This window comes from Dromiciops gliroides, chromosome 5 (assembly GCF_019393635.1).
Source record: "Dromiciops gliroides isolate mDroGli1 chromosome 5, mDroGli1.pri, whole genome shotgun sequence".
Classification (NCBI taxonomy): domain Eukaryota; kingdom Metazoa; phylum Chordata; class Mammalia; order Microbiotheria; family Microbiotheriidae; genus Dromiciops; species Dromiciops gliroides.
The window spans coordinates 85,644,370-85,932,727 of NC_057865.1; the positions used below are offsets into that span (position 1 = coordinate 85,644,370).

A 288,358-nucleotide genomic window follows, 5' to 3' on the forward strand; every position below is an offset into this window, starting at 1 on the left:
ATCCATTGAAATCATCAAAGTATTTCATTAGCTACACTTTCCTGGTAACTGTGTGAAGGACAACAGGGCTCTGTCAGTACTTCAGTTGTTTTCTTTTTTGGCTATATAATTTATTTGGGGCAGAACTGTAATTCTTTTGTAACTTAGACAGTTGCGTCAGGCACAGTATATTTCAGAGGCCGAACTTGAATTGTCTTTCTGACTTCAGTGCCAGTTCCTCTCTCTGCTGTGCTTTGCTCCCACTCAGTGTATACTTAAGGAGACAGTTTATCCTTTCTTAAGCTTTGTTGAGTAGGTGAACGGTCTGTCTTCATCCACACTGACTAAGCCCCTGCAGGGGTATAAATACTCTACAGGATGCTAGGGATAGAAAGGGCTCCCTCAAGAAGCCAGACATCTAATCAATGAGAAGAGATTTATCTATCAAAAAATTTAAAAACTTTAAAAATGTTTTTTTTTCCTGGATGCTGGGAACGAAAAAAGGGACTCTTCTTAGTAAGCAAAAATGAAGGACAGTTGGAAACTCCCTGTAAGTTGAGATTCCTATTAGTATCACTGATTACTTCGAAATCCCCAAACACCACCAAGTTCTCAGGGATAGGTCTAGGCAGGAGAACCCTCCCAAGAAGATAAGCTCTTTTCAGGCTATATGACATGTATTGTGTGTCTGCCTCCTGGTGGAAAGCAAGCTCCCTAGGGAGAAGGGATTTTTTTTTTTGTCTTTTTATTTCCTGTGCCAAACACAGTGCCTGGCACATCGCAGCTGCTTAATGAATACTTATTGATTGATTGGTTTGGTTGCTTAATAGGCCAGTGAGCCCTTCATGAACTGAAGCCTTCGCTCTCCAGGATCCCATGTAACTGATGGTAAAACATCCCAAAGAGGAGCTCCAGCTGTCACGGTTAAGCACCTTTCCTTCAGGTGCTCCATCCCAACTTGAACACCCTCGTGATCTCTCCAACTTTTCAATTGAGTACAAAGTAAAAAAAGACTTGGGATATGCCCACATCTCTTTGAATCTCTTTTTTTTTAAGCTCTATGTCATAGGCTTACTGCGTCTCTGACTTTCCGTATCTGATTTTATGAAACTCACTTGAAAATTGGCTTTACGATGCTGTAAAAGAAGAGAATTAGCAGCAGGATATTTGGGAATACAACAATCCAAGGTCAGGTAAAGGTGCCCGTATAATGGTTTTTATTAGTTACCCAAGTGAGCCTTTCCAATTTCCTCAGCAGTACTTGGCAGTGGGATTTGGTTCATGCCTGTTAGGTTTACAGGCAACAGATGGGAACAGCTTCTGCTGCTGAGGCTTACTGATGTCATAGTAAACCTGCTTGCTATAAATATACAAGGCTGCATCAAATTAAAAGGTGCTAGGGTAACCTGAGTCTGCCCTCTGTCCAAGGGAATAGAGACTCAATCCAATTCGATTCGACAAACATTTATCAGGATTGTGCTCTGGCACTATGTTAAGTGTGGGGGATTCGAAGGCAAAAATGGAAGAGTCTCTATCCTCAAGGGAGTGGGGAGAAAGACAGCACACAAGTAAGTACATACAAAGTAATTTTAGGAGAGAGAGGATGCTAAGGACTAGAGAAGATCAAGAAAGCATTCAGGGGGCAGCTAGGTGGTGCAGTGGATAGAGCACCGGCCCTGGAGTCAGGAGTACCTGAGTTCAAATCCAGCCTCAGACACTTAACACTTACAAGCTGTGTGACCCTGGGCAAGTCACCTAACCCCAATTGCCTCACTAAAAAAGAAAAAAAGAAAGCATTCGGGTGGGAGGTGAAGCAGGGGTTTTAGAAGGCAGAGGGGAGGAAGAAGGGTTCATTCTAGCCATGGGGATCAGTGTGCAAAGGTGCAGAGAAAGGAGGCACGTCAAAGTTGGGGACCATTATGAGTCATTCTACCTCAAAGAAGCTCATGGAGGATTTCGGCCTTGAACTATGTATGAGCTTGGCCTCTAACTTCGGGTTAGAAAACTAGACTGAATAAAGCTAATAACCAGAGAGAGAAACTGGCTACATCTCCTCTTACCATTCTAAGGAGTACTCCTGAGGGGTTGGGATGTCTTTCTCTAATGTTATCTGTATGAATTCCCATCCGAGTGGTTTTTCCTGTAGACATATAGCTTATGAGATGTAAATGAGCATTTTTTTTTTTTTAGGGAGGCAATTGGGGTTAAGTGACTTGCCCAGGGTCACATAGCTGGTAAGTGTTAAGTGTCTGAGGCCAGATTTGAACTCAGGTCCTCCTGAATCCAGGGCTGGTGCTCTATCCACTGCGTCACCTAGGTGCCCTTATTTTTTTTAATAAAGTATTTTATTTTTTTCCTATTACATGTAAAGATAGTTCTCAACTTTTGTTTATACAAGCTTTCCAATTTCAGATTTTTCTCCCTCCCTCCCCTCCCTCCCCTCCCTCCCCCCTCCCCTAGAGAGCAGGTAATCTGATACAGGTTTTATATATATATATATATATATATATATATATATATATATATAATAACATTAAACATATTTCTGCATTAGTCACGTTATAAGAGAAAAATCAGAGCAATGACGAAAAACCACAACATAGAAAAACCACAGCACCAAAAACAAAAGAAATAGTATGGTTCATTCAACATCTATACTCCACAGTTTTTTTTTCCCCTGGATTTGGAGATCCTCTTCTATCATTAGTTGCCTGAAACTCTTCTGTATTGTTGCACTGGTGAGAAGAATATAGTCCATCACAGTAGATCAACACACAATGTTGATGATACTGCATACAATGTTCTTCTGGTTCTGCTCATCTCACTCATCATCAGCCCATGCAAGACCCTCCAGGTTTCTCTGAACTCCTCCTGCAATGAGCATCTTATTGTTGGTCAGTCAGAAAACATCAATTAAGCACTTATTATGTGTCAAGCACTGTGTTAAGTGCTAGGGATACAAAAAGAGGCAAAAAACAGTTCTCAATTTCAAGGAACTCATAATCTGATGGGGGAGACAATAAGTAAACAGATATGTTCAAATAGGCAATACACCAGATAAATAGGAAATAATTAAGAGATGGAAGGTGCTAGAATTTTGAGGATTTGGGTAAGTCTTGTGGTAGAAGATGGGATTTTAGTTGGGTCATAAAGGAAGCTAGGGAAGGCAGTAGATGGAGATGAAGAGGAAGATCATTCTAGGCATTGGGGATAGCCAGAGAAAATGCCTGGGGCTGAGAGATGAAGACGTTATATTTCTCTTTTATAGAGGTTTGTGGCAGGCCACATGAGCATGGGAAAAGCCAGAATTTAAAACAAGGATGTGGAGGTTGTAGAATAGCCAATAGACTCACAGTGGCTTTGCCAATCTTTCTGTTCTGGCTTTCTCCCAACCACTTATTTGCATGGCAGACCCAGAAAATCTTAGAGGCTAAAGGAATTGTTGGTGCTCAGACCTACACAGTGTGGTTCAGTTTGTTGCAACACAGCCCCCTGAAAAGGGCTGAGGGGATGCTGCAGGTTGATAGTCAATAATTTATTGGAGTTGCAGGAAACTTTCTAATCCTAAATTAGAGGTTTAGGAAAGGTACCAAAAGGAAGTAATTTTTAGAAAGCAGACGAAATGCCTGTTGTTTCCAACTATCTGGCAGCTCAGACTTACTCAAAGGCATAATCGTGTCTACAAGCAGACAAATTCTGTCTTAATACTTAGGTGCTTTATTTATGGCATTGGGTTTGGCCTTGGTGATACATCTATAAACAAGAAATGCTGATAAATTGATAGCAGCTCAGCATTCATTTAAAAAATCTTTTGTTGGTTGTGTATAACTATAATGTCCTCTACTAGGAGGATCCTGAAAGACCAGGGTTTAATTCTCAACATTTTCTTAATTTGTACAACTGTACAAGCACTAAAAACTAAAAAAAAACTTTAGCTGAAGAAAAATTGTTCCCATCCAAATATGTTTCAAAGACCTAGATCAGTCTTGTCTTAGGAAGAGGTTTATAAAATCTTCCCTTCCTTAGGATTTAAGTAGTTTGGTTTTCCAGAAGCTATGATTTGTTATATAACAAAAAAGTTATAGGAACCTATACTTGTCAAATGTAAAGTTGCTATCTGTACGGGGCTAAAATTTTAGCTAGACTGTCTAAAAATCTAATGAGTGGTCGCCATAAATTATAATCTTTTGTAAGAGTCTAGACTTTTAAACATTTATTAAGAGTACTAGGATCTAATGATCAGAGAGAAAGGTAAAAATCTAACTATTTCTAAGAGACCCTAGCATCTAACCTGCCGCAGTGAGGTCAGGAACCAAAAAGGACCCAATGCTTCCTTCCTCCTCCCAGAAGCCCCCTCTCCAACAGGAAAGAGGGCCATCCACACACACACACACACACACACACACACACACACACACACACACACACACACAGCCCCAAGCTAATTGGCCGGCAACTTTGATTGACAAGTTCCACAGGTGGTTTCTCTAGAGGTTAGTTCCAGATGTCAGGCTGACCTTTGAAAACTCCAGAAAAGGTCACTTCCCAACACTCAAGCCACATGGCCTTTTCTCAGGCCACATCCCCCGGTAGGGGGGCACCATTTCAACTCTCACACAAAGTAACCCAAAAGCACTCCAAAGAAATTCAAATCATGATTAAAAGGGACAGACTGATTGTCCTTGATCCTCTTTGTTTTCTTCTCTTTGAATCAAACTTTTGGTGACCTGATTCTTTGAATCTTCACTAGAGTGTGGTGTTCAGGAACAGAAGGTAAAACTACATTTTTTTTCATCATTAATACTTTGGTTAAATGTTTTCTCTAACTGGTGGCTTTCTTAGCTATCACTTACCACAGTGCCTGGCATATAGTAGGCATTTAATAAATGTTTATTGCTTGATTATTTTTTAAAATTATGTTTTTATTCTATACTTACACAAAACAGAGAACATTTCTACATACACAGTAGAACACTAAAAGCAGATTTTATGTGAAAATATGAATATCTATATCATACCAATTCCTTTTTAAAATACATAATTAATTCCACATATTATTTTCAAACTCTTTTCTTTGCTCCCTTGTGAATTTCTGACGCCAAAGAAAAGACGCATGTTCTTGCCCTCAAAGACCTTCCTTTCATGGCGGAACTTTTCTACAGTAAGTCTCCAGCAGGTGGCGTCATTTCAATCTTTACAATGTGGGGCAGCTAGATGGCATAGTGGATAAAGCACCAGCCCTGGATTCAGAAGGACATGAGTTCAAATCTGGTCTCAGACACTTGATAATTACTAGTTGTGTGACCTTGAACAAGTCACTTAACCCTCTTTGCCCGGAAAAAAAAATGTTTCCATGACTCACTTTTTGGACAAGACTACAGTTAACTTGCTCTTGCCTCTGTAAGCCCTCTAATTAAAAGACCTTCAGAAAGGGGGAAAACAAAACCAAAAGAATTCTTTTAACAAATAATCATAATTAAGCAAAATGAATCCACCCAATCATCATGTCCAAAACACACACACACACACCACACACTCATCTCTCTCTCTCTCATCTACATCTACACCTACATCTACATCTACATCTATCTTTTTGCACTTTGAGCCCATCACCCTGCTGTCAGGAGATAGATAACATAGTTATTCTGGAAACAGAGTTAGTTCATCATTTGATCTGAGTTCTTTCACAAGTTGGTTTTCTTTGCGGTGTTGTTGTCCTGGTATAAATCATTCTAACTCTGCTTACTTCACTCTGCATTGGTTGATATTATTTGGGATTTTCTGTTATTATCTCCTTTGTCATTCTTGAGGTAAAAATATGCATTCCAGTCATTATCACAATTTGCTAAGCTATTACCTAAATGATTTTCATACCCTTGGCTTAAAATTCTTTCCCTCTCCTCCCTTCCCCCCCCCATCCCCCTCATCCTTTTAATCTTCTCTTCAGGATCAAGAAGTTTATTTTTCTTAGGATTATTTCCTCTTTTGTATTGTTCCCTCTCAACCTCCTTCTACCCATTCTGCTTGTTTCCCTTTTGAATTTGTCATATTTTTATCCCAAACTTTTTGTGTGTGTATGTGTGTATGTATGTGTGTATGTATGCAACTATCCTTTGTTCAATTCAGATAAGAGAGGATCATTTGATACCTATTAATCTGACCCCTTTGACCTTGTTCGTTACATTTCTTCTCATATACTTCAATTATGGCAAATTGGAGGCTCTACTGCCTTCTTCCTCCTTTCTCTAAGTATATTCTTTTTACTCACACTTATTCTTTCCTCTCTTGCTTCTTTTTGTAACCCCAGTGCCTGACACATAGTAGATGCTTGATAAATATTGATTAATTGATTTTAAATCCCTTAGAACAGAATCATCCAATCCCTAGGATATGTTTTTCTTATTTAACTCCCTTTGAAGGGAGAGACAGCTAGGTAAGGTACTGGATAGAATACTGGGTGTGGAGTCAAGGATAGTTATAATTGTCAGATGGGACTGTGGGAAAACAGGCACACACCTCAAAGAATCAGGTTTGGAGTACTTAGTCTCCATCCATCATCAGTCTCTTGGAATTGTGATTGGTCATTATGTTGCTGCCAGATCTTAAGTCTTTCAAAAGTGTTTGCTTTGCAGTGTTGTAATTCTATAAAAGTTTCAGGTTCTGTTTATAAAAGCCTTTCCAGTTTCTCAATAAAGCTCTTTTGTTATTTCTTATGAAGCAGTAATATTTCATTATATCCATAAACCATAGTTTATTTATTCATGCCCTAATTTATAGACATCTTTTCCAGATTTATTTGATTAATTCACTTCGGTACTAATAGTGCTTTAGTGTGCCTGTTTTCCCACAGTCCCACCTGACAATTGTAACTATCCTTTAAAAAAATTTTTTTTTAACAATATAATGGGTGTGGAGTAGAATCTCAGAGTTGTTTTAACTTGCATTTTTCTATTAGTGATTTGGAGAATTTTTTCATACGGCTGTTGATAGCTAGTATTCTTCCCTTTGAGAATGCTGGTTCCTTTTCCTTTGTTCTTCAATCTATTGGGGAATGGCTCTTGTTATTATATACTTAAATCAGTTCCTTAGATATTGTACCTTTGGATATCATACCTTTATCAGAGATACTAGTTTGTTTTTGAAGGATGCATAGGATATGGATAGGTAGAGAAAAGCTGAGTGGCTATTGTTGTTGGATAAATAATATTAAAAGTAATAAAGAATCTGGAAAAATTATTTTTAAAATTTAATTCAATTTTTTCTTCCTTCCTCCTAAAATAATTGTTTCTTGTTGTTGTTGCTCAAAACACGTGAATGCCTTCCTATTACATATTGAACAAAGTCTTAACTTTTTAGCTTTGTACTTAAAACCTTTCACATCTGGTTGCCTCCATCCCACATCACTTACCTTTTTACCCTTAACTCACTTCACCATATTTTCTAAGGACCAGCCAAATTGAATTATTCATCATCTACTATACACATCCACATTTCCACTTTAGGTTATATCATTCCCTATACCCAACATATCTTCTTGGGGAGGCAGCATGGTTCGTTGGAATTTGGAGTAAGAGGACCTGTTTTCAAATCCTGGTTTTGCCACTTCCTACCTGGGTGACCTCAGGCATGTTATTTGACTTTTTTGGGCTTTGGTGCCCTCAACTATGAAATGAAGAGGTTGAACTAGATGGATTCTAAGGTCCCTTCCATCTCCAAACCTCTCGTCCTCTGGTCCTTCATTTTTGTTTATTAAAATCCTATCTATAGACACTTGGCACTTACTAGCTGTGTGACCCTGGGCAAGTCACTTAACCCTCATTGCCCTGCCCCCACCCCAAATCCTATCTATCCCTTCCGACTGTCTGAGTCTGTAGGCATCTTTGGCTCCTGACTCAGCTCTGGTTCTGGTTTCTTTCTGACTTGGATTGTCATTTGGGCCCAATCTTCCTGTTCTCCCTGTCCCCCTACCAACCCCCATTTCCTCAGGAGGGATCTTCCCTCAGACTGTGACTAGCCTAATTTGATCACTAGCAGAATGAAGACTGAAACCAAATTGCAAGAATTTGAGGAGTAAGTGATCACTAAGGAAATGGAAGCAGCAGGATTGCTCAATATGAATCCAGTATGATATGGCAACCAAAAAAGCTAACGTTATCTTTTTTATTTTTTTTTTATTTATTTTTTTGTTTTTTGGTTTTTTTGCGGGGCAATGGGGGTTAAGTGACTTGCCCAGGGTCACACAGCTAGTAAGTGTCTGAGGTCAGATTTGAACTCAGGTACTCCTGAATCCAGGGCCGGTGCTTTATCCATTGCGCCACCTAGCCGCCCCCAAAAGCTAACGTTATCTTAACCTACATTAATGAAAGTATATTGTCCAGGAAAAGGCATGTGATTCTTAAATTGTTTTCTACCATTGTCAGACAACATCTAGAATACCTTGTTCAGCTCTCTGGAACTCACTTTAAGAAAGCAGATATTATACTCTCAACCTCCTATCTCTTCTTCCTATGCTACATAGCCCCGGTTCCTTCTACTAATTTCTGTATGCCAAGGTTTTTGATATTCTCATTAGCCTCATTAGCCTTGACAAGCACACTTTCTTGTCAATGTTCCTAATCTAATTATAACTAGGCAAATCCACACTACCAAGAGAAGGAGAGTTCTTCAAGAGGGGCAGTGTGTTAGAACAAAAAGAGCACTGCCCTGAGAGACAGGCAATTTGGCTTTTACTCCCAGTTCTGCTACTGCTGAGTTGTGTGGGCTCAGACAAGTCATTCAGTCTCTTTGGGCCTCAGTTTCATAAACTGGAAAAGGAGAGATGTGGGCAGGATCTCTAAGGCTATTTCTGGCTCTAAAGTTCTATGATCACTCTAGCCGCATGATATGTTTCCTCCCTCCCTCCCTTCCTTCTGTCTATCTATCTTTCTGCCATCTCTTCCTCTTCTTTCCTTTGTCCCCTCTGAGAGACTGGAATAGGTGAATCAGAATGATTATTCCTTTTTATGCTTTTATTCCCTCCATGCCCCAATTTATGTTGTGATTAGAGGGAACATATAAAGTGGACAGTTATAACCTAGAATTTGATGTATGACTGAATCACTACTAGAAAATAAAAAAACTGACAGAGATCAACCTGCAGTAAATTTAATGTCTACTTACGATATTGCTTCCAGAAATAGTGCTTAATTATCTCTTAGTTCACTTAAGACCAAACAGTACCTTGTTTAATTGCATAGAAAGCAAAATAAAATGTAGTAAGTGATGCAGAGCAGGTATTAGATATCCAAATGGTTGTTAAGGTAAAAATACTAGATACTCAATTTTCCATAAGCCTGAAGAGGAGTGGGATGTGTTTAGATTATTAAGTCTTTAATCACTCATAAAGAAAGAGAAAAGAGACAGGGAATGACATAGTTGTTATAGGATAGCACACTTTGCTTTGCTATGTGTATCAGAGACTAAAAGTCTCCCTAGAGCTGGTGGGATCCTCCATTTCTTCTAGACGTTTTAGGAAGCAGCTCTGTCCTATGGGAAGATGGGTGTTAGAAGAACAATTAGGAAGTGAGTGGGAGTGCTCCTCTAAACTCCAAGACTCACTGGAAGGTATAGATGTGAGCAGGGGGAGAAAGGGGACAGGTAGCAGATTTATCACAAGCCTATATGTGATTGGGGACAGAGACTACCTTGACTGGTGCAAGGTGGGGTTCCCACATACTCTTTTCCCCTCCTGCCAAAATCTGGGGTTATGGCCAATAGTATGAATGAAGGCTTAAGTATAATAGAAATATTGTGGGGGTTTTCTTTTTGTTTTAAGCTGAAAAAATATTATGGAAGACTTGTCCCTATGTGGGCCAGTTTAGAAGGCTGATCTCCTGGGAAAAGGGATGGTTATTATTTGCTGGAGCAGTGGTTCCAAAGTGGGAGCTATTGATTAACCCCAAAGGGATAAGCGATCAATCAGAGAGTAGGAAGATGGGTTGTACCTCATCTTCCCCCATCCCCAACTAAGAGCTTACCTCCAAAACAACTATACCCTCCCTTTTAATAGCCTCTCCCTTCATCTTGCCCCTCCATTCCCCACAGTTGGTCTTCAGTGGCTATAGCAGGGCACTGGTCCCCCAGGGAGGGAATGGAATAGCTTAATCTGGTATCCTTTCCCAGTATCTTGCTTTCCCTAACATTTTCCTCCATAACCGCAGTGGTGAGCTCTGTGCTCTGAAGCTGGAGCTGGTGAATAAGCCCCACCTCTTTTTAATGTTTCAATGAGAGCGAGTTGCACAGGATAAGCAGGTATAATAGGGTACAATTACATTACACCCCCCCAGACCCACTCTTCTTTTGAATATTCCTATTTCTTTGGAGGGGTCTCAATCTCCTTCATCCTTGACTCCTCACCCAATTGAAACTCCTGTCTTCAGAGTAACCATTGATCTCTTAATTGGCAATTCTGATTGTCTTTTTTTGTCCCCCCAAAATTGTTATTTTAAACTTAACAAACACAGAATAAAATGAACATTTCCATTCACAATATAGTACAGATAATGAGGATTGCACATGAATCCATGACTCTCTATTATGTATAACTTGCTTTTGCTTTTAAGTATATAACACATTCAGTGTTACTTTAAAAGTCCTCCTCTATGTTTCTTTCTGAACTTCTGCTTGCTCTTGTGCATCAAAAAAATACTTACGTGATCTTTCTATCTTTTTTCTTTGCAATATTATTGCTAGGCCTTTTGCCCCCAATTCTTCCACCAAAAAAAAAAAAAAGATAAAACATTTGTAACAGATATACATAGTTAAGCAAAACAAATCTACACATTAGCCATATCTGAAAATGTATGCCCCATTCTGTACCTTAAGACCCTCACCTATCTTACTTAACTATATAGAATGCTTCATTATTGGTCCTTAGGAGTTTTTGCTGGTTATTTCGTTGATAAAGTTTTAGTCTTTCAAAGTTCTTTTTCTTTACACTTGTTATTGTATAAATAGTCCTGATTCTTCTGACTTCACTCTGTATCAGTTCATAGAAGTTTTCCTAGGTTTCTCTAAAGTTGTCTCCTTTGTAATTTCTTACAGTGTAATCATAGCCTATTTACATACTGTGGCATTTAAAATTATACATGGTCACTTTATTTCTGTCCCAAGTTTAGGGAAAATTAGCTGGGGTTTCTAATATATTTGTTACTTATAAATTAGAAGCATTAGCACCAGTTTTGGACATTAAGCATTTATTAAAACATACCAAATATTAGTAAAGAGAAAACATTTGTCTCAGAAAGTTAAGAAAAGGCCTATCTAGCCTAGAGCTCAGCCTGGCTTGCTTCTTCTTCTAAGTCCTCCTCTATGAGCCTGTCTGAGAGCCTGAGAGTGGAAGCTTCCTCTGGGTCCCGAGGAGAGGAGGCCCTTCCACACTTCTCAAAGCTAATTGGCTAGCATCATTCAAGTCTATTGGTTTATTGGATTTGAGGGTGGTCCATGAGCAGAATGTGCTGAGGTCAGAGTTCAGAGAACGCACGCCCAGAGGGCCAGGCCTTCAGATAATATGGTTCCAATCAAGTTAATTCCAAGTGAGTCAATCAGCAAAGTCAATCCAATCAATCTTTTTTTTTTTTTTTAGTGAGACAACTAGGGTCAAGTGACTTGCCCAGTGTCAGACAGCCAGCAAGTGTTAAGTATCTGAGGCCGGACCTGAACCCAGGTACTCCTGAATCCAGGGCCGCGCTCCATCCACTGCGCCACCTAGCTGCCCCCAATCAATCTTAATATAATCCTCTTGAGTAGGGGCCTCTGGGTGTCCCAAAACCCATTATTTTCTCATGATAATGTTTACCTATTTTCCAGCTGCTAGATATACTCTTAGTTTGCAGTTCTTGCTACAACAAGTGTTATTATGAATATTTTTGCATATATGAGTCTTTTTCTCTTCCTTTGTATTGCTGGGTCAAAAGGAATGCACAGTTTAGTGACTTTTGGGACATAGTTCCAAATTATTTTCTAGAAAGGCTGGACCAATTCACAGCTCCACTGACAGTGCATGAGTGTGCCTGTTTTCCCAAAGGCCTTTCAACAATTGTCATTTTCCTTTTTTGTCAACTTTGTCAATTGACAGGTATGCCAATTTGACAGGTAGATCTTTAAAGTTGTATATGTATATAACCCTACTCTTTCTTCCGAACTTGTTTCATCATGGATCCTCTGGAATTGTGGCTGGTCATTGTATTGATCAGAGTTCCTCAGTCTTTCAAATTTGTTTGTCTTTACAATATTGTTGTTATTGTATAAGTATTTCTCCTGGTTCTGCTCACTTTACTTTTTATCAGACAGCTACCACTCTGGTTCAGAGCCTCATCCCTCTTGCTTAGACTATTGCTATAGCTTGCTCTTTGGTCTCCCTACCTCTAGCCTATCTCCAGGTAAATTCATCCTCCACACAGTTCCTGAATTTTTTTTTTTAAGCACAAATCTTACCATGTCACTTTCCTTCTTAATAGAATCTAGTGACTCTTTGATTCTAGGTTCAAATGTTATTTCATCTTTATCTTACCTTTTAAAATATCTTTTTTTGATATAAGTATAGTAGTATATAACTATACTATATAAGTATAGTAGTATATAACTTTACTATATAAGTATAGTAGCATATAACTTTACTATATAAGTATAGTAGCATATAACTATAATTATGAATAAGTATTTATACATATATTAGAGGTGAGTATGCAAAGTTATTTTATTGGCAGTGGCGCCTGATAAAATTTGGAGACTACTGTGTTGGAGGACAATTGAACTGCAGACTAAGTAGTTCAGTGGAGAGAAAGCAAAGAGTGACAATCACTATCTGCAGGAGTAGGGCTAAACTGCAGAGAGCATTTAGCATAGAGCTAAGCAATAGAAAAGCAAAAGCAGAACCCTCAAACCATGCAAGGTAGCCTTTAGAACAATAATTGTCTCCAGACTTTTTTGATCATTCACCCTTTTCAATAAATTATTTTTTTCTCCTTAGTCAGTATGCTGGCAAACCTGTGAGGAGCTTAAGGGAGACTAAGCGGAATGTTGGCTTTTAAAGGGTGAAGGATAGATGAGGTTGTGTTGGAACCAAACCCCATGATTGGCTGTCTTGGTGAATGGGAATGTGGACCCATCCTCTCACTCTTTAGTTGATCACGTACCCCTGGGGTCATGTTCTACTTCCCATTTTGGAATTTTGTTATGTGTCTTAAAATCCCCAGCTTCTAGCCCCAGTTGCAGTTTGCTGCCTGCCCTTTCAGGTTTTGGGTCAGGAAGGCCAAAATGGAAGCTCTATTATCTTTTTCTTTCCTTCCTTCCTTCCTTTTCTTTGCTGGGCAGTGAGGGTTAAGTGACTTGCCCAGGGTCACACAGCTAGTAAGTGTCAAATGTTTGAGGCCGCATTTGAATTCAGGTCCTCCTGAATCCAGGGCTGGTGCTTTATCTACTGCATCACCTAGCTGTCCCCTATTATATTCTTCTGATTACAAATGATTGTATATGGATGGTTAAGGGGGAGTAAAAAATTGAGATTGTGAATCTGGGTGATTGGAACTATGGCAGTGCCTTTCAAAGAAATGGTAAAATTAAGAAGAGGGGTGGGTTTTAGGAGGAGAGAAAAATGAAGTTTGTTTGGGATATCTGAAGTTTGAGATATCATTCAGCAGTATGGAACTGGAGTTCAGGAATGAGATGTTATCTTAATATGTATATTTGAGAATCATCTGCATAGAAATGATAGTTGAATGGGAAACTGATGATCTTACCAGGAGAGAAACTAGGTAGAAGAGAGAAATAAACAGAAGAGAGGGCCCAGGGCCAAGCCCTGGGTTTTACCCATGCACAGGGGATGACATGAATGATGATCTGTAAAGGAGACTAAGAAGGATTGGTCATACAGGATATTCAGGTCATACAGGTAGGAAGAGAACCATGACTGAGCAGTGTCTTGAAATTCAGGGAGGAGACAGTAACAAGGACAGGGTTGTCAAGTGTCAAATGCTGCAGAAAAGGCATGAAGGATGAGCACTGAAAAAAAGGCCACTGGATTTAGCAGAAAAAGAGATTATTGATGATCATGGGGACAGCAGTTTCAGTTCAGTGTTCAGGACTGAATCCAGATTGCAAGAGGTTGAGTAGGAGGTGAGAAAGTGGAGGAAGTTATATAACTTTTTCCATGTACATTATTGTAGTCATTGTGCATATCATTCTCCTAATTCTGCTTTTTACTTGGCATCCATTCATACAAATCTTCCCATGTTTTTCTGAATTTCTCATTCATTTCTTACTGCACAAAAATATTCCAGTGCATCCACATTTGTTGATTCATTCACCAGTTTTATTTCTAGTTCTCTGTTACCACATAAAATGGGGCTATGACTATTTTGGTATATGCAATGCATAATTTTACAAAAGCAAGAAAGAGGGGGGCAGTCCATGGTTTCAAATGCTGCAGAGAGGGCAAAGAGAATGACAGCTGAGACAGGGCCATTAGATTTATTGAAAGGAGAACATAGGTGACATTGGAGAAAATAGTTACAGTAGATTACTGGCTCCTGTGTCTCTCTCCTTCCCCCCCCCCCCAGGTCTAACCCGTTTCATCTCTCTCCTATAATAACATTATTTCGTTTTGGACATATTTGGTTATAATTTTCACACCTTAAATGTATCAGTTAAAAATGATGAAACACTGCCTGGAAGAGAAGTAACCTCTTGACAGCTGGTGAGGTCACCCAGTGACTCTAGGGATGGTGTATATAAGGTTATCTTTATTTAACAGATGAGGTGACTGATGACCTCCGTTTCATTGCTTCTAGTCGGTTTATCAGCTCTGCCCGAGCCCAGGTTTCCTGATTCATAAATTAAAGCTTACTCTCCTGGATGTAGTTCTTGACCTTTCACCTACTTTGTCCCAGGGACCCACCCACTAGGCCCCACTGCCAAAAACAAAACAAAAAAACCAAACGGGTCTGCAGAGGACGTGGAAACAAAGGCGTAGCAGGGGATGATGAGCCAGCAAAGCGGGGTGCTGGAAGCGGACAATTCACCGGACACAAAAGCGCCGGCCATTGGAACATAATGAACACTATGGACACCCCCACTCTCTTTTCCAGGAAATGGGAGGGGGTCCACCCTACAGCACTCAGCTCCTTTAACCGTTCATGAGCCAAACCTGGGGCGCATACGCAGGAGCCAAGGTACCCCCTCCCTAATCTACCCCGCGCTGTTCCCAAGAGCTTGGCACCGCCCCTCTCCGGAGACTTCACCCCGTCCAACTCAGACTCCGCCCACCAGAGAGGGCGTTCCTCCTTTGGACATACCACGGACCCGCCCATTTTCATTTTCTCCTCCTCCTTTTCCCTGGACTCCACCCCCGTCTCTTTCATTTCGCTCTCGGTTCTCCTCTTTCCCTGCTTGGGGGCGGTGCATTTCTGTGACGCGCACGCGCGCGCTTCCCCTCCGTCGTCTCCCCCTCCACTGGAGGGGAGGAGCCAAACAGTTCCCCCCACCCTTCCTCTCATCTCCCTCCTCCCTCTCTCCTCCTCCCTTCTCGCGCTCAGTCCTCCCCCGAACGCGAGTGGTTTCCGCGGCGGTGGCGGCAGCGGCGGTTGTTGTGGTTGTCGTCGTGCCCGCGCCCGTTCTCGCTCTCGCTCCCGCTCCGGTCGCAGCACTCCCTCCCCAGCCCCCAGCCTCCGGCCCCCGGGCGGGCGATGGTGCCGCGGTGCTGGCGGATCTGTGCGGCGGAGCGGAGGGCATGAAGGAGGATGGAAGCAGAGGACGAGGTGTCCCTCCGGGAGCAGCATTTCCACAGCCAAGTGCGGGAGTCCACGGTGAGTGAGGGAGGAGTGAGGAGGGAGGAGGGAACGGGGAGGAGGGAGCAGGAAGGGGGCGCTGCCCGCCGCTGCCGCCGCCTCCACCTGCTCCGGCTCGGCCTTCCTCTGCCAAGTGCGGGGAGCCCAACTGCGACCCCGCGGGGCGGCCCCTCCCCTGCTTCCCTGCCTCGCCCCACCCCCGCCTCCTGACGCTCCGCGGCGCTCCGGGGGCCCCCACCTGCATCCCCGTCCTCGGCGTCGCCAGCACCGCGGCCAGGGCTCGGGCGCCAACGTGCCCGCTGGCGAGCTGCCCACCCCGACCTGCCCCGGTGCCCGCCAGCCCCCGCTCCGTGGCCCCGTCACTCGTGGGCTGCTCCGCTGGGTGGCCGGGCTCTCGTCTCGCCTTCTTGTTGTCGGCGGTCGGCTTGTCACTGCCCCTCTCCTCCTTCCATGTTTGCTTCATCGCTTCCCCGTCTTCTTCCTTTCCCTCTCCCCCCGATCGAGGTCGAAACCTTTCCGTCATGGTGGGAAGATGTCTGGGCTTCTCTAAGAGCCGGGGCTTGAATGAGGGGCCATGGAGGGGACAGCTCTTTAATGCAGTCTTTAGTCTCTGACACCAGCGGCGTTCAGGGAGGAGGCACTGGAAGCTCAAGTTTGAGATTTCCACCTGGACCTCTTTGTTCCCCTCCTAAAAGGAGGGGGGGGGCGCGGGGGGAGAGACAGAGAGAGACAGAGACAGAGAGAGTGTAAGCGATGACAACATAGCATCCATGTGTTTTTCTTGAGCCCTGTTAGTAGAAGAAAGAGGTGGGCTCAAGATGGGGAGAGTGTTTCTATCCAAAGGGACAAGTGGTCAGGATCTTGCTAATAATTTTTCTTTGGAACTGAAAGCTCTCTTCTCCTCTCTTGTTTTTCTCCTCCTCCTCCCTCCACTCTGTTATATTTTACTTTTCTGTTATTTAGTCTCCCTTCAACATTAACATAAGTCCTGCCTCTGACATGTACTGTCAGTGGAACCTTGGGCAACTTACTTAGCCCTTCAGGGCTTTGCACAACCTTCCAGAACTACAGAATTTTAACTGTTTTTGGACTCCCATCACAGTCTGGGGTAGCCTATGTATCCCTTCTCAGAATAAAGTTTTTTAAATGCACAAAACACAAAAGAAACCAATTATATTGAATGACAGTTATCAAAATATTTTTCTAAAAAGAAGGTTACAGACCCCAGGTTAAGAACCTTTGCGTTAAGACTATAAACTGTAGAGAAGATGCAGACCTGCATTGGTAGCCTTATTTGTGTGAATTAATGGGTCTAATTCTTGTCTCTATCCAAATAAGCAAAGTATTCTAAAGATGAATTACATTCTGTAAATTGTAGAGTGAAACATCTCATTTTGCCTTACTTCATCACACAAAGCTTTAGATAATTTGTATGAATTTTCTACAGTTCTTTGGTAAACATGGATTCTTATGTTTTTGAGTTTGAAAATAATACGCCACATTTCTGTTAGTTACAGTTTTCTGCAATTTTAAAGGGTCATTATGTTTTCTGGTTTTCATAGTGGTAATTTTTATAACAATTTACAATTTTTGTTTGGCTTTCACGTTCTTTAGTTTTTTTGAGCCTCACAACTCTGTGAGATGGAAACTTTATATAGCTAATAAAGCTGAGGCCTGGAGAAATTAATTGATTCTAGCAGAGAGTCTTGCAGAAGTGGAATGGGCAGCTTTAGGGGACAGTGAGCTTTCTTCACTGGAGGTCTTCAAGGAAAGATTGGATAACCATTATAGAGGTGATTACTGTTCAGTTATAGTTGAATTGGATAGGTTCTCTGGCCCGCCCCAGGTCACAAACCTCCTAAGTGACTGGTCTGAGTCTAGACCAATTCTTTTTTTTTTTTCTAATAAATACTTTTTTAAATTTAAAGTTTTGAATTCCAAATTCTATCCCTCCTTCCTTCCCTTTCCTCCCTCCTTCCTGAGGCAGTAAGCAATCAGATATAGATTATGCATGTGCAATTATGTAAAACACCGTATTAGTCGTTTTGTATAAGAAGACTCAAATAAAAGAAAAAAATGAAAGAAAGTGAAAAATAGTATGTTTCAGTCCGTGTTCAATCAATATTAGTTCTTTCTTTGGAGGTGGATAGTATGCTACATCATTAACCCTTTGGCGTTGTCTTGAATCATTGTCTTGCTGAAAATAGTTGTCATTCATAGTTCTTCATCCTGTGTACAACATTCTCCTGGTTCTGCTCACTTCACTATCATTACTTCATATAAGTGTTTCCAGGCCTTTCTGAAAATCATCCTGTTTGTCTAGATTGTTTCTGAGTCTAGTGTTCTTTCCACTCTAGTGGAAGACCCATCCTGATAAATTATATTTGAATTTGTTCATTAGATTTTTCAAGTTTAAAAAAAATATATATCTCCTATTTAGTGTAGTGTCTTGTGGTTTGGAGGTAACTCTGGGTAGGTTATGCCAGGGAATCAGCAACTTGGGCAGGTTCTGCTTAGCTGTAAAGATTTGGAAATCATAGTGTTGTGGGATGGAATTTAGGGTCAAATGGATCATGAGTTGTCCCAAAAGAATTACAAGACTCAGTGACTCAGTTTCCCAAGTTTTATTGCAATACTGTGAGTGATCACAGGGAGAGAACCAGAATAGTGGAAAGGTATCTCTCAAATAGTGAAAGAAAAAAACAGTTATATTTATAGTATGGATAAATTGATTATCAGTCTCATTATAATAATCTCCACCTTGGGGAGGTACAAGGGAGGGCTTATCCTAATTTGGAGTTCCTGGGGTCCTAAACCAACCCCCGAGGTGGGTACCTTTTTCAGTGGAGGTGTGTTTTGGGGGTTTACATGTCATAAGGTGAATTTGGGGACAAATTTGGCCTTTTCTGTGCATGTTTCTTTCTGATTCCCATGGCTAGTTTCAAAACACCTTCATTTTTCATTTATTTCTGGTCTGAATTTCTATAGGCTGTCATTTTATTTAAGGTCATCATGGCCTCTCTCCCTCTGTTCTTGTTAGGGGTACTGATTACTGTGGGTAAGAGAACCTAGCATCCTGACTTGTAAGTTATCCATTAACTGGGGTCTGAATCCCTTCTAGAGCTCATATCTGAATTAGAGCTTGGGTCTTAAGTTTTTCTGTTAACCCTTTTTTCACCTCCTACATCAATAGGATTTGAACCAGACCTCAGAAATTATGTAGTACAACACCTTGATTTTATTAATGAGGGTCACTCAGCTGGGAAGTGGCAGAGCTGAGACTTCATCTTGGTCACTATGAATCCAAATCTGGGCCTCTTCACACTGTACCATCCTGCCTGTCTGTATCAGGTTGTGGAGTTTGGCTTTTTTCAATAAACAGTGGGAGTCCTTTTGTAGTGCAGCAATAACTTTTTTTTTCTTGGAGGCAGTTGGGGTTAAGTGACTTTCCCAGGACCACACAACTAGCCTCTGAGGCCAGGTTTGAATTCAGATTTTCCTGACTTCAGGGTTGTTGCTCTATCTACGGCATCACCTGGCAGTAACTTCTATAATTTCTATTCCCCTGAAATTGTCTATGAAGGCTCTGTGTATGTGTGTGCGCACGTGTGTGTGTGTGTGTGTGTGTGTGTGTGTGTATGTATGTGTGTGTAAAAGGAGGGGAAAAAGAAAATAGTTAAAAGAACAGGGGTATAGAGGAAAAAAAAGAGAAGTATTTGGTAAGGCTGATGAGTGCTGGTATATGTTGTCCCTGGAGAGATTAAGTTTCTTAAGGTAAAGCTCTAGTTCAATAGGGAAGCTAATTGGTCTTAGGGGAGAGCACTTTGGTTGATGCAACTTATGGTTCCTTCTTGGCAAGGAGCATGTAAACAGTGTATCCCTGCTTTTAAATAAATACTTCAGAGAAGGAATCTGGGAGTATTATCATTTGGCTTATAGTTCATGCCTAGTAGTCACTGGAAATATGTGTTACTCATCCTGAAACAACATTTTCTTCTCCTCTTTAGGCCTGTTGTTACTTAGAGGATCAAGTTCAAACCCCTTAGTTTGGTTTTGATAGTCCTTCACAGTTTGGCGTCTATCTTCCTTGCTAGCCCTATATCTCTCTTTTTCCTTAATCATCCTTTAAGATTTAGCTTAAATAAAATCTGTGCAGTGTTCTGTATATAGCTTAAAGTGATCTGTCCTTTCTTTCAATTCCTTTAGTATTTATTGACTGGCATTTAATTATGCTGTCTTGTCATAACGCTTGTATTTGTTTTTTTTTCCCCCCAACCTATGGTTTTAGTGGAATTAAGAACTCTAGGTTCCCTTGTAGAAACTCCCTTCACTGATGCAGGCCTGCAACTATTACTTAGAGAATTACTTCAGGCATGGGGAGGTTAGAATGACTAGTCTTGAAGCTGTATCACCTGGAGCAGTGATGTCAGACTCTTGGCCTACTGGCTGCAAGTAGCTTCCCTCAAAACTTCCAAGTATAGCAAGAACCAGATCAAAACATAATTGGGAAATGTTAAAGAAAAATAAAATTATAGTACAGCATAGATAATGTTAATTTGTGGTTTTCTGAGTCATTGTACATTATAAATACAGAAATCTCACATCAATCCTAGGCTTTACACAATGTTCATTTATTTGTTTACTGTGGGCATGGCTATCACTTAATTTCTTCCTTTTTGATCCTGTTATGTAGGCCTCATAGGTGTGTGCACCAATACTTCTTCTCTGTGTGTACTTTCTTTGTATTTTAATGAGAAAGGTTTGTTTTGTTCTTTGTATTTTAAATATTTTACTTTTTTCCAGTTACATGTAAAAACAATTTTTAACATTCATTTAAAAAATTTTTGAATTCCAAATGCTCCTCCTTCTTCCTTCTTGAGAAGGCAAGTAATTTGATATGTTATATATGTACAGTCATGTAAAACATATTTCCATATTAGTAATGTTGTGAAAGAAAACAGACTAACCCCCCCCCCCCAAAAAAAAAACAAACTTAAAAAAAAAAAGTATGGGACAAGTAGGTGGCACAGTGGATAAAGCACCAGCTCTGGATTCAGGAGTACCTGAGTTCAAATCCAGCCTCAGACACTTATTAGCTGTGAGACCCTGGGCAAGTCACTTAACCCTCATTGCCCCACCAAAAAAAAAAAAAAAACCACAACAAAAAACCTCCTAAGCCTCAGTTTGCATTTAGACTTCATCAGTTCTTTCTTTGAAGAGGGACAGCATTAAAAAAAATTATTTTTATTTTAATTTTTTTATCAAAAGTCCTTTGGAATTGTCTTGCATCATTTTATTACTGAGAATAGCCAAGTCATTCAGTTGATCATGGAATAGTATTGCTGTTACTGTGTATTCTTTTCTCCTGTTTCTGCTCACATCATTTTGCATCAGTTCATGTAAATCTTTCCAGGTTTTTCTGAAAGCATCCTGCTTGTCATTTCTTATATATAGCACAGTAGTATTCTATCACAGTCATATACTACAACTTGTTCAGCCATTTCCCAATTGATGGGCATCCCCTCAATTTCTAGTTCTTTGCCATCACAATAAAAAAACCCACAACAAACCCTGCTATAAATATTTTTGTACATATAGGTCCTTTTCCTTTCTCTTGTGTCTCTTTGGGATATAGACCTATTGGTGGTATATGCCAGTTCAAAGGGTATACTTCCAGATTGTTCTCCAGAATGCTTGGACCAGTTCACTGCTCCACCAACAGTTCATTAATGAACTTATTTTCCCTCATCCCCTCCAGCATTTGTCATTTCCTTTTGTTCAGAATGGCAAATTCAAGAGATTTCCATATTTCATGTATCATGTATAGGAATTTGCAATATACTGAGCATTAATCTTTCTTTGATGATTCTGATGTCACTTCAGGAAATAAGCATTTATATGGCATCAGACACCATGTTATGTGCTTTACAAATTTTATGTCATTTAATCCTTACAACAACCCTGTGAGGTAGGTGCTGTTATTATTCTCATCTACAGAAAATGGAGGCAAATAGAGATGAATTGACTTGCCCAGGGTCTCACAGCTAGTAAGTGTCTGAGGCTGGATTTGAACTCAGGTCTTCCTAACTGAAGGCCCAATGTGCCACCTAGCTGCCTAGGGGGAATGGGGTGTGTGTGTGTGTGTGTGTGTGTGTATAAAATATATATAATAAATATGTGTGTATATAAAATATATATATACACACAATCATATATATCAACCACATAAGTATGTTTATAATGTATAAATAGACATATACACACATAAATGTATATTCATATACTTTGTGTATACGGTGAACACATATATTTATAGTTGCTGCCATAGACATATCTTTGTTGTCTTTTCTCTTCTCAGTGGGGCTGGCTCAGAGGTTGAACGAGGAGACATTTAGCTTCAGTGGACTAACTTGAACGTGGTAGGCTAAATTGGTAGAAATTAAGTTTGCAGGCTTCAGAGAGTTCTAGTTTCTTTTTTCAAATATCTTGATGTAAAAGGCCAAAGCTCTTTGTTTTTATCACTCTACTTCCTGCTTCTTTCTCTTCTCCCCAAACCCCAACTTCCCGAATCTTACTGCTTTCTTGATGTTCAACTTATTCAACTAGGGGCTGTCTTCCCACCCTCTGTGTAGTTACTCCTTTAACCAATGCATTCTCTGCAGTTCATCACTGTATTTTCGTTTTCTGTGATTATTGTTCACATCCTTCCATAAGCCTACATTAAAGTATCTAACCCTGTGAGCTAAGCTTTGAAGCTAAACTTGGTCATTATAATTTTGAAGGTGATAATTACAAATTTACTGAGAACTGACTGATCCCCACCCACTCCCCCTTCCCAGGCCAATGAATTGCCTGGAGCTAGCCAATCTTTGTCAATTCCAGAAGATCTTATTTTCTCCTATATTGATTGTTTCCTTAATTTACAGGTTAACAAAGGATATATAGTTTTGATCGTTGTCCTTTCCATTTATATTGTTGTAGCGGTCATGGTTGTCGCCATCATCCTCATCATCATCATAGCTAGCCTTTAGATAATGCTTTGAGGTTTTCAAAATGTTTTACATATATATATATATGTAAATATATATATATATGTATATATATATATAATTTGTTCCTTACAACAACCCTGTGAGGTCCCTATTTTACAGGTGACGATACTGAGGCACCGAGAGATTAAGGGCCTTGCACGGACAGGGTTATAGTTAGTGTCTGAACCTGCATTTGAACTCTGGTCTTTCTGACTACAGTTCCTGACCACCTAGTCCATATACTTTACTGGTGTTGCTGGGGAGAGTAGAGTTTGACTGAGAACTTTCTGGTTTCCTTTCTGAAAAGGAGAGTGGTTGATTCTTTTTTGATCTCTCTTATTTCCTGCCTTGAGGCTTTCTTCCCCCTAGTCACTTCTCTGCTCTGTTCCATCCCAAGAGAGCCTGGTGTCTTGCTGGTGGTTCTAGAGCAGCCCCACCTTTTTACAACAATTAATTGGCTTTTAGCTCAGAGGAAAAGGAAAACCCTATTCAGTTTTAAATTCAGGCTTTTTGAGAATTTTAGAAAGAAATTGTTTATTAAAAATCATCATAACTTGTCAAATTTCCAAACTTGAGATCTTTGGTCATCAGGACATGATTTTAATTTCCCTCCTCTCTCCTTCTATTTTCATTCTGTTTGCATCAAATAAAGATAAAAACAATTACGGATTTTATCTGTCTAGGAATAGATTTTAAAGTATTATTGAAATAGTAAGGAACAGATTAAAAAGGAAACAGATTTGGATTTAAGTTTCAACCCTTTTGGATAGAAAAGGGAGGAGTGAGAGAAAATGGTAAGATGGAGACTATTCCATTAGCCTTGGGAAAATTCTTCTGAGATTAAGTTTATCTCACTCAATTCAGTTCAATTCACCTGGCATTTATTAAGCACCTGCTAGGCACTGTGCTAAGTGCTGGGGTTGCAAAAAAAGTCAAAAGGCAGTCCCTGCCCACATGAAACTTTTAATATAATGTAAAAAAACCAACATGCAAACAAGTATAAACCAAGTGAGCTACATACAGGATAAATTAACAAAAAGGAGCACTGGAAGTTAAGAGGGGTTGGGGAAGGCTTCCTGTGGAAGGTGGGATTTTAGTTGGGACTTAAAAGAAGCCATGGGGGTCAGTAGTTGGGTGCAGAGGAGGGAAAGGATTCCAGGCAGGGGTGACAGCTAGAGAAAATATCCAGAGCCAAGATGGAGTGTCTTGTTCTGGAATAACCAGGAGGCCATGCCATTGGATTGAAGCATAAGTGTTTTGGAGTTAGGTGTAAAAAGTCTGGAAAGGTAGGAGGGACCCATGTATGAAAGATTTTGAATGCTAAACAGAGCACTTTGTATTTGCTCCTGGAGGCAATATGAAGCCTCTGTAGTTGATTAAGAGAGAGAGAGAGAGAGAGTGTGTGTGTGTGTGTGTGTGTGTGTGTGTGTGTGTGTGTGTGTGTGTGTGTGTGTGTGGTGACATGATCAGACCTCCGTTTTAGGAAAATCACTTTAGTAGCTGGAGTGTGGATTAGAGTAGAGAGAGACTTGGGTCAGACAGACCCCACCAGCAGCCATCTGCTGTAATCTAGGCCTGAGATGATGAGGGCCTGTGCCAAATGGTGGAGATAGGTGGTGTATTTGAGAGATGTTGCAAATAAAAAATGGATATGTCTTGGCAGCAGCATGGATATGGGGGTGGTGAGAGATATTGAGGAATCCAGAGGATTCCCAGGTTGCAAGCCTGAGGGACTGGGAGGATGATGGTATTGGCTTTTAAAGTAATAGGGAAGGTTTAGGAGGAAAGATAATTAATTCTGTTTTGGACATTTTGAATTTAAGGTCTCTACAGGATATCCAAATCGACATGTCCAAAAGGCAACTAGAAATGTGAGATTGAAGGTCAGCAGAGAAATTGGGGCAGGAAAGGTAGATTTGAGAATCAGCAGCATGAAGATGGGAATTAAATCCATGGGAGCTGATGAGCTCACCAAATGAAGTAATATGGAGGGAGAAGAGAATGTCCCAAGGCAGAATCCTGAGGGACACTTGCAGTTTGAGGGTGTGATCTGGAGGAGTATCCAGCCAAGGAGACAGAGAAGGAGTGGTCAGATAAGTAGGAGGAGAATAAGGAGAGAGTAGTGTCTCAAAAACCTAGAGAGGAAAGAGTATCAAGAAGGAGAGAGTGATCAAAGGCTCTCAAGAGTGTCAAAGGCTGCAGAGAAGTTAAGGAGAATGAAGATTGAGAAAAAGTCATTGGATTCTGTGACTAAGAGATCATGAGTAACTTTGGAGAGAGCAGTTTGAGTGGAACAATAAAGTTGTAAACCAGATTGTAAGGGCTTAATTAAAGAGTGAGAGGAGAGAGTGGAGGCACAGATTGTAGACCACCTTTTCAGGGATTTTAGCTATGAGGAACAGAAGAGATACAGGATGTTAGTTAGCAGAGATGGAAGGATCAAACGAGGTTTTGTTTGTTTGTTTTGGTTAGGGGAAACATGGGCATGTTTGTAGGCAGTAGGAAAGGAGCCACTAGAGAGGGAGAGATTGAAAATAAGTGAAAGAAGTAATTTATTAGAGGAGACAGGGTGGAATGGGATTGTTGGAAGAAGTAGAGGGTAAAGAGGCTTGGTAACAAGTAGGTCACTTCATCACGTGACACCAGGTGAAAAAGGAGATGGTGGCAGAAGACATCTGAGTGATAGCAAATGAGGAAGAGGGAACTCATAGTGATTGGCCTCAATTTTTTTTTTTTCTGTAAAATATGAAGCAGGGTTTTCAGCTGAGAGAGTGGGTGGAGGGACATCCATGGGATCTTTGAGGAAGATGAAAAGGTTTGGAAGAGCCTTTTTGGAGAGTAGGATAGTGAGTTGATAAGGGAGTTATAGTAGAATTGTGAAGCAACAGGGAGAGCCCAGTAGAGATCATATAATATAAATTTGTAGTGGACCCAGTCAGAACAGCTGTGTGATTTTCTCCACCTTTATTCAGTAGCAAATGTGCAGGTGCAAATAGGACAAATGATAGGAGTGATCCAAGGCTGAGGCTTGATTGGGCGTAATCATCAATGTAATAAAGGAATTAGAGATTTAGGAGAGGACAGCATAGATTTGATTTATTTCAGCAAGGAGTCAAGATGGGGAAAAGAGGAGAGGGTAACTGGTGCAAAGGAAGATGGCCTGGAGGAGAATCCAGGGGTCAAGGGATTAGAAGTCATACATGAATGAAGAGTAGGATTATGTAAGGGAAGGCAGAGGAAGAGGTGAAAAGCCAATTCGTTATGTTTATTTAAGTGGATTTCAGAATTCTTGAACATAAAAGAGGATGGTGAGATGAAGGGTATGACCACCTTTGTGTGTGGCTGAAGTGGAATGGAGGAGTAGCTCAATGGGGGAAAGTAGGTTGAGGAAACTGAGTGGTTAGGGTATTTAAGGGAGGGTCAGTATGTATGTTGAAGTCCCCTAGTTTGAGAGCAGGAGTTGGAGGGGAGAGAAAAATTGTAAGCCAAGTATCAAGCTCATTGAGGAAGGAAGGGGACTGACCTGGGCATCTGTAGACAGTGGCTATCAGGATTTTGATTGGGTGGTAGATATGAATAGTATGAACCTCAAAGGAAGAGAGTTTACTGATTGATGGAGGAAGGGGGAGAACCTGGAAGTGTCCATAGGGAGTAAGGAGTATTCTAACTCAATGGTTGGGGAGTAGCCAGGGAGGCTTTGTCATCAAGGGAACTCCAGGTTTCAGTAAGAGCTAGTGGATAGGAGTGGAAAGGAACATACTTTAAATAAAGGGAAGTTTGTTGCCTATGGAACAGGCATTCCAGAGGGCACAGTGGAAGGACCAGGTGGATTTAGGATGAAATTGGGAAGGGGTGGGACAAGTAAGGTGATGGCAATGAGGAATCAGGTGGGGTGTTGAGGGGCGTTTGATGATGATCTACACGATTTCAGAGTCCCTGGGATGTGAAGAGTATGAGCAGGTGTGAGAATGTTTATCACTGAATGGAGGGTGCCACTCCTACCCTCAAACCAAAGGCACAGCAGCAGATGGGAGGCTTGAAGTCTAAGGGAGGGTTGTTCTTTTCACCAGAGGCTCTTCACATCACAGCTGGGAGACTGGGCTGGCAGCAGGAGGTAGAAGATGCCTTGGGCTGGTACAGATGCAGGGGGTTTCTTGGGGCCCTTGTGGCCTTTCCTCAGGGGATATGCTTCACCCGGCAGGAGATGGAGGGCTCAGAGCACTAGCGCACCCTCAGTTTGAGGTCTTCTCACATGAGGAGGCTGGCTAGGAGGAGGCAGCAGGAAGTGGTAGATTCTGCACAAGGGAAAGGCCTCCAGCTTGTCATCCAGCAGGGGACCAGGAGCCATGCTGTGCCTTAACACATCCACTGTGGTTATTGTTGCCTTGTATGTATTCAGTGGTTGAAGAGGCATTTTCACATGTCCTGGGTATACTTGACACCATTCTTCTTTACCATTTCTCTCCACCTGTCCATACATCTTCCAACTCCAGTTTGTCACATTGTGATCCAAAAGCCTACTTTATTGGAAAAGCTCCACTTTTCCAATAGTAGCTCAGTCTTTTCCTGGGCTGGGAAAGCTACAAATCCCAGGATCCCTCAGTGACTTAACCCTGCCCATGAAGCAACTATTCTGAGGTCTGTCTGAATGAAAAGAAGTAAGGAAATAAGCATTTATTAAGTGCCTATTATGTGCCAGGCACTGTGTTAAGGACTTTACAAACATTATTATGATTTTATCCTCACAATAGGTGTAAAATATCCATTTTACAGTTGAGGAAATTGAGGCAGAGGGTGGTTGACTTGCCCAGGGTCACACAGCCAATATCTGAGGCCATATTGGAACTCAGGTCTTCATGATTCCAAGACCCAGTGCTCTGTCCACTCTACCCCTTAGCTGCCTCTGGTATGAAAAGTGTGAATGGACTGTTACATATGGATTGTTTTCCTTATTTTATTTTGCATCAATTCTTATGTCTTTCTCATTCTTTTTTATATTGGCCACATTGTTTGTTACAAGGCAATAATTTTCTATTACATTTATGTACCACAACATGTTTAGCCATTTTTTGTTGCTACAAAAAGTGCTACTAAAAATATAGGAATGTAAGTACTACTGGGCTTCTGAGGACCCTTCCAGTTCTACTCCTGTGATCTTATGATCTTAAGAGCCATTGCTATTTCCTTACATTGCAGAGCCAAAATATGTTAGAATCGATATCGCTGCTGATGAGACTAGTTCTAAGTAGAAATATGGTGGCTCTGTTTCATTTTCCACCTATTTGTTACTTCTGTTTAACATCTAAAAAGTTCTATTGATGCCTTCTGTTTTTATGCTAGTCAATTCTGGTATGTATTCCCTCCCGCTCTTGAGTTTTCTCTTACTCTTAAATAATTAAGCCTTAAATTTTGTGTTGATGTTCAGTTGTTTCAGTTGTATCTAACTCTTCATGATCCTGTTTGGGGTTTTCTTGGTAGACTGTAGTGGTTTTCCATTTCCATCTCCAACTCATTCTCCAGATGAAGAAACAGGGTTAAATGACTTGCCCAGTGTTTGAGACTGGATTTGAACTCGAGATGATGAGTCTTCCTGATTCCAGGCCTGATACACTATCCATTGCACCACCTAACTTGCCCAGTCTTATATGAGAAAAACTAAAATTAAAATATTGAAAAATCATCCTCAGGTACCAACAGCAACTGAAGCAGCCTTTATATAAATTGAAAAGAGATTCATATTGAAATCATAAGATACTGATCTATAACACTATACTTGTTTTGTTTTGGGTGAACTGGGAGAACAAACAGCCCACTTACTCAAGGATTTTCTTGCCAGAGATGGGATTTGGGCACTTCTATTTTTTATTTTAATTTAATTTAATTCATTTTTTTTTTTACAAGGCAATGAGGGTTAAGTGACTTGCCCAAGGTCACACAGCTAGTAAATGTTATGTGTCTGAGGCTGTCCTTCCTGTTTGACCCTCTGATAGGCAATGCAAAGTAAGGGAGATGGGTGCTTCCATCAACACTTTGAATCAAATGTGGTTTTCATTTCTGCAAGTTTCATCATGCATCAACTCACCAGGATTATTTTTCCTCCCAAATTTTAACAGCAACCTGGTATGCCCAAACTGTTAAGTTTCCATTCCTCTGACCATCATGCACTAAAGAGTAAAATAGCCTCTGTAAAATATATTTATATAATGTATATGTATATACACATACATTTGTATGAAAACTCTTATGTACAATCGTATCGGATACTTTGTCATCCTTTTATAGGTAAGTCGTTTTGCATGTGTGTGCTTCAGACACAAGTCTACTTTCAAATTCCTGACACTCCCCATGGAAGTTTTCAGCTCTGTACAATTTCAGGGATGCATGTCTCGGACCTCTCTTTCCTGTGCAAGCCTGATGAGGGTTCACAAGTTGAGGTAGCCATGACCTAGATATTGTGTTTTTAAAAATGATGCCATAGATAAAAAACATGTGGAACTGTTCACTTACCAGAGACTGAACAGCTGGAAAATTCAAACTGGTTCCAGAATGGTTAGGAAAGTACTAATAGCTAAAGAATGCTTCCTTTGATTGATCCCATCCACTCCTACTGCAGTCACTGAATTTGAAGTCCCCATTTCTTCCAGTCTAGATAGTGATAATAACTTCCTAATTGGTGTGTCTCTAATCTCTCCCTTCTCAAATTCATCATCCCTCCACATTATTGCCTACGTAATCTTCATAATATATTTCCATGACCATATTACTTCTCTATTAAGAAAACTTTGGTGATTCTCTCATTGATTACTAAATGTTGCTGGCATTCAAGGCCTTTCAGTCTGACCTGAACCTTCTTGTCCAGCCTTATGTCTCTTTGTTTTTTCTTCCAGTGAATTGGATTTTTATCTGCTCCATCTCCACCCCATTTTCATCCTGTTCTCTCTTGCCATTTTGCCTTTGCTTATGCCTGCCTTATGTGTAGAACTGACTCACACCCCTGCCCCCATAATCTCCTGTCAATGTTCCTTGAAATGTCTTCTTTCAGTGCCTAATTCATCTTTCCCTCCTTTATTTTTTTGTATAATTTTGCTTGGCTTTTCTTGCTGCTATCATATTAGACTGCATCATACTTATTGATAACTGTTAAAACTACCCCCATCTTTCCTCTGCCATACTCCAATCTACTATTAGATGATAAACTTTGAGGGTGCCAAGCATAGCATTCTGAATGTAGTGGGTGCTGTAATAGAGGTTTGGTTGACTTGAATTATGGACTCTTAAGTAAGAATTAGGAGTATTTTGAATACAGCGTCATCCTCTCCTATACAGATCCTTACAAAACATTTGTGAGGAAAACAGGAGGCATGGGTATCCTCATTATACCAAAATGTATATTGAGGCTCTAAAAGATGAAGTGATTGCCCAAGCTTACACAAAATCAATGGCAGAACAAAACCCCATCTTCTGACTATTAAGTTCAGTGCCCTCGCCTCTACACCAGGGCTTTGCAAACTACATACTTCCTACCAACCTCTGTTTTACACTTACTTCCTTTTTAGTATAGTTTTAGTTGAATATTTTAGACTTAGTCAGTATGATGTGGGATGGCATTTCAAATTGATCGTGGATCGTCCCAAAAGAATTACAAGACTCAGTGACTCAGTTTCTCAAGTTTTATTGTAATACTGTGAGTGACCACAGGGAGAGAACCAGAATAGTGGAAAGGTATCTCTCAAATAGTGAAAGAAAAGACAGTTATATTTATAGTATGGATTAATTGATTTATCAATCTCATTATAATAATCTCCACCTTGGGGAGGTATAAGGGAGGGCCTGTCCTACTCATTATAATAATCTCTACTTTTGGAGGTATAGGGGAGGGTTTATCCTAATTTGCAGTTCCTGGGGTCCTAAGACAACCCCCAAGGCTGGGTACCTTTTTCAGTGGAGATGTGTTTTGGGGGTTTACACGTCATAAGGTGAATCTGGGGACAAATTTGGCCTTTTCTGTGCATGTTTCTTTCTGGTTCCCATGGCTAGTTTCAAAACACCTTCATTTTTTCTTTTATTTCTAGTCTGAATTTCTATAGGCTGTCATTTAGTCTGAGGACATCATGGCCTCTCTCCCTCTGTTCCCGTTATGGGCACTGATTTCTGTGGGTAAGAGAACTTAGCATCCTGACTTTTAGAGCTAATATCTGAATTAAAGCTTGGGTCTTAGGTTTTTCTATTAACTGTTTTTTCACCTCCTACATCAAATATGGTAATTAAAAATTTTCCAAGTTAACTTAGGTTTGTTTGGATTTGTTGAATATTCTGATATTGGAAATAATGAGTAGACTTTTATTTATATCCCCAGTGCTTTTATTAAGGATTTAAAAAGTATATGTAAAATTTACTATGTGGTTTGTTTATATTGCTTGTGTGGTGTTGAAAAGCTATCAGTAAAATAAATCACTCCAGACACATTAAGTATGTATTCCACTCCCCCCCCTTTTTTTTTTTTTACAAGTTTTGTTTAATAAGAAATGAGCAAAGCTAGCTTCCTTTTCAGAATCAAAATGTAGAATGGAAAAAAAAATTATGGTGTTGTACCTTCGCAAGTTTGAGCCTCCATAGATAATGCAACTGAATTTTACATTTTAAAGAGCCCTTCTACATATGTTCCATCTTCCCTGTTTGGCTCCAAGTTTTTAAGTATGTACTCTTTGCCAGGCAATGTGCTATATCCTGGGACACAAATTAAAAATTGAACAACCCCAGGAACTGAAATTTTTTTAAGGGAGACAAAATGTATAGATGTGTATATATGTATATTGAGAATAAATATAGAACAGATACAAGATAGTTTAGGGAGGGAGGCTACCACCAGGATGGGGCGGGATATCAGGAAAAGCTTTTTGTAGAAGGTAGTACTTGAGCTGAGAAAGAGAAGGATTTTATGATGTAGAGTTTTAAGAGGTAGTGTGGTCCAGATATGGGGAATAGCCTTTAGAAAGGCACAAAGATGAGAGAGCACACTATATTTGAGGAAAAGCAAGAAGGCCATTTTGGTTGGATTATAACATATGGAAAAGGGAGTAAAGTATTTTTATTTTTTATTATGATGATAGTTATTCTAAACATTTAAATTTGTTATTTATTTGAAACATTCTTTTCTTTTTAAATTTTGAATTCTAAATTCTCTCCCTCCCATCCCTTCACCACCCACTGAGAAGGCAAATAATATGGTGTCAATTATACATGTGAAATCATGTGAAACATTTCCATATTAGCTGTATTTTTTAAAAAAGCAAGAAAAATAAAGTAAGAAAATTATACTTCACTTTTCATAAAGAGTGTATCAGTTTGGGGGCAGCTAGGTGACATGGTAGATAAAGCACTGGCCCTGGATTCAGGAGGACCTGAGTTCAAATCTGGCCTCAGGCACTTGACACTTACTAGCTGTGTGACCCTGGGCAAGTCACTTAATCCTCCTTGCCCTGCAAAAAACCAAAAACAAACAAGAGTTTATCAGGAGGTGTATATTACAAATAGTGTATGCAATGGGAAAATGTCCATTTAAGTCTTTGGAAGTCTTTTCTCAGATAATTTTTGTGATGTCATCTGAGTGTAGCTCTGGATTCTGGGCATGGTCTCAGGTGTTTCAGATGCTGATGATCAGCTAGAAAGTTTCAGCTGGGAAGTTTCCTACAAAATTGATCTTAACACAACTTTAAATAGCTTTGCCAATAACCAAATCAAACAGTGAGAATTCTTGAAAACATATGTCTAAGGAGATTCAGACTCTTTTAAAGATTTTACAATTATGTATTGTCCAGTTGTTACATATGAAACCAATATAATAAAAACAGAAATAGAAATATTTTTTAAACTTAATATTACTGTAACCCCCCCTGTGGAAAAGATGTAATATAAAAGTTGTCAGATTAATTTTAATTCTAGTAACTTCTAACAAAAGTGGATGTCTTACTTGTAAGAGAATCCATAAATTATACTGGTATACCCTTCTTTAATACAGGGCTAAGACAATTGTGGTATTAATTAAGAAAATAATTTTTATCTTTGTTTCATCACTTTTTGCCATCCTGTGCCTAATTATCCTCATGCCATTATGAGAAATTAAAGAATCTAATATAACTGGTAACAGATGTCAAGGCCAAATCCAACATTATATCTATCATGACATCTGAGGTAATTATGGGGTTACCATAAAAGAACAGAGAAGTAAGAGAAATGAGCATTGCCAAACTTCGTGGCTCTGCAGACAGCCAGTATAATATGTGGAGGGGAAACTGGGTCAGGCTTAATCAGATGCATGGGATTGAGACATCCATGGCATCAGGTATAAAGGAGGGAATTGAAGCCAGGCGTAGAATGAGATGGCATAGCTCAGCCGTCTGGTGCTGTGTGTGTGTGTGTGTGTGTGTGTGTGTGTGTATGGGGTGGTGCAGGGAAGTAAACCAAGAGAATCCAACCTCAGCTCTTGCCAGTGGCCATTCTCTCAGCCTTTCCCAAGGCAGTGTAGTACCCGGACTTTGTGCATGTCACCCATCCTGTTACAGTTCAGTGCCTGCTCTTGTATATATTTCTCTCATGGCTAGCTGGCATCTTGGCTGCTCAGGATCTGATAACTCAGAATAAAGGCAATTAATGTCTCAAATGGTAAGTTCCCATATTTCAAGGCTCATATGGATTTAACTACTGAGGATAATGATGACAGCAAAAAATGTGAATTAGCTTTTATGACTCGGGATATAATATGCAATATACAATAATTCCAAATAATAACAAAAACTATATAATCACAATCATATATACTAGATGATAAATATAAATGACTGACATTATTATTCATTATTACATAATTTCCATGAATGCATTACTTGTCAAGTGTTGGTACTGGTTTTATGTGGGAGCAATGGATCCAAGAGTTCTTCTCTCCAATTTTGATGGCAGTTGGAGTTGTCAGCAATATCTGGAAAGGACCTTCCCAAGCTAGCTGGGTCCCACTAGTCCACTGAAAATTTTTGATATATACACTGTCTCCTGGGTTCAAATCATGTAAGGAGAAGTCCAAGGGGCCAGCCTGTACTGCTGCTCCTGCCTTGTGGAGTTCACGTAGCCTGGCTTGTAACTCCTGTATATAGGAAGCAACAGAGGTATCCCCCACTACTAATGATGTATATACTGGGGAAAAAGGTTTTGCTTGGATAGGGGGGTGACCAAAAAGCATCTTAAAAGGCGATATATGTAGTTCTCCTCCTGGCCTGCTGTGCAGATAGAACAGTGCCAAGGGTAGAACATCAGGCCACTTCAAATGAGTTTCAGTGCACAATTTGCCAATCATGCTCTTAAGCTTTTTTATTCATACGTTCCACCTGGCCTGAGCTTTGTGGGTGGTAAGGAGTATGGAACTGTACAGTTACTCCCAGGAAAGAGTAGATTTGGGATAGAACAGAATTAGTGAAATGTGTGCCTTTGTCAGAATCAATGCAGGCTGGTGGACCAAAGCGAGGGACAATCTCTTTAAGGAGAATTTTGGCAACAAATGCAGTGGTGGCCTTGGGGCTTGGGAAAGCCTCCATCTACCAAATAAGTTGATCAACAATAACAAGACAAAACTTATAATATCCTGCTTTAGGCACTGTAATATAATCAATTTGTAGATGTTCAAAGTGTGTATATGCTAAAGGACACCCTCTATAAGCACAGAAGGCATGTTGACAGGCGGAGCAAGAGGCACACACGAGAGTGGCTACATTGGTAACCCCAGGGGCAATCCATGCCCTTTTCACTGAGTCCACAATTCTTTGTGTGCCAAAGTGGCTATTCCTGTGAATAGATAGGCATACTTGATGGTAGAAACTCTAGGGGAGAAGTGGCTTTCCCTTCACAGTCACCCAGACCCCATTGATCTGTTTAGCCTTGAATTTCTTTTTCCACTTCTCTACTTCAGACTTATCATAAGTAAGAGAAATGGAAACATCATCAGAAGATGAGAGGTTAAATGCATGTTCAGGGGCTTCCAAGGCAGCAAGCTTAGCAGCAGCGTCAGCCCATGCATTCCCCTTTGAGGCAGGGTCATTCTTCCCTGTGTGGTCAGGGCAGTGAACAACAGCTAGAGCAGAGGGAAGCTTCAAGGCAGATAGAAGATCCTTAATAAATTCTCCATTAACAATGACTTTGCCAGCAGAGGTTAAAAATCCTCTCTGCAGCCATAACATTTCTACAGCATGGCAGACACCAAATGCATATGTAGAATCAGTGTAAACAGTAGCACTTTTTCCTCTGGTTAGGTTACAGGCTTGTGTGAGAGCCACACGTTCAGCAGCCTGTGCACTAAGATGAGAGGACAGAGAAGCTGCCTAGACAATATCACAATCAGAAACTACAGCAGCACCTGTACAGTAGATTCCATCACATATAAAGAGGATCTGTCAGTATAGAAAATAAAATCAGGGTTCTCTAAAGGTGTGTCAAAAAAATCATCACGAGGTTTCTGAGCTATGTCAACTAGGGAGGTGCAGTCACGCAAAGGCTCTCCCGAGAATGGCAGGTCAGGGAGCGGTGTTGCTGGGTTAAGGACTGTACAACACTTTAAAGTGATTCTCTCGTTTCCCAGCAGGGTTACGTCATACCTAGTGAGCTTTTGATCTGAAAAAGCCCATGTCCTGTGAGGCAGAAAGAGAGCCTCAACTTCACGAGGGCATTGTATGATTAGAGGGTTACCTAAGACCAGAGCAGAGGCTTTTTCTACCAGGAGAGCAGTGGCAGCCACAGCCTGCAGGCAGGGTGGTGCTCCAGCAGCTACAGAGTCAAGTTGGGCAGAATTATAGGCTATTGCGTGCTGGGCAGGTTCTAATTTTTGAGTCAGGACCCCAGAAGCCACTCCTCTCTGTTCATGTACAAAAAGAATAAAAGATTTACTGTAGTCTGGGAGTCCTAGTTAAGGTGCTGCTAACAAGGCCCGTTTTAATTCTGATATGCTCAGATATTGGGGTCCCAATTAGGGTCTTCTAAAGGTCATCAAATAGCAGCTTTTCTTGATGTTTCTTTTTTGTAATTAAAAAAATTTGGGCAGGTCAATGAGGGTTAAGTGACTTGCCCAGCTGGGGTCACACATCTAGTAAGTGTCAAGTGTCTGAGACTAGATTTGAACTCAGGTCCTCCTGAATCTAGGGCCAGTTCTTTATCCACTGAACCACCTAGCTGACCCCTTTTCCTGATGTTTCTAAGGAGATCGATCACTGCAGCTATTATATCAGCTCTTTTGCCTGGGGGTAATATCGTTTCCATGAGATCAGTAACATCACCCCAAGTGGACTGATATCCTCTAAAACTGCCCCAAACTGGCTGATAACTGTTGTGGGATCTTCATCAAATTTAGGAATATCTCATTTCCATGAACTCAAATCTTTGGGCCCAAAGGGTGTGTATTGTCTGACCCTCCCTACAGCACCCTTTCGATCATGAGTGACGATCTCTTGAAGGGGAAGAATTTTGGGCTTTTCTGTCTCCTCTAAAAGTGAATTTTCTTCTGAGGTTGGCATAGAGGGAGAAGGGATAGAAGTTGGTGTATCCTCTTGTATGAGCTCCTGACTCACCCTACTCCAGAGTTTCCAATAAGGTAAATATTTGGGGGGTGCGTGGCACAGGATTGTTTGCAAATTCTTCAATGTTTGGGGATCAAATGACCCATATTGTGGCTATTGTTCCTCTAATAAGCTATGCCACATAAAAAACAATCTGATAAGTCATGTCTGATTTCACTGTAAATCTTTTCTCGTCCCAATATGCTATTTCTAACCCCCTTCCTGTAATTCAAAAATTTCCTTACTTTAACACAAAGAAAAGTAAAAATAAAAGTAGGAATAGAAAATTCACAAAACAAATTGTTAACATGATCTTATGCCCCTTTTGTCTCATTAACCAGACTAAAGTTAGAGAGAAGCAGGTACTTCGGAGGTACTTAGGTACTTTGAAAATTTAAAGGGGACAGGCACATAAAATCAGTGAGAATAGGTGAGACATAGAGAGAAGAAAAAAAAAAGCACGAACATGGAATTTCTTACCCAGCTTCCTTGTAGAGAAGATCAAAAGATTGAGGGATTCAGCACTCTCTTTTGTGGTTGCCAAAACTGTTGTGTTTAAAAGGGGGACTGCCCCCTTTAGTTTTTTTTTGTCAATGTATTGTTCAAATTCTTTTCTTTCTTTTCATTCCCCTTTACTTTGTTAGTCATCATAGAACCCTTTATAAGTATCTGTAATGTTATTGCTTCATTTAAGGAAACTTTCTTAATGAAGCACAGGAGGGTTTGTGAGAAAATAATGGGTTTTGGAACACCCAAAGGTCCCCCCCTGTTCAAGGGGATTATATTAAGATTGATTGGATTGACTTTGCTGATTGACTCACTTGGAGTTAACTTGATTGAAATCACACCTAGCTGAAGGCCTGACCCTCAGGGTCAGGGGGTATGTTCTCTGAACTATGCCTTCAGCACGTTCTGCTCATAAACTGCCCTCAAGCCCAGTGAACCAATGGATTTGGGTGATGCTAGCCAATTAGCTTGAAGCTGTGTGTAAGGACTGTCTCTTCTCGGGGCCTAGGGGGAGCTTCCACTCTCAGTTTGACTCTCGGACATGGTTGTGGAGGAGGACTTTGAGGAAGAAGCAGGCCAGGCTGAGCTCTAGGCTATATAGGCTTCTTAACTTTCTTTACTAATATTTGGTATGCTTTAATAAATGCTTAATGCCCAAAACTGGTGCTAAAGCTTCTAATTTATAAGTAACAAATATATTAGAAACCCTAGCTAATTTTCCCTAAACTTGGGACAAAAATAAGGTGACCCCATATAGTTTTATTCATAACACCTGCAAAAACCCCCAAACAAATGAAGAAACAAACAAGAGTTTATCAGTTCTCTCTCTGGACGTGGAAAGCATTTTTCATCATGAGTCCTTTGGAATTATCTTGGATCATTGTATTGATCAGAGTATCCAAGTCTTTCACAGTTGATTATAATTACAGCATTACTGTTTTTATGCACAATGATTTCCCTGTTCTTCTCACTTTACTCTGCATCATTTCTTATAGGTCTTGCTGTATTTTTCCAAAACCACTCCCCTTGTCATATCTTTTATAGTACAGTCATACTCTATTGCAATCATATGCCACAACTTATTCAGCTATTTCCCAATTGATGAGCATACCCTTGATTTCCAATTCTTTGCCACCTCAAAAAGAGCTGCTAGAAACATTTTTGCACATAAATGTCCTTTTCCTTTTTCTTTGATCCTTTTGGGATACAGACCTAGTAGTGGTAATGCTGCATCAAAAGGTATCATAGCTTTATAGCCCTTTGGGAATAGTTCCAAATTGTTCTTCAGAATGGTTAGGTCAGTTTACCATTCCAACAGCAGTTCATTAGTTTACCTATTTTCCCCTCATCCCCTCCAGTATTTGTTATTTGTGATAGGTATGAGGTATGAGTTGTTTTAATTTGCCTTTCTCTGATTAGTAGTCATGTAGAGCCTTTTTTCATATGAGTATAAATAGCTTTGATTTCTTCTTCTGAAAACTGCCTGTTTATATCCTTTGACCATTTATCAATTTGGGAATGGCTCATATTTTTATAAATTTGACTTAGTTCTATAGTCAGTATATATTTGAGAAATGGGGTCTTTATCAGAGAAGCTTGCTGTAAAATTTTTCATATTGCTTCATTGTCTTATGGTATCGTTTAGCATAATGTAATTTCTTTATCTCTTTTAATTTAATCTATATTTGCTTTTGATCATGATTGCTATTCCTGCCATTTAAAAAAAAATTCACCTGAAGCATATTAGATTCTGCTCTATTTTAACTTTGTGTGTGTTTCTGTTTCAAGTGTGTCTCTTGTAAATAACATATTGTTGGATTCTGGTTTCTAATCCATTCTGCTCTCTGCCTTTGTTTAATGGGTGAGCTCATCCCATTCACAATCACATTTATGATTACTGTGTTTTTCCTTCCATCCCATTTTCTTGTTTCTTCCTTTTCTCCTGTCCCTCTTAAAAAACCTATTTTGGTCCAACAACTGCCTCCCTTAATCTGCCTTCTCTTTTATCATCTTCCTCTTTCTCTTATTCCCTTGCCTCTTATTTCCCTATTGGGTAAGTTATATTTCTATACCCAACTGAGTATGTATATATATATTTTTCCCTTTTTGAACCAATTCCAATGAGAGTGAGACTCAAGTATTGCCTGCTACCCCACCCCCATTTTCCCTTCTACTATAAAAGCTCTTCCTTGCACACCTCTTTTACATGAGAAACATTTTCCCATTCTGCTTCCCCCTTCCCCTTTCTTCCAGGGCATCCCTGTTTCTTGCTCCTACATTTTTTTCCAAGATAATAACAACCTAATTGACACACCTGTGCCCTCTTTGTAGCATCCTTCTAACTGTTTCAATAATGATGAAGGTTTTTAAGGAGTTACATGTATTATTTTCCCACATAGGAAGGTAAACAAACTTTGAGTCCTTTATGATTACTCTTTCATGTTTACCATTTTGTGACTCTTGAATCTTGTGTTTGAATGTCAAGTTTTCAATTTGGTTCCAGTCTTTTTATCAGAAATTCTTGAAAGTCCTCTATTTCATTAAATGTCCATCTTCTGTAGGATGTGAGCTAGAGAATCATGGAGTATTAAAAGGATTGACTTGCTTCTGTGAGGGCCCACTTCATATAGATAGCATAAACTTCTAATAGACTTAGCACAAATGTATGACTTCTATATCCATCAGGAGCCTACAACTAAGAATGGGGGAGATGGATCGTTGGAAGTAATCCTAGTTTCAAGTTTGGCAAAAGATAAATGGTGATAGGACAGCTAGGTGAGGAGTTTGAGAGTAGAGGACAGTGTAATGTTTAAATAGCTAACTTCAGGTAGAATTTGGAAAGGAAAGAAAGTAAAAATCAAAGTGGTGCAGTGCCAGAGAAAATATGGAACAGAGGGACTGGAGATGGAGATGAAGGCAATGAATAGATTTTAGGAGGAATGAGGTATAAAGAAATGCAATAAAAAGCAATATAATAATATAACAATAAAATATGATAGATGATAAACATATAATAACATAATATAACATAACATATAATACAAAAATAGCATAGTGTTGGGGGCAGCTAGGTGGCACAGTGGATAAAGCACTAGCCTTGGATTCAGGAGGACCTGAGTTCAAATCCGGCCTCAGACACTTGACACTTACTAGCTGTGTGACCCTGGGCAAGTCACTTAACCCCAATTGCCTCGCAAAAAAATAAAAAAATAGCATAGTGTTTAATAAACCCAAGGATTTGAACTATATAAGTAAGGACTCACTCTTTGACAAAATTTTTGGACATCTACTAAAGGTATGACATTTTCTCCCTCAACATTTCATTCTGTATGTACGGTAATAAATTGCAAGTAGATTCATGAACTAGATATAAAAGGTCATATCATAAATTAGAGCTGGTGTAGTGGGAGAATATGCCTTTCACAGCACTGGAAAGGGGAAAATTCTTGATCAAACAAGGGATTGAGATGATTAGAGAAGACAATTGACAAATTTGATTATTTAAATTGAAAAGTTTTTCGACAGTATCAGTGGAATCAGAATTAGAAGGGAAACAGTTAACTAGGAAAGAAAAAAATTCACATAAAATTTTTTTGATGTCTGATATACAAGATATATGGGAAGCTGATGGAAATGTCAGAACAAGAGCCATTCCCCAGTAGATAAATGGTCAAAGGATAGAAGCAGGCACATTTCCAAGATTTGGAGAAGGGCAAGCTACTAACAAGTATATGAAAAAATGTTCCAAATTACTAATAATAAGAGAAATGGAAATGAAAACTACTTTTAGCTTCCACATCACAGATATCAGATTGGCAAAGATGATAAAAAAGGAAAATGACAGTTGTTGGCTGTAGGAGGACAGGCACAGTAATGGTAGAGTTGTGAATTGACCTGTGTTCTAAATAGCAATTTGGAAGTGTATTTAAAAAGTCACTAAACTATGTATAGTCCTTGATTTAGCAGTACCATACTTATCTACCTCTATGACATTAAAGCACAGATTCTTAACCTGGGATCCCTATATGGGTTCATGGATTTCAAGGGTAACAGGAATTTGGATGGGAAAAAAGTATACCTTTGTTTTCACTAAGTTTTGGTTATCTTTATAATAATGTGTTTTATGCATTAAAAACATTTTTCCCCCTGAGGATTCCATAAGCTTCACCAAATTGCTAAAGAAATCTGTGGCGACAAGTAGGTTAAGAACCCCTGCTTTAAAGAGAGAGAGAAAAAGGACCTGGGTACACAAAGAGGCTTAATAGCACTAATCTTCTCTAATGATCGGTTAGTCTATTTTTAACAAGAATCTGGTAGTTTTGATGACTACTGCTTTGTAAGACAGTTTGATATCTGCTTCTTTACCCCATTCTTTCTCACATATATATTTTTTATCATTTCCCTTGAGATTTTTGAATTTTTGCTGTTCCAGATAATTTTTTTAGCTCTTCTTAGTAATTCTTTGATATTATGATGGTCTAATAATGAATAAGTAAATTAATTTAGATAGTATTGCCATGTTTATTATATTGGTATAGCCCAACCATGAGCAATTACTTTCTCTCTAATTGAACACTAATACATTGGGGAATTGTTGAACAAATTATGACTTATTGATATAATGCAGTATTATTGTGATGTATAACATGATGTGACCCTTCTTCTTCTTCTTCTTCTTCTTCTTCTTCTTCTTCTTCTTCTTCTTCTTCTTCTTCTTCTTCTTCTTCTTCTTCTTCTTCTTCTTCTTCGGCAATTTGGGTTAAGTGACTTGCCAGGGTCACACAGCTAGTAAGTGTGTGTTAAGTGTCTGAGGCCAGATTTGAACTCAGGTACTCCCGACTCCAGGGCCGGTGCTCTATCCACTGTGCCACCTAGCTGCCCCTATATTTTCATTCTTGATCAGCATGTACATTTGCTTGCTTGACTATTATTTTTTGTTATAAGGGAGGACTTTTGTGGGGTGTGGGAAAAAAGCAGGAGAGTAGAGGTGTGCAGTGTTAGTGATACAAAAAAACCCCTCAAAATAAAAGAACATCCGTAAAATAATAAATACATAGGGAAAAGTAGAAAGAAGTTCAGAACAGGATACAGAGAAGTAGGACACCCTTGGTGCTACCATATTAAATTTAATAGGGATTTGTAGTGTTGGCAGAGACCTGTAACCCATCTGCAGTCAATAATATCCTCATATTTTTACACAGCAGGGCAACTATGCATGAGTATATCTGTATCCATGTTGGCCAGGCCAGAGTGTAAGCTGAGCAGTGCCTCCGTTGCTTAGAACATGGTATCCGTCCCAGTGGTACCATGATTACTGACAGGACGTTGGGTGGTGGTGATGACAACTTAAATACCTTCTTTTGTGAGACGGGGGCTGGGAAGCATATACACAGAGCAAACTTTGTGGACTTGGAGTCTGCTATAGTAGATGAAGTTACTAGTAGCATCTATAAACAGCAGTTCTATCCTGAGTATCTTTTGCAAGGAGGATACTGCCAGTAATTATACCTGGGGTCATTATATTGTTGGGAGGAATGGCACTGCTTTTGTGGGAGCACATCCCAAAACTATTGGTTGAGGGCAAAGGACTTTGTATTTTCATAGCCTTTGCAGCAGGATAGGTTCAGGCTTCACCCTCCCTGCTGATGCTCTGTAACGAGCCCAGTTAAAGTTGGTCTAAGTGGGTCTCTTTCATGTCCTGGTTCAGGGGGTAGATGTCATCGGTTACTTTAAAGAGTTCTAAACCAATCTGGTGCTTTATGCTCAAGTCTACCACCTACTTGATTATTGTCTGTTTCTGCTGAGAATGGCAATTATGAATAGCTCTTCGTAGCTGGGATTTCTAATGCCTGGTCTAACTGGATGGTGAAGTTTGACCCACATCATGGCAAATATACCACCTGCTGCCTACTATACTGATGGGTTATCAGTGCTGTCATTCCCATCGTCAACATCAAGCCAACCATTCACTTTGTAGACTAGTGTCCCTCAGGTTTCAAGGTTGGCATCAACTACCACTCTCCAATTGTGGTGCCTACTGAGGAATGCCTAAAGTACAGTGAGCAGTGGGTATTAACACAACAGCCATTGCTGAAACCTGGGTCTTCCTAGGTCACAAGTTTGGTCTAGTGAATACCAGATTTGTCTATTTGACATATGAGCAAAGACAGAGGAAAGATAATTAGCTGAGGCTTGGGAGAATTTGGCTTGGCTGCCCTAGAGAAAGTTTTTGAGAAGTAGGTATAGACTTTGTTGAGGGCTAAGATGAAAGTGAGGGATTCTAGAAGGGATCCAGCAACCACTTCATTTGGTCTATCCAGTTGTATCATTCCTTTCCAACCATTCCAAATAAACTCTTTCCTTACCTATAATAAATAAATGCATATGGTGCTATATTTACATGGCAAATTATGGATAGAAAATTCCCCAGATATATAATAGAGATTGTATCACATACAGCTCTCTTTTTTTTCTTCTTTGTATATGGAAATGTTTGCCATTTGTCAAGTTCATGTTAAAAATGATATGAGGGGCAGCTAGGTGGCACAGTGGATTAGAGCACTGGCCTTAGATTCAGGAGGACCTGAATTTGAATCTGGCCTCAGACACTTGATACTTACTAGCTGTGTGACCCTGGGCAAGTCACTTAACTCCAATTGCCTCACACACAAACACAAATGAAATAAGAACAAGTGAAAACATCTGGCAGTAACCTCATATGATCTTTTTTGATTCATTCTAAGATAATTTGGAAACCATTTTGTTTTTATTGGGGATTATTTTGGTCTGCTTGATAGTGTTAATAGTCTCATTGAAAACATGAATATTAGGCATTATTAAGTTAGAAATAGCTTAATCTAAGAATGCTTTTTTACATTATATGGTATGATGCAGTGTGTGGAGGTACAGGAAAAGATGTACTTGGCTAGATATGTTATTTTAACTCAGAATTTTGAAGTGAAGCATTCTACAGATTTTGAGCATTAAATATAAGTCTAGGACAATGTGCTTCAGTTTCATTTCATTTTTATTGGAATATTTTTTAATATTATATTTACATTTAATTAAATATTTATATTTATTTTAACTGGCTTAGGAGAAATTCTTATCTCTCCTAAAGATTTTCTTTACAAAAGTACTTACATAGAATTTGTTTTATTCTGTTAGTATAAGTCAAAGGTTTTTATGAAGAACCATTAACATTTACATACATGTGATCAATTTTACAAAGTACTGTATTTACCCCGTAATGATCTTGCGAGAACTTTTATGGCCTATGTAGTAGAAACATGATAGGCAAAGAATGGAATAATTTAGAAAATCGTTTAAATTAGACTTAGATCCATTTTCACTCAGTGCAATGAGTAGATCTATCCATTTAATCTCAGAACTCACTATTTTGTGATTATCTTGTCAAGTTTGGGGCCTTTTGGTTGCGTCCTAGTCTTCTTTCTTATTTTTTTTTGTGGGCAATGAGGGTTAAGTGACTTGCCCAGGGTCACACAGCTAGTGTCAAGTGTCTGAGACTGGATTTGAACTCGGGTCCTCCTGAATTCAGGGCCAATGCTTTATCCACTGCGCCACCTAGCTGCCCCCTTGTGTCCTAGAGTTTAAATTAGTTGATGCTTCTGTTGTTCAGCATCTCTTTGGGGATAAACTGTTTCTACTCTTTCTGCTATTCTTTTATTGGAAATCTTCATTTGTCAGATGATAATAGAGGAAGAAAAACATTTTTTTAATTGTGCTCAGTTGATGACAAGCTGCTGCTTTTGGCTTTTCAGTGTGGGCCACATTTCAGCTTTTAGATTCTTGTAGGCAATAATCGCATATTCCTTCCCTGGACCTCATTGCCCTTCAGATGCTAGGTAGGTTTATAACTTCTGGCTCCTTCTTCATTCCTGTGATTATGGTTGGTAAATGAAGAATGTGTACTTTAATAATACTTTTGTCTCTAAGCTATTTAGGCTCTTTGTGTTTTTTGTGAAACCACCTTGTCTTCTCCAAATTAATTTTTAAGCCTGTCAGTAGGGGATTCCCCAGCAGTAGGCATAACTTTTCTCGGATCTTTCAGCTTACACTGGCAAATGAAATGGGACCAATGTAAAACATTCTAACTTACTTTGACTTAGTGGTTGAGCAGTGACTCCTTAATTATGGAATAGAAAAAGGGTTTTGGCATTTGATAAGAAAAGCGTACATAAATCACTCTAATTTCACTTTTCATGTATTATTAAAAATGTACTGACAACTGTGTATTCTAAGTAGCTTAAAGTATTACCTTGTTAATTTTTACTAATGCAAAGCCCTGTGAAATTGGCAAGAAGCAAATACCTCTATACTCATCTTCAAGGGAGGGAAATTTATATAATTTAAGATATGTTGAAAATCACAGTATGGGGCAGCTAGGTGGCACAGTGGATAAAGCACAAGCCCTGGATTCAGGAGGACCTGAGTTCAAATCCTGCCTCAGACACTTGACACTAGCTGTGTGACCCTGTACAAGTCACTTAACCCTCATTGTCCTGAAAAAAAATCATAGTCCAGCTATGATGTTGGCTTTTAATCTTCAACTCATATATACTATATCACATCATGTAAATTGTTGAAATGAAACTCAAACCCTTTTATTTAGATTATGGAAAAATTGGATGAAGACATCCCATTTGACATGAAGTAGAAATCTACATATTTGTCATGCCGTTACTTATCTTCCATTATCTTTAGCCAACCATATTCTTTATTTGGCCTTTTGGTTCTGTCTTTTCCCTGTATATAACTGGATAGCACCCAGATTTCCTTCTAAATAGTTTTACCCTCCCTCTGTCTGATAAATTTTTCTAACATGCAGCTTATCTTACTAAAAATATTGTAGTATTTTTCAGATATATCTATTTTCTAAATGAATGGGTTGTTGTTTATTTGTTAAGTATATGGCTGCTGTGCCCTTTTTGTAATTCTTGTTTTTATATTTAGATACAGGAGAGAAGAGATGATATATTTACACTGCAAAGTATGGGTAGAAAATTTATATCTCTGTATTAGTATCCAGTAATTAGAAAGGAAACAATTTTCTTTCTATTTTTTTTTGGCAGGGCAATGGGGGTTAAGTGACTTGCCCAGGGTCACACAGCTAGTAAGTGTCAAGTGTCTGTGGTGAGATTTGAACTCAGGTCCTCCTGAATCTAGGGCCAGTGCTTTATCCACTGTGCCACCTAGCTGCCTCTTTCAATTTTTTAATGAAAATTTGTTTATTTTTACAGAGGAACATACTGATCTGTCACATTCTGACAGGTTTCTTCCTCATCGAGTTTATAATACCCATTCCTAAATTAGCACGTTGTTCATTTGTCAACCTCTTAAATAGTAATTATAACCAAATTTGATAGGGAAGTGGAAGAGAATGTAAGAGACTGGAAAGTTAGGAAGGGGCAGGTTAAGAAGAGTTTTGAATCCCACACAAAAGATGGCCTCTGAGGTTTCTTCCAGCTCTAAATGAGTCTGTGACTTTTTGACTTTATGTATTTGATCCTGGAAGTAAGAGGGAGCCATAGGAGTTCACTGAGGAAGGGAGAGGATTGATATGATTAGACTTAAGCTTTAGGAAGACCACTTTGGCAGCTGTGGGGGGGAGAGACTTGAGTCCAGTTAACAAGTATTTATTAAATGCTGATCATGTGCCAAGCACCATGCTAAGTGTTGGACTTGAGGCAGGAAAACCAGTGAGAAGTCTATTGTAATACTCCAAGCAAGAGGTGATAAGAGCCTCAATTAGTGAGTGAGAGAAGGGGACTTATGTGAGCAATGATGGGGAGGGAAGCAAGAAAAAAGGTGAGGATGACATTGAGGTTATAAACCTGCATGACTGGAAGGATGGTAGTACACTTGATAGTAGTAGGAAAGTGCAGGAGAGGGGGAAGGTTTTATGGGAAAGAACAAATTCTATTTTGGTCATGTTGAATTTGAGATGCCTATGAGATATTCAGTTTGAAATGCCCACAGGCAGTTAGTGACTATCTCAGAAGAGAGACTTAGAGATAGAGTATAATAATTAATAATTTGTAGATTATTTGCATAGAGATGATAATTGAACTCATAGAAACTAAAGAAATGACCAAGTGAGAGATTTAGAGCAAAAAGTAGAAAATGGACCAGGACAAAGTTTTGGGGGACACCTACACTTAGTGGATGTAACATGATTGTTGATCCGGCAAAAGAAGCTGACATTCATACAGGTAGAAGGAGAATCAAGAGAGAGTAGAATTATTAAAATACTTAGAGAATAGAGCATCCAGGAAAAGAAGTGATTAACCATGTCTGAGGGTTTTTTAATAGTGAGACTTAGGTGTTTTTTTAGTTAGTAGTAAAGGAACCAGTAGATAAGATTAGAAGGAAGAAGAGGGTGGGGATGATTGTGGAGACAATGTTTTGGGGGAGATGGGAGGGGATGAGATCAAGGGTACATATAGAGGGGTTAGCCTTGGCAAGCAGAAGGGCCCCCTATTAATTAGAGACTAGAGTGGAGGAGGAGATAGTGGGGCATGTTGTCAGAGTGATGTGAGAGAAGGAAAAAAGTGGGGAGTTTGGGTTAAATTATACTAATTTTTACTGAGAGGTATGAGGTAAAGACCCTAGTGCAGAGGGCAGGGGATAGAGGATGGCAAAGGAGTAGAAGAGGAGACAAGGTTTGGAATGCCGCTATGGTGAGTGGGATAGAGAATTTATTAGGAATGAATAAAGAGATTGTCTTTCCTTCCTTCCTTTCTTTTTAGTAATAAACATTTTTATTTATAGTTTTGCATTCCATTTTTTTTATCCCTCCTTCCCTTCCTCCTTCCCCCCCTCCCTGAGGGGCTAAGCAATCAGATTTGGGTTATACATGTATTATGTAAATCATTACCATATTTGTCATTTTTTATAAGAAAACCTGAATAAAAGAAAAAAAGAAAGAAAGTTAAATCAATATCAGTTCTCTCTTGGAGGTGGATAGTATATTTCATCAATAGTCTTTTGGGATTGTCTTGGATCATTGTATTGATGAGAATAGTTAAGTCATTCACAGTTCTTCATTAAACAATATTGCTGTCTGTGTGCACAGTGTTCTCTTGGTTCTGTTCACTTCACTATGCATCAGTTCATACAAGTCTTTCCAGGCCTTTTTGAAATCATTCTGCTTGTCATTTCTTATAGCACAATAATATTCCATCACCATTATATACCACAGCTTGTTTAGCGATTCCCCAATTGATGGGCATTGTTTTGATTTCCAATTCTTTTTTTTTTTTTGGTGGGACAGTGAGGGTTAAAAGTGACTTGCCCAGGGTCACACAGCTAGTAAGTGTCAAGTGTCTGAGTCCATATTTGAACTCAGGTCCTCCTGTATCCAGGGCTGGTGCTTTATCCACTGTGCCACCTAGCTGTCCCCTGATTTCCAATTCTTAGCCAGCACAAAAAGAGCTGCTATAAATATTTTTGCACAAATAGGTCTTTTTCTCTTTTGGGGATGTCTTTGGGATATGAACCTAGCAGTGGAGTTGCTGGATCAAAGGGTATGCACAGTTCTATAGCCCTTTGAGCATAGTTCCAAATTGCTCTCCAGAATGGTTTGATCTTTTCACAGCTCCACCAACAGTGGATTTGCATCCTAGCTTTCCCACATCCCCTCCAACATCCAATATTTTCCATTTTTCTTATATTTGCCACTCTGACAGATGTGAGGTGATACCTCAGAGTTGTTTTAATTTACATTTCTCTGATCAATAGTGATCTAGAGCATTTTTTCATAACAATAGATAGCTTTGTTGCTTTTTTTTTGTCTGTTCATAAAAAGATTGTCTTTCTTCAGTGAGAGCACAGTGATATTCAACAAGAAATAGGGAACTTTGGGGCTTTCCATGAAGGACAGGGCCACTTTATAGTTGGCTTTGATTTTCCAGATTCAGAATATCTGAAATTTAAAAAATTAAAAGTGTTCTCTGTAAGCCTGTGTTAGAGTGAATGTGGAGCTCTGTGAGGCCATCTCCACATGGTACTGTGAGTAGAGGACTTGAGTTCAAATTCTCTCTCTGATGTTGCTATACTTTTGTGACTCCAGGACAGTCATCTACCCTTCTTGAGCATCAGTTCATTATGTATACTAACGTTAGGGTTAATAATCCCTCACAGGGTAGATATGGAAGATATGTTTTAAAACCCAGAAAGCTCTATTTAAATGAATTATTTTAATTATAAAATTAGTTGCTTAAGCTTACCTCTCTAAGAAATTGAAACTAAGAACAGATCAACGGTCTTCCCAGAAGATTTTTACTAACTTTCCAGAAAGCTCAATGGAATTAAAAAAACACCCCAAAAATGAAAATAAAAGAAGTGGCAAATTATCCTGGTTACCAGTCTAGTTGAAGAGATGAAATAGGAAATAGCAAGTATAGTTTGCTTTCTGCCAAAGGCCTCTAAGTCTTTGGAGACTATTTTTAGCTCCCTATCTCTCTTAACACTATATACCTGTCTCTTTATTATTACCTTTTCCCTCTTAACCTTAACTGAGGTGGCATGTTGTCAGTCAGCTACCATTATTAAGTGCCTACTATGTGGCAGGAACTGTGATGATCTCTTGGGATACAAAGAAAGGCAAAAAACATATTGGGTAAACCCTGACCTAGAGTCAGGAGGACCTGAGTTTGAATCCAGTTTCAGATATGTATTAGCTATGTGACCCTGGGCAAATCCTTTAACATCTCTTGGCCTCAGTTTCCTTATCTGTAAAATGAGGATAGACTTGATGGCCTCTAAGGTACCCTCCATTTGTAAATCTATGTTCCTATGAAGTTATATGCAACTGAAAGTTTTTTAGTTTGTGGTAGGTATTAACACCTCATTTATTGACTATTATTATAGTGACCTATCTTCCCTATCAAAGATCCTTCTGAGAATCTAGTCCTATACAGTCTTTCTAATCTCTCTAATCAAACATGTCTATCTTTTCAGACTCAGTTTGAGTTTCATTTCCATGAAGCCTCATGTGATCGCTCTAGCCTACCAAGATTTGTGTTTTTAAAAATTCATTTTTTTTTTCAGTGAACTAAATCTCTCTCTCTCCCCCTTCATTAAAAACAAAGTCCTCTAATTTGTTTATGATGTCACCTTTTATGTCAAATTCAGGTATCTGTTTGGAATTTATCCTGGTATAAAGTCTGAAATATACCTGTACCTAATTTCTTCCAGACTGTTTTCCATTTTCCCCACCAGTTTTTGTTAAATAATGAGTCCTTACACTGGTAGTTGGAGTCTTTGGGTTTATTGAATATTAGGCTACTGTATTTATTTACTTCTGTATATTGTGTACATAATCTGTTCAACTGATAGACTTATTTTAACTAGTATCAAATTGTTTGATGATTACTCCATCGTAATATAATTTGGCATCTGGTCTATATTATCTTGGATCCCTTGAAGCGTAGACTGTGTCTTTAGACAATGAGTACTTTGACATGATATGATCCTAGAGATGATGAGTTTCAATTATTTCTTGAAGTTATAGGCCAAATTAATTCTTAAGCTGGGTTTTAGGGGAGAAAGTATTTTTTTTGTTTACTGTAGAATATTAATTAATTTAGTATTAACTTTCTTCTCTTATATTTCATATTTAACTAAAAATCTGAATCTATGCTAGGTTTTAAGGATCAGAGGCAATCCATAAGTGATTCCTTGCTTCCCTGGTAATTTCTGAGAAATATGTTTCATTGTTTATCTCAAATTCTTCTTGCATGGAAAAGGTTACTAGTTTTCTTTTATGATGCTCTGATATGTCAGTATTTTAAAAGTCAAGGAATTTAAGATTACTTTGAGTTCTTAAACTTATAGTCACTAGTTTAACAAATCTCTAAAGAATTTCTTTTGGCAGAAATAATACCGTCTTTAATTGTTTCCTGCGATTGAGACCAAAGGTAATTAAAAAAAATGAAATGAATTATATTCCCTTCATTAAGATTTTTCACAGCAATTTTTCTGTGATGAAGCAGACTCTTTAAGCTTGATTACTGACAACTGTATATGAGCTGGAGCAGTGACTGATTTCTGTTGCTATTAGTATTGTGCCTAGTAGTTATAGAATATCTGGTGATGTTTACTGCCTCAGAGTAAATTACAGAATCTTTCTACATATGGGGAAGTGCATATGGACTTTTCTCATCAAGCTCTATATCAGATTGTTTCAAATGTTTTGTTAATGTATTTGGAACTCCCATTTTAGGGTTGGATTTTTTGGGGGGGTATAGACTTTGTAGCTATATAGATTCTATGAAATGTCAGCGGAACCATTGAAGTTTATCCATTTTATGCATTTCTTCTCTGTATGACCTTGGGCAGATCCCCTGACTAACTGTGAACTTGTTTCCTCCTCTCCACAATGGGGAGAGAAGTTTTAAACATATCTACTACATCTATCTCCCTGAGTTGTGAGGACCGGGCTTCGTAAACATGAAAGTGTCATAGAAACATGAGCTGCTACTATTATTGTTAATCAATGTAGTTCTGCAGAGAGCATGAATAAACTAGATGGGATTTGCTGTGGATAAGTCTGAAAATCACCTGCTTATGTTCCCTCTCAGAATAAACAAAAAACAGAAACAAAACTTGCTTTGATTTGCATTTCCAGAAACTTTGAGATCATTTTGGGAGCAATCTCTTAAATCAATGTATACTAAATACAGTTCCATTAGAAAAAAATTCATAGGTATGGTGGAGTATGTGTAAGGGAGACTTGGCACCTTGGCAGAGATAAGAGCACCGATCTTGGAGTCAGGACCTGGGCTTGAATCTCGGTTCTTCCATTTACTAGCTGAGTGACTTTGGGCAAGCCTTCTTCCCTTTCTGGTCCTCAGGTTGTTTGTCTGCAAAATGAGGTGTTAAGCTAAGTGATCTCTAAGGTCTTTTCCAGTTCAACATACTTCAGAGAAATTTATCCTCTACAGTATATTTAAGTGTGAATTGAAGAGAAAAAAAGGGTTTTATATTGGTAGACCCCTCTTTTCACTGGACTTTTATCTATTCCCCTAAACAGATGGGCTTCACAAAGGCCCATATTTTGTTTTTCATGGGCAATAGCTCCTTTATTCTTAAATTTCTGATGGGTCTGAGAAAATAGAACTGATATCACCTAGTTGCCAACTCAGAATTGCCACCTTGTGGCAAATAGGTTAACTGCTGGTTTCCCACTTCTATAACAAGCCTTTCTATCTATAAAGCCCAACAAGATTTAAAAGGCTCCTTAAAAAGCCAAAACCAAAACCATCCAGGATATATGTGTCACACACAGAAACCCCAAACTAGGAATTATCTGCATATCAAATTTTTCTTTACTGCCAATTTTGAAAAAATGAATTAATTTTGTTGATGAGATATGTGGCTTAGAATTTCTTTTTGGATTATTGGTTTGGGTAATACAGTTCATTTGGCCTGAGAATCTGATTGACTCTTCCTGAGATTAACTAGTCAAAGTAGAAATCTTGTAAAAAAAAAAACCCCACAATATAAATTGGTAACTCAGAAGTCACATATTGATGTGACACACTTTTGATGATGAAGACACTACAAATGCAGTGTGTTTTCTCTAAGGATAGTCAATATTCCAAATTATTGTTCACTTGGTCAACAGTTCTTGGTTATTACCAGGTACATTGCATGAGTTCTTTTTTTTAAAGAAAAGGACATTTTGGTTACATCTTTATTAATTGACTACCATTTGTAAACATTGCATTACTTATCATCATTTTAGAAAATATGCATATCCTATCATATACCAAAGAGGCTTTGGAAGGTATGATTTGTTGAATCAATTTAGTGGCCCACTCCCCCTTTTCTGGGCATTGAATGACTGGCACTTCTCTAGTTTCTATGCAGAAGTCCTGATGGCTGATTTTTGGTCTTGATAGGGTTCTAGGTGGAGGGTGACTTATTTAAATTAAATAGTAGGAATTCTTCATAATTTTGTAATCTCAAGTTAGAATTAAATGATAAGATATTCTAGACAGACAAATGGAGGACATCCCTCACTGAAACAGAAGTTAATATAAACCTTTCACTTTACCTTAATGATACGTTGAAACCTATTGAATGATTGGCACAACCAGTAGAAAGGAGCTACTCTACTCTATTTTACTTTCCTCCCATTTTGGTAGTTTGTATCAAATTAAAAGAGAAGCTGGTTACAATTAGAAATAATTAAGGCCAGTGTAAGCATCTTGTAGAAGATGGCATGAGCAGTTATCAAATTCTTATAAGTATTTGGTCCTCATTTTGACTTAATTGAATGTTCTAATTATATGTTCGGATAGAAAGTCTGGTCAAAACATGTTGAAGAAAATAATCACTTTAAAAATTAAAAAAAATATTCATCTTTTGTTTTTATGTCACCTTCATTTTCATGTATACCCCCTCCCCCGACCCTGCCATGTTAGAGAGCCATCCTTTCTAACAAAAAATGTTTAAAAGTAGGGGAAAAACCCCAATTCATCAAAACACATCAACTGAGTCTGACAGTATATGTAGCGTCCTACTCTCATAATTCCCTACCTCTGCAAATATGAGAAGCATATTTATTTTCTCTTCTCCTTTTCAGGGCTAAATATGTTTATTATAGTAAAACAGCATTCAGAGTTTTTTTTCAAATTTCCATTTTTGTTGTTGTGTATATTGTTTTCCTGCTTACTATTTATATATGTCTTCCATGCTTCTTATTCTTTATATCCATAAGTTCTTACACTACAATTTGTTTAGCAAATTCCCTGTTCAATGGGCATCTTTCTTAAACTTATTTTTTACATTTAATTTTTATTTTATTTTTCAATTACATGTAAACAATTTTTTAACATACTTTAAAAAAAATGTTGAGTTCTAAATCATCTACATCCTTCCTTTCCCTCCCCTTTCCTTGAGAAGTCAAGCAACTTGATACAGGTTATACATATGCAGTGATGTAAAACATTTCCAATGGGCATCTTCTTGTTTCTAGTTCTGTTACTTCAAAAAGTGCTGCTGTGAATATTTTGATGCATATGAGAACTTTCCCTTTCATCTTCCTGAAGAATAGCTAGCACTAGGATTTGTCAAAGGGTATGACACTTTAGACACTTTAATTCCATATTGCTTTCTGGAATGATTGGACTAATTCACAGCTCAGCTGATAGTGTATTATTCACCAACCATTCCCTTGTTTTATTATCTTTGTCAATTTTCTGGATGTAAGATAAAGAAAACCTTTGAGTCATGAAAATGATTACTTTTAATAGCGTGTAAGATCTATTTCTAGGGTGAAGATAAGTAAAATGGTGATTATTAAATGGGTCTTTGGTGGATGAGATATTGATTAGACTTATAGCAGGGACCACCATTTAACGTTATGGAGTTGTGACTGAGCTTAGAGATATTGTCTTCCTTTTGGTTTTAAGAAATTTAGAGATTTTGATAGACAGAGACAGAGAGAAAGAGGGGACATAGACAGAGGGGAGAGAGGAAAGACAGATCGAGTGGGGATGGGGGTGATGTGGCGGGGGAGGGAGGGAGATATGGATGCACCAAAGGGAAAATTATTGTCATTCCTGATGTTCAGTCATTTCAGAATTATTATGCCCTTTGATAGATAGTTTAAGAATACAATAATCAAAAGACTAAAATGCACTTAATCCTCATTGCCCCACAAAAACAAAACAAAAATAATCCACTAGCCCACCTACTTTTCAGGTAAGTTAGAAAAGTACTGTAGAAACAGAGGTTCTTATTATTTTATGTTTAGAATTTCAATGAGAAATTTTAAAGAATAGCAAATTGTCATATGAATGAAACCAGGATAGCAATAGTTCACATAAGCACACCATCTAAAGGTAATACTTAGAAAACCATTTTAAACAAGTTTTTGAGATAATTTTTGTTTTTCTATCACAGTCATCTTGCAGTTTTTCTTCTTGTTATAAAGAAAAAGCAAAATTACTAGACAATAGGTTTGATAGTATAGCCAAAATTCTATACTCATAATCCACTACTTTCTTAAAATGTCCTCTGGGACATTGATCATTACAATCATTCAGTTTGGTTTCTTTTTAGTGTTCTTGTTTACATTATTGTTGTTACGTATATTGCTCTGTTTCAGCTTACTTTATATCCGTTCATATGTTTTCTCACGAATTTCTCAGTTCCTCAGATTCATCATTTTAATGATATTCCTTTCCATTCACATTCCATAGTTTGTTCAAACACTTGATTTTTCAAGCAATTAATTCCTCACTTTGCTTCTAATTTTTTGTTACTACAAAACCTGTTGCTTTGTTTCAAAAATGACAATTTCCAATAATTTACCTTATCTTCTACTTAAATACCTGTAATCATTTGAAGTTGTTTTAAATAAAACTCTTATTGTAGGGATTATTTTGGAGATTTATGTACCGAGATAGTGATCTGCTAAATTTTTTTTTTCAGATATGCTTTCTTCTGTTTGCTGTTCTCTACATTGTTTCATACTTCATCATCACAAGATACAAGAGGAAATCAGGCAAGTGAAAATGCTTTAACTAAAATTTTTCATTCTGGTGCCTAATGATTATGAGTATGACATACTTCATATATTGTTATACTTAAGTGTTCTGGTATATTAAGCAGATTTACAATTGGAATCCATTACCCATTTTTAATAGTTAAATATAGCACCAGTCAGTTGTTATTTAGGAAAGGAGCTAATAGTCCTGTGAAATTAGATGGTTTCATCTCTGCATATTTCTACTGTACCTATGGTATATTGAGTATCCAGTAGCTACCTACAATCTACAGTTTAATTGGAAATGGGCCGTCTCTGGCTAGCTGTGGCCTAGGTTCAACTATTCTTCTCTTCTCATGTCCAAATTCCAAGTATACTTTAAGGCTTAGGTGATATTCTCCTTCTTTTGTGAAGTATCTTTTCTGACTACTACTACTTATAGTAATATTGTTTCTTTCTCTGAAGCACCAAAGCACTTACAGTCAGTGGTTCCCAAACTTTTTAAATATGAGGACCTCAGTTTAATGTAGAGCATTTTGTGGAACCTACCTGATAGTAGTTGTACTAATAATGGATGCTGATTGAGAAAGTAAATAATGAAAAGACACTACTATGAATCCAGTAATAGTTTTAAATGAATTTGTAATTTATTAGTTGTAATAGCATCTATATACATTTGAAAAATAGTAATTGATATACATGTTGAAATATTCAGTCTATAGAAGTTATTTTATGCTTGTTTATGAATTTACCAATGAATTCTCAGGGCCTTTGTTATAATTCTGCTGTCCAAAAGATGGGAACGTGTTGTATATCACAAAATGTAGTGCTTGATTATATACTTTATTACAGTTATGGATATTTCTCCTTTTTCCTACATATGTATCATCATCACAACAGGCTTATAAGGCCTTTGAAGTTGGGGACTATGTTTTAAAAATTTTTTTAATGTAACAATATACTGATAATAATATAATTAAATGTTATAAGTTTAAAGTATACAAAGCAGCTTACCTATAGTATCTCATTTGAGTATCACAAGAACATTTACAGGTAGATGATTAGGAAAGGAGCTGGGCCTGTGATTTCACTTGTACAGGGAGTTCCTAGATGAGGAAGCTCCATCTACTAAAGCAGATCCCTATCTTCTCTATAACTTATGGTCCTAGAGAGTTGCCTGGGACCTTGAGAGGTTAAGGGACTTGCCTAGGGTCACAAAGCAAGGATGTGTCTTATTTATTTGAATCTCTACAGTGCCATGCTGCATAGGTACAATCAGTAACATCCCCATTTTATAGCTTAAGAAACTGACATTCAGCAAAATTAAGTCATTTGCACTTGGTCACCTGCCTAGTAAGCGTCACAGCTAAGGTTTGAACCCAGGTCTTCCTGACTTTATTTTAAGCATTCCTTCCACTATAGATATATCATATCTTCTACAATCTTGGGCTTGTGAGTGCCCTATAAATATTTATTAATGGAATGTGGCGTCTTGAGTTATGTTGCTTTGGAATTGGGAAAACCAGGAAAATAGTATGTGGATGATTTCTTTCCTTTGAAATTTCCATTGTCTCTCCACTGAGAGAGCCTTAATGGAGTCAGGAAGCCTGGATTCAAATCTCGGCTCTGACATTTACTTGTATATAACCTTAGGTTCCTCACACAACATCTCTGAGCCTCATTTTCCTCATTCGTAAAATGTGGACAATGACATAATCCCTTTCTACCTAAGATGGTGGTTGTGAGGAAGGTGTCTTGTAGACCTTAAATCTCTTTGTTACTTTTCCAGTGTAGGCACTGTTGTTATTCTGTGAATGCTTCTGTACTGAACTGGGTGGAAAGCTCTGTGGACCTTTTCAGTTTAAATAAAACTTTGTAGACCTGAAGATCAAAGTTGGTTAGCTGGCCATAGATTTAAGATGCCGCAGCTTGGCTGGTTTGTTTTTTTGGCAGGGCAATGAGGGTTAAGTGACTTGCCCAGGGTCACACAGCTAGTAAGTGTCAAGTGTCTGAGGCCAGATTTGAACTCAGGTCCTCCTGAATCCAGGGACAGTGTTTTATCCACTGTGCCACCTAGCTGCCCCCATTTAAAAAAAATAACAAAACTTTTTTTTCCCTTTAAACTTGACTGTTTGAGGCACAAATTGACTTGTGAAGAGGTTCCTTTTGATGACCCTAGTTTCCATTTCATCACAGGAGTATCAAAACACCGAAGAACTACTATGCACAATAATAACAATTTTCATTTCTCTTGTGCTTAAAGCTTTCACAAAAGGCTCTCCCAATAATTGTCCTTTGTGATTGGTAGTAGAAGTATGTTATTTTTTTCTCATTATATCCTGCTTTTCCTCAAATAAGCTCTCCATCCCTGGCCTTGCTTTTCAGTCTTGTCTGTCCCTTTACTCAAGCCCCTGCAATACATTGGAGGGGGAGTGATGGTAGTCCTTCCTCCACACTGCTGCTCTCTCCTTACCACCATCATTCGATAAACACTCCGTTTTTGAAGCCTCCAGCCTCCAATCATGGCGACAGTGGAATCTGCTCCCAGGTTTTCCTTTTACTCAGCTAGCTGATTGCCTCTCCTCCCAAACTCCCCCTGTCCTTGTAACTAGTGGACTTCAACATCCAGTGTGATGTTCCTACAAGCTCTTTTATCTTCCAGTTCCCCACTCTTTTGAAATTCCATGACCTACTGCTTTCCATCTACCTTAGCTACAACCAGGGAGGCTCCCATCCTGAATTTCAGCATTAACTGTGTTTCCTTTTCTTAAAAAACCTCTTATATTCCTTTTTCTGAACACCAACCTTTTATCACTGAATCTCTCCCTATGCCTCACCTCTTCTAAAGCTATGTGCATTTATCTTGTCTACCAGTTCCTCTATCCATTAGTACTTTGTCAGGCCATTCATCCTTGTTTAACTTCATTTTCTTCCTTTCCCTATCTTGACTCTATAGTTAACCAATTTAACATTGCTAATCCCTTGTCACTTTTTAGCCTAACATTACTCACACCATTCTCCTACTCACAGACTTATGAATGGAGCTGGAGAATCCTGCTGACAGAGAATACTATCAATTCATGTTATCTGACTTAGGCTGGGCCCTAAATGCAACAAGGCAATCTTTTCACTTCTCCCTAATTGATTAACTGTAACACTCCCTGCAAAATCGATTCCAAACCTGCTCTTTTCTCCAGAGTTTCCCCATATCACTCCTCCCCTTCCTTAGCCGAGGACCTCACCTTTTACTTTTATGAAAAAATTGAAATTGTTTGTCATGAGCACCCTCTTTTCTCTTCTTCATTTCAAAACCCCTTGATGTTATCCCTCCTTTCCCTCAGTCTCTGATAATGAGGTGACTCTTGCCTTTATCAAAGCTATTTCCTTTACATGTGCCCTTGATCCCATCCCTTTCCATCTTCTCCAATAATTTGTCATCTCTTGCTCTAATTATTAACCTCCCCTATTGCCTTTCAGACAATGTCTTTCTACAGTGGATAGAGCCCTGGACCTGGAGGCAGAAGGACCTGAATTCAAATCCAGCCTTAGATACCTACAAGCTGTATTACCCTGGGCAAATCACTTTAGCTCTGTTTTCCTCAGTTTCCTCAACTGTAAATTGGAGATGATCACAGTATCTACCTTCTAGAATTGTTGTGAGAATCAAATGAGATAATATTTGTAAAATGCTTAGCCAAATGTCTGACACACAGTAGCTGCTCAATAAATGCTTGTTCCTTCCCCTTCCCCTTATGTGCCCTCTACCTCTGCTTCTGTCCTGTTGCTCCCAGTCGAGATCATTCTTCAGTTGTGCTGGGTAGCGGCTGTTCTGTCTGATGCAAACATACTGTACTCAAGTGAAAGCAGTGCTTACTTGAAAATGAACTTTTGTTAATGATTCTTTGTGTTCACATGTTCTTTTAAAAATTATTATTTTCCAGTTACATATTACATATAAGGATAGTTTTCAACATTTGTTTTCACTGGATTTTTAGTTCCAAATTTTTTTTCTCTCCCCCCCCTTTCTCCTCCCCAAGACAGAAAGCAGTCTGATATAGGTTGTACATGTACAATCACATTAAACATATTTCTGCATTAGTCACCTTGTCATGCATTCTTAATATGTTGTATACAAATGCAACTTTTTATTATGGGAAATAAAAGGAAGCTAAACATTTTTAAAAAATATTTTTGCAGATGAACAGGAAGATGAAGATGCCATTGTCAACAGAATTTCGTAAGTGTTTTCAAATTTCTTGATTTTGTTGACTCTTACAAAATGAGAAAAAGAAGCCAAACTTAGAATTATACTTTGTAATACAGATTTTACAGAAAAACAAGTCTCAGGTGTAGAATGTCCTTAACAGTTTTCATTACAGCTCACAAAGTTTATAAAAAACAAACGTAAATGTACATGTATTATTGAGAGTTGATTGCATGGTGTCCAAAGCTTTTGACATGTGGAATGGAAACCTCTTATCTATATAGGATCAAACAAAGAAGTGGTCTGAAGTTAAACAAAGATTTGGTTGAATCTAAGGAAAGATTTCTTGATTATAAGAATGACAATACATTTAAATAAGCTAAGAGAGATTGTGGTAAGCTCAAAGAAGAGTTTATTCTGGGTAATTTTTGTTACTTTATTGAAGGTGACTGGATCAGATAGATCCCCATGTGTTGGTATAAAACATCAATGTATTATAAAATATCCTTTATTATTTCTGAGACATCAGATTGTAGTTATAAGTCTTTGAAGTACCTTCGGTAAGATTTTGTTTAATTAGAATCATTAAATTTCATAATATAAGATTATATAGGAGGTCCTGTGCTTTTCAGATACTTGATTTTGGCTTTGCATATTTGGTTTTGCTTTTTTGCTGCTCACTGTACCAGTGAATAAATACTTCTTTAGAGCTGACTCTTGTTACTGGGGAGAAGGTGCAAGGAAAACTGTATGAAAGAAGGTGGTAATATGTGGCTACATGATATTTAACATTGCTGATTACCTAGGAATAGGTACTGAAAAAGAGGTGGCTTTCTCTACTCTGCTCTTCCCCAAATGAAAAAAAAAAAAGAAAGAAGAGTATGCCTCTTCCAAGAGATTCTTTTGGGTTAAGAAAGTCCTCAGTAAAATACAAATTCCTTAACAAATTTGTTAAACCCACTCACTGGTCAGTTACCCCTTAGTATTATTACTTCAATCAGATATTAGATTGTACTCTCTGTGACATCACCCAGCAGAAGGAGTTAGTCAGATTAATAATTGTAGAATTAATGAATGAGAGAGTTGCTGAGAAGAGGAGGGGATTAATTCTGGGGTCTGGAACTATTTAGAGAAACAGCAGGGCCTGGGTGAGATAGTCATAGGATAGCATTAGAAAGGGCAGAAGGACCATAGAGAAGAGGAAAGAGTTGTAATAAGGAAGAAGGAATTGGAATAAGGTTCAGCTGGAAAGGTAGAAAGGGCCAGGGAGCAATTACAATTTTGGCTAGGGCCCTGTTTCCAAAAAGTCTAATTTTGTAGATTTCAGCACTGAAAGGACCTTAGAAATCACACAATGTTCTTAATAGATCAGACTTCCAGGATATTCTATGTGATTGTATACTTTTAACCTTTCTATCCTTATTATAGTTACCTTCAGATTTCTTCACTGAAAAAGGACCTTTAGAAGGCTGATACTGAGGTTTTCTTTTATTTAGAGAACATAAAAACATTATTTACTCTTTTATATTGATGTAGTATAACTGCTCTGATATAAATGTTAACTTAAATATCAAGTTAAGTAAACAAGCCCAGGTAATATGCAGGAATTCAATATTCAACAAATATTTAAGTTCAGTGCACAGAGGAATATGCAGAAATTGTAATTAAGTAAGGAAGACTAGCATTGAATAATAGGTCAAGTTCATTAATGGATGAGTTAAAGAAATTTAACTCAAATATAAGATGTTTGCCTGAACAAGTTACTAGATTAAAATAATGCATTGTTATGTACATAGAAGTATCTCTTTCTCTTTCTTATGCGAGAGTCATTTTCCCTTCTTGTTTGGAAGATGGAAAGTAACTACATCTGGGCCATAGACAAAATGGGAACACACTTTAAATAATAGATATGAGAGATACCTGGCTGTGACTATAGCAAATATAACAAGAACTGGTAAGAAAGTTGCCTGGAGTCTTGAAAATTTAATCAGAATGGGTTTAAAATATAAAAAAAGGAGGAGGAAGAAACTTGACTATGTATTTCCACTATGCAAGATAACATAGGGAGTAACTACGATGTAAGGAAGAATAGCAGCTGAGAAACTGGAAGTTGAGAGGGACAGAATTCAAGAAAGGAGATAATAATAAGATAGGTTAACTCAGATGTCAACTCAGAGCGTTCAAACTATGGGTAACAAGGAAGATGAGCTAGAACTCCTAATGTACTGGGGCAAATTTGACCTCATGTTATTAGAGAGACTCGCGGTGGGAGATTCATACATAAAATATGACTCTGGAAAGGCATACCTTATTCAAAAAGAAAATAGGTAAAAAGCCCGGAGAGTTGTGTGTTCATATGAGGAAATCCAGGGTGAAAGCATGGTGGAGAGCAGTTGGATAAAGTCAAGTGCAGTGGAGAGCAAAAGTGATAGTAGTAGTGTATATGAAAGCCATCAAAAGCCTGACCCACGGGCATGAGATAGCAGTAATGTGGAGTTTTAGTTGACTTGACATCTGTTGTAGCCCTCTCTCTGCCAAAAGCAGACTAGCTAATAATTTATTTAACCTTTCTGGTCATTTACTACTTCAAAGGTGGAGCAACCAACAAAGGAAAATTCTTTTCTGGATATAATTCTCACCAACAAGGAAGAAATGATTGCTGGGATAGAGTTGATGGGATAGATCTCTCTCTTAGAAGTTGAGAGTCACTCAGTCAGTAAGCATTTATTAAGCACCTACTATGTGCTAGGTACTGTGTTTAGCACTGAGGATACAAAGAAAGTAAAAAGACAAGACCCTCCCCTGGAGGAGTCTATAGTCCAATGGAGGGATATATAACAAACAGATATATACCGAGAATATGTAAATAAATGCACATAGATAGAGTAAATAGGAAATAACAGAGAAAGCACTAGAATTAGAAGGATTGGGAAAGGCTTCCTGTAGAAAGTAGAATTTTAGCTGGGACTTGAAGGAAGCCAGGAGCCAGAGATTAGGAGAGAGAGGCCTATAGGACAGCCGGAGAAAATGCCTGGAGCCCAGAGATGGAGTGTCTTGTTCATGGAATAGCAAAGAGGCCAATGTCATTCTATGGAGAGTATGTGGAAGGGTATGGGGGTTAAGGTATAAGAAGATTGGAAGAGGAGAAGGGGGCTAGGTCTTTGAATACCAAGTAGAGGGCTTTGTATTTGATCCTGGAGGTAATAAGGGGCATCAGTACAGTCTCATATGTATAATGGTCTTCAAAGGGTATGGAGAGAAGATGGTTAGGATCCCATGGCCTCCAGTTCTACAGGGAAAGTTGGCCCCGGAAAGATGGAGGGTTTTCAAGAATGAAATTATGAAGATAAAAATACACAAGTGTATTGGAGAAGAAAAAGAGAGTTATCTAAAGAGGCCAAAGTGGATACATAAAGTACCCACTAACTTAGATTTTGAGAGGACACTGTCCAGAAGATTAAGCGAGAGCAAATGACAGGTAGTAAACTAGCATTTATTAAGTGCTTACCACGTGCCAGGCACTGTGCCAGGCATTGGAGATACAAACAAACTGAAACAATTTCTACTCCTGGGGAACTTCACATTTTAATGCAGTCTTGTAAGAATTGTGTTATTAGTGCTAAAACAAGGAATGAGCTGAGGCTACAAGGGAAGCTAAGAAAAAGGGGGTTTTAAGTTCCTTTGGGCAAAAGAGCAGTACCTAAGAAGGGGAAAAGAACCACTGTTTGGGGTGTATAGGACAATCCCAGTGGCCACTGGGGAGGAGGAAATGCTTAACTCTTAATTTGCTCCCTCTTCTCCAAGGAGAAGGATTTTTGGATTGGAAAGGAGAGAACCAAAATGGAAGATAGGCAGTTTATATTCAAGAACAGTAAATATGTAATAAGAGAGTAGTACCTTGCTGGCTCACTGTGAATTAACTTACCTCACCTAACTCATCTATATACTTGGATCCTGAAAGAATTAGTCATTGCAGACACATGGAAAATGGGAAAGATACCATAGGACTGGAGAGCAGCCACTGTTTGACTTTGATTCCTAGCAAAATTAGAAAATATATTCCCACATATTTATATATATTTAACCTGATGCAAATGCAGAGGACTTGCTAAAGAACCCATAAATAATCAAGACATTTCTCTTTCCCTCTCTGGTTAGCCTCATCTTCCCAGGGACATTCCTCTAGACTTATATCACTGCCCTGGGTAGGACTCCTCAGCAAGGGAAGAGGACTCAGGGTTTCTAGCAAGTCAAGTACCTTACCCCTCTAGAAAACTCGACCTCCCAGGGATCTGTAGAATCCTCTAGACTTAAAGTACTTCCTTAGGTTCTGCACTTCACTCTCCTCCCACCCCATGAAAAGGGGAAGAGACTTATGGTTATAGAAGAAATCCAGACACTGTACAGAGTACAATCACATACTCTCTTACCCCAAACTTAAACATTTGTCAGTTACTTGTTATGTGTAATCCTGGTTTTTCTTGTTGTCTTTCTGGGGGTTTTGTTGTGATATCTCATTTAGAATAGATTATTAAGAGAGATATTTAGTGAAGCATCTAGAAGAGGAAATAGTGGGGCAGCTAGGTGGTGCAGTGGAAAGAGCACCGGCCCTGGAATCAGGAGTACCTGAGTTCAAATCCGGCCTCAGACACTTATACTTACTAGCTGTGTGACCCTGGGCAAGTCACTTAACCCCAATTGCCTCACTAAAAAAAAAAAAAAAAGAAGAAGAGGAAATAGTGATAATAAAGGACCAATGTGGTTTCATCAAGAATGGTTCCTGCTGGGGGCAGCTAGGTGGCACAGTGGATAGAGCACCAGCCCTGGATTCAGGAGGACCTGAGTTCAAATTCAACCTCAGACACTTGACACTTACTAGCTGTGTGACCCTGGCCAAGTCACTTAACCCCAATTACCTCACCAAAAAAAAAAAAGAAGAAGAATGGTTCCTGCCTGCCATTTGTAGGGATAAAATGGAGAGACATGAGCTCAGTTGGGTAGGTTCAGAACTAGTAGCACAGCCAGCCCGAGAATGGTCATTAAGATTAGACATTAGCTTGGAAAGAGGTCTTCAAAGGAGTGCCACTGGAGGCATTTCATATTTGGCTATTTGCTGTGTAGTCATTTTTTCAGCGATTTGGAAGAAGGCATAGATTATATGGTTATCAAATTTTTAGGTGACACAATGCTGGAAAGATTGTTAATAGAAGGAAAAAGGCAGTGTTTGACAAGTCAGAAAATTGGGACAAATATAACGAAATGAAATTTAAAAGGGGTAAAGTCTTGTACTTGAGGTCTAACAGTAAATTTCACAAGAGAAAGATATGTAGGATTGGTGGGATAGAAGTTCACCTGAAAAACACCTAGGAACTTTAGTGGACTGCAGGCTTAGAATTTGGTACCATTGTGATGTGACAGCAAAGAAAACTAATGTACATATAGAATGGGACTATGGAGGTGATAATCTTCTTATAATCTTCATGGTGACCCAATATTTGGAGTATTGTATTAAATACTAGGTGCCAGTTTGATTGATTAGATATTGATGAACCAGAAAATGTTTAGAGGCAGGCAGCCAGCTAGTATGCGGAAGCACCTTGAGTCCATTTCACTTGAGTATGAGTTGTAGGAATTGGATTTAACTTACAGAAGAAAAGACTTGAGGGTGACATGATAGTTATCTTTAATTATTTGAAAGGCTAACATGTGGAATATGGATTATACTTGGTCTCTTTAGCCTCAGAGGACAGAACTGGGCCTATTGTGTAGAAAGGTAGGATTTATAGAAAGAAAAATTTCCTTAGAATTAGAGTTGACCTTTCAAAGTGGATATAGAAGGTTTCCCCCTCACTGAAGGCCCTTTAAGAGAAGGTTGGATAGCCACTTGCCACATTTTTATAGTGGACATTATTATGCCGGTTGATAAGTTGTGGATTCAGAAACACCTGAGTTCAAGTCCTCCTTCTGACACATACTAATTTTTTTTTTTTTTTGCGGGGCCATGGGGGTTAAGTGACTTGCCCAGGGTCACACAGCTAGTAAGTGTCAAGTGTCTGAGGCCGGATTTGAACCCAGGTACTCCTGAATCCAGGGCCAGTGCTTTATCCACTGCTCCACCTAGCTGCCCCAGACACATACTAATTTAACTGTGGGCAGGTCACATAACCTCTCATTGCCTCGGGTAACTCTCAAGACTTTTTCAGAGAGGTTGCTAGCCTGCATTGGTGGAAGTATTTTCCAAACTCAGATCTCCCTACTCTGATGAAATTACACATCTTTACTTCCCCTTTATCCTCCTCCTTGATATGTATGTGATAATTATAGTTGGAGAACATTATAAATACTCTAGAAATAGGGATAGAAAGTTGTAGTTCTAGTAATAGAAAGTTCATGGTAGCTTGTTGAGGTAAATATAAATTATGCCTTTATTATAAGGGGAAAAATAGTAGCTAGAAGAGTCATTATTCACTTAAGATTTCTCACAAATGTCATTGATCGAACTAGTACTATAACTTGAAACCCCTGATTGTCTAAACTGAAGCTGTATTTTTGCTATCTGTGCTGAAGCTCTTTCAGCAATCTTTTCAGCAATTAATGATTGTACAGTTGAGTTTCCAGGAGGTGGCGCCAACCATGTGTCTTAAATTCTCTGGTTTCTTGGTGCATTTAAATGTAATTTAACTTAAAAAATTTTGAGGAACATATTTTATAAAGCCCTTTATTCTTTTTTATTTATGAGTGTGACAGACATTTTAGTCATTAGTTAACAAGTATTTGAGGGGTTTATAAGGGAATAAACTATGCTTGAATACTTTTTCTTTTTTTTTAGTGAGGTACTTTTTCTAAATAATGAGCATTTCATAATTTAGTACTTCATAATTCATAAAAAAATTCTTTTGTAATTGTGTTGGCATATTCTGGTTTCCTTTATCTGGCTGTGTTTTTTTTTTTGAACAATTCATTCAGCCTTTCAGGTTTTATTTCACTATCTGGAAGATGAGGATAATATTTCTACTCCCTACCTCAACAGGGTTGTGAGGAAAGGACATTGTAAATCAAGTACTCTATAATAGAGGGATGTTATCATCTGAAAAGTGAGTGGGTTGGACTCTATGATCTCCATGGACCCTTCTAACCTTATGATTTCATGACTCTCTTCTTCTGCTTCTGAAGTATATAGACTATTTTGTTTTAAAAATTAAGATTGATTATGATTTAATTTTTTTAAAGAATTTTGAATTTTTTAGATATCTAGAAGATATTGTTGGATACGAAAAAACCAAGATGGGAAATGAGAGTTTTGAAAAACTGTTTAATCATTATTTCACTGAGAGGCTTTCTACAACAATATTATTCTCTTGAATACTGAGTGCTATTTCATTTAGTAATCTTGAAGGCAAAAGTAGCAACATGTTCTGAAATATCAAGCTTAGAAAAATGTACAATAATTGTTAATTTTTTACTTTCAGGTTTACAAAAGTATTTTCCTCACAACTCTGTGACATAGTTTGTATAATGATTATTTCCCTTATTTTGTAAATGAGAGAGCTGAGGTTCAAAGGAGTGAAGGAATCCAACTAGTAAATATTAAGGCGAGGGTGTGAGACCACAACTTGACTCAAAGTCTAGCTATGTTTCCACAACACTCTTCTACTTCCACTAATCTTAAGAGCTTTGGACGACACTGTTGCCCAAAGGTGGTGGGTTTTGGGGGCCATATTTATATATTTTTAATGTGTAGAAGATCTTGTCAAAATATATTTTTTTCTTTGTGTACCCAAATTGATCTGCCTAGAAATAATAATAACCAATGATTTCTTTCTTTTGGAGAACCACTAAACTCTAGTTACCCCCATATACCTTCTGTGCGTGTGTTTTGTTTAGTTTCTAGGGTACAAGTGTATTTCAGTTTTGCAAATGTCCATCAGGACTGCTGATTTATATATTCTTTTTTGTTACTGATTTGTTGATTTGAACAGATTTTATTTTTATACCAGCAGGGAGGGATGCTATTGTAATTGCATTATAGAGAAAATTGTTATTAGGATAGCACTTAGCCAGTCACTGACTAAAAATGATGTTTTAAATTTACTGTGTGAACCAAACAGGTGTGATAAGTCCTGGCATGCTTACTAGAGGGTGGCACATGAAGCCTTTCTCTGTGGTGTACTGAGACTGCCTTTGGTGCTGGGAATAAAGTTGAGATTTATTACTTACAACCACAGGAAATTAGAACAGATGACCTAGTCTAGCTGTGTTGATAGGCAATAATTGCTTTGAAAACTGAGGGGCATGGGTTCACCTTCAATGATGAATTAGTGGCTTGACTGGCCACCTTTTTGTCCCTTTGTCCCAATCTATTTTGCTTCTACTTAGAATCTCCAGCCCCTTCTTCAGTGTACCCCTGTGGACTTTGCTTCCTTTTCTTAGCAGATCGGTGTGTTAAAGTTGTGAATATAACCCCAATTGACTGTTGCCAATACATGTGGTCCTCAAATCACAGTGAAGGCTGGAACCCTTAGGGGACTTTTGGTTAGTCCTGGTTCAGCCATTTACTTGCTCTGTGAACTTAAGCCATCTGTAAAATGAGGGAGCTAGATTAGGTGATCTGTAAGGATATGTGGCATAATAATATTTTAAATTTTGCCATGTTATTATGTTAATGATATGTTAACAGGATTATGTTAAAATTGATCAATGAAAACTAAAAAAACATTTAAAAAGGTTTATACTTCCTATTAGCTCTGTTTTTATGGTGATATTCCATTTCATAAGAGTCACAGCATGCATGAATTGGGAGAAGTCTTGTAGATCATCTATCTAGTCCAGAGGCATCATACTCAGGACCAGTGAGTGGAAGCAGTCAGGAGTGCATCGAGAGTCAGATAAAAATGTAGTGAGTAAATATTTACCCAAATGAAAATACAGCAGAACATGTTGTTTGTTGTGGTTCAGTCCTGTTCCACTCATCATGACTCCATTTGGGGTTTTCTTGACAAAGATACTGGAGTGGTTTGCCATTTTCTTCCCCAGTTTATTTTACAGATTAGAGAACTGAGGAAAACAGGGCAAACTTGAGGCAAAAAGTCACTTAAAAGATGTGCACAGGGTTACACAGCTAGTAAGTGTCTGAGGCCAAATTTGAACCACCTAGCTGCTCCACAATAGAACATAGGTAATATAAATTGGTGGTTTTCTGAGTCAGTATGGGTCCACAGGGATCTATTTCTGTTTGAATTTGACACCATTGAATTCTAGTCCATATGCTTGACTTTACTGAGGAATAAAAGGTTGTAAATTGCCTTCAGTTTTGTGGTAGGTCAGAGCTAGTGCTAGAACTTGAATTACTGAGTGTACTACACTTTTTTTTTGTTATGCCACATGCCTTTTCAGTAAAGATGATCAATAATATTTTTCCTATATTTACAATTTTAATTTTCATAAAATATGGAAGATTCTTCTCCCTTCCATTTTGCCACCCTGCTTTTTAGAACAGAGGACCATTTCTCATCACTTGTTGCTTATGAAAAGATAGTTCTGTTATTTGCCACAAGGTGGCATAGACTTCAAAGTCACATTTTAAAGTGTGTTTTTAGGAGCTTGGCATGGATTTTTCACTTTTAATATGTTGTATTTGTTTTTAGGTTCCTCTTTTGGAAGACTTTAATGGAAGATAAATTTTATTTAAGAAAAAGGTTTTCACTCCCCTGATATTGCCATATTTTCTAGTCTTCCTTTCATCTGTCCATTTTACACCTGTGGTCGTGTAAGACTTTGCCTGAATTGATCTTTCCCTTTATTAATACCTTTTGTAGACATGCATTTGAACCATTGGAAACAATTGTCACACTGTTGTGTGAGTGTTGCCAGACAGTCAAACAGATACAATCATGAAATAAGTATTTATACTTACTTTAAGATCAGATTTCATCTTTGCAAAGCCACGTTTGCTTTGTTTTTAGTGGCCAAATGATAATTTATTTCAGTATATATATGCCTGTGTTATTTTGACCTCCATTTTTACATTCCACAATATTTTTGCAGAGACATGGAATGCTAGTGCTAAAAAGAATGTTGAGATAATCTATTCCCTGTCTCTTTCTGCCCCAGATTTCAATTCTACATGAGGTGTTTCTTGGACACTACCCTTTCCGCATAAATGAATTTAGTGAAGATTGTTAAGATTGGAAAGGCAGTGTGGTGTCATCAGTAGAGCTGGCCTCAAGGGCCAAGAAGATCTGGGTTCAAGTTCTGTTTCTGACGCATGTTAGCTGTGTAACTCTGGGCAAGTCCATTAAGCTTTCAGTGGTCTCCATAATGCGCCAAGGCTGTGAGGTGTGTTAGGAGAGAGAGAGTTTTCTCATCCCTATATCAATGAAATCACAAGTCTAACCCGTCTTCCTATCCCTTAAAGGACATTTTCAACTTTAACAGTTTTTAAAGTTCTAGAAATCCATATTTGAAAAGCATTTGCATTAAAGATCCTTTGCTTCTTTCAATCTTTGTGGTGACTAACTTTTTTTTTTCCCTTTCAGGCTGTTTTTGAGCACCTTCACGTTAGCAGTTTCAGCTGGTGCTGTTTTGCTTCTTCCTTTCTCAATAATCAGCAATGAAATCCTCCTTTCTTTTCCACAAAACTACTATATTCAGTGGTTAAATGGCTCCTTGATTCATGGTTAGTATATATTGACAAATATAATTTAAAGTGGATATTTTTGTAAGTTTTTTCCCTCCTTTGTATCTCTATTTCTTTTAAAAATTGTTTTTGAATCCTTAGTAGGAATTGAGGAAGTACATTTATTTTAGCTTTCTATTTCATTTTCAAGATTTAAAAAAAGTTTGCCAAAAATCTTTGATGAGGCTTTAATAGAATCAGAAAATCTGATTTTACATTTCAGTATTGTTGTTCCATCATTGGTCTAAATGGTATTTGTGAAAACCGTTTTTATTTTAGTCAATAATCAAGTATTTATAGTCAATATACTTAAAAAAAATCCTGAGTTCCTCAAATGAACAGGTAGATTGATTTGTTTAGAACCTACCATGTACAAGAAACCATGCCATGTACTAAATAGAGATAAAGATGAATACACATCACAGCTACTCTTAAAAGGGGCATGTACCAGCTGCCAGCCAACTACAGCCCATAAGACAAGCAAGCCAGCCTAGTTGAAGAAGCAAGGTGCACCAGAAGAGAGACAGGAGGCAGCATATGACAGGCAAGTCATACCACCACCAGAAACACAACCTTGACCGTCATCTCCCCTCAGACCTCGGTGGAGAAGCTGAGGATCCTGGGTCCAAGAGCCATATCATCCTGGGAGGCAGCCCCTGTGGAGATGCAGCCTGGAGGCTGGTCTTTCAGATGCTGCAGCCATGATTATTGAAGACCCAGAGAAAGAAGTTCTTGTCACCATAGTCCTTGGAGATGGCTCAGCCTAGAAACTGACATTAGAGGAAACATGAAAGAAGAGACACGACCTGTTTGCTGCTACACCCTGAGGACCATAGGACGTTTGCATCTGACTCTCACCTGAAGCTTCCCAATTGTGCTGTCTCTCCCATTGGACTGTGAGCTCCTGGAGAGCATTTTATCCGTAGAAAGTTCTTCATAAATCTTCCCTCCCTCTTTATTTCTTTCCTTACTCTCCTCCTAGAGATAGTAGATAGATGGTACAGAGTAGAGCACTGGACCTGGAGTCAGGAAGACCCGAGTTCAAATCCTGTCCCAGACACTTAACTGTGTGACTCTGGGCAAGTCATTTAACCTCTGTTTGCCTCAGTGTCCTCATGGGGATAATTATAGCACCTACCTTTCAGGGTTATTTTGGGAATCAAATGAGTAATATTTGTAAGCTTGGTACATAATAGATGCTTAATAAATGCTTTTCCCCTCCCCTCCTCTCTTTTCCCATTCTCCTTTGCCTTCCCCTCTTGTCCCCTCTTTTCTCTCTTACCTTCCTGCTCTCTTCCCTTTTGGACATTTCAAACTCTAGGTGTATAAAACAGAGCTTCTTTATTTTCCGAAACCCAGCCTTCTTCCAAAATTCCTTGTTTCTGACATGGATACCACCACATCTTCTTATCAATCCAGGTTCACAACCTTGTTTTTGTACTTGACTACACTTTCTTTCTCATCCCTCATAACCAATCAGTTGTCAGATCTTGTTGTTTTTAAGTCTACCACATCTCTCTCAGATTTTTTCTTTTTCTTTTTTGTCACTTTCAGTTTTATTGATATATTTTGCTTTTACATTATATATATTTACATATTGCTTTCCATTTCAGCACATCAGAGGTCTATTGTAATAAGATAAAAACAGTTAATTAAAAATAATGATACAGTAACATCATCTGAAAGTGCATGCATCATTTCGCATCTGTATCACTCCTCCCCACTTCTGTTTTTTGTTTTTAATGAACAGAAATCTGTTTTCTTTCCCTCCTATATCTTCCGTTCCTTGGAAAAAGAAAAGAAAAGAAAAGAAAATTCTTGGAACAAGTGCATAGTTATTATTATTATTTTTTTTGTGGGGCAATAAGGCTTAAGTGACTTGCCCAGGGTCACACAGCTAGACATAGCTAATCTAATCATGCTATCACATCACTGCTGATAAAAACCCTTCTATAACTCATTAGGTATAAGAGTTTCTGAATAAAACATTTTTTACCTTATGGCCTGCTTAGGGATGAACCTATCTGAATTTAGATACTCTGGCCTTTGGACAATAGACCAAGAACCCATATTCTATTTAATTCAGCAAACACCAAATGCCTGCTTTGTGTAAAGTACTGTATTCAAAGTCTTTCCATATTTGAGATCCTTAAGAGCTTGTGTCTTATTGGCATAGGCTTTGAGAACCTAGGGGAACTTCCACACTACAGTGTGGAATCAGAGTAGAATTTTAATTGAAGAGCTATGTGGGGCAACCTGTTTTTGTAAGGAATGTGTTCTTGTTCTGAGAACAGAAGGGCAAGGTAGAAACCAAGATTACTTTCTCTTCTGTGCTATACCTGAAGAAAAGTGGTTGAGGAAAGGGAAGCAAGCTGGCCAATGTCTGAGACACATAAAGAAAAAAGGAATAGGTTATACAGAACACTCCTTGTAACTTATATGTCCTTGGGCATCCATACTGGAAGGAAATCCTGGCTTCTTCATCATCCTATTAGCTCCTTACTCTGCTGTAGTTCTTGCAAGAGCTACCAGTAGTGACTTAGAGTTGGAGATATTTCTGAGCCCATTACAGTAGGAGAGAGATGTTTCTGGCCTTTCAGTTCGGAATGTTTCCTAAATGAAGAATGGATGAATCTTTGCAGAAGACTTTATCAATGTTGATGACATTCTTTAGTGCAGTTAAGTTTCATACTATGGTTTAGCTATGGTATGGTTAAATGGGCTTATATGGATTGGCCTCTGTTGGAAAAATGTATTTTGTGCTAAGAAACAATGGGAAGAATATAATAATAATACCTAATATTTATATAGCACTTTGTATGTGCTAGATACTATGCTAAGCACTTTACAAGCATTATCTCATTTCGTCCTCACAACAACCCTGGGAGGTAGGTGCTCTTATTATTCCTGTTTTACAGGTGAGGAAATTGAGGCAGTTTTCTATCCATTGAGCTATCTAGGTGCCCATAAATAAGAAATTATATGAGAATACTTATAGGACATCATGGACAGAGAATAAAACAGAACCATATCCCAGTAAAGACAGCAATAGTAGCAACAAATTCATATTATACATATGTAGGTACAAGGTGGGCCAAAAGTCACGAAGGGGTTTCAATATTTAATAACTCTTTTATTTTTTGTTTTTTAATTTTCATTACCATAGCATCATATAAAGTATATATAGGAAATGAATTAATGTTACATGTGAAAAAACAAATCTTGTAAATGGTGAAAATGGAAAATAAAAAACAATTTTCAAAAAGTTATTAAAACATCATGACTTTTGGCCCACCCTGTACTACTACATTAAAATCAATATTCACATATTTAGGAATGGCATTATTGTTATGGAAATAATAAAAGTTACAGGCACATATGTACAATTACAATCTCAGGATTTTTGATTTCGTTTACATGTTCTCTGTGCCTTAGTTTCCATACCTGCAAAATAATAGGATTAGATTCAATGACCTCTAATGTTCCTTCTAGCTCTAAACCTTATGTTTGTTGGTCACAATTTCTTTGCTTATGCTCTTAATATATTTGAGTGCCTGTACTTGTTAATAAAAGTTAAAGTAAAATTTATATTAAAGATATTCAGAATTCAAGGAATCTGACTTAAAAATAGAATTTTGTAAGATTCCATTTAAAAATTGGAAATTGCTTGTTACTTATAGCTTTTCTTTTATAGAACATGCTCATAGTGTTTTTGTAGACTTAGAAAGCTATCGAACCATATCACGGTTAGTTGGGTGGGATTTGGTACAAATTAGAGAGTTTGGATACTTTTACTCAAAGAAAGTATTATCAGGGAAAAATTATGTGACATAAATTTGAACTTTTAAAGATCTGTGCAGTTAGGTGGTATGGTAGATAGAGTGCTAGGCCTAGAATCAGGAAGACCTGAGTTCAAATTTAGCTTTAGATACTTAACAGCAAGACCGGCCATTTAACCTTTGTCAGCCTCAATTTCCTCATCTGTAAAATGAGGATAATAATAATAGCAACTGCCTTACAGGGTTGTTGTGAGGATTAGATTGGATAATATTTGTAAAGCACTTTTCAGAATGCTTGGCATGTAGTAGGTACTTAATAAATGTTTGTTCCCTTCCCTTCTTTTTCATTGGTGTCACTGTTCCTTCTCCTGGAACAGATTATACTCTTGTGTTTCATTTCCATGGTTTTCTATAAATCTTCTGCCTCCCTAGAAGATAAAAATTTCTGTGTGTAGTGCACGTCCACATGTATGTGTGCACACAGACTATGTGCCTTGTCCACACCAGTTAACAAACAGAACCTTTTAAAATTGTAATTTATTTTTTCTAGTTGCACGTAAATACAATTGTTAACATTCATTTAAAATTTTTTTGAGTTCTAAATTTTATTCCTCTTTCCCTTACATCTCGCCCCCATAAGTGGTAAGCAATTTGATATAGATTATATATATGCAGTCATGTAAAACATATTTCCATAGTAGTAATGTTTTAAAAGAAAAGACAAATCCAAAGAAAAAAACCACACACACACACACACACACACACAAGTGAAAATAGTATGCTTTGATCTTCATTCAGCTTCCATCACTTCTTTCTCTTGGATCATTGTATTGCTGAGAATAGCTGTCATTCACAGTTGATCATCCTACGATATTACTGTTACTATGTCCATTGTTCTCCTGGTTCTGATCACTTTGCATCTGTTCATGTAAGTCTTTATAGGTTTTTTTATAGATTTTTCACACTCATATCATAATATTCTATTACATTCATATACCACAACTTCTTCAGCCATTCCCCAATTTATAGGTATCCTATTTCCAATTCTTTGCCATCACAAAAAAAAAGTTGCTATAAATATTTTTGTGCATGTAGGTTCTTTTCCCTTTTTCATGTTCTCTTTGGGATACAGACCTATTAGTATTGCTGGATTGCCCTTTGGGCATAGCAGAACTTTTTTTTTTTAAAGCAAATATTCAGAGACCAAGCAAAATATTTCCATAATAGCCATGTCCAGAAATATATGTCTCATTCTGCATATTGAGTCCATTGCTTTTCTCTCAGGTAGTGACATGACATAGTCATGTATGGCATTCTTCATCACCAGTACCCTGCAATTATGATTAGCCAAAGCATTGATCAAGATTCTCAAGACTTTCAAAATAGTCCATTTCTAGTGTTCTTCTGGTTCTACTTGCTTTCTGCTTCATTTTATTCAAGTTTCCCTAGTTTTCTGAAATTGTCCCTTTTGCAATTTGTCAACCTCTTGAGTTGCTTTAACTTGTATTTCCCTAATTAGTAGTGATTTGCATCACTTTTACATATGTCTATTGAAGCTTGGTTTCTTAACTGTAAAAACTACTTTGACCATTTATCTATTGAGGAATGACTCTTAGTCTTAAAATTTGAATTAATTCCTTGTATTTCTTGGAAAAAAACTTTATCAGAGAAGCTTCCTGCAAATTTTTCCTCTAATTATTTCCTTTCTAATCTTAGCTATATTGGTTTTGTTTGTTTAAAAAAAGCTTTTTAAACTGTATGTAATCAAAATAGTTCATTTTACCTTATGTGATTCTCTGTATGCTTGCTTTGGTCATGAACTTTTCCCCTATCAATATATCCCCAAAGTAATTTCTTCCTTGTTCCTTTGATTTATTTATGTGTGTGTATACTCTAATTTATTTAAAGTGTGACCTTTTACATCTAATTCACGTATCTAGTGAGAACTTATCTTGGTAAATGTGAGAGGTGTTGATTTAAACCTCAGTTTGGCCAACTGTGTCCCAGTTTTCCCAGCAGTTTTTTTCAGATATTGAGTCCTTGTCCCAGTAACTGTTATCTTTGGGTTAAAGGAATGCTATGCTGTGCTCATCTGTTTTTGCATGTTGTATACTTAATTTTGTTCTACTAATTAACCTCTTTATTTTCAAATCACTGCCAAATTATTTTTATGATTACTGCTTTATAGTATAATTTGAGATCTGGTCCTGCTAGGCCCCCTTCCTGTCCATTTTTTCCCCTAATTTTCCTTGAGATTCTTGCGTTTTTGTTCCTTCAGTTTAATTTTATTATTTTTTTCGAGCTCTACAAATTAATTCTTTAGTAGTTTGATTGTTATGGCACTGAATAAGTAAATTCATTTAGATAATATTGTCATTAGTAATATTTATTATTGGCTTGGCCTACTTGTGAACAATTAATGTTATTTTTTCTATTTTATGTTAATTTTCAATTATTATTTTTTTCTTTTTACCACTTTTTAGAATTTTCAATTAACAACCAATTATGGTCTCTATTTCCTATGGAAAAAATGGGAAAACAAAAGCACTGTGATAAATAGGCATAGTTAAGTAAATAAATTCGCACATTATTTACAAAAATATATGTCTCTTGGGGCATCTTGAATCTATCACCTCTCTGTTTGGAGGTTGGTAGCTAGTGTAATAGCTAGATCATTCCAAGTCCTTTGGAATCATGGCTGATGATTGAGTTGATCTGAGATCTTAAGTCTTTCAAAGTTGTTTGTCTTTACAATATTGCCATTGTTATAAATTGTTGTTCTGCTTTGAACAATTATTATTTCTCTAATTATTTAATATTGGAGTATTCAATAACATTATTTAATATTCCTGAAAAGTGTTTTGGTTGTATTCATGTATTTCCTGTGTGTCTTAGTAGGTAGACTTCCAATATTAAATAACAACTTAAGGAACTGACAATCTACTGGGGGGAAACAATAATCAAGAAATATGTGCAGAAAAGCTATATACAGGATAAATAGGAAATAATTAAAAGAGAGGAGACACTGGAATTAAGAGGGGTTGGGAAAGTTGTCCTGTAGAAGATGGGATTTTAGTTGTTTTTTTAGAAAGCCAGGGTAGCGAGTAGGTGGGGAAAAAAATACCTGGAGCCAGGAGATGGAGTATCTTGTTAGTGGAATAGGAAAGAGACCGTTGTCACTGGATCAAGAGTACATGGCATAGAGTAAGGTATACAAAGACTGGAAAGGTAGGAGGGGACTAGGTTATGAAGGACTTTGAATACCAAGTAGAGGATTTTGTATTTGATCCTGGAGGTGATGGGGGTCACTGCAGTTTATCGAGTAGGGTGGGGACATGGTCAGATTTATACTATAGGAAAATAATGTTGGTGGCAGAATGGAAGATGGATTGGAGTGGGGAAAGACTTAAACTAGGCAGAGCCACCAGCAGGCTACTGCAGTAGTTTAGACTTGAGGTGATAAAAGCCTGCACCAGAGTGGTGACAGTGTTAGAGGAGAGAAGAGTATGTATTGGAGAGATGGTGCAAAGGTGAAGTTGATGAACCTTGGCAACAGCTTGGATATGGGAGGTGAGAGGTAGGGGAAGAGTAAAGGATGACTCCTAGGTTGTGAGCATGAGGGATTGTGAGAGGACAGTATTGCCTTCTGCAGTGATAGGGAAGATGAATGTGAGGATGTTTTAGGGGGAAAGATAAGGAGTTCAGTTTGGGGTATATTGAATATAAGGTGTCTACTGCACATCCATTTCAAAAGATCCAAAAATCAGTTGAAAATGTGAGATTGGAGGTCAGCAGAGAGGTTAGGGAAGGATAGGTATATTTATTTGTTATTAATTCTTTTATATTTTTGATACTGGTTATTTTGCTTTAGTAAAAAAAATCAAATTAGATAATGGTTTATTGTATTGTTTCTTAAAAAAAACAACTCCACTTTTATTTTAGTATTTTTTTTGCTTTCAAAATTTAAAATAGTTTCTTTAATTTTTCACAATTTCTATTTTGGCATTCAATTGTGGTTTAAAAATTCATTGGTTTTCTAAGTTTTCAGTTTCATGCCCCATTTGTTGGTCTGTTTCTCCTCTCTTTTCTTGATGAAAATATTTAGCAATACAAATTTTCCCTTAAGGACTGTTTTGGCTGCATCCACAAGTTTTGGTATGTTGTCTCATTATTGTCATTATCTTTAATGAAATGATTTATTGTTTCTATATTAGTGGGTTGATCCACCAATTCTTTAGAATTAAAGTATTTAGTGTTAGATTACTTTTTTTTTTTTTTTTTTTTTTTAGGCAATGGGGGTTAAGTGACTTGCCCACGGTCACACAGCTAGTAAGTGTCAAGTGTCTGAGGCCGGATTTGAACTCAGGTACTCCTGAATCCAGGGCTGGTGCTCTATCCACTGCGCCATCTAGCTGCCCCGTTAGATTACTTTTAATCTTTTCTTCATTGGCCATTTACTGAGTATAAGTGGTTAATAATTAATGTTAATATTTCAGCTTTTCTGCATTTGTTAGGTTTTTATGCTTTATGACATAGTTTGTCTTTGTAAAGTACTATGCTCAATTGATAATATCTATACTTTTATGTTTCTTTAGGAATCGCCAAAGATGTATCATCTCTCATGTAAAATTAATTCTATTAGGTCCTTAATTTCTTTTTTTTTGGATGATGTTTAGGAATGATGGGGTACAGTGAGGTTCCCTCACTATCACACTGTCTCTTTTCTCCTGTGACTCTTTTGGATTTTCATTTCAATATTACTATTCCATTTGTTACATATGTGTTGAGTATTAATACTAATTCATAGTGTTATAGGCATGGTCTAAAGCGAGAACTCTCTCAGTTTAGGTTCATCATTGAGACAAAAACAGGTACTTGCAAGTTACTGAAAATTTTACAAAGGAGGAGGTTAACTCTGCCTTAACACAACAAGGATGCTTAACAAGTGGCTCTTAGCTTCTATGGATGTGGTTCCCCCTTGTCTCTATCTGGAAATACTTCTGGTCAGTCAATCATCAGGGCATGGTAACTCACGTGGTCTTGGGCACCCATCAAGTCTGAGAGGTGCTGACTACATATAACAGGGACCTTTTATGTTCCCAGCCCAGGAAGCTGCATAAGGGAAGGTGGGGCCAATCAGGTTGTGGCAAGGAGGGGAGTATAGTAGGAACAAGTTGTGTCTGGGTCAGGAAAGCTGCTTCATAAAACCACTGGGCCTAACCCACATAGTCTATGCTACCATTTGGTATAATGTCGTTTCTTTGTTTATATCTTTTAAACAATTCTGTTTTTGCTGTGGCTTTGCCTTGAGATCTTGATTGTTATCCTTGTTTTTTTGAGTTCAGCTGAATTTTGCATATGTATCTTTACATTTTAAGTGTGTTTCATATAAACAGTATTTTGTTGAATTCTGCTTTCTAATCCATTTTTAATATGCATATTGAAGAACAGTGTATATAGTGAATAGAGAGTTGGCCTTGGAGATAGGAAGACCTGTATTCAAATACCTCCTTCTACACTTACTGATCCTGGGCAAATCACCTAACCTTTTGCTGCCCTAGACAGATGTTAAAGCTACAATCTTGGGGAGAAGGGGAAGGGAAGAAGAAAAACTTTTGTCTTATTAATTTAATTGGAATTTGCCTGTTGTTTATGCTTGATATTCAAGAGAAGGTACTGAACTATATTGTTGGAAGGAGTTTCTTCATCCAGGAGTTTTTTATACCAATAACAACAAAGATGCTGTGCCTACATGTACATATCTATTTTATTTCCCTAAAGATGAATGGACTACTCCCATTAGCTGTTATTAGATGACCTATGCCCATCATTTTTTCCCCATTCTTTGTCACTTTTATTCAGTAGTTTTTTTTTCTCTCTCTCTTATTTTGTTTTTGGTGCCAGACATGGCAAGGAGTGATTATAGTCCAACTGTCATTAAAACAGTTGTTTGCAACATAAGCCCCCTTTACCATCGACCCCAAACTGACCCATTTCATGTGCTTTATTTCTTTTTCTTTCTTTTTGAATACACCATCACCAGGGCTGGGTGGAGGGGAAGTGGTTAAGAGAGGTGATGGGGAGGAATCCAGGAGGCCAGAGGAGGAGGAATGCTACAAGCCACAGTAAGAATGAGCTGTATTTAATAAAAAAGTGCCACAAATGATACAGTAATGAGGTTACACAATTAAATCCCATAGCATGACTGAAGGCTTTCACTGTGTTTGCGTCATCACAATGGAAGGCATAAAAAGTGGAATAAACCAGTATTGATACAGTTCAATCTAGTCCATTAGGCAAGATGGTACAAGTACTCATTTAAATTAAAAGTGCCCTACCACCCATAACTTTAAAGTTCTGCTATGGTCACTCTGAGTCTCATAACTTAACTTTTTAGAATTTGAGCCCTACTCCTTCAGTGGACTAGTGATGCTCATGTGAAGCTTTTTTGGCTTTCCTTTCCCCACTTGTACTGGCCCTGAAATATAGTAAGCCCCGAAGGAGAAGAAAGTTCTATTACATTCCTATCTTCTCAGACTTCTGTTTTATTGGGAGTGGGAGGGACTGCTATTTTTTCTTGCTCTGTCCCTTTGCATCTCATAGCCTGAGGCTCCATTTATCTTCAGAGGTCAGAAGCTGTGGTGGGTTATCCATTTCCCTGAATCATAGCTCCTAACATTTCTTTTTAAAAAATATTTTTAGCAGGGCTGCATTTTGCTAACAAGTCCCTTTGTTTTGCTTTTCCCCCCTTCACTAAAAATCTCATTTTGAACTAGAAATCTTATAGTATCTATTTTTGATTTATCTATGCTTCCCATCTTCTGGTGGTTCAGCTATATGATAACTTCACAATAGTATGCCATCACTTTGAGGGCAGGAACAATTATTTCATTTTTGTTTTTGTTTTTTTTTAACAGCTACCAAGGTACTTTGGATCAGTGCTTAATAAGTGGTTATGTTATTTCAGTCTCTTTGTATTTAGAGATAACATTCATCAATAAAATAGTTTATCCAAAGAAGTATTAGGAAGCTGATTCAGGGCCCTTCCTTTTCCACTGGTAGGATATAAGTAAGCAGATGATAATTTGCACAGACTCAGTTTCTTTCTTTACGAAGGCATTTCCCCTAGTTAACCACGTAGTGATAAAATATTACTTTTCTATTGGTGAAATTAAATAAGTATTCTCCCAAGGCTTTAACTGAATCATCACCAACAAGTTTGAAATCTTTTCTTTTGATAGAAGTATCACTTTTATACTTGATCTACTTCAATTTTTAATTCAATTCCAAGTAAAGGCTGTTTGGTATGAATAATAACATATTTTTGTTGTTCAGTTGTTTTCAGTCATGTCCAACTCTTCATGACCCCATTTGGGATTTTCTTGGCAAAGATACTGAATTGCCACTTCCTTCTCCAGCTCTTTTTATAGATTAGGAAACTGAGGTAAACAGGGTTAAGTGGCTTGCTCAGAGTTACACAGCTCATAAGTGTCTGAGACCAGATTTGGACACAGGAAGGAAAGTCTTCCTGACTTCATTTCCAGTGCTCTATCATGCCATCTAGCTGCCCTGTATTCTTGCCAACGACAGTTCAAAGATTGTCTGGGTTATTATGTCTGTTCCTCATTTATATTATGTATATTTTGTTGTAATCTTGAATATTTGATAGATGAAATAAATAAAATTACAAAAACCAAATGAGACATTTCCTTTTTAAAAAAAAAACCCAAAACCTAATCATTTATGTTACTTATATGGAATTAGCCCATCTATTTTAGTTAATAAAGGAAAAATACAAAAGAGCAATGACCCTGGAGTAAGAAGACCCAGCTCCCAATTTGTATTGATGCTTATTTCCTGTTTGATCTTGACCACTTAACTTCCCCAAGCCTCAGTTTCCTCTTTTATAAAATAAGGAGATTAGACTAGATGACACCTGTAGGCCCTTTTGGCTTGGAATCTATGATCCTGTGGTCCTAGCTATAAAACTGAAAGGTCAGTCTGCTTACATGAAAGATAAAACATGCCAGCAACTAATATTTGTGGGTGTGATGATTTTGGAATGTGAAATCTTTAGGATATATCATGGTATTTGAGTTGGAAAGGATTTCAGGAGTAATCTAGTCCAACCTACAAATGAATCCTAATTTGAAGACCTCATTGGTGTTGATTCTATTCACCATCACTGGTTAAATAAATCACAAAAGAACACCTTTAACTTGATTATGTTGGAATGATTTTATTCTAGTACTGTTCTATTTTGTAGTCCAAAGTTTCTACTAGGCTGGTAAGTACTATTGTGCATATTTAAATATTCTGGGGGCCAAATGTTTTCTATCAGGAAAACAAATGCTGTATCAAAATAGTATGTTGATGAGAACAGACCTGTACTTTTGGTGGGCCTCCCATAAAGAATTTATGGAGGACTCAGATATATCATAGGATGGGCAAGCATGGATGGGTTGCAGTTTGCATTGTTGGAAGAAGCATCAAAACCAGTGAGGTCATACATCTCCTATAGCATTTTGAGTTGATTGAATGTTTTTCTTTTTTTTTTTTTTTCCAGTAGTAGGCATTTAAAGTTGAGTAGAGAGTTAGATTCATGTAGCAACTTATAACTGTAAAATATTCAAAATCATTGTAGCATTTGTGAATCTGTTCATGATCTCAAAGCAGGATGTGCAGTGTTGGGGAATAGAGAAGATATGATGTGCTAAGACATTACTAGTGGTAGTAGAGGGTTGGTTTAGTCAAGTATAATATAAAATTGGTTTGGGGTATATGCTAGCCCTTTTACTTGAAAGTTGGAGAGTTAGATGATGAAACTCCCTAGTTCAGTGAAATATTTATTAGATGCCTACTATGCCTAAAACACTGTTAGGCATTGGGGATATGAAGTAAAAGAAAATCAACCAGTCTGTTTTATATGCTATTCTGGGATACAGCATGTGCCCAAGTAAGTAATTATGAGGTAATTTCAAAAAGGTGCTAAGGTGCTGCTAAGAACTGAGCAAAATCAGGCAAGGCCCCTTTAGGATGTGATACCTGAGATGTGCTTTGAAGAAAGCTAAGTGTTTTGCTGTTTCCTATCCTTTGCTTTTGGTTCTAATTGCCTGACTTATCTAGAGATTACCATCAGAAAAGATGCAGCAAGCTCTCTTAATGCTGTTCCATGTCATTCTATCTTTTCTTTCTTATGTATGCCAGTGATATCCTACAGAATGTTTAGCTTCATGAATAACATTTGTGGCTGAAGGATTTTTACACATGTCCTATCTACTCTTTTCTATCTCTGATTTCTCCAGTTGCTACCTGTTTGGTATAGGGGTAAATATACTGCATTTGAAGTGAGAAGACCTGTTTTTGAGTCTTGCTATGTAATTCACTAGCAATATGTGTAACTCATGAACCTCTTCCACTCTGAATTGTTTTTCTTATCTGTAAAATAGGCATGTAGGGTCATGTATTATCTCTCACAGGGGGTAAGGATCAAATGAGAAAACGTATATGAACATGCATGAGTTGACATGTTACTGGAGGAATTGAATGATAGTAATCTTGACATTCTCATTAGAAACAAAACCAGAAAAAGAAAGAAATTGCAGCTAAATGCAAGGATTGCACACAGGTTCTCCTTGGGAAAACAAATAAAAGAGTTGGTGAAATTGGTTTTGTTGGGAGTCCAAAGGCAACAAGAAATGTAATTTCATGGAGAATTTGGCCACTCTGTATTTAAGTTCTTATATTAAGTATTTGCCAAAAGACCACCATGAAAACAATTGCAACTAATGTGTCAATATCTATTATAGAGAATAAAGAGGTAGAAAAATTGTAAAAAAGATTAAAACTAATAGAAAAAGAATAAAAATGAGAAAAAGATATAGCACTTAATTAAAACTCCAACCTGACCTATTTAAACAAGTTATTGACACTGAAAATTGGAAAATAGATGGAAGAAAAAGAAGTGGCTTCCCCTACAATTTCATTTCAAAGTTTAAGTGATATAAATCTGTTGAGACCAAAAGAACCCAAAAAACTCCTTCTTCAGCAAATATTTGACTTATCAAGTGGAAAGAGATGGCACTCAAGGTCATTACTGGTTTAGAATATAAATTTATTTGTTGAAGAGAGTGTATTTGAAGAAGAGTGGTGAGTTATAACCAGATTTGCCTCCAAAGACAGTGAGAAGCAGTGGAGAGAAACCAGTTTAAAGAAGGCAAGAGAACCAATGACTCAGAATCATGCTAAGAACATTTAAGGCTGAAATTCTTAGGAGAGCCACAAGGAGAAAGATGGAACAGATCAGCAAAGATTTTTTAGAATAAACTTTCTTTCCCATCACAGTGTAACTACCACATCAACATCACAGACCCAGGTGTGCTGATATAGATGAGGGTAAACATGGTCCTGAAAAAAACAAAACAAAAGATTGTACAAGGAGCTGGACCAGAACAAATATATCTGAGAAGGCCTGTGCTAGATGTAAGACATTTGTGAGGGCATTTGAGGAATTGATTCTTAATATACTGAAGGAAGGGGAATATGCCAAAAGCATGGTAAAAACCTTCAAATCTTTTTTTACTCAGATAAAGTTGTCATAGGAACAACTACTAATCGTCTGCCTACTTATCCATTGTTGTACTTTTTTTTTTTTTCTGAGAATCACTTACATCTGTATTGAGGACATTTACAATATATGTATTGATGGAACAGCTCTTTCAGACTGAGAAAATTTTTTACATGAAACAATTTTAAAAGGTACCCCTTGTTTACCTAGATGGAAAAGGGGAATCATTAAAGGGAATACAGGAGTTAAGGAAGTAGTTGGGTTGGGGCAGATGTTTTTCCAGGGGTGTATTTAAGGGCAGTATCCTATTATTCTCTTTGTTAAATCAGATTTCCTAAATTTCAACTACATACCTTCATTTTCTCTGCAATGGAATTTTATCTTATTTCATGGTGACTATAAAATGTTGGAAGGAACACTGGATTACTAAAAAGTTGGAAGTTTCTTAGGTGAGAGAGTATTAATTAGCAAAGGAAACTAACTACCTTAAACCTTTCTCCAAGCAAAAATGCTTATATATTAATAAAATATCTCTGACAGATTTTGGCCTAAAATTCAGAGTACAGGTTGTATTCCCTCCTCACATTTGAAAGGTTTAATAACATAGAACTTTGATTTTCTCATCATTGCTATCCAGCAGTACCTTGACAGGAAGCATTCTCTTTTGCCATCTTCATGCGGAGTTAAAGTACTAGTCATATTACCTCTGATTTGGTCTTGTCCTTCAGATTATTTTCTTCCTGGACAGTACTGTACTGATATCATGAAACCCTGCAACTTTGTAGAATTTCTCAACTGATATCTATAATCACTCAAAAGAAAAAAACACAAGTTGATGACAAATGCCTACCATTGAGGTTCTGGTATTTACTTCTTACAACCCACCATGTGCTCTGTGATCCAGTGATACTGACTGTACAATTCCACAAATACAGCACTCCATCCCCCAACTCTGGGCACTTTTCACAGGCCCTTCTCTATTCCTGGACATCTTCTTCCTCATCTCTGTCTCTAGGCTTCCCTGACTTGAAGTCACAGCTGAAATCCCACTTTCTACAGGAAGCCTTTCCAAAAGCCTCTTACTTCTAGTCTCCCCTCTCTTGATTATTTCCAATTTGTCCTATATAAGATTGTTCATAATTATTTGTGCTATTTCTCCCATTATATTGTGACATCCTTAAAGGCAGGCACTGTCTTTTGCCTTTCTTTGTATCCCCAGTGTTTAGAACAGTACCTGTCTTTAACAAACATTTATTTACTGACTAACAGTGGAATGCAATTCATATATTCATAGAACTGGTCCATCAGTGCATATGTCATGGTTGGACAGTGTGGATGGATAGTAAGCTAGGGCTCACAACTGAAAAGGATAAGGAGAGCATGTGTGATTGCTTTGGGGAAATTGTATGGTGATTTTAATGACCCTGTTTCTTTCTGCAACAAATTATGCTTTCAAAAAAATAATATTTCCCCCCAATTACATGTAAAAACAATTTTTAACATTCACTGTTTTTTAAAAAAAGATTTTGAATTCCAAATTTGTTTCCCTCCCCTCCTCCCTTCCTGAGATGCTAAGCAATTTGATATAGTGCATACATATATATGCAATCATGTAAAACATTTCCTTATAAGTCATTTTGTGTAAGAAAACTTGAACAACAACAACAAAAAAAGAGAGTGAAAAACTGTCTATTTCAGCCTGTATTCAGATGCCATCGGTTCTTTGGAAGCAGATAGCATTTTTCATTATAAATCCTTTGGAATTATCTTGAATCTTTGCATTGCTGAGATTAGGTAAGTCATTCACAGTTCTTCATTGTAAAACATTGCTATTACTGTGTACAATGTTCTCCTGGTTCTCTTCACTTCACTCTGATAAGTTCATGTAAGTCTTTCCAGGTTTTTCTGAAATCATACTGCTTGTCATTTTATAGCACAATAATATTTCATTACAATCATATACCACAACTGTTCAACCATTCTCCAGTTTATGGGTATCTACTTAATTTCCAGTTGTTAGCCACCATAAAAAGTTGCTGTAAATATTTTGTACTAATAAGTCTGCTTTTTAAAAAAAATAGTGTTTTTCTTGTAGTTTATGAGTATGAACCATACAATCCCTTTATCTCTAAAGAACTGTAGTTGTCAAAGCTAATTAGAGAGTTGCATTGTGGGCATGAGAAGGCTATGACATATTACTAATGATAAATTGGATAGTGTAAACCAGTGGTTTCAAACTCAAGTAGAAATGGATCCTTGAAGGTTGCATATTGATTTAGATAACCATAAATTAACAGCATCTATGTTGTATTACATTTTAATTTATTTTGTTAACATTAAACTTTTCTCAATTATATTTTAATCTGGTTAGGCCCCATTTAGGGAGTTTTGCCAGTTTTGAGTTTGATACCTCTGAATAGAATCAGATTTATTACTTCAAAAGAAGTAGATTGGTCATATAGAAGGAGCAAGGGGTAACTGACAGGGAAGGGAAGGGAGTGTTTATTAAGCTCTTACTGTATTTCAGGCACTGTGCTAAGCACTTCACCAGATATCTCAAGTGAAAGTCAGCCTACCTATCTATTGCTATCTATGCAGTCTCAAGACTTCTAGAGGAAGGACCCTAGTGATATGTATACTGAATCAGAGGGTATGAACAGTTTAGTTACTTTTCTTACATTATTCCAGATTGTTTTCTAGAACTCTTTAATTAATTCACAGCTTTTTCAACAGTGTATTAGTGTTTGTATATTTCCATACATCCTCAATCTTTTTATTTCCATTTTTTCCAATTTAGTTCTAATCCATTTTCTCCCCATCTGCCAAATTGATATTCCTAAAGAATAGATCTGACCATGTCACTTTCCTTACGAAAGCAACTCCAGTGCTTAGCATGGTGTCTGGAATATAGTAGATGCTTAATAAATGTTTATTGCCTCTAGGATAAAATATATATTTCTATGTTTGGCTTTTGAAGACATTCCTTCACAATCTGGGTCCTGCCCACCTTTCCAGCTATATTGCTTATTATTTTCCTTTACATATTCTGCATTCCTACTTAAACAACATTCTACTTCCCACCTTTGGTTCCATTGGTCAGGCTTTCCTTCATACTTGCGATGCACTTTCTCCTGACCAGTTCCTTCTTTCAAAGCTCAGTTTTAATGCTATCTCCTATGGGAATCTTCTCCTGACCCCCCTCACCCAAGTTGCCAGCATTATTTCCCTACAAATTCCTTTTTGTTTTATATCTGTTTTTAATTTTCTGGGAGAATGTTGTTTCACCCTAATACAATGTGAATTCCTTGAGTGTTTCATTTGTATTTTTTCATCTTCAGTGCCTAGTACAGTGCCTTACACTTTATAAATACTCATTGAATGAATGAATAAGGTGATATCAAAGTTATATTAATTTAAATTTCTCTTATTAGTTATTTAGAACATTAAAATATGGTTGTTGATAGATGGCATTTCTTCTTCCAAAAATTATCAGCATGAATTAAAAAAAATAAAAAGACAGGTATGTACAGAAAATGAAAGGTAGGTCAGGAATCAGAAGATGAATATAAAAGTCTGGTATAGTCCTGGAAGAATAGTGAGCTAAAATTCAGAATAATTTGATTTTGGCCGAGAAAACTACTAACAACAAAAAGGTCCCCCCGCACCACATCAGGAAGATCAAAGGGGAGGTATAAGACTGCTGCTGGAGGTGAATGGGATAGATGATGGTAATGGAGGATAGAGAGAATGCAGAGCTGCTTTCTGATTTTTCTCATACTTTATCTGCCAAGGAAATAATCTTTTAACTACAAAGGACAGTGGAAAAAATGGAATTGATGTGGATGATGATGGTTGATTTCAAAGAGCAGCTACAGTGAAGGAAGAAGAAGAGCACTTAAGACACCTCAGAGGAGACAAAACCCCAGAAAGGAGCCAATAAATTTCCCTCCCCTCAAATGTTTCTGTATAAATTCTCATAGTTTGGAAAATAGCCTTTTAATAAGGTTTTTAAAAAGAAGGCACATTTATCCTCACAGATACCATTTAGACTTATTGGAATGAGAAAATTATGATTGGAATATGGCTTTGGATTTATATACCTGGTTTAAAAGAAAGAGGAAAATGAAAATGTCTTAATATATAGTTCAGCACCCCTCTTTTTTTTTTATAAAAGTACTTTATTATTTTCTAGTTACGTGTAGAGATAGTTTTCAACATTTGTTTTTAAAAGATTTCTAGTTTCAAAATTTTCTCCCTCCTTCCCCCCTCTCCAAGACAGCAAACAATCTGATATAGGTTATATATGTACAATCATGTTAAACATATTTCTGCATTAGTCATGCTGTGAAAGAAGAATCAGAGGAAAAGGGAAAAACCTCAAAAAAGGAAAACAAAAAAAGTATAAATAGTATGGTTCAATCTGCATCTAGATTCCACAGTTCTTTTTTTCTGGATTTGGAGAGCATTTTCCATCATGAGTCCTTTGGAACTTCTTGGAGCATTGTGTTAATGGACTAAAAAATGTTTGGATGACCATAAAGAGTTAATTATAGTCTCTAGTTGAATACTGTGGGGATCTGTGGTTGGCCATGTTCTATTTAACATTTTTACTAATGACAGATACAGAAGTAGATGACACAGTCGTCAATTTAGCGGACACAAAACTGGGATGGCTAGCTAAGATACTGGAACACACACACACACACACACACACACACACACACACACACGACCAAAAGAAGATGGTGAAAGGATATGAACAGTCTTCAAAAGAACAATTACCAACTATTAATGTATGAAAGGATGTTCCATATCACTAATAATAAGAGTAATACAACTCTGAAGCTTTACCTGACACTTGCATATTGGCACAGATTAAAACGATGGGAATTGTCAATGTTGCAGTGGGAGGATAAACACATACATTGTTGGTAGAGCTATGAAATCAATACAACCATTTTTGAAAACACTTTGGAATTATGCAAATAAAGTGACTATATATAATACCTATATCCTTTGATCTAGACCGGCTATGTGACAGTTGGTAAATTTACTTACCTTTTCAGTGCTCTCTACATCTATAAATTACAGTCTTTACTGGTGAAGAGAGTTTTGACAATAGGAATTCTCTATGCAATGAAATCACAGGTTCAGATCCCTCTTCCACAAAAATGGAAACACAACAAAAGTAAGCAAAACCCCCATACAACTCAAAGCTGGTAGATCATTTCCTGACTCTACTATGCTTATATCCCTAGGAATTTAATGATAAAAAGAAATCTCTATGATACACCATTTATAGTTGCATTTTATGTGATAGGAAAGAATTAGATACTAAAGAGACTAAGTAGATGCCCATTCATTGGGGAATGGCTAAGGAAATTGTGGATTATGAATGTCAAGTAATATTACTGTGTAAGAAATAATAAATGTGATACATTCAGAGAAGCATAGAAAAATACACATGAACTGATACAAAATGAAGTAAGCAGAGTCAAGAAAACAATATAGGTATACAATGACTACAGCAATGCAAAAAATTGAAAGTGACTGTTGCAAAAAAGATGCCTCCCATCCTTTTGCAGTGGTAGAAGGTCCACAAATGTTGGACATTGGTCATATTATTAGACTTTTGTAATGTATTGATTGGTTAATCTGAATTTTTCCCTTTTCTTTTTTTTTTTTTAAATATACTACTTGTTGTTTGGAATGACTCTTTGAGAGGGATAGGTGAAAGAATACTGGGGGAAATTTTGGCAGTGTAAAAAGAAGACATCAATAAAAGGTCATTAAAATAGAATTAATAAAGCCAACGATGAAAGAATCACTTAGACCACATGGACCATTATATACCTCTAGGTTTAAATGAGCTAATTTATGTGTTACACCAATAATTCTTGTTTATGTTGTGGTTTGGAAGAATCCAGGAGTTAACACATTGAATAATAGTTAATACAAAGCACTAGACAAAAATAATTGAAAGATTTAATCACATTTGTTTTTTCTGTACTTTTCAAATGATTAAACTTCAGAAGAAAATAAAACATGTTAAAAATTTCTTGAAAAATAATAAAACTTGAAAAGTAGCACATTGATGTTTCTTAACTCCTTGAGTAAAGTCAGGAAATGATCTCCCAGCTTTGAGGTTTTTTTGTTTGTTTTGGTGTAGAACCTGTGATTTGATTTCATTGGAGAATTCCTGTTGAAACTCCCTTCACCAATGAAGATTAGTAACTTGTGTAATTTATAGATGTAGAGAATTTCTTGCAGCTCTGAAAGGTTAAGTAAATTTACCCACAGTCACATAGCTAGTTTGGGTCAAAGACAGGTCTTGAATCCTGGTCTTCCCCACTTATAGGAAATCCCTTTATATAATACTCCATGCTGCCTCTCCCCTCTGCCCCCCACCATTTGTAGTGGCAAATATACATTAAATTGTATATATTTTTGTGACTAAGACCCATATTTAAAAAAATGACTGCATGATATATCACTCTGTGGCAGAATAACAAAGAAACTTTTGAATTGATAATGATATAATCCTTTGATCTCATTATAAGGACCATCAATTAAACAAATGAACCTTAGACTATGATAGCACGATCTAGTTTATCTTATAAAGTAGTTGTTTGAGAAAACAGCATTTTTGGAACTTTGTATGATTTTGTTACATTTGAAACAGCATTCATTCTCTTATTTAAGGGTACAAAACTTTTCTCCATAATAGCATTGTGAAATAAGCAGTGATTTATTTTATCCATTATTTTGTTCTATGATATTATTTTCTGTGTAATATAAATGGTGGAAATTGCTTCTTGGTATTTGTGTATTTGAAATAGAAAATATTTTATGTGCATCCAGCAGGTGGAGCTAGATGTTAATATATGCTACAGAAAGCTGACAAAGAACATTTGATTTTGTTTCTCTTTTAAGTAGGCATGGTTACACAGGATGAGAATGAGAACAGTATATCTACTGAAGAAATGATGATAATCTTTAAAGCCATTTAGGGAGATTATTAAATGACCACTTAAGTTCATTTGTAATTTTTAAAAAAGGATTGAATCTTTAAAATATGAATGCCCTTGGTTTTATACCGTATTCATTTTTGAGTAAATCTTACTCCTTTATCTTCCAGTGACATTTTCTGGATTAAACCTCTTTCAAAAGGACCACTGTGTTTCTTGGTTTAATGATGTGGTGTAGTGGAAAGAATGCTGGGCTCTGGAATCCAAAGTTCTAGTCTCACGCCTTATGTTTTCTGCTTACTCACCATCCTGAACTTTGGCAAATCCTTTAAGCATTCTGAGTTTTAGTTTCTTCATTTGTAAAATGAGAGGCAGGTGGATTTAATGATCTTTAAGGCCTTTTTCGGCCCCACGATTGGGACTGCCATGACTTCTCTGTTCTGCCAGTGTTTGTTTGGGAATGTGCAGTTTTCCTCCATTGGGCCTCTTATTTTACTGGTAAAAGGACCTTCCAGGTGAGGACACTCTTTCTCCCAATTTAAGTTGGCACTTCCCTTGCAAATTATGGTTTTAGAAAGTTGCTGAGAACCAAGGCAGTTAAGTCACTTGCTTAGAGTCAGACAGCGAATATTTGTCAGAAGCGTGACTTGAACCCAGATTTTCCTAGTTTCTAGGCCAGCTTTTTGCTCCCCATGATGTACTTCATCTTCTTCTCTTTAGGAGATTTTAAAAGCAGAGAATCTAATGATTGTGACTAATTTTGAATTATATTTGCTCTCATTTTTAAATCCAATTCCTAAATGGTTAGGACAAGTATACATGCATAAGAGTTCTTATGTTAATGAATTCTTTATCAATAGTGTAAAATATTGATAGCATAGTTCTGTAAGCAGTATACTATCTTAAGTTGTTTAAACTTGTTAAATGCTTAAAATTTAATTTTGAAAAGTTGTAAAGATCCATTCATAAATGAAGAAATGTTTAAATGTCAGAGGTACAAATAACAACTTTACTTTTCCTTTCCTGAATACACAGCATATTTTGTTAGTAAGTTAGCATTTAAAACCCTGCCACAAACAAAGCTGAAAGTATTCATTTTTTACATCCTTTTTGGTTAATCTACAACTAGTGATTTTTATTTAATTAACAAAACTTTGAAGAATATTAATTTCAATTCAACACTTAGAAGGTTACTGCTCCAGATGATTTTTGTATAAATCATACTTGACATTAAAGTACATTGTCACGTATTAAGTGGATATTTCCAACAACTAGCATCTCAGTGGAATCTATACTTTATCTCAAAACTTAGTCAATCTCTTATTCGTGTGGAACCTTTGCTTTAACCTGCTGGTAACTAACTAGCTTTGTTTAAAATTAATGCCCTGACTTACCAAAGGTACCTTTAATGACTTAATTATAAACTTTCCACATAGAGCCAGTTTCTCTTTTTTTATATGTTTTCCTTCTACAACATTTGCTTTTATATCATTGATATCTCTACTTGAAGGCAAAAACATAATTAGAAACTTTACATTTAAGAATACCCAGTTCTAGAAATGTATATATTCCTAGGGAATTAAGAGATTTCTTTGTAGTTGTGAGTCATTTTCATTATTCATTCATTCATTCATTTATTTATTTTCTTTATAGCAAGTGATTCTTTGGGGAAAGACTTGAGGAAATTTCAGCCATGAACCAAAACCTTTTTTTTGTTTTTAATTTGGAAACTTTTTGCGTTCTTGAACATCTTTGTTTTATTAGCATACATATCGAATTTTTTCTATGTTGTTATTTTGGATCATCTATTTTCTATTAAGTGCCAGGTGGGGGGGGGATACTTTCTATAGGAACATAGTCTATTTAGTGATTTTTAATGAAATAGCAACAAATAAACAATTGGAAGATATTCTAGAATCAAGATTGAAATTAATTCCTCGTTTTACTGTAATTAAAATATGGCTACAGGAACGTCCAGAAAAAGAAATTCTTTAAGGTACAAAATATATTTAACAAGTGTACTAAAGAAGCAAATATAGAAACATCAGTTGAAGAACTTGAATATTTTGTTTTATATTTCCGAAGTTGTTTGGTACTGTAATATAGTTTCAGTTAAACCAATACAGATTTTCTTTCTTAATCAATAGACATTTGTTAAACATTTAGATTGTGCCAGACACTGACCTAGGTGCTAGTGATACAAAGACAAAAATGAAGCAATCTCTGCCCTCAAGAAGCTTATATTCTATTGAGAAAGACAGCAGTTACATATTTTGCTGTCTAAAAATATACAAAATGCAAGGTTACTTTTTTTTGGGGGGGGGTGAGGCAATTGGGGTTAAGTGATTAGCCCAGGGTCACATAACTAGTAAGTGTCAAGTGTCTGAGGCCGCATTTGAACTCAGGTCCTCCTGACTCCAGGGCCGGTGCTCTATCCACTGTGCCACCTAGCTGCCCCACAAGGTTACTTTTTTTTTTTTTTCAGGGCAATGGGAGTTAAGTGATTTGCCCAGGATCATACAGCTAGTGTTAAGTGTCTAAGATCAGATTTGAACTCAGGTCCTCCTGAATCCAGGGCCAGTGTGTTATCCACTGTGCCACCTAGCTGCCCCACAAGGTTACTTTTGAAGGGAAGATAGCAATTGGAGGAATCAAGAAGGGTCTCATTTAATAGGTGCTACTAGAACTGAACTTTGAAGGAAAGTAGGGATTCTAAAAGTTGGACGTAAGGAGAGGAGGTATTCTAGGCTTTGGAAGCAGCCAATGTAAAGGCATGGAACTGGAGCAAGAATATGTGTGAGGATCAGCAAGAAGACCCGTTTGGCTGGGCCATGAAGTGCAGGGAAATCAGTAATGTGTAATAAGACTGGAAAAGGTGGAGTCAGATTTTGAAGACTTAAGGAAAGAATTTATATTTGATCTTAGATGTTAATAGGACATGATTGGCATTTTTCAACTTGTAGAGTGACATAGAACTATGTGTTAGGAATATTAGCAGCTTAGTATGGAGGATTTTATTAAATTTATGTTTCTGTTAAGAGCAGGAATTATGTTGGGAAGTAGAATATAAACAAATGAGAGGGGCAGATCAGTTTTAAAGCTGTAAGAGATTCCTAATTTCTAAATTCCCATTTTTCTCCTCCCCCCGGTATTATACTAAGGAGTATAAAAAGTGACCTCTTCTACCCCAGCACTGCACAAAAAGTCAGTCATCAGCATCCAGGCAATAGGAAAAGGGACCACGATCAAAAGGTAACAATAGTACAGGCAAAGAAGCCTCTTAGTGGGACCAGATAAGAGGTATAGACAAGAATGGTCTGTAGGACTTTGTCCTGAAGGCTCTCTAGAGAAAGCCCAAGGATGGTTGTATATCCATGGGGATGCCTTGGAAGCTCTGGGGAACAGCAGTGACCAGTGTTGGTTTTGCCTGGGACTAGGTCATCCTACAGCTCTGTCCTGAGATGCCATAGAGGATTCTGAAGATTCAGCACTCCAAAGTTCAAAGAGTCACCCTGCAGGAGGTGGGTGGAGGTCAGTTCAGGGAGCTACGGAGAGACTAGACAGAACTGACCACCCCTCCCTAAAGCAGCAGAGGGCAGAGCCTGGTTCTGCCATAAAGCCACAAACGCACTAAAGCAGGAGAGATAAGGAAACAAAAGAAGATACCAACCAGTATAAAAAATACTGCAGACTTAGAAATCACCCCAGAGAGAGTAACTCCATAGCAACTGCAAGCAGAGACTTGAAGGAAAAAAGGGATTTTCCACAAGAACTTTATGAATATCTAGAAGAAATGAAGCAAGAGATGAGTGAAATAACAGTTCTGGAGGAAAGAATTCGAAAGAGAATTAAATAGATTAGAAGAGAAAGTGAAGGTGAACCTTCTGAAATTGACAAGGAATATTTGTTATAGAAATATATCAAATTCAATAGAGAAATAAGTGGGGATGGGAGAGTAGCTCAGGGGGATGATGGTAGGCAGGAAATAAGCTGTAAGCAACAAACTTCCTCATTCTCCAGGCAGGATAAAGAAGAACAAGAAAAAAAGAACTAGAATTGAATCGAAAGGGGCACCCATCATTTGGGGAATGGCTGAGCAAATTGTAGTAGGGAATATTTATTGCACCCTAGCAAATGATGAAAAATATGATTGCAGAGAATCCTGGCTGGTATGAACTAATGCTGAGTGAAGTGATATGAATCAGGAGAACAGTTGTACAAGGACAACAATGTTGTAAAGAAAAATAACTTTGATAAGAACTCTGATCAATGCAATGGCCTTGTTATCAGAGGACCTGTGATAATGCCTATTTCTGATGGACTCAAGGTAGAGAAAGATAGATTTTTTTAAATTTTTGGACATGGCCACTGGGTAGATTAGTTTTGTTTGACCATGCCTGTGACCATGCCTGTTTGTTGCAGGGATTTTTTTTCCTCTTCTCTTTTTTTTAAATAGGGGTATTGATGCAAAAAAAGAGAGAGAGGCTGTCAAAACATTTTAAAAAATGCACAGAAGAGAATAAAAGAAAGTTCAGAAGGAAATAGTTTTAAAAGTAATGTATAGGGGCAGCTAGGTGGTAACCTTGCACAGCCCTCCCTCACTTAAAATCCAATTCAGTGCAAGTTATGACATCACCTTGATGTCATGGTCCCCTTTGGGAACAAAGGAAAAAACAACAAAACCCAAAGATGCTCTCACACAGGCTGCTGTTTTTTTTTTTTTTTAAAAAGAGATCCTAGGTCCTTTCTACTGGCAACTACTTAGAAATATCATACTGTATTTTATAGGTGGTTTAAGAGATTTTTCAATGATAATTTCAATTGTGTGCAATTTTTGCCTTATTTGCTGACTTGAGAGCTTGCACTGCATAAAAGATGACACCATTGTATCTTGTTGGAACTGGACTTTAAACAAAGGTATATGAAGTGAAAAATGATAAGCAAATAAATATTCAAATTTAGTTATTATCAATACCTTTCAGAACCAAATAGAAATTATTTTTGTTTATCTGTGTCATAAATGACTTGTATTGGCATAGATGATTCAGATTTTGTTGTAAGTTTTCCTGCTTACATTCAATCATTGGACAATGTAGCTAGTAAGATCACTTATGCTACTTTTCTAGAATATACATGACTACAGAAAGCAACAGAATATGAGGAAAAAGTGATAAAAGATAGTCTTTCTTTGGCAATCAAGAAATATATCTTTTATTTTTATTTGGGAGAGGATCATGAATTTATTTTGGTTTGAAGCTGGTACAAATGACATATAATCATTATATACCCATAGATTATTGATACCCTTAGTGGTGTTTTTGTTTGTTTTTGGTGGCTCCCAGAAGCTGTAGCATGCACAGTAGCCACACCCCAGTAAAACCGTCTTGGTAGACAGATTAAACCAGGTTGAGGATAACTAATAGACTTACAGTTGAGGTAGGGGAGTGTCTACTCCAAACATGCGAAGACTTCCCCTGGTGGAATGTGCGAATGAAAACAATTTGTTCCATCGGCCATGAAGGCAGCTGGAGCAGGTACTATGGAGTGCTTGGAGCTTGAAGACACCAAGGCAATTTACTACTTCTGGGACCATTGCCAGTCATCCTGACTTTCGTCTTGCCCCTGGACTCTGACGACTCTGGAAGAGAGAGTGAGGCTGATGACTCTGTGTAACTCTGTCTCACTTAAATCCAATTCATTTGAAAGTCAAGACATCACCTGTGATGTCATTGGTCCTCTTCGAAAATGAAGGATGGATAACAACAACAACCCTTAGCTTTACAGTTGTAAGCTGTAGACTATCTAGACCAACTCCCTCATTTTACAGATGAGGGAATCGAGAGCAAAGGAAGTTAAGCAACTTCCCGAGGTCATATCAGGAGTAAATGGCAGAGGAGAGATTTGACTCCATAGTCAACTATTTGACTCCAGAACCAGTGCTTTTTTAACTTACCTAGTTCTATATGTGGAAAGGACTTCTTTCCTATACCTTCCTACGTGCCTACTTTTCTTCCTCAACTTTTTGCACAATTTAAGAATCTCTAGGGTGGGCCAAAAGTCACAGTGTTTTGATAACTTTTTGAAAATTATTTTTTCTTTATTCTTCTTCATTAACAAGATTTGATTTTTCACACGTAATATAAATTCCTTTCCTACATATAACATATATGGTGCTATGGCATTATGAATTAAAAACAAAATCTGAAGGAGTTATTAAATATTGAAACCTCTTCATGACTTTTAGCCCACCCTGTATTTTGTAATTCAAATGGATTTGTCTAATTTGACCATAGTTTCCATAGGCTGATAATTAAATCTCATAATTTCACTTTAAGGCATTTTAAATTTGCCATTACCTTAATGATTCTCCTTCAATGAGGTTTCTCCCATACTCAGATATTCAAAAGGATCTCATAAATGGGAATGCAGTGATGCAGATTGCAGCCCATTCACACCTGCTCATCTTGCATAATATGTTTGCAAATATATGAAATCCTGTTTTCTATAAATGAATGGGGCTAAACAGAGAGCTAGAATCTGCCTCCCAAACATTTCCTGGCATACCAAACATTCATAGTGTGCTGACATCTACACTTCACTTATCTACCACAAATATTTCACCCATCTCAACTAAATTGAACAGAGCTGAGAACCAAAAAATAGGCCCCTAAGTTGTCAAAGTAAAAGTCACACAAAGTCTAAACCAAAATTTAGGAGCTTTACTCATAGGAGAGGCTCCTGCTTAGAGATCATTTTGTACAAAATTCTGACTTCACCCAATTTGAATGAGCTTGATTATTTAGGTTGTCTAGATCATACTGTATTTTAGAAACAGCAAGATGTTAAGATGGCATGTAGGGAAGGGAATAATCATTTATCAAGCACCTACTATGTTTTAGACATGTGTTAAGAGCTCTACAAATATCTTCTTATTTGATTTTCACAAATTCTGTGAGGAAAAGGAATGTGTTGCTAAAGGTAGATACAATAATAGCTTTATAGTGAGGAAAGGGACAGAAAAGTCATAAAAAAGTTATTTAGCAAGGGTTATTTAGTGTAGGAGGGATGTATGGAGTGTTTAGGAGAGACCAGTACCTCTGTCTGGTAGGAGGGCTGCTGAGCCCTTTTCATTGTGGCTCATCCACTTTTGGTCTTCACCTGCCACCCAACTCTCACTTAGGGCTCCATGAAACTGTAGCATGTGCAGCATTCACAGCCAGGTAAAGGCATCTTGGCTAAGCCAGGTTGAGGGTAACTGTTGGGCTTCAAACCTATTGATGAATTAGGTGGGTGTCCACCCTAAGCATGAGAAGACTTCCCCCAAAGGAATGGGTAGATGAGAACAATTTGTCCCAGCAACCATATAGACTGTGCTTAGAGCTTGGCCACACACCAAAAGATGTCAAGGTTATTCATTGCATCTGGGATCATCACCAATTTTTTTGACTTTTGTCTTGCCACTGGACTTTGGAGAACTGTTTATAATCTTTTTTCTCTTGGGGAATGGCTATTAAGTCTTATTAATTGCTTATATATATATTATATATTATATATCTTGGATATCAAAACCTTATCAAAGAAATTCAATACATTTGACTGTTTCTCTTCTTATCCTGGGTGGATATATATGCATTTTTGAAAAATTTCCAATATATTTCTAATAAAATGGTCAAAACAAAAGGTTTAACTATGTAACGATTGGAATGACGACACCTGCTGGAGATTTACTGTAGAAGAGTTCCACCCATGAAGCGAAGGTCTTTGAGGGCAAGACCAGGAGTCTTTTCTTTGGCATCAGGAAGTGACGCGGGCTAGTGGGAGGAGGAAGAAAGAGACTGGCACTCAGTCTCGCTCTCTTTCCTCTGGACTCTGGTGGAGAGTGGAGCTAGAAATGTGCTCTCCCTTTAATAGATAGGAATCTAGGCCTTTCTCTCTCTTTACCAAATTCTTATTCTCCTTAATAAATGCTTAAAAGTCTAACTCTTGCTAAAGCTTATAATTTATTGGCGACCACTCATTAGATATTTTAGACAGTTTAGCTAGAATTTTAGCCCTTAACAACTACAAAAGGATTTGTGCAGCTAAGGATTGTTGTGGAAAGAGCACCGAACTTGGAGTTGAGACCAGGATTCAAATATTATCTCTGCCATTTACTTGCAGTGTGTTCTTTTTTTCTTTTTCTTTTTCTTTTCTTTTCTTTTTTTTTTTTTGGTGAGGCAATTGGGATTAAGTGACTTACTCAGGGTCACACAGCTAGTAAGTGTCAAGTGTCTGAGGCCGAATTAGAACTCAGACCCTCCTGACTCCAGGGCCAGTGCTCTATCCACTGTACCACCTAGCTGCCCCTTGCAGTGTGTTCTTGGAAAAGATCTCTAAATTCTATCAGCTTTAGTTTCCTTATCTGTAAAAATAAGGAAGATAATACTTGTATTATCCTATTTTACAGGTTTGTGAGTGCTATAAAAGGTGAATATTATTATATAGAAACAATTTAAGTGAAATAGTTTGTTCCCTGAAGGTAATGGATAAAAAATATTTATGCTTTCCTGATGATAAAATAGATTTTTTTCTAGAGATATAATGGATTGTTTTTATTAGCTAAACCATTTTGTTAAATAAAATGAATTTTTAGGGAACCTGTACTAATTGTTAACAATTTATTTTGTAGTGTTCCATTTTGGCAAGTATTATTTAGAATTGTTGCAGAATGGTTCACCCTAATTAGGGCTTATTAGCCAAATCTTTTGGTTAACTGAAAGTTTTGCATATAGCATTCTTGGCTCACCAAATTTTAAAGAATTATGCTATAGTAAATACATTTAATATTAAAATTGTACTTTGATACTTGGATGCATCTATAAGCTTATTGATATAGTTACTCCTTCCAGTGATTCAAATTGTAGCCTATCCACATGCCACTGAAGTATTAAATGGTTTATTTGTCATTTATCACTTTCTTAAGTTTACATTTTAAAATTTCTTTATTAAAGAGGTTTTACACTGCAGATGAATAGGGGTTTGTTCTCCTTTGCTATCATAAATTTCTTTTCCTTAATGAAAATGTATTAGGCCTTGTTTTTAGTAATATTACAGAAAAGTTCTTTGAGCTAGATTGATATCCGTTAAATGTAATAAGTTTTTATGTTTCCTAAATGCTTTGTATGTACATGTGGTGTTTTTGTGATATTTGATTTTGGTGTTTATTGTCATCATTCTGTAGGCAATAATTTCATATGACCTAAAACTACTGTGTGCTTTGAATTGAATGGATTTTGTTGGTAACATTGCTAAATATATTTCAGATATTCTTTTTAGCCAATGTCACTATCATATGGACATGAGTTATTTTAGAATTGCATCTTTCTGGATGGATACCCTTCCTTTTATCATTTGAGACTGACTGTTGAGATAATTGAAATGTATACTTTTATTTTAATTGTTTTGTTTTCAGGAGCTTGTATCTTTGGATGTCTGTTCACATTTGATGTGTAGTGAATCTCCTTTCACTTTTAGAGTGTGGTGAATGATCAGTATCTATGTGCTCACTGTTCCCAATGGACAAAATGAAGATTTTATATTTTTTAATACATTTGTAGAATTATGTCACTACAAATTGGGCAATTGAAGCTATTATTTATTTTTTTTAAACATTTTTGTAATAAACCTTTAAAGTAATTTTTTCCTCTCCTTTCTCCCCACCATTCTTTTTTAGGTTTGTGGAATCTTGCTTCTCTCTTTTCCAACCTGTGTTTGTTTGTGTTGATGCCTTTTGCCTTTTTCTTTCTGGAATCAGAAGGGTTTGCTGGGCTGAAGAAGGTAAATATTACCTATATTTCTAGAATATCTTAATTAAGAAAATAAATCTCAAGTATATTAGAAAAATTTTTTAACAACTTCATTTTGTTTCATGTTGAGAAAATGTATCTTTTAGGATTTGTTATTAATATATTCATGTATCTGAAAATTTGTCATCTTGTGTTCATGTGATGTTTTTTACTGATGTTTGAGGTTAAGTGGGAGAATTAGAAGTGAGTGAATGGGAAAATTGAACCCCCAAAATCCTCTCATAAAATTATTAAGAATTCACAAATATTCAGGAATTTAATTTTCTTCTTGTGTCAACTCTTATGAGGAAAATAGTTTATATTTACAAGTATAAAATCATCTAATATTATTGAGTATATTAAAGATGTAGATAGTTGTGAGCTTGTGATTTGACTTTAGATGAATAAGTGTAAGTTGACACACTGATTCTTTAGATGAGTGATATAGAAGTACAGAAGTAAATTGGCACAATGATTTCTGTGATATTTAGTGGTAAAATTGGCCTAGATTAAAATCCTAGCTCTCTTACATAATAATACCTTTGTGATTTTAGACAGGTCACTTCATTTGTTACTTTGAGCTCTCATATGCTATGACTCAATGAGATACAGATTTAATTGTTGTCTCTGCTTTGAGAATTCAGCTAACTCCTCCCTTTACTGTAGTCATGAGCTTTATGGTCATCCTAGGTCTTCTGTTTTGATTTTTTTTTGTGGTGGTGGTGGTGGTTTTATTTAGTTCATTGTTTACAAACTTTAACTTAATTTTATCACTGGAAATTTAAGGTTGATTTATATGATAAATTAATTCAGGTAATTTTGGAGTTTTCCCATTATTATTCTTAGTTATACTGCCAAGTTGAGTTACCATTTTTTTCAGTGAACAACTGTTTCCCTTTTGTGTTACTTGGTTTTAGTTAACTTGCTTTGGCAATTACTAAATCACCATAGAATTAAAAATTTGGAATTGCTTCACCGATACTGTCTGGAGAGGTGGAATAAGTTGAGAAAGTTTATTTGTTTTTTCTAAAGAATACATTATGAGGGACAGCTAGGTGGCGCAGTGGATAGAGCACCGGCCTTGGAGTCAGGAGGACCTGTGTTCAAATCCAGAAGCAGACACTTGACACTTACTAGCTGTGTGACCCTGGGAAAGTCACTTAACCCCAATTGCCTCACAAAAAAAAGAGTACATTTTGGCTTCTTGGGGGGTGGTTATCTATATCTCTTGAGATAAACCTTCCTCTGTATTAGTTTCACTTGGCTGCTACAGCCTAACTGCTCTTCAGTACTTCAAGGATTTGTACTTTCCTTGTTTTGGGGATTTTTCTCCACTGGTCCAGTTTGTAAGGCCTCTGGGATTGAGTGGATGGTGTTGGAGGCTTGCTATCATGGATGCTCTGTGGCTATCCTGCTTGTGAGTCTCTCTCACCTTGTCTTAATTGGAAGCCTGTCTGGTTTGTAAGCTTTGCTGAGCTTTCAGTGAAGTGGCAGATTCTTCAAGACCTTCAGACTGTCTGTACAGAGCATGATATGGCACGGGGATGAGGGCTTTACTGTAGGAGCAAAGGAGCTGAAAGTACTTAAGTTTTAAGTTGAGAGAAAAAGGAAGTGGGTCAGACATGACATGAAAAAAAGGAACTGAACCTAAAAATATTAGTTTCCTTATGAAAGCCAGAAGATAGCAGTAGTTTTGAGTAAATTATTAGAACTTTTATATTTCTGTTTTGGATAATTACCAAGCTGAGATGATTAATGCATGTTTTGAATGTATATCATGAAGATATTTGGCCTAGTATGGACCTCTACCATTAAACATTAGTGGATTGAATTTATTTTTTTAAACTGACAAGAATTTACTTTCTTTCCCTTTTCCCACCCCAGTTAAAAAAAACACCCAAGCCCTTATTACAAATATTCATAATTAAACAAATGTTCACCTTACCTGTTTCCAAAAAGTCTCATTCCGAATCTTGAAGCCATCACATCTTTGTCTGGAGATGGGTAGTATGCGTTATCCTCAGTTCTCTTGAATCATTGTTGGTCTGTGTAGTTCTCAAGTTTTAAAGTTATGACTTTCTAGGTGTCACTTGATTATTCAAATTCAGTTCTTGTACTCAACCTGATGCTTTACCTATTTTCTGAACTCTTCTGATAATGCCTAGTAACCAAAAAACCTGGACATGGTTAAAAGTAGTACAGGATTGAATGACTTCTTTTAGAATTAGAAGTAAGGAGAAGCTGGCTATACCTATTATTTTATGTAGTTCAGTATTATTCACATCAAGATACATGTATAGCAAATCATGTAATGCATATAACGTCTAAGAATTCAATGAACCACTCATTATTGATAACTTGTGGTTACTAAATTTATTAATTATGAAATGTGGATAATAATAGCACCCACCTTGGAGTTATTGTAAGGACCAGATGAGATACAACATGTAAAGCATTTTGTAAACCTTAAAGCACTTATATAAATGCTAATTGTTACTATATTGATGATAATGCTAGCATATTGATGTACTAAATCAAGTTTACAAATTGCTTTCACGTATTCTATCATTTTTGATTCTTGCAAGAATAATGGGAGGTAGATAGTTTAAAGCTGGGGCTCAGTGTGAGGGATTTACCAAAGGCAGAGTGGTAAAGCTTACATTAGATAAAGGGGGCAGAGGCTAGATTTATTCAGATGCAGGCTTTCTAGCTTCAAGTTCAATGTGCTTCCGATGGCACTCAGAATCATTAGATCAGCACTGTATATTTAGGCTCCTTGCTTTTCCGTGATCATATTTGATCTTATGTTTATCTTTGTCTCCTGTTAGAATAGAAGTTCCCCTCACAAGTAGAGATTGTTTTATAGTATTTGCCTCCCCAGCACCTAGTGCAGAGCCTAGTCTTAGAAAGCTTAATAAATTCTTGTTGGTTGATGGAAGATCTTGAGACTTGGATAAGATAAACAGTCATGGTTGCACAGTTATGAAGGAGAACAGTCACAGTTGGAGCCAGCACTTCCTACTTCCTATAGCTCTTTCCACTGCACCGCGATGTCCTTCCTTGTTATAATGAAGCGACATTTTTTGAGAACTTTCCCACCATGCTCATCGCACATAGAAAAGACAAATAGAGGGTCTATCTTTGATTCAAGGCTTAATAGAAAGCATACACATTGCAGTTTGTAGCAATAAGATATAGACTTGTACAGAATAAGGCAACTTTGTAGTTGGGATAGTTTCCCAGGCCCTGTAAGATTTTTTTTGTATTTTATACTACCTAATAAAACATTATGTTGGGCAGCTAGGTGGCACAGTGGATAAAGCACCGGCCTTGGATTCAGGAGGACATGAGTTCAAACCTGGCCTCAGACACTTTGACACTAGATGTGTGACCCTGGGCAAGTCACTTAACCCTCATTGCCCCGAAAGAAAGAAAAAAGAAAGGTAAAATAAACAGTGAAAATAAAACATTATGTTAATTACAAGCATTATATGCTTAAACCTGTATAGGTGAACTATAGGGACAAAGGCAATGATATGTTCTGAATCTTTCTTGTTACACTTTGCTACTTTGAAGGTATTTGTCTTTCTACGTGATTGGTCACAGAGATTTCACTTTTGTAAGTTCTAAATTGTGTTCCACTTCGAGATATGATTCTTTTTTCTTATCATAATAGGTTGAATAGGGGCGGCTAGGTGGCGCAGTGGATAAAGCACCGGCCCTGGATTCAGGAGTACCTGAGTTCAAATCCAGCCTCGGACACATAACACTTACTAGCCGTGTGACCCTGGGCAAGTCACTTAACCCCAATTGCCTCACTAAAAAAACCACAAAAAAACCAAAAAACAAACATAATAGGTTGAATTAAAACCAGGAATTGAATAACTATTATTAATAAATTTTATTCCCATTTGGTTATCTTTGATTCATTGAGTTTAATGCTCTAATTAGCTATTTCTAAGACTGGTAGTGTTAATACATATGTTAATAGCTAATAAGAATAACAATATTTGTATTAAAGTATGATACATTTAGTTTTTATATAAATTTCATTTTATGATGAATCATTTTAAGTTGAGGTATGAAATGGTTTATCACAGCATACCTTGTACTATAGAAACTTAAGATCTTAACATCCATTTCCACAAAAAAGTTTTGTTTTATATAATTTCTCATATTAAGTATTAATTGAATATGTAGATTAAAAAGTATATATTCTTTCATTATAAGATTAGACATGTTGGTTGGAAGTATATAGAAAAGTCAAATGGAAGGTTCTTATTTTTATTGTATTAAATCCCAACTATTTTACATATTGTTGCTCTGCTATTGTAAGGATTAACAACTGCATGAACTATAATCATCTTAACTAAATAACATTTTATAAAAGATCAGTTGTCTTTTTATCCCTTTTACATTGGTTCCCTCTTTAGTTTTGATTACATTATGGATATTTGCAATGCTACCTTATATTTTGGTGGATATGTTGACAAATGAATGTAAGAGGAAAAAATCATTGCATAGAAGAAGCATAAAGGAGTGAAGGGGGGCTTTCTTCTAAAAAAATTTTGAGATCATTATTTCATTGCTATTTTGACTTGTGGTCAGTTTCTACACATGCATACACACATATCAAGAAAATAAATAAATGAAGTATAATTAGTTGCTAATCACATTAAAATGATGCTAGTATGTTATCCTGTCAAATAATTAGGTATATGTAATTAGGAACTAAACTTGAATTCTGTTATATTTCATATAATATTAACGTTAATGTAATAGGTTTCATATAACCTACTAATGAAATTACTCTCTAACACTAGTTTTCTTCTTATTTGAAAGCTTATGATAGTGAATTTTAGACATGAGTATTTCAAAGATAATATATTTTTTTTCTTACATATAAGGTATTTTATTTTTTTTTCCGTTACATGTAAAGATAGTTCTCAACTTTTGTATATACAAGCTTTACAATTTCAGATTTTTCTCCCTCCCTCCCCTCCCTCCCCTCCCTCCCCTCTCCCCTAGACAGCAGGTAATCTGATATAGGTTATATCTATATTTCTCTATATATATACATATATATCTATACACACACACACACACACATATATATATATATATACATAACATTAATCCTGTTTCTGCATTAATCCTGTTATAAGAGAAAAAATCAGAGCAGTGATGCAAAACCTCAAAATAGAAAAAAAAAACACAACAGCACTCAAAACAAAAGAAATAGTATGGTTCAATCAGCATCTATACTCCACATTTCTTTTTTTTTTTTTTCTTGGATTTGGAGATCCTCTTCTATCATGAGTTCCCTGGAACTCTTCTGTACCATTGCATTGGTGAGAAGAATATAGTCCATCACAGTAGGTCAACACTCAATGTTGATGATATTGTGTACAATGTTCTTCTGGTTCTGCTCATCTCACTCATCATCAGCTCACGCAAGACCCTCCAGGTTTCTCTGAACTCCTCCTGCTCATCATTTCTTACAGCACAATAGTATTCCATTGTATTCATATACCACAACTTGTCCAGCCATTCCCCAATTGATGGGCACCCCCTCAACTTCCAATTCCTTGCTACCATGTAAAGAGCAGCTATAAATATTTTTGTACATGTGGGTCCCTTTCCCCTTTCCATGATTTCTTTGGGAAAAAGACCTAAAAGTGGAATTGCTGGGTCAAAGGGTATGCACAGCTTTATCGCCCTTTGGGCATAATTCCAAATTGCTCTCCAGAATGGTTGGATCAGTTCACAGCTCCACCAACAATGAATTAGTGTTCCAATTTTCCCACAGCTTCGCCAACATTTATTATCTTCCTTTTTTGTCATTTTAGCCAATCTGATAGGTGTCAGGTGGTACCTCAGAGTTGTTTTAATTTGTATCTCTCTAATCATTAGAGATTTAGAGCATTTTTTCATATGGGAATAGATAGCTTTGGTTTCTTCATCAGAAAACTGCCTGTTCATATCCTTTGACCATTTCTCAATTGGGGAATGACTTGGATTCTTATAAAATAGATTTAGTTCCCTATATATTTTAGAGATGAGGCCTTTATCAGAAGTACTGGCCTCAAAAATTGTTTCCCAGCTTTCTGCCTCCCTTCTAATTTTGGATGCATTGCTTCTGTTTGTACAAAAATTTTTAAATTTAATATAATCAAAATCATCCATTTTGCATTTTATAATATACTCTATCTCTTGTTTGGTCAAAAACTGTTTTCCTTTCCAAAGATCTGATAGGTACACTATTCCTTTCTCTCCTAATTTACCCATGGTATCACCTCTTATGTCTAAATCATGTATCCATTTTGACCTTATTTTAGTATAAGGTGTAAGATGTTGGTCTATGCCTAATTTCTGCCATATTATCTTCCAGTTTTCCCAGCAGTTTTTGTCAAATACTGAGTTCCTATCCCAGAAGCTGGAGTCTTTGGATTTATCAAACACTACATTACTAGTGTCATTTACTACTGCATTTCCTGAGCCTAGCCTATTCCATTGATCTACCACTCTATTTTTTAGCCAGTACCAGATAGTTTTGATGACTGCCGCTTTATAGTAAAGCTCCAGGTTTGGTACCGCTAACCCACCTTCCTGTGAATTTTTTTTCATTATTTCCCTGGATAGTCTTGTTTTTTTGTTTTTCCAGATGAATTTTGTTATTATTTTTTCTAGCTCTATAAAATAATTTTTAGGTAGTCTGATTGGTATGGCACTGAATAAGTAAATTAATTTAGGCAGTATTGTCATTTTTACTATATTAGCTCTGCCTATCCATGAGCAATTGATATCTTTCCAATTATTTAGATCTGATTTGATTTGTGTGAAGAGTGTTTGGTAGTTGTGTTCATAGAGTTCCTGGGTTTGTCTTGGCAAGTAGACTCCCAAGTATTTTATATTATCTACCGTTACTTTAAATGGAATTTCTCTTTCTATCTCTTGCTGCTGGACTTTGTTGGTCATGTATAGAAATGCTGATGATTTATGTGGATTTATTTTATATCCTGCTACTTTGCTAAAGTTGTTAATTGTTTCAAGTAATTTTTGAGTTGATTCTCGAGGATTCCTTAAGTATACCATCATATCATCTGCAAAGAGTGATAGTTTTGTCTCCTCCTTGCCTATTCTAATTCCTTTAATTCCCTTCTCTTCTCTGATTGCTAAAGCTAACATTTCTAGGACAATATTAAATAATAGGGGTGATAATGGACATCCCTGTTTCACCCCTGATCTTATTGGGAAGGCCTCTAATTTATCTCCATTGCATATAATACTTGCTGATGGCTTTAGGTAGATACTGTTTATTATTCTAAGGAAAGCTCCACCTATTCCTAAACTCTCTAGTGTTTTTATTAGGAATGGGTGTTGTACTTTGTCAAAAGCTTTCTCTGCATCTATTGAGATAATCATATGATTTTGGTTGGTTTTCTTATTGATGTGGTTGATTATGTTAATAGTTTTTCTAATGTTGAACCAGCCCTGCATTCCTGGTATAAATCCCACCTGGTCATAGTGTGATAATATATTTTTAATTTGCAGATTGGTGTATATATAGTAAAAGAACCAACAGGATTAATGGTCATAATGCTATTTGTACCTACAGACTAGATTATATGGGCAATACAATAAAATACCTAGATATCTATAACACCTTGCCCATAGTTTAGCATGAACAAATAGACTACTATATAAGCTTATTGAGTTCTTAAGTTATTTTTCTTGAAATAGCTATTTCAAAATTATTTTGTTTGTTTAGTGAAAGAAAGCCATGAAACTATAGTAAAATTATTTATGTGAAATAAATATTGAGCAATTAAAAGAATTATAATCTTAGCATAGAAGATTTAATTAGCTAGGTACATAGTTTCTTGAACTAGTATAAATTATGACTTAGGAAGTAATACATTTTAAAATATAGTCATTACTCAGTTTTAAAATGACCCAATGACAGTTGAAAGAATCACTATCATTTTATATTTAAACCTATAGAGGTGAAGTATATGGACAAAAGCAGTACCCTGTCTTGAGTCTTTCTCATAACATACTTCATTACTTCCAAGGCATTCATCTTTCAAAATGAGAGGTCACAGGGACTTAATTTGTATAAGTTCTAAATTGTACTTTACCTGGAGAGGTTATTCTTATTTTTTATAGGTTGAATTAACACCAGAATTCAGTAGATGAATGACTACTAATACATCTTATTCCCATTTGCTTTTCATTGCATGCTTTAAGTTTAATGCTGTGATTAGCTATAAGCATGCTTACCATTTAAAAGTATTAATATGTGTGGCTAGCTTATCAAACAGAAACTCCTCCCCCCAACTTTCTTAAATCCAAAAATGTATTGGACAAATTTTGAAATGTTCATTTTCTATAGTGACATCTAAAGGAGGTGGTTAGTTATGTTGTTAGGAAACTATAAATTGGTGGGTTAGGTAGAATCATTTGACTAATGCTGAACCTATAATAGGGCTAAGTCAGATTTCCTTTTTTTTCTTCCCCCTTTTGACCACCCTCCTAGTACTATTTTACTGTTCTTGAGTTTCTGCTGTATTCTCTAAATGGCATATGGCCCCACCATACTCCTATTGATTCCCCTGGGCAACCGTTTTAAAAACAGCTCCTTGCATATTGCGCTGATGCGGAAATTGGCTACTCACCATGGGCGGATGCAGTGCTTGAATTGAAAATCAAACTAAGCACAATTCTCTGCTTAGTTTTTAATTAAACGACTATGTTAATTCAAACAGGACATTTTAGGCCTGGGGGGTTAACTATGTCTTTTTTTAAAAGGCTAAATTAAATGGCCTTTCTTCTCTCTTCTTACTACAGTGTATGTTTCCATTTTATTACTACCATCTCTTTCACATTACCTTATAATCCTAAGAATTAAGAAAATATAAAGAGTATTGATAAAAACATAGGTTTTTAGTAAATAAGCAGAATTCAGTTTAGGCCTGAGAAACTTAGAGATGAATGTACTTAATGTATTCTCTAGATTTATGTCTATCTTATTAAATTCTGTGTTTGTTTTCAAATTTACATCTTTTTCCTATCTTAATATATTTACCTTGGCAAAAAGACTCTGTTTCCCTGTTTTGTGTTTTTTATTGTTGTTGTTGTTGTTTTTGATTCTGATACTTTCCTTCAGTCTTTGATATTGATTATAATCCTATAAACTTCCTGAGCCAAAAGGTTGGGCAAGTATTTGCCAATAGAACTGCAGTCCAGAGATCAGCTGTTTAATTCTCCCTTGATACTACCTGTATTCATATTGGACTGTGTTTTCTTAATCATAATGAGCTCTGAAATTGAGGGTATGAACCTAGACTAATGTTTTTTCTAATGGAAAGTGGAAATGTGATTGCTGTATGTTCTTGTTTTAAAGTATTATTTCAGCCCCTTATTTTGTATTTAAAATATCTAGAAGAAAAGACAGAATAACTTTAATGAACGTTAGCTTTTTTAACCACTTGATGGCAATATAAGTCTAAGAATAGATTGATAAATCAAAATATTTTCCAGGAGTATTTACATAGTACCTCTACCTTTATGCTTATCTTTGTATTTGAAGTAACAGCATAAAATTTAACATAAGCGACAGCAACATCCTGACCAATTATCCAAATTATCCAGACATCCCAAAATGTTCAGAGCACAACACAGAGTCTTTAGGATTAAGAGGTTAACTCCAATAACTTCAAAAGAAGTGCTTGATAATAAAAGCAAATAGTACAAAAATTTGAGGTAACTTCCTTGCTTAATTAATTAGGTAAACCAGGTGGAAGCGAAGAGGCCTGTGCTGGTGCTTAGAATGTCTATAAAGCTGAGCAACATGACAGCACAATAGAGGAGGAACAAAGATTGTTTTAATATGTTTCTATCCTGTGTCACAGTTTGAAATTGTCCTGGTTTATGTCCCTTTTGGCAAACTTACATAAAAGTGACCCTGTACTGTATTTTATGACCAGATGACTTTTTTTTCCCAGTGGCTAATTTGTATCAGGCCTCCATCTTAAAGAGACACAGAAATGAGTAGGAAGTCCAAGCCTGTTTGTCTCATTCAGCTTTCATTGCATTCTTTCATTATTTTTGCTCGTTTTTGCCACTGATCATCCATAAATTGTTGGAAATGAGTGATTAAGGAAGTGCTGCTTAGTGTTAGTTGCACATACACATACTTGGTATGGTTTTGGTGGGTGAGAGGAAATCACATACAAAAAGGAAAACTCCTGCTGGGAACCTTTCAAGGAAATTTAACTTACATAATGTTTTGATCATGGTGTTTATTACAGAAAATAGAGTAATATTTCACCAGCTATTGTTATGTGTTAATTCAGTCTTCCCTTCACCTTCAAGAAAGACCTTATTCAGGAATTTGCTGTAAGAGAATGTAATAAAAACCAAAATAAAACAAAATCCCCAAATCACAGATCTGTTTTGCACCCCAGATTAAAGAGGATGAGAATTTGGCAGTGCCGCTTTGGTGACGTTTTGATTGGTATTCCCATTCTACTGTAATGAGAAGCTCTTTGGAAATAGACCTTTAAAGGGCCGAAACTTAGAATACTGATTTTCTAATTAAAGTAACCTAGAAGCATTTCCAAAGAGTGTTTGGTTAATCTAATTTATTTAACAATCTTAAAAATGTTCCTAGGTGGGCTTTTAATAAGAAGAATTTAACATCCTATTCTTATCATGTCAGGGTTTTTTTTTTTTGCCACCATTGTTAATGAAACCTAAAATACCCTTTAGGAAACAATGTTCAGATATTCAAAACTTCTTTAAAAAATCTTGCATGGTATCTGCGATTATATATATGTTAAGGAATCTCAATCAGATTTAGCTATTACTCCATATAAATGTTTTATCATGACATGTTCTTTATAAAAAAGAGACTCTAAAAGTTAAGGATAGATTCTCTCATTTATGTATCTGCGTTTATATACCAGTTATGGCAATGTCATATAATGGACAACAGAAAAATAGACATACAGTCTCTTTTTGTATATAGTATTCAAACAGCATTGTGACTGATTAGTGTGAAATGGAGACAAGATATTTAAGAAAAAAAATTTGTTTACACAAATTTATGACATGTTTTAGTATAGGTATTATGTTAAATTGGTAACTAAGCCTGAACATTTATTTTATGTGATTAGAATAATGATGCCATTATTTAGGCATCTATATTAAAAGTAGAAAGGTATCAGTTTTGGAGGGTGTGAGCAAAAAACAATTTTGCTATTAATTAAACTCACTGGCTACAATAGACCAGTGTTCATGAAGCAATTAAAATAGAAATCATTACTACTTTTCAGATCCTAATTCCCTAAATTGGAAAAAAAAATTGGTGGGGGTGAATTTTATTTGAAACCAAATTTGAATGTCACATTTAATGGTGGCTTGAGAACTTCTGTTCAAATTAGGATGCCCACGGGCCTGTGTGAATAGGACTCACCAAATAGGCTAGAGTTTGGATTGTTAAAATCCTAAGTTTATTTGGCATTTAAGCTCATATTTATTTGCCTATAAAATCATTCATTCATCATGAACTTCAACTTTAATGCTCTGATCTCCATGAAATGTTTACCAGTATATAGCAGAGTCATGCTACACTATATTACAACCCATTTACTCATTCCATTAGTAACCAGAGACAAAGGTTGTTTAATCAGAGACATCAAAGGCAACAGGGTTGTTTGGTAGTTTTGACATGAGCTAACATTTTAGATTGAGGTATGAGAGACCCTTTTTCAAAACTCAGACCATTAAAAATTCAAGTACTTAAAAATTTATTAGTTTACACACTTTCTTTTAGAAAAGAGAATTTATTTACAAGAAGGACAAATTCTTATTGTTCCAAGGGGTGGGGGGTAGAGATAAAAAAGTTGTAATAGGACAACTGATAGATGTATGAGGGGGAGTCAGTAAGTATAAGGTCTTTGAGAAAGGGAAATATACATAATTTATGGCATTCAAATTACTGCATACCCTTACTCTAAATTTGTGGTACTCAGTTTCTGGATTGTAAAGTTGACAGTCCTTTTGTTAATGCTTCTAAAAAAATACTTATAGGATTTGTGTTTTCATTAGTGGGGGTACTCCCTCCACTGAAGCGGATTGAAACCTCCATATTGATTATTAGTCTTCTCAAAAGTTGGCTCTGACTGAAAGTTCATAACTCAGCAGCCAATTTGGTGATAAGCTTCTGTAAATGTAGACAGGTTCTCTAACAATACTGTGCTGCTGAGCAAAAGCAAAAATCTTTCCATCTTGATAAGATTTAACAAGACCAAAAGAGCCTTAAATGTACCTTAGTTAGCAAACACTTGATGGACTTGCCAGGCAATGTGATATGGGGGCCAAGGGCAACATTAGTTTAGAAAGGAAAAAGTAGACTTATTTATTAAATCTTAAGAGAAGGATGGTGAAATTTTATGAGCAGCATTTCCTGATAAGATAGTGAGAAACAGTGAAGGGCAAAACCAATTTAAGGAAATTTTTGCCTGAGACCCAACTATGCAAAGTCATTCTGAGGGCATTTAGGGATGAAATTGAAACAAGAATAACTACATGAACAATGAAAAAAATAAATACATGAACAATGGAAAGGATCTGCAAAACATTTATAACAAACCTTTTCCATTATCAAGGGCAGTGGAACCACCTCACCTGGATTCCAACATTTCATTCATGGATATGCTAACAGAGGAGTTAGACTTGGCATTGAAGAGAACAAAAATTAGACAATCAGCTGAATTAGATTAAATGTACACAAAAGAAGTCTGTGCTGGAGGTGATACTAGGAAGGGGAAAAGATAGTAGTGTAGAAAAAACATGAGAACTTATTTATTTAAAAAACAAATAAACAACTGAGGGAATATCAACATCTAGAATTTCCAAACTGAAAAATATAGAACAGGTCCATGAACATTAAAAAAATATTTTGGTAACTCTATTTTAATATAACTGGCTTCCTTGATAATCCTATGTATTTTATTTTTATGAATTTAAAAACATAATTCTGAGAAACAGTCCATAGCTTCACAAAAAAGGTTAAAAAGCCCTGGTGTAGAGAATACAAGATCTCACTGTTCTTACAGTTTATTGACTAAAAAAATGCATTGATTTGGCAGAGTAAAATGCAATGGGAATATGAGCCCTGGGAGTGGCAGGACCCATCAGACCACTCACTGTTCCCATTTCAAGTGCAGCTCTTCCAGCTATCAACCAGGAGGGAAGCGATTTCTGTAGGAAAGGAGCCACTTATTCCCATCAACTACTAACCAACTGCTGTCCACATAGCAGGCATGCCAGCCTAGCAGGGGCATAACAGGAGACAGCATATGTTCCGTATGCTGAACCATCACCACCACCATCTTGGCCACCATCTCCCCATGGATCCTGATGGAGACAGACCAGAACCATGAACCCCAAAGCAGTGCCTCCCCAAACTGGACCTGTCTAGCTAAACCTACACTGTCATTATTGTGGGGAGATAGCATTGTGGAGAAGGGGCCCCTTTCCCCATCAACAACTAACAACTGCTGATCAACAGTAAAATGAACACGAGAGTTTCTTCTGCTCCCTCCTGCCAGCCCAGTGCTCACAGTTCTCCTTAAAGGAAGTAAATTCATTGGAGAGAGCCAGCCATGCTCAACAAATGCCAACCACTATTACCCACATAGCAGACAAACCAGGCTAGCTGAAAGAGTAGGACACTTTGAAGGAGAGACAGGAGTTGCCATGTGCCAGGCAAGTTAAACCACCACTTTCCATCTGTTTTGTCGTGGAGTAAGGACCAGGGACCTTTCTATCTGACTTGCAGCTGAAACCTTCCATGTGTGTTTTGTCCTTTATTAGAATTTGAGCTCCATGAGATTAGGGGGTGTTCTTTTATTTTTCTATTTGAATCTGCAATGCTTAGCACTGTAGTTTCCACAGAGTAAGCATTAATAAATGCGTCATTCATTCAAAATGCTGCCTTAAGGATTGTCTTCCAACAAGAAGTCGTGTGTCAAAATTATGTAAGATTCCTTGAAAGACAAGATAACAAATCACGAACACAGGATTGTTTGGAGGGAAGGGGGAAGGGCTATTCAAAATGTTTGCCTCGGGATATACCAACACACTGGGGCGCAGCTAACCTAAGTTTGGGGGGGAAATAATGAGTTTTGCTTTGGGCACATTGAGTTTAAGATGTTTATAGGATATCCACCTAAAGAAATCCAATAGGCATTTGGTGATAGGGGACTGTAGATAGGGAAAAAGATGAGTAAATATATCTGACAATCATGTAAATAGAGTCAAGTCCATAAGCATTTAAGAGCTTTACTATGCGCCTTAGCTTTAAAAGGCCAAGGTCTCCCACCGCAGACTGGGCTATCACCAGTTGTTCTGACAGGTGTCTTGTCACTGGACTCTGATGACTTTTGAGGGGAGAGACTGGGGCTGATGATTTTGCACAGCTCTGCCTCAAATCCATTTCACTTGCCAGTCAAGACACCAACTTCCTGATGTCATTGGTCCTCTGAGAATGAAGGACAAACAATAACAATGTGCCAGGCACTAGACTAAGTTCTGGGAATACAAATACAAACAGAAATTCTTATTTTCAAGGAACTTAAATTCTAATAGGGGAAGAAAGCAAATAAAAGGGAGATGAAAATCTGGGGGCAGTAGAAGGGAAGATAATTGTATGGGGGGCATGGGAGAGATATTGGAATCAGGAGGGGGGTCTAGAGAGGAACGAAGACATGGCTGGCCTGGGCATTTTCCTAAAAATGGAGGTTCTGAAAAGAATTAACCAATTAGAAGGAGCTGAAGGGGTAGGGTGAACTTCCAGGTGAAGAGGCCAGGATAAGAGCAAACTTCAAGTGTGAGAAGGCTATTGTGGCATGGTGAAGAAAGTCTGGAAGGTCAGGAGTAGTCTGGAAAGGAATGATAATACTGGTTATTATAATGATGATCATTGAGCCATGGAGCTGAAGAGGTTACCAAATGAGATAGCAGGGAGAAAGGAGAAAAGGGCCTAACCCAGAGCCCTGGAGGGGTATACCCACCCATGATTAGTGAGCAGGACACAGAGGAAGAGCCAGGAAAGAAGACTGAGAAGCAACAGTCAGACAAATAATAGAATCAAGAGAGAACTATGTTATAATAACCTAGATATGATATTATATGATAACCTAGGACATGATCAACTTGGTCAAATGCTGCAGAGGTCAAGAAAAATGAGGATTTAGTGAAGGACATTAGATTTGACAATTGAAAGATCATTGGTAAATGCCCTCCTCCATTTCTAGGAGGAGATTGTGTTGAGAAATCAAACGTATTAAATAGAGCTTTTTTTTTCTTTTTGGTTAGACAGTATAAAATAGTGGAATGCCTCAGGGATTAGGGCCTGGGACCAGTCTGATTTATAATGTTTATAAATCATCTGGAGTATTAGATGAACAGTGAAATCTCATATTTACACATGAGAGGAATATCTTTCTGGATATTAGATGCTACCAATGAGGATCAACTCTGCAATGATCTTAGGTGGCTCTCTGAGTGGGTATATATGTGAAAGGAGATCAAGTATGGGCAAGTATAAAATTTATACTTAAGAATAATTTAAATATATTTATTGGCTTATAATCAAAAGATTAACTACTATGTGGGTAATTCTTTTTTAGCCACGATGTATCATAAGAACTTTCCATTGAAGCCTAGGCTGAGAAAGCATTCACATCTGTGAAATCATGGATCCTTGTCTATAGAATGGATGATGGATTTTGAACTGTTAGTTGTAGCTTCCCTTCATCAGTTGTAACTGGTCATTAAAGACTATTCACAGAAGACAACTGTATAAAACCCTCAAAATTTTGGGTAGTATAAGAAAAAATACTGCAAACAAAATAGAAAACATACTATTTTACCATAAAACCATTTTGTATCTAAACTTGGAATGACATACTGTTCTATTATCATACTTCAGGAAAAGTATAATATTGCTATAGTAATATAGTTTCAAATTGTTTTCCAGAATGGTTAGTCAATTCTTAGCTTTATTAAGGTTGTATTAGTGTATCTGTCCTCTCACATAGTACCTCTAGCAATTGTAATTTTCCTTTTTTTGTCATCTTGACCAATCTGATGGGTATGATGTAGAACTCAAGTTCTTTTTAATGTGCATTTCTCTTAATATTCTGGAGAATTTTTGTCTTATGGTTATTGGTAACTTATCTTTTGAATGGGTAAGAAATAGGTTGATCATTGGAACAGATTAAGCATATAATAGAAAGAAGCAGGGGGGCAGCTAGGTGGCGCAGTGACTAAAGCACTGGCCCTGGATTCAGGAGTTCCTGAGTTCAAATCCGGCCTCAGACACTTGACACTTACTAGCTGTGTGACCCTGGGCAAGTCACTGAACCCTCATTGCCCCGCCAAAAAAACCCCCACAAAAAACAAAAACAAAACGAAGCAAATGATCACACTCTAGGTGTTTGATAAATACTTAGTAGTTAACATTTATGTAGTGTCTACTATGTACCTGGGACTGTGCTAAGCATTTTACAGATATTACCTAATTTGAACCTTACATCTATCCTGAGAGGTAGGTGATATTATCCCCATTTTACAAATGAGAAAACAGACTGAGAGAGGTTAAGTGACTTCCCCAGGGTTATATAGTAAGTGTCTGAGGTTGGATTTGAACTTGGATCTTGCTGAGCTCAACTACTGGGGCAAGAAATTGCTATTTGATGAAAGTTGTTGGGAAAATTGGAAATCAGTTTGGCAAAAACCAGACACAGAACAGCATCTCACACCATATGTCAAGACAGACTCTACATAGATATATGACTTAGACATCAATGGTAACATCATAAATTAGAGAAGCAAGGAAGAAATTATCTGTCACATCTATAGATAAAGAGTTTATGACCAAACAAGACATAGAAACACAGAAGATAAAATGGGCAATTTTGATCACTTAAAATTAAAGTTTTTACATAAACAAAACCAATTTAACTCAAATTAGAAGAGAAGCAAGTGAATAGGAAAAAAATCTTGGTAGCAAGCTCCTCTAAAAAAAAAGTCTCATTTCTAAGATACATAGGGAAGTGATTCAAATTTATAAGAATAACAGTCATCCCCTAATTGTTAAATAAAGGATATGAAAACACCATTTTCAGAAGAAGAAATTTAAGCTATAAATACTCAAAATCAGTTTATAGTCTGAGGGCCAAGCTACGTGTTTTTGTGTGGTCTGTGAGCTAAGAATGGTTTTTACATTTTTAAATACATTGAAACATTTAAAATTTTGAAATTATTTATTCATTTTTATTTTATTTAAGAATGTAAAAAACCAAAGTGGGCGGGACAATGTGGATTTTTGAGAAAATAAAATAAAATTGATTTTTTTAAAAGAGAGATTCTTTGCTGTACTGTTGCCTGTGAATTCTTAGGTTTAAAGAACTCCTAGTGAGGAATCTACCTCTAGCAATTCAAATCAGCAGTTGTTCTGTAGTTAAGAGAGTTATTTGAGGCACCAAAACATTATGACATTCCGAGGAACACATAACTTTCATGTGTCAGAATTTGAACTTGAACCTAACTTTTCCAGGCTTCAGGGCCACCTGTCAGCTATGTCACTGTAACTTATTGGGAAGGGAAATAAAAACAGGTTAAAATGTTAGGGGCAGCTAGGTGGCGCAGTGGATAGAGCACCAGCCCTGGATTCAGGAAGAACTGAGTTCAAATCCGCCCTCAGACACTTAACACTTACTAGCTGTGTGACCCTGGGCAAGTCACTTAACCCCAATTGCCTCACCAAAAAAAAAAAATGAGCCCATTTTTTTTGAGGATAGCAGAAGATATAGCATCATATTAAAGTTCTGTCAAGTGTTAGCATACAATCAATATGGCTTTGAAACATAAAACCCCGCAGATATCCTCTTTAAGTTTTGGAGACATTTCTCTTTTTGTTCATTTCTTAATTCATCTAGCAATCACCAAGAGCCTGATAACAAACAAATAAGTGGGAGTAAATGACAGGAAGGAAAAGGTGAGAGGTTTTTCAAAGATCTACTCAACTCTTTCTATGTTCTGTGATTATATTTACTGATTCTTTAAGGAGATTGGTTGTTAAAATTGGTGCTAATTAGCAACACCTGAAAACCTTAGTTAGAGTATAGAGTGAGAGTATAACAGGCAAATCTGCCAGGCAGATTTAGTAGATTTATAGAAGTCCTGAGGATAAATAGATAATTTGTCTATCAACTCTTGTTCTGTTTAAGACCACTAATGGTATTGAAACCAAGGGACCAGTTTCAGTGTATCTAGGGTTTGTGCTATGCTTGTCTTTTTGCCTAAAGCATTCATTAGTACCATAAATGGAAAATGGTATCTTTGATTGTTATGAAGGTGAAAGTCCTGAGGAACACAAATTTTTAGGGAAGATGGAGTATTCTTAAGACAGGACAGCTAAAGGATAAAAAAAAAAGAAAAAGAAAAAAGCTTAAGAAACAAAATAAGAAGTAAGAAATTTTGAGCAGGTAGATGAGAATCAAAATCAGTGTCAAGAATTTGTTAAGGCTGGGGCAGCTAGGTGGCGCAGTGGCTAAAGCACTGGCCCTGGATTCAGGAGGACCTGAGTTCAAATCCAGACTCAGACACTTGACACTTACTAGCTGTGCGACCCTGGGCAAGTCACTTAACCCTCATTGCCCCTCCCCCCAAAAAAGAATTTGTTAAGGGGAACAATGTGATAAAAGAGAGAGAAGAAACTGAGTCACTAGTGTAATATTGTAGGTAGGTGGAGGTTGAATCCCCAGCTTTTAAAAAATGTAGCAGCACCCCATTCTTGCGGAAATAATGACTATTTGGGGGCTTTGGTGAGTGGAAGGAAGTGTGCCTTTAGCTTCCAAGGGAAGAGATGTTTAATGGTTTTAGGTGATTCCCTTCAGAGGATTTAGAGGTGGCCATTTGTAGATTTCATATGACTAACCAGAATGTGCACTTTCTACTTCATGCATGTTCTAAAAATGTTACAGAGCACTTTGCAAGAGTTAATCAAACCCAGAGCCACTCATTTCTATTGAGTCGTATGGAAATAAGTGATTTTGACAGAAGAAAATAAAATGGAATTTTGAAGTGCTGCATAGGAAACTGAAGACTTGAGGGACAACATTCCTATTGTTCTTTTTGAGCTAACTCAACAAAATGCCAGTGCACAGAATGTAGGTAACAAAAGAACTTAAAATTTTAATACTTTTCATTGATGCCTAATGAAATCATACATAGAATCTTAGGATCACAATTTCAGAGCTAGAAGAGACTATAGGTTATTGAAACCAACCACTTATTTTACATATTATATTTTCCAAAACTGTGGCAGTTGAAGATTATGCCTTTGTTCAAAACAGATGCAGCCAGGTGGCACAATGAATAGAGCACTGGACCTGGATTTAGGAAGACTCGTCTTCCTGAGTTCAAATCTGGCCTCAGATACTTAATAGCTGTGTGACTGTGGGCAAGTCACTTAACCCTGTTTGCCTCAATTCCTTCATCTGTAAAATGAACTGGAGAGGGAAATGGCAAACCACTCCAATACCTGCTAAGAAAACCCCAAATGGGGTCACAAAGAGTTGGACACAACTGAAAAACAACTAAACTTTCAAAAGAGATGCATAAAGAAAATGTATAAACTTGAGAAGTTAAGCGTGATAGAGAATGATATTTGAGAATAAGCAGAAATAGAAGTGTGTTTTTATGTATGTGTGTACCCCCCCACACACATGTGTGTGAGACAGACTGCCAAGCCACAAGGAGGAAATAGGTACTTTCCTAACAGACCCCAAAACTGGCACAGAGGAAAAATGTAGTAATTATGGGTACCTTTAACTATTCAGATTACTGCAATATAAGTCTATATATAATTGCAATATAATATAATATGGTATAGTATAGTATAAACTAATATAACTGCAATATAAGTTGCTAAAACATAAATTTTGCTCTGCTCACAGTTTGATCTCTGGGATGGCTGAAGCAGCAGTGAGGGAAACTGTTACTCAATTTTGATTGATAGGATAGAACTGGCTAGTTAAGTGAATACAAAGAAGAACCATGAAAAAAGTGATTGTAATTTTAAAACTCATAATAGCCAAGGAAGGGAATGTTCCATGTAGTTAGATATTTACCCTAGAATTTAAGAACAGAGAGCTCACAGAGTTCAGGGAAAAATATGATTCTGTGGCCACAGACTCTAAAAGGGAAGATGACTCTAAAATAAAGTTATATAATTACAAATGATCCCGAATAGAGGAAAGTGGGGGAAGAAAATAGATAAATAAAAGTGGATTCTCTTCCTCCAAAATTTAGAGAGAGAGATGAGCACATACTCAGGAAATGAAAGAACAGGAAACATTAATGAGTATTAATAACATAGGAAAGCTAGGTAAGGGTCCAGAATCTACTGAGGTTTATGAAGATTACTAAGAACAAAAGAGGTGTGTATATATGTATGTGTCAAGGTGCATGTGTGTTCAGAGCAAAACCAAAAAGAAGGCAAATGATGTAATGTGATGGTACAGACAGAAAGGTTAATGTTTTTATTTTGAATAGAATGGGAAGATAGGTATTTTGGGGAAAAACAAACCAGTCTCATTCACTTGACCTTGAACCTTAGTAAAAATTATAAGATTTTGCCTGCTCAGACTTTGAATGCCTCTTTTTTTTTGGCCATACTTCCTGAGAGCTTGCTAACATTAGTACTCCATACTCACCTGCAAGTTCACTTATCAACCTGAGTGGGATAATGAAACTATTGCTGGATTAGAAGTTAGAAGTGAGTTTGTTTCAATTTTGTTGTTTCTCTTCTACTGTGTGATTTTTAGACAAGTCACTCGACCATTGTGTCATTTCTTCATCTGTAAAATCCAGTTCAGCAAACATTAGGCATCTGTGACATACAAGGCACAAGTTCTGGGGGTAAAAGAACAAAAATCAAAATAGTCACTGACTTAAAAGAGCCATTTTTCTTGTATCCTTGTTTTAACACAAATCAATGCAATGGGCATACAAAGTAAGTAAAGATAACTTTGGGGATGTGGAGAGAGAACTAGCATCTGGTGGGAGGGCAATATGGCTTCTGAGCTGAATCAAGATTTACACTATTACATGCTGAAGCTATACTGTTACAGGAGGGGTAAGAGCAGAGTGTCCAATGTAGAAATATCCCCTACAGCATCCTACCAAGGCTAGGGCATGGCTATGCAGTCTGGGTTGTTGGAGTAATAAATCATTTTTAAGGTACCTGCTGGCTCTGAGATTCACTGAATTGAGTACCTGTTAAGTGCAAAGAACTGCTCCAGGTGCTGTAGAACACACAGCAGTGAATTAGAATTCTTGGCCTTTAAACACCGTCTAGCAATGTGATCATGAGAAAGTTCCTTAACCTTTTCTGGGCCTTAGTTTCTTCATCTGTAAAATGAGTAGCTTGGATAGATAATATCCTTTCTTTCCAGCTTGAAGAGTTATGATGATGAGCAAATGGAGAGGGATAGGTTGGGTAGGGAAAGACAAATTGTTAATAACCGATGGAACAAAGCCCTGAAGAAGCCGTTAGGGCCTGGGTTTAAGAGCATAAGTAGAAAAGTTAAATCAGAATCACCATTTTGCCATGTGATAAAACAAATGACAAGACCAGATCCCCAGCCTTGGAATCCATAAATGGTGAAACTGTAGACATCGAAACAAACTATCCTGGGTTGGGCATGTTTGGAGAATGGCTGATGATTTGTTGTTGTTCAGTTTTGTCTGACTCATCATGACTACCGTAGTATACTAGGCCCTTCTCTCCTCCACTATCTTCCAAAGTCTGTCTAAGCTCATGTTCTTTGTTTGCATGATCCTGTCTGTCCATCTCAACCTCTGCTGTCCCCTTTTCCTTTTGCCTTTAATCTTTCCCAACATCAGGGTCTTTTCCGAGTCCTGTTTTCTCATTATGTGGCCAAAGTATTTAAGCCTCAGCTTCAGTATTTGACCTTCCGGTGAATAGCCTGAATTAATTTCTTTAAATATTGACTGATTTGATCTTCTTGTTGTCCAAGGGACTCTCAAAAGTTTTCTCCAGCACCATAATTCAAAAGCACTGATTCTGTGACACTCAGCTTTCCTTATAGTTCAGTTTACACAGCCACACATTGCTACTGGAAAAACCATAGCTTTGATTATACTTATCCAGCTCCTAAATGGGGGTGAGTGTCTTTTAATTTCATGGCTACAGTCACCATATGCAATGATCTTTGAGTCCAAGAATATAAAATCTGACACCACTTCCATTTCTTCTCCCTCTGTTTGCCAGGAAGTTATGGGACCAGTTGCCAAGATCTTAGTTTTTTTGATGTTAAGCTTTAAGCTAGCTTTTACACTCTCCCTTTTCACCATCATCAAGAGGCTTCTTAATTCCTCTTCACTTTTTGCTGTCAGAGTGGTGTCATTTGCACCACATCTGAGATTTTTTTATATTTTTCTCAGCAACCTTAATTCTGGCTTTTGATTCCAGCCTGGCACTTTGCATGATGTTCTCTGCATATGAGTTAAATAAATAAGGTCACAATATACAGTCTTGTCATACTCCTTTTCCAATCATAAACCAATCTGTTGTTCCATGTTCAGTTCTAACTATCACTTCTTGTTCCTCAGGAAACAAGTAAGTCCCCTCTGAGGACTTGCCACATTTTGTTGTTATCCACACAGTCCAAGTCTTTGGTATAGTCAATGAAACAGAAGTAAATGTTTTCCTGGAACTCCCTTGATTTTTCCATAATCCAGCAAATGTTAGCAATTTGGTCCCTAGTTCCTCTGCCTTTTCAAAAACTAGCCTGTTTTTTGGGTAATTCTTGGTTCACTTATAGATACAGATGTTAAGATAACTTTCTAGGATAAATAAAGAGAGGCAAAGGATCTCAATTAGAGGAAAATGGGGAAAGAATAAAAAGAGTGGCTGTACAGGAAGCTTCTCTTCTCTGAAATTTAAAGAGAGATATGTGCACATAGTCAAGTAGGAAATGAAAGGACAGGAACCATCCATGAATATCAGTAGCACAGGAAAGCTAAGTAAGGGTCCAGAATCCACTTAGGCTTATGAATATTACTAAGCACAAAAAGGGTATGTATGTATTCAGAACAAAAACAAAAAGAAAGCAACTGTTGTAACATTAATGGTACCGACAGAAAGACTAATGCTTTTAGTTTGAATAAAATAATGAAACAGCAAGCTGGCCTCAGAATCAGAAAGTCTTGGGTTCAAGTGTAACCCATACTGCCTTTGTTTCCCTGTGCAAGTCCCTTAAATTTTTAGCGCCCGAGGCAACTCTCCTCATGGTTTAGAGAAGGTACATGGTAGAATGGATTTTACTCCAATGCAGTTAAACGTCTAATCCCTTGATGAGTTAATGAAAATAATTGAGACTCAGTGAATATGAGAGTATGGTATATAGTGTTTACAAGCAACAGTAGTAGAAAGAGATATTTAGTGTGCATTGGTCAAAAGAGTAACTTTATATGTGTGAAAATGTTAAATAGATTGTGGGGTAGAGACACTCAGTCAAATGGTTTTTAATATGCTAGAGCACAGTCTTCCTCCCTGCCCTAGCACATAGTAAGGGATTTCATCTTGGCCCCTGAGTTCCTCCGCCTCCTTAGTTCTTCACTCCTCACAGCCTTGACCAGGAACATCAGGTCCCCAGAATAAATGATTCCATTGTCATCACTCTTCCCCATCACAGATCTGCAATATGACCAAGAGATCAAGGCCCTTCGTATGCATTTTATCCTGGGGCAGAGTTGATATCAGAAATATTCTCCTGCCAACCATTTAGTACTCATTCCTAGGATGGTACCGAATGTCACAGCAAGCAGTTCTTCCTTCCCTATAAGGGAAATAGAGAGTTTGTAGACTTGAACCTTTTGTATGTACTGTTCCTGCTCAGCAGCCAATTAAAAGGCTTTTTGTCACTGTACATTAAACCAATTTGACATAGAGGATATCTGCTTATACTGTGAAGTGGGAAGGAATGTCCCCTCTATTGGCTCACCAAGCCTCTGGGGTGGGGGTGGGGGGTTGAACCAGGAAGGTATATTTCAGAATCCTCTAAAGCAGTGTCAAATTCAAATGGAAATAGATCTCTGTAGGCTGAATATTTACTTAGAAAACCACAAATTGACATCATTTGTGTTTTATTGTATCTTTATTTTCTTAAACACTTCCCAATTATATTTTAATCTGCTGCAGCCCTACTTGGGAATTTGTGAGTTTGACCTCTTTACTCTAAGGACTGGGCCATCACCCCTTACAAAGGCCAGGCCTAGCTCCGTTTAGCCCCACCCTCTTGATCTCTTGTTTCCTTTCTCCTTGGAAGTTGTACCTAGTGCCTTGCACAGAGGGCAGCAACTTTGGCAGACCATGCTGGATTAACCCTTTAAAAGGGTAGGAAGAGGCCATTTAGCTATTTTGCTGCTTTTAGTGGGAACTAGTGTCAGAAGTTTTACCTGAGTTTCTTTGATTCTACCGGGAATGCCTTTCTGACCTAGCTGGTTGCCTTGGTGATTTACAGGGAGGAAGGGAGTAATTTTTTGTTTAGAGTTAGTATCCTTTCTAATAGATTCTCTTAATTTCAAACCAGTAAAGTTGTTTTTATTGCATTCATGAGTGTCTTATTATATTTAACCCTGTAACCTGGATTACTGGATTGGCCAGTTATCAGAATATAGAACGTAGTTATCAGAATATAGGATGCCAGCTTCATTAGATCTTACAGTTTTTGGGATTGATCTTGAAGATAAATATTTTCAAATTGAAAAGGTTTATAGAAATTGGACTTTAAGATATTTTCTGGGGTGCCATCATAAATTTTGAACCCTATATCTTTTATCTATCTGGTCCATATTTGTTCTTGAACAGTTTATAGAATGAATAGTATGTTTTTGGCTTAGGGTTTATTCCATTTGTTTAAATCATTTTATTGGGTTGAATATTTTGACCTCACAGATCAGAATGTGGTCTTAATAAATTCAAAATTACAGCTTGAGCTATATTAGCTCTACATGCACTTTGCTAGTCTCATGGAATTGTGTTCGTAATTTCCCTACTTATTATTTTTTTTTGTCAGCCTGTCTTAACAGGTTTTACTATGGAAACCTCCCTGAAGTTTATAAGTAATCTTGAAAGTGAAGGCAAGAGCTTTACTGACCAAACAGTTAATTGTTATGGTATATTGTAGAAAGCTTTGTGTCAGGGTAAACTCAAGAATTTTTTACATTCCTAGAATAATTTTAAAGAATTTAGCCTGATGTCCCAGTAGTACTCTCCATATTTCACTGCTATTATCTGCAGTTTTGAAACTTAGTTTAAAAGGTGATAAATTCTTAAGAGTATATGAATCTATTTGTTTGCAAGCTGGAAGATTTTTTTCAGTTTTTAATTGCAAGGCATATACTGGGAAAAACTCTTCTACACACACAAAAATCACATGCTTGTATCTAAGCAACCTATTTTTATACATATACATTTGGAATATTATTAGTATTTCAATTTTTAAATGTGTGAAAGTATTCTCTTCTCAGTTCTTGATGGCTAGGAATCTTAGGGTTTTTTTTTCTCCTAGAATTGTAGAATCTTTGGATTTAGAACTAGAAAAGGACTTCAAAGATGATTTAGTTATATTGTGTACTCTTCTGTAGTATCCAGTTTAAAGGAGTATGTGTGTGTATGTAAATGTAGAACATACAGCATGCAGTAAAACAATTTCAATATAAATAACTTTTAAAACAAGGATTTTTTTTAAAGCTACATCTAAGAACAGAGTTCCTTTTGTCCATACTGTCACTGATTACTTGGGAACAAAGGTGACAAATTGACAGGTGCTAAAAATGCATGTTTGTAGTTATTTCATGCTTTAAAAATCTAATACCTGCTTTTATTTTTAGTTCTTTATTAGTGTTTCTATCGATCTTCTCTGGATGACAGCATTTATGTTTGTTGTAATTCTAAATGTCATACTGAGCAAACCTTATCTTAATGTTACTAAGAGACCCTTTTTGTTAAATGAGAACAATGGACTTGATATTTATTTTAAATGTGCCATGAATGTAGAATTTTTTCCCAGGCTTTCCTAAAGGGCGGAGGCATAGTGTATAAAGTACTGTTTACATACCTTGCAAGAGGTCAAGATGTCCAGGCTGGATTGTGTTTAAATGTTCATCACCATAGAAACATATCAGCTTATTGTTAGGACTTTTGTAGTACATTGTAATTTTTACTTCATTGATGCATAGTACAGAATAGCTAAAGATGTAGTTGGGTAGCATTAAAACCACAACAATTACAGTCATATTCATTTCAGGTATTTGACTTTTAATCATATAATCTGTGTGTTTCATCTTTAGCACTCTTTCACATCTATTTGTGTTCAACTCATATAACGTGGGTTAATGGTAGTTTCAGAAAGGTTAGACTTTGAGGGTGGTAGTTTTGCTTTTTTTTTCTATGCCTTAAAATTAGACTATTAATGACAAGAAAACTGTCTTTTGATTTTTTTGAGCAATATAGAAGTTCTCTCTCTTTCTCCTTTGATATTTGTTGAGTTGCCATTTTTCAGAAGGAAAGATTTTTTTTCATCAAAAAGTGCTCATTGAAATATATGCGTTTCATTTTCTATAGGAGATAAATATAAGTAAAGAAGTTTTTAAAAATCTGCAATTCCTGAACTACTTTTAGGATTCCATGTTTGTATTTTCTAAGTACTGAAAATTTAAATCATATGTCAGGAGGAAAATTGCTGGTAATAGACTGATAGGTCATAAGCTTCTATCTAATAGAGATTTTCCTCACTTTTTAAGACGAACAATAGAGACCTTTCTCTGACATGATGTTTTGCTACTTCAACTGTTGTTTGAAGGGTATTTCAGTGAGCTATCCTGACATCTGGTCCATCTTTGAGCTCAGTGTATGCAAGAATGGAGTTGATCGGAAGCTCCCCCTTGGGGCTTTCCAGCTTCAGCTACTGACTCGTAATGGAAAGATGAGCAGTAGGCAGATTTTTTTGTCTTTATGCTGACCTGCTGGTGATTAATGGTCATGATAAAAGCTCTTGCTATGCTTTTTATTAATTTCAAGACAGTACTAGAACTAAAAGTTTATAAATCATAAGCAACATATTGCTAAAACCATGTAGTTCTTGGGCATTGAATATCTTAATGATGTCAAGAAAGGAAGTCATTGTATTCTTTGACTTTCAGCAGTGAAATGAATCAAATGGAGCTGAATTCATTAATTTAACAAATTATCTTGATTATTTGTAGTCATTACCTCTTTCCTAAATTTTCTAAAGATAAAAATTCTGCTTGTTACAATAAAGCTAAATAATCTTTTCCCATCAAGTGAGCTCCATATGTATAACATTTAGTTGATTTTATGGCTAACTGCATGCAAAAAGAACCTTTGACCAGAAAAATACAGTTGGCATGAGAAACAAATGATCTCTTCCATACTTGCATTTTAGTAATTACCAGATATTTCTTAGAATGCTTCAATTGATAGAACAATCTTAAGTAATTTATAAGACAAGTAAGAAGCAGCTTAATAATTTTGATGGGTTTTATAATAGTCCAAATAACTAAGGTTAGAAATTGTTTTTATTTGGATTTATAGCTGAAAAATTTTCTTGTGCCTGTTTTAGATTTACTGTTCTTTGGGAGAATTGTTAAGATGTGGAACTGTTGTTGTAAGGGAGTTCTTTGATTATTGAGATTCATTTTGTGTAGCCAAGTTCTATCTCAATAAATACTTGTTGATTCACTTATTTAATTGATTTTCTGTTAAAGATTTTTGTTATATCTTTTGGTGATATCAGTGTTTAAGATAGAATGGAGTTTTACTTTACATTATATAAAATTTTTTAGGAAATTTAAGGTCTTTAATTCCTATTTATTTTGCCATATGTTTAAAAAAACTTTTTTTAGAATGTAGTATATGTTTTTATTTGCAAGTTTATCTAGAAAGCCTTGTACTACTAAATGATAAAGCCAGATTTATTACATTTTGAATCCTACCTATATTTGCAATTTATCTGTATTATTTTTATCTAGTAAAAACATAAATAAAATATGTACTTTATCTAAAGACTTTCTGGACCCTGGACTAGAGCTCTCTCTGTTATATCATTCAAGAAAAAGTTAAGACTGAGCTATATTATGGCAAACTAGTGTATCACTTTTAATTTATTTTATTAATTTTGTAGAGAGTTTTATGAGGTGATTATATAATATGGTTTTTATAATAGCTAACTTACCTTTTATTTATTATATCTGTATTGGGAATTTAGTTAAGATATGATCCCAGGTAGGAATTTTATGTTATAAATTATTAATGGCAGAATAACTTGATCTTCTTTCATTTCACATTCTTACAGTCAGTCACTAATTTCGAGTGATGGGAGAGTTAACCACTTCGGATTTACCATAGGGGCTTAGCTTATTTAGCTAGAACATTGTGCTAATGGGACCAGGGTTGTAGGTTGGACCCTTGCTAAAGGCCCAGGCAATTTCCCACTAAAAACATCTTTATATTCCTGGACAACAGTCTTACAATTAATCACAAAACAGTTAGGAAGGAGTGTGTGGATATGTGTTCTATACAACCTCTACCACTATTGGAAAAGCAAGTTTAGCTTATGTCCTGCTGATAGTTGCTATGTTGTACCTTATGTAAGTATGATATTTAATTTGATAGCATAAGTGATGAAGAGGCAAAAAATTCTTAAAGTATTTTGAAGTAACTATCATATTGTTTAATACTGAGTGGGAAGGAGAATTTGATAATTTATAGTCCAGTTTACCTTATTAGTTACACCGAGGTAACTCAGAAGTGAATTTTAAATTGGATTTTACATAAAGTTTTAGACTAGGCTGTTAGCGTGTCCCCAAAGTCTTAGTGCCATTTTAATTTCTAATAGATTAAAATGAAATCGGGTCGCCCTATATATAATATCATAGAAGAAAACAAAGGAAAATGAGAATAGCTTTATTAAAATACAGAAAGTCATGAGAGAAATGTTAGAAGAGGAGGATGCACATACTAGGAATAGCTCTACTTTCTATCTACTTAAACCAAAAATACGCACCCACTTATACCCTCAGCCTTAGGCCCACCTACACTGGGAGCAGTTCTGTTTCTGGGAAGCAGATATGTAAGGAAGCACTGTCTCATGGGGTTCACTGTCAAGCTTCATTCTTGCTCTTAGACTTACAATTTGCCTGGATATTCTTGTCTTGTTACCCAAACTGTTTAGCTTAGCACCCTGATCTGTAGCACTCAGACCCTTTGCTAGTGCTCCTAACCCTTTATTTCCTAGTTTCCTAATTCTGTGGTCCTAATTCCTCAAGCAAAGGACTTCATTTGCTTATCAGTCTTTGAGCTAACTGACCTTCCTGCACTCTGGACCTTGAATGCTTGCCTAGACCTATAATTACTAACTGTCCCTGGCTTACCTGACAGTGTATCTACTAGCCTGATTCCTATCTTGCTGAAGTCCTGCTTGCTCTGTTGTCCAAATTTACAGTATGACAAATAGTATGTGTTAGTTATACAAGGTGCTTGCTAAAAATGGTGAGTTTTTGATGGAGAAGTTATATAAAAAAAAAAAATGGTGAGAATGATCTGCCTGGCTATTGTATGACTCAATCATTGAATTTCTCTGGGCCTCTGTTTTGTCATGTAGAGCTAATTGGACAGTTGGATCTCCAAGGTTTCTTTTAGCCTCCAGAGTCCTGTGATTATCTATCTTATGAAATAATTTTTATTTAAGATGGAGCCTAGGCCCCAGGGTTGATTTCAGGCTGTTTAAATCTATTATTTGCATCTCCCTAAATATAAAATTCAATTCAGCAAACATTTAAGTAATTACTGTATGCAGGTCAAGTAACTCATCAATAGATATTAAGTACCTACTATGTACCTGGTGCTGTGCTAGATCCCAGGGATCTTAGTACAAAGAATGAAGTAGTTTGAAGGGTAAATTGGAGCCGTGAGAGAGTAGAGACTGGAAGACCTGTTAGAAGACTGTTGCTATACTCTAGATGGGTAGTAATAAGGACCTGTACTGATAGAATAGAGAGAATGGATCAGGAATAATTGAGATAGCTAGGTGGCACAGTGGATAGAGTCAGGAAGACTCATCTTCCTGAGTTCAAATCTGGCCTCATTTACTAGCTGTGTGACCCTGGGCAAGTCGCTTAACCCTGTCTACCTCAGTTCCCTCATCTGTAAAATGAGCTGGAGAAGGAAATGGCAAACCATTCCAGTAGCTTTGCCAAGAAAACCCCAAATGGGGTCAAGATAAGTCAGACACAATTGAAAAAGACTTGAATAACAACTACAAGTGAGGTAGAAGCGAAGGAACTTGGTAATTTTTTAGCAGTGTGAGGAGTGGGGGAGGAAAGAACCACAGATAATAATACCAAGGTTTTAAACATAAGAGACTAAATGAATTGGCATTCATTTTGCCAGAAATAATGAAGTCAGAAAGAGGCACAGGTTAGGAAGAAGGATGTGACCTCAGTTTGTGGCAAGGTGAATTTGAGGTGTTTGAGCAAGATTAAAATGTTTTATAATCAGTTTGTTCTTTTTTTTTCTTTTTGCTGAGGCAAATGGGGGTTAAGTGACTTGCCCAAGGTCACGCAGCTAGTAAGTGTTAAGTGTTGGAGGCTGGATTTGAACTCAGGTCCTCCTGAATCCAGGGCTAGTGCTCTATCCACTACACCACCTAGCTGCCCCTTATAATCAGTTGGAAATAGAGCTGGGGATATAGATTTATTGTAGGTGTTATGGTTAGATATGGTAGTGGAAGCCATAGGAGAGAATGAGGTTGTACAGGGGCAAATGTAGAGAAAGGAGAGAAGAGAGCTAAGGACAGAGCCTTGAAGAACACCCATGATGCTATCATGCATTACTTGGGTTTTCTGTGAAATGCAGACATATAGAATAACCTTGAAATTATTGTACTTGACTAATAAGACTCAAGAATGACTCATTCTTTATGGTAAACCCTGTAAAACTAGCGTTTAATGAACCTGAATTCAAAGTGAATGTTTGTGTGCCATTAAAGGGGCCATTTCTAAGTTTATTTATTTATTTATTTTGGTGAGGCAATTGGAGTTAAATGACTTGCCCAGCGTCACACAGCTAGTACGTGCCAAGTGTCTGAGGTCAGATTTGAACCCAGGACCTCCTGAATCCAGGGCCGGTACTCTATCCGCTGCGCCACCTAGCTGCCCCTCTAAGTTTATTTATTTATTTATTTATTTTTAGTGAGGCAATTGGGGTTAAGTGACTTGCCCAGGGTCACACAGCTAGTAAGTGTTAAGTGTCTGAGGCCGGATTTGAACTCAGGTACTCCTGACTCCAGGGCCGGTGCTCTATCCACTGCGCCACCTAGCTGCCCCTTAAGTTTATTTTTAAAAGCTGAAATTTATTGATGTCTAGAAAATGATTTTTTAAAACTGGCTAGTTGTCAGTCATTTAAAATATTCAAGATTGTTTTCATAATTTTGTGGTTTGCCTTTTTGCTGCTCTTATAGAAGATGCTAATGTTTTAAATTTTTTGGCGGGGGGCTGGGTAATGAGAGTTAAGTGACTTGCGCAGGGTCACACAGCTAGTAAGTGTCAAGTGTCTGAGGCTGGATTTGAACTCAGGTCCTCCTGAATCCAAGGCCAGTGCTTTGTCCACTGCGCCACCCAACTGCCCCATATGTATTAATTTTTACAAATGTTATATTTAATAATACCAAAATACAACACTTTTAGAATTTATAAAAAGTATTTTATATTTATTATCTCATTTTAGCCTGGCAACAACCCAGTGAGAGTTGTAGGTACTATAAATACTGTCTTTATTTCACAAATGAAGAAATTGAGTTCTGGAGAGCTTGAGCGATTTATCCAAAGACATACTAGTCTTAAGACTTCGAAGACAGTCCTTTTTCCAGTCTGTTTGCTGGATCTTTTCAGCATTGGCCTCTCATGATCAGTTTTTGCCTCATAACTTCTTTGTTGCAAAATATAGGCTTGTGCACACACACACACACACGTGTGTGTGTGTGTGTGTGTGTTCAATATCTATATTAACTGTTTTGAGATATTTTTATCAGGTCAGGCCTATACTGGTATCAGTACAGAGTGATTATGGTAGAGATTATGGCTACCTTGGTTAGTAATGGTGTCTTGGGAAACATTGTCAATTAGCTTTTTATAGTGGTGCTTGTAGTTGTGGTAATCTGTTCAAGAGGACTACTTGGAAATGACTGTAGAGCTCTTATAGGTGTTTGATGTTTTGGATGTAATTGTAAGAAAGAATTTAAAATGTATTAGGTAATAGTGATATCACTTGATGACATGTAAAGGCACTACCACAAACAGTCCTCAAATCCCAACGGTTGAACAAGCAAGTGATTAATTTGCTGTAACCGGTGTCAAAAATTTAAATTCTGGACCCTACAGCTAAAACTTAAAAAAAATTTATTGCTGCACCATTCAGTGTCTCTTGAAATACCTATGAAATTGCTTTCTTTTGTGGCTTCTGAGCATTGCAGCATAATAGCTAGGTGGTTGCCACTATTTTGATCCTTGATGTATTTGTGCATCTTGTTCATTAGGCTAATATATGCATGACATAATTGGTAACACTGTGGTCATTATGTTTTCTAAGTCTTTGAGACCTAATGATTAATATTAATAATAACTTTATTAATAATAGCCAACGTGTATAATCCTGAAAGATTTTCAAAGTGTTTTACATATATTGTCTCATTTGATTATCACAACAACCCATTTAGGGAGGTTTTATTATTGTACCTCTATTACAGATTAGAGATTAAGATAGGTTAAGTGACTGGTCACACAGTTGTCAAGTATTTGAGGCAGGCTTTGGACTCAGATCCTTCTGATTCCAAGACCAGTGTTCTACTCTTTGTGCCACCAGCCTATATGCAAGTTGAAATCCTTGTGGTAATCATATTGTCTTGTAGTATTTACTCTGATGAGCCCTCATGTTCTTATAGATAGAATAGTTTCTTATTAATGCTAGAATTATGGCATTCCTTGGATTCTTAATAGTTAAGGTTTTGGGCAGCTAAATGGCACAGTGGATAAAAGCACTGGCCCTGGATTCAGGAGGACCTGAGGTCAAATCCCATCTCAGACACTTGACACTTATTAGCTATGTGACCCTGGGCAAGTCACTTAACCCTCATTGCCCTGCCAAAATTTTTTTTTTTAAACCTAAGGTTTCAAATTGAATGTAGGCAGTAATTTTGTCTTTATTTGTATATCCAGCTCATCTTAGCACAGTGTCTGTCATATAATAAATGCTTAATAAATGCTTGTGGACTTGACTTATTCTTTGGCTGCATTAACAGGATAGTATTGTCCAAAACAAGGAAGGTGTAGCTGCAATCTCTATGGGTTATATAGGGAGTATTGTGCCCAAGTCTTACAGGCAGTGACCACCTGGAGCAAAAGAAAGCTACTAGGAGAGTGAGTGGACCTTGTAATCATATGCTAATGAACAAATAGGTTAAAGTTCATAGAAAAGAAAACTGGCAGAATAAGGGGACATGATAGTCCGCCTTCAAATATTTGAAGCTTTGTTGTATTGAAGATGTAATAAAGTTATTCTTTGTGGTTCCAGGTGGAATTGTTTAAAGGTTTTCTGGGGCTTTGGAGCATGTTATTTGCCATTTCTATCAGATCAGTCCACCTACAATTCTATCTTACAGGAGTTATTCTAGAGAGCATTTCAGTTTCATGGCATGGAACTGAGGAATATTATTATTTAGTAAGGATTTTAGCATATCTCATATTCCTATTTCTCAATAAAAAATCACAAATTTACTGAATATAAACTTTTTCAGTATTAATTGGGAGAACTTATTATTTAATTTCAATTTCTAAAATTACTGGACCATAGAAAATTGCTCCAGTATTTTAAGAAAGGCTCCTTTTTGAAAATTAAGTCTTTCACAGCTACTGGGTTTGTGACATTATCATAGTATACATATATTTATAGTTCATTTAGGCTGGGCCACAAATTTATAAAAGCAAAGGAATTTCACACTTGGGAATAGAGATACTATTATCTAAAGCTGTAATAAGGTGAAGTTCAGCATACATAAACATGTTCCTCAATTGTTTTCTGAATTTCAGCTTGTTTTTTGTATTTTTTTATACATTAACATTTAGCTATTATTTTTCCTGAGCTCATTTTACTATTTTAAAAAGCTATCTAAATACTGACATTAAATATTTTTAAGTTAGAATACTTAATCATTTGAATAAAAATTAAGATTCTCTAGTCAAAACTTTATCTTCCAAATAAAATTCTAGCTAGGATTATATTATCTATATATGAAACATGTTAAGTATTCTTTATTGTTGGTAACTCTATGGAATATCTAGGAGAATTTTTGGTGATTGAGGTATCTCTTGGGAAAGAGGATGCTGTATTTTTTACCTGGGTTGCAGAGTAGCAGAGAAGAAATAAAACTCGATGGGGAAATGATAGCTCTCTGTTAGGGCAAATACCAATGACATATTATAGGATAGTTGGACTCTAGGTGAGAGGAGACTATTCCTTCTTTTTTAAAAAAAAGCAAGATTACTTTATGGTATGCAAAAAAGTGTTCATTATATGGTGCTATACACATTTTATATTTTTATTTTTGAGAATTTTACATTAGATATTAGAATTTGATGTTATAGAATGGGTGACTTGTTTATTTGCTTCCTAACTCATCTCTATTTTTGGTCTTCTTTTTAATTAATTTTTGACCTTTCTGTTAAAATAATCTGTTGTTACTGGTGTTGCTATTTCTGGAACTTTAAAAATTGTCTTTTAGATTTAATTTTTTGGGGAGTTTCATGGCCCCAAAAGAATTCCTTTTTTGTTTTCTGTTTGTTTTTAAAGTTTTTTTTCTTATTTAGCCACATAAAATAGGAAAAAGAGATATTAAAAAACAAAAGAGTGAAAACCCCAAATGTATTTGATTTGGGAATACTTTTTTGGTTTTTGGCCAGATATAGTCACTCGTTCTCCTCCATACCCTTTTAGTATCATTGTTGCCAACCTAAGTTTCTATATAATAGCTGGAGGGAGGTCTGGTTATTCATTCCTATGAATAATTCTGCTAATGGGATAAACTACCCAAACATAATGGTTAGTTGATTCTTTGATATGGAGGGAATAGAGGGCAGTTTTTACATATCTATATCAAGGCACTGGAATGAGAACAAGTGCCAACTTTGTCATCCTCCCTACTCCCAGGTCACAAATCTAGGATGGACAGAGAAGGAAACTTGCATAGTGCAGCGGTATTCCTTGGTAGGGAGGCCCCAGACTCTGTGTGTGTGTGTGTGTGTGTGTGTGTGTGTGTGTGTGTGTGTGTGTGTGTGTGAGAGAGAGAGAGAGAGACAGAGAGAGAGAGAGAGAGAGAGAGAGAGAGAGAGACAGAGACAGAGAGAAGGAGGAATTTTAAAGGCCAGCATGCTATATAAAGTAGTGATGTGGTTCAGGCCCCAAGCTCCGAACAGAGTTTCATGTCTAGCATCTAGCCCAGCCGGCAGAGGAATAATCAAGGCAGAAATCCCAGACTGAAGGGGAACCCACAGTTCTACTTCTTGGCTCTAAAAGAACTTTCCAGCTGGCTAGTAGGGGTGGTCTACTTTTGTTCAGGTCTAAACCCAGATTAAGAACTTGCAGATCTTAGATTGGGGAGGGTGGGAGAGAACAGGGATGAGACTTTACTCTGGATCTGACTACTTTGGGAGTACTGAAAGTTTGCAGGTTTCCAGCCCAAACTGGGGAATAAAACAACACTCAAAAAGAAAGAACCCCCAAGAAGAATCAAACATACCAGTCCAGAGCTTCCCTCCAGAAGTGTGCAGAACCTGGTCCTAATATCAAGTCTGGAGCCAGGAAGTAGGCAGGAAAAATGAGAAAATAAACATACAAACACTTTCACAAGCCACCATCATGGTGGTGGGGACACTCAAGACACAAAGACAGAAGAGAATGACTCTAATGCATCTACAATCAGTGCTTCAGAGAAAAACACAGGACAGACATAGACTTGAGTAGAATTCCTGAAAAGATGAAGCAAAAGTTTAAAAAATAAGTTTTGAAATGTTTTTATAAATGGATTGAGAGGCTTGAGGGAAAAAACGGAAAAGAAATGAGAACAATAAGAAAGAATTGGAAAGGTTGTTCTAGCTTGGCATAAGAGGTATAAAGCTATGCCCAAGCAAAAATCTTCCTGAAAATTAGACTAGACCAAATAGAAGCCAATAGTTCCATGAGGTAAGAAATATTAAAACAAAGTCAAAAGGCTGGAAAAATAGCATAGCAAAAACTGATCTGAGAAGAAAAAAATAAGAATCATTGGACTATATGGACATCATGACCAAAAAAACATGAACTTACATGTCATATTTCAAGAAATCTTAAAAGAAAATTACCCAAATCTCTTAGAACCAGAGGGTAAAGTAGATACAGAAAGAATCCACCAGTCACTGCCTGAAAAAAACAAACAAAACCAAAATGAAAACTCCCAGGAATGTTATAGTCAAAATTTAGATCTAAAAGGTCAGTGACCCTCAGCCAGTCATATAGATTATATGCTTCAGTTTCTTTATCTATAAAAATAGCATAAATGCTGTAAGATATACTTAGCCCACATGGTTATTGTGAGGATCAAATGAGATCACTGTTAATAAACACTTTGCAAACCTTAAAGCATGCTTTATAAATGTCTATTGTTAATAATGGTATTATTTCTATTCTTTTATTTCCATTTTTAGGTGCCTGGGCCATAATAATAGTTCTAATTGTGTATCTTATTTTGTTTTCACTCCTTCAAAAACTGAAAAAAATTTCAAAGGCTCTTGAGTAAAAAAAAGGTCAAATATATACCTATGGCATTCATTTCTCAACTCAGTTACTAATAAATTTTACCTATGTAAAAACATTGATTTATAATAAACTGGGCTACAATCTTAACATTAGTATTTATAAAATTATATCATAGAGTAATCAGTATGGTTTAAAATGCTTATACTTATCTTAAAATTTTGATTTTAGTTCAGTTTTCTGGTTTATTTCAGGACAAATGTAATAGAAATACTTTCTTTTAGTTTAGGTTTTTTTTCTTCCTATTTTGGTGGTTGGATCCCAGTTAGTTTTAAATTGTAACATCTTTATCTTCAGGACAAAATTTTAGTTATCTATTTAAAATAACTGTTATAATGTAATTTTATATACATATGCTTCCAGTATTGTGAATCAGGGAATGCCCCGTCCAGTGCAGAGAAAGGAATGATGTCATCCATCAGACTAATGTAATAGCAATGCAGAAATAAAATGAGCAGTTCTTTAGCTGCACACTTGAGGGCTCTGTAGACTGTGAAGAACTATATAGAACTAACGACAATGGGGGATTCTATTCTTAAGTAGAGTGGTACATGGTACCTAAATTGTGTTTAATGCTGGCTAAGTTGTTTGGCTATATGCCATAATTGGCATTCCATTCCCTTGATTAAAATCATAGATAAAAACTTGCTAATCTCCTTTCTTAGCTGAAAGTGTTAAGAAAGTCATTCATCTTTAAAAAGGACTTTGCAAAATTATATGGTTTAAAGAATGTTTTTATGGAATCAGGAGATTAATGAGAAGTGTATTTTATTTCCAAATTTAAGGTAATAGTATTTCCCATGGGTTTAAAAGGAAAAATCAACTAGAGAACCCTAAAGAGGTATAAGCACTTAGTGTTTTTTCCCCTGGAGTAGAACATCTTTTCCTCTATAAAGAATTATTCTACAATTTCATTTGATATTTACATTTTTATTCTGGTTACACTTTTCAGGGAATCAGAGCACGAATTTTGGAAACTGTTGTTATGCTGATTCTTCTTGCACTGCTTATTCTTGGAATAGTATGGGTAGCGTCTGCTCTCATTGACAATGATGCTGCCAGTATGGAATCATTATATGGTAAGGAATTTATTTCTTTCAACTCTCTTTTGAGTAGCAGGCCATAATTTTAGAGGCTTTGAAATTCTTCTAATATATTTTAATAAGCACTTGAACATGATTTCTAACATGGCTTATGCATGTGTCCACCACATACTTAATATTGATGCAGATTGTTTAAGCAGCTTCCAAGATATTTTTGGTAATTGCTCTTTGTTTCTAAGATGCCACAAAGGTTATTCCTCTGTAAAGTTTGACAAAAATTTTTTTGTTTTCTAAATCCTTTTACTCTACTATCATGCAAAGAAACAGTAAGATAAAGTCCTTAATTTGGTTCAGCATGTCTTTCAACTTTATGTCACATTACTCCTCCATTCCAGTACTGCCTTGAAGCATTGGCACAAACTCTTTAACCATTCTCTTCTTCTTCCTGAATCCCTGCCTCCAGTTAATGTGCTCTTCTTAGATTACTGTGTAATCTTCACATATCTGTGAAGAATCATTGAACTAAGGCTGGAAGGGACCTCAGAAAGTTCTCTAATCAAGTTCTATCCTTTTATAGTTTGGGAAATGAAGGCCCAGGGAGATACAGGGCCTTGCATAAAGACCTCCTGGTGCCCAGTGGATAGAGTAATGAGGCTGGAATTGGGAAGGCTTAAATTTAAATCAAGTCTAAGACACTTACTAGGTGTATGACCCTGGGCAAGACATTCAACCTCTTCTGCCTTAATTTTCTCATCTGCAAAATGAGAATAATAACAGCACCTCCCAGGGTGATCGTAAAGATCAAATTAGATAATATTTGTAAAGCTTTTAAAGTGCTATATAAATTATAGTTATTATTACTAGTTAGAGGTACTATTTAAACCTAAGTCCAAACTTCAGAGCTAATTTTCTTTTTTATGCTACATGTTGCATGCACTCAGTATAATGTAAATTTGGTGAAGGTGGAGACTTTTGTTTTTGTCTTTTCATCTCCCTAACACAGTGCCTTACACATAGTGTGTACTTAATAAGCTTTGATTGAATTGAATTAATTTGATCAGATTTAAATAGCCAGTTTTAATGTTTAATATCTTAATGTATATATACCACATTTAATGCATATATTAAAATATTTTTGTTACAGATCTCTGGGAATTCTACCTACCTTATTTATATTCCTGTATATCATTAATGGGATGTTTATTACTTCTTTGTAAGTATTCTTCTGATTAGTGGAAATCAAGTTCTATTAACAAGCTCTATCACATCCTAAGAATCAATAAATATCACTAAAAATTTCTAGGAATTTGTGATTCCTTTAATATCAAATTTTCTTAATTTTCTAGGTTTCAAGTATTTGTTATTGTATTTTCTTTCAAGAATTCATTACATTATGTTTCTCATATATTTAATAGTGTTCATTAAAAAAAAATAAACCAGTAAGAAGGGTTGTTGATATTTGGGAACCTTGATATAACTTGGTCCTTTTACTATTCCAGTAACTAAATGACTATAGCTAGGATCCAAAATAAACCACATTTCATCTCATTTTGGATAGTTACAACAAAATTTAAGTATACTGACTTTATACACATAGATGTATAAAAAACCCCTACATATATCAATGTGGCATCAGAAAACTCACCATCTAATTTCAGGTTTAAAAAATGTAGTTTCCAGTTGGTGCTAGTTCCTCAATATTCTGGTCTGATAAATCAGTTTGCTGCATGACATTTGCTCTCTTCTTTGCCTGACTTTAGCTACGCAGAAATAGTTTTTTTCCTTTATTTCTGTAGAGCTCAAATCTGATGTTAATTTTGGATTGTATCTAAGATGAATATCCTTGTCCTCTTTTGGCCCTGAATCTACTAGCTCCCACCTACTTCAGTCTGCCTTACTGAGCATCCTTTTGACTTTCCTGGATCTTGCTATCATTACTTTTACTTGAGATTTTTTTCCTTTGAAGTAGTAATATTTTGCAATATTGCCATCAGTTCTTTCCATTCAGGTCAGTGTAATGGGAATGAAGACAGAGATCTCTGTCTGTACTAATACCCAATTGAGCAATAATTTTATTTGAAATTGCTATCTAGTAAAAAATTTGGCTGGCTACCAGCTTTTTTCATATTTTATATAGTTATATATAAATATGTATTAAAACTATACTATTTATATGTTCATATATATATATATATATATTTCAGAGTTTTATGTGGCTTAGCCTTTTAAATAAATCTATTAATATAATTGCAATAATAATACTTAAAGGAATGAATAAATAAAACCATTCATATTTTAAAGTTATTAAATGCCTTGCTACTTGCTGGGGTCTGAGTGCTAAAGATTTAATAGAGTATTATAATGGTAGTAGATTAGAAGATATGCTTTAGGTTTTCAAATATTAGATTTTATTTTATGCTTCAACTTAACATGTTTACTTTTAAAGATGTTTTATTTTTTAAATGATAGTACCTATTTAAATGACCCAAAGCAAGAAAAATTGAAATAATTTAAAAATAGAATTGACTTGTCCTTCTAAACCTAGTGTTCTTAATTTTGAATATACATTTAACACTGACACATCTGGGTTTGTGGAAGGGCAAAAATAATTCAAAACATCTTTTTATTTAGAAATGATTTGTTTCATTTTGAAAGGAATCTTCCTCCAGATTTACCTTTCTAATAAAATTGGATTCCATTCCTATATCTGTAATGTGGTAAAGCAGCTTAGAACTATGCTAGGTTCTTGCTAGCAATGTCAGATTGTGATTAAAATTTGCTTATTTGTCATGTTTTGATAATCAAGAGTGGACTCTTAGACCCAAGTATGTGATGCTTAGACTGCAGATGGCATCTTTCTCCATGTGCATAGTGAAGTACACACCTTTATTACATGGAACACCTTTGACTCAAACATTTTAAGAGTATTTCTATAGTGTGCTATAATGCTTTTTTGTATTGTACAGTTATTACAAGTTTATGAAAGTAATGACTTAAACCACAAAAATGTTGTTAACCATTGCACCAGACAGCAACTTTATTAATTCTGTTTGACATATCTTAGTTCTTATTATCAGGCCAATTGATTCTCTTACTCAGAAAGCTAAACAATGAAAAAACCGGTGATTAAATCTTGAATTGGGAAGTACATAGGTTAATTTATTTGTTTTTTGATACCCACACATATAGTATCTTAGGGAATCCTCTGGAAAAAACTAATAGTGAAAAATGTTTAAACCATAATTCTTTGGTTGGTTGAATATAATAAAGCCAGTCTAAATTGTCTAACCAATCATTTGATTATATTGAACTTCATATCGACCTTGTGATATGTAGTATATCTTTTCTCACTATAACATAGACTACCAAGTAGGTGTGATTTTTGTCCCTTAACATGCCTTAGAATGGAGTTCTAGTGCATTATTATTTTATTTCTAATGAAAATAAAAATGTTAGTCACATGGATGAACACTTTAGACTGTTCTCGGTATCATACTTATTATTCCACTCACACTGAATTTTAATTTGTTTAAAATGTTCAATGATGACCTTTCTACTGGGAGTCCAAGAATGATTTCATTGATAGACTTCAATGCTATAGCAAACATTTTTTAACTTAGAGGAGTTATAAAAGAGATGGGCATTGTTTAGTTTAAATGAGTAGTTGGTACTCATTGATATTAAAATGATGCCAGTTTGGTAACATATAATTTTCCATTTTGTTTTGTGCTAGGCAAAAGTTTAACATTCCTGTGTGATATTTGCTTAACATTAAATTAAAAGTGACAATCTAAATATTCTGTGAGAATGCTGAAAAAAAGAACCATCTTAATTTTGGCATAATCTGCATAGATTAGGGATGTATTTATCTCAACTTTGAAATCTAAAAATCTGTCTCTTAGTAAACAATTTATTTTCTACAGTATGCACACCAGTTGGGCTATCACGAATGTTTACAGTCATGGGTCAGCTGTTGGTGAAACCAACAGTAAGTATTTTGTAGTATTTTTTTCTACTAAAATAAATGTGATTGCATTTGAACATCTTTAAAATTATATTTTAGCTTGCTATTTAGTGATGTATAGGAATCTTTGATTGTGTGATTATAGGCCTCATTGGAAAAATTCTCTTAGTGCATTTAAAATCAAAAGTTATTTTTTAAAAAAATCAGTTTCTTAATCCTTAAAGGTAATCATAGAATCATAGAAAATAAGTGTTGGAAGGAACCTTAAAGATCATGTGTCTGTTCTCCTTATTTAACAGAAGAAGAAACTGAGACTCTGAGTCACAGATGATTTCTGAACAGTTTTTCTTATAAACAGAAATTATAGAATCTTTCAAGATTCACCCTAGAAATATACTTATGCAAGTTTTTCTATGTAGTAGAGGTATTTAAAAATTATATATATCTGAATTATATGTAATTTGTTTTTTATAAATGGAATTTTTCATCAGTTTTCATTTTAATTTCTTAGAAGACTTTTATCATTAATCTTCAGTTGGTAGTGATTCTAAATGATTTCCCTGTTAGTCTTTCTCTGCAGATTAATTACTTGATAGACTTAGATGTATTAATTGAATTTGCTACTTTTCCCCTCACAGTAAAATCTTTTTATAAATGAAAAAATCCATTGGTAGCATGATTAACTTCATCTATCGGTTTCATACAATTGAGATTTCATATGTATGTTTAAACATAAATACAGAATTTTAAAAGGATGCACTCATTTTAACATAATTACCAGAAATACATTCCTTAAGCTAATCTCATTCAAATATATGATCTATTGTATTAAATTGATTATTTACATAGCTAGATCTGGAGAAATATTGTTATCTTCATTTTTTGTACCAGTGATGGAGATTGAAGGCAAAAATATTCTAAAAATCAGTCATTTTTGGCTTTGTTATGTGTTTTGGTATGTGCATTTGATAAGTATTATATTATTTAGGAACCTATTTATATAAAATTATGAAACTACACAGCGAAGACCAGGCTTCCGAGAAATTACAAAAATAAGCAGTTTTTCTTTCTTTTTCCACCTGCTAAGTTCTTCCATTTTGGAAATAAACAGTTTATTTCTTAGACTGATGCAAAATACTAAACCGAAGCGATTTTGTCCTCTCTTAGATCTACCCTGGAGTGAGGGGGTAGTTAAGCATGTGGTTTTTAAAGTATTCTTCTTTTGGAACAAAGGCTGAATAATAATGATTGTTCTCTTTGTGTTGTGATTTGCAGTTGCCATACGCTTCTCACATGTATTAATTCATTTGCTCTCCATTTTAAAGTGGTCAGGGCAGTATTACAACCTTCATTTTACAGATGTGGAAGCTCGGGTTTAGAGTGGTTTAGTGACAAGTCAAGTAGTTAGAAAGAGTCAGTCAGTCTTGGAACCAGAGTTTTCGGAACTTGAATTGCTGTACCATAACATCATACCCCAAAGGATTAAGCAGGTACAGTGTGATGTCAACAAAGCAAACAATTAAAGAACTGCTAACTTCTCACTGTCAAATGCAAAAACCAGGTCAAGTCCACAAGTACCTACTATGTGCCAGGCACCTACAGTGGGTAGAAGGGCAGCACATAAAATCGAGTTGACCAATATCATTTTCATTTTCATTTAATTTAAAGGGGAACGTGACATGATGGAAATGTTATATACAATTAAAATTTAAATTCCTCCATTTCTTTAATTGACCTCATTATAGGCTGATTTTAATAAAGGACAGTTAAATTTCATTATGGTATTTTCGAGGTATTAACAAGTGGCAAAACGTTACATGCCAGTGAATTATTTTATTGGTCATTTGTGCCAAATTTACAGTAAGTGTTGGACAGATTGGTATACATAGTAAGAAAATAAGTATTGAGCTAAATTTCTTAGGTCCTTTCCAGTTTGAAATTATGACTTTTGGAGCAAAAATAAACATATTATGTTTGTTTATGTGTACTTTAAAATTCTTACATTTGGTAATTATATTCTTCAGCTTTATGCTTTTGGCTAATAAATGCAAATTATCTGATAAAGAAAACATTTTGATTTCTTGAGAATGCAAATCAGTAAAGTGAACATTTGGGACATTTTATTAGTATACTTAGTAATATACATATTCCTTAGCTTGCAGATGTTTTAATTGAATTATAACCTAATAATAACTAGAATTTACATAGCACTTTAAGTTTTATATGTAAATTAAAACAACAGCTATTTATTTGACTTTACTGCATCAGTGAATAATTTTATTTTTACATTTAGATTCTTGAAGACCTGGATGAACAAATTTATATTATTACACTTGAAGAAGAAGCACTTCAAAGGAGACTAAATGGTATTTAATTGCTAAATATTTGGACCAAAAATTATCATGTAAATCAATAGTGCAGGGCATGAACAAAATAAGACTATGTCTGCTAATTTGGAATTAGGATTGGGAAGAAGGATGGGCTGTGGTCTAACAGTATAGTCATGTGACTGAGGCATGAATTCTTTCCTTAATCAAAGTGATGGCTTCAGAGGCAAGTATTCAAATTTGTGACATTATCAACTGTGGAGCAGATGCATCTCACCACCAGATGCATCTTTGCAAAGGCTCAGTCTATTTTATTGAAAGGTAAACTTTTAGTTACTTGGCTGTTGAAGTTTTATATATTTTCATGTAATCTTGTTGATGGCTTGGTTACTCTTCCATTTCTTTATTTTCTGAAATCATGTATCCAGGTAAGTTATAGAACCATTAGTAATCCTGGTTGATCTTTATGATGCTTTATGGTTTGCAAAATACTTCATACATATTATCTCATTTGATCCTTACAGTTGCCATTTGAGATAAGTATTACAGGTGTATTTTCCTTTTTTTTACAGATGAGAAAACTAAGTTCAGAGTGGTTAAGTGACATACCCATTGCTTGATAGTGTCATAGGCAGATGTTAAACAAAGTTCTCTCCTGATTCCAGTCAACGACCTTACTACTATACCACACTGCATCCTTAAGATGTTAAAAGCTTGTTTTCTTAATTGTTTCTTGAAAGTAAATTATTTTTTGGTCTAAAGTTTTGAAGGTCATTTTAGACTAGAGTGTAAAATATCTTAGAAGATAAAAAATTACTTTTTAGAGTCCTCTAACAGTTTTTTAATTGGCCTCTAGTAGAAAAAAAGAAATTAGTAAAGGAGTGAAGACATAAATTTTTCTTCATTTATTTTTATTTTAGTGTTTTGTTTTTTGTCTTGAGCTGGTTTCTCAATGCATTAAAAAGATGTGATTTTTTTCAAAATTCAAATAATTAGCAACAAATTATTTCTATTTTAATTAAAAAACAGGTATGTATAAAAGGTAGAACTGGAAGCATTGTACAAAAATTAAAAGACACTACATACTGAGGGGTAAACTCTTAGATCTTTGATATATTAGCTTTATTATACTATTAACACCACTTTTATGTGGCACTATATTTAATTGTTAGTAGTAATTGAAAATAAATGAGTGTTATAAATTTTATTCAAAAAACTTATCAGCTTATACTATTACACTAAATTTATAAATCTTTTTAGAATTTATTTGGTATAGTCATGATAATATGTGATAAATATATATAAGCTACCAAGAATTAAGATGAATATACCTTTCAGCAGTGTAGGGTATATTTAATCCTATCACATAGGATTTAATTTCCTTCTTCTCTTCCCCCAGTAGTCATCAGATGTATTTTATTTCCATTTTACAAATCAGAAACTGAAATTCAAAGAGGTTAGATATGTTGTATCATGGATAGTAGTGGTACAAGGAGTAGTAATTGAAATAAGTCCTTCTTTTATCGGTCTTAACTTGCTCCCTGTCCCCATCTTTTCTGGAATGCCCCCCCCCCAAATATCCTCCTAATTATTTCAAAATTCTAAGGCTTAAGCAAACTCCTAAAATTTGAAAGTTTCACTTGGTAGTAAAGAAAAAGAAATATTGGCTAGAAGGTCAAATGCATCTTTAAATGAAGTGGAGCAAGGAAACTAGTATGTAGGTGTTTATAAATAGTAGAGTTTATATTTTAAAGTCATTAAAACGCATTCAACAGCACATTTTTGTTTTGTATCATTTTGGTAGGCCATATTCTGCTTATGGCTCTACTGTTATTATGTAAGTTGTCTCTTATAGCACACAAAGATCTGTTCACTGAGACTCTTTGAAGACATTATAAAGTGATTATTATGGTTACTGTTTGATGTGAGTAAAATACTTAAAGTAGAAAATATTAGGCCTGTTAGTAGAGGCATGTTTATGGTATAACATTAATACTTCTATGACAAAAAGTCAGGTAAATAATCCATATATGGACTGAGTGTTTTCATTAGTTCATACTAAAAGTTAAAGAGGTGTAAATGTATAGGATCTGCTACTTTTATACTAAGAAAGTATAAAGGGTATAATTCTAGTCTCCTGAATTAATTTTATTTTGGTTATTCTTTTGCTTTTATTATGTAATTAAAAAACCATTCCTTTGGTTATATTCTTATATTCTACAGAATCATTTGAAGACTCTGGGTTTTATTTAATGAAGATTCATTCCCAAATATCAAGTTATTCTTGTATTTTTTTATTTTAATAATATTTTATTTTTTCCCAATTACATGTAAAAACAATTTTTAACATTCGTCTTTAAAAAAATTTGGTTTCTGAATTCTCTCTTTCACTTCCTCTCCTTCTCTCATCCCTGAGACAGTAAGCAATTTGATATTGGTTATAAATCTGCAATCATGCAAAAGCTTATTTCCATATTAGTCATGTTGTAAAAGAAGACACAGACCCTCACCCCCCCCAAAAAAACCCCCAAACCATGAAAAAATAAAAATTGTATGCTTCAATTCACATTCACACTCCATCAGTTCTTTCTCTGGATGTGGATAGTATTTTTCATTATGAGTCCTTTGGACCATTATATTGCTGAGAATAGCTGTCATTCACAGTTGATCATCGTACAATATCACTGTTACTATGTACGATGTTCTTCTGGTTCTGCTCACTTCATTTTGTATCGGTTTGTGTAAGTCTTTCTAGGTTTTTCTAAAATCATCCTACTTGTCACTACCTGTCATGGTATAGTAATATTCCATTACAATCCTATACCACAACTCGTTCACCCATTCCCCAATTCATGTATATTTCCTCAATTTCTAGTTCTTTGCAACCCCAAAAAGAGCTGCTATAAATATTTTTTGACAAATAGATCCTTTTATTCTTGTAATTTATTTATTTATTATTAATTTTTTTTGCGGGGCAAAGAGGGTTAAGTGACTTGCCCAGGGTCACACAGCTAATAAGTGTCAAGTGTCTGAGGTTGGATTTGAACTCAGGTCCTCCTGAATCCAGGGCTGGTGCTTTATCCACTGTGCCACCTAGCTGCCCCCTATTCTTGTAATTTTTAAAGTAACAGGGAATTATTAACTTTTAAAACAAGGTGGAATTTTTTACGGGAAAATGTTAAAAGTTTATGACAGAGGGAGAAGATTCATTTTGTGTATTTTGAAACAAGCTTTTCACTAAAATTTCTGGAAATATCAGTAAGAAGATACCGAATCACAAAATTTGAGAAATGGAGAACTCAGTGACTATCTAGTTCAACCTGTACATAAAAGGAATCTCCATTATAACACTCAACACGTCGAGACATCCAGCAAGTAAGGGAAACTAGCTCCTTGTTCCATTTTGAGTTAGCTCGAATTGTTAGGGAGTTTTGCCTGAAATCAAGCCTAAATTTGCCCTCTGGGCCAGGGAATACATCTAATCCTTTCTCAACATGACAGCCTTTTAAGCACTTGAAGATAGCTATCATGTGCCCCCTGAGTTTTCTCTTCTCCAAGCTAAACATGCCCCGTTCCTTCAACCAATCCTAGAATGACATGGTCTTGAGACCTTCAAACCCGATTGCTCTCTTCTGGGCATTCTCCTGCTCGTTAATTTCCTTTTAAACCTGTGACCCCTAGAATTGAACACAGTAGTACTCTGAGTGAGGTCTGAGGAAGGCAAAGTACACTGGGACTATTACCTCTTTGTTTCTGGAAATTAGGCCTCTCCTAAAATCGCATTAGGTTTGTTTGTTCATTTGCTTGTTTTGGCTACCATGTCATACTATTGATTCATATTGAACTTGCTGTCCACTAAAACCTTAAAATCTTTTTTTCAGAACAAGTGCTATTCTATTATGTCTTCCATCTTGTGTTGTAAAGTTGTGTGCTTGCAGTTTTGTTTTTGTTTTTACACTAAATATATGATTTTATGTTTATTTCGTTGAATTTCATCTCACTGCATTCAACCCAATGCTCTATTCTATCAAGGTCCTTTTGGATCTTGACTCTGTCATCCTGTGTGTTACTTCTGCCTCTTAGATTGGTGATATCTGCATGTTTGATGACCATGCCATTTCTACTTTTATATAAGTTATTCATAAACATGTAAATGACCCAAGGCCAAGCACAGATTCCTCTGATACTCCATGGAGATTTCTTGCTACTTTGACATCTGAGCCTTGAATTCTTTGAGTCTGGCCATTCAATCAAATAGATGGAATAAGTTCTGAATCCATCTTAACTGTGTTATCATTTAGCCCATACTTTCCGTATTCTTTACAAGAAGAGTATGAGATACTTTATCAAAAGTTTTTTTGTTAAAATCTATGTTAAACTATACCTATAAGTATTCCCCTCATCTACTAGTTTAGTAATTCTTTTAAAAAAGGAAATGAGGTTAGTCTGGCATGACCCCCTGTCAATGAAGCTAAGTTGACTTTTTGGAATCACTTTTTTCTCTTTCTACGTATTTGTTAATCATCTTTTTAATTATCCTGTCTAGGAATTGTCCCTGAAATCAAAGGCAAACTCACTAGCCTATTTACAGACTCTCTTTTTCATTTTGAAAAGGAGCAGCATATATTCTTTTCTAGTCTTGTATTACCATTTGCATTTTCTATGATCTTTCAGATACCACTGGTTCAGCAATCATACCTGCCAGTTCTTTCAAAACTGGAGATGTATCTAGTTAATCCTGGCCAGGTGACTTGAGTTCATCAAGGGCATGTAAGTGTTCTCACTATCTCCTTACTTTAGACATCAGCTCCCTGTTATTTTTATTCTGAATTTCCATTGCAGCAGTCACTCTCCTTGACAGCGAAGACAGAAGCAAAATAAGAATGGACCCCTAATGATGATCTCATTTACTGCAAAAGTCCTCTTCTGTCATTGAGCCTCCTTGTCTCCCAATATCACTTTGGAACTTAGAGCTTTCTAACCCCTGCTGGTATTCTTACAGGACTGTGCCACAAAATCCATCCTTTTTTACTCAACCTTCTATCTTCTGGACATTTTTTCTTAAAATTTAAGTTGGTTTGTGAATTTCCTGTATATCCACATCAGTATCTTCAGAAAAATCCCCTTTCTCCCCCTCACTGGAATAATTTCCCCCTTTTCTTCAGAATTTCACTCCTTGGATTATTTTTCTTGTGATGTTTTAATCTATATCTTTCCTTTGAATTTGTTGAAATCTATTTCCCCCAAATCTAGGATATCTGTCAGGCTACCCAAATTTCTTTTCTCTTTTACAAACTGTAGGAGGGAGTAATTCCTTTCTGGGAGGGTTCTTATTATTTCTACCCTAGCAATCATTTCTTCCCTGTTAGTAAGAATCAGATCCAGAATAGAATTTCCCCTTGTCAGTTTGTCCATCTTTTTTTTTTGGGGGGGGGGTGAGGCAATTGGGGTTAAGTGACTTGCCCAGGGTCACACAGCTAGTAAGTGTTAAGTGTCTGAGGCTGGATTTGAACTCAGGTCCTCCCGACTCCAGGGCCATTGCTCTATCCACTGCGCCACCTAGCCCCAGTTTGTCCATCTTTTAAAGGATGAAGTCACAAGTAATGGGAATCAAGAAGTTATTAGTTGCTTGACTTTTGGCAGAGAAATCTCTAGCAGATGTCCTGAGAATTGGAGTTTCCCATCACTAACTCTATGCCAGGCTTCTGACCTGTTTCTTAAATTCTTCATCAGTTTTCCCTTTCTGGCCAGGTGATTTATAATACATTGCCAATTACAAAATCCCATATGTTTTTCCCTTATTGGTCTTCATCTACCCATATACTTCTCTTTGGTTTCTCCGTTTCCTCATGAGTATACTTTCTTAATATACCGTAATCTGGCTTCATTCACTTTTCTCTTTTCCATTTCTTTTGGATAAGGTATGCCCTTATCCATTGTAGTTTAGTCATGGGTTTCATCCTACCAAGTCTCTGTACAAACCATGAAGTCACTCACTTTGCCTCCTTTTGTTAGTATCTGTTATTTCTACTGAGTTTTATTTATGAAATGCTTAGGGTGAATATTTCTTAATCTGTATTGGGATTTTAGTTGCAAAAAGAAGTAACTTATGATTTTAGTTTTTATTTATCTTTATTTGAAAAACATTATGGATAAGGTAGCATATTATTGACATTCTTATTAGAATATCATCCCATATTTGCTAGATTTTGATACCTATCTGGCTACTGCAGATGGTGTATGCATGCCTAACAATATGTATGAGATTTTACCATTTTTCTGGACACTTTTAACCATGATGTTTGAGATTGAAAACCATAGGGAGATCTTTTCATTATTATTAATTTATTAACATATGAATCTCAGCAAGGTGGATCAATTTTTGAGATCTCTCAAGAATGCATTGATTGTGTCTTCTCCTGCTACATCAGCTGCTGAAAAATGGAAACATATACATGACAGTGGCCACAGACTTGCTCTTGATGTCTTTGGGAAGAGGACCAGCAAAACGAATGACTGGTTTGAAGCCAAGTGCAGTGAAATGAATCCCATTGTTGAGGCCAAGCACAGCACATTCATTGAATACAAATTCTCCCCAAATGAAAGTGCTCTTCAGAAACTACGTGCTGCGAGAAGAAATGCTCAGCGAATCATGAGGCTGTGTGCAAACGAATATTGGGTTGAGCTCAGTGAGGGAATATACCTTGCTGCTGACACGGGAAACATCAGAGGAATGTAGAAGGCATCAAGAAAGCTTGCGGACCCACTCAGAGCAAGACAGTTCTCCTCAAATCTAGCACTGGAGAGTACATTATGGACAGAGTTAAGCAAATGGAAAGATGGGTAGAGCACTTTTCTGAGTTGTACACCGTCAGAAATTCTATCACAGAATCAGCTTTAAACATCATGGAGTCCTTCCCTGTACTACAGGGGTTGGACAATGTACCCACCCTTGAGGAACTTGAGAATGCAATTAGCTCCCTAAGATGTGGAAAAGCTCCTGGTGCAGATGGTATTGCAGCTGAATTGATCAAATGCTCTAAAAACATTCTATTAAAGCCCCTGCATGAATTGTTGTGCCTGTGTTGGAAAGAAGGTGAAGTGCCACAGGATATGTGTGATGCCCATATAGTTACTCTTTATAAGAACAGTGGAGACAGGAGTGATTGTAACAACTACAGAGGAATTTCACTTCTCAGCGTTGGGAAGATGTTTGCCAAGGTCATCTTGCTTAGACTGCGTAAACTTGCTGACCGTATTTACCCCAAATCGCAATGTGGCTTTTGAGTAGGGAGGTCAGTTATTGATATGATTTTCTCGCTTCCCAACTGCAAGAAAAGTGCAGAGAACAAAGAAGACCCCTCTTCATTGCCTTCATAGACCTGACCAAAGCATTTGATACAGTTAACAGAGAAGGTCTTTTTGAAATTCTCTTGAGAATTGGTTGCCCTCCTAAACTCCATAGCCTGATTTGCTTCTTTCATTGCAACATGCAGGGTGTTGTACAGTTCGAAGGCAACACCTCTGAAGCATCTAGCATAAACAGCGGAGTCAAGCAAGGATGCGTGCTTACTCCCACGCTGTTTGGAATTTTCTTCTCCATGCTGTTACGTCATGCTTTTGGTTCATCAACTGATGGCATCTGTCTGCATTCCCGGTCAGATGGAGGCCTGTTCAACATTTCACGTTTGAGATCCAAAAAGAGTGAGAGGTAGTACCCTTAGAGACCTGCTTTTCGACAATGATGCCACACTTGCCTGTCACTCAGAGCATGAATTGCAGACCTTGATGGATCGCTTCTCCCAAGCTTGCATGGACTTTGGCCTAACCATTAATCTTAAAAAGACGAAAGTCATGTGTCAGAGCGCCATGTCGCCTCCATTGATACACATCGGTAGCTACCAGTTGGATGTCGTAAGCCAATTCTCATATCTTGGCTCTATTGTCAGTGACAATTTGTCACTTGATTCTGAGATCAATCAGAGGATTGGGAAAACTACTTTAAACATGTCTAAGCTTTCCAAGCGTGTCTAGGCAAACAAGTAAACCGACAAGATGAATCAGATTTGCTGTCTATAGAGCATGTGTCCTGAGTACCTTACTGTATGGCAGTGAAACATGGACTACATACACTAGATAAGAGAAGAAGCTTAATAGCTTCCATGTGTGCTGCCTTCGGCACATCCTTGGCATATCTTGGTCAGATAGGATCACCAACACAGAAGTGCTCCAACGTGCGCAACTTCCAAGCATCTACACGCTACTGAAACAAAGACTGCTGCACTGACTCAGTCATGTGCACTGCATGCAAGATGGATGTGTTCCTAAAGACCTACTCTATGGTGAGGTAGCCTCAGGCCAAAGACCTGCTGGACACACCCAGCTTTGCTACAGAGATATATTCAAGGGAGACTTGAGGGCTCTGGGAATAGACATCGGCAGCTGGGAGGAGTTGGCCAAGGACCACGCTCAATGGAGTTCAGTACTCAGGAGCAGGTTGTGTGCAGCTGAGATGGGCTTCCAAGCTCTGGAGGAAGAAAAACGAATGAGACACAGGAACCGACAGGCAACAGAGAGTGCAGTTTTCTGATGTCCTTGGTGCAGCAGGAGCTGCGGCTACTGTATTGGTCTGCACAGCCACACAGTGGCCTGTGGCTCTTCAAGGCGCTGATCCATGGTCGTCTGCGACTGGTGGAAGCCTACTAACATATGAAATATAAGAAAGCTGTCATTCATACGTTTGTTATTGACACTCCAGTAATAGATATACCATGTCTTGTGACCTCTAACACATCCAGTCAAGAGGAGTAGTGAGCTTGTGTCTTGCCATGCCTGGCACTTCATGCCTCCTCTGTACCATCTCTCATCTTATCCTCCTTTGCTCCATTATCAAAAGATGAGTTGGCCCCTCTTACCAATACCAAAGCCTGTACTTGTGCCTTTGGAGCCTATCCTCTCTTGTCCTCAAGCAGCTTTCCCTTTTAATCATCATTTCTCTTTAATTTTCAGCCTCTTCTTATACAATGTTTTGGTTTTTTTTTTTTCTGCTGCCTTCAATCATCCAGATAGTCTTCATCCTTAAGGAGTCTTTGTTCTTAAGAAAAAATTCTCCATTCTTTACTTGACCCTAACATCTCTTCTAGCAATTATATCTCTCCTCCTTCTGACAGACAAACTCTTTAAAAAGAACTGTCTATACCCACTGCCTCATGTTCTTAACTTCCAACTGTTACCTAACCCCTTGAAATCTCGTTTCTGTCATGACTGGTCTGCTGAAGTTACTTTCTTCACGGTCATGACTATTTTCTCTCCAGTTTCCCCTTCCCATTTCCCCCAGTTGTTCATTCCCATCTACTTTAACCCTGCCCTCCCATTTCCCCTACTCATGCAGACACCCCTCTCCTATACCAATATAGATCTGCCCATCCCTTGGAATGCTTCTTCATAATTATTTTTTTTTTATCTCGAAACTTTTCCTTTTTCATTCTTTCCAACATCTGACACTGAGATTTGGCTCCCTTTTTATTTTTTTCCCTTGGGGCAATTGGGGTTAAGTGACTTGCCCAGGGTCACATAGCTAGTAAGTGTTAAGTGTCTGAGACTGGATTTGAACTCAGGTCCTCTTGAATCCAGGGCTGGTGCTCTATCCACTGCGCCACCTAGCTGCCCCTTGCGCCACCTAGCTGCTCCAGATTTGGCTCCCTTTTGATGACATTACTTCCTCTATTCTTAACAATACTCACTGTGCTTTCTTTTGTTTCTTTCCCCTTCCCTAACTCACTGGTAGCTGTGGAAGAGTTGGACTACATCTTGCTCTCCATTGATACTTCTAGACTCTTTTGTTACTGTCTCAGCATCCATTCCTCCTTTGATATTCACTTTATGAATTTATCACCCAATGCAAATCTTGTGACATTCGTCCTTCCTCAGTGATTTAGGTGCCTGGCTTATAGTCTTTTTTTTCACCCACATTTCCTAAATATTCCAGGTTTCCAGTTTCTCGATCTATTCAATCTGCAGGACCTACTCAAATTGTGCTCTTGAAGGCATGGTGCTAATACTGAAGAGGAAACAGTGAGGCTGAGACTCAGCATTTGCCTTTAAGTAGCTCACCTGACATATTCTTGAGGAGATAAGACATGGATATGTGAAATAATAACTAATAATGACAAGCCATAAAAATAAGTGCCAAATGAAGGATAGAGTAAGTGCTATGAAAGTTCTATTACCTTTTCTCCATATTCATCATACTTGACTTGTCTGTAGCATTTAACATTATTGATCACCTTTTCCTTCTGGATATTCTTTTCTCTAAAATTTTCTGATGATGCTGTCTCAATTTTCCTTTTGTCTCTCTCTCTCTCTCTCTCAAAAGAGGTTCTTCTTAGCCTCTTTTCTTGGTTCTTCATCCATGTCATACCCAACCATTGGTGTCCCTCATAGCTCTGTCCTGGACTCTCTTCTCTTTTCCCTCTATACTTCTCATATGGCCATCTCAACAACTTCCAGGAGTTCAGGTGACATCTTCATGCAGATGATTCCCATATGTGTTTATTGAACCCCAGTCTTTCTCGTGAGCTATAGTCCCATAATGCCAGTTGTCTTTTGGATGTCTTATACTTGGTATCTCATAAGTGTCTCAAACTCAACATTTCCAAGAAAAAAAAAACCCCACATTATCTGTTTTTCTCTCCTTCCACATAGCAGGGGTTATGGGTACGGCATCCCGGTGATCTGGAAAATTCACATAAACTTTTTTGGCTCTCCCTTCATACCAGAGAAGAAGTCTGAATTTTTTTTTTTGTGGGGTGTTTACAGTACCTTATTGTAAAATTTTGGTTGAGGATTTGGTCACAGACTCTGTGTTTTTTGCAGCTTCCTCAAAACTACCCCAAATTCCCATTTAATTTCTTATGTTCACGCGTGATATATTGAAGCCTCGATGGGGAAAGTTGTGATGTGGAAAGGATAACTGTGCATGTTGGCTCCATTACAATGTGAATTCCTTAAGCTTTGTGACACTGTCTGTAATTCTCTTCCTGCATGCCTGTATCCCATTTCAATCTCTTTAGCAGAGTCATTTATGCTTTGTTCTCTGTATATAATTTGACCATAGAACTTTATCTTGGATTCGCTTCTCTCTGCTCTTTCAATGACGTCACCACTCCCCTAGATTCAATTATCATTGCTATAAAGATGATTCCCCAAACTGCATATCTAGTCCTCATTTCTCTTATCTCTACAGTCCTAAACCTCAACCTGGATATCACGTAGTCCAGTCTCATGCAACATGTCCCAAACAGACATTTTTATCTTTGTGAACCTGTGGGGCAGCTAGGTGGTACAGTGGAGACAGTGCCAGCCCTGGACTTAGGGGAGCACTTGAGTTCAAATCTGGCCTCAGACACTTACTCTGTGACCCTGGGCAAGTCACTTAACTCTGCCTCAGTTTCCTTTTCTGTAAAATGATCTGGTGAAGGAAATGACAAACCACTCCAGTATCTTTGTTAAGAAAACCCAAATGGAGTCACGAAGAGTCAGACACGACTGAAATGACTGAATGACAACAAGCCTTAATTTTCCTGATAGTCTCTATTTCTGTCCCAAATATCCCTTCTTATCCCTGCCCTCCCCTAACCTTCCCATGGCTGGTTAGTTGACATATCTTGTCAATTCCACTTCCTTAACTTCTGTCATATCTATTACTTAGTCTTTACTCATACAACTACAAAAATCTACATAGTTTTATGCAGTATCGGATAAAGTAAAGATATTGTAACTGATGAAATTAGAGGAGGTTTCTTGGAAGAGGTGTTACCTATAGTAGGTCTAAAAGGAAGGGATGGATTTTAGTAGATGGAAAGGTATGGAGCATACTGCCCAAAACACAGGAGATAGTTTACAAACTACTGGTAAAGTACACAATGAGATTGAGGAGTAGCAAGTAGTTTGCTTTGAAATGGAATGAATAATAAGGCTAGAGGATTATAGAGCAATCATGTCAAGCTCAAATAGAAATGGAACCTTGTGGGTGGTATATTGTGTTTTTAAAATTTATGATTAACAAACACCAAATAAAAACAACATTTAACATACATTATATAGCAAAAGGAAAGGGTCATAATGAGACTATGAATCTTTTATTACATAGATCTTGCTATTTTTACTTTTTTTGTGTGGGGTAATGAGGGTTAAGTGACTTTCTCAGGGTCACACAGCTAGTGTGAGTATCTGAGGCCGGATTTGAACTCAGGTCCTCCTGAATCAAGGGCCGGTGCTTTATCCACTGTGCCACCTAGCTGCCCCAGATCTTGCTATTTTAAAAAACTATATAATAAATTAAAAATACAACCTTGAAGACTCATTTGTGATTCCTTTGGGTCTTCCTTCTCTCATTTTTATTTGGGGGGGGGGGGTGAATAAGACCCTGTCCTTAAGTGCTTTCTCTTTTCGTACCTCTTCCATTAAGAAAATAAGAAAGCAAAATTTTTATAACAAATAAGCACAGTTTAGCAAAACAGATTTCCACCATGGCAATATCTAAAAATACATGTCTCATTCTGCATCTTGAATTCATCACCTTTCTGTGAAAGGGGTGCTTCATTATTAGAGTTAATGTCTTTAAAAAGTTGGTGGTCTTTACAGTCTTGTTACTATATAAGTTGTTTTGCTTCTGTCCACTTTACTCTGCATCAGCTCATACAAGCCTTCCTGGGTTTCAATAAATCCATCCTGTTATTTCTTATGCATAGTATGGTTCATTACATTTATATCCCAACATTTATTCAGCCATTCTTCAATTAATAGGCATCCCCTTAGTCTCCAGTTTTTGCCACTAGTGAAAGAAGTACTATAAATATTTTTGTACATATGGGTCCTTTTCTTCTTTCTTTGGGTATATAGGCCCATTTGTATTATCTCTGGGTCATATCAAAAGGTAGTGTCTTTGGGGGCATCAGTTCCAAATTACTTTCCAGAATGACTGGTCTAATCCACTGATTTATAAATAGTTCATTAATGTGCCTAGTCCCACCAATATTTGTCATTTTACTTTTTTGGGGGACATTTCTACAAATATGATTGGATATAAAATAGAATCTCAGAGGTACTTTAATTTGCATTTCTCTAAGTATTAGTGATTTAGAGCATTTTTCATATGGTTATTGATATGTTGGATTTCTTCTTTTGAAAACTTTGTTTAAATCATTTGAGTATTAGAGAATAGCTCTTATTCTTTCTTATAAATTTGAATCAGTTCCTTATATATCTTAGAAATGAGATATTTATTAGGGAAACTTGCTGTAAATATACTTTCCCAAATAATTATCTTCCTTTTAATTTTAAATGTTTTATATTTGCATATGCAAAGAACCTTTTAATGTTATGTAATCAATGAGGTGTTGGTCTCTACCTAATTTCTGCCAGATTGCTGTCAATTTTTCTAGCAGTTTTTAATGTTCATTTCTCAACCTTATGCAATCTGACTTCAAATTCTACTACTTGAGTGAAACTGTTCTACCCAAAGATTCTCTCTTAACTGTTAAATACAGTTGCTTGTTCTCAGTTCTCATTTTATTTGGCCCCTCTGCAACTTCTGTCTCTCTTCTCCCCTTCTTGTGGATACTCTCTTTCTTATTAGCTTTCATAATACTTCTGTTTCTTTGCTTTCCTCTTACCTGACTGTACCTTCTTTTGATAATATCATTTCCCATTTTTTGGGTATATCTAGCCATCAATCAAAAATTCAGTCTACACATACAAAATCAAGCCCACAATACTTTCTTTTTTTGTTTTGTTTTGTTTTGTTTTATTTTTTGGCTGGGCAGTGAGGGTTAAGTGACTTTCCCAGGGTCACATAGCTAATAAATGTCAAGTGTCTGAGGTCGGATTTGAACTCAGGTCCTCCTGAATCCAGAGCTGGTGAATACCTGACCTTATTCCATACTACCAATTAAAAATAGTCCTTTATTGGATAACCATCCCTCTCTCCTTAAGTGTGGGTATCCCCTAAGGCTCTGTCTGGCCTTTTCTCTCTTTCTCTCACTCGTGGGATATCTCATCAGCTTCCATGAATTCAATTGCCATTTGTAAGTAGAAAACTCCCAAATATAGATGTCCTAATTTCTCTGCTGAACTCCATTCCAATATTGCCAGCTGCCTGCTAAATGTCCCATTTGGATCTCATATACATCATGTCCAAAATGAAACTCATTAATTTTTCTCCCACTTCCATCTTTTCTCCAACTCTCCGATTTTTGTTGAGGGCACTACCATCTTTCTAGTCCCTCAGGTTTGGAAACAAGGGTCCCTCTTCCTCACTGCTATTCTCCCCCAATATCTAGTCAGTTAACAAAGCTCATTTTCATTTTACTTCCTTGTCCATTCTTTTCTACTTACCTGGCCTCTCACCTAAGCTATTGCAGTTGCTTCCTGCTGGTCATCCTTTTTTCATTATTTCCCTGTCTCCAATTCATCTTACTTGCAGCTGCTAAATAAACATCCCCTGGGGCGGAGCCATGATGGCAGAGGAAAGACATTAAATGCACAGAGCTCCTGACACAATTACCCCCAAACAGCAATAAACATTCCCTAAGATATAGGTCTGACCATGGCCTTCCCCTCCACCCTTTCACACTTATTTCCGATTGCTCACCTTTATGAACTCTACATTCAGTCAGGCCTGCATTTTAGCAGCTTCGTGGTCTCTGCATGCCATATCTCTCTTCTCTGCCTTTGTAGGGGCATGCGGCATACTCTTCTAACCTTTCCTTCTTGGAGTCCCTGACATAATTCGAAGCTTAGCTCAGGTGCCACCTCCTATAGAAGACTTTTCCCGAACTGCCCAGCTTTCGGTGCTCTCTCCTGCCTGTATTACTTTATGTTCGTTTGCACACTCTATAATATAAGCTCCCTGAGGTCAGGGACATTTTGTGGGGGTAGGCTCCTGACTCCCAGTGCCTTGTGGCATTTGACAGAAATTTACCTAATGGAATAGTACAAGGTCACACTAATGGCTCAGGGAAATCATATTCGGTTTTTTTGAGTAAAGGCATTATATACTCTATGAAGGTTACCAAGGAGTTTCAGATAGCAATAGGGTCTAAATATAAGAAAACATTAATCCAGTCTTTTTCAATTTTACTCCTCTTCACACAGTCTTTGATCCAGGTTCATTGCCCTACTGGCCTCAGTCTGTGCCATTACACTGGCGGTCTTCCATCCCTTGCATGCTTTCCCTCCTCACCTCTAGACCTCCTAGTTTGCCCAGTGTTCTTCAAGACTTATCTCAAATCCTGTCTTCTTCTTTTTTTTTTTTTTTCAATTCTCAACAATACAATGATCCAAAACAATCCCAAAGGACTAATGATAAAGCATACTATCTACCTCAAATCCTGTCTTCTACAGGAGGTCTTTCCTGGTCTTCCTGACTGCTAGTGCCTTTCCCCTTTGAGGTTACCTGCTATCAGCCCTCTTGACATCTTGTATGTACCTAGTTATTTACAGGTCATCTCCCACATTTGAGGGGGTATTCCTTGAGGCCTAGGATTGTTTCTTGCCTGTGTGCCCTTAGCATTTAACAGTGCTTTGGCACACAGTAAGTGTTTAATAATGACTGACTGACATTCAGATGCAATACTGCATACATGTTTACTGGCTGATTCCTTTAAGTCTGATAATATTTTCAGTAGTAGCATATGCAGTTATGAACCATGAAAGACAACATGTCTGTTTATATACATTACAGCCACTGTATGTATACCAAAGACCGATGACCAGCTAATGCCTTAAGTAGAAAACAATAAGCAAATTCATGAACTCTGTTTCTCTTTATGGATGCATTTCAGAACTGCTGATGTTTAATGCTTTTTGCCTTGTTTAAAATCATTAACCATTCAAATCTATTTACATTTCACACAGTATTTTGAATTACATTTACCATCTGATAGCCAGGGTCTCCAAAATATTACCTTTAATTACCTTTAATTTAGACAGAAAATATTACTTAAATAAATGTTAGAATAGAAGTAGAGCAGGTAATTCCTGATTTTCTTCCTTACTGAAGATCTTAATCCAGTGTCTGGTATGTAGCTGTAACAGATACATAACATCAATACATATTTATTAACCAGTTACTGTGTTAACTAGTTCTGTGCTAGATGCTAGGGATTTAAAGACAAAAAGTGACAATTCCTGCCCTCAGGTAGCTTATAGGTTTCCATTTTTAATGCCTGTCTGAGCCTGCCTAATCAACAGTATTTCTAAGTTGCACAGTAACATTTGCCCTGGGGTGATTTAGTAAATTCATTGCATTTTGGATAATAGGTATTATGGAGAGAAAGGTAAGCCAAAGTGATTCTAAGAGTTTGAGAGTTTTTGAATTGACCTCATGATCTTTAGTAAACTGATTTTTTAAAAAGATGATTTTCTTCTAGCACATATGCAGGAACTTTAATAAGGAATGCTCTGTTCTACTTTTCTATTCTAGAGTTATTTCCTCTTCCCCTAAAAAACCTCAGCAACCCCAAATTTGTTATGTGAAGATCTTTTCTTTTTTTTTTTTTAAGTGAGGCAATTGGGGTTAAGTGACTTGCCCAGGGTCACACAGCTAGTAAAGTGTTAAGTGTCTGAGGCCGGATTTGAACTCAGGTACTCCTGACCCCAGGGCTGGTGCTCTATCCACTTCGCCACCTAGCTGCCCCGATCTTTTCTGTTTTAAAGGTCTACTCCTTTTTGGGAGGCTCTCATTCAGGATTTTTAACTTGTTTTCTATGGATTTCCAAGGTGGGGGTCTATGTATAGATTTCAGGGGGTCCCTGATCTTAGATGGGGAAAAAACCCACATCATTATTTTCCCTAACTTTTAATTGAAAATTAGCATTTTCTTCAATTATTTTAAAACGTTATTTTGAGAAGGAGTTCATTGGTTTCACCAGAACTGCCAAAAGGGTCCATGAAACGTTAAAGGTTAAGAACTCCTTATTTGGTTGGATAAAGTTGTTTTAACAAATCACATTTCTCCCTGGTTTTGATTTGTTTAGGCTAGCATTGCATATGTTAGAGTGTTCAACTGATTTCTTTAGAGTATTAACTGTAATGCACAATAGGAAGTTGTAGTGTAAAATAAAAAGTTATATTACTTTGTAGACAGTATAATGATTGAACAACACTTTATTGAAGAAATATTGGATTTTGGGAAGTTGTAATATCTTGGAAGCAGAAATATTTTCAATACCCACATCAGTCTTTCAGCTGAAGAATAAAGCTGGGAAAAGTTGCTGTTAGCTATTAGTTTTCCTGAATCCAAAGAGACGGGTGGGGCAGGATCAAAAATACTTACTTGATCAAAGTTATTGGCTCTGAAGGTATTCTTACCTGTGTAAGAAAGATGAAAGGTGTTGTTTTTATTGCACGCTAGTAACAGTGTAATTTTGAACTAATTGGTGTTGAACTGCCAATCACCTAGGGGGAATGCAAATAGATACTCTTACAGTTTCCTTTGAGGTAGTGAAATCTTATGTCGGGGCTGGAAGAAAAACAGAATAATACCGTTAAATTGACCTTAAATGAGCTGCTTTGTGGTTTTCTTGGAGAATCCCTTCTAATTTTTCATGACTAGTCCAAACAGGTTTTGTCTACCAATTTGACTTATTGGCTAGACAATGCTGACACTGAACTTTTTAGGGGCGTTTTGAAATAAGGTAATTATGATATGATGCTTAAATCTAGTTTGCCTCATCTTTTTTATATGCCTTTTGCCATTTTTCTTATTTGTTTGTATTGGCAATTTTGAGTCAAAGTTCTGATGAACGGAATCATTTTTCTTTTAAAGGAAGTGAAGTAATACTCTGTATCAAACGGGTAAATATTGCTTTTAGTGTTATGCTATGAGAAATGGGCCATTTTATAAAAGCACAGTTGGCTTGAGAATATAAAAGTATGTTAGATGAAATTTTTATATTAATTTATAAACTGCCTGTTTTGTGCCTGACACATTTGCTGAACCTGAAAATAATCATGTTTGGCCTTCCAAACACATACTCTAGACACTTGTTCTAGAATCAAATGTGAAGTTGTTATTTGCATGTTTTCCCATAATTTCTTGATAGCAAATATTATAAATAAATGCATTTTGATTCCTTCATTCATGAGATCAAAGCAGATTCCTTTCAAAAGACCTATATATTCCTATGGTTTTTCTTAATCTTTATTATAATTGGAGACTTTTTAAATGAAATACAGGGAACGAAATCTGTATTTGAATTTTATTGTCATAGTAACTTCCATTATGATTGGTTGATTGATTTTTCTAGTTAATCTCATATTCATAGAATCATGTGTTTAGAACTCGGTAACACCTTAGAGGTCATTTAGTTGAACTCACTCATTTTACAGCTGAAGAAAACTGAGGCCTAGAAATGACGGACCTAAAGTTATATAGTAACAAGTGGAAGAGCTAGAATTTGAACTCAGTTCCTCTAACTTCAAATTCAGTGCTCTTTCCATTGTACCATGATGCTTCTTCCCTTAGTAAGGAGTTTCCATGATGTTTTAAAATAACTAGGATGTAAGAGTATCTTTGTTACTAAAATAGGACAGATCATATTATTTGCAGTTCATTTCAGATCTCATGTTTTAGCTTTCCCGTTAAGAATCTGTTAGACTATAGTTATATATGGAAGTTCCAGGTAATGGCATATTAGAATGAAGTATCCATATTAACATTTTCATGTAAAGATCAAGCATCCAGTTTTATAGTAATGTAATTCTGTGTGTGTGTGTGTGTGTGTGTGTGTGTGTGTGTGTGAATAAGGGTTAAGTGACTTGCTCAGGGTCACAGCTAGTAAGTGTCAAGTGTCTGAGGTCAGATTTGAACTCAAGTCCTCCTGAATCCAGGGCCAGTGCTTTATCCACTGCGCCACCTAGCTACCCCATGTAATTCATTTCTTAATTAGAAAAAAGTACATTTATGTATACTAAATAGATATTGTTTTAATCCTCTATTCCATGTAAAGTCTTGCTTCATAAATGATAAACACAGAGATTAAGTAATCATTATTAGGGGGCAGCTAGGTGGTGCAGTGGATAAAGCACCTGCCCTGAATTCAGGAGGACCTAAGTTCAAATCCGGCCTCAGACACTTGAAATTTACTACTAGCTGTGTGACCCTGGGCAAGTTACTTAACCCTCATTGCCCTGCAATTAAAAAAAAAAGTAATCATTATTCATTAGCGAGTTAGTTCCATGTTTTCTGAAATACCATTTGTAGTTCTAATGTTCTTAGTAAAGGTTTTTAAAAAACAGTACATAGAGATAGACTCTGCTAGAGAGATGATATTTTCTTAGACACATACAGACTCAATAAAAATAATGTATGTAGAAGTTGTGTTAAAGTGCTCAAGGAAAATCAGTATATTTTTCTTTAAATAACTTGTATCAATATTTGTATTCTGAAACTGAAACATGGAAGAACCTATCAACATTGGATCTGTTTTACAATGGATTCTAATTGAATATAAGTACTGCCTGCCTTGCAGTGTTGTTTCATAGGAGGATCATATTTTTTCATTTGTTTATTTTGCTATTTTTCTAAAATATCATTTCTTTGGACAGGGTCATCTTCATCAGTGGAATATAATACAATGGAACTGGAAAAAGAGCTTGACAATGTGAAGGCAATGAAGTCAAAATTAGGTAACTGAACTTATGCACTATCTTGGCTTGTTACTGCATCTTACCAAACAATATCGTATTTGATAAAATATAAAAAGTTTTATTGAATATTAAAAGCTGTCACCCTGTCCAAAGATGTCAGATGATTTTCCTTTGGGGGTGGCAGGGTGAGACACAGGACCTATTTATTTATTTATCTTTTAAAACTTGTTATTGATGCCTTTTGTTTTTCACAGCAATCATTTCTCAATATCTTGCCCCTACCCTTGGATCCTCATGTATAACAGAAGAGAAATAGTTAAGCAAAACTAAGTAATAGAACTGAGTCATTATTGTATGCAACATTCTGTTCTTATAATCTCCTGCCATACTAAGGAAATGTGTTTTCACATCTCTTCTCTAAGACTGACTGATTCTCGTGATTTCAGTTTGAATTCCTTTAAGTGTTGTGTTCATGAAGAGTATTGTTTGTATGTGCTGTTCTTGTGGTTCAGTTTATTTCCCTTTTCCCAAGTTCATGCATGTTTTCCCATATTTCTGTAAATTCTTCATATTTGTTGGGAACAGTATAATAGTGTTTTGTTTATATCGGTGCTATACAACGCATTTAGTCATTTTCCAACTGATGGTCACCACTTTATTTATGGGTGGGTTTATTTTTGCTATTGCAAAAAAAAAAATGATACTCTGAATATTTTGATATACATGGGTCCTTTACTTCTGTCTTTGACCTCCATGGGGTTTATGCACAGGAATAATATTGTAGGGTTCAAAGAGTATGAGAAGTTTGGTGATTTCTCACATAGTTCTCAATTGTTTTCCAGAATGGTTGGAGCAATTTGCAGCTCCCTCGATGGTGTTTTAGTGTTTCTGTCTTCTCAAAGACCCTCTGAGATGGAATGTTTTGTTTTTATCATAATGGATTTTAGATCCAAGGTGACTTTTTAAATTAGCTGAGATTATCATAGAGCTATAGGGCATAGTAGCTGAACATACACTAACCAAAAAAGGTTTAGTGTAGGGGAAAGAGGGAGGGAGCCCAGAGCAGGGTGGGAAAAAGGAAAAAGGTCCATTATGTTACTTGTACTGTAACCTGGAAATGATTTCTAATTTTTCACTTAAGTCTGTCTGCATCACATAGTCAGAATATCAAAGGTGCTCTTAGGTGTGTGATATGTGTGTTAAAATCAAATGACCATAGGGGCAGCTAAGTGGCGCAGTGGATAGAGCACCGTTCCTGGAGTCAGGAGTACCTGAGTTCAAATCCGGCCTCAGACACTTAACATGTACTAGCTGTGTGACCCTGGGCAAGTCACTTAACCCCAATTGCCTCACTAAAAAAAAAAAAAAATCAAATGACCATGGGGCAGCTAGATGGCACACCGGCCCTGGAGTCAGGAGTACCTGAGTTCAAATCCGGCCTCAGACACTTAATACTTAACTAGCTGTGTGACCATGGGCAAGTCACTTAACCCCAATTGTCTTACTAAAAAAAAATCAAAAATCAAATGACCACTTGATAGAGAAGCCATTTTCATATCTCTGAGCTACAGCAAATAGCCTTTTGGTATGTCTTTATGATTTTCCTAATGTGGAATTTGCTTCTTTTACCCAGAGGAAACTTTTAAAAGTTTGACTTTAATTTATTTCAAAATATAATCATATATTGAAAAAACAGTCAATAAATATTTATTAAGCACCTACTATGTGCCAAGCACTGGGGATACAAAAACAGACAAAAGACAGTCCCTGCCTTCAAGGAGCTTACAATCTAATCAGGAGGACAACTTGCAAACAAATACATACAAAGCAAGTTATATAGGAAATAAATAGGAAACAACAAGGAAGCAACAATAGGAAACAACAAGGAAGGGGGAATGAGGAAGGACTCTTTGTAAAAGATGGGATTTTAGTTGGGAAACAATTCATAAGGAATGATTAAAGAGATAAGTAGAGGAATTTAAAAAAACGATGATTGGTATAATTTCCCATCTTTGTTTTTGATGCTTAGAGAGTGAAAGATACAGAACCAAGCATATGCTTAGGCATTCACATTGTATTATTATTTTTTGTATTTTTTTATTTTTTAGTGAGGCAATTGGGGTTAAGTGACTTGCCCAGGGTCACACAGCTAGTAAGTGTTAAGTGTCTGAGGCCAGATTTGAACTCAGGTCCTCCTGACTCCAGGGCCGGTGCTCTATCCACTGCGCCACCTAGCTGCCCTGTATTATATTTTGAACCCAACTCCTTCCCAGTTTGACCTTGTAACATTAACCTTCCTGGGTGAGATTTGGGGCAGCCTCCCTCGAATTACCCATATAATTAATTTGCAGGAAATCTAAAGCTAACAATAGTGATCTTTAACTATAAAAAGTTCAAATATTCTAAAAAAATTTATGTGTATCAGGTGTAATGAAAAGCAGAGGCCATTACCCAGAAGGATATTTGGGGAAATGTAATGAGGTAAAAACTTTGGTTGTCAATATAGATTAAATTTATTACATAATAACATTTCACTTTTATATAGTGATCTATTAAGTTCTTTCTTTTTGAGGTAGAAGTAAAATTGTAATTACTATTTTCTAGTTGATGAAACTGAGAGACTTAAATGAGTTGTCCTGTCATACATTTGGGAAAAGTCTTAACTCTGCATTTAGCTCTCTTTCTAGTATGCCACACTGATTAGATCAAAGAGGGTATGGGAGCAAGGATTGGTATTCCTTTCAAATGCCCTTCCCTCCTAGTTCTTTAGTCTACTCAAGTTACTAACCTGCTCCTCCTCTCTACCTCAGCTGTATGCAGTGATCGTCACACCCACAAGTCCTCCATTTCTAGGATCTGTTGCTTCCTATTACCTCTAGGACTAAATATAGTCTTCTTTTGGGCTTTAAAACTCTTCACAACATGATCCTACCAGCTGCTAGTACCCTTTCTCCAAATTAAAGACTATATAATTGCATGTTGTTTTCCTTATGAAAATGTAACCTCGTGGAGGCCAGAAACTGTTTCATTTATATCCTTGTACCTTGGCATGATGTCCGGCACATAGTAGGTACATGCTGGTTAGAGGCTGGCAGAGAAGAGTGATATAGCATTTCCCAGTGGTTCCCAATTGTACTCCCTCTCACTCTAGTGCCCTGTATTATTCTTGCATGAATCCCTTGCCTTCCTCTAGATATATGGGCAAAGAGGCACTCTTTTGGTGGGAAAAGTTTTAATACACATATACATGTGTGCACACACATCATGTGTGTATGTATTTCTTTATTTCTGTCTTTCTTTCTTTGTGTCTTCCTTCCTTCCTTCCTTCCTTCCTTCCTTCCTTCCTTCCTTCCTTCCTTCCTTCCTTCCTTCCTTTCTCTTTCCTTCCTCCTTTCTTTTTCTTCCTTCCTTCCTTCCTTCATTTTGCTCAGAAGATTGTTTTTTGGTGAGGCAATTGGGGTTAAGTGACTTGCCCAAGGTCACACAGCTAGTAAGTGTTAAGTATCTGAGGCTGGATTTGAACTCGGGTTCTCCTGACTCCAGGGTCAGTGCTCTATCCACTGTGCCACCTAGCTGCCCCAGAAGATATTTTCTAATAGTCAAAGAAAGGAATATAGGATGTCAAATAGAAAAGATAAACTGAAGGCGTGAGGAAGGCAAACAGGAACTAGGACAGAAAGAGAACATTAGAGATGGCGAGGAGGCAGGATATTAAACTAAGAAATAATCTTGCCATCATCACATGTTGGAAGCCCTCATCTGCAGACCTGAAATGCCCCCCGAATCTGATGACTCTTTCAGTTTGAGGAACACCAAACTCAAATAATAACTGAGTTGCTTTTACGTAGTATCACTTTAAGAAGGAACAAGTAAACAGTGACTCCTCACATTACTACTTATTATAATTCCTAGGATCATTTCCTGCAGGTGATCTAGTGTACTTTTCCAGCCTCATTTTATGGATAACGGAGCTAAGGCCAAGAGGGGTTACTAGACTTGCCTAGGGTCACAAAGGCATTAGAAGGAAAGGGCAGAGCTAGAACTTAGTCATAAAACATTTATTAAGTACCTCTTGTGTGCCAGGCACCATGCTAGGTTTGCAGGATACAAAGACAAAAATGAAACTGTCCCTGACCTTGAGGAGCTTATAGTCAAAGCCTTTGACTCAAGTTGTGTGGCCTTTCAACATTAAAACATTGCTCCCTAACCAACGTTACTGCGTCATATAATTTTGCAGATAAAATTAGGATATCAAAATAGTTGTATTTGGCATTTTTAAATGAGAAAGTAGAAGAAATGGTGTCTATATTCATCAGAATGTTTTAAAGATCTAGGTAGATGAAAAATTGTCCTTTGAGCTTCTAAATTTATATCCAGAAGAATAAAGTAGCTTAGAAGGGCTCTTCAACTTACAAATTAGAGCCCAAGTGTCTGGTGAATCTAGAACTGGTTTGTTGTGAGGATCAACTGAGATAATAATAGGTATAAAGCTGTGAGTCCTGTTTATCTTTGGAGCAGGTTCTGTGAACAAGGCTTTATGATTTAGTTCTAAGGAGCTGAAAAGTCTCTTAAATAGATCTATATTTGCATCTATTTTAACTTTTATTGTGGTGACCAGAATTTCTTTATGGGCTTTTACATTTTCTATGGCTGCACTAAGCTTGTGTACAGGATAGACTATATAACTGGTATGGTAAACAGTAAAATATTTTCTTAATGGCCTTTTGCCTTTAACTATTGAGTAGTTATCCATTCTTTCCCTATTTGAGCTTTAAAAAAAAACCCCAAACCCTGAGAAGATTTAGATACTTTAGATATTATCTAGTTTAAGCCCTGTCTATAGATGAGGAAATTGGGAAGCAGTGAAGTAATGAACATAAGAGTCTTTCTGTGTCACTTCGAAATCACCCATTTCTTCATCTCTTATAGAACAACAGTATTCCATCATATTCAAATACCATAATTTGTTCAGCTATTTAGATTGATGGAAAGCCCTTTAGTTTCCATTTTTTTACCACTATAAAAGTTGCTGTAAATATTTACTTGTCTTTAAGACGTTTTTCTTTTGAGTCTAGTTCGATCAAAGGGTCTGCATCATTTTGTAACTCTTTATGTATAATTCCAAATTGCTTTCCAGAATGGTTAGCTTTTCCAGATAGCCAAAGGTGCCTGAACTATTTGGTTAGTTGTAGACAAGTACAGAGAGGTATATCAACAGTTGCTGAAGCCTCCAAAGGTGAGTTCTAGGTGTCCCATATGTTGGAGATTGGAGTAAATTGAAGGCCTTTCCTTTGCTTTGGGGGTGGGGTGGGTCTTTAGTGTTGAATCCTCATCTCTTAGAGGGTCGAACTTAATTAGGGTCTCTGCCCTGGACCTTTTCTTTCACCACAGGCATCAAGGTTTTCCCTCCTTTTGTGATGGGCCTCAGTTGAGGGAAGAGGAAGAGGAAAGGCTTCATTAGTCTGGGCATGCTTAGGTGACTCTCCCTCTGTGCAGCAAGTCTTCCACCTCTTTCTGAGCCCACCTGTTCCCCAGCCTTCCATGAGAAGAGCATAGGGAAAGCATAGCCTACTTCCATCACCTGCTATGTATGTCTCCTGGTAAAAAGGAAGAAGAAAGATGGCTGGCAGTGGGAATCCCATCTCCTGCTGTCTCCTGGCCCCTTTAGAGGAAAGAGGAGAAGAGAAACAGGAGCCTTCCATCTGACCATCTGTCTCATGCTGCATAGTCTCATGCCTGATCTCCAGCCTCTTTTGGAAAGAGGAGAGGTGCCTTTTACTTAATGATTAACATAGTCTCACCTGGGGCCAGCTAGGTGACACAGAGGATAGAACTGGGCCTTGAGTCAGGAAAGCTCATCTTCCTGAGTTCAAATCTGGCCTCAGACACCTCTGCCTCTGTACCACTTCACTTGGTGATCTCATGAGCTCCCATGGATATAATTACTATCCCTTTGTAGATTCTCAGATCTACCTTTCCTGCCCCAACTGCTCTGCTGACCTCCAATCTCACATCTCCAACTACCTTTCAGACTTTTTGATCTGAATGTCCAGTAGACATCTTAAACTCAATATGTCTAAAAAACTAAATTCATTATCTTTCTCCCTTTTGCCTTCCTCTCTACCCATATCTTCCCTATTACTATAGAGGGCAACACCATCCCCCAAGTCCCTCAGGCTGGTAACCTAGGAGTCATCCTCAACTCCCAACTGTCACCCCTCCATATCTCATCTGTTGCCAAAGCCTGTAGGTTCTACCTTCAGAACATCTCTCAAGTATATTCCCTCCTCTGATACTGCTATCACTCATGCAAATCCTCATAACCACATGCTTAGATTATTGCAATAGCCTGCTGGTGGGTCGGGCTGCCTAAGGTCTCTCCCCACTGTATCCTCCATTCAGCCACTGAAGTGACTTTCCTAAGGTTCAAGTCCAACCACATCACCCCCAGCATGTGGCACATAGTAGGCACTTAATAAATATTTATTGAGTGACTGAGTTGAAGCCCTTTCCTTGGCAGGAGAAGAGAGGAAGGAAGCCACTTTAATGATTGGTTAAGACTTAGGTTGTGGTTGCCCCTTTCTCTGGTGGAACAAACCTAATTGAGAGTTTTTCCTTAATGAGGAGGAGTAGAAAGGAGAGAATTTTAATTTTTATTTACCTCACTGTACATGTTCTTCCAAACCAGTTAAGCACTCCCACCCCCTTCTTTTCTCTAAAAGCTACAGATAGCCCAATAATTTGCCCAATAACCTAGAAAAATATATTAAGAAACAGCGCTTTTCTTTCCATCAGTGTATTTGAAAAAAAGATTTTCATTAAAGATCTGTATTCACAGATTTATTTCATTGAAAATTATGATATAAAATTCTTTGGGGGGAGTGGAGCATTTGCTTAATTAATCGCTCTTGCTTGAATTTAATAAGGTAAGGTATGATTAAAATTTATTCAACTGAAAAGCTATAGTGTGCAGTTTGTCCTAAGTTTCTTTTGGTGAAGGAATGATATTTTCAGGTGCTATCTGGGTTAACTGATTTACTACAGTTGGTTAAAAACCTGACTTGCCATGCTCCATGGAAAGAAATGAGTCTCTTTAGTTGAGGAAAAACAGAATAGTTCTATAAGTCAGTTATGTGTGCTGAAATGGGAGAAGTTACCGGTGACTAGCAAGTTTGGGGTCCTCTACTCATTCATTAGACTATACTGCTTTTTGAACTGTAGTTTTTAAAGGAAACAATCATGCCTCTATCCTAATATAAGGACTTAAACCCCCAAAACTTAAGCACATCTTCAGAGACCAGTCACCATAGGGTCAAACTGTTTAATGGGGGGGAGCCCTGGTTTCTAGCCTGTGACTTGGCTGGAAGAAAATTGAAGCAGTTTCTTCACCAACGATCAGTGAAAATTTTAAACTGCAAATATTTTAGGGACCACTGAAATTGAATCACTGAATTTCTTTTTCATTCTTTTCTTGAAAAGAGAGACGAAAAAAAGCTTCCGCATGGGAACGGAATTTGGTGTATCCTGCTGTCATGGTCCTTCTTCTTATTGAAACAGTAAGAATTTCTCTATGGGTTGGGAGAAGCAAAACATTGCTTGTTTATTTTCAGATTGACTCTAAGATAAAGTGAAGTAACTATCATTCTTGTCAATCAAAGTGTCTTCCTACTTTAAGAGTTCAAGCCTAGCTATGCTTATTAAGCATGCCAAAAAATAGCCTTTGATAGCAAGATCCCACAAATCCACAATGTAGGCTATGGAATTTACAAAAAGAGATTGTTTTATACCCTTCCTTTGCTAGAAAAAAAGAAGTGAAGGTTTTTCTTTTTTTTTTTTAATTTTTTTTTTTTTTAGTGAGGCAATTGGGGTTAAGTGACTTGCCCAGGGTCACACAGCTAGTAAGTGTTAAGTGTCTGAAGTTGGATTTGAACTCAGGTACTCCTGAATCCAGGGTCGGTGCTCTATCCACTGTGCCACCTAACTGCCCCGTGAAGGTTTTTCTTAACAAGTAGCTTTCGAATGAAGGATTTCAGATCTCTGGGAGTTTCAGGTTTCTTCATTTGTAATGGACACCCTACATATCTGCCAGTTATCTCAAAGAGTTCTGCTTAATATATTGCCTAACTAAAGTTTTATTATATGTGTGTTAGAAAGTTCTGTAAAACCAGCTCTCTTGCCTGGTTCTGTGAAAACGGAAATGAATAGTGCTCACCCACAGTTAACATGCTTTATTGAATAGTGCTCACCCACAGTTAACATCCTTCTTGTGCTTTCCAGTCTATTTCAGTCCTACTCGTTGCCTGCAACATTCTTTGCCTCTTGGTTGATGAAACTGCAATGCCAAAGGGATCGAGGGTAAAGTAAAACTTCAGTACCCCTTTGTTTTACAGAGGTGCCTGTGTTTGTCCTTTGAGTATTTCAAATAGTAAAACTAAAAGTTTCATTTATTTAATATTCATATTACATTACAAATTCTAATAGATTTTTCTTTTTTTCTTTCTTTCTTTCTTTTTTTTTTTTTGTGAGGCAATGAGGTTGAAGTGACTTGCCCTGGGTCACACAGCTAGTAAGTGTCAAGTGTCTGAGGCCAGATTTGAACTCAGGTCCTCCCTAATCCAAGGCTGGTGCTTTATCCACTGTGCCACCTAGCTGCCCCCTTAGATTTTTCTTTGGGCACCCGCCCCCCACCCCACAACTTTCATAGGCTGTTTAAGATTATCATTCTCCTTTCCCAATGGAATGGTAGGTAACATTTTTATTCAGATATATGGCTTCAATTTAGATTCAAAAACCTAGAAATTATCTTAACATTTTTTAAAAAATAGCTATTTTATTCTTTTAAGAAAATACTGATCCTACAGAATATTGAAATAAATGCAATTAATTAAAGGCATTAGGTTTTCATAAGATCCAGATATTTAGCTTAAAGGAAGACATGCTTAAGAATAGTTCAGTCTCATGTTTTATTATACTGAATAGGAATGCACACTTTTTACAGGGAAAGGGGCTGTACCAAATGGCCCTTGAAATGATGGGCCCATGATAAAATGAACGCCTCCAGTTTCTTTATTTACCCCTGCAAGGGAAGAACCTTTGATTCACCCTTCTCTTTAGCCCTAACTTCCTATTTTCTTCTGGCTTGGTTTAAAGAAAAAATATTTGAATTGCTAAAATTTAGTTCCAATACTAGTATGTCTACCAACTGTTGGTTAATGGACAAGAATCTCACATTCAGAGTATTGATAGCTAAGTTAAAGTTTATAGACGACTGAAAACCTGTTATTCTTAGCTTTTCTAACCCTTTTTCTTCCACTCTGCTACCATCACTGTATAAGTGGAAAGGTCACAAAACCATATACCATTTTGAATTTTGGTTCATTTTGTTTTGGGATGGCCAAAGAATTCATCATTGGGTGGGTAGACTACTTGTGATGAATTTCTCCATAGTTAGCCAGGCTGCTCTTGAAAAAGCAAACTAAGTCTGTTGCTTAGATTGTACTTTGAAGCTTTTCCAACATGGTAGTACCTTCCAAAGCTTGGCCACTACTTTTATAGCCTTTAAGACCATGCCACAAAGAGGCCATCAAGGAATAAGACTTTGTGGATCGCATAGTTACCAGAAGAAGGTAGTTACCCGAAAGCAAGCACACACACACACACACACACACACACACACACACACACACACACACATTTGTGTTTAGATAAAGATCATCAGAGTTTCATATTTGTAGAGAAGTTTTAATAATTATTTAATGAGTACTGATTCATACCGCTAGTTAATCAAAGTCAGAAAAGCAAATTGTGTATTGTGTTTCTGCAATACAGTAGCATTAAAATAATGATCAGAGTGGCTGCTTTATGAAGAAATTACCGAGTGCTTTTTTGCTCACCTCAGTCTTTCAACTTTGAAATCCTCTTCTTCATCTTTCCCACTTCCAACCCTATTTATTGTTCTAGCTTAAGGGCAGAGGTCACTGCTGGTGAAACTTGTAGCCGACATCAGGAGCAAAGTATAGGAAGCTGGAAGAGACCTCAGAGTTTATCTACTTTAACCCTTTTCATTTATAGATGAAGAAACTGATGCCTTAAGAGGTCAGTTGACTTACCCAGGGATACAACATTGTAAGTGTCTGTGGTGAAACTTAAAATCAGGTCCTTTTACTCCAGAGCTCTTTTCACTATAATTTGTTGCCTTCTGATTACCTTTAATTTCTACTACCAGAGCCCTTCCTTGAAAATTTAAGCTTCTTCTGGGCAGAGACTATTTTTTTTTATTCCCTAGTACATATCACAATGTGTGCTGTCTAAGTGCCCAATAAATATTTATTAAAACAAATGTAGTTGTTAAAAGTTCTCCATTTCTATGACTCTCATCCTCTTTTTACTATAGCATCTTTCTGCTGCCTAGTAGATCGTTTAAATACTTAACCTGACACAAAGCCCTCTGATAGAGTATCCTAGACAATTTTGTTTCTCCCAGGCTTCACGTTCTTGCTGTACACTTAGAGAGTGGTGCTCCACATTAGTCAATGAAGTGTCACATACATACTATGTGTTCAGTATTGGTTTGCTGAATGGAGGGATTGAGCTGATGGATCAATATCTCTGTCCTAGATGGACAGTTGAATGTAGAATTAAGTAGAAGGAAGAGAGTTAGGTTGCATTGGGGAAATTCATACCTCACTTTTTTTTTTAATTAAAAAAAATTTTTTTTGGGGGGGGGGTGAGGCAATTGTGGTTATGTGACTTGCCAAGGGTCACACAGTTAGTAAGTGTCAAGTGTCTGAGGCTGGACCTGAACTCAGGTCCTCCTGGCTCCAGGGCTGGTGCTCTATCCACTGTGCCACCCAGCTGCCCCAGTACCTCCCTTTTAAAAAAAAATTTAGAATTTTTTATAAAACAAAAACCCATTTTCTAAATACCAGTTTTTCTACCAGTATTCTAGGCTGCAAATCGGAGAATATCACAGTCTACAAAGAGCTGGAATTGTAGGTCAGTGGAGAGATGTGAAATATGTATAATCTTTAGCACATTATCCATGATGTGTGCAAAAAAAATGCCATAAAAATGCCAAAGATGTAAAACCATGAAGGATTACAGATGGACAACCCGTAGACTGTTGTGATACCCTACTTAATATTAAAAGGTCTTGAAGAAGTCCCTCAGCATTTGGGCTAGTACATGGAAAGCCAGGCATCAGTCTTATAAAGGATGAGAACGTACAGGTGCTTGGCAGTCGGCAGCATGTGAGAAAGGTCATGGATCCAGTGAATCATTGAAGAAGAGTGGGTGCATGAATTAACTCACTCCTCCTCTCCAGGCCTTTTCCTGAGCTTTGCTCTGTTCACTTCAGCTCAGGTGTATTCTCAGTGTTCAGCCGGTGCCAGGCACACAGTGGGGACCCAGGGACAAACATCAAGCACTCCTCCTGTCTTTAAGGACCTTATGATCTTCGTGGGGGTGGGGAGAGTTAAGTATAATACGTATACAGGTCAGTAAGAAGAAAATGGCTAATCAGGAAAGCCAGAGGGGCAGAGTGGAAGGTCTTTGCCAACAGTAGAGGAAGTCTGGAGGGCCCTCATGTAGGAGGCTGCACTTTGAAGGGAATGAGGAACATTAAGAATCTGTGGGTAAAAGGAGAACATGCCAGTCCGAAGGGCACCTGCTGTGTGAATAGGAGGGCCAACGGGAAATCAGTCTGCAGGAACAAATCAGAGTCAGAGTGTAAAGAGAGCTTTCTGTGCCAAACCTAGGTTTGTGTTTTATTTTGGAGGCAATAGGAAGCCACTGAAGCTTCTTGAGCAGGGGAAGGACACTGTCCGACTCGTGCTGTGGGAATTCTCAAATGTTCCCTTTCCCAGCCAACAAAGCTGTTTTTTCCCCATCATTTAAATAGTTCCCGAAATTCCTTCTCCTCCTCCCTGGACTGATTAAAGGAGAGCTGATGGATTCCTGGCCCCTGCCATGGTTATTTCTCCTTGCTTTTTAACTACATCTGACTTTTGCATTTGTTTACAAGTATGACATGTATTAGTTTTAAATGTATGTTGGATCACCTATATGACATTGAAATGTTTTAGCCTATTTTTTCATCTTAGATTGAGATGTCTAATACGACCCAAACTCCCTTTCTCCCTCTCCCATGTATGATTGTCCCATTAGGATTGCGTATGGAGGCTCCCTCTTAGTCATTACTCAGAATTGCTATACTTTTAAATTTAATTACTAGGCTTTCAAAAAACTACCTTATGATAATAAAAGAGACCATGAGCTACTTGTAATAACTGCCACTTATATGAGAAGTAGATTAATCAGTTTCTTGGTATAGAGATTTTCATATACAGTCCTTTTTGTTAGCTGTTAAAATGTTTCTCTGGTTTGACAAATTGAATTGGTTCCATAGGTTTACCAGTTTTTTACACTGATTTTCTTTGGATTCACCGCTCGCTCTATATTATTTATATATTGCCCTAGTTTTCCTGATTTTTTAGTTATGGATCTATGCCTCTCTCTTCTTTAAAACTCTAGAGTAAGGTTGAGGAATTCATCAAGGCTTTGAGGTGTTCATAGTGTATTTTCTAAATTACTAGGGCAGGTGGAGATATCCTTTTTATTAGCCTTTGATCTGTGTCCTAAGAAAGCTTTGGGGAGTAGCAAACTGTTTCCTTCTTTACAATACAAGAACAGGAACTGGACATATTCGTTCACTTTTGGAGTTCTTGTTCTTGTCACCAGGAAGGTACATGGCCCTTTACATTTTACATTGCATCATTGATGTAACACATTTCAGCACTAGGGTGACTATACATTCTATCTGGGCGATATTATTCTAGTTTTTAGTATTGTTCTCCTCAGTAATTTCTCTCCCTAACCCCAGTTTCTTCTAGAATAGCAATACAACCCCTTTTTCTCTTTCAAGTATCTTAATACTGTAAACACCTTACATGATAAGTAAATGAATTCCATATATTATGTTAGAAGTGTTATGAAGTAACTCAGAATCTTAAGGGGGTCAAATAAAAAGCCATATTCTAAATGTCATGTTTTATTTGCCGCAGAAAGCCTATATATTCCAAAAATAAGTAGTTGTTGTTTTTTAATAGTCCCATATATACCAGTTATTAAATTTAGGAAAACCAAATGTCTGTACCACTGAAATTTTGAAAAGTTGTTTTTTTAAAAATGTTTTTCTTTTTAGGGGCCTGGCATAGGAAATGCTTCCCTTTCTACTTTTGGTTTTGTGGGAGCAGCACTTGAAATAATTTTGATTTTGTATCCTTTTTAAAAGTAGGAATTCTGTCTGGTAACAAGTATTCTTTCTAGTTTTCTGGGACACTGGTAGTTTGCTGAAACACTTTCCTGGGAAGGGGGAGAAAAGACCAGGTCAATCCTTCTCAAGCACTCGAAGTGTTTTTTGTTTGGTTTTGTTTTGTTTTTCCTTTGGTTCTTAAAGCATTTTGGAGACTGCTGAGAACCGAAGTGAAACTTGCATTCCTTTGGAGAGCTTTTCTCCTTGATTCTCACAGTTACCTTATGGTGTCCTCCGTTGTCGGCTTCTATAGCCTCCGCTTTTTTGGGAGCTTCACTCCCAGGAAGGACGACACAACTATGACAAAGGTAAGGTAAAGACTGAGGTGGTGATGGCCACCCTTTTGCCACCCAAGACATACTGACTGTTGTATTTAGTAATTGCCCTGAATGGCTCATTTACTGCGATCAGTATTTGTTTGTAAGCTGCGCAAACACAAACTGGAAGATTTTCAAAATGCTGAATGAGTGGGAAAAAGGATGTGCTCTGTTTAGTTTGGATGGCATCCATTCACTTGTAAAACGCCTGAAATAGCAGAGCTTGTTAACCAGCTATAGAAAAGCTAGTGAAAGGACTTTTTCCCCCCCAATGAAAACGTATTGCTAATGAGTAACTTTGATTGTGCTAACTGTACTTCAGGAGCTTGTTTGAAATCTGAAGAACTTAGTTGCTACAAGTAAATTTGAAGAATTAAAGTAAGACTAAAGGGTTCTGTTCAGTTATATCTTGCAACCTGAAATTAATTTGACTTTCCACAATTTGACACTGGTTTAAAAAAAAAAAAGCCTTACATAGTGTCCAAACATTTTGTTATGGTACCACAAATTGAGAATAGAAATTAATGTTATAACTCAGATCTTTTTTTCTGTTCCATATATGTTATTTTCATTTGGTTATTGGAAAGGGCTCTAGAGAAAGCCTAAAATCATTGCTTTTATTTTGCTAGAACTTTTTGGAAGATAAACTAGTTCTCTGTTGAGATGTGTCGTATCTAGTTTAACTGCCAGAAAATAATAATATTTTCTGATTATTTTTCTTTTAAAATAAAAATGTTTTAATAATAAGCTTTATTTCAAAATATAAGATAACAATAAGCTTGCTATATAAATAGGGAATTAGTTCCCAGAACGTAGGTGGGTTTGTGCCTGTGATTATTTGTTGTTAAGTCTTATCACTACTAAAGAAATTAGAAAGTTAGTGGAAATTAATTTAGAAAATTTGATGTTATTTTGATTTTGGGGTTTAGGTCACATTGTAAGTGAATGTATAAATTTTTTCAAATTAACACCTAAAGTTCACAGTCAGTGCTCACTTCCATAAATCCTCTTTTCTATTATCTCTTAAATTGATGGGACTAAGTGATGGCTTTAAAATAGTATTTTTCAAGCATATTTTAGGAATTCAGAATGTACTATTAAATGTATACTCATAAAACGGGTTTCTGACTGACTTTTCAGTTTGATTTTGAGAATTATAAAATTTAATAGGTAAACTGTAAAATACAGGATTACAAATTTTTTAGAATGTTTACTAATGAATTTTTTTTCTTCCATCTACTATTTAACTATAAACTCTTTCTTCTTTCTTGAAACAGATCATTGGAAACTGTGTTTCAATCTTGGTCTTGAGTTCTGCGCTACCTGTAATGTCAAGAACCTTGGGTAAGTTTAACTGAAAAATTGAGCTGAAAATTCATTCCACTTTTGAGAGCTTTGCTTAATACTTTTACATGTGATCCTTAACTAGGAATTTTTCTCTTAGGGACTTGATCACGTTCTGAAACATATCTTTATTTTATTTATTTTATATGCATATATAGACATACTTTAATCTGCAGGGAGTTGGGAATAGTAGGAATAAGACCAGCAGCTTTCTAAAGTAAAGATCAAACATTTTTCATGTAATAGCATTGCCTCATCACATTATATGGATGTTTTCACATGACCATATCACCTTTGTCCTCTAGTGAAGAAACTTTAAACTTAAAGATTCCTTAATGAAAAGAGAATATAATAGAAATATTTTAAGTAAAATAACAAAAGAATGTGTCAGAAATAATAATTAAGCTGAATCCTGAAAACATTACAATTAAGAGTAGATATTGACTTAAGGTATATTTTACCATGATAGTCAGAGATTTGCATGCCATTAGTGGACTTAATTTTTGGAGTTAGAGATTTTCAGTGATCTTTTTAATTATGAGAACATTTTCCTTTATGCACACATCTTTGAATGAGTCTTCTTTTTATCAGCTTGCCTTTTACAGAGTGATATATAGAATGTTTCCTTCCTGAGTCTTTAACAAAATGTTATTTCTGAATAAGATTTCTCTTTATTTAAAATATATTAGATTCTAAAAACTTACACCTTATGGGAATTCATGGGAATGCCATTAGCTGACTAAGGTGAATTGATCGTTTTAAAACTGCTAGTAATACTAAGGTGCCTTAGTTTTAGCTTTTATAAAACTTCCATTATTTATGCAAAACTCTTCTATCAGGGGAAAAAATGTAGGCTGTGTCAAGAAATTACAAGCTTTGTAGTTTTGCTCACAATTCTTATGCATAATTTCATCTTTTAATAAAAAGTTAAAACTTTGTATAAACACGACAAAGAACTATTCTAAATGCTAATATGGCTTTCTTTTTTCTCTTTTTTTCTATTACCTTGGCTTTTAAGTATAGGGTATGTCATTGTTTTGACATCTGCCTGTGGTGTGCTTATCTCTGAAATGTGGAATATATACAGTTTAGCGATTCGAGACCAAATGTGACTGTTTGTATTATGACATTTCACAAATAACTTTTGTGGCATTGAAGATACCATGCCATTTTAACACTTGTATAATTCATTTATGCACTGTAATTTAAGATTAAGAGTTGGTAATAATATGAACTGATTCCATGGAAAAAAAAGTGCACACGCTGGGCGCTCTTGCTAATACAAAGAAAACAAATTAATGGCAAAACTCACTTTTTGAAGACCAACAAATGAAATTCCTGAATAGTTTGCCATAGAGATAAATAAAAGAATAAAACAGAAGAAAGGAAAAGAAAGATAGGACAATTAAAATGCAGCTAACAAATGCCCGGCCCCAGCTGTCCAAACAGGATTAATAGAGTGCATTAGAGTACAGTGAGTCATGTGGTGCTTTGCAAAATATCAACATGCATTGCATTACATGTTATGCCCAATGGCACTGAATAGATGAAAAGAAATAAATACGTTAAACAGATTCATAGAGGCTTTTCACAGTATTAAAAAAGCAAGGTTCTAGGCTAAAAGAAAAAGAAAACCCTGGGTTTTAGCATTATGGGAAAGGCAAACTAGAGAAAGTTATCAAGTAATTCACATATTAACTCTTTAGAATTGAATATTTGAATTTAAGAAGATAAAATGTAGACAGTTGTGGATATTGTACTTAACTATAATTGAGGATTTTTGATCACCTAGCTATGATGCCTCCAGGGCAGGGGTTAGAGTGTGTATTTAACAACGGAACATAAAGCTATAGAATTGTTCTCTCTTTATTTCAGAGCTTCTTCTCAGTAAATCCTGGTCTTCAGTGTAGTGTCTTTTGCTACTGTGAAATCAGCTAGTAGCACTGCATTGTTTAGATCGAAATATGACTAGCACCGAACGTGACATATAGTGAGGGAAATAATAGCGTCAATCTTCCCTTTTTTCCTTTTAGAACAGTAACTTTTTTACTTGTAAACGATACTGAAAGGAACTTGGACGTCAGTTGTATTTTAATAGGGCAAATAGTTTGAAGCAGGGATATTTTTGCTTCAAAAGTCAAAGCATTCTATGCTTACTTTAAAAACACATCAATAGTTAATGATATTACTAGAATTACACAATATAAGTTTTGACTTATTTTACTTAGTGACTATCATGATATTTAGGTTTACTTTTTTTTTAGGAAGAAAAAACCCATGTTTTATTGGTATATTTATATCAGATTTTTCACGTGAAATAGTAAAATGTAATTATACAAAACGATAATAGTTTCAGGAACACTGAGACTTCTCAGTTGAATATTTTCAGGATACTGAATATATCATTGAGAATTAATTAAGTTGTGAAGAAAATGTTAACTATATGCACATTCTTATGGATGAAATTAATAATAGTTGCGATGTTAGAGTCCACTGAAAATACAAAGAAACTTTATTTTTAAAAATCTATTAAAACTCTTTAAATAGTTATTTTTAACTGATTTGAATACTTGGACATGTTTAGATTGACTAGATCTTTTAACCACATCATTTGTTATTTATTTAATTGATTGATAAATTACCAGATTAAGTTGGAAACGTAATTGCCTAGCAATGTATACATATGCCCAATTTTTTCTAAAATAAAATATATTAGATTTTTTGGTGTGGTTTTCTGAGTAATATTAAATTCTGACCAAAAAGCATGTTTTAATCATTATATGCTCTATGTTTTGCCTTAAGGAGAATATAGCCAATACTGATACTTTGTACACTGTATTTCAAAAATCTCCTTTAAATAAAGATGAAAAGGATTCCCAGAAATGCTTCATATAAACCAGATCAAATAGATATTTGTTGGGAAGTCTCCATTGTGACAAAATAAAATTCATGAATACTTTAAACAAATTATACCAGTTAGACTTCAAAGGTATTTTCACCAGCTTCCCTGTTTTATTAATTAACAGTTAACGTTGTTTTCTTTCTGATATTTTTCTGCATTAGAGACACAATTAAATATTGTTCATATACTGCTAGACAATAGTTCTGTCACTTTCTCAAATGCTCCTTAAATTTGTTTTAATCACCTCCCCACACATTTCTCATACAATGCCCATACAATCTGTCATCTTCTTACAGGAGATAAAGTGGATTATTCCCCTTTGTCTCCTTTATGAGGGGAGTCTGTTTAAAAATCAGTCTTTTTAGAAAAGGGCTTTATGTGGACTTTCGTAAATGTATCTCTAAATCTTTCCTTCTCTAGTCTTTTTTGTCTAATACTGGAAGAAATGACACTTTCACAAATACTTTTAAAAATGAAAAATAAAAGCAACGAAACATTTAATTGCTAAGTGAATACCTAACATTTGACTGATAACAAAGATTTTACTTGGATCATAATGAAAATGCATTGATAATATAAAAAGTTGTATTTGACTTGCTTCTCATACATTAATGCTAAACAAATTTAATGTATGATCTTGGCTTTCACTTGCTGGTTGCTATTGTTCTTGTAGCTCATGGCTAAAGATAAATAATGAATGCACACACATACATATTTGGGTAGGCATGTGTATGTACACACACACACATATATATATATATGTATATATACATATGTATGTATATATTTATGTGTGTGTTTGTATATGTATGTTTGGATTATTATATGGGCCTTTTAAAAAAGAATTTCCCGAGTGTAGAAATCTGTACTAGGTGAGTATCTGAAGAAATTGATTAGATAAACCCCAGTTCTTTAAAAGCTGATAGTCAGGATGATTCAGATTTAAGGATATAAAACCCTAACTGAGAAAGTATCACCAGGACAATAAGGCTGATTGGCTCTGCATAGTCAGAAATCTGCTGACAAATATTCAGATTAATTCAACGCAAACAACCTTATTAAGAACCAACTCTATGTCAAGCACTGGGTGTTATTTATGATACAAATATAGATACCGCACAGACATTGCCCTCGAGGAACTTCTGTTCTAAAAGGGAAAGAAAGATGTACAGAAATAACTGTTAGAAGGGAAAAGGTGCAAAGGAGAGAGCTAAGCAAAATGCTATGAGAAGGTTGATGGAGAGACCACTTTCTGTCCAGGGTTGATTGGGTTCAGGAAAGGCTTCATCTTGTAATTAGCATTTAGATTAGAGGATTGACATCTGGAACCCCTTCATTATACAGATGAGTAAACTGAAAAACAGGTGTCACTTGCCCAATCTCTCACAGGTAGTAAGCACTAAAAGCTGGATTTGAATTGAAAACCTCTGACTCCAAGCTCAAAGTTGTCCACGGCACAAGGTTAAGAGTATGATATTGACAAACGGCTGTCTGATTTCTGTATCGTGCATGAAATTAGCAGCGCTCGGTTTTTCTGATGTGTGTTTTTATGCCTAGCCAGTGGAGGATGGCTTCATGTTCCCCCAAACTAGATGTAGATAGACAGCTTTCATGGTAGCTGACAGCATTCCTCATAGAGAAATGGCCATATTTGAGTATTGCCACACAGACTTTTGGAAAGGACCACTTCAGCAAAGTGGTGGGGATGGAAACCAGATTGTCAAGAGTTAAGGAAAAAGTGGGTGGTGAGAAAGTGAAGATGATGAGTATGAACTATTCCTTTTAGAAGTCTGATAAAGGTGAAAGTGAGAGGGTGCACAAAAATACCGATAGCATTCTGTTGTTCAGTCATTTTCAGTTGTGAGTGATTTTTCATGGCCCCATTTGGGGTTTTCTTGCAAAGATACTAGAATGGTTTGCCATTTCCTTCTCCAGCTCATTTTATAGATGAGGAAACTAAGGCAAACAGGGTTAAGTGACTTGCCCAGGGTCACACAGTGTCTGAGGCCAGAATTGAACTCAGGGAGATGAGTCTTCACTGTCCTCTCTTGTATTCATTTCACAATGAAGCCAGAAAGTATCGAGTTATATATTGATTGACTGGGTTTTGGAGCAATCTTGTCAAGTTCTTAATTTCTCTGCTTTATTTTCTGCCACATATTTTCACATGCAGTGCAATGATCTTTACAGTGATCTTAATTATTGTATTCAATTACATGAAAGGTTTCAGTTTCTTCACTGAACATTTATGAAATACGGTGTGTAGTGTGGTATTCTCAATAATGGGAGAGGTAAAGCTCTCCCTCTCCCTCTGCCCTCAGAGATTTTATAATCTCTCATTTGATGAAGGCTGTACTAAGCAGTTTTTCATGACCATGCAAATGAATTGAGAGGTATAGAGAATACAGATTCCTGAATCAGGAAGGAAAGAAGGAAAGGAGGTAGGAAAGAAAGTTATTAAGTACTTACTGTGTGCCAGGCACTATGCAAAATGCTTTAAAAATATTATTTCATTTGATCCTCACAATCATCTTGGGAGGTAGGTGCTATCATCATCCCAGATCTCAATTCAACAATGCAATAAACATACAGTTCACACTATTTTAAAGACACTGTGCAAGGTGCTAGGGATACAATGAAGAGAAACCATCTCTGCCCTCAAGGAGCTTGTGTTCTTTCTACTGGGAGAGTGGGGTACAACAAGTATACAGATAATGTGGACTATGTAGGAAGAAATTTAAGGACGGAGAAACTACTTTTATCTGGGGAAAATCAGGAGAGGCTAGGAGGTAACACCTAAGTTATACTTTGCAAGAAGCTCAGCATTATGTGGCATGTCCATGTCTGTCCATCCTAAAGGTGAGAAGAGAGAGCATAGAAGTGAGAGTCATATATGGGGAACAACTCCCAGGCCAATTTTACTGGAAAGTGAGTAAATAAAGGGAAATGATATGAAATAAGACCTAAAAAGGCAGGTGGGAGCTCTGTTGGGGAGAGTCTTTAATGCCCATCACAATAATCATTCAGAATAAGTAAAGTTTTAGGTGACCGAAACAGAGATGAAGAGACTTGTTGAGTAGACTGTAGCATATTATTAACCTACCTTTTCCCCTCCTTCTAACCAAATCCTACCCCTTCTTCAAGGTCTCCCCTGATAACATGGACCCTGGTTAGTTATTTAAAACTAAATGCAATCTTTCTAGTGAAATCGAATTTGAACTATGCACAAATTGATATGTCCATTGCTTGATATTTTAAAAAATGTTTTATCTATGCATTTTATCTTTATATCAAAGTCTTCTTTCCCATTATCCTCTAGGAGGGGTTTTCTTTGGCAAACAATTAAACATGGAGCCAAGAGGGAAGAGGATGAGCTCTCCCAAATTCCTTTTGAAACAACTTGAAAATAACACCTCAAATCAAATTCTGGTGTTGTAGAATCAACAAAGGATAGGGTGAAACAATTTTCTAGCCTAGGACAACTCAGGAGGTTGGCAGGAAAGGTTTGTCTTAATGGGGTGGTGGTTGGCCCTGGAGCACAACACAGTGCCAGCAGCAGGCCTTGGAGGTAGTTCAGCAGCAGCAGCTTCAGGAACATTAAAGATGGTAAGGAGGTTGGACAACTGATCAGAAGGAGATTACAGGGGATCTTTTGCTTGCACTGGGTGCAGAACTCTTTTGCATTGCCCATATACAGCTCTGGGTGACAGTCACAGAACTAAGAAGAGCCTTAGCTCACTAGCTCTGGCAATGACAGGGGTGCAGGAGTCCTGGTCACAATTCCAAGGTGAAGAAGAATGCTTGTTGTCAGTCACAGACCAGAATACAGACCAGGAGAGCAGTGGTCACACCTCTCCTTAGAGCATAGCTCCTCGGAAGGACCAAAAACTTATGGACATCCAAAGCTAACTCAGAAAACAGCGCCAAGAAAGGACTGAAGCTTTGTATAGTGCCCCCTCCACTTGGTATGCTGAGCCCAACTTTAACATAAAGTTAAAAGTCAAGAAATGGGCTGGAAAAAATGATCAAGGAAGAAGAACCTGACCTTGGAAAGTTACTATGTTGACATAGAAGGTCAAGACACAATCCCAGAAGATGAAAACTTGTCAAAACAGCTACATGCAAGGCTTCAAAGGAAAATGTGAATTTGTTAAAGACCTAAAAAGAATTCCTAAAAGCACTCAAAAAGGATTTTTAAAAGCCAAATAAGAGAGGTAGAGGAAAAATTGGGAAAAGAAGTGATGCAAGAAAATCATGAAAAGAGAGTAAACAGTTTGGTAAAGGAGGCACAAAAAATACTGAAGAAAAAAAAGCACCTTAAAACCAGAATTGACCAATTAGAAAAGGAGGTACAAAAGCTTGCTGAAGAAAATAATTTCTTAAAAATTAGAATTGGGCAATTGGAAGCTAATAACTCAATGCTAATAATTCAACAATAAAAGAAAGTGAAGAATGAAAAAATAGAAGAAAATGTGAAATATCTCATTGGAAAAAAAGCTGACTTGGAAGATAGATCAAGAAGAGATAACTTAGGAATTTTTGTACTATCTGAAAACCATGATTTTTAAAAAACAGCCTAGATATCATATTTCAATAAGTTATCAAAGAAAACTGCCCCAATATCCTAGAACCAGAGGGTAAAACAGAAATTGAAAAACTCCTCTGATCACCTCATGCAAGGAATCCCCAAACAAAAACTCCCATTAATAGTCTAGTGAAATTCCGGAGCTCCCAGGTGAAGGAGAAAATACTATAAGCAGCCAGAAAGAAACAATTCAAATATTGTGGAACCACAGCCAGAATAGCACAAAATTTAGTAGCTTCTGGGGGCAGCTAGATGGCGCAGTGGTGGAGCGCCGGCCCTGGATTCAGGAGTACCTGAGTTCGGATCCGGCCTCAGACACTTGACACTTACTGGCTGTGTGACCCTGAGCAAGTCACTTAACCCTCATTGCCCTGCAAAAAAACAAAAACAAAAAACAAAAAAAAAATTAGTAGCTTCTACATTAAAGGATCAGAGGGCTTGGAATGTGATATTATGGAGTGCAAAAGAGCTAGGATTACAACCAAGAATAACCTACCCAGTAAAACTGAGTATAATCTTTATGGGCAAAAAATGGATATTGAATGAAATTGAAGACTTTTAAGGATCCCTGATGAAAAAAAAACAGAGCTAAATAGAAAATAAGACCTTCAATTACAAAACTCAAGAGAAGCATAAAAAGGTAAACATGAATGAGAAATCATAACAGATTCAGTATGTTTAAACTTGGGAAAATGATACTTGTAACTCCTAAGAACTTTATCATTATTAGGACAGTTTGAAGGAGTATATATATAGACAGAAGGCATGGGTCTAAGTTGACTGTGATGGGATGGATGATTTAAAAAAATTAAGAGGTGAGTAAGAGGGATGCCTTGGGAGAAGGGGAAAGGAAGGGGTATGATGAAGGTCTATTATCTCACATAAAAGAGGCATGAAAGAGGAAGAGCTTTTACAGTAGGAGGGAAGATAGGGATTACGTGGGGTGGTAGGCAACATTTGAAAACCTTACTCTTATTGGAATTGACTCAAAGGGTTGGGCAAAGAAATTATCTTGCCCTACAGGGAAATAGTACTGTAAGGGAATAAGAGAAAGGGAGAGACTGATAGAAGGGAGGGTGGATTAAGGGAGGCAGAGGTCAGAAACAAAATTAAGCTAACACATCTAATCCAGATATTTTACGTTGATATTATATACAGTATTCTGTACTAGGAATCCCCTACCTTTCTTCCATTTAGGAAGATCTTCATTAGTTTTTCCATTCCACAGAGTTTAACTTCCTTTTGGTGACCTATTGTCACAGTCATTGTGTATATTATTCTCTTGGTTCTGTTTTGTCCCTCTGCATCAGTTCATACAAATTTCCCCATATTTCTCTAAATTCCTTAAATTTGTCATTTCTTATTATAATGTTCTACTACTTTTATATGCCATAGTTTGTCTTTTACCTAGTATATTGTCATCTACTTTATTTCCAGTTCTTTACTATCATTATGAATATTTTGTTGATATATTTGAACTTTATCTTGGTATAGAATTTTGGTTTTGGTTTGATTTTCTTGGAGTATATGCCCAGTAGTGAGATTGTAGAGCCAAAAGGGTCAATTTACTTCTTTCTTTGTTCCAAATTGAAATCTAGAGTAGTGATTTAACAGTCATATTTGGCACAAATATTTTTTTCATACTCTTCCACTTTTCTTCTAAGTCTACCTTCAATGAATTTGTTTATGCAAAACTTAAAAAATTTTATGTAATTAAAGTTGTAGTTAAAATTTTATAACACCCATCCCCCCTCTTTGTGTGGTTAAGAATTCTACCTACAGTCATGGTTGTAAAAGGTGCTTGATTTTATTGTTTTCATTTTTCTAATGGGTAAACCTTTATATTCAGGTCACATCCATTTTTAGTTTATTTTGGTATGTTGTGTATGGCATTGGTCAAAACCTAATTTCTGTCAAATTGCTTTGCAGTTTTACGAATGTGTCCTTGTCAGAAAGGGAGTCCTTCCCCTAACAAATAGCATTTATTCAAATACTGGACTACTGTTGTGGATGCCTGTTTCTTGCTTATCTAGGCTGCTCCACTGATCAACTTTTCTGTTTTTTTCTTAAGCAATATCAAATTGCTTAGAAATCACATGTCTGGCAATTTTATGCCCCTTTCAATCATAGCTTTTTTTCTTTTCCTGAAGTTCTAGACTTTTTGTTTTTCCAAATGAATTTTGCATTTGTTTAGTTATAATAAAGTATCATCTTCTTAATTTGATCATTGCTTCATATTTTTAATAGCTTGAGGGCTATTGAGAACATTTTGCATTTTTCATTTTATGTGTACACACTTCTATTGCAAATTAGTAAAGGTTTAAACTAGGCAAATATTTTCTTTAAAAGCACTAAATACTTTCCCCCATCAAAAGTAGAAATTTTCCAATTTTCATTTTAAACTTATCAAATGATTGGCAGTTGTCCAATTACAAGAAATCTGTTATTAACAAAGTCCTTAAATGGCTTCTAAAATGAAATCATACTTTTGCTAAAATAAAAAGAATGTTTTTGAGAATAAAAGATAAACAATTTTGAGGCCATAAACAATTTATACTCAAACTAAATATTTAAGGTTGTGGAAAGAAGAACTGATTCATACCTAAGTTCTGCTAAAGAAGTTTTGATTTATAAATTGGTTTGTCAAAGGTGTGGGTGTGTTCTTTGCAGAAATCAGAATTTTTAAAAAGCACTTATTTGAGAACAACTTTTTATCATGTACTATGGAAATGAATTTATGACCAGTTTATTTGCATTTGTAATACACTAGAAACATTTGATTTATTACTCATGTTTTAATGAGTGTTTTATAGTATCAGGCTATACAGATAATATCTGAACTTCTTTGCTATTTGTGAACATGAATGTGCTTGCTGAAAGTAAAAGTTGACTCAGGTGGGTTAAAAACATAAATTTTGTTGAATCATGGTATTGTAGGTGAAGTAACAAAATCTTATTTAAATGAAAAGTTTAGTTAGTGTTCTTTCTTTATAGATTGGAATAGAGGGGTGATCTTCAATCATAGAATGATACGTACAACATATTTGAGTGAGATGCTGAGGAGTAATAATCATTATTTCTGTGGCAGAAGAGAGTTTATTTTGTTGGCCTGACCCTCTGCAGTTACTCTGGCTTTAGGGTTAAATACTACAGCTGAATAGAATGAACTTCCTGATTGAGATTTGTTACTCATTATTGTTTTCCATTTTTCTTTTGTGTAAATGAACTTCTGTAAAGAGAAAATATGTAGTGTTTATATTGTTAGCTAAGAGATATAGAGTATAAATCAAAAAAGTTAAGCTAAAATGCAGTCATAATTTATATTAATTTTCTGTAACAATATGGGTTTGGGAGTACTGTTTTTCAACGTTTTTTTACTTTTTAAAAGTTTTGAATTAAGCTTTTTTTAAACAATGTAGAAGTTTTTAGCACTTAAACAATGTCTAAAATGATGAAAAGTTTTAAGGTTATTACCATTAAGAGGAAACATTAAGACTATTTCATCCTTCAAGAAAATTTCTGAAATTGAAGATTTATGTGGGTTTTTCAAGGTCATATTCAATAAGGATTTTCAGTGTAAGAGTGTATGGGCCCAATTTGATTTTTATTAATAACTGAAGAGGCTACCTTATTTCTGTGTGGTTTTCTTGGATACCAATAAGCCCCTGAAAAAGAGAATCCTTGTTTGAATTGTTCCTTCTGGTAACTGAGCCTGGCTCCTCTTACTAAGGAATTGCACAAGATAGTGAGCCCCCAGGTCTCTTAGTGGAAAGATTTTTTTCCTGTTGCTTTGACATAGTTTCCAACATTTGTAAAATTAATCCATTCTTGCTACTAACTTCTTTCTCTTCTGTCATAGCTCTCACAGCTTGGCTGTACAGTTATAGACCACTGAACTGATACTGGGGTGGGGGGATTGGTGTGAGTCGCTCAAGATATGCAGGACAAAGCTTGTGGAAACTTCTTGACCTGGGAATGTGTCATGAAATCTGAGAACTAATGAGACAAAATTAAATTGAACTTAATGTGAGAGAAATTCCTAATTAAATGCTTATTGAATATAGTGGAACATAAGAAATATTATTGAATGATTTCTTGGAAGACCATATGTATTTTGAAAGTCATGACTCTTGTTACCTGCTACAGATGCACAGTCTGATTATTAGTTAACATCAAACACTTTTAGAGTTCTTAGAGATTATCTACCAACTTCTTAATGTACAAATGAAGAAACTGGGGTCCAGAAATGTTAGTAGTATTTGGACCTCCTGTAAACAGGTATTTTTCTTCTCGACTAGCTACGCTACTGCATACCCTTAAATAATGTGTTATTTTGAACACCTCTGTGATACATGACTGTCATTTTTAGTATTAAAAATATAGGCAGTAGGGGCAGCTAGGTAGTGCAGTGGATAGAGCACAGGCCCTGGAGTCAGGAGCACCTGAGTTCAAATCCAGCCTCAGACACTTAACACTTAATAGCTCTGTGATCCTGGGCAAGTCACTTAACCCCAATTGCCTCACTAAAAAAAAAAAAAATATATATATATATATATATATATATATATATATATATATGCAGTATACCTTTATATTATATATATGCATATATATATGTAAATGCATCTATGTATATATATATATATACATATATATGTACATATATATAGATTTGGAGATTTTATTTATTTTTGTTCTAAACTTAACAAACACCAAACACCAAATATAATGAATGTTTCTATATACAAAGTAGAACAGAAAAAAGAGGACTTTATATGAATCTCTGGGCAGCTAGTTAGCACAGTAGTGTGCTGGGCTTGGAGTCAGGAAGACTCATCTTCCTGAGTTCAAATCTGGCCTAAGACATTTACTAGCTGTGTGACCCTGGTCAAGTCACTTCACCCCGTTTTCCTCAATTTCCTCATCAGTAAAATGAACTGGAGAAAGAAGTGGCAAACCACTCCAGTATCTCTACCAAGAAAATCCCAAATGGGGTCACAGAGTTGGACATAACTGAAAAAATGACTGAACAACAAAATAGGAATCTCTATGTACAACTTGCTCTTTTAAGCATATAATAAATTCAACATGTAATTTTCAAAACTGTTCTGCTTTCCTTCTGGATTTTACTTCTGTTCATTTTTATGCATTTAAAATATCATTCAATGACCTTCTTTTCTTTGCTTTTTCCTTTTCTGTCACACTTGTTGCTAATCCCTTTTCCCCCAACTCTCCCATAGGTTTTACAAACTAAATTTTCTAGTCAATATATATAATCAGGCAAAACAAATTTCTCCATTGTCTTTGGCTGAAAATTTTTGTTTCATTCTACACCTCATGAGTCCCTGACCTCTCTATAAGAGGTGAATAGCAGATTTCATAGCTAGTCTGTGATGCCTCTATTTCCTTTCCTCTCACTATCTTATGGACTTCCTGCTGTTTGGCTTTCAACCTCACCTGAAATTTCTCTCTCCAAAGTTACCATTCATCTCTTACTAGTCAAATCTTGTGGCCTTTTTTCAATTTTCATTTCCTTTAACCTCTTTGCAGCCTCTGACACTATCAGTCTTTTCCTTGTTACTGTCTTCCCTAGGTTTTTGTGACACTTCTCTCACCTATCCAACTGCTTCTTTTCAGTCCTTTCTGTTGGTCATCCAGGTCACACCTGCTAAGAGTGGCTGTCCTCCGGGGCTGTGCCACAGGCCCACTTCTCTTTCCCCTATGCACTACACTGGGTGACCTCATCAGCTCCCATGGGTTCAATTATCTCTATTCTAATGATTCTCAAATCTGTTTGCCTAGTCCTAACTTCGGGGCTGACCTACAGTCTTGCATCTCTAACTGCCTATTAGACATCTCCAACTGGAACCTGAAGTCCTAGAGATGTCTTAAACTCAGTATGTCCAAGACTCAACTCATTTTCTTCCCCTCCCTTTTTTCAAACTTCCCTATTACTGTCAAAAGCACCACCATCCTACCAGTCCTCCAGCCTCACAACCTGAGTCACCCTGGATTGTTGCCAAGGTGCCCGCTTCTCTCCTCTGACATTGCCATCACTTTAGCATACACCCCCTCATCAGCTCACATCTTAATTACTGTAATAGTCTGCTGGTGGGTCTGCCTGACTTACCTCTCCATTCTAATCCATCCTTGATTCAGCTACCCAAGTGATCTTTCTAAAGCTCAGATCTGATCATGTCAGTCCCTTACTCAATAAACTCCTGCAGCTCCCTATTCCTTTCAGGATCAAATACAAAATCCTCTGGCTTTTAAAGCTCTTCATAACCTGCCTCTGCCCTCTGCCTTTCTGGGCTCCTTACACCTGACACCCCACTCCTTCCTTTGGATCCAGTGATGCTGTCCTCCTTGTTCCTCACACATAACCTTCCACCTCCACTCTCTGGGCATGTTCACTGGCTGTTCCCTGTGCCTATAACTTTTTCCCTCCTTGAAGCCCTTCCCAGGCCTTCTTAATATTAGTGAATTCCTGCCATTGATTATTTCTAGTTTATGCTGTATGTCTCCTGTTAATAAATGGCTGTTTGCCAGTTGTCTCCCCTGTTAGCCTGGGAGCTCCTTGAAGGCAGGAACTGGTTTTTGCCTTCCTATCACTAGCATTTAGCACATAGTGGGTACTTAATGATTGAAATGTATCTTCTTGGACGGTATTGGATTTAACTAAAAGCAATTCATTTGTGATTGGTTGTCCATACAATTCTCCCTTTAAAGGAAAACTGCCCTTTAATCTCTGGCTGTAGGTACAGTTGGTCAAGCTTATCATTTTGCCTTTGCCTTCTTATTCCACAGGCTGTTGTGAATTGTGTGCCCTAAGTTGGACTGTTTTCATGCTTATCTCAGAGGATTCTACAGCCATTCCTCATTACTTCTCTTTGTGTTTCATGATGTCCTCAAAATCCTCTTTTCTCATCTTGTTCTTTATTGTTGGCCATTGAGTCGTTGGATTGCACATCCTCTAACATCCCCATGTACCCTCCTGCCTAATGAATTTGTGTTGCAGTAAGCAAAGTTTTTGCTGATGACACACCCCAGGCAAATCCATATTCCTGACCAAGGGATTTAAGCACTTGTCCTTTCCGTTGTTGCTTTGTAAATAATTGACATTAATGGTAGAGCAAATTATTCTGCATCTCTTCTTCTTTTTTTTTTTTTCCAGGGCAGTGGGGGTTAAGTGACTTGCCCAGGGTCACACAGCTAGTAAGTGTCAAGTGTCTGAGGCCAGATTTGAACTCAGGTACTCCTGAATCCAGGGCGAGTGCTTTATCCACTGCGCCACCTAGCTACCCCCTGCATCTCTTCTTAATTGTACAAATTTAATTGTTGGGGGGGGGGCAGCTAGATGGCACAGGGGATAAAACACCGGCCTGGATTCAAGAGGACCTGAGTTCAAATGCAGCCTCAGACATTTGACACTTACTAGCTGTGTGACCCTGGGCAAGTCACTTAACCCTTGTTGCCCTCCCCCCCAAAAAAAATTGTCATATAACTTAAAAGAACCAGTAGAAAATCAGAAGATGAAAAAATGCTACCATAGTGTACTGTCCTACATCATAATCTTAAAATGTTGCTAACGAACACTCATACTGAATTTTATTAAAAGTAATTTTCTTCTTTCTGTTTGTTTGACAGGAATTACTAGGTTTGATCTTCTTGGAGATTTCGGAAGATTTAACTGGCTGGGGAATTTCTACATTGTGTTATCCTACAATTTGCTGTTTGCTATTGTGACAACTCTGTGTCTAGTCAGAAAGTTCACCTCTGCTGTACGAGAAGAACTTTTCAAGGCTTTAGGTAATTTGGGGGAGGGAATATGTGTATGTTATTATGCTAATTCACGACCTTTTAGTTCATTTTAAGCCTTCTAAATACCAGAAATTACAGTGTGTAAACCTTATAAACTAAATAAATCTAATTTTTTGTTATAGGTTTTTGCGAAGCTTGAGTTTGTCCCAAATTGGGGTGATTTCTACTTCAGGAGTTTTTTTTTTTAAAAAGCTTGGTTTCTTTGGTGTGTTCAGTATTCTAACTACTGACACTGAACTGTAATAACTCTCCTTCCCTCAGTATGTTGTTTCATCAGTTCCTTGAACAATTATTACTCCACTTGGTGTCCATGTTGCTTGTCCTTTCCAGATTAATAGGACCTGCCAGAACTTGTATTCTATGGGCACAGCCTTAAAGAGTCCAGGTCACCTCCACACCCAGGTGATGTGGAATGAGGTATTGCAGCATAGATCTTCAGTGGTAGCAGCTAAACCATAATTCTCTACATAAAACAGAATAATATTTCAAGGTAAAAATATAGGTATTCAGGGGGCAGCTAGGTGGTGCAGTGGATAGAGCGCTGGCCCTGGATTCAGGGGGACCTGAATTCAAATCCAGCCTCAGACACTTGATACTTACTAGCTGTGTGACCTTGAGCAAGTCACTTAATCCTCATTGCCCCACCAAAAAAAAAAATACACACACACACACACACACACACACACACACACACACACACACATATATATGAGGGGGGGCATTCTGTTATCAGCTAAGGACAAAGTTTATCTCAGATTCCAGGTGATTCTCTGTTATTTTACTTATAATCACTGTTAAAATTGTCAGGGGCCTGGAGTCAGGAAGAGTTGAGTTCAAATATGGCTTCAGAAACTTTGTAGTTGTGTGACCCCAAACTAGTCATTTAGCCTCTGTTTGCCTTACTTTCCTCACCTATAGAATGGATATAATAATAGCACTTACCTGCCAGGGTTGCTGTGAGCATCAAATGAGATAATACTTATAGAGCACTTAGTACTTACTTTGCCAGGCACTATACTAAGTACTGGATAAATGTTAGCTAATATTATTATTATTAGGTTTCTTTTTAATTTACTTCAGTAGAAGGTATAAATATATTAGTCATACCCATTTCCACTTTGGCTCTAGGTTTTGTTTTTCATTTTTAACATTCTCAAAAAAGCCAAACAAACCCAAGACATCATATACCCCAAATATTATAAAATAATAATAGCAACTGAATTTGTGTATCACTTTAATAGTCAATAATGAGTCAACCTTTATTAAGCTTCTGGCTCTGGGGACTTCAACACAAAAGAGAAAGCAGAACCTTAAAGAACTGAAAGGCTCACCACTCTACATGTATCTCCTCCTCTTCCTCTTCCTCCTCCTCCACGTCATCATCGCTTTACAGATGAGGAAGCTGGTTAAGTGATTGATCCAGGCCTACACCTGGTGGCAAGTGACTTACTCCTGGGATTGAGACCCAGGTCTAGTGCAGTTGCCAATCCAGCACTCTCTCTTTCCACCTTATTGTGCAAAATTGAGTCATTTCAGAAAATGCACACCTACATTTAACTTCAGTATGAGGTGGCCAACCACTTGCTGTGCTATTTGACCCAGAAATATTTTGTGGGGGGGTGAGGAAATTGGGGTTAAGTGACTTGCCCAGGGTCACACAGCCAGTAAGCGTCAAGGGTCTGAGACCGGATTTGAACTCAGGTCCTCCTGAATCCAGGGCCGTTGCTCTATCCACTGTGCCACCTAGCTGCCCCAACATAGAAATATTTAACAAAGAAGATCATATTCCCCAGTACCTAGCACAGTGCCTGCCACATAGTAGCACTTCATAAATACTTTGTAAGTGTTTGCTGATTGATTGTATTAAATCATAAATCTCTGAAAAGTTTTCATCCTTATTCCATTTAAGCTGGCACCTTATCCTTTCCTCCTATCCGCTGACCCCCTTATTTATATTCTTTTGTGCATTGTGACAGCTAATGATCTGTTCCTAAACAAATACTGCTCACTTATAGGAATCAACCACTCCACATATAGTTTCTATCATCACCAAACATTTTTATGTTTTGTGATCTTTTCTTCCTACCTCCCGCCCCCCAAACAGGTACAGCCATTTATTTTTTCAAAAAATAATAAACATTTTTATTTAAAGTTTTACTGAGGTACCATCTCACACCTGTTAGATTGGCTGATATGACAAAAAAGAATACAAAGTTTTTCAGCTTGGGATTTCAAGTTCTTCACAAATTGCTTCCAATTTTAATCAATTGCATAAAGCATTTGAACCAATTTGTGCTGCTTTGTCAGACTTAAGTGGACTGATGCTGAGTGAGCAGAACCAGGAGAACATTGTAAATGGTAACAGCAACACTGTGTGATGATCAACTGTGATAGACTTGGCTCTTCTCAGCAGTGCAATGATCCAAGACAATTCCAAAGAACTCATGATGGAAAATGTTCTCTACATCCAGAAAAAAGAACTGTGGATTCTGAATGCAGATTGAACCATACTGTTTATACTTTTTTGAAGTTTTCCCCTTTTGTTCTAATTCTTCTTTCACAACATGACTAATGCAGAAATATGTTTAATGTGATTGTACATATATAACCTACATCAGATTGCTGTCTTGGGGAGGGGGGAGGAAAGGGAGAAAAAATTCGGAACTAAAAATCTTGTGAAAACAAATTTTGAAAACTATTTTTACATGTAACAAGAAAATAATAAAATACTTTTATGATTTTTTTTAAAAAGTGTATTTCATACAAATAATTTATGTAAAGTGCTTAGCACAATGCCAGGCACAGAATAGCTGCTTTATCAGTATTTATTATTAATACTCACACATAGCTTCCCAAACATCCTGAAGGTATGAATCCCTTCCATGCAACTAATATTAGCCACCATTGGCTAGAGAAGCATTCAAGGACACAAGTTTATTGTCTCTTAGCCTCCTAAAAAAAGGTTAGTGACCTTTATTTATCAGGATTGTTATTTATTGGGGGAAGTCTTGACATCACTCATTTCGCAGTGCAACATTTACCTAGGAATGGGATGCCTTGTTTAGGCATTAGCAACTAAACATATTGGCTGGGACATAGAGCATGTAGGACATTTGTATGAGAAGAACCAAGTCTATCACAGTTGATCATCACACAGTGTTGCTGTTACCATTTACAATGTTCTCTTGGTTCTGCTCACTTCACTCAGCATCAGTCCACTGAAGTCTGACAAAGCAGCAGAAATTGGTTCAAATGCTTTATGCAATTGATTAAAATTGGAGGCAATTTGGGAAGAACTTGAAATCCCAAGCTGAAAAACTTTGTATTTTCTCTTAATAGGGAGTCACTGAAGGTTTTTGAGCAGGGAATAGACATGGTCATATTTTGAAGGGAAGGGAAGAGACGGTTCATTGATTCTAGGTCTGGCAGATACCTTAGAGATTATGTAATTCATTGCCCTCATTTTGCAGGTGTAGATTTTGAGGGCAAAAGAAGATGAATAAACTAAGTAGTGGGGTCAGGTACAAACCAGGCCCTCTGACTCTGAAATCAGTTCTTTTTTCATTCTATATCACACTGCTTTTTCAGGTGGTTTATCACTGGGAAGTAAGTAAGGGAAGTTAATTAGTTCATTGGAATATTTAGAAAATAAAATTTATACAAGTAAATTTTAGGGTATTAAATAAGCTTTGGGAGAACTCTTTTCCTCCTTAATACCTGTTAATTATACTATTTAAACCTTTATTAGCATATCTCTTTTGATTTCACCTCCTTGTTCTCCTGGTGAAAGAAATGAGCATAATAAATGCCATTCTGTTCCCTTTTTTGAGCACTGAAGGATGTGAAGAGTAGCAAATAGTGTCCAGGAAATGACTATAACCTCAAGGTGATGATTATAATTTGTGTTTGGTTTTCCATGAAACTTTTCAATATCATATAAGTCAGAGGAAACTTATGTCCAATATTTTTTTTTCTTCTCACTATCTTTACTGTCTGCGCAGGTCTTCACAAACTTCAGCTCTCAAACAATACAAGAGACTCAGAAACAACCAAATCTTCTGCAAATGGACATCAGAAATCACTGTGAGAGACACAATCAATAATCTTTTACAGTCAGAAGAACTGAAAATTCCGACCTCATGACATTCCTGTCACCGTCATCAGAATATTTTTTGTACTAAATTTTGGTTCATATTTTGAGCTCCAGCTTGTAAATGTCATTTTCCACACTGTACTTGTGAGAACCTGGTTACTTCAGATTCGACTTTTTCTAGTCTACTTTTTGATCTACGCTGTACTTACATGTGATACAGTTTCCTTGAAGACTGGAAGCTGAGAAGAACATGGAATTCCTTTTCTGCAGACAGAGTATATTACATCAATAGATATAACGTCCTTATTACCATGTTTAGGAAAATGCTGTCTTTGCCTAATAGGAAAATGCACTTAAAAACAGATTTTGAGGTATTTAACAGATTCATTTAAAGTCCATCACAAACTGGACCAAAACTTATATAAACATTAATAGAAGATGTTTTTGAAAGTAAGTGAAGATCTCACCCAAAATGCAGTTTTTAAATGCTTGTGAATGTCAGTTATTGTAATGTAAGTTGCAATAGAACTAGTGATTAGCATTCCAGATTAATATTTGAAAATTACTTTTTAAAGTTTTCTATAGGTTTAGTTTTACATAATAGAAGCGTTAGCTTCTGTTTATTGTTACAGACTATATGGATCAGCTGATGAGCCCAAGGGACAAATACTAACTTCCTTCTTAAACCTGAGCCTGGTATGTTTGTTAGAGAGCCACAGAAATGTCTTATGTTTTGCATTAGAATAAGCTATGGTAAAAAGTATTATGTAGTCACATTCGCTCTATGAAATTGTGTCTGTTCTATTCAACATTACCTCCCATAATAGTGGCCAGTGTGGGAATCCCACTTGTCATTTTGATTTTACCTTATAGGCTTCAAGTACCCATGGTTTTCTTGGCCTTTAGGTAAGCTAACATCATTTCCCTATTCTTATATGGCCTGACAACTGAAATAAGCTGAAATAAGCCACTTAAATCACTGAGGTTTTTAGTCCTTAGTTACTGTTTCATATACTAATAACAATGTCAGGCTTTAAAAAATTTAAATCTGGCACCTACAATCCATGCAGAAACAGATTTGGTGTAAGAAAAGTTTTGCAGTGCAGTGTGATCTAAGTAATAATTTTTAAAATTATCTATTTCTATCAGACGATTTTGCTGACTCTAATGCCATTGATTGAAAAATATAAAATCTTATTCAACATTATCATACATGTGTAAAATGCCCAGAATCCTGCATGTAAAATGTATAATATGGACACATTTGCACACAATTCATATATATGCAATTTATATATACACACATGCACTATGTGTATGAGAATAGATTGTCTGTGTTCAGACAAGGTTACTAAAATGTTTGTTTTTCACATTGCTGAACTTAAGGACGTGTGTGAGTGTGACTGGTTGTGTGTGTGTGTGTGTGTGTGTGTATGTTTGTGTGTGTGTTGTGTGTGTTTATTTCCATAAAACTGGAATGTGTATATTTGGCATCTTAAACTTTGCTTTTATTTAGAACCCAGTGATGAGGAAATGACTTTAACTTTGTAAGAGTCATCTGTTTCATGCAGCCAGCTACTGTTCAGTTTTCCCTTCCCTTCAGAGAGATCCAAAGCCTATCAAATATATAGTATGGGTTTTGGGGGGAAAAAAAAAGAACACTCAGTGTTTCTAAACACCACAAGAATCCAGGACTAGTGAATTTCCTGAAGCAGTCTTATCTGAGTGGAGATAGTACCAAGAATATGAAGTCCATAGATAATTAATAAAGATCAGCTGCCTAGCTACTGCTTTCTTATTTCACTATTAATAATCATTTAAGCACCAGTTATGTGCAAGGTATTGTACAGGAGATTGGATTACAGTCCCTGCCTAAAGGATTTATGAACTGGACTTAACAGATAAGATCAGATAAAGGCAATAAGAGGGAAATATTCTCAGAAGCCAAGATGATTATGTTGTATGGTCTTTAGAAGTGTCTATAGCATTTGAGATTTGCATTGTATACCCAAGGGAAGAGTTCTGGGGTATGGGCTTGCTATCAAAGAAGTGGTGAGTAAATTATCTTCTCAGAAATTGTTCCTATTTGTTAAGCTTTTGGAATGTATAGATATTTATTTCCAAAATGGATATGAGCAAGAAGCAAGTGGTATACAGTATGCAAAGAAATTTTTCTTTCATATTTTAATCTTATTTTTTAATTCTTCTCAGAAGAGATGAGGGTGATTGTGATGAGCACAAATCATTAAATGATTCACAGCTTACTACATAATCACAATAGATTTAGATCCTAAAAACAACCACTCTGTTTCTAATAATTTATTTTTCAAATTGTTTCTGAAACATTTGCTATTAAAGTTCATCTACCTGAGCCCTCCCTACCCCCCATCACCCCATTTTTTTTTTTTTGCACTGAAGGTCCATGACGGGAGGGATTACAAAATAGCCAACCAAGAGTCTCCATCACAATCTTCCTTTCCTCTCTGATGTCTGTTAGTGGGAGAGATTTTGCTACAGAAAAGAGGCCCACATGTTAATTGTTACATCCATTTTTATTTCTATTTAGATAGGCACTGATATGAGACTATGCTAAATCTAGAGATTGCTTTATCATGCACTCCCCCCGCCCCCACATTCCTGTATCTGTTTAATGGAATGTTAAAAGCTCTAGTCACAAAGGTTTCTTAGATTAACACACTTAAATGGGAGAAAGATACCTGAAATAGCCCTGGGAGGAGGCAGTGTGATATGGGAGATCATTATGAATTGGTTCTTCACTATTTTTAATCAATTGCATAAAGTATTTGAACCAATGTCTGCTGCTTTGTCATGATATTACCCAAATTTGACATCCACTTAGCCCCTTAATGTACACTCTGTATACAAATAAATTTTCTACATACAAAATCTCAGAGCTAAGTGTGGAAAGCAATTCGTGTATATTTTATTAAACCATCCTTTGAACTGCCATAAATGACTGCTTGGATATAGGTGATGTGTTCTTAATTGTTTTGACTCTTGAGTTGCATTAAAGGTGCTTGTAGAGCTGATCTTGGTGACATTAACATCTGCCTCATTTATTGTGAGTGATACATAGGTAGCCTTCTTTCTCTGTTGCCCCAGTGTCAATGTACCCTAAATATGACCAAAATGGGTTTAAAATTCTATTTAAGCTGGTTATGTGGCTTTGTTGTTGTTGTTGTTGTTGTTGTTGTTAGCACAGTATTTTATGCACAATGGCAGGACTCTTGTAATATGATCTTTTTTGTTTTGTTTGAAAAATGTAAGTACATCTACAGTATTGACTTTTTAAACTTTTAAACTAAAATCACACTGTTGTGATGCTACTTTACAAATTTTCGAACTCCCTGGTAAATGATTCTTGTTTATAGATTGTACTGTAATATTTTATCTTTTGGTCATGTTTGTTCCTCTGAGATACTTTTGAGTGTGACTGTTTTAAAATGTCTTAGAAATTAAAGAGTTTTACAAAAAGTCATTTCATATTCTGGTTTGGAAGTACTGAAGAAAAGTATTTTAAGATCTTAAATACAACAATAGCAAAAGTTTAAATGTATTACAGGTTATTTTGATTTGTATTATATAATGGTAAGTCATATACACACATATACAGAGTGTGTGTGTATTCTGGGAACGTTACTTAATACAGCTAGTTTCTTAAAGCATTTAATAGCGATTCACTATGTCTAATAAATGTAGGTATATAAATATATGGGGTAGATAGGTGAGTGCTAGGCCTCATCTTCCTGAGTTCAAATCTGGCTTCAGACACTTTGGTATCTTTGCCAGGAAAACCCTAAATTGAGGGGTCAAAAACAGTCAGACACAACCGAAAATGACTGAACAATAATAACATGTCTAAAGTATTAAGGCTGATTTTTGTGTGTGGATTATAGAAATTTCATTCCCTTAGCCACGCATGTATATGTTTAGATTGTATTTAGAAACTTACCTATTTGTTTATAAAGAGTACCTTTTAGCTGGAAGGACTTTTTATAACGTTGGTTAAGTGAGCTATTCTCTCTGGGCTTGTTTTCTCAGTTTTGGACCAGAAAATGATCTCTAAGGTCTCTTCCCCCTCTAAAATTCTCTGGGCCTTCCCCATAGGTGCCACATAGCTAGCCAAAGTACTAACAACATTGATTAAATGGCTTACAGATGTCCTGTTACCTCTTCTTTGACAATGAAAATAACCTCATTATGAGAAATTGGGGCTTGAAGAACATTGCTTTGATGACTGTGAACTGATTTTTAGGTGGTTTTCTTTTCTTTTCTTTTTTTTCTCTTAGAGCTGTGGATCCTGATGGTTCAGAATAACTTTAATTAGAGTTCACTATATTTTGGTGGGGTCCATCAGGTAAATCAGCGTGAATCTATAAGAGACTTGATTATGAACCATAAATGTTTATAAATGTGAAGGAAATAATCTATGGATGGATGGATGGCCAAAGCCTTATCAATTGAATATGTCCATCAGAGATTTGCAAGTTGTACCTGTGTTAGTTATATCTTTTCCCTTTCATGACTTGGCTAATTCATAGTTCTAATTTGTAGTTATAAAGCATTATAAAAATAATCACAAGATAAAAATTGGCCACTATAGGCATTTTAAGGGCTATAAAATAACCCTTTTTATCTTAATTGTGTTTTCTTTGTGTATAAGGGGGTAGGAGGAACAAGGCATGGAATAATTGAAATATTCAGTCAGGGGCAGCTAGGTGGCACAGTGGATAAAGCACCGGCCTGGATTCAGGAGGACCTGAGTTCAAAATCTCGCCTCAGACACTTGACATGTACTAGCTGTGTGACCCTGGGCAAGTCACTTAACCCTCATTGCCCCGCCCCCCCAAACAAACCCATTCAATCTTTATTTGCCCAATATTTAGCCCCCTCAAGAAATTTTTAGAAGTGAGTCCCCTTGTCAGTAATTGTTCATTGAATTTACTTTGTTTTTGGTAAATCACCAAAATGCAATATTACTTAAATTATGATGTAACATAACCTGGGTTGATGCTATCTAAGCAAAAAACCTGGAACAATCAAGAAAATATATTTTTGAGTTTTAATATTCTTTATTTATTGATATTTAATTAAGACTAGCATGTATACATGCATACAATTGTGTTATATGTATGTGTTATATCACATACATCTGTGTACATATATTAAACCTATACCCTAATTTTAGCTTCCTTTTGTGGCTTTGTCCATAAAATAGATAAAGTTTCAAAAGGCAAGAAGTGAATCTTTGAAACATTGTTTTTCCCAATTTGCCTCATTCTTAAGTTTTGATATTTAAATGGTTATACCACTATAAAAGCATCTGTTTGCATTTTAATATCTCATCCTGGTAGAATTCTAGCTCTAAATTCTAGTCACACCATGACTTAACTAATTTCTTTTTACTTTAGAATTTGGGACTCACATTCTTTGTAAATTAAAAAAAAGTATTGGGGCAGCTAGGTGGCGCAGTGGATAGAGCACCGGCCCTGGAGCCAGGAGTACCTGAGTTCAAATCCGGCCTCAGACACTTAACACTTACTAGCTGTGTGACCCTGGGCAAGTCACTTAATCCCAATTGCCTCACTAAAAAAAAAAAGTATTAGCATTAAATTTTGTTGTAATTTTATTTTATTATATAGAAATTTATTGATTTTAGATTAACTGGGTTGTCATCTTACATTGAACCTAGTTAGTTCTTGCCTATTCAAATCTCATTGCAGATTCTCATGCCCCACCCTACACTTAATGATTACAGATATTAATGTTGGCACCTCTAGAACACACCACTAAACTATCGTTCACAGTGTTAAGGGCTAAAATTCTTGCTAAACTGTCTAAAATATCTAATGAGTGGTCGCCAATAAATTATAAGCTTTAGCAAGAATTAGACTTTTAAGCATTTATTAAGGAGAATAAGAATTTGGTAAAGAGAGAGAAAGGCCTAGATTCCTATCTATTAAAGGGAGAGCACATTTCTAGCTCTGCTCTCCACCAGAGTCCAAAGGAAAGAGCGCGAGAGTGAGCGCCAGTCTCTTCCTTCCTCCTCCCACTAGTCCGCGTCACTTCCTGACGCCAAAGAAAAGACTCCTGGTCTTGCCCTCAAAGACCTTCGCTTCATGGGCAGAACTCTTCTACAGTAAGTCTCCAGCAGGTGGCGTCATTCCAATCGTTACAACAGCAATAAGAATGTAATAATTATCTAAAAATGTACATTTATAATTTGTTTATAAAAACTAGAAATTATTTTAAAATATAATACTCACTTCCATTTACAATGAATGTAAAAAAAGATTACTCTAAAAGTAATTACAGTTTATGTATCAACATCTTTTGTAGATATTAAAGTAGTGTATCCTTATTTTTAAAATTTTACTTTTGTAAACTTTTAAACACTCCCCAGAAGATTCATATATAGCTAGAACACAATGAGAAGATTATATGTGAGATCATGCATTTCTGATTTCATGCTGGTTTTGCAAACTCCTCTCCTTGTACAAGTGACCTCATTCCATCCTTCTTAAGCAAATTGCTCCTTCTTTCATCCTCATTTTCTCACTTTAATCTCTGTCCACTGGCTGTACTCTTCCAAACAGATCTAGAAAATCCAATAGTCTAAGTCCTGATTGGGAAATCCAAGGAAACAATGAGTCATTTTTTTCTAGCCCAGGTTGGCAAAGGGAAATAGGCCTACAGACACTGCAGATGGGGGTCTATCTAGGAGTGCTCTTCAGGGTGCATTCCAGTAGAGACTATGAACCAGGTCAAGAAGAGGTCCCGTATCCAGTGAAGAGGAGCCGTAAATCAGGAACTGCCAGTTGGCAGCTCTGTTGCGCACTTCCCAGTTCTGAGTTGTAGGTGCAGGGAGGACTTCTATGGGGTGATATTCTGGGGTAAAGAGTGGCTTCAATGCTTAGGCTGTGTACTGAGCAAATTCAGAAGCCAGAAGTAGCTGTATGGCTTATAGCCCAAAAGTATAGCATGGTCTAAGTTCCAGCTTCCAGCCAAGGCTGAAGCCTGCAGAAGAATTACCAGGGTAATTCTGTCACTTTGGACCAGCAGAACTATCTAGTTCAGTTCAGCAGCAGTCTACTGAAACTCCACATGGGCAAATCCAGAGACCTGTTGCTCAGACCCAAATCGATGTCAGGAACTTGCAGAGCTCAGACCAAGGGGCCAGCAATCAGATTTTGCCCTGGATCAGACTTCTTTGGGAGCACTGAAATCTTATAAGTCCCTGGCTTGAGTTGTTCCCAAGATTCTGGAATAACACAACATATAGTACCCCAAGAAATCAATAGCCTGGCCAGCCCAGACGTTCTCTCAAGTGCACAGAAACTATGTTTCTAACACATTCTGAATTCATGATGGAGGCTGGAAAAATGAGCAAACAAAAAAAAAAGAATCATACCATAAAGAGCTATTAAGGAGACAGAGATGCCCAAGACAAAAGCAAGAAAACAACTCCAAAACATCTACCTTCATTCCCCTCCTGACTTCAGTTATGATTTTCTCACTGGATTTTATCTTACCATAGAAACCTTTTCATTGCAAAATCTTATTGTTCCCATGGATTACTTCTCACTTTGGAAATCCCTTCAGGCCCTGCGTCTTTTCCTTCCCAAAACTTCTATTTTAAGAGAGATTCCCAGGCCAACCAATGTCTTCATTTCCTTCCAAACTGCATTCCTGAATTCCATAGGACTTTATCTACCATGTCCCCTGCTCTCTCTTCCTTCCCCTTTTCCCTGGTTTTCATCTTCCTTTTATGTGTTGTTTTTTTCCCCACTAGAATGCAAAATCCTTGAGTGAAGGGAATTTTTCTGCTTTTATTTGTGTTTGCAGTGTTTAGCATGCTGCCAGGGACAGTTAACAATAAATACTTGTTTGTTTACTAACAATTCTCAATGAAAAATACAGCTCGGTCACAAATTGAGCTAGAATTCTTTCAAGAGGTGAAGCAAGGTTTTAAAAAAAAAGTTTATATAAAATCAGAGCACTACTGGAAAAATTGGAAAAAATGAGAGCTACGAAAGAAATAATTGGAAAGGGAATCAACAGCATGGCATATGAAATACAAACCTTGCCCAAGCAACAGACTCCTTGAAAATTAGAATGGACCAAATAGAAGCCAGTGACTCTATAAGAAAGCAAATACTAAAAAAGCCCCAAAGACTAGAAAAAAATAGGAAGAAAAATACAAAATTTTCATAGAAAAAAAAACTTACCTGAAAAACAAATGTAGGAGAAATAATTTAAGAATCATTAGACTGCTTGAAAGCCATGACCAAAAAAAACCCCCAAAACCAACAACAACAACAACAACAACCACCACCAAGCTAGATACCGCTTCAAGAAATTATGAATAAGGACAAAGTGAAAATAGAATTTAGCAGCCATTGCCTTTAGAAAAAGAACCTTCAAGGGGCAGCTAGGTGGCGCAGTGGATAAAGCAATGGTCCTGGATTCAGGAGGACCTGAGTTCAAATCCGGCCTCAGATACTTGACACTTACTAGCTGTGTGACCCTGGGCAAGTCACTTAACCCCAACTGCCTCACAAGAAAAAAGAAAAAAAGGAAAGAGAAGAAAAAAGAACCTTCAACTAAAACTCCTACAAACATTATAACCAAAATTCAGAGACTCTAAATCAAGGGAAAAAAATCTACAAGCAACCAAAAAGAATTCAAGTACCCACAGGATCACAAATGATTTAGCAGCCACCATCATAAAGGAACAGAGAGCTTAGAATACAAGATTACAGAAACCAAGCATTCAATAAATGTTTAAACATCTGCTATATGCCAGGTAGCATATTACATTCTATAATACAAGAAAGGTAAAAGTCCCTGTTCTCAAGAAGCTCCCATTCTCAACATATAAATAACTACACACAAACTATAAACTGTGAGAGCCAAATTGGATATATGGAGCATTAACCTCCCCCTTTAAACTTTCCCTTTATATATATATCTCACAGACCAATAAGAGAAAGGAGCCACTGAACTTTAATCTGTGAGGGATCAGTTTTTTATTTTATTGCTTGGGAATTAATTAGACAACAAGAGCTGAAACCAATTTAGGGAAATAAGGAAGGAGAAATACAAATGAATGAATAATCTTAGATCTAAGCTAATTCCTTTATAAAACTCACCAAATCCCAAACTGCCCACCAGACCTCGAACCCCTGAAAAGACTGAACACCAAACCCCGTGCACTCCTTTCGATCCAGCTCTGTCACTGCTAAATTTGCCGCCAGAGAAAGCAAACTTCCGTTCCTGCCCTCACTTTTAAGTTGGTGTCCCGGAAGTTCCTCACGTTCTCCTCCCCAAAGGGGAGGTCCATGCCGCTTCAGTAGCATGTGCAATCTCTCAAAATGATTCAGCTAAAACTTCCGATATTAATCTTTACTACAAATAATTTTTACCACAAAACCAAATAAATTGGAAATAAGCAAAGGGAAGACACTAGAATTAAGAGGAATTTGGAAATACTTCCTTTAAGAAAGTAGAATTTTAGCTAGAATTTCAGGGAAGTGAGGAGACAGATGGAGAGCATTTTGTGCATCCAGTTCCAGTCGGTGATGTCTAATAGGGATTTGGAGATGCAAGATTAGGTCAGCACAGAGGGCTGGATAAGTAGATGTGAGAATCATTAGCATAGAGATGATCACTGAATCTATGGGACTTTATGAGATCAAGTGTAATGTAGAATGGAAAGAGAAATGGGCCTAGGGCAGAGCCCTTTGGGACAACCACTACTAGATAAAGATCCAGGAAAGCAGACTGAAAAAAAACATTATGTGGGGGCGGCTAGGTGGCACAGTGGACAAAGCACCGGCCCTGGATTCAGGAGTTCCTGAGTTCAAATCCGGCCTCAGACACTTGACACTTACTAGCTGTGTGACCTTGGGCAAGTCACTTAACCCCTACTGCCCCGCAAAAAAAAAAAAAAAATATTATGATAGGTGGGAGAAGAACCAGGAGAGAATAGTAACAAAAGATAGATAAAGAGTAACAAAGAGAAAAGAGTGATTAACACCATTAAAGCCTACAAGAGGTCAAAGATGATTGATAAAAGGTCATTTGAATTTGGCTTCAGAATTGTCATTAGATTTGGCATTTATGAGGTTATTAGCATGAAGACATAGCCAAAAATAATAGCCCACCAAACAGTATAATTCTATAAGGGAAAAGGTGAACCTTCAATGAAATATAGGATTTCCAAATATTCTTGATGAAATGACAAGAGCTGAGTAGCCACTTTGAAACTCAAACACAGGAGTCAAGTGAGGCATAAAAAGGTAAACATTAGTAAACAACCATAAGGATCTAAACAAGGATAAACTTCATATCTGAATAGGGGGAAATAATAATTATGCCCTTGAACCTTATCATTATCAGGGGTCATAGAGGCAGTCTAAGAAGTAGAGGACTTGGGATATTTTGTTTCAAGAATCTTAAAATAATGGAAAGGGAGAAGAGGAGTCCCAGGGGGTGGGTGGGCAATGGAAAGGAAGAATGGGGAAAATTAGCTGTTAAAATACAACTCTATACAACAAAGATGAGGGATTAGGGGGAACAGGTGACACTAGAACCTCACTGGTCAAAGGAGGAAAGAATACACATACAGCTGGATTCAGAAATACATTTCCAAGAGGAAAACAAGGCAAAGGAAAGAAAAGAGAGGGGGAAGGTAGATTAATGGAAAATTAGAAATTAGTTCTATGCAAAAGAAAGTCTAAGGATATACAAAAATGCTTGTGGTTTTGTGGCTATATATATATATATATATAAAATTAATATATATAATATATATATATATAAAATTAAGTGTTGAGACCAGTAGGGTGTAATATCACTTCTAAAATTTGTAATTTACCTGTAAAAAGTAACTTTTTATTAAGATTTGGCTTACGCCTAATTTGGGTCCTACTATGATAGACTATGAAGTATGACAAACATAGTTTATAGGAAGTGAGTTACCTTATTATTAAAAGATTCTTTTCCTTGTCAAAGGATCCACTTCTTTGTATTGTTCACAACCTAACACCATTTAGGCATTTAAGTGTATTTGTTGAAAGAATGAGTGAATGAACTAAGGAATTCACTGCCTCAGATACTTACTAGCTGTGTGACCCTGGGCAAGTCACTTAACCCTGTTTGTCTCAGTTTCCTGATCTGTAAAATGAGCTGAAGAAGAAAATGGTGAACCACTTCAGTATCTTTGCCAAGAAAACCCGAAATTGGGTCATGGAGAGTCAGAGAACTGAAATGACTCAACTTTAGACTTTAGAAGAAGCCAAAAGAATCAATCAATTTTAGGTTTAAAAAACGATCAGTGTAGGTTTTTAAAAGTCTGCATTAGTTGGTGTCATATTTCAAGGATCTGTAATTTCTTTGATGTGCATACCACCTCACTACCCCCATGCACACATCATAATTCCTTTGTCACTTTGTAACCACCTAGCATGCTCTTTGAGTTGCATAACCAATGGATAAGGAGCCTATTCAAACTTGTTAGGCTGTCTTTGGCTGGCAAACATCCATTCATTCTCTAAGCTTTTTTCAGCTTGGTAGTGCCTCCTCAAACTTTTCTTTGTTTTGTCATAATCTTCAAGTGCCTATGGTTCATCTGGACTCTTTGATGAGGCATAAAAGTAAAAATTGTACTACTATAAAGAAAAAAGGTTAATCATCATCTATACATTTCTACAAATTGTTGTGCTAATGTGAGTACACATTCAAAGAAAGAAGTCAAAGAAACAAATAGTTTTTATCTATAGGTCCAGTTATATTACATCTAATCATTCTGTTCCTTCATAGGTGGACTAGATGATGACCACCCACGTGTTTGTGTATTCCATCCAAGTATTTGATGAATACAGGGAAAATATTTCTCCTTACACCCACCACTGGCCCTTTGGGGGTGGGGATGGGAATGGGGATTAGAAACCTCTAGTCATTAACTCCTTTCAATTAAGATTATCTAAGTACAAATTTCAATATAGAGGCAAGGTATTAAGCCAATGTTAATGAGTAATACCTAGGTGCAAATTAGTATATGGGATTAGCACTGGCAAAGAACGACTAAAGGTCTTAGACCTAGAATCAGAAAAATTTTACTTGGGCCAGTGGAGGAGAAAGGTCCCATGAATTCCTGAAAGGATAAACTTTGATGAGTTTGCTTACATTGGGGAAGTTTGAGCAACTGAAGAACACCAGAGGGTCAATGGAAAGGAGATTTCCAAAAGGGAGAAGGAAGGTAAAAAATGGGGAATGTTTTGGATAAATTTAATCTAATTTATGTTTCAAGGCAAAGAACACTGACACTTGTTAGTAAGAAAACCTGGGTTCAAGTTGCAGCTCATTCACTTACTGGCTGTGTGAATAGGCAAGTCAGTTTTCCCCTTTGGTCCTTATTTTCTCCATTTGCAAAATGGGGATAATTTGGGGCTTCAAGGTGGCACCACTTTATCCACTGATAAAGCATGGGTCCTGGATTCAGGAGGACCTGAGTTCAAATCCAGCTTCATACACTTGACACTTACTAGCTGTGTGACCCTGGGCAAGTCACTTAATCCTCATGCCTTCCCACCCCCCACCCCCCACTTCCAAATGGGAAATTTAAAAAATACTTATGCTACATATCAGGTATTATTTTTGTATTGGGGGGGGGGGTCAAAACACTTTGTAAGCTTTAAAGTCTTTATAACAATTATTATTATTATTAATCAGTGCTACTCCTCAATGCAATATCTAATATTAATAATGGGGGGAAACACCCACCAAATAATAATTTGTGGTACAAGAATTCGCTCCTTGATTTTTTGATGGTTCACTCTAAAAAAAGTACCTGTATTTCGTTTTTTGCCAACTTGATTTAGATATTTGTAAGCTTCAGTTGCTAAGTTATTATTGACCCCTGGTTTATAAATTGCCATACGATGACGCAACAGAAGTTTACATCCTCTGTTTTGGTCAGCATCTTTTTGCTATATGTAGGTGTTCCCTCTGGTGGCAAAAGAGGGTAATCGCAGGCTATACAGTACATCGGATAAAATACCCATTTTTCTTGGTTCTACTTTCAAAGATATTTCCAGAAATATATTGTAGTAGATAGTGGGGACTACCCAAATTAAGTAAGAGTCTGTGGATTTGGGGGTATTCCTCTTGTGGGTAAAAAACCATTGTTTTCACCTGGAAAAATGAGGTCAACCAGAAAATAGACACTCCCAAAATGTTTTTAATCCCATTGTCTAACCTAAAACAGTTAAAGATTAGAGAAGTATATTAATATTTATTTAAGATATTTCCCTTAGATATGCTCATGAAAAGAGGTAGCACAGTGTCACTGTTAAGGGCTAAAATTCTAGCTAAACTGTCTAAACTATTTAATGAGTGGTAGCCAATAAATTATAAGCTTTAGCAAGAGTTAGACTTTTAAGCATTTATTAAGGAGAATAAGAATTTGGTAAAGAGAGAGAAAGGCCTACATTCATCTATCTATTAAAGGGAGAGCACATTTCTAGCTCTGCTCTCCACCAGAGTCCAAAGGAAAAAGCCAGAGACAGAGCGCTAGTCTCTTCCTTCTTCCTCCCACTACCCAACGTCACTTCTTGATGCCAAAGAAAAGACTCCTGGTCTTGCCCTCAAAGACCTTCTCTTCATGGGCGGAACTCTTCTACAGTAAGTCTCCAGCAGGTGGCGTCAATCCAATCGTTACATCACTATGGACTCCAAGTCGTAAAGCCCTGAGTTCAAATCCTGCCTCATGACACTTGCTAACTGTATGACTCTGGTCAAGTCACTTGCCCTCTGCATGTATCAGGAAACTCCCTAGGACTTATATATTAAGGAAGAAAGGATTGTGCTTTACAGTGATGGGAGAATTCCCAAAAGGGAGTTCCCTAGACTAATCCTTCCTTTATTTGCATAGTCCCATAGTTATGACTTTCTACCTCCTTAAATCATTAAGAAAATTATTCCATTTACACACAGATTTACAGGAATGTATTTAGCTTGCAGAAAGTATGTTAGGCTAATTCTAATTCCCTAAATCAAAAATTAGCACTCCCAGGTATAGATACATCTTATAGGCTCCTTTGATACTTGAGATTTGACTTTTGTTTTGTTTTTGTTTTTGCGGGGCAATGGGGGTGACTTGCCCAGGGTCACACAGCTAGTAAGTGTTAAGTGTCTGAGGCCGGATTTGAACTCAGGTTCTCCTGAATCCAGGGCTGGTGCTTTATCCACTGCACCACTTAGCTGCCCTTGAGATTTGACTTTTTAAATAGCATGTTATTCGACAGCGTTTCACTATAATACAACAGGAATCTCATTCCTAGAAGAGATTTTAGAGACCACCTAGTTGCACCTTCTTAATGCAGTAATATTCCACATTGTTGATAAATATTTGGTCACCCAGCCTTTGCTTAAGCTTTTTCATCGACTATAACTTCATTTATTTATTTGTTTGTTTTTCTATCTATTTTGAGACTTATTTCACCCAGCCTAGAAGTTATTCATGGGTGATCCCATATTGATTGGCACAGAAGCTTTGACCTGTTCTGTTTCCAGCCTGGGCTGGCTAGTCCGTCCATTGGTGGTTCTCTTCCTCCCAGGGACTCACCATATTGGTACCAGACTTTGTGAGGATACCTAATTGGCATTAGCCATGTTACATATCAGAAATCCTGAACTCAAACAGTTGATATCCTTAGTCGCTTCAGCAGCAGAGACTACAGGGATGTACCACCACACTGTGCTTCCTTCACTTTTTAAAAACCAGCTTTATTAGAAAGTTCTTCTATTAAGCCAAAATCTACTTCCACCCATTGGCCCTGGTTTTGTTTTTTGGAGCTGTATAGAATATGTTTAATCCATCTTTCATATAATAACCCTTTAAATATTTGAAGGCAGTCTATTGTGACTCCTGATGCTACCAAGTACCAAGTTTTTTTCTTTTTTACTCCAAGCTCTTAACCTACATAATATATATTCTTAGTTTATTTAATATGACATTATTTAAAGGTCTTACTAATCTAGTTGTTGTTCCTTTGCTCCAGATTATTTTTTATCTTGAAACTTGAGCATCCTATTCTCAATATGGCCTAACCCAGGGCTTCTTCAACTTTTTCCACTCACAACCCCTTTTTGCCTGAGAAATTTTTATATAACCCCCGGTATATAGGTATATAAAATAGGTATACATAACCTTTTACTGTTGCCAGATTTTTTATGACCCTCACATTCAGTTATGTGACCTCATATAAAAGGACCTAAGATCTAACCAACACAAAATACAAAGGAATACAGGTGAATACTCCTTTGTGTTAGATGCTAGATTCTGTTACCCATGGCCCAGGGACACTTCCCTCCCTCCCCAGTGTCCTTAGTGAATTACCCCCAAAGAAGTCAGGTTCTTTGTCTGCCTCTGTTCTTAGACCAGTGTAAAACTCCAGGTTGGTCTCTGAAAACAAAGCTTATATATGATCTCCCCAAATGTGAGTCTCCCCCACAGAAGTACAATGTACAAAATGGGGATCCATCTTGGAGCAGCTCATTTCCTCCAACACAGAAACCACATAACAGATTATCAGGTATGCATGAACAAAACCCAGGGAGCATAAGATTCAGATAGCCCATTAGACTCATCATATCCCCTCCAGAAGCAAACGACCTTTTGCAGACCTGCAGAACAGGCAAGCCTTTACTATCTGGTCCAGGCTTTATTATGGAGGATTGGCAAAGTCCAGATCTCCTGCTCTGCCTTGGAATAGCTTTGGATCTTTAGCTACAGACGCCCGTGGTTGGTGGACCTCTTCTCCAAAGTGCACAGTTACAGAACTCTCCCTTTGGACTAACAAAACTCAACTCTGGAACTTGGGAATCTTGAATTCAGAGATTTCTCATGCAGCCACCCCCAAGAATGGAAACAATCTATTTCTCAGGATCACTGGTTACTGAACTATGCTCAAAAAAAAGGAAACAAAGGTAGAAGGCCTAGAACTCATGTTTGCCTCGATAAGCATGTTGTCTTCCACCGCCACATTCTACCATAAGTGACCATGCTGCTATTGAAGAGAGAGAAATCCCTTCTCAACACCTTGCCATACCCCAGCCAGAAGTCCAAGGGAGAGACGAGTCCATTTTCCTTAACTGGGGCCAATCATGAGGCAGCTGCGGTCATGAGGGGCCAATCAGAACTCTCCCGTGCCATCTCAAAAAGGGGCTATTGCATTTGTCTAGCTCCATAGGAAGTGCCCTTTTCCTACAAAGGTCGGTGATCTCATCAGAGATTCTTCTACCCATCAACCCATCATAATTCTATTAATGCAAGATGATTGAATTAGTTGGGAAGGGAATTAGTAACGATGTTACAATCAATTAAAATCCTGGTTTTTTTTTTTAACCTTAACTGCTAAAAACTAACCTAGTAAGAATTAGAACTGACACTGATATAATATCTAGGGTATGAAGTCTGAGCATGATCCAAGCTGAATTGGTTTAAATGGTTCTCACAGGGATTCAGAGAGCAGGAAGAGTGGAGTTTATTAGCCACAGAAGAGTAGATTATCACACCCCTTTCTTGGAAGCTGTTCCCTTGACCCTAGCTAAAATGATTTCATTATTCTCCCCTGAGCTAGAACTGGGAGGGAAGAGTCTGTTCCTGGGTCCCTGAATCTCTGTGCCAGGTCCTCCTTCTCTCTCTCTTGGTAATCTCACCTATTCCCATGAATTCTATTATCATCTCTATGCAAATGACTCCCAGATATATATGCTAAGCTCTAGACTCTCAAGTTCAGCAGGCAGTTAGTTGGTGCTGCATCTCTAACCGACTTGCTCCATCATAATCACCCCAAACTCGACTTGTCCAAAAACAGAACTCATTAGGTACTTCCCCCTATCTCTAAACTACTCTTCTCTCTCCCAATTGGCTCCTCCTCCAAACCACACTACCATTTTGTCAATCACCTGGGTTTATAACCTTACATCACCTTCAACTCTTTCCTTTCAAACTCCACTATCTACTCAGTTGCCAGCACTTATCATTTCTTTTCTTTTTTTTTTTTTGGTGAGGCAATTGGGGTTAAGTGACTTGCCCAGGGTCACACAGCTAGTAAGTGTTAAGTGTCTGAGGTCGAATTTGAACTCAGGTCCTGACTCCAGAGCCGGTGCTCTATCCACAGGGCCACCTAGCTGCCCCTCACTTATCATTTCTACCACCACAACATAGTTCACACTCATTACCCGCCTCCTCCTCCCCCACCCCAAGACCATCACCCTAATTCTGAACTTCTTCATCTATTACTAAAACCATTGCAAAAGACCGATTTTATTCCTGGTTTTCATTCTATCCATCTGCCAAAATAGTATTCCTAAAGTGCAAATAATTGTTTCACTTCCCTGCTTCAGAAGGTGCCTCTAGGATCAAATACAAAATCAGTTTTAAAACCCACAATCTGCCTTCAGCCTACTTTTCCAGGTTCATTCCATACCATCTCCTTAATACATTCTGCTTTAGGTAAAGGTTTCCCAACCTTTGTCCCAAGTGGCTGCAATAGTTTTTCCTCCCCTTTTCCTCAGAGAATACCTAGCTTCAATTATGGCCTAGTTCATGGGCCATACTTTCTATTCCCCTCATCCTTTGCATTTTATCCTTCCTTCAATGACTTAATGGAGAGTATAAACTCCTTGAGGGCAGGGATCAATCCCCAGCACCTAGCATGCTGCCTTGCATAGATGTTCAGTAAATGCTTGTTTGATTTGATTAGTTGAATGAGAATAATAATAGTACCCTTTACAAAATCTCCAACAGGTAACCAGTCTTTCCTTGGACAGCTCCAGTGAGAAAGCACCCACACTTTTCAAGGCTGCCCATCCCACTTTTGGATAACTAAATTGTTCTAAGATTTAAATTTTGGATAAGGTAACAAAATCTTCATATACCAAAGTCTAGTTTCTTAGAAAATATTTTTTTACTTGACAGTGTATTTTGAACAAAAATACTTATTTTAAAAATGGAAACTCTCCTATACTTGTCATTATTTATACAGGGAAGCATAGTTGTTGTCATGTTAAAAGGTGAAAATATTTTGCAGACATAACTTTTGAAGGATATAGGTTTATTTTTCATTTTGGAGTTTAGACATATAAGGTTTTTACATAGAACAGTAAACAAAATGAAATATGCATGTATATATTATACAATTATCCCTTCCACATCATGACTTTCCCCCATCACAGTTTCAACATATTGCAGGTCAGCATGAGAAAATAAATGGAAATTTTGGGGGATTTTTGCAGATGATGCAGATGACAAGAGGATAGCAGATGACACAAGAAAAAATTTAGAGACTCAGAAATACATAAAATATATCTATAGTATGACCTAATGTTAACATATGTTATCTTTTCATACCATAATAATTCAGACTTCTTCTCTGATATGAAGGGAGGGTCAAAACATTTTACATGGATTTTCCAGATTGTGGGACTGTTGTGACCCTAACCCCCATGATATGGAAGGGATAACTATATGTATATATGCAAGTTTTGTTTTTAAACAAGACACAGTTATTTAATAAAGAGGGAAGCTAGGTGGTAGAGTGAATTCTGGAGTTCCAGGCCTGGAGTTAGGAGGGCCCAAGTTCAAATCTGGCCTCAGATACTTACTAGCTATGTCATCCTAGGCAAGTCACTTAACCCTTTTTGCCTCAGTTTCCTTATCTGTAAAATAAGCTGGAGAAAGAAATGGCAAATCATTCCAAATGGGGTCACGGAGAGTTGGACACAACTGAAACAACTGAACAACAAAAAGTAACTAATAAAGAAAACTGGGAACTTAATAATATACATATATATTTTTGAAGAAGCCAATTTCTTACCACATAAATGATAACAGCAGCCAAGTGCCAAATTTGTGGAAGTAGAGGTGGTGTCCAGATATCATCTGCTGCTGCTCAGTCATGTTGTTATATCACTAATAGGAAAATTAGTTGTTTCTATCCTGCTCCTTTTTTAAGGGGTTCTCTGTAGGGTTTGGTGGGAGCCCTGGCCTAGAGGCCATGTTCCTACAAATGTACTCTGGCATTCCCAAGGGCAATCACCCCTAATAGTTATTGTGCTGTTGCATCACCTAAATTCAGGAGTTGCCACAGAAAATATCCTCGGCTTCCAGTTGCCATTATCTTCTTTACTGAATTTTCTTTGACCCAGAGGAATGTTTGGGAAGGGAATTTGTAACGATTGGAATGACGCCACCTGCTGGAGACTTACTGTAGAAGAGTTCTGCCCATGAAGCGAAGGTCTTTGAGGGCAAGACCAGGAGTCTTTTCTTTGGCGGGAGGAAGTGACGCGGACTAGTGGGAGGAGGAAGGAAGAGACCGGCGCTGACTCTGGGGCTCTTTCCTGAGGACGCTGGCGGAGAGCGGACCTAGAAATGTGCTCTCCCTTTAATAGATAGGAATCTAGGCCTTTCTCTCTCTTTACCAAATTCTTATTCTCCTTAATAAATGCTTAAAAGTCTAACTCTTGCTAAAGCTTATAATTGATTGGCGACCACTCATTAGATATTTTAGACAGTTTAGCTAGAATTTTAGCCCTTAACAAATTTGAAAAGCTTCCCTCCTCAGGTCTGGAGGAGTTTATCTTTTCTGTGTATGTTGCCACAACAAAACTAAGCGTCAGAGGTTTGCCATTCTCCTTTCTAGGTTGTCACAGGGACCTAACCAGCTCTCCCAATTAAAGTAAAGACATTCAGGATCCCTAGGATTCTGTTCTAATGTAAATATTCTCTCCAGGGTCCAGACTTTTAGTCTGAGGGTCCTGGGAAATGGTGCCCATTCCTAGGGTCCCCCATAGGTTTCGTCTTACCAAAAAAGTAAAACATCTTGTGGGAGTCCTATTTGGTTTAAAAACCACTTTTCTTCCCCTACTTCTTTCTTTAGAGCCAATCAAAATTATGTAGGGAAAGAGTTTGTTGTTTTGTTGTTGTTGAGTCATTTCAGTCATATGCAACTCTTCATGACCCCATTTGGTATTTTGGCAGAGATACTGGGGTAGTTTGCCATTTCCTGCTCCAGCTCATTTTACAGATGAGTAAACTGAGGGTAACTGGGTAAATGACTTGCCCAGGGTCAAACAGCTATTAAGTATCTGCAGTGGGATTTGATCTCCGCTCTTCTTGATTCCAGGCCTGGTGCCCTAGCCACTGTGCCACCTAGCCGTCCCTATAAAAGCTATCTGAAATCTAATTTCTCAAAGGATGCTGACAATTTAATGGCTGGAAATTTCCATTCTCTACTCTTTTTTCTGTACTAAGTGACCCACTCTTAAATTTGAAACATAACTTTTTAAAAAATTTTATTTTATTTTTGAGGCAATTGGGGTTAAGTGACTTGCCCAGGGTCACACAAGTGTCTGAGGCCAGATTTGGACTCAGGTCCTCCTGAATCCAGGGCTGGTGCTCTGTCCACTGCACCACCTACCTGCCCCCGAAACATAACTTTTAAGAAAACAGAGACTAAAATTTGTTAGCATATCCTATCATTTTTGAAATCTGGTTTGAATTTCTAAAAGAAATGAATGCTGCCTCATATTTCACCAGTGATAAACAGAGTGTACAGTACAGTCTCTGCCCATTCTTTTCTTCAGTAGAATCATATAATTTAATGTAAATTTAACATTCAAGAATTCTCTTTTGATAATAGGAGCGGCATAGGGGACAAGTATTTATTTCTCCCAAGGAGAAATCCTCTAAAGCCAGAAGACAAGTGTGATGAAACATGTGTGAACAAGACAAGAGAACAGTCTCACGGGAATGTTGATTATCAGTTTGTTCTGAGGGTGTAGACTGAAGATGATTGCTCAGAGAGAGGGGTGTAAGACAAATGGAACAGTCAAATATCTCTTGATGAAATGCCTGCAACACAAGAACATTTTAAAGGACTGTTACTTGGACAAAGACTTAAACAAACAGTAGTCAAAGAAAGCAGGAAGCAGCCGACCTGGTAAGTTCCATAGAGCATTCTTCTCCACTGTACAGTATTGTACACTTAACAGTTTGCAAAACACTTTCCTCACAACAAACCTGTGAGCTTACTATTTAGTGACAATTTGCTGGCTGGAAATTTCCATTGTCTAACTACTCCTTTTTCTGTAGTAAGTGACTCTATTGCCAGGGAGGTGCAGGGGACAGACGGTTGGATTTAGAGCCACAAAGACTTGAGATCAAATCCTGACACAAACACTTAGTTGTATGACCCTGGGCAAGTCATTTAACCTCTGTTTGCCTCAGTTTCCTTGGTTATAAAATGGGGATAATGATAGTACCTAACTTCCAGGGTTTTGGTGAAGATCAAATGAGGTGATGATATTTGTGAAGTGCTATGTAAATGCTATTATTTATCTGTAGTAATGATAATGAAGAAAATCATGCTATGGTTTTTTTTTGGGGGGAGGGAGGCATAAGCAGTCGACCACACAGTTGTGCCAAGGTGCTGTAAAAAAAGCATATTATTTCATACATTTTGAATATTTCTAATAAATGATTGTTGTTGTCATCATCATCAATAAACATTTATTTATTAAGCACTTACTATGTGCCAGACATTGGGGATATAGAGAAAAGTAAAAGGTAATCTCTTCTCTCAAGAAGCACACAATCTAGTGAGGGAGAAACATACAAAAAACCATGTACAAACAAGCTATATATGGGACAAATTGGAAATAATCAGCAAAAGGAGGCGCTAAAAGTAAGGGGGACATGGAAAGGCTTCTGTAAAAGGTAGGATGTTAGCTGGGACCTGAAGGAAACCAAGGAGTGGAGATGAGGAAGAAGAGTGTGTGGGAGGGGGGTTAGGAGGGGGTGGCCAGTGAAGCTGCTGGAAATTGGGAGATGAAATATTTTTTTCCAGGAACAGAAAAGGGCCAGTGTCACTAGTTTGAAGACTATATATTGGGGAGGAGACATAAGAGAATTGAAATGGTTGGAGGATGGGGTGGGCACAAGTTACGAAGGGTCAGCTGGTCCAAGGACACTTTTCTTTGGGTATATTGGCTGGGCATTCTGCTCCTAAGAGGAGAGGGTAAGACTCCTGCAGAGTTGGATGGATCATTCTCAACCTTTCTAAGGATGGGAAGCTTTGAGGAGACTCATTTGCATAGGAGTAATCAAGGTTAGGAAAGCAGCTAAGCTAGGGGGAGAGACAATGAACTTCTCTTGTGGATTGTTTCTCTACCTTTTCCTGTCTGCTAATTTGCATGGACCTACCAAAGAAACAGTTTAAAAACCAAAACAAAACAAAACAACCCCCCCCCCAAACAAACAAACAAACACCCCCCCCCCCCAACCAAACAGTTGTGGTCTCTCAGAATCCCAGAGTTGTTTGGATATTTGGCAAATGGCTATTGACAAGTGGTAGCATAGCCTACAGAGATGAAGATTTGGAAAATGTACTAGATTATCACCATAAATTAATATGGAGTCTCTCACCAGGAAGAATTGTTGAAGAAAAAAAAAATCTAAGTCAAAAGGCACAAGGTCCCAAGGGAGCAGAACTGGGAAGATTTCTGATAGTCCCAAGGTAAGGGTCCCTGGTCTTTCTTTTCTTTTTTTTTTTCCTTTCTTTTTTTGCCAGGCAATGAGGGTTAAGTGACTTGCCCAGGGTCACACAGCTAGTACGTTTCAAGTGTCTGAGGTTAGATTTGAACTCAGGTCTTCCTGAATCCAGGGCCAGTGCTTTATCCACTGCGCCACCTAGCTGCCACTTAGCTGCCCACCCTGGTCTTTCTGAAAGAGCACAGCAGTATCTTCACTGAGAACTGAAGTGATTCCAGAGGTAGGGAAGGTGAGGGATCAAGAAGGTGGCTGGAACCTGGAGAGTGGAAGTTCGGGGAGTGAAAGCTGCCTAAAGGGGTGGGGCTGGCCTGGAAATCCTCAAGATGGTAATATGATATCTCTGTTTTCTCCTTGGACTGGAAAATGGGAGCCTGAAGCCACTTCCCTTAAGCGTGGGGAAAGTTTGCTTACATTTCTTTGTTTTAAAATTCCATTGTCTTCATAAAGCTGTCCATAGACTTTTGCTAGTTTAGGTGAGAATGCACTTAGTACCGCTGGAGTTGACTTAAATAAAACAAAACCAAAAAAAGGTAACTCTCTAAACCGACCTGCATTTGTATTTTCTCCCAGTCCTCTTCTGTAATTTGCTGATAACGCCTTTTTTCAAACTGCTGCAGAATACTTCTGTTTGCAGCTATGCAGTAATCAATTTCTGAAAAGAGTTCTTCTATGTTTGTATCGTATGAAGACAATATCCTGTTGCTGATTTCTGTGAACTAAGAAAAGAGGAAAACTTATTTATTTAACTTTGAAATTTCTGATGGTTAGTTTAAAGCAAACAAAACCTTGAATTTGGTTTAGGTGAGAGTGAGCTCAGTTGTTTCCACAGCCGTAGGGCATTTTAGATAGATAAGATTGATAAGACATTTATTAAGTGTCTCCGATGTGTCAGTCATTGTGCTAAGCTCTGGGGATACAAATAGAAACAATAAAACATTTTATCAAATAAAATGATAATCATAAGGCAATGTACCAAAATTTATGGGATGCAGGCTAAAGCATTGGGGGGTGGGGAGCATGGGGCAAAGAGAGTTAAGTGACTTGCCCAGGGTCACATAATTAATATGTGTCGTGTCTGAGGCTGGATTTAAATTCAGATCCCTCCTGAATCCAGGGCCTGTGTTTTATCCACTGCACCACCTAGCTGCCCCCACAGCTAAAGCATTTTTGAGGGGAAATTTTATATCTCTAAATGCTTGCATCAACAAAAAAAAGAAAAATAACAAATCAATGAATTGGTAATATAATTTAAAAAACCAAACACTTGAACAACAAATTTTTAAAAATCCCCAACTAGATAAAAAAGAAATATAAATTCTGAAAGTTAAAGAACAGAGAGTAATAAAATTACAAGCAAAAAAGACCAATAAACCTGAGCTGTTTTTTTTGAGGGGAAAACTAATAAATAGATAGAAAACCTGATTAGAAAGTGAGAGAGGAAAACCAAATTGTTCAGATAAAAAATAAAAAAGGAACTTACATCAACTGAAGAGGAAATAAAGGAAATTATTAGAAATTATTTTGCTTATTTATATATTAATAAAATTGAACTGGGAGGAAATAGAATAGACAAAAATATAAAATATTCAGAGTAGCAAAGGAAGAAATATACTATTTAAGTAATCCAATATCAAAAAAAGAAAATGAACAAGCCATAAGTGAATTCCAAAAGAAAAAAAAAACTCCAGGATTAGATGGATTCCCAGTGAAATATATCAAACATTTGAAGAACAACTAATTAAAATAAAAGTAAATTGTTTGCAATAATAAGAGAATGCACCTATTAATTCCTATTGCTATGATTTTGATTTATGGTTTTGATACGTAAACTAGAGAGGGAAAGGGGACAAAGGAGATTACAGATCTCTAAGGAATATTGAAATTTTAAATAAAATAATAGAAACTAGGTTATAGCAACAAATTAAAAAGATCATACACTATGACCAGCTTGGTTTTATACCAGGATTAGATGATTGGTTCAAAATAAAGAAGACTAGAAATATAATAAGTTACGTTAATAATATAAATAACAAAACTATATGATATCAATAGATACTGAAAAAGCTTTTGGTGAAATTCAATACTCATTTCTATGAAAAACTTTAGAAATTATAGGAACAAATGGACCTGTCTTTAATATAGTACATAGCATTTTATTTAAATCCAAGGGGAAACCTTATATATAAAGGAAAAAAGTTAGAGGCCTTTCCAGTAGGATCAGAGGTAAAGCAAGGATGCCTATTATCATCACTACTATTTAACACAGTGCTAGAAATTTCAGTGATAGAAAAAAAGAAAAGACAGAAACTGAAGTAATAAGCATAAGCAAAGAGAAAACAAAATTTTTAATTTTTGCACATGAAATGATGGAACTATAGAGAATCAACTTAAAAATAGTACAATGGGGGGCAGCTAGGTGGCATAGTGGATAAAGCACCGGCCCTGGAGTCAGGAGTCCCTGAGTTCAAATCCGGCTTCAGACACTTGACACATACTAGCTGTGTGACCCTGGGCAAGTCACTGAACCCTCATTGCCACCCCCCCCCAAATAGTACACTGATCAGTACACATAATGAATCCTGTGAAAGTAGTTGCTAATATTTGAATTAGCAGTATGATTATAATTATGTAAAATGTAGTTATTCATTCTAGCTCAATGCTTATATGCAGTGCAAATTTGAACAATTCAAACACTGTGTGAGATTCATTATTTTCTCTAAATTGGGACCTAAATATATAACATTTCTAGGCCTGTACCCCAAAAGAAATTGAAGAAACAGGAAGATTTATATAGTTGCTCTTTTCATGGTAGCCCAAATTTGGAAACTAAGGGAGTGTCTTCCTATTGGATAATGCCTAAACAAATTGTTGTATATGAATGCAGTGGAATATTATTGTGTCATAAGAAATGATGAAATAAGACAATATACGAGGAAACTGAGAAAGCTTCTGTGAACTGATGCAGTGTTCAAAAGAACCAGAACAATTCAATGATAACATCATAGAGAGAAAATCAACTTTGAGAGACTTTAGAATTGTGATCAATGCAATGATAAATTATGTGTCCAAAAGAATGAAGATGAAATACTCCACTTTCAGAAAGGTAATGAATGCAGAAAGAGACATACATTTTCAGACATGGCTAATGTGGGAATTTATTTTTTCAGCCTATTCAACTATGTATTGAGGAATTTGTTTTTCACTTGCTCAATGGGGGAAGGTTAGTGGGAGGGACAGATGAATGGAATAAATATTTGTTACTTAAAAGAAAAGAGGGGGCAGCTAGGTGGCGCAGTGGATAGAGCACCAGCCCTGGATTCAGGAGGACCTGAGTTTAAATTCAGACTCAGACACAACACTTACTAGCTGTGTGACCCTGGGCAAGTCACTTAACCCTCATTGCCCTGCAAAAAAAAAAAAAAAAAAAAGGAAGAGATGAGATTAAGGGACCTAAAAAGAGGAAGGCCTTGACAAAGAGAAGGGCCATTTCTTAATCAGAGATTGAATGAAAGAGGAGATAGTGGAGGTGATGTCCTGGATGTGAGATGAGAAAAACTGAAGGAGAACGAGCTCAAGGTGAATGTGTTCTCTTTTATAGGGGGAAGGGGAGGGAATAAGCATTTATATGGCACTTACTATGTTTTTTTGTTTGTTTGTTTTTGGTTTTTGTGGGGCAATAAGGGTTAAGTGACTTTCCCAGAGCCACACAACTAGTAAGTATCAAGTGTCTGAGGTCGGATTTGCACTCAGGTCCTCCTGAATTCAGGGCTGGTGCTTTATCCACTGTGCCACCTAGCTGCCCCGCTACAGCACTTACTATGTACCAGGCATAGTGCAAAGTGCTTTTTACAAATAGATCTCATTTGATCCTTACAATAACCCTGGGATGTAGATGTTATTATCCTCATTTCACAGTTGAAGAAACTGAAGCAAAGAGAGGTTAAGTGGCTTGCCCAGGGTCACACAGTCAGTAAGTGTCTGAGGCTGGATTTGAACTCAGCACGTCTTAACTCTAAGGCCATTGTGCCACCAGTTGCCTCCAAGTATGAGGTCAAGTCCTCAGGAGAGAAAATTAGGAGAAACAGGTGTCATGAGAATCTGGAGAGAAGAAAAGATTTGGAACAAATAGTCTGATGAATGGGATAGTGAAAGGATGAAGGTGTGGGATTGTCTTGCTTCAGAGAAGGCCCGGTTGAGGTTACAGATTGGCAGTGAATCAGTTGGCATGGTTTGTGACTTCTTCTAGCCCTGTTGAGCATTGTGTGGATAGGGGATGGTGGGAGTAATACAGGGTTGGGGTTTGGCAAGGCTTGATCAACAACATGACACAGGTGCAGGGGATATGAGAACACAGCATGGTAGAGATGGCACTGATGCACCAAGAGAACTGGAGAGGAGAGGGTAACCAGGGCATTCATGAGGGTATAGTATGAACAAAGAGTGTGTGTGTGGGGGGGAATAAGACAAAAAGAAAGATGGAATAATAAAAGATTATGGTCAGATAAAGGAATTTTAGAGTTCTTGAACACAGAGGTGGAATCTTTGTGGGTGATGGCAAGATCAAAGGGTATGACTGTCTCTGTGGATACTTGAATAGGTCATGGATGTTGAGCAGATTGAAGGACTGAGAAGTTACGGTATTTGAACATCCACACATATGTTGAAGTCTCCTGCTATAAGGGTAGAAGATGGTGAGGAGAGAGAGCCTTTGAACAATTCATTGAGGAAGGAAGGAAGAATGTTCTGGAAGTTGGTCAATAACTGCCACCAGGATCTGGACTGGGTGATATAGTTGGATGGTATAAGTGTCAAAAGAGGAGGGTTTGGTAAGTGATGATGGCAGTTTTACAGATGAGGAAACAGAGGTACAGAGAGATTAAGTGAATTGCTCATAGTCACATGGCTAGGGTAGGATTTGAACCCACACCATTCTATCTACTACTCCACACAGCCTCTCAGTGGATACCTGTTTAAAGATCTATCTAGTAGTTTTTAGTTGCAGAGAAAATTAAACCACCTAAGTCTTAGTTGGTGAATCACTGAGTAAGCTATGGGGTATCAATGTAATGGAATACTCCACGGACATGTAGAGTGATAACCATTTCACTCAATCTCTGACCTCATCAGTTTGAGTATTCCTTTCATCCAAAGGTATGAGGCATGCCTTCTCATTCTGTGTAATTCCTGTCCAAGTCCATCATTTCTCCAAAAAGGATCCACACAACTTGCTGAAGACCTTCCTCTGGGCGTTTTCATATTTCATAGGCAACATTGACATGTGGTTCCATTGCTCTCATGGTATATCAACTGGCTGGTTGTTGGACAGATGTCATACCTGAAGTATCCGCAGTTATCTTTTTTTTTTTTTGCATTTATTTAAAATTTTTTTTTTATTTTTGGCTTTTTTTAAATTAATAAAGTATTTTATTTTTTTCCGTTTCATGTAAAGATAGTTCTCAACTTTTGTTTATACATGCTTTACAATTTCAGATTTTTCTCCCTCCCTCCCCTCCCTCCCCCCTCCCCTAGACAGCAGGTAATCTGATATAGGTTATATATATATATATATATATATATATATATATATATATATATATTTAATAACATTAATCCTATTTCTGCATTAGTCATGTTATAAGAGAAAAAATCAGAGCAATGATGAAAAACCTCAAAATAGAAAAAAAAAACAGCATCAAAAACAAAAGAAATAGTATGGTTCATTCAGCATCTATACTCCGCATTTCTTTTTTTTTTTTCTTGGATTTGGAGATCCTCTTCTATCATGGGTTCCCTGGAACTCTTCTGTGCCATTGCATTGGTGAGAAGAATATAGTCCATCTCAGTAGATCAACACTCAATGTTGATGATACTGTGTACAATGTTCTTCTGGTTCTGCTCATCTCACTCATCATCAGCTCATGCAAGACCCTCCAGGTTTCTCTGAACTCCTCTGGCTCATCATTTCTTACAGCACTATAGTATTCCATTGTATTCATATACCACAACTTGTCCAGCCATTCCCCAATTGATGGGCACCCCCTCAACTTCCAATTCCTTGCCACCACGTAAAGAGCAGCTATAAATATTTTTGTACATGTGGGTCCCTTTCCCCTTTCCATGATTTCTTTGGGGAAAAGACCCAAAAGTGGTATTGCTGGGTCAAAGGATATGCACAGCTTTATCACCCTTTGGGCATAATTCCAAATTGCTCTCCAGAATGGTTAGATCAGTTCACAGCTCCACCAACAATGGATTAGTGTTCCAATTTTCCCACAGCTTCTCCAACATTTATTATTTTCCTTTTTTGTCATATTAGCCAATCTGATAGGTGTCAGGTGGTACCTCAGAGTTGTTTTAATTTGTATCTCTCTAATCATTAGAGATTTAGAGCATTTTTTCATATGGGAATAGATAGCTTTGGTTTCTTCATCAGAAAACTGCCTGTTCATATCCTTTGACCATTTCTCAATTGGGAATGACTTGGGCTCTTATAAATTTGATTTAGTTCCCTATATATTTTAGAGATGAGGCCTTTGTCAGAAGTACTGGCCTCAAGAATTGTTTCCCAGCTTTCTTCAAAAATTGTTTCCCAGCTTTCTCGCAGTCATCTTAATGTTTGTAGATGATGTAAAAATGGCGTGCTTCTTAGTTATTCTCTGTTGCCTTTTTTGGTGGCCACTCTGTGTCAGCACTATGCAAGTGGAATATTGCCCAAGATGGAGGGTCACTTAGAAATTTTATCTGTTTTGGGAGCTGGTATAGCCAAATTGAGAATAACAGGAATATAAAGATTTTTGGAAAGTTCTATAAGAAATGATGTAAAACAAAGAAAATAAAACATATAGAACAGTACAAAGCAGTACATAAAAGGAGAAATGTAGACATACTGAGCTGAGTAGACAAAGAATGGTAAAGGAATAGAGAAGGAATAACTAATAAGATGCTTTGGATTTATTGGGTGTAAAAATAGTTTTTAAGTACAAAAATTTGTAATCTGTTTTGTTGTTTAAAAATAAATGCCTAATAAATTATTATTTTTTTAAGTTCCATGAGATGGATGGCAGAAATTCAGATAAGGAGAATAAACTTTTTTCTAATCCAATCATCCATTATGATGCTGTGCTCTTGAATCTCTAATTTCAGAAAGGCAATTTTCCAAGAGGCTTTAAAAAACCTCATCATCCCAGCAGGCTTAATGCTGGAGGGAAGGGACTAAGAAAGAGGAATTGTGAGAGGCAGTGTGGTAGAGGAATGGACACCAGACTTGGAGTTAGAAAACTGGGGTTCAAGTTGGCCTCTTCCATTTACCAGACCATGGTAACATCTCTAAGCTTCCGTTTCCTTACCTGCTAAATGGGGATGATACTTGTGGTTGTGAATATCCATTGAGATGACAAATGTAAAGCACTTTGTAACTCTAAAGTCCTAGGATATTATTAGAACCCAGTGTGAAATAAGCTACTTGGGTGTTGGTGCCAAATGATGTCTCTGGAGGAGAGGAGTCTTGTGCATGTCTTTTTTTAATATCAAATTTTTAAAAATGAAGAAAAAGAAGTAGACTCCTTCTTAGAAGCCTTCATCAGGAAGGAATAGGAATGGTAATAGTTACATGGATGGTGAGAAAAGACAACACAGAACTGCTGTTTTTTTAAAGTTTGCTCAGAAATTAAAAATTTTTTAAAAAATTTTTATTTTTCATATTTTCCAATATGTTCTTATTCTTTCCTTCTAGAACTCAAGGTATCTCAGAGGCCATTTAGTCTAATTTCATTTTACATATATCCCAAAGATCCATCCTTTATAACAAGGAAAAAAAAAAACAGTTTTGCAAAATCAACTTCCAAGTCTGACATTATAGACTGTGTTCAGTCCTCCCCAGTCTGCCACCTCTACAAAGAAGGGTGAGGGGTATACTCTTTTATTTCTTCTTTGTGGTCTGACTTCATCACTGTAATTCACAATTTTCAGTTTGGATTATTTTGTTCTTGTTCTTTCCATTTACATTGTTGTAGTCATCTAGATCGTTTTCCATCTTCCTGTGCTCCTCTGTATTCATCCTTTCTTACCAATAATCCATAGTGATACCAATAGTGATAGTCCATTGCATACATGTACCACATTTTGTTTAGCCATTCCCCAATCTAGGGGGATCCATTTTGCTTTCCAATTCTTTGTGATTACACTAAGTGCTTCTATATTTTGGTGTACATGGAGATCTTTCTCTTTATCACTAACTTCCGTGGAGCATATACCTAACAATGGGATCTGCTAAACCTGCTAAAAAAGCATGTTTCCCATGTATGTTTTTTTGTTTGTTTGTTTGTTTGTTTTTAGTGAGGCAATTGGGGTTAAGCGACTTGCCCAGGGTCACACAGCTAGTAAGTGTTAAGTGTCTGAGGCCGGATTTGAACTCAGGTAACGCCGACTCCAGGGCTGGTATTCTATCTACTATGCTACCTAGCTTCCCCCCATGTATGTTTTAAGAGGCATTTTTGATTCAAAAAAATATTTGGAAAAGCATAACAATCTCTTTTCTTAACCACTGACTTAAGATTTACTCTTTGGAATATATGGCCCTAACACTCTATCTTAACTTGGTGGCAACATACCTAAAATTGCAGGGACAGCTTTTAAGAGGAGTCAGTATATCTACATAGGAAATGAACTAGGCCTATAAAATGACAGTATTGGTACAAAGTATCATAAAAATTCAAAGGAAGGAGACAGCAATATGGATTTGATTTTCTGAGTTCCTCTTACTGATGATTATGTGGCATAGTGATGAGTTCCCTTAGAACTTATTAATCCCTTTCTTAAACTATGGCACACAGAAGTGGATATAATGCATTTATCCCTGCTCTGCTTCATCTTGTTAAATTTGTTCCCTTGTTTTAGCTTCGAAAGTCCTTTTGCGATTGCAATTGTACCATGTGATGTATTGGATACCTTTTCCAGTTTTGTGTCCTCTGCAAATGTGATAAGCATGTCATCTATGCCTCCAGTCATTACAGATAAAATGAACAGAAAAGGGCCAAGTCCAAAGTCCTGGATCAATGTGCTACAAATATTCCTCCCAGCTAACTTTGCCCTGAATTCTATCCAGGACTTTGCACAAGCCACTTCAAGTGTGCCAGATTAGGCAATCATTAAGATGCTTTTCTGCTCTAAAGTTCCATGATTCTGCCCTTACTTCTCCTTCCTGCCAGCCAAGAACCTTACACATCCTTCAGCATCCTGTTCAACTGCTGCCTCTTTCAGGAAGATTGTCAAGACAGGAAGCACTCATTCCCTAGTTAACAAGTATTTATGGGTTACTATGTGCCAGGCACCCTGCTAAATACAGGTGGATAGAAAAGCAAAAATAATGCCTACCCTTAAGGTGATTAGGTGCTAATGGGAGTCAATAACAAGATATGTTACAAGATCTCTCAGAGTTGATGGAAGGTCATGTGTGGGGAAAGCACCAATGGGGGAGGGGGCATGTTTGGAAAGGCCTCTCCCAGTAGGCAGGATTTGAGCGGACTCTCAAAGGAATCCAGGGAAGTTAAGAAGTAGAAAGGTGAGGGAGCAGAGTATTCCAGGTGTGTGTGTGTGTGTGTGTGTGTGTGTGTGTGTGTGTGTAAAACTAGTAGAAAGACACAGAAAAGAGATGGTGTGTCGTATTTGAGGGAAGTCAAGTAGGCCAGTGTTGCTGGGCATAGTTAAGGCTAAAAAAATTAGGATGGAGACAGGTTACAAAGAGCTTTCAATATTAGAGGACTTTGTGATCTTGGGGATCACAAAGGAGCCCTTGGAGCTCTTTGGGAGGGGAAAGGGAGGGAGAATAGAACATGGTCAGACCTACCCTTTAGAAAAGTCACCTTGGCATTTGAGTGAAAGAAACTCCAAGAGAAGACTATTGCAATATGACAGGCAAGAGGAGACGAGGGGGCTGTGTGAATTGAGAGAAGTGGATGTATATTAAAGATGTTATGATGGCAGAAATGCCAAGATTTGGCAAAGGATTGGCTGTGTGGGATGATGACAAATGAAAGGTCAAGGATGATGTCTGAATGACTGGGAGGATTGTGGTGCTCTCAACAGTAACAGGGAAATCCAGAAAACAAGAGAATGTGGGGAGGAAGACAATGAGTTCTGTTTGGGATCAGTTAAGTTTGAGATGTTTATGGAACATTCAGGACAAGATATCTAAAATGTGGGCATGACTAGCTTGGGAGAGAAGCTTGGACTGGAGGTGTGAATCTGAGAGTAACCTGCACAGAAATGGTAACCGAACCCAAATGAGATAGTATAGTATAGAAGGAGGAAAGAAGAAGGTTCAATACAGGACACCCGTAAGAAGAACCAGCAAAGAAGCTGAGACAGAGCAGTCAGAGAGGTAGGAGAAGAACCAGAGGGAGCAGTGTCTAGAGAGCTTCTCTAAGAGGAGAAGGAGGAGGTGATTGGCAGTATCAGAGTCTGCAGAGAGGCCAAGCAGGAGAAGGATGGGGAAAAGGACACACAGCCGTACTGCCTATATTTTCACTTGGCATTTATTGTCTGGCACTGTTATTATATACTATATCTTTGCCTCATCTTCCCAAGCAGACAGTAAGTAAGCGCCTGGAGGTCTAAGGTCAAGTCTTCTCCACTCTATCCTCTTTACAGGTAGTGGGTGCTCAATAAATAATTGATTTTATTTGAAGAGAGAACTGATATTGCAGACGGCTTCCTGGCTAGTTAGGTTGTACGATTTTGGAAGATATCAAAATTACTTCTGAATATTCTGTCTTTTTAAAAAAAGTTTTAAAGAATAGGGTAGAACACCACAAGGTCCAAAGAATCAAGATTTCAAGTAACCTAAGGGGTAATGAATGCAAAGACACATAGTGGGTGTAAGTAGGCTATAGCATATTATTGATGATACATGGATTGCATGGAACAAATGGCATAAAAATATCCATCAGAATCTGATAGATGAATCAGATATAATCAGAAAAAAAATGTGGGTCAGTCATTTAGTGAAAATAAGAGTTAATAAATGGCAGGCTGGAAGATTTAAGAGGAAGGCCTTGTAGAATGCCTTTCCTGAGGGCAGGGATTAATTTTATTTTTGCATGCTTATTGATTGTAAATGGACTGATTGGAAAACTGTGACTAACATATTAAGTAAATCTTCTAAGGAGAACTTATGGGTAGCAATGGACAATAGTTCCATAGGATAAGAAGACATGAATGAAATTGCCGATTGTCCCATTTGAGGAAAATAATCCTCATGGATGAGATCATAGATTCATTGAAGTATTTAAAGAACAGGGTAAAGAGCTTTATTTTCATGATTCTCAAGGTCACTTCCAGAACTCTGATTAAATGATAACATAATCTACTAAGTGACTAAGTAACACTTTATGGTATATTACCTCTATTTCAAATTTTTACCACACATTTTATCTAAAGTGTATAATGATATTTCCAATTGAAAAGTGAATTAACTTGACTGTTATTTTAAAGTATTAAAGGATCAAATAATAAGACTAGCCAGCATTTACGTAGTGTTTTAAGATATACAAAATGCTATTCATCTGTTATGCCATTGGTCCTCACAATGACCTTGGAAGCTTGGAAGGTATGTGCCATTATCATGTCATTTATAGTTGAGGAAACCAAGGCTAACAAAGGCTAGATGACTCGTCCAGGGTCCCACAGATACTCGAGTCTGTGAGGAAGGATTTTAATTGAGGTTTTCTTGACTCCAGGTCCAGTGCTTTCCCCCTAAGACTCCCCACCCCTCAACTGCATCTCAGCATATATCTATTTCATGCTAGTGGTGTGCTCCAGATTAAGCTTTATTGGGCATGGGGGGGGGGTTGAGGGAGGGAGTGGTGCCAAGAAGAATCAATCTTATGTTAGCTGTCAAATCCAGATGTTTAATTTTTCCCTTCTTTATGATTTCACTAAATATTCTATTTATCTTATCTCTGGTCATTTGAGAAGCAGAATTTGGTAAAAAGAAAAAAATTCTAATTGATTTTAGAAAAGAGTAATGCTTAAAACAGAAACATCCCAATCAAAGGGAAATAAAAGTTTGAAAAAGGAGAGTTCCTGTTTTAAGTATGTGTTTTTCTTCGTGTACATAAAAATATCCTATATATTTGAAATATATGATTTAGCTAAGTAACTAAGACACTGGGCTATTAATATATGAAGCAATTATCGGTCATTTACAAGTAACATACCAGATCCACATAAAAAAAAAAAAATTATCCTAACAAAAGCACCCAGGTGAACTTTGTCTCCTAAGGAGACCTTTCAAAGTGATCCATCTTAATGTCAGCAAATTGCTTACTAATGTGTTGACTTATGGAAACTCTCAAAAGCAAAATGAAAAGGCTGGAATTTACAGCATATCAATGAATCAGTTGATAAGCTTTTACTGGTTTAATATCCTCCTAGTCTTGCTGCTTGGAGCCACTTCAAGTTAGCAACAGAATGTTTGCCATCTCCCAGTGATAAAGGAAGTCAATGAACTAAACAAACTTCAAGACCATTACACTGTTTGGTGAGATTTAAATGAAAATTGTAGAAGAAATCCCATGGAGGCTGTGTGGGGAAGAGAGGGGGAGCCTAAAGTCAACCACAGCATCTCACAAATTACTTACCTAACTTCTTAAACAATGGGCAGGCCTTTTAGCTAAGGTGGAGATAATGTAATGCATTTGAAAAGATTTAATTGCAGCAATAAAAGACCATACCTCAATCGAATGACATATGCAAGCAAGGTTTCTAGATAAGGATCAAAGAAATTCAAGGACCAAACACACTACATTCTAGGCAACACTTGGGGCTTTCTGTACACACTGGTGATAGATATTAGCATAACATGGTTTCAGTGACCTTTCCAAGCTGCTTTGATCTAAATTATTAGTAAGAACTTGAATGAATTAGTGTAGTAGAGACTACTGTATCAGACAGCTTACTACTCTGGCAAGGAGATTTCTGGCTGCAATTCTAATTCTGGTACACTTAAGCACATTAAACTCAACATTTGACCTCTGTTGTATTGCCACTATTTATTATTATTATTTTGCCAAAAGGTTTCAACGTATTCTGCAGGAACCAAACACTTGTAATACTCTATTTCTTTGAATTCCCAGCTTTGTTGAAAGCATAACAAATTTTGTACCACTAGGTATAGAAAACATTTCTTTCTTACTATTGTGCATAAACTCCAAGGAGGTAGAAGAAAGGTCTCATATATACCAAAATATTAACGACTGTTAATATTTTTTGGTGGTATCAGAAGGCTGGAAACAAAATGGGTGCCCATTAATTGGAGAATGGCTGAAAAATTGTGTTTATTAGTGGAATGGAATATTGTTGTGCTAAAAGAAGGATAAATATGAGGAATTCAGAGAAACATTGGGAACACATAAGTGGCCTGATGAAGAAAGAAGTAAGCAGAACCAGGAGGACAGTAAATGATGACTTTAGTAATAAAAATGAAAATAACACTAAAAGGCATCTGAAATCAGATTAACTGCAATGAACAGATGATGAAACACATATCCCTTCCCTCCGTATGAAGGTGGGGGACTACAGTTACAAAATATTGTTTATTCAACCAGAAATTACAATTTTGACAGATTTCTTTAACTTTTTCTTGGTTGTAAGGAAAGGTTTAATGGAGGAAGAGTATGTCAGGGAATTACTAGTAAAAAATGAAGAAAAAAATAAAAGGAAAACAAAGCAACTCTCACTGTCCAGAACATTTCTACTGTGGATATATGACATACATGAAAACAAAAAGTGAGGAAAAACTTAAAGTACAGATAGGGATAAAGATTTAAGCCTATAGGAAGCTACGTTCATTTGTAATGACTATACATTTTGAACTAGTCCAAAGCACACAGGTCAGATCCTGAAACTTTAAACAGTTAAGGGATATTCCCTAAATGACTTAACACTATTAAAATATTAAATCTCTATAATTCACTGCCTATCTTTTGGAATGACAGAATTTGAGAATTTTACTTGTTGGGGGATATGACCAAAGGGATTCTTCAGCAGGCACATGTTGGATTGAATAATTCCCCAAATCTGCTCTAGTTCTTAGAGTTTGTGATAAGCCCCCTGAAGGCAGGAACCATTTCATTTCATTTCTTTCTTTTTTTTGCAGGTTTTTGTTGTTGTTGGTTTTTTGTTTTTGTTTTGCGGGGCAATGGGGGTTAAGTGACTTGCCCAGTGTCACACAGCTAGTAAGTGTCAAGTGTTTGAGGCTAGATTTGAATTCAGGTCCTCTTGAATCCAGGGTCAGTGCATTATCGACTACGCCACCAAACTGACCATTTCATTTCTATCATTGTATCCCAGTATCCCAGTGCCTAGTGTAGTGCCTGGCAAATAACAGGCTCTTAATAAATGCTAGTTGATTGACCTAGTCTAACTGCCTCAGTTTGCCTATCAATACACTGAAGCCCAGATGTAAGTATCTTATATAAGGTCATAATGGTAGTTAAGTAGTCAAGTGAGGGTTTAAACCTCAGTTCTCTCACTCCCGTTAGAATTCTTTCCACTATAACATTCAAACTCATTTTTCCTTCCTTATCAGATGGACCATTTTTGATGTAAACTCCTGTTAGGTTATTTTACTTTGATAACTTTAAGCTAAGTATGGAAAAAATTTTTAAAACTCTATAAAGTTTTAGGCATGGTTTAGCTGGGTTATTGGTAGTCAATACATGCTGTCAAAAGGCAAAATTGAAAGGAAATCAAGGAAAAAACAGTCCTTTTTGGAATGCTGGTAATCACCTAGTCATAAGTGAAATTTAAAGGGTTTCATGGCATGATGAAGTTATTTTCCTTTTAGTTTTCAACCTAGTTTTAAAAAAGAATGGGTCATTGGGAAAGTAATTTCCTATCTAAGCCTAGTTTGAGTCTCAGGGGCTGTGCTTTTTGCTTTAGGTTCTAATTGTATATTTTTATTTAGTGCAAATTTTCAATTCAGAAAACCTTTTTGAAATGTATACATTAAATTAAAATAAAATGAGCAACTGAGTTCTGAGTTGGAATTGACTTTTTATATTTAATTCAACAAAAATTTATTAAGGCTTACTATAGGCAAGACACTGTGCTAAGGAATGGGAATAAAGGTTGGGGAATCCAGAGAAGACAGGTTCTTTTCCCCTTAGGAGTTTACAATGTAATTGAAGAGATGAGAAAGGTACCCTTAAAACTACAATGCAAAATAATCATTATTATGATTATCATTGTCATTCATACAGAGTCTAATATGTACTGTGGACTGTCCAAAGTACTTTACATATATAATCTTATTTGATATTAACAACAATTCTGGCAGGTAGATGCTATTATTATCTTTTTTTTTTTTTTTGCAGATAAGAAAACAGGCAAATGAGGTGATGTGACTTGCACAAGGTTAAACAGCTAAGTAATATATCTTATTGGTAATAAATAGAAATGCTAATGATTTATATAGATTTCTAAATATTCTGCAAGTTTGCTAAAGTTTTTGTTTTAATTAATTTTTTAGTTGGCTAGGATTCTTTAAGTATACCATCACAATTGTAAAACTTATAATTTTGCTTCTTCATTAATTATGTTTATTCCCTCAATTTCCTTTTCTTCTCATTGCTATAGGCAACATTTCTAGTAACTTTTCAAATAGAAATTATGACAGTAGACATTATTGTTTCACTTCTGATTTTATTGGAAAGGATTCTAGTTAACTTCTATTACCTCTAACAGTATCTCTTGGTTAAATACTATTAAATACTTGGATAAATAGTTTTTATCACTTTAAGGAAAGGACCATTTACTCCTATATTTTCTCATATTTTTGAATAGAAATGTATATTATATTTTGTCAAAGGCTTTTCCTGTATCTACTGATATAATCATATGTTTTTGTTTTATTATTAATATGATTAAGTTTATAGTATTCCTAATATTAAAACAAAGTGCCATTCTTTTTATAAATACAACCTGGTCATTGTGTATAATCTTTGCAATGTGAGTTATTTTATTTAAAATTTTTGTATTAATGTTCATTAGTTTTATCTGTTTTAACTCTTCCTTGTATGTATATATATATATATATATATATATATAGTTCATATCTGTGTAATAGAAGGAATCTGATAGAATCCCTTATTTGCTTTTTTTTTGTGAATAGCTTACTGGAATTGTTTTAATTATTAATTTAATTTTTAAAATGTTTGATAGAATTATCTTGTGAATCAATCAGATCCTGGAGTGTTTTTTTTCTTCAGAAGTTCATTTAAGGCTTATTTACTTTCTTTGACATTGTGTTGATAAACTCTCTATTGTTCTGTTTATGTAGGTATTTATGTTTTTGTAAATATCCATTTATTTCATTTGTCAGGGGTTTTTTGTCATATAGTTGGGCAAAATAGTTTGTAATAACAGTTATTTCTTTTTCATTTGAGTTCTTTTTTATTTTTATATTGGTAATTTGGTTTTCCTCTTCTTTTTAATCAAATTAGTTAATGGTTCATCTATTTTATTCTTTAAAGTCAGCTCCTAATTCAATGATATTTTGTTGTTGCTATTTTCAATATTGTTAATCATTTTTTTGATTTTTTCAAATAGATATCCTAAATATCTTATCCTCTAACTCATATTATATATGTTTGGTATACAATTGGCTTTTTTTTTAAAGTGTCGGTTATATAGTATTTTTAGTTGTATTCCCAATTCACTCATCTGTTCTTTCTCTTTTTTATTAATAAAAGTGTTGAGACATAAATTTTCCTTTAAAGATTGTTTTGGCTGCATCCCCCAAATTTGGGTAAATTGTCTCTTGTTGCCATTATCTTTATTGCAGTTACTTATAATTTTTATGATCTGTTCTTTGACCCATCACTTTTTTAGGATTAAATTATTCAGTGCAGTTGGTTTTTATTAACTTTTGCACTGGTCCTTCCTTTATTTAATATAGTTTTTATTGCATTGTAGTCAGTAAAGTATATAATTTTCCCTGCATTTGTTTATGAGATGTTTATATCCCAAGACAAGATCAGTTTTTATAAAGGTTCCATGCACAGCTGAGAAATATGGATATTTATATTTTTGTTCAATAATTGCCAGAGGTCTATTATATCTAATTTTTCTGAAATTCTATTCTGGTTCCTAGCTTTTATCTTGTTTATATTTTGATTAGATTTTTAAAAGCCTGATGGTGGTATATTGAATTTCTCCATTATTGTAGTTTTACTGCTTATTTTTCCCCATAATATATTTAGTTTCTCCTGGAAGTATACAGAAGTTGTTTCAAGTGTGTTTCTTGAGAACAACACTTTGTTGCAGGTTGCTTTCCAATTCTTTCTGCAAATCTCTTCTGTTTTATGGGTAAATAAATCCCATTCACATTCATAATCCCATTCACTAGTATTTATTTTCCTCCATCCCATTATCTTGCTTTCTTTTTTATACTGTTCATTCCCTATTTATTTCAAGTTATTACCCTTTCCCTTCCCCCCCTACCCCCACGCCTTTTAACCTCCTCTTTACCATCCCTTCTTCAACCTATGGGTTTGTTTTGCTTATGTCTAACCATTTCCTGAACCTACCCTCCTTTTTATGCTCCCTTTCCCTCTCTTCCTATTCCTATCTATATCTCTGTTAAAGTGAAATGTAGTCTTATACTAATGCCAACCCCTCCTCCCCCCCCTCCAGCTATGTTTGTATTCTGCTTTCTTTTGGTGAGTTGGGATGAAAGTGAAGTTCAAATGATGCCTGGTTCCCCTACTCCTTTAATTTTTGTAACTAGTTCTACCTGCACAACCCAATTATGTGTTAATAAGCTTTTCCATCCTTTGTCCCATGATTTCCTAAATGCCTAAATTTCCTAAATCCCCTTCCCCTCCAATTTTTTTCTCCTACATGTTTGTTGGTGGATATAACCCATGGATACAACCATTCTGGAAAGAATCATACACAATCATGGAAATTAGAATCATACACAAAATGTTATTAAACAGCACATGGCCTTTGACTCAACTATACCACCCCTAGGCATACACCCCCAAAAGATAAAAGGAGTAGGAAAAGGTACTAGATATATAATAATATTTATAGCAGCTGTTTTTGTGGTGACAGAAACTAGAAACTAAAAGGATGTCCATCAACTGAGGAATGACTGAATAAGTTGTGGTACATGAATGTGACAGAATATTATTGTACCACAAAAATGAGGAAATAGATGATTTCAAAGTGGCATGGGAAGACTTATATGAATTGATACGGAGTGAAGTAAATGGAACTAATACCAGAACATCAGCATTTTAAAAAAGGAACAATTCTGAAGACTTATAAAAACTGATGAAAAATGAAACGAAGTCAGAAGGACCTGAGTTCAAATCCAGCCTTAGATACTTGACACTTACTAGCTGTGTGACCCTGGGCAAGTCACTTAACACTCATTGCCTCACCAAAAAAAAAAAAAAAAAGAGAGAGAGAGAGAAAATGAAATGAAGAACCAGGGGCATAATTTATACAATAACAACACTATTGTGAAGATAAATAACTTTAGAAGCTATAAGAACAATGATCAATACAATGACTGTCCATAATTACAAAGGATTGATGATGAAACATACTGTTTTCTAACAAAGAGCTGATAGATTTAGGATGCAGAATGTATTCTATACATTTTTGTATATAGCCAATAAAGGGATTTCAATTTGGGTAGAGAATTGGAGGGGAGATTTCTGTTAATTAAAAAATTAATAGAGAGGTAGAGGTTGCTACAGATATGGAATGCTGCAAGCACTTTTCTATGAGGTAACCATATTATTAGTTTGGCTTATCCCTCTCCAGCTACTCTTTATAATTATCTTCCCTCCCTTCTCCTTTCTTCCCCCTTAGAATGTAAGCTCTTCAGGGCAGGGACTGTCTTGCTTCCCTGGATTGTATTTTATTTGGAGCTCTTAGCTCAGTGCCTGGCACACAGTCAAATGTTTAATAAATGCTTCATCTGTTTGTCTACAATAGAAAGCCAAGCAAGACAGGAATAATGTATTTGAAATCCTTTGTGAGCACAGCATAACACAGGTAAGAAACCAGTGAGAAAAATGTTATAGCTAAGGGGCTGGATTTGGGTAGTGGTAGTGATGGTAGGAAGAAAGGGAACAGATTTGAGAAATATTGCAGGTTGAAAAATTAAAGAAATGATCAAGGAATTTATAATTCAATGGATGTGGCTGATGAGGGTAAGAAAAATTTAATATGATTCTGAAGTTTTGGGTAACTGGGGAGGATAATATGTCATCAGCAGATAAACGTAAATAAGGAGGGAGGGTAGATTTTGAGGACAGGTTTAGTTGAATTCCATTTTGGGCATATTGAGCTTAAGGTGCCAATGAGACATTCTTGTTGAGATATCAGACTAAAAAATCGCTGGCTTCAAATTAAAAAATTCATATATACCCATAGATCTATGAACATCTAAAGGAAAACAGTTAATCCAGATGTCATTTCTATTGATGGTCACATAGATTTAGTTTGATAGTGCTGAAATACTATAGCTTTCCTTACAATAATCATCCTCTAAGTATTTTGTAAATTTATAACTTAAAACATAATTTTAAGTTAAATTAGAAAGTTAATGGCTTTTATAGAAGTTCACATTTGTGAATGATCATTAATTCCTTTATTTATAAACCAAATCATAGTACTTGGTTACCTTTGTTACAGGGCAGCTAGTGGCAGCACTGGGCCTGGAGTTGGGACGATCTCAGTTCAAACTACCCTCAGACACGAGCTTTGTGACCCTGGGTAAGTCACTTAATCTCCTTTTGTCTCAGGTTCTTCATTAATAAAATGGGAATAAGAATAGCACCTCCTTTTGCAGGGTTGTTGTAAGGATCAAATAAAATAATCATTATAAAGTCCTTAGCACAGTGCTTGGTGTGTAGTGCTATAGAAATTATTATTTATAGCTATTATTGTTATTATTATTATTAACTGGTCAGTTTTTGTTATTAGGATGATCTAGTTTTAAAATATCACTTGATATTTATTCCACTCCCTCATGACTAAACTGAAAGAACTTTGCCCTTTCCTTAAATCAAAACACAAGAAAATGTATCATCACAACATGAACATTTATATATATATATATATATATATATATATATATATATATGTATATGCAAACATACTTGCTATTGGTTATTACAAATAGGAATTAAGAATACCCTTTTGCCTTGTCAACAAAGACAATATAAAATAAACTTTTTTTTTCTAAAAACTAGCCTTTTAAATTACACTGCAATCAGAGCCATTGGATGGATCCTATTACGAATAAAAAAATCCCCTGAAGTGGTTGCATGCATTATAATTCATACTATTTGAAGTTATGATTATGTAAAATACCATAATTGGAAATATCCCATGGAAATATGCAGTGCCAATTGGAATAATGAAACTACTTTCAGGAGATTCATTATTTGCACTATATTTTCAAAGTGTAATATAGCCAATGGTAGCTTTCACTACTTTCCATCTAACTCAACCTGCTTCCTATACTATATTTTGTATAGTATCAAACAGGAGTTACTTAGTATACACTAGGTGATTAATACTACTGTATGCATTCAAGGGGTACAAAGTAAAGATTAGACTGCTTTCTACCCTTAAAAAGTTTAACTAACTTAAGGGGGACGAAAACTACCATTAATATAGATCAAGACTGTGTTAGGAGTTTAAGAGTAGGTCAGAAATGATATCCTGAGTTTAAAAATAGTGTTAATTATTAATAATTAGAATTTCTAGAGACAGTGGTCCTAAACTATAATTTAAAAGAAGTGGGGGCTTGCTTCTTTGATGGATGGGAGAAAGAATTTATTCTATGAATATGGTTGCAGCAAAGGTTCCAAGGTAGAAACGTCTCAACGTCAGCAAGATGGCAAGTTTTAATGAAAATAGGACAATTCAAGAAATATTTATTAAGTGCCTACTATGTGCAAAGTATTATGCTAGGAGAGGCAAAGACAAAAAAAATAAAGCTATCTCTGGGCTTAAGAAGCTCACTTCTCCTGTTGCTTATAACACATACACGCACACACTCACAAACACACACAAATATGCACAAAATAAAAGCAATTTCTAGGGATAAGGTCTTATCAACCGGAGAGTGGTAGATATTCAGGTAAACAAAGTTGGATAGGTTTTGAGGGAGCCAGGAAAGTGAGGTGGCCACAATGGCTTTCTTTTGGTGTCAATGTTCAGAATGGTTTTGAGGAGGGAGTAGATAGAAGTCTCCATGGAAATAATAGTAGTTAACTTATAAGATAACAGAAAAGACAAAAATGAAGGGACAACACCTAGAACTCCTCAACTTTACCCTGAGGTTTTATCACCTGTGGTGGTGTAGTGGAAAGAGTACTGACTTTGGAGTGAGAAGGGACCTGGGTTTGAAGTCCAGCTGAGACACTTCTTACTTGTGCGACCTTGAGCAGGTCATGTCCTATCTACGGAATGAGTAGGCTGCCTTAGATAACTCTGAAGGTCCTTCCATCTTTAAATCCTATGATGTGAAGCTCAGTAAGATAAGACGTGCCCACAGTAACTGGAAAGTGAAATGTTCTTTCATTGAAAAAGGAGTTTCATTTTTTCCATGCTGAATCTGAGGTGACAGTTGAACACACAATTTCTAAGCTTTATGCCGGTTATCATGATTTTCATGAGGAAGGTACAAAACCATTTGCCTTCTCCTGACTATCATTTATTCCATAAAGTCCATGAACAAAGACACAATCTGTACTTAAATAATGGCTCTATTGACGCCTACTGGGCTTCAAGGGTCTTGCAATTTACTTTTAGCTAGAGGAGCATGTTTTTTTTTTAATTTTTATTTTTAAAATTTGGTCTTAAAGAAAGTATGAGACTCACTCAATTATATCTTACCATGCACTATTTGTTAAAGGAATTTTAAATCATATGTCGTTGTGTAATAATATAAGATTCCGAATGGCCTGTGCAGAGAAATGTGTTTTTAAGGAGCACCCATTCACATGGGTTACCTTTCTACTATGAATAAAATTCTCTAATTATATGTTGCTTTAATGGTGTGGTCACTAAGGCGACACCATATTGGACAGATCACAACTTCTCCAGGCCCAAGTTTTCTCATCAAGAGGGACTGCACTAAATGACCACCAATTCTAAAGCTATGATCCAATGTTTATTGACTTTGAAAAATCATACAGTACAGTAAATCCCATTAAAAAAAGTTTCCAGGGGTCTGAAGGCTTCCGTTTACTTTTGCCATTAGGCTGATTAGTACATTGACTATATTAGATATAAATGGATATATTAAAAAAATTGTATACATTCCCTTTTCAATGGAGAAAAAAAAAGGTTTACCTTAAGCTCACATTGTGCCTTAATAACTAATCTTTTAAAAAAATCCATATTGCTGTGCACATTCTCATCATGTGTCATATTTTGGCACCTCAGAGGTTACGTAGCTTTGCCCCTCACTTTATAGATGAGGAAAATGAGACCTGTGGAGATGCTGAATCACCTAGAGGCAGCCAGAGCTAGGAAGAACAGTGAAAGAGGTGCTTGGCCCAGAGTCAGGAGACAGTTGAAATCTACCATGGCTCTTTATCTTTGCCTGCCTCAGTTTCCTCATATGTAAAAGAAGGATAATAATGTCATCTACCTGTCAGAGTTGATGGGATGATCAAATGAAATAATATTTGTAAACCTTAGTGTATTATATAGATGCTAGTTGTTGTTGATGTGACTTGTCTGACATTTAGCCAGTTCTCTCTTTATACTAGGACACACAGCTTCTCCTTTATATTCCGTTCACCTGCTTCCATCTATTTCTGTGCCTGTTTACAGCTTCTATGGTTGAATCAGATCTTTGTGGGTTTTTTGTTTTTGTTTTTTTGTGAGGCAATTGGAGTTAAGTGACTTGCCCAGGTTCACACAGCTAGTAAGTGTCAAATGTCAAGTGTCTGAGGCCGGATTTGAACTCTGGTCCTCCCGACTCCAGGAACATTGCTCTATCCACTGTGCCACCCAGATGCCCCTTGAATCAGGTCTTTGTGAAGGACCAGACCTGAGATTTCATGGAACTCTAAAGCAGGAAACTTTCTATAGATTCAGATGATACCTGGCTCTGCATTTCAGAGAGGGTTGCCTAGGACACTGAGAAGTTTTGTCATAGGAATGAACTTGAGCCAAGTCTTTCTGACTCCAAGGACAGGTCTTTCTCCCTGACTTCAGCTTAAGTAATAATGCCTCTTCTCTCAAAAGTCTGTACTTAATTGAAAAAGAATCATGAAGTGAAAAACATTCTACAACATACTTAAAGTAGGGTTTGTTGTACACAAATGGTTTGGGTGGGCTGGTTGGTCACTCATCTTTGAATTATTTAAGATACTGATATTGTGAAATATGTAATGGAGGAAAGTAGATAGGGAATAAAATAAATATTAAAATATTTGGTTGTGACCATGTTTAATGCACTTGAATTCCTTGATTCTAATATTAGTGCATTTCTTTCTTTTTCTTTTTCTTTTTTTTTTTTGGTGAGGCAATTGGGGTTAAGTGACTTGCCCAGGGTCACAGAGCTAGTAAGCATCAAGTGTCTGAGGCCAGATTTGAACTCGGGTCCTCCTGAATCCAGGGCCAGTGCTCTATCCACTGTGCCACCTAGGTGCCCCATTAGTGCATTTCTTATGACTACTAATAGATTTGGGGTGAATTATGTCCAAATATAAAATGACAATCAGTTGCTATGGGCACACCAATTTTTACTGGTTTGCCTGGAGTCTCTTGGAAGTCAATTGACATGTGCTATATTGTGAAGAATGGTCTGTACATTGATATAAAATGAAATTACGAGAGGTAGTTTATTGGTACATTTTCTTCTGAAACTAGCGAAGGGAAGATTTTAAAAGTTTTATGATTATTCTTTCTTTGTATATATTTATAGAATGTGACAGATTTGTAGAACTTTAGACCATTTCAAGAATCACACTGTACTAAGAATGTACTGTGGATTGCAGTCCAGAGAAGTTTAAACACAATTCCTAAACTTTTCTATTCATAACTTCTATTACAGAGTAAACATTTTATACAATGATAAAGTGCTTATATATGTGCATATATGTGTAGTATTTGATTCTCAGAAAAACCCTATTAAGTAGAGATAACATACCTTATTACTATTTCCATTTATAGATAAGAAAACTGAGCAAGTCACTTAAGCACTTTGTGCTTTGAAATCACATAGCTAGTTAGTGATAGAGCCAAGACTAGAAGCTAGACTTCCTGATTCCTAGTTGTTATATGTAAATAGCAGTATGTGTAATAGCATTATATGTATGTGTATGTATGTATACATATATATGTATGTATGCATACAACCTCACTATCTTATTTTCAGAAGTTGCTATTAGATACCTTAATGCTCATTACTAAATGTAGTATAAATAAAATGTTAATTTAGACACAAAGTAAAGCTATTTTGAAAAAAGCTAATACAATTATTTAAAAGGGAGAGTAATGAATGAGTTACATTTCTGATGTGAGAGTTAGCATAAATAGAACTTTTTGAGGTTCAGAGAATGAGAGTGAATAACACAAGAGAATTTATCAAGAAATTCTAGAGAATGTAAATACAAGAGTATGAAAAACTCTAGTTTTTTTAGTGTACAGTCATTTCTTGAAAACAGAATAAACTAACATGGATAGAGATTAACTACTTCCAGGGAAAGGTGAAAGATATTGTTAAGTGATAAATTAGCCAAGAGAATTATGGATGTCATGAGGAGGGAGTGTAGAACTTTAGAGAGAGTATGGGTCAGGCTGAGGCTACTGTCTTTGGTAGGTGCTCAATAAAGTTTCTTTTTATTGGAAAAATAACTGGAAAAGATTTGAGAACTAAAACTAGCTAGCATTTGAGAAAGAGCATATTGCTTTCTTTCCAATCAGGGAAGATTTACAAGTCTCGGAGGAATGAGAAAAATACCTAATTTCTTTTTGTCTAAGGAAAATTAATGTGTGTTTGAAAATGGATTAGGAATGATTTGCTTCTAGATAAAGGCTATTCTCCACAATATGAGCACCTGATTCTGGAATAACCTGGATATGGGACTAGGGATGAATCTAGATAAGAAGTTTAGGGTCACTTTCAGGTACTCTCTATGCATCTTATATGCATCTATTCATGTATGTTGTCTCCCCATTAGAATGCAAACTCTTTAAGGTCAAGGACTATTTTTGCTGTTTTTGTATTCCAACAATTAGCACAGTGCCTGGAACACATTAAGCCCTAAGGGTTGATTATTGCTTGATTATATGACTCTGGGCAAGTCCCTCTACTACTTGTGTGTTCTAGGGCAAGACACTTAACCTTTTAGGTCTCAGTTTCCTTAGCTGTAAAAAGATAGGCGTTTGACTTAAATGACCCATTAAGTACCTTTTGGCTCTAATGCTTATGAGCCCATGACCTACTTCAACTTCCTCATTTCCCAGACTAGGAAATGGGTTCAAAAAGGTACCTTGTTCAAGGTCACACAGATATTTAGTGACAACACTGGGAGCAGCTGTATTGGAAATCCAAGGAATTGGGTTCAAATCTTACTCTGCTGCAGGGAGGCCTCAGGTCAGTTACTTAGCCTCCTGGATCTCCATTGTAAAATGAGGAGTGGGCTTCAGTGACCTTCCAGCTCTAAATCCAAGAGTCTATGAATTCAGGTCTCTTGTATCCTTGCTTCCCTTTCGCTAATTTTCTTCCCTTTTCCCAGCTTTCCTAGGACTGATGTACCTTTTAAGCAGGGCCACAGTGACACTTTTAGGGGCTACTAAAAACCAAGTTGTTGTTTATGTTCCCAGAATGAGGAGATAACCTATCCCTGTAATGTGGCCTTGTGATGCCCTTACGAGCTCCTGAGATCTAAATGCTCTTTATGGCCTAAAATTGTAGAATTGACTCTTTGACAGGAACTTTGTTATTATAATCTAGAGGCTATTCTTATCAGAGGTCCTATTCCTTATAATAAGACCAATTTGGGCCAGTTTCCCGCTTTGTTCTTACCATGAATGGACTAACAAAGACCTGTAAAAGGGCCTTCATTCTCCTGGGAACACACATGACAAATCTTCTTTGGGCCAGTATTGGTTGAGCTAATTCTGAGGGAGGCATAAAAATTCATACAGTATGCCAATATAGGGCAGGATGCCAAAACACAGGGTGGTGAATTAACCTAAAGCCTTCTACCTGCAAAACCATATAGCTGTTGGCAGTGAAGCACATTGTGTCAAATAAGTTAGTTAAGGGGCTGAAGATCAGATTACCATAAGCAAATGTGTCTCTACTGGTGGTTCTTACAGTCTGACATTGCTTCCAACAGGGATAGCAAAGGGTCCATCAGCTATGCTGTCTGAGTAATTACTGCTTCGTGGCTGGTTACTTGAGTTCATTCTGTGTCCCACTGCTTGGCAGGCATAGCTGTTATTCCTGGCTTTTTGATTCATGGCCTCTTGTCTGTATCTCAGCTGTCCAGAACTCAGACTACTGGTCATTACTTGGGTTAAGTGTGCCTGTAAAGCTAAATTAGACCCAAACCAACTTATTTATCCTAGGGATTCAAAAGTATTTTTGTCGCTTCCTTATATGCTAATTTCACTATTACACATTTTGAGGATGTAGATTCTTGATTATAATTGAACTGTAATGTGATCACAGTAAACCAGGATTCTGATTATGTTTTGTTTCTAATAAATACTTAAGATACTTGGAAAAATTACTGATTAAATGATCAAGACAAGCATTAGGGGGAAAGGGAAAATAAGATTTATCATGCATTTTAGTTAAATATGTATCTGTCTTCTAGAAAATGATAGGTTTCTTGAGGGCAGAAAACATGTTTTTATATATTTGCTTCAGTGCCTAGCATAGCATTTTACACAAATGTTTGCTGAACTGAATTCACCTGAAATTCATTCAAATCTGACACTGGGTTTTCTTTGAGCAGGTAATATTGCTCTTCTGCAAAAAATAACATTAATAAAATAAAATAAAAATGTACATGGCTTGTACAAATCATGATTCATCTTTGCCTACCTTGAATTAAATATCTGGGTATGGATGATAAATCTCCATAAACACATGATAGAGAAGTTGCAGAATACAAACTTAATATACAATCATTCTAGAAAACAATGTGGAATCATGCAAATAAAGTGTCTCAAATGTTCATACTCTTTGATTTTGATATACTTGTGTTAAGAATATGCTCCAAGGAGGCCATTGATAAAGAAAGGCTTGGTATACACCAAAATATTTAGCTCCCTCTGTCATAGCAAAGAACTGTAAACAAAATATATGCCCATTGATAGGCGAATGACTAAACAGATTGTGGTACATGAATATAGAGGTATATTACTGTGTTATAAGAAAAAAATATGATGAATAGAGAAAAGCATGGATTTATAGGAACTAATGTAGAGGGAAGAAGGTGGAGCCAAGAAAAACAATCTGCACATTAACTACAATGATAACAATCACAAAACAGTTGAAAACAAAGGTTGCAAAATTATAAAGAACAAGAATGTCCCCTAAGAAGAGATGTGAAAAGATACTCTCTACTCCTATTGAGAGGTAGGATGGTGGTCTAGGGGTGTGGAATATTGAATATAGTCAGATTTTCTAATTATAGTTATTGGTTTCACTGATTTTTTTTTCTCTTCTTGCTCTTTTTTTTTTTTTTTTTTACCCTTTGGAATATGGGGTAGTTCTCTGAGATGATTTTGAAAGAGATGCAGAGGGAAACTTAAGTGATTTAAAACAAAAGGCATCAGTGAAATTTATTTTAAAAAAGAACTAAATTACTGATGTTGAAGGAAACTATTATATAAGAACAGACTATAAAGATTACATAAGTAAGGAAAACTAAAGTCAAGTCTATAAAATTATTAAAGATATGGATAGGATGAACATGGACTTTAAAAAAAAAACAAATCATGGAACTAATTTCATTTTATGAAGCCTAAGAGATAATTTTAAGACAAAGAAAATAAATAATTACTTTACATAATGGGAAATAAACTTATGGAATAATTTATCTTAAGAAATTTTAAAGACAAAAACCCAAGTAGATTCAGAAAAGGTTTAGATGAATTAATGGATGATAGCTAAAGGAAAATTTAAGGTTAGCCCCCCACATTTTTGAAATTAATAACATGGAAGACAAACATTCATTTCCTTGGTGCTATCGTAAGTGACCTAATGTTGGGCTAGGTAAATCATGAATCTGACCAAATACTGTAAAATGATCATTAAGTACCTAATTAAACAGTATATTCATTATTATGGAAAAAGTAGGAGACTTTTGTATTCTTAGATGGTTAAACTAGATTAAAATATAATAATAATTCAAGATTGAGAATAAGAACTTTTTTTTTTGTTTTTTTTTTTTAGTGAGGCAATTGGGGTTAAGTGACTTGCCCAGGGTCACACAGCTAGTAAGTGTTAAGTGTCTGAGGCTGGATTTGAACTCAGGTACTCCTGACTCCAGGGCCGGTGCTCTATCCACTGCGCCATCTAGCTGCCCCCAAGAACTGGTTTTTAAAAAAGTGAGAATTAAAATTATTTACTTGAGGCGGCTAGGTGACACAGTGGATAGAGGGCTAGGCCAAGAGTCATGAAGACCTGAGTTCAAATGTGACCTTATTAGCTGTGTGACCCTGGACAGTGGTTGTAATACTTCTGTTTGCTTCAGTCTCCTCATTTGTAAAATGGGGACAATAATAACACCCAGCTCCCTGGATTTCAGTGAGGATCAAATGAGATTTTGTAAAGTGCTTAGCATAGTAGGCACTTAATAAATGCTTATTTCCTTCCTTCCTGTCCTGTTATTGTGAAATCAATTACATATTAGTGAGACCAAGAGTTCCTAGTTTCATACACTATACATTAGTAGGCCCTCAGTATTTACTGTTGATGACGATAATGGTGAAGTCTTAACATTGTGATTCTCTGCTTTCTCTTTCCATTTTTGCCATATGATATACAAAAACTAGATCACTATTTTTTAAAAAAGAACATTATTTGCCCAAAGAAATCATTGTGATATATCTGAATAATTTCAGGGTAAATTCAATTCAGAAGCCATTTATACAAGATACTTTTCTAGTTATAGACAAAACTAACAGGTATGTCTCACTCAAGTCCTTCCACAGTGTTTTGTACAAATATTTGTTGATGTACAAAGCTAAATAAGACATAGTTCCTGCCTCCAGGATCTTATCATTTCATAGGGAAGATAAGATATGCACAGTGGTAACTACAGCACAAAATACGATGATTGACTATGCTGTGCAAGGAGAGATGAGATTGACACGAGAAAGTTTAGAAGGGGAAGAGAACAGAATCGTCCCATGTAGGATTAGAGTAAGAAGAGGCATAAGCAAAGGAGAGAGAGGAAAGCAGTGGTGAGTTAGGAATATAAAAGGGGCATCAGGAGAGTTTGATGCCAGAGAATCCAAGGGAAGAGGGAGACAGTGGTCAAAAATATCATCTACTGTAGACAATCTTAAGGAAGAGTATAAATTTAGGATTATTGGTTCAGTTAGTTCAGATGGAATTGGTCAATCAGATCAAACAACTAATTTCAATTTACTGAATCAACTGTAGTTTGTATAAATTGTCCTAGATATAATATTAAGTGTTAAGATAAATTTTAATGAAATATTTTATGGACTATTATGAAATTGTCAAAATATTTAATTTTTATTCAATTTAATTTGCTTAAAAACAGCACTTTTTAGTAGGGCACAGAAGTGAAGTGAAATAAATATAAAATATTGAAAGTTAGTAAAGTCAGAGAATGAAATGAATTGGAATATATCATAAAGAAAATATGGAGTGTTTTTAAGAACCGATGGGATGTGGTAGAGATAGAAATAAGTTACTAGGAAATATCTTTAATTTTCACCCTAATAACAGCTTGAAGAAGAAAACTAATAGGTTTTTCTACATTAGCTTTTTTTCTTGAAGAGAAAATAACTGGAAAACTTGTCTACACTGAACAGGTATTAAACAAAAATTAAACCCTGAATGAGATTATGACTAACATTTTGAGTGCTTATGTAACTTAAAAGACTCTAATGCCAAGGAAATTCTAAGGAGAAATCCTTAAGAGAATGTAGAAACCATATTTAGAAAATTCATATCTACCTTTTCTTCATAGAATTTTCTTCTTAATTTCGCATCTTTGGGAGGTATGGTTTGCCTCAGTTTTTTGTACCACTTCCGAACAATATATCCTCTCCAATAGGCCTGTATTCTAAGAAAAGAGATATTTGATCAAAGAGAATTATGAAGATCAAAAAAATCCTGGTAAAGCATATACCTAAGTGATGACCCAGTAATCTCTTCAGTTCAGCTTGATACAGACTGCAAACCCCTCTGTATCATGCTATATGGTCTTTTAGAGTAGAAGTGGAAGAAAAATTCATCACCCTGAGACCCAGCTGGGGATGCAATTCTCTGAATGTAATTAGGCTGGTCCTTGTTACAGTCACTTTGTCACTTCATCACACTCCAAAACCTTTCCAGATTGTTCAGTTCATGCACATATTTAAAAATTATTTCTAATGACATAGATCTCAACGTTTCATATCTGGGTTTACTCTGGATTTATTTTTAATTGGGTATGCAATGATTCATGTTATGATTAATCTGAAACAGTTCTTACCTTGTTGCACATTTTATTTTAAAAAGCCGAGCTCCATCATGTATCACTCTTGTCTGATACTGCTGCTTTCTACACAGAGGGCAAGTTTTTTTACCTGTGAACTTTTCAAAAGCCTGGAGACATGCCTGAGGAAAAAAGTTCATTTAAGATTTTGTGAGTAATTACTTATAAACAACACATTTACTTCTAATGTAATTACAGTGTTCTTTTTTCCCATAATTATGAGAATGTCTAATTTAGATTATGATGTGAAAAAGTTTCATCAGATATTAACACCTTCTTCATGAATCCTGTTCCAAAAATCATATTTTACAGGAATAAACATGAAGACATCAAAAACTTCTGGAAATCAACTGCTGTAAAGGTATATTGTTGTGTGTAAGACTAACATGAAGTTAAATCATATGAATTAAGCTATCATTCACTTTGATGTACATTATTAATAACAATCTGTTATACAAACATTTGTGGTTCTTTTGTCACATAAAATTCACCATTTAAAAAACAGGATGAATTGTATTGTAGCCTTAAGTCATGTTTCCAACTATAAATGGTGATTAAGGATAAAATAAATGGCTCTTTTTGGAAGACTTTAAATTGAGTAAGGCTAGGCTAGATTCTTTAGGTTACAAGAATGATGTATTGCATACTTTATTGTAAGAGTTAAAACAGGATTTACTTACTTTGTGAAATACATGGGAACATGAAAGCAGCACCTGTTGTTCACAGGAAAACAAAAAATTGTTTGAAGTTTAAATTAGTTTAAAAGAGATGCACCACAAACATATTAATTAAAAGAAAAGTTCTGAATGCACAAAAGGTTAACTATGTTGTTGCTTCTTTTGAAAAAAAGAACAAAACTAATCTCTGCTTCATAAGTTTAAAAACTGTACTGTTAACATTTAATATAGAACACAAAAGAAGAAAAAAATCATCTAACAATTTAGTACCCTGAACCTGAATGCATACATATGAAGTCAGGATGAATAAGCTAAATTTACCATCACTTACTAGTTTTAAACTGAGTTACTCAGATAGTGTATATTTAAAAGTAAAGCAATTAAGAAGTAGGTCTATTTCCTAGACAGATAATAAGAGTGATTGTATGTGTGTAAAGGGTAGTTGTAGGAATAGAAATAGGGATGTGGGGGATGGTGAGGGAAGGAAGCAGAGAAATGTTAAGTAAATACTTTTTTTGGGTGCTTTGTTCTACCAAATGACACTCAAATTTAAGAAGCAATATATCATGAAGACATATGAATGACTCTATTTTTCAAAAAAATGCAGAGAAAGTATGCTCACAAGCTTCATGAAAACTTCACCTTTCTCTGACCCAAATTCCCACCAAATGGTGGTTATCTGTGCCATGACAAAAGATAGAGCATTAGACCCAAAAAAGAAAGAGAAAAAGAAAAAAAGGGCAGTTGGTTATTAGTGGAAGGAAGAACTGGCAAAGGGGTGAAACTAGAACAACGAGTATGCACTATTGAGCTGGCAAACACAAAAGGATTAGTGGCTAACAGCCAACTGAAGGGAAAGCTTTCAGATTCAGTGGCTTTTCTCCCCCCTTCGGGGAAGAAAGTTAAGGAAACATGTAGGACAAAAAAAAAAAAAAAAAGCCAAAGGCATTTCCCTTTTTTTGTGCAGAATCTGAAGTAACCTTTAATGAGCACATTCTTTAACACTCCCTGGTTAAGACTTAAACCTCAGCATAGCCAGACAGCCTGAATTTAGGAGCACTATCCTGTTTTCACAAGAATTAGCCTACCTGCCTTTGTGCAATCTACACTTTCACTTAAAGGTGGATAAGATGGGGAAGAAATAAAACCCAGAATATTCTAAACAAGTCCCTTGAAATAGCTTTCCCTTTCAGTCCCTCCGTACCCCACAAAAAGTTTAAAATGAATGAATCCAGTAATCTGGATCCTTTCTGAACAATTACAATTTAATCTGCCTAATAACAATCATACACATAGGCAATTACTCATTCATCCTTTATTAAAAGCATCTTTTAAAGTATTTCATCAACAGATGCTTGAAGATATATTTTAATACAGTTAGAATTCAGTATATATAAGAACATGATAAAACATAGTAAGATCTTTGTAAATACTTGCTGCAGGGCAAATATTCTCTCAGATAACTACAATAAATCAGTAAGTGGCAGTTAATGTGCTGCAAAAAAGGTTGTAGCAACAGGGGTGCTAATGAGAACTAAATTCTAATCTGGCTGTGCCATAACTTCTTGGGTGGTCTCAAGTGCATTACTTGAACTGTTTAATCTGTTTCATCATCTGTAAAATGGGAATAACATCTGACCACCTCACAGAGATGTGTGGAATTTGTTTAATCTCTTATTTGTCATGTAAGGTGGGTCCAGGATGTAGGAAAATTGAAAAAGAAACTAGATATGCTAGACAAATGGAGTTAATAATTTATAAACGAGCACATGAGAGAATTGAATGAAATAAACAAATACACATATACCTTCTCAACTCATCTACTGCATTAAACTCTTCACTGCCCTCTCCTCCCTCACCTCAGGGTTTTTGTGATGGTCTTCTCTCTTCCCATCTCCTCTATATTTTTTGCGTCATGCCCCTTAAATGTGTCTGTCCTAGGCCCTCTTTCATTTTCTCCTTCTATACTCTTTCTTGATAACCTCATAAACTCCCATGGTCTTTACCTCTATACAGATGACTCCCGGATTTACAGAGCCATCCTGTGTGTCTCCTAAATTTCAGTCCTGTATTATCTGTTGCCTATTGGATTATTTCAAACTGGATTTCTTGGAGACATCTCAAACTCAACACATCTATAAATGAACTTTTTATTCCTTCTCTTAAACTCTTCTTCCTTTCAAACTTCACCATTTCTGTAGACGGCACTAACATCTTTCCAGTCTCCCAGATTTGTGACCTCAGCATCTTCCTGAATTTTTCACTCTCCCACATTAGATATATCCAGCTGCCAGATCTTACTGTTTCTCTTTCATAACATCTCTCTCATCTCATCTCATCCCTTCTCACTATTCACCCAGCTACCACCTTGATTCAGGCCCTTATCACTTTTCAACTAGATTATTGCAACAGCCTCTTCCTAATTGGTTTCCCTGTCTCAAGTCTCTCCCCATCTCACACCGCCATTGAAGATACTGTCCTTAAGCGCAAATCTATTCATGTGAATTTCTTGTGGCTTTCTATTATCTTTAGAATCGCATATAGACTCCTCTGTTTAGCTTCACAAACTGGTCCCGACCTAGCTTTCCAGTTTCATTGTAAATGACTTCTCCTCCTGTGCCACCAAACTGCCCTTCTCTCTGTTCCTTGATCAGCAGCACCCTCTATATCCTGTCTTAGTGCTTTTTTTTTTTTTTTTTTTTTGCAGTGCAATGAGGGTTAAGTGACTTACCCAGGGTCACACAGCTAGTTAAGTGTCAAGTGTCTGAGGCCGGATTTGAACTCAGGGAGTCCTGAATCCAGGGCCAGTGCCACCGCCACCTAGCTGCCCCCGCCCCCCACCCCCCTTTAGTGCTTTTGCCCTGTCTAGCCACATGCTGGACATATTCCTCCTCCTTACCTACACATCACAGACTCTGTCTCTCCCTTTAAAAAGTGCAAGCACCATCTTCTTCATGAAGCCTTTCCTGATATACCCCTCTGCTAGTGTCCTCCTTATATTTAACTATATCTGTATCTATTAGCTTTATATTTCTACTGCACATGGTTTTATATGTACTTGTCTTCCCTATTAGAATGTAAACTCCCTAAGTAGAGATTCTTTCATTCTTTCTACTTGTATCCCCAGCACTTAGCACAGTGCCCAGCACATAGTAGGAACTCAACTAATATTTGCTGGTTTGTTGACTGAAACTGTAGAGAATGAAAACAAGTGAACAAAGAGGGTCCCATCCTGATACTTCCCTGGATCTCCCCCATCAAATCTTCCCTTGCTTCCTTTCTTTTACAGGACCAGACAGACCAAATAACAAAGAAGTAGTTCTCTCCCTTTGCTGCAGGACAGATGTATTACCTCATGTAACTAAATTAGGTTTAGTGTTCTAGTTGCTTTTAAAATTAAAATACATTCCAAAGTGTCTAACTTCTGAAAAATAAATATCTGTCTGGTCCTTAAAAAATTTCACAAACAAAAATAATAAACTTGAAAATAGCATGAAAATTTGAACCTGAAAAAATAGAAAATAATCGATGGTTGTGGAGATATTCATTAGTTCAAATACCTCTATGGCTGTCCCTACTATGTGTGAGAATTTGCATGAGTCAGTGACATTTGAGGTTTAGATAGTTATTCATTCTAGACTTCCTTCTGATCCTGATAGTCTCTGGTCACTATGCTATGCACTGAGAGTATAAGAAAGGCAAAACCAGTCTTTCCCTTCAAGGAACATTTATTCAAAGCAGAAAGACAACTTGTAAATATGAGCTATATACAGAGCAGATGTTAGATGATATGAGAGGAGGCATCTTATAGAAAGTGGGATTTGAGCTGAGTCTTAGAGGAAGCCAGAGAAACTAAGAAGCAGAGGAGAGAAAGAGCAAAGCATTCCAGGTGCGGGGGTCAGCCAGGGCCAAGGCACCAAAGTACCATGGCATCAAGGCAAGAGATGAAGGGCTGGGTTTGATGAACTGCAATTAGGTCAGTATATAAAAAATAATATAATCTAAAACAATGAATGCTTTCAGATTTGAATTTTTCTTCTTCCCCAAATTTCATCTGGTCTAACTTAATAGGAATTCCATTCTACCCCCAAGAAATAATTATTTAGCCCTATTTGATATCAAATCTCCCATGAAGGGAGAATCTGCTACATTCCAAGGAGGCCCATTCTACTGCCAGAGAATTCTAATCATTCAAAAGGTTTTTCTTCAGTGGAGTAGAAATCTGCTTTTCTCAGCTACCCTGCTTTGTGCTAGTTCTCTATTCTCTTGCCAAATCTAGAATTGTAAGGCCATAGCTTCCAAGATGGAGGGTCTCTTCAGGGTCATGGAGTATAACCTTCTCATTTTATAGTTGAGGAAACAGGTCCGTAAACTTGCCCAAGGTCACACAGGTGGCAAGGGGAAGAGCCAAGATTGGAACCCACGCCATCTATCTTCAAATCCAGTACTCCTTCTACGGAAGCACACTGCCTCCCAAGCAATACAAGTCTCTTCCACATAGCAGCCTTCAAATAATTGTGGACAGGTGTCATGTCCTTCAAAAGTCTTCTCCTAAATATCTCCAGTTCTTCAGGTGATTCCTGTATGGCATGATCTTCAAGTCATTCACCATACTCTGGGCCACCCTCTAGGTTCCTAACATGGGGCACCCAAGAAATGAACGCAGTTGGGTAGTTAATTTATTCATTAAATAAGCATGTAATCTAAGGTTATAGTGCTTTGGGAGAATACAGAGAAGATTAAAATAGTCCTGTCCCCCAGAAATTTATTATCTAGTGGAGAGGAGGATAAGACATGCAAAAAGTACAATACAAGGTAGTATATAATATTCATAAACACAGTACTATATCTATCACATATCTTACTGTGGTGGTAGGAAGCTTAATGAATTATGATTATTAAGAATATTTAGTTTCTAATAATCCTGAGAGATTTTCCCCATGTACTATGGAGACATTCATTATATATTTTCTTCTTGCATGACCATGAATTCACAAAGTTATTCATTTTATTTATTTTTTTGTTTGTTCTGTTTTTTTTGTGGGACAATGAGGGTTAAGTGACTTGCCCAGGGTCACACAGCTAGTAAGTGTCAAGTATCTGAGTCTAAATTTGAACTCAGGTACTCCTGAATCCAGGGCCAATGCTTTATCCACTGCGCCACCTAGCTACCCCCCTTCATTTTCTTTAAATATAGAAATCCCTTATGAGTAAACTCCATTATGCTTCTTGAGGGCATCCGTCTCATTCATTTATGAATCTCCTAATGCGCTTTACACAGCAAGTAAGAAGTCAATTAATGTTTGTTTGAATTGAACTTGACTATGGCTTGACTATTGTTAACATGCTATGACAATAAGTACATTTGGTTATTGTAATTGTTGAAGCACCACAGTATCTTCAAGATCTCTTCAGAGGGAGGAGCCCTAGTGAGGTCAGGGACTCATCACACTGAGAAGGGAAAGTGAACATCCATCAAGACTTTGTCATTCCATAGAATGTCTTCAGATTAGCTTAGCCAATAATAGTGAAGTAGGGCCAGGTCCATTTGGGATCTGGAATTCAACATTAGTTAGAAAATTGTTCTTGGTGAAAGAATCATGCAATAAGGGTATAAAGATCCAAATTTAGGCCAGTGGCTGGTGTGGAAGAGGTGACTACCATGAAAGGCCCATGTGATCTGGCTGGTAGGATTTACATCAGGATGGACAGAAGAGAAATGATCAAGCTCTCTCCTGAGATCTCTCCAGAGACTTCAAGATCAGGGACCAAGGAGATCCCAAGGTCCAAAATCTAGGGAGAAATTGCTTTGGGGCCCAGAAAGGGAAGAATTCCATCTTTTACTAAATTCTGGGAGGGCAAGGGCAGAAATACTTTCTGGTATAGTCAGGGGTCAGGGTGAAATTTTTCTGCATGTTATTCTCTCTCTCTTTTTTTTTTTAAGTGAGGCAATGGGGGTTAAGTGACTTGCCCAGGGTCACACAGCTAGTAAGTGTTAAGTATCTGAGGTCAGATTTGAACTCAGGTCCTCCTGACTCCAGGGCCGGTGCTCTATCCACTGCGCCACCTAGCTGCCCCTGCACGTTATTCTTAAGCACATTCCAGAGGGTTGAGAAACAATTTCCCAAAGATAAATCCATGGCAAGGGAACTAGCACTGAGTTACTTTCCAATGTTATGAAGGACTGGGGACATTTAGGAGAAGACATGACACCTGGTCCACAATCAATTTGAGGCTGTACTGAAGGAAGTTAGGTGGAAGGGAATATTAGAGTTGGCGCTGAGGACGAGAACTGAACTCTAAGAACCTGTGTGACTTGGACAACTATGAACTTCTCATAGCTTACTGATCTACCCCTTTCCCCCTTGTCTCTCACCATTACATTGATTCTGATGTGTAATGTAGTAAAGGGGAGATATGGAAGACATTAAAGTACGTCAATTAACTAGCCTGAAGATGCAGAGCAGCCTGTGCTACTTTTGATAGTGATACTGTCCTAGACAGTGAAATCCAGATGCTTTTTCTGTACATTACTTGTGACTGAAGCTCAAATTCTTCTCTACATATCGAACACGGGTGCATAGAATCCCCTTGTTTTATGGACCTCTCTTTTACTTTTGCCCATTCTTCGGTTGATAGAGGCAATGGAGGAGGCTCAATCAAACCCAACTTCTGTGCTAAAGTAAAAAAAAAACACAACACAAAAATCTCAATTAAAATATATTTTAGAATATTGAACTTACATATAATAATTGTAAGAGGTATTTCTTCCAAGCACATTATAGCCATATTTAATATAGATCTTATAATTACCTTTATGTTCTTATTTCACATATATACAGCTGGCCTTTTCCTCTAAGATAGGAGAAAGTAATACCATAAAAGAGAGAATATTAATTCTTATTCTTTTTATTATATGACAGTCAACCAACTAATTTAATGAAACATATTCTTTGCCCAGTAATAGATAAGCCATCAGAGGAGAAAGGAAATAAACGTAAGACAGGTGCTGTCGTCAAGGGGCTATGAAGTCTGGAGAATTAAGATTTAAAGAAGAAACAATTAGAAAAATGAGTTAATCTTTTCATTGTAAAGATTTGGGGATGGGGAATGGAGAAAAAAATGAGGGAGGTACCAACAGGAAAAAAAAAAAAGAATTCATGGCTGTGAATTTATCTACAAAACCAAACCAACCTCTGGATCTTGAGATAGGTAAGCATACTATTTTCATGCCATTGATGCATCTGAATTTTGGCACACTGAGAAGAACCCAGATGCCTTTTGCCAAAAAAAAAAAAATGAGGTTCCATTATGTTATGGACTCTTAAGACTTCTTTTCTACAGTGGCTAAAAGCTGTATGCAGATAAAATTGTGCACATGAATGTTGTCTAGTAAAGCCACATTACTAAGGTTTCCTCATGGCTTAGAGGTGAACCTGGATTCCAAGACTGCTCCCAATGGAGCAGAGACGCTTTTTTTCCCTTTCCCCCCCTCAACTTTAATATAGACTTCTACTTAACTTTAAGCTCAGGAAATCAGTCATTACATTATGAATTGTTTTGGCTCTAGCAACACATGAGGACCATCTCCTGAGGGAGTAATTACACTGATGAAATCATAGGTCGTTGAAATATCAAAATACAGTAAATGTACTAAAAAAAGCTTGCTACTGAAAGCCATCCTGCGGTCAATCCAATCCCTTGTAGACTCCTTTTTGTAAAGAGTCTCTCCCTAAATTTTTTAAGAATTGGAATTCTCACATATCCAGCTTGCTTGAAGTGGAATTAATTTTTTCTTTCATTTTTTAGTGCTGAATTTCTTTTTTTTAATAACAAACATTTTTATTTGAAGTTTTGAGTTCCAAATTCTATCCCTCCTTCCCTCCTTCTCCTTTCCCCTCCCTGAGATGGTAAGCAATCAGATATTGGTTATATATATATGCAATTATGTAAAACATTACCATATGAGTCATTTTGTATAAGAAAATTTGAATAAAAGAAAAAAATGAAAGAAAGTAAAAAAAAGCATGCTTCAGTCTGTGCTCAATCAGCATCAGTTCTTTCTCTAGAGGTGGATAGCATGCTTCATCATCCGTCCTTTGGGATTGTCTTGGATCATTGTATTGCTGAGAATAGTCGTTCATTCACAGTTCTTCATCAAACAATATTGCTGTCATTGTGCCCGACATTTTCTTGGTTCTGCTCACTTCACAATACATGAGTTCATACAAGTCTTTCCAGGCCTTTCTGAAATCATCTTGCTTGTCATTTCTTATAGCACAATAATGGAATGAAGTATTTTCACTAAGATACTGGTTATTAAAGAAAATCTGAAATCTCTGATTTATGAACTGGATTTAAGATCAACCTTTCCCATCAATTATCAATTCTTGTCTCTCTTTCTCTGTCTCTGATAGCTGGTTAATATTTAGGAGACATAGATGAATTTGCTGGTTGGTAAAGAGCTTTGCATAAGAAAAGTGTTGTGAAGATACATTACCTGTCTGTAATTCAGCTATTTATTCAGCAACTTCAGTTATATAAGCAAAAAAAAAAAAGGGCTCCGCTATTAAAAGAGAAAATTTAAATTCTAGGAACATATGCATTGGAACATAGGCATTTTAAACACAAAAGAGACACTCAGGTCCTTCTCAAAGATTATTTACTCTCAGTTGGCACACAATTCTACAAAGTATGATGACCTGGTTTCTTAGCACTACAGGGATTGGAATAGCAAATTAGGTAAAGCAGATCACACTGTGGGACCTATAGGCACAGGGACTCTGATAGTCATAGTAAGTAACTAATAACAACAAAGTTGGAGATAGAAAAATTTTAAAAACAAAACATGAATGAAAAATCCTATTAGCCTTGGCTCATTACTTCAATTGGCTTTGAAGACACAACTATACATTTTAGCACAATAGGGTAATTTATATTTATAATAATTATGTTTGTGGTAAGATGATTGGAATTTGGCTGTCTGATTGGATGCGCCGCACCTGGCCTGCCCTGAAGTGAGTATGCTGCTGATGTCAGCCGGAGAAACCACTCTCCACAGGCAGTTTTGAAGGACTGCCCCTTTTTGGGGAGGAAGAGTAAATGCTCCTTGAGGGGAGCTTGGCCTCTTCTGGAGTCACTTTCCTCCCGGTGGTGGCGAGCAGCAGCAGGAGCAGTTTTTGTCCTGCGGGCCCTGGCTGTTTTCCATGGAAGCTACAAGCCCCAGGTGGTGAGTTAACATAAAAGCTCTTTGGAATCAGCTGAACTGGAAGTGAGTTTGGGGATTGTATAGACTTAGGTTAGAGTTAGGAGGATTAGCCGTATTTCTTGTTCCCTATTCCCTAGTCTTTGATTTTATTAATTTTACCTTTGCTGTTTATTTCATTCCCATTAAAAAAAAACAAAACAAAACTGATTCATTTGTGGAAAAGAGACTATTGGGCTCCTTTCTTATTGGCCTGGGAGAAATATCTAAAAAGGCAGTTCGGAGGGGAGGGAGCTTTGAACCTAGAGGCCCCTCATTATTTCCGGGATCCCAATATTACGGTGAGCCACTTAATTAACTCTCCATATATTAAATTTGGCCCTCACATGTTAAAGAAAGTTAATATTTCAGAATATTATGTTTAAGAAGGTATGGCAGTATGCAATAAGATTTCCATTCAAAAATTTTAAAATCCCAAGTTTAGGGACATAAACCCTTGGCTGTCTGGAAAATGTGGCTTTTAAAAATAGTATTTCCTGAGGGTTTTGAATAATCACAGTTTTATTGTATAGTTATATTTGAAAATGCCCTGCAGGACAGCTAGGTGGTGCAGTGGATAAAGCAACAGCCCTGGATTCAGGAGGACCTGAGTTCAAATCTGAACTCAGACACTTGACACTTACTAGCTGTGTGACCCTGGGCAAGTCACTTAAGCCTCACTGCCCCACCCAAAAAATGCCCTGCAGATGAAGATTTAAAATTATTTAAAGTTGAGCATGGTGATGTATACCGGTAGACCCTGATGCTGGTGGATTGAGTGTGAGAGTACTGAACTGTAGTAAGACTAAAGCTGACTGGATGTTTGCACTCAATCTGGCACCAATATTGTGAGTCCCCAGGAATGAAGGACCACCAGGCTTCCAAAGAAGAGGTGAACCGGCTCAGGTAAGAAAAATAGAGTGGGTTCAACCTAATCTGCATATCAGTGTTAGGAATATAGGCCAAGAGTGCACACTGCATTTCCAGTCTGGATGAGATAATGAAACCTAACTACCAACAATAACAAAAAAGATTAAGATTTATGTTTAACTCTATAAATATTGAAACATTATTTTATGGGACATCTCTTTAATAAGATCACCATATTGATCCAAATCGAGGTCATAGATCCTAAAATTATATATTTGAAAGGAAACAATATATTCACATGCATTAAAAATAATTACCCAAAACATGCTATTAAAAACCAACAACACCGATCTATTCCAGAGAAGAAATTTTTTTCTCATAAGTTTTTGCCACACAAAAATATTAGTCAGCTTGGTAACTTACAGAGAACACAAATAAATGGGAAAATTTGGAAATACTGAGCTTTTTGAGAAGATGGTTAATAGGTCACCCCTCACTTGCTATTCTTCCCTAAACTGCAAAGACTGGGAACCCACTTTTTTTGGTTCCCCCATACTTTTCTGCCCTGCCTTGGACCTTCACTGACTCAATTGTATCTACAACAATCAGCCTGAGTGATGGAGTGGAAGGGCTGAAGGGACAAAGTATAAACCCCTTGGGGAGATTCCCTTCTGTGGCTCACCTCCCATCCGACTCTCCTAGCATCTTCTCCAGCTTGAGGATATTTGAGGAAGGAGGAGAGAGAGTTGATGGGTTTTTATCGGGAGATCTCTATCTCTAAGGCATACAGGCGGTTGTGCTCAGATTTTACAAGGGGAAGAGGTCTATACTAAAAGCATAATTATAGGCTGCATCCAAGTTTTATAAAAACAGATTTGGTGTGGGGGTGTGTGGGAAGGAAGCACAGTTTTATATTCAGACCAATATGGTATTTTCCCTACCTTATTGATGACTCTTGATCATCATTATGAATGTCAGTTATTATTTTATGCTGTAGATTCAGATACAAAGGGTCAAACAGGCAACCTACTTTTTGAAAAAGTCACTGATTTGCATCTTTGTCATGAAGATGGAGTGAATGGATATATAATTGTATGACCCTCCAGGATAATACAAAGGCTGTCCCAAAAGCCCTAGTGCAGTTCTAAAATTTCATGGCTTAGAACTACACCAGGACTTTTGGGTCATATTGTATGATTAGTTTATTGAATCAAAGACCAAGGGTTGTATCTTCCACATATGTGTTTTGTTTTTTTTGTCTTTGAGGAAATCTTCATGACTGCCATCAATTTCCTTTGACTTGTCAACATTTAAAACATCTCTTTCTGAACAACACAGTGGGGCATGAGTCAACTTTTAAATACTCTTTTCATTCAATCACTAAGTTAATATTTATTGAACTGCTGCTATAGGGGAGTCATGCCTCACTTGCATTATGTTTGTTTTAAAGGCATGATAGAATAGTCTTTAGCATTTTGAGAATTTTGCTAGAGTGCTTCAGATGAACCATAAATTTTTATCACCAGACTAAGAAGATGATACCCTAGGTCACTATTTTTTCCCACTTTCTGACTTTTAATTGTACTCTAGGCACAAGTAACACTAATCATTGCATCTTTAAACTCATAAAAAGATTGTTTAGTTCTGTATGATGTCTGTATTATATGCTATAAGCCTGATTGAAAAGCTACCCAAATGTTCTGCAGCATCATGCTTATTAATTCTTTTTTACTAATTCAATCTCATTTTGAAATTCAACAGTCCCCTCTATCAGAAATAAACAGGGCTCCCTCAACCATACTTGTTTATTATAATCTTTTTCCTTTTCAATTAATGATAGGGCAGAAGTTAAAATATATTCTGACCTTTGCCCAGTTTGCATCCTGTTGCTTGTGCATACATTACCATACAGGCTAGAGTGTTATTGTTTAACTTGCTAGTATAAAGTGATGGCCTCAGACATTACTGAAGGGAGTAGAATGTACCTTTTCCTTTAATAATACTGGCAATAATTAGAAGAACCAAGATTCAGATTTAGGTTCTTGATCCCAAATACTTGGTTCTCTACATGTCATCTCCAGGGCACTTTTGAACTTGAACATTTTGAGACTTGAATGCAAGTCTTATTTATTTATATAATCCTATCATTAATCATTTCTCTGCTGAAAAGGTCATAAAGCAGCAGATTTGGATCAAGAACTCAGTTTTATTAATTTCCCTCTATCTTATAACACACACAACATCCTGGTGAACTCTCTTATAGCTGATGTGTTTTTAGCTGGGTCACAGTGAGAATTGAAATGAAAAAGTTTTTCAGGAAGCTTTTATTCTGTCCAGGACTACAACATGTAAACAGATAAATAAATTCAGTATATAAGAGGGGGAGATCATGAAATGTTTCCCATAGGAGATGGCACATGACAGCCAATGAGATTATTCTTTTCCTTCAGGTTGGTGGACCAACTGCTCATAATGTGTCACCTTGTAATCTCTGGATGTCAAGATCAAAAACATATTTAAAACAAAATTTCCCATTGTCCCCCGAACCAACTCTCCCTGCAGACACTGCTATTTCTGCTGGGGTGCCATCAACTTCCCCAGTCATCTCTGCTTCCCTACTTTCTACCCATATCCTGAGTTTCATAATTTTTTTCCTGACTCTCACTATTTCTCCTTGTTTCCTCCATTCTCATTTTCAAACATGTCTTTAACCCTGTTCATTCCATGTTCATAGTACTTGACTACTGCAACGATCTCCTACTTAGTTTCTCTGCCTCCAGTTTCTTCCCTACGCTAACCTCTTCTGTACCCTATTACTCACACTCCTTCCACTGTATTTGCCCTGCTCAAAAAGATTCTATTGCCTCCCTTGACAAATGGGATAAAATCTAAGCACTTTTACCTGGCTTTAAGTCCCTCTATAAAGTTCCAAAGTAGAACTCATGGTCTCCTAGAAACCTGTCCTTCAATTTCAAACTATTCTTTTTCTGTTGAATGCAACCCTATCCTTTCAGCCACCCAAATTCACACTGGTTCTCCCCCTCCAATAGGTTACCAAGTTTTATCTATTCTATGTTCATATCTCTCCAATATGATCCCTTATTTCCACTTGCATGGCTAACTCTTATTCACTTTTTTTTTTTGGTGGGGCAATGAGGGTTAAGTGACTTGCAGGGTCACACAGCTAGAAAGTGTCAAGTGTCTGAGGCTAGATTTGAACTTAGGTCCTCCTGAATCCAGAGCTGGTACTTTATCCATTTCACCACTTAGCTGCTCCTCTTATTTAATTATTTTCTGGACCATTGGAGTAGCCATATAATTGATTTCCCTGTTTTCAGTCTTTTCTCTACAAAGATCCCAGCTATCTGGCCTATTCACTGCTCCAAGATCCCAGCTATCTGGCCTATTCACTGCTCCTCCAACTCAGTTTTTCCTCTCTCATCTTCATGCTTGTGCACAGGCTCTCTATCCCTCATGCCTGGAACACTCTCCTTTCTCATCTTTGCCTCTTAGACTTCCTAACTCCTTTCAAGACCTCAGCTCATGTGCCATATCCTATGGGAAACATTGCATGATCTTCCTAGTTGTTAATGTCCTCCCCCTCTTAGACATTGTATTTACTTACCTGTTTACATGTTGTAGCCCTGGACAGAATAAAAGCTCCCTGAAGAACTGTTTTTCATTCCTGTTTTTGTATTTTAATTACCTAACAGTGCTTGACATAGAAAAGCTGCTTAATTTGGACCTGTTGAACTGAACCTGACTTTATAACCTTGTTCTTACTACTATCTAACAAGAACCTTTTGTTGAGAGACAGATTGGTCTATTCGATGTCTTTTGAAATCACTTTGTATCTTTCTCTACTTGTATCTTACCTCTACTTTGTACTTCTCTCTTCTCTCCAAACTTTATTTAGCTTTCAAGGCCCAGTTTAAATTCATAATGTTCTATGAAGACTTCCCTAATTACTTCAAACAACTTTCATTGTTGTTGAGTCGTTTTAGTCATGTTCAATTCTCTGTGACCCTATTTGGGTTTTTCTTGGCAAAGATACCAGAGTGGCTAGCCATTTTCTTCTCCAATTCATTTTACAGATGAGGAAACTGAGAAAAAGAGGGCCAAGTGGCTTGCCACAGTTAGTGGCAAGATGAGTCTTCCTGACTCCAGGACCAGCACTCTGTCCACTGAGCCACTTAGCTGCCCTACTTCAAGCAATAGTCAACACTTAATCATATTTCTTGGATTGTTGTACTCTAAGTAAATTGATATTATTATTCAACTTTCTATGTGTGTCTATCTCATCTTTCAAACTAAAATATAGATGCCTTGAATGGCAGAACCTATTTCTTTGTATCTCTTCCAACTCTGGGGGAAGTGGCTCACAGATTTTTTTTTCCAAAATAATGAATGAAATATATATTTAAACAAATGGGTTAGTTCTCATTTTAGTCAGTTAATTAATATAATAATCACTTCTGGGAAGATACTGTGAATGTTATATTCATCTAACTGGCATTTACTAAGAAAATCCATGAAAATTTTGTACCTTAGTCTCATAAATTCTATACTATGCAAAGTTCTACTTGGCCCAATTGCCAGATATTTCTAATCCTGCAATTTATATCTGAGGGGAAAAGAATGATTCAAACTAGATTTAATCTGAGTTTATTTTATTATGTAAAACATCTAGCAGCAATTTAGGATTTGTATTTTTACCACTAGTCAACAAATACTTTCTAGTACCCCAGTGTTTTTCAGAATCATTCCTTGATCAATATATATCATATTAAAATTTACTTTTGAAATACCTACTATGGAATTCTTAAGCTTTTTACTGTTTATTTTTGTGAAGTTTAGGGAAAAGATTACATTTTTTATCAAGCTATTCTACTTAGTTAAAATCAGATACAATTTTGAATTTTTGCTTTTAGGGGGACTTCTTTGAGAATGTGTTGACACTGTTACTCTGGTTATTCCAAGAAATATTTATACTTAGGAAAGTGCTATATTTAAAACATATATAATATATAAATACATATATAATGTATATATGCATAAGCATATATACATACTTTGTATATTTTACATAGCTTTCTATAGCTATAAATATGTAGATATACATGTATACATATACATATGTATATAAACACATATACACATACATATATATATTTCAAAGTTCAACCAATATAACTGTACACATTAGGAAAGTAATACTAGAGGTAAACTCCCCATGCTATATTCTGGGGTATTTCACTAAATAACTCGGTTAACTGTTAACTTGAAAACATAATCAGGACATAGATAACTCATAATTTGTGAACCTGGGTAACTGGAAGGATAGGGTTGCCCTCAACAGAAAGGGGGTAGTTTGTTGGAGGTTCATGTAATGAGTTCCATTTTGGAAATTTACAGAAAGACATGTTGGGGGTGGGTGGAGGGAGAGAGTGGTAGAGCAACAGATAGACAGAGAGAGATAGTAACAGAGACAAAGAGGCAAGGACAACAAAAAAAGTTGTGGTAATCCTTATAGATTTTAAAATTAACTTTGATTTAAACTGATTATCTTAAAACCAGTGTATAAAATTGTTTTGTCATGTAGTTGTTTCAAGTAGAACTAGACCCTCTTAAGAAAGATCCATATGCAAAAATCTGAACATAAACTGGAAAACAGATCTAGAGATTAGTCTAATCTCCTATATTTATAAATAAGAAAACTGAAGCCGAGAAAGGTTAGGTCACAGAGGTAAATGAGTGATAGTGGTAGGATTTGAACCCAAGTCCTCTGATCCCAGAGCTAAAGTCCTTTACACTGTCATAGTATCTCTACAATTGGGATTTGCTGCATTATAAAAAGAATATTTTCTTTACAAAAATGATGTTATTCTCCTTTAAGTTAAAAGCTTCTATTAAATTTCAAACACATTTTGATTTTAAAAATTAAGTTATACAATTCAGCAAAGTAAAGCATACCTACATGTTTCATACTTTAAAATCTGAAAAGATCAGTGATTTTTTAAAATGTGTATTCTCTATTCATAGATCACAACCTCATCATGCCTTAATAATCAGCCTTCATGACTTACTACAGTCAACAAAATTTACCACTTGTTGGTCAATTTGGTTATGAGCCTCCCTGAACATACTGTAGTCATGTTTAGACAAACACAGAGGTTGCTGATGGACCTGAGCCCAAAGACTCTCCAGCTTGGTTGTAGCTGCTAAAGCTTGTATTCTTCCTGGTATGCTAGAATCACCTCTAATCCACGTCAAAGACTTTGGAATTAGAATCGAATGAAGGACATGTTTTCTATTATTTGTTAAAAAAAAAAAAAACCGAACCAAAATGATGGATTTTTCTTGCAGATAAGTAGAAACCTCTTAAAAGGATTTAACTTAAAATTTACCTATAAATTGATCTCTGGTCTATGGTCAAACATAGGAGATTTTCCTCTTTCCCCAAAGAAAATTCAAGAAAAGCCACTGTAATCCTAAATTCAATGCTACTACTCTAAATACTATAATTAATAAAAATATATTTTCTGAGCCTTTGCTCGCCAGAAACATCTTTCTGTTTCCACATCTCTGGCTTTTATCTTACTGTTGTATGTTTCTTTCTTCTGTTCAATTAGGTGTCCAAGTACAGGTGTTAATTCTTTATGGCTTTTGCCCCAGGATCAACTTGAGAACAAACCTTTTAAGTCTAAGTATGGGTAAATGTTATTGAAGTACAGATTCTTTATGCCTAAGGTATCAGCTGTCTTTTGCTAAATAAACTCAAGAAAAATCACACAATCCATTAGATTATTTTCACTGTACTGAACTGAAAACATAGCATAGAATTTTCTTTATAAACTTTCAGTGTTATTTCACATCATTCCAGCACAACCCATAGTCAGACTTCTCTCTATATTTTTCCTTTCTACCAAATATCACATTGTTAGACAATGGATTTAAATGATTTTAAATATCTTTTCTGCTAAAAGCCAAGCTTTTTAATGGAACATCAGAGCTGGCAGGCCATCTATAGAAGATATTTCTAGAGCCTTCTTTGTAGGATTATACTCAATAGTGTCATAGTGGCATTTATCCTGTTTGTTCAAATATCCCAGAAAAATGTCTACCTTATCTTGTGGCCTGTTCCCACACATCATGTCACAAGGGACTGGGTAGAGTATGCTGACAAGCTCCACTGATGCGATTCCTTGTGGGAAGGGTTGGGGGGCTGGCTTTCAGGAGAGTTGGGGTGGCCTGTAATTGGAGTGCTGTGGAGGGGCTGTGGGAGCACACAGAGATATTCTGTAGCTGGTCCTGCCTCTGCTTGTGTGACCAACACAGGGCAGCCTCTCTGATCATCTGTACTTGGGTCTGTAAAGGACCTGGAGGCCCCTTCCAAGGGCTGTTATCAGTCTTGGACTATTCTCTTGGTGGCTCTTTGCTCTTGGTTTGACTCCTTTGCTAATGCAGTCTGGTGAGAGATAATGCTATAAGCCTGAGACTGGCATGTGACCCATGATTATGAGCTTCAGTTTGCCTGCCTTGGTGGTTTGCTGCTTTTTTTTTTTTTCATTTTGGATGAAAGAAGCTGGAAGCTATGACTTTTTGAATTTTAAAAGGTCAGGAGAGAGAGCCACCTGAGGTCCAAGCATCCAGGATTCTGAGAGTCTAGGAATCTGGGAGTTGAGTACATGTATCAATGCCCAAGGAATGAGGAATGATCTTTAAATTTGGAATGTGAACCTGGACGGTCTAATGCTTTGTAGAAACTGTATTCAGTTTGAACCTGTTCTCCCCAGAGACTGTGGTGGTATAGTTTATGTGGAGAGTGTCTCTGAGATGTTAGGGAGAAATATTTGTACTTTTGTTCATTATATCTTCAAAGTAAAAGGCCTTCTGTTATTATTTGTCCTTCATTCTCAAAGATGACCATGACATTGGGGGTTATGTCATGACTTGTAGTGAATTGGATTTAACTGAGTCACCAACCTCACTCTCTCCTCCAGAGCCATCTGGGTGTAGTGGCAATATATACATCAGGATGACTGTACATAGCCCCAGATGTTTGAGACAATTGGGTTAAGTGACTTGCCCCCGGGGTCACACAGCTAATAGTGTCAAATGTCTGAGGTCACATTTGAACTCAGGTCCTCCTGACTCCAGGGTCAGTGCTCTATCCACTGTGCCACTTAGCTGCCTTGTTAAAAAGTTACTTTGTAAAAGCTAATGGATATTAAATGGAAGTAAAGTGTTAGTCATTGGAACCTAAGAGTGGGGAACACAACTAGAGGAAGCTTGAAGTGGTAGCATTAGAAAACTAATGCCTCAAGGTAATCCAGAGAACCCTTGAAAGAGCAACATGACTTGAATTCCAGGGTATGCTCTGGGCTCTCTCTTCCAGACCTGTTGGGATACATGTCATCAAGACTCTTCTAGAAGCAAGGTTCTGAAGGCCTCTTCCATGTGGCAATTGCATCAGCTGAATAATCCCTTCTTAGCCTTTATGTAACTGTTAAAACTAGATTTTTCCTGACTTTTAACTTCAATGTTTCCTACTATCTATATAAATAGAGTGTAATCAGCCACAGTACAGAGTAAACTTTATATAAAAAGTATTTTGGGGGCAAAGACAACTTGTTCCAACATCCTTGAACTTTCATGGATAGCAGAGAATTCTGTTGAAATTATTTATTAACTTTGATGTATACATGCTTCTGACTCCAAATTATACCATTCCAATAAACAAAGTTTAATTAGCACAAAGAAGCCCAGGCCAGCCCATCTTACCTAGAGGAGTGAGTGTGGAGGATGTGGATCGAGAACATATTCTTTCTCTGACTCTTCTCCTTTGGGGATTTGGGGAGCTGCTTTTTTCAGTCCAGTATCCACTATTGCTTTTACATTTTTTTTGGGAGGTTTGTATCCACTCTCATTATATTGTTTCTTTGTGTTATAAAGATCTATCACTGAAAGAGTTTGGATTTGAAGATCATGTAAAATGTGATCTTGTAAAGCAACTGCAGTAATAGCTAAATTTTTAGCACGGCCCTAAAGAAGTTGGAAAAACATGAACAAAAATTCACATGCAGACTGTACGTAAACTATCAATTAACAGAAAACTAAGGCTTTATCTGTCACTTTGGACAGTAATTGATATTCAAGTTTTATGCCACTAGTTAAAATAAAAAAAAAAATGTACTAAATCGAAGAATGCTTGACCCGTTGTTACCTTAACCTTTAAAGTCAGAATTTGGCTTCATCATTTTTATCAGGTACATAGTAGTAATTTTTCACTTAATTGGTAAAGCCATAATTATTATATGCAATAAACTCATTATGAATTATAAGACTTTTACATGCCTAAACATATGTTTGCTTCACTATAATTATAAATTAGACCTCAGGCAATCTTGCCTTCTAGTACACCAAAAAAGAAGTGTGTACATGTAAGTAATGTATTATTAATTTTTGGTAAACTAATAGGTGTCCTACATAGAATAAAACTACCACATAGTTAAGAGGCACCTAAAGCAAATGCCTGCAGCACCTATGCCACACCCAGGACTGCTTAGCTGCTTTCCATCCTGCTCACAATCTCCTGGCTGGTACCTGGGGACCAAATTATTTTCTTCATTTCTGCCTATGTCAAGTTAAAATACAAATTATGGGCAATCTTGCTGTAGCATTTTTTTAAATCAAGGATGTACCTTTAGAATAATTTCTATCATGTTGAATCAGAAGTTATCTTCTTTTCTCTACAGCAGAATGATGTTGCTTCTTTATAGCAGAAGGTCATCACTCTATATTCCTTAAATTCCTAGAGAGAAAAACAGAATTACATTACCACATGGAAACTGATCAAAATAAAAGTCTTGTAGAGCACAAAAATTTGATCCTTGGTTTAAATTTCTGAAGAAAGTGGGGCATTAAGTTTTAAATAGATGTTTCAAATAAATCAACAAATATTATTGAATACTAAATACTCTTTTTTATTTTTATTTTCATTTATTAATTATTTTTATGAAATACTCTGACAAGAAAAAATATAAATTATGATTTTTTGCCTTTAAGTAGCTTACAATCTACTTGGTTAGAAGTAACTATGGACTAATTTATTAAGTCTAATTTTTATTTATTTAAATTACTAAATAAATTATCGAGTTTCCTAAATAATTTATTAAATGTTAAGCTGGGTGGGACTGACTTTGGGGGTGTAGTAGGATTTCATAAAAGGGAATCAGAGAGTTTCAAAAATTCTAGAGATTAAAGAAAGCTTCATGGAGGATGTGGGGCTTAAAACCGAAACAACCACTTAGTGCTCTAGGAGAACTCTCCGATACCCTAATGCTTTTGCAAAGGTGTCAACTTGCATGATAGTGGGAGTTTCCTCATCCAGTTCCCTATATCAATTAAATTACTGGGCCAGGGCTATCCCCCTTGGACTTGAATAAGGAGATGAAAGAGGGTTGGGGTGGGTAGGGCTGGCACTTGGAGGTTGTGAAAAGACTAGAATGGAAGGTACTTACTGGGAGAATAGGTAAGTAGATAGCTGGGCAATAGAGGATCTTAGGAAGCTAGACAGAAGAGTTTGAAAGAACTGGAGGCATCTAGGTATCATAGCGAATTGAGGCTGAGCTTGGAGGCAGGAAGAGCTCAGTTCAAATCTAGCCTCAGACACTTACTTGCTGTGTAACATTGTGCAAATCACTTAACTTTTTTGCCTCAGTTTCTTCATCTGCAAAATAGTGATAATAACAGCACTTCCCTGAGTTGTTTGGAAGGAATCAATGAGAGAATATTTGTAAAAAAGCACTTAGCACAGTGCCTGGTCCATATGGTACTATAAAAATGTTTGTACCGTTATTAAACTAATGCAGTAGGAAATACAAGAAATTCTATTGATTCTTGAACAGGACACTATGATGCACTATGATGATAGTGATAAAGATTAATCTGACAATAGAATTCAGTATGGCTCATATGTGGGAAGGGACTAGAGGCAGCAGAGAGACCCTGTCAATTGTAATCTAATTATCAGATGATGAAGTCTGGAACTACAAACAGCAGTTTGATACAAAAATGTCTTCATAAATGGAAATAGTAAATCTAATCTGAGAGACAATTCTAATTGGTTAGCTATTTTCCAGTGTTGTAAAAACTGATACAATGATTTACTGTCAGACAAACAAACAAATAAAATAAATAAAGCGCTTCTCATAGGGCTTAGAGAGAGGATAGCTATGGAGGCAATGGAAATAGATGAATCGAAGTTAAATCCAAGGTCTCTTGGGAGACTGAAGAATGGTAGTTGTTGGTTGCTGAAGAGGACCAACAAATGACATCACTATTTTGGAGTCAAAGTACAGTGGTCCAACTGTGGCTGATCAGACCAATAAGAGCTAGGAAGGCTCTACTACAGATTGGGCACAATAGTTCACATGAACATTTTGGAGTGGAAGATATCTCTAAATCTGTTGCAGCTCACATTTCTTTTATAGTTATTGCAATTCTACTTCACTCATGGAGTACAGAACCTTCTTTGATGTGGGCATGTCATGCTGGATGGTCCTGTGCCAGTCTCCCCATTGAATCATTCCAAAGTTCTTCAGAAAGACCTTGAGAATGTCCTTGTATCGCTCCTTCTGACCTCCATGTGAGTGCTTGCCTTGTGTGAGTTTTCCTCTAGGCAAACATATTTCTGGCATTTAAACAATGTGGCCAGACCATCAGAGTTGTGCTCTGCAGTAGAGTTTGAATGCTTGGCAGTTCAGCTCAAAAAAGGACCTCAGTACCTTATTCTGCCAGATGATCTTCAGAAATTTCCTAAGACAATTCAAATGAAGTGATTCAGTTCCCTGGCATGGCATTACTATACTGTCCAGGTTCATAAGGCATAGAAAAATGAGGTTAGCACAATGCCCAGTTTGGCAGGCTGCCTAACACACTCTTTCTCACACTTTCCTTTAGAGACTCCCAAACACTGAGCTGGTTCTGGAAAACTCGTGCATTAACTCTTACTCATCTTCATCACCTACGTGTACATCCCTGGAAAGTATAATGCCAAGGTAAGTGAACTTATCCACAGCATTCAAAATTTCTTGATTTGCTGTAATTGATGGTTCCATGCGTAAATGGTGAAGTGCTAGGTGGTGAAAGAACCGCCCGTTTTCTCAGTGTTAATTGTTAGACCAAAATTAGCATGAGTTGCAGAGAATAGGATTCTTACTTTGTTGGATCTCAACTTCAGAGGCTGCCTTGAGTGTACAATCATCTGAACAAAAAGTCATACACCAATTCTTCCTCTACTTAGTCTTGGCTTGTTAACCTTTTCAAATTAAATAATTTACCATCAGTGTGGTAGCTGACCTTGATGTTGTTTTAATCTTCTTTGAAACTGTCTGACATGCACTGTCCATTATCCAGAATGTGTGCAAGCATGCTGTATGAAAACTGATGAACTTGAAGGTCATAGATGAATGTTACATACAGACCTCTGTTCTGCTCCTGGCATTTCCTCCTGGAGTTGCTGAACAGCAACACCAAATAAACTTTTTCTCAGCTCTTTCTGAAGGCACATTGACTCTTGGGCAGATGATTATCTTACCAGGTGAAGACACTGGCAAGAATCTTGCTGGCATAGAACCCCTCCCCAGTGATTCCCATCAGGAATAACCTATTTCCCTTTCCTTTAGAGGGAAATGGACATTAGAAGTCATCCTTGAACCTCCTGGGGGGATAACTTCGTCTTTTCCATATACCTGAAAGTTTCTGTCAGTTTTTGTATGAGCAGTGGACCCCCTTGCCTTGCAAATCTCAGCTGAAACAGAATCAGCACCAGGTGCTTTGCCACAGAAGAGTCTAATGACATTTAAAACCCCTTTAGTTGGAAGTTTGGCTAGAGAGGAATTGTTTTCAACCTGAAGTGTACAGCCAAAGGCTTTAGCATTGATTGATAAGTCTGTTGAGAACACTATGGAAATGTTCAGTTCATCTCTCCAGGATCATGTCCTTATCATTAATCAATGTAGCTTTATCAGCACTGAGTAGTTGAGATGGACCATAGGTCTCTGGCCCATAAATAGTTTTTAGGGCACCATTTTGGATTGTTATTATCAGTGTAAAATTTAATTTTATCTGTCTTCTTACTGAGCCCCAAATTCTGCATCTCTCTAAGCCTTGCTTGCACTTTACTTTTTTTTTTTGGTGAGGCAATTGGGGTTAAGTGACTTGCCCAGGATCACACAGCTAGTAAGTATTAAGTGTCTGAGGCCAGATTTGAACTCAGGTCCTCCTGAATCCAGGGCCAGTGCTCTATCCACTGTGCCACCTAGCTTCCCCCCTGCACTTTACTTTTGATGGAGTTCAATGTTGCCTTTTCAGAGATCGACAAACCCTGTGGAGTTCTTATTTTTCATTTAGAAGCTTCTGAATTTCCCCATCATTTTTGTCAAATCAGTCTTGATGTTGGCGAGTGTTCTGACCCAGATGAGTCAATGTGATACAGTATACCAAATCGATGAAAGCTACCAACTCCTTTTTTGCTCCACTGTTGCCAAATGTATGTTGGCACAGCTTTCCTTCTAAGTTAGCAACAAACTTCACGTGAAGAGAAGCGCTCTAATCTGCTGACATCAAGTCTTCTGGCAGTCATCTTGCTTTGGGGCCGTTGCTTTTGTTGAATCCGAATGTTTAGTTTAGCAAGGATAAGTCTGTGAGTCCAGTGCTCTGCACTACACATCACCTACATCACTCTCACATCTTATCTGTCTCTTCTCCTTACAATGACATAGTTTATTAAATGACAACGTTTGCTGCAAGGTTGCCTCTGTGGAGTTTTGCTGCATTTAGGTAAATGGAAAAGTGTTGGTGATGAGAAGCTCATGAGACACATAAGTATTTAGTAAGAAGCAAGCATTGCTGTTGCTGTTTCTGACTCCATTCCTCCCCAGGACTTCCTGCCATTTCTGATAGTCTGTACCTACTCTCATATTAAAGTTACCCAGAATGACAAGCTTGTCCTCTTTTGGCACATTGATGATGAGGGTCTCTGGGTCTTCATAAAATTTCTCTTTGACCTCTTTGGAGTTTTTCATGGTGGGAACATATATGAACTGATGATGGTGATGTGGGGTTTTCCTGTAAGAGGCAATTGCATTGTCATGAGCATGTCATTCACTCCTTTTGGGAGGCATATGAGCTTGTTGACTAGATTTTTGTTTTAGTGAGGCAATTGGGGTAAGTGACTTGCCTAGGGTCACATAGCTAGTAAGTGCTGTGTCTGAGGCTAGATCTGAACTCAGGTCCTCCTGACTCCAGGGCTGGTGCTCCATTCACTGCACTACCTAGCTGCCCTAGATTAGTTTTTATTACAAAACAGACACTGGTTTCATGGTGCTCCCCATCACTGTGTCTCCTCCAGCTTCAGCTTCCATAAGCTAGACTTCATTTGACAGCCTTGTTTCTGTGAAGGGCTAAAATTCTATCTAGTCTGTCTAAAATATCTAATGAGTGGTCGCCAATAAATTATAAGCTTTAGCAAGAGTTAGGCTTTTAAGCATTTATTAAGGAGAATAAGAATTTGGTAAATTGAGAGAGAAAGGCCTACATTCGTCTATCTATTAAAGGGAGAGTGCATTTCTAGCTCCGCTCTCCACCAGAGTCTACACGAAAGCGAGAGTCAGAGCGCCAGGCTCCCCCTTCTTCCTCCCACAAGCAAACGTCACTTCCTGACGCCAAAGAAAAGACGCATGGTCTTGCCCTCAAAGACCTTCACCTCATGGGCAGAGCTCTTCTACAGTAAGTCTCCAGCAGGTGGCGTCATTCCAATCGTTACATTTCACAAAGATCCCTATTTGGATGTGATACCTGCTGAGTTCTCTTGCAACCAGACGTGTTCCTTTTTCAGATTTACTGGATTTTGTGTTGTCCATAAGGGTGCCCATATTCCATGTACCAATGATGAGTGGAATAATATTCACAAAAGTTTTTGTACTTTGTGTGTGTGTTTCAACCACAGGATAGGATCCCCACCTGCCTTGGTGGGAAGGCCAGGGTTGGGTGAAACAGACAATTTTCAGAGCCCTTTCTTGGCCCCTTCCTCATGCCAGGAGGTGATCAGTGCAGGCCTTTAAAAAGGCTGCTCAGACATCCAAAGGGCCACTGACTCCCACTCTTGCTTCAGTCCAGAACCTATGGCCTAGGTCACCTGTATGCAGGGTTCTGCCTATAGCCCCTAGTGTATCTGCACTTGCTGCTTAATTGTTTACCTGTTACCCTAAGACTCTGAGCTAAGTAAAAATGGTAAAATGGCATGGGGGATGTCTTTTGACTCACACACAAATTGGATTTAAGTGAATTGTTGACCTCACTCTCTTTTCCAGAGTCAACAGAATCCAATGGCAAGGGAAAAGTCATGGCTTGGGATGCAGTGGGTGACCTTGGCGTCTGATGTCTAATCAAGCTCTGAGTGCTCCACAGCACCTTCCTGGCAGTTGGAACAAATTGTTCTCATTGATCCATTCTGCTGGGGAAGTCTTCATGTGCTTGGGGTAGACCCCCCCATCCCCAATTCATCAATGGGTAACCCCTTGGTTACCCTCAACCTGGTTTAACCCATCTGCTGAAACAGTTTACCAGGGTGTGGCCCTGTGCATGCTGCAGCCTTTCTAGCCTTTGGAGAATTGGGTGAACCAGATACACAGTGAAAAGGGGTGGCAGCTCTTACACCAGAGGTACTAGTCTTCCCTGAACACCCTAGAATGGTAGTACTATGAACAGAACTGGAAAGTTCAGAAAAGGGCATAAGTTTTGAGGTGAGGGTAAGAGACATCACCCATCTACATGAAGTAGAGGTGTCCTTTATGCAGTTAAAATATGGGAAAAAATATATATGTATATGCATATGAATATGCGTGTATATATGACATTTATAGGGGCCAATAAATATATTAAATTTAAGTAGCGAGAGGCTCCTCTCAGCAAGGGGTTGGTGGATATCCACAATAATAGCTACAGGTTTATTACAGGAACTCTTTCCTTGCCCTGACAGTATCAGGGCAAAGCTAATTTTGTTATAAGGAACAAAGGTATGCAAGGCACAGGGAAGGTCCCTTTCACAATCTCCCAATAAAGGGGCAGGTGCCTTTATCTGTTTTAAATGCCTGTGGGATATTAATAGGCAATATTAATTTCCAGTGTGAGGTCTCCTCTATGCAATGATCCAAGTCCCTAATTTATCAGAATGACAATACTCATACCTAGCTATCTACTTACAAAGAATAGATGGGATTTTTTACGTCAGGCTACCATCTTAGATTTTCCCCTGTTAGAAAGGCAGCTAACAGCTCAAATAGTGTTGTGCAGCTCTAGTATTAGCAGCCCTACTGTTGCAACTCGAATGTTAGCAGCTTGAGTGTTGGCATCTCTAGTGTAGCTAGCAGGTCACCACTCAAAGAATTCAAGCAGGCAGCAGTCGGTGGGTGAAGGCTTCTTTATTCATCTTCACAAAGATGGGCACTCTTCTGAATGAGCTGGAGAGTGCACTGAAGTGAGGTCCCTCACTTCTATTTATACCCCTCAAGGGATCCCCTCTGATTAATCACATTAAAGTATTTTACTATTCCTCATTTACTTACTTTTCCCCATCAACATATGGCATAACAATAACAACCAATCAGATTGTACCAAGTGGACCAATCATAGTGCTAGAAACTGGTAAGGTGGTACCAGTCAACCATTCAGATTTTACAAACTACAATACCAGGCCTTAACTTATTCTGGGCAAGAGTATCAGCTCCTCCTCAGAACAATGCTGTGTTAACATACATAACTCTTCAAGAAAGAAAACCTGACTTGGGGTTTGGCCAATCAGATTGCTCCATTTACCGACCAATCAGATTGTGGCCTTAGGCCCCCAACCCTATGCAACCCTATGTAAGAACGTCCCCATTCCCTACTAAACAGTGCTTGTGTAAACATAACCTTTCAAAACAAAACTCAAGTCAGGGCTTGAGCTCCAAGTCACATGGTAATCACCTCTTGTGCAAACTCCCAGCCCAGCCTGTTTCACACAAAACCCAGGCCCCTCTTCAGGCCCTGCTTGGGCCTAAGGCCCAGGAGCCTCATGGGCCAGTGGCCCCCTGATGGGAGGTTTGGGCCACAAAGCTGTAGGGCCTGAAACGAGACTCACTCTCTGCCTTTAGGGCTCTGAAAAGAGTCCAAATATAGTCTTTTCTCTCACCCCACTATAACATATTCAGCTAGTGTGATTGCCTGACTACCTGAATTTTTGGATCTACCCTTTTTTCAAGATAGGCTGTTTCCGATCTAGAAATACGCCTTCCTCCTGGCTGCCATCCTCTTTTCTTTAATTTTCTATATCTAAGATTTTCTATGCTAGAGACTTCCATGTCCCATGTAACCTTGCTAATTGGCATCTCTATGTCTTTAACATCTAAGCAGGGAAACCAATTAGATAAGCCTGAACAAGACTCCATATCAACCTATAAAGACTCTGGTCTTGGCCCGTTTCATTGCTTCTCTGGGCAATGAGTGGCCCTAGGCAGCACCTGTGGACGTGATGCCCTCCCATGGTGGGGGGAAAGAAGAGGTTAGGCTGCCTCTCTAATTTTAGAGGTATCAACTATTGGCACCAGCATAGGTAGCCACGGGGTCCCAGTATGGGAGGGGAGGGGGTTAGTCTAGTGCCCTGGTGAGTTGAATTTGGGAGCATTGAGGTTAAGTAGGATATTTTCTCTACAGGGCCACCACTAACCCTCCCTTCCATGATGTGGAGATGTCCAGTAATTATCCTGGTTGTATTCTTTCCTTGCTGTCCCACCTTTCCCATTGTGTTCCCATCCCTTCTTGTCCCCTTAAACCTCAAACCTTCTTTTGTGTGAGGTAAAACACAACTGCAATAAAGACCACTTGCTTTTAATTGTATTGGCTAGTCTGACCCTTTCTGGAACTCCACTAAATCCCCCAAATGGACTGGAAGGGATGCTGTTTATCAGGGTGAGGTCTTTCAGGAAGACTACAATTTTTATTATTGCACTAAGCCATAATAATCAGAAACAAGTAATTTTTCCAGAAACCCTTAAATATTTAAAAGTAGCAGCAGTTATTTTCAAGATTCCTTAAGAAAGGCAACAACATAATGCAGAAATAGGATTAATGTTATTATGTGTATATATATGTGTGTGTATATCTATATCTATATCTATATGTATATGTATAGAGATATATAGATATAACCTATATCAGATTACCTGCTGTCTAGGGGAGGGGGGAGGGAGGGGAGGGAGGGAGAAAAATCTGAAATTGTAAAGCATGTATAAACAAAAGTTGAGAACTATCTTTACATGTAACGGAAAAAATAAAATATCTCATAAGAAAAAAAAAAAAAAAGAAAGGCAACAACAAAGATAATTTTGTGAGGGAGCACCGTACTGAAATGGATAGAATGATAGGCTTAGAATCTGAAAGACCTGGATTCAAATCTTGCCTTTGACATTTATTAGCTGCAAAGACCAATCAATAAATTGATAAAAGTCAAAACAAGCAAAATTTAAAACAAATATTTACTTATTATTTATTTGCCAACTATGTGCCAAAAACTGTTAGGTTTGTATCCCTGTGATACAAAGATGAAAACGAAACAGTCGCTGCCCTCACGGAGCTTACAATCTACTATGGGGGAGGATGTGCTCAAATAAAGTCTGTATAAAATAAATACGATGTAATTTTTTAAAAGAAGGTACTAGCAGCTGGGGGAAGGGATCATCAGGAAAGGTAATTTATCTTCTATGAGATTATTTCCTCATCTGTAAAGGAACAATAATAACTGTAAAAAGTACAAATAATGTACACAAAATGCTTTGTAAATTTTAAAGTACTATGTACCTATGTTTATTGGTATCTAATAATCTGATTAATAATATCAAGCAAGTCATAAAAGGGGGATATATGCTTGCAAAAATGATTTACCACCATCAGGGAGGATGTCCAGATCAGAGTGCAAATTGAAAACGTATTTCCTATAGATGGTAAGGTCTTTAATATACTCCTGACCCAAGCCTTGGAAAACCACAGACAGAACCTCCTGAATGAGATCCATAAACACGTAGAAATCTGGACTAATGATCCACATAATAAAAACCAGATGGATAAAGAATGACAGACTTCGAGTTAAATGGACATTTGTTTGTGCATACCTATCTTTCTGTTTATCTGTCTATCCCTAAGTCCCAAGCAATCATGATAATTGGCAGCTCTGTGGCTATCACATTAGAGAGGAGAAACCAATTAGAAATCAGAGAATACCACAAACTCAGAAGACTCAAAATACTTGTTGCATAATAAATGCTCTCCAACAACTTTCGAAATTTTTATTTGTTAGTTTCAAGTCAATTGAAAACAGAGAGGATAGGAAGGGTTATTTCCTTCCACTAATGTCAGCCTTTTTTTTTTTTTTTCCTGCGGGGGAAATGGGGGTTAAGTGACTTGCCCTGGGTCACACAGCTAGTAAGTGTCAAGTGTCTGAGGCCGGATTTGAACTCAGGTACTCCTGAATCCAGGGCTGGTGCTTTATCCACTGCGCCACCTAGCTGCCCCAAATGTCAGCCTTTTAACAAATGAAAGGAAGTTCCAGAGAAGCAAAGATTTGTTTCCTAACAATTAGGACTAGCCAAAAAAGCATAATAGGTTACCTTGGTAGAGAGGTTTCCCTTCATTGGATCTCTTTATTCACAGGCCATATAACTGGAGGATATTGTAGAAGAGCTTTTTAGGAAGGCACAAGTTGGATTAAATAGTTTCTAAACTATGCTCTAGTTCTTAGATTCTGTGAGAAGTTCCTTGAGGACTATTTCATGTTTTTGTCTTTGTATTACTTTGTATGGCCAAGTAACTTCTCTGGTTTCAATTTCCTTTTTCAAAAAAATGATGGTGTTGACTAGATGACTTCTAAGGTCTATTCCAGCTTTAAATCTATGGTAAAATTTAGAACTGATTAAAATGCAGTTTCTTTTGAGGGGGGGAAGGAGCAATGACTGTTGAGTGACTTGCCCAGAGTCACACAGCTAGTAAGTGTCAAGGGTCTGAGGCCGGATTTGAACTCAGGTCCTCCTGAATCCAGGGCTGGTGCTCTATGCACTGAGCCACCTAGCTGCCCCCCAGTAATAGTTTGTTTTTTTTTTTTTTTTTTGGCGGGGCAATGGGGGTTAAGCGTCTTGCCCAGGGTCACACAGCTAGTAAGTGTCAAGTGTTTGAGGTTGGATTTGAACTCAGGTACTCCTGAATCCAGGGCCAGTGCTTTATCCATTACACCACCTAGCCGCCCCCCCCCCAGTAATAGTTTTAATGATAGTTTCTTCCACTGTTACTGAACAGGTATTTGTTAAAGTTACTACCTGAAGGAAAATGTCAGGGAAACCACTACTATTAAATATCACTTGGAGTAAAAAAAAAAAAGACTATTTCTGTGAAACTTTAAGACATTCTTTAAAAATAAGTCGCCTTAAGTCACAGAACCTTAGTTGGAATAGCTGTTTGAAGCTATCCAGTCCAACCTGTACCTGTCTAAAAATTTCCCTTTGTAACACCCTCTCACAAGTTCTATCCAGCCTTTTCTGGAAGTCTTCCAGTGAAGGGGAAATAACCACCTCCCAAAGCAACCCCTTCCACTTCTGAATAGTTCTAATTACTGGAAGTTTGTCTTTATACCAAGCCCAGGTTTCTTTCTCTTGATCTTACAACCACCATTGTCCCTAGTTCTGTGACCAGGTCAAACAGAGCTAATCAAATTTATTTTCTCCATATGGCCTTTCAAATACCTGAAGGCAGCCAGCTATCATATAATCTATCCTGAAGACTTCTCTCTTCCAGGTTTAGCTCCTCTTTTCTTCCAACTTCCCTGTAGGACATTATTTTAGGCATCACTCCTCCTCATCCCCAACTTCTGTTTTCTCTCTTCTGGACTTCTTAATTAATGTTTTCCCCAAAATATTAAAAATTATGGCTACAAATGAGGAAACTGAGGTTAACAGAATTAAGTGACTTGCCAGGGATGTGAGATGACCAAAGCAGAATACAGAAGGAATATTACCCAAAGGCATAACTAGGGTAAATCTTCCAAACCAATGGCTCCATTCATAATCCTTAAACTAAAATTCCTTTCATTACAAATCATTCTTTTATATATGTTGTATGCCTTGTTAGAATATAAGCTCCTTGTGGGCAGGGGCTGTCTCACTTCTTTATTTATATGCCTAACATAGTGCTTGGCCCCTTTGCTAAAGAGGATTAATAAATGCTTATTGCTCTTTTATCTCTCCATCTCCATTTGGGTGACCTGCAACTTTGATTCTTTAGAGGCTTTGATTATCCATGATTGGCAACAAAAAATATTTTCACCCAAATATTGCCTTTAAAATGTTTTTTTGTTTGTTTGTTTCATGGAATAGCTTGGGGGTCATTGAAAATACTGAACAAAATCTCAAAACTCAGGTCACTCTTCTCTTTCTAATAAACTCTAGGTCCACTTTATTGCCCTCCTTCAGTACCTATCCCGGATATATATCATAATCTAAACAATATATATTTTTCAGTGACTCACTTTTTCCTGCATGGATTATTAGGTCATTCTCTTTTGAGTGACCATGGATCTCACCAAGGAGGTCCTGTATTACTCTGGGGGTTTAATGCCATTTGCACAATGATCCAGAAATAAGAGTAGCTGGAGGACCTGATTATTTAAAGGGGCTCTCTTGTTTATTTGGATTCTGAGAAGGATATTTTCCATAACAGCAACAAACATCTTTTGCAAGCAAATATTTCCTTGTTTTATGCCTTGATATTGGTAATTAGAAGGCTGTCCAACAAAATTATCCCTTTGATGGTTGTACCTATGATGGAATTATGTGTTACTTAAATCTATTCCTGGGAAATACCTTAATAGATGAAGGTCTTTTAAAAATAATATTTTTTTTGGTGAGGCAATTGGGGTTAAGTGACTTGCCCAGGGTCACACAGCTAATAAGTGTTAAGTGTCTGAGGCCGGATTTGAACTCAGGTCCTCCTGACTCCAGGGCCAGTGCTCTATCCACTGCACCACCTAGCTGCCCCTTTTAAAAATAATTTAAAATTTTTATTTAATTTGAATAATTAATTTGATAATAAATTTAAATAAATAATTAAAACCATTTGGAAATAATTAAATATTTTAATCCCCTTCAATTGTATGTAAAAGTAATTTTTAACATTTTAAAAAAAGTTTTAAATTCAAAATCCTATCCTTCCCTCCACCTCTCCCTCTTTCCTGAGATGCTAAAAAATTTGACATAGCTTATGCATGTGCAATCATGTAAAACATTTCCATATCGGTAATTTTGTGCAAGAAAACTAAAAGAAAGAAAGAAAGAAAGAAAGCGAAAAATAGTGAGCTTTGGTCTATATTTAGATGACACCAGTTCTTTCTCTGGAGGCGGTAGTATTTTTCATCAGGAGTCCTTTGGGACTGTCTTAGATCAATGTATTGCTGAGAATAGCTAAGTCATTGACAGTTGTTCATTGAACAATATTGCTGTTACTATGTATAATGTTCTTCTGGTTCTGCTCACTTCACTCTGTATCAGTTCATGTAAGTGTTTCCAGTCTTTTTCTTAAATCATCCTGCTTGTCATCTCTTATAACACAATAATATTCCATTACAACCATGTACCACAGCATGTTCAACTATTCCCCAATTGATGGGTATCCCCTCAATTTTTCTTAGGTAGCACAAAAAGAGCTGCTGTAAATATTTTTGTACAAATAGATTCTTTCCCCTTTTTGGGATATGGACCTAGAAATGGTATTGCTGGATCAAGGGATATGCACAGCTATATAGCCCTTTGGGTATAGTTCCAAATTGTTCTCCAGAATGGTTGGGTCAGTTGACAACTCTACCAGCAGTGCATTAATGTTCCAGTTTTCCCACATCCCCTCCAACATTTATAATTTTCTTTTTTTTGGCATATTAGCCAATCTAATGGGTGTGAGTGGTACCTCAGAGTTGTTTTAATTTTCATTTTTCTAAGCAGTAGTGATTTAGAGCATTTTTTTATGACTACAGATAGCTTTGGTTTCTTCCTCTGAAAACTGGCTGTTTATATCCTTTAACCATTTATTAATTGGGGAAAAAACTTTTATTATTATAATAACATAATTGTAACTATAATATATAATAGAATGCATATTTATATATTATGTTTATGTACATACATAGATATGTGAATATATGTATGTGTATATGTTTTTTATCTATCATCTATTTATCTATAGCATTCTTATAAATGTACACGATTTCCCTTCGCTTTGGATATCTTCCCTTTTTTGAACTATACTGAACATCAGTTTGCTTTTGGTGCAGATTTCGTCTGCAGATCCAATTTAGCTACTCTTTCCAACTTCAACTTTTTAGGTACCATTTAGGTACCATATTCCTATATCAAGCACTTAAGTATGGATTCCAAATTTGGTGGTTCTTCTACTATTGCTGATGAGAATAGATTGTTATAGCCAAAATAGCAAGATTGTGATCATTTTGTGTCTGTTTATTGTCTAAATCTCATTCTGTTGTTCCAAACCATACAATGCCTAGCTAGAGTTCAAATCATCTGCCCTGTGATTTCGCCAGCACCTCCCTTGACTCGTGGGTGCTGGATGATAAATGTCTATAGACGTTATTTGGCATGCTCTCGCTTCAGTTGAGTTTCGTTCCAAACTTCCATAGAAAGCTCTTTTCTTTCTCCCTTGATAACTTTCCATCATTTTGTGGAATGGCACGGCTTCTTTACTGTTTAGGAAATGAGCGTGAACTACAAATTGTCACGGCCAACCCTCTGCATGGGCAAGGAGGGCAAGCATTCATCTAGTGCCTTTTAACTCTTTTTGAAGAAAAGGCACACTCATGAAACTTTTGAATAGTCTATAAGGTTCTGACTTCTTTCATTCCTTGATTTTGAACATATTTTCCAACAGATTCTTCTTTGTCCTCTTTTACCCTTCTTCACCAGAGGGAAGATTTAGAGCTGAAATTGACCTCTGTGGCCATTTAGTCCAACTTCCTCATTTTACAAATGAGAGAACATATGTTAAGTTAAATAACCTGTCACATAGAGAATGGCAATAGGATTTGAACTCAGGTCTTCTGGCTTTTAATCTAGTTTTCTTTCCTTTGTACCACTTATAATTTTTTTCTTCTTGCCTGCTCTACACATATGCTTGTTCATAAGTTATAATTATCTCCAAAGTGATATTTTTGCTTATGCTCAACCAAGAAA

The 288,358-nt window shown here is 36.9% G+C and overlaps 2 protein-coding genes across 3 annotated transcripts; one reads left to right on the forward strand and one right to left on the reverse strand.

Annotated features, from left to right (window-relative positions):
- The first annotated feature begins 15,612 nt into the window (after positions 1-15,612).
- Positions 15,613-204,009, forward strand: LMBR1 (limb development membrane protein 1). 2 transcript variants are annotated; one of them, XM_043967065.1, is made up of 17 exons: positions 15,613-15,821; positions 55,399-55,471; positions 59,651-59,690; positions 70,193-70,332; positions 101,359-101,462; positions 139,454-139,580; positions 140,689-140,757; positions 143,468-143,532; positions 145,802-145,874; positions 165,447-165,527; positions 172,968-173,044; positions 173,766-173,843; positions 178,690-178,763; positions 179,018-179,108; positions 180,395-180,461; positions 195,596-195,757; positions 199,771-204,008. In XM_043967065.1, the coding sequence occupies exons 1-17, from the start codon at positions 15,756-15,758 to the stop codon at positions 199,854-199,856; spliced, it is 1,473 nt and encodes a 490-aa protein (XP_043823000.1). In that variant the 5' UTR covers positions 15,613-15,755; the 3' UTR covers positions 199,857-204,008. The 2 variants fall into 2 exon arrangements, with proteins under 2 accessions (XP_043823000.1, XP_043823001.1); XM_043967066.1 differs by lacking the exons at positions 178,690-178,763; positions 179,018-179,108 and having other exon boundaries at positions 199,771-204,009.
- Positions 204,010-219,409: 15,400 nt separating this feature from the next.
- RNF32 (ring finger protein 32) lies at positions 219,410-273,669 on the reverse strand. The gene is made up of 8 exons (XM_043967518.1): positions 273,628-273,669; positions 272,829-272,961; positions 260,459-260,604; positions 253,928-253,960; positions 253,245-253,369; positions 252,725-252,833; positions 223,053-223,220; positions 219,410-220,806 (listed from the first exon to the last, which is right to left on the reverse strand). Exons 1-8 carry the CDS (start codon positions 273,667-273,669, stop codon positions 220,564-220,566), a joined length of 999 nt encoding a protein of 332 aa, XP_043823453.1. The 3' UTR covers positions 219,410-220,563.
- Positions 273,670-288,358: the final 14,689 nt, after the last annotated feature.

Excerpts from the sequence above, each read along its gene's own strand:
- LMBR1 (XM_043967065.1), top strand. The coding sequence starts at position 15,756 with ATGGAAGCAGAGGACGAGGTGTCCCTCCGGGAGCAGCATTTCCACAGC. Across the intron at positions 145,875-165,446 it reads ACTTCAAAGGAGACTAAATG|GGTCATCTTCATCAGTGGAA; the intron begins GTATTTAATTGC and ends TTCTTTGGACAG. Across the intron at positions 180,462-195,595 it reads TGTAATGTCAAGAACCTTGG|GAATTACTAGGTTTGATCTT; the intron begins GTAAGTTTAACT and ends TTTGTTTGACAG.
- RNF32 (XM_043967518.1), bottom strand. The coding sequence starts at position 273,669 with ATGAAGAAAATAATTTGGTCCCCAGGTACCAGCCAGGAGATT. Across the intron at positions 272,962-273,627 it reads CAGGTACCAGCCAGGAGATT|TGGATACAAACCTCCCAAAA; the intron begins GTGAGCAGGATG and ends ATATAATGAGAG. Across the intron at positions 223,221-252,724 it reads GAAAATTCTATGAAGAAAAG|TTCACAGAAATCAGCAACAG; the intron begins GTAGATATGAAT and ends CTCTTTTCTTAG.